Here is a 288358-nt window from a genome sequence, read left to right on the forward strand (position 1 = left end):
TCTACTATGTCCTGATGTAACTGGTACGTTGCTCAGGTTTTCTCGCAGTCTATAATATATCCCATTCTCGCCTCACTTCTTATTGTTATATGTAAAGAAGGGAGATCCAGTAGTACCTCCATAGCTGCCGTAGGTGTGCCACTCATAGACCCCGTGATCCTGAGACAAGCAAGTCTTTGCACCTTGCTTAATTTGATGATGGCACTTTTTTGCTGCGCTTTTGTCTCAAATCCCACATTTGTCCATTAATACGTCTGGCTACCATTAACGTAGTCACCGCTCTCTTCGTTATTCTTTCTATCTGCTGATTCCAAGAAAGTCTTGAGTCTAGTATTATACCGAGATACTTTACTTCACTCACCAGACTTAAATATATACGATTTAGAATTCCTCTAAATTCCTCTTTTAAGTAAATTTCATGGTTTTTTACCTAAAGAGGACTGATGTTAAGCCCTTCATTTGAAGTCCTTTCTGCAGTGGCGTAACAAACTCCGTCGGGGCCCGCCCCGCAGAATTGGAAATGGGGTCCCCTTTAAAAAATTACTAAATGCGACATGTGTAACAAACAGCTATATTTGTTACAGCCCAGTAAATCAACGTAAAACATGGCGATACCGTGTAATTTTTAGTGTCACCACCGAAGTGGTCAACTCAAGACTTTTCGAGTTATTTATGAGTAAAAATGTTTATTGCTCAACAAAAAAAAACACGCTTTTAGGCGATTTTTCGCAAATAGTTCAAAGAGTAAGTATTCGATCGAAAAGAATATTCTTAGCAAAAATGTATCTAGCTTATAAAAAATTAAAAAAAATGAAACAAAAATGAAGTCTATCGACTCAGTAAAAGAAAACTTGTAGCTTATGAAAAGTTTTTCTTATTCGTCAAATTTCAAATCGAATATTTCAACATAAAATAACCAAAAAATAAAATACTGTTCGGGGAAACTCATTAGAACTTTTTTAAAGTGTTTAAAAGAAGCTTTATTTTTTACAAAAGTTTCTAGCATCAAAACTAAGCCAGTTACGCTCAAAATACAGTTAATCCCATTTTTTGGTAAAAAATTGTGAAAATCTCCCCCTATTTAGCACCCCAAATAAAACTAATCATTATGGCCTTACAAATTACCTAACTTTTTTGTACGACTTGTACGTTTCACCGGTTCAAAGTGCTTATTTTTAAATGGGTTTTAGTTGAAGGTCTTGACGAGTCACTAATCACGAGTATATGCAAATTTTAAACAGCCATGTCTTAACTAATTTTTGTCTTACAGAAAACAAAATAAAGCCAAAATATTTATAAAAGCAAGACCTACTTGCATTTCTTTACTCTTTGAGATTTTTCGTATCACTATTAGAGAGATATCGCAAATGCAAACGATAATATCGTGTCAAGACGTAAATAACGTATAACGTTCTATTTCAGCACAGGCAACAAGAGAGTTATCGCAAATGTTCTGGGGCGGGGCTTAACGTTATTATGACAACCGACGTTTGGTATTACAATGTAACCTAGAAATTAATTTTGAGGAATACTGTAATTGTTTTTTATTGAAAAATTAATTTGGATATTGAGCTGGTTGACATGCATTTTAATTTTAATGGTTTAACCAACAATAAATATAAATAGTTAGTATAAAAATAATATAAAATATCTGAATAAATAATATCCTAACCACAAAAAGTAGTCTATTGTAGACAAAATAAAAATGCACGTGTTTCTCAACATAAGATGATTCACAGTATTTAGTTTATAAAATTTGTATTCTATACATTATTTTTATGTTTCATCCCAAATGTCAAATTAGCGTTAACGTTATTACCGTCCCTTATTTCAACCTAAATAGCGGGACACGCTATCCGGTATTAGCGTAACATTCATTCTGCGCTTGCGTACATGTCAAAATAGCGTATTCCGCTATTAGCGTGCGATAAAAATGCATTTGCGATATCTCTCTATTGTTTGTTTTTTAACCAAGAGGAGTGATTCAAATTTACCGCGCTGTAATGCTTGTTTCTAATTGGTCCAACCGTAGGCAAGTTTACTCCACTGTTATTAAATTTTGACACTAATGGCATTTATCAAATTTTGACACTTCTGTCATTTTATAGGTTAATTAAGTATATCTGCGATTTTTGTGTTTTCTGCATTATTCCTTTAATTTTTAGATTTTTAGTCTACTTTTATATAAAAGCAATTGTTTTTAAAACTCTTTAGCGATGTGTTAGTATAATATAATATGTATGGATTATCATCGAAAGCTGATATGATCAACGAAAAAAGAAGATGAATTTGGTGACATTTCGAGTAAGTAACTTTCTTGGGTGTGAATCTGTCTTTTTAGTTTACTCCTCGTGGTAAAAAAATCAACATAATACTTTTTAAGTTATTTTGAAAAAATTAAGTTATACAAAATTCAAAATCATTTTTAAGGTGGAAAGGTTATTTTTCGAAAATAAAAAACCTTAAATCTTTTTCAAAAATAAGAACTTTGAACCGGTCAAACTTAAAGATCATATAAACAATAAATATTTAAAGTAAATGGTAAAGCGCTAATGATAAATTTTATTTGGGGTACAAAATAGGGGCAGATTTTCACGATTTTTTTACCAAAAAAGGGGCCAACTTTATTTTGAGCTTAACTCGTATAGTTTTGGTGCTAGAAACTTTTATAAAAAATAAAAATAAAGCTTTTTTTTAACATCTAAAAAAGTTTTAAGAGTTTTTCCCGAAAATGGATTCATTTTTTGGTTATTTTAGGTTGAAATATTCGATTTGAAATTGGACAAATAAGAATAATTTTTCATGAGCTTCAACTGTGATTTTACTGTGTCAATAGGCTTCATGTATAAGTACACCATTTTCTGTATCTTATAGTCTTATATTTCTGTATCTTCTGTATCTACTAAATGAATACATTAGTATTATTCTACGAGATGAACAACTTTCTTCGTGCACTATCTACTATCAGCGAATTTATCTACAATTTTATTAATTCGGATGGACAACTTCATTTTCAATACTGCACTGCTTAAAAAACGTATGTATGCAAATAATATAACAACACATTTATATATATATATATATATATATATATATATATATATATATATATATATATATATATATATATATATATATATATATATATATATATATATATATATGTATTAGACAACAAGATGGGGTCCTTGACATATTGGGCCCCCCGTAAGATTCATGCTGCAAGGCCTCTGTTACGCCTCTGGATAATTGTATCGAAATACTAAACGTAGGTAAAGATTAAAGAGAAAACCCATTTCTAGATTTAGAAATATTGTTGTAAAATTCGGCAAATTGCAATTCTCAAATCATTCAATAGTCACGTACAAAGCATTATAGTTTATTGTCGTTGCCATAAAATTTCGGTAGGCCGGAAGGAATTAAGTTTCTAGATATTATGAGGTAATTCACTTGGCAAATATGTCTATTAAGAAATTTACGTATTTAATTTTAAACACAAAACGTAAAATAATATAACAACAGATTTTTACATAATATCAGATGACAATATGGGGCCCCTAAGCGATTGGGGCCCCCCGCAAGCTTCACGCTGCGGGGGCCTCTGTTACGCCCCTGCCTTTCTGTAACTACGGTCAGACTGTTGTTGCATTCGATCTCTGACTGTACCATTAAATTTTCCGTGGGCTAAGATGAGTAGGTCATCCGCATATCCCAGGATTTACCAAATTGGCAAAATTACGTACTAAAATCACTAGCCAGTTGTGTCTGAGTTTAGCGAAACGACTTTATCAGCGGTTTTTATAATTTTTTAAAACAAATTTTATTCCAGAAGTGAGTTCCACCTGTTCCACCCTGTATATAACCGAACAGCGCACCATCTATGCTAAAATTTAGATAGCTCTGCCTGTCGTGCGCAAAAATTTTCTAGAAATCTCTACACGGTTTGGTTAGAAATAATGACTGACAGTTTGATGAAAAGGTTTCCTAAATATGGCACATAACTGTAGCAGACCATCTAAATAAAGCATATAAATCTAGTACAAATATCTCCAGACATTGTTATGAACTATCGATTCGAATGAAATAGAATTTTTAGCTTGGGGTTAGGTGCAGAACAGGTTAAAAATTTCAGTTAAAGAATAATAATTTGGTTTGTAATGTGCTAGACTTACAACTTTAATCTATTTTTTGGTTTAAATAAGTATTATACTGAAAAGTGAATTTTAACTATTTAGAATGGGAAATAAGCCACAATATTATTAAAAAATGATTTTTATTAACGTTTCGACGCCCAATAGTATTTTGTATTTTGACAACGGCACCCGATTTGGGCGTCGAAACGTTAATAAAAATCATTTTTTAATAATATTGTGGCTTATTTCCCATTCTAAATAGTTAAAATTGTAAAAATGCCACAAGAAAATAGCTTCAGAACAACATGAAAAGTGAATGATTCAGATAAAATTATAAAAGCACTCTTGTTGGTTTTTAGCCCAAGCCAAACAATGGCAGGTAAGTAAATGTTCAATTTTTACTTATTTTAATGAACTTTTTTAACCACTTTGAAATTTGAAATAATAATATCAACAAGTCTTTGGGATATTATTTACCAAATTTGGTAAATAGGGTAGCAGGAAGCAATAAGTTACGTTCGGCTTGAAAAAATTCTATTTTTTTTTAAATATGTTTCTAATTTTTTGTCCTTTTAAATAAATTCAAATACTTATGACTTAATTTTTTAAAAGTTGATGTACCTAGTTTAAAAAAATAAATAAATAAAATATAAACACTATAATATACAAAATTTAGTATAATTTCTACATGCCAAAATTATACAGATTAACATGGGGTAGTTCAGGCCCCACAAGGACCCATATCAAAATTTGTCGCTGAGCCCTTTTCTATTCAACACAAGAAGCAAAAACGCTTGTATTGAACAAAATATTTAAGTATCTAATAATTACCTAGTATACTTTCATATTAATACTTGTGAAAGAAAGATAAAGGAGGATACTGGGACCCATTTGCGACAATGGTATATGGAGAATAAGGTTCAACCACGAGTTATACCAATATTACAGAGAGCCCTCTACAGTCTACAGCAAATTATGCAAAAATACAAAAATTGCGCTGGACAGGTCACCTTATAAGGATGGATAATGACAGAACACTTAGCAGAACTATGGTGAGATGTCAGCCAGTAGGAAGTGGATATTGACGGTGGACAACTGGAGGAGAGCAGCCAGAGACAGAGATACTTGGAGGCAGATGCTGGGGAGGAGAGAGAATAATTAGTATAAAGTATACTAATACAATCCTTATTCAAATATACAGTGATGAGCATACTAATATCCGGCCAAATAACACAAAAGATGGAAAACATTAAGTTGTGAGGTAAAAAGGAATGAAACTAGTAAAGTAGGGAAATTTAGCGATAAAAACCTATAAATTTACATTATATACATTATTACATTATAAACAGTAAATCACTGTTATTCTAACATTTTTCCTGTGGCTTCAAGTGTTCCTCAATGTTCACACCTGGGACCGCTACTATTTAATCTATTCATTAATGATATTATCACTTCTTTTTCCCATACAAAAGCTCTCCTTTTCGCTGATGACATTAAGTGCTTTACAATAATAAGATCTCATGATGATATTCTTTTACTACAATCAGATATTAATAAATTATCCCAGTGGTGCTTTCTTAATGGCATGGAATTAAATGTTGGTAAGTGTTATATTATGCGTTTCTGTAGGAATCACCATTTAGTAACACATGACTATACTATTAACGATCAGGCGTTGCAATCATGCACACAAATCAGAGATCTAGGCATAATATTAGACTCTTCACTCAGCTTTAAACACCACATTAGTACCGTTGCCCAAAAGTCTATGAAAATGCTTGGTTTCATTAAAAGAACATCTCATGATTTCACAGATATAAATTCAATGAAAATTTTATATTGCTCACTTGTTAGATCTCATCTTGATTTTTGTTCTTCTATGTGGTCTCCATATTATCTAGTTCATAAAAATAAACTTGATAGAGTTCAGCATACATTTCTCAGATACATAGCTTTTAAACAACATATATATCGTAGCTACACAGATATTGAATTATTATTAGTAATAGTTAATAGTAATTATAAGTAATATTACTTCATTAGAAACCCATAGAAAAAGAAAAGATCTGACAATCTTATTCAACATTATTAATGGTAATAGTAGCTGTCCCGATCTTCTGTCAAAAATTGGTCTTTTTGTACCTACTCGGTCAACAAGACAAACTCAATCTTTTCACATAAGCTTTCATAGATATAACTACAACAATTTTTTACCACGAACACTTAGACTTGTGAATTCTCTAAATGACTTAAATATATTCTGCAATTCCTTGGATAGATTTTAAAAACCATTTGTTGAACATACAGTGTTAGTGATATAATTTCTATCAGCAATTTTTTAAACTTAAACTTTGTTTGTTTTTTATATCGTAATGTTCTTTTTTTCCTTTAACTTATTAGCTTTGTTATCCAATACATATTATAATGTTTGTTCTTTGTGTTGACACTGTTTATGGTTTTGCTTTTGTCTTTGTAATATTTTTTTTTGTAATAATATTTTCTGAATTGGGCTTGCCCGTAAATAAATAAATAAAAAATAAATAAATAAATATATTTATTGTTTTCCACCTTTAGACGTATTGGACTAACTGCCAATGTGACAGTGACAGTTTTAGTTGACATAGTCACAGAATAACTAACCATACAGAAGCGAAACTCAGGCCGAAAATGGTAACATAAATTTCATGCTGATGCGTCACGTAACTGGTGCAACCTCACTTTTGCGACTGACAGTGACAGTTGTTTATAGTTAAATTTTATATTTATATATGTTTTATTTTATATTTTATTTATGTTTCTAGTTAAATTTTATATTTCATATTTAATTATAACTATTTGTCAAAAATATTACATCATTTGGAATGGTCTATTCCTTAGAATTTAGAACATCAAGTTCTATTCTGTAACTGGTGCAGCAGGTCAAATATTTCGGTCCCAACAAAATCAATGGAAACGAGAGTCAGATTCGCTTCTGTGTGGTTAGTTATTCTGTGACATAGTCCTCTGATCCGGCTAAAGATGGGAAACAATAAATATAATGTAAATTTATAGGTTTTTATCGCTAAATTTCCCACCTCCACTAGCTTCATTCCTTTTTATCTCATAACTTAATATGTTTTCCATCTTTTGTGTTATTTGGCCGGTTATTAGCGTGCTCATAACTGTGTTTGTTTTCGTTTGACACAACTAAACGTCAACATAAAATTAAAACATCAAATAAACAAATTTTATTATTAATATTTATGTAATGTTAAATGACAGCTAAAGATTTTTTTATTTAAGCTGTACCCAATGATACTATAATATTATGTATTGGTACACTTCGCATCATATAAAACTGGTACACTTTTTTCCCAATGTAAACTGTCACCTGTGGTCTGTCACACAGCCCTGTTTTTAACTGGTTTGATATACTTAATGTTTTTGTTGAATTGGCAACGTTGCCCTAGAAATTAGAATGACACATTTGACAAGATCAACTTACACAACTTGAAAAACACGATTTTCGATTATAAGAGTTGTACCAGTTTTTTATGATGCGAAGTGTACATTATATTTATGTATACAGTGCTTTTCAGATAAAACTATCCACCTTAAATAACTTTTGAACCACTGTTTTTTTTTTAGAAAAAACGCATATTTAAGTTTGCCGGGAAAGAGACCCTCTCATCCTCCATAACATCCCTTATTTTTTTTTAAATTACTTCTACCTTTTTTTAGTTGATATTTGGATTCTTCTCTTTGTACTGATTTCAAAAATGTATAACAATTGATGCTTAAAGTGATTAGTTTATGAGAAAAATAAATACAAAAGCAAAAAAACTGGATCGAATAAAAATTATTTTTTAACATTTAAAATGAACATTTCACTACCAAAAATTTTAACAGTAATTATTCAAAATTTTTACAATAATTATTGAAAATTTCAAAAGTCATTTTGAATAATTATTGTTAAAATTTTTGGTAGTGAAATGTTCATCCTAAATGTTTGTATGTAATATAATTGTTAAAAAATAATATTTTTCAATCCAGTTTTCTTGCTTTTGTATATAATTTTCTCATAAACTAATCACTTTAAGCCTCATGTGTTATAGGGGAGAGTTGGATAAAACGGGATAGTCGGATAAAACGGGATACCTAGCCTAGAGACCCAACTAGTAGTGTTATCAATCGGACAACGACGGAAACTTGTTATCAGTCGTCATTTTAACATTCTCAGTTCGTTTTACCTCGATGCCAGTATTTGATGAAACGTTGTTGTGTTTAGAATTGTTTGACTCTATTTTTTTGATACTTTGAACTTTTAAGTGCGTTGTTTTCTACATTATACTGCCTACATACTTATATAAAAATATAGTTCCGGTGACTATTACATTTAATTAAGCAGTCATTAACGAATATTCTCATGTGTAGTCTACCTAATTTTACTTTCACATTTAGGCAGCAGCCATTTTTGTTTTGAAAAATGTTTGAGTTTGACAAAACGGGACACTTATAAGTTGGATAAAATGGGATACAGTTTTTTATGTCCCGTTCTATCTACCTATTTATTTGTTGGCCTATTAATTTTTTAAATAGAGATATGAAGCGTTTTCTCATACCGCAGAGAAGAACAACATATATTTATGTTACTTTAGTTCTGATATACGTACCTAGATCTGAATAAAAGGAAATATTTCCCATTTTGCCATAAAACGTAACGAACGCCAATTTTTAAGTTTCTGACTACTGAAGATATTATTCTTTCAAGAGTAAATTTTACTATACAGTTTAATGTCTACTTAATTTAGACATAAATTAAGTTTTAGAATATTTTTAGAAAATCGAGTTACGCCACTGGTGATAGTAAACACGTGATAAATCCGCTCTGTAAGAAAACTTCGAAATAACGGAAACTTACAAGTAGAAAATTGCGAAATTGTGACCATTGGAAAATTGGAACACTTAGCAGTGAATGTGAGTGAAATACGAAGCCAAAAACAAGATTTAGTAAGTCAAAATCGTTTATAATAAAAATAGAAATAACCTTGAAACTTGCACATGGAATAGATATTTTGACATCCGCACTTTTGAGGTGTGTCAAATGTCTTACGCCTGATGTGCATAGAGCAAACAAACTGTACGGTAACCACAGAACACATTATTACATAGTTACATATATTACGCCGACAGAGTAGGCAACACATAATACTTACAAAACAAGAGTGAAGTACGCCGATAGCGTATGCAACACAAACTCAGCAATAGTAAATTATCGAATAAAACATTATCAATTAAATATGAGTTTTCAAAAAGAACAAATAATAGAAATTAAAGAATTCATAAAGGAACTGATCGCCGAAAATGAAGAGGAAATGATGAAAGAAACAAGAGATCTAATCAGAGAAGTGAAAGAAATGAATCAGATGTATAAGGATGAAATAAAAAGACTAATAGAAGAAAATGTGCAGATGAAAAAAGAGATAAAGGAAATACGAGCTAAAGTGAACTACATAGAGGAAGTAGAAAATAGAATAGAAACGAATGATAGGGAAAACAGGAAAAACAATATAATCATAAACGGATTGGATATACCAAATATTAACGAAAAAGAAATAGAAGACCATGTCAAAAACTTCGTCGATAAGGAATTAAAAGTTGCAATAAATAATGCAAAAGTAAGAAAAATCAAGAACAAAACATACTTGGTCAAAGTAGATAACTTCCCAAAAAAATTGGAAATAATGAAAAATAAAACACTACTAATGAGAGGAGAACACAAACAGGTTTATATAAATAATGATCTGACTGTAAAAGAAAGAGTAATCCAAAATAAACTCAAAATAATTGCAGAAAAAAAGAGAGAAGAAAACAAGAAAGTAAAAATAGGATATCAAAAATTAATAATCAATGGAGAAAAATGGATATGGAGTACAAAAAATAATGAATTGATACAAGAACAAAGAAGCAATAACACGCAAACAAAAAACTGGCTACAATAACCACATGGAAAAGAGATGGCAAGACATCAACGGAAACGACGAGGCAAAGAACAGGAAATGAAAATGGTAAGAGTAATAAACAAACAATTTGGAGACTAGCAACGTGGAATGTGAGAGGACTAAATGGAAAAGAGGCAGAATTAAGCTATGAGTTTGATAGAAACAGAATAGAAATACTAGGAATAACAGAAACCAAAAAGAAAGGCAATGGAGAAATGTATTTGGAAGGTGGACATATTCTCATATACAGCGGTGTGCCAAACGAAAAAAAAGCAGCAGCGGGAGTGGGATGTGTAATACATAAAGACAGAATAAAGCACATACAAACATGGGAAAGTTGGACAGAAAGAATACTTACAGTAGAGATGAAGGATGAAGGGGAAGAAAACCTAACCATAATCACGGTGTATGGCCCAGATGAAAATGAGAAAAAGGAAATAAAGGACAAATTCTGGGAAGACCTCAACATAGCCGTAGAAAACAGTAAAGGAAATATATTTATTATTGGAGATTTTAATGGTAGAGTAGGAACCAAGGATATGTCGACATCTGATGTAATTGGAAAATATGGTGAGGAGGTGAGAAATAACAATGGAAGAAGATTAATAGAATTTTGTGAATTAAATAGCCTAATAGTAACAAACACACATTATGAGCATAAAAATATTCATAAATTTACAAGACAAGGACCAAGAGAAACGGAAAAATCAATAATCGACTACATACTGATAGAACGCAATAATAGAAGGGCACTCCAAGATATAAGAGTTAGAAGAGGACCGGAAATAAGCAGTGACCACTACTTATTAGAAGCTAAAATAAAACATAGGATAGAACCCCAAACTAGAGCAGCAGAAAATAGAAAAAAGATTGAGTCCGAAACAATTAAAAACTATAAGCTTAGAGACAAACAAATAGCTCAAAAATACGAAGAACTGACAAACTTAAAAATAACAAACTTGATGAGACCAATACAGGTAAGCAATTTGGAACAAAAATGGCAACTACTCAAAGGTATATTAATTGAAACGGCAAGAGAAGCGTGTGAGGTGTACAGGAAAAACAACAAAACTAAACAAACGAGCTGGTGGAATGATGAAATCAAAAACCATGTAAAAATGAAGAAGAAAATGTGGGAAAAGTATTTAGGGAACAAAACCGAGGAAAATTACGATAGATACAAAGAAGAAAGAAAGAAAGTAAGAGACATGATAAAAATAGAAAAAGAAAAGACCTGGATACAATTCGGACAACAGATGGAATACAATAGTAAAGAAAATCAGAAAGTTTTCTATCGAACAATGAAAAATATAAGAATAGACAAACCAACAAGAGATACAAGAATAAAAAACACAGATGGAACAATAATAAGAGACGATCAAGAAATAATGGAACGATGGAAGCAACACTTTCAAGAACTACTAACTAGTAATGAAGTAAACAGAGAAGAAAACAACGAAGAAAATGAAGAAAGAACAGAACAGGAAGAAAACACAGATGAAATAACAAACGAAGAAATAGAAACAGCAATAAAGAAACTTAAAAATGGGAAATCTCCTGGACATGATAGAATAACACCAGAAATGCTGAAGTATATGGGACTGGAAGGTAGGAAATTGCTCAGAGAAATATGCAATGAGGCATGGAAGAAAGAAGAAATACCGTCGGACCGGGAGATGGGAGTAATACTGCCCATACATAAGAAAGGAGATATCAAAGAATATAACAATTATAGAGGAATTACACTACTATGTACGGCACTGAAAGTATATGAAACAGTATTAGAACAAAAGCTGAAGAATATAATAGAAACGACACTAGAAGAAGCCCAGAGTGGTTTCCGGAAAGGACGAGGGGTGCAAGATCACATACAGTCGGAAAAATGAAAGAATACCCATGAACGAACATATAAAACACGCTGTATTTTCCTTTCACCGTATCACAAAGGAAATTGTCCAGTGCAAGTAGATGTAACAATAATTATTACATGTACTTTTGCTGGCCAATTTTTTGTGTGACACAGTGACCGGAAAATACAGCGTGTTTTATATGTTCGTTCATGGGTATTCTCTTATTTTTCCGACTGTATTCACAGTGAAGCAAATAACAGAAAAAACACTACTGACTAAAACCAAAGCGTACATGGCCTTCATCGACCTAGAAAAAGCATTCGACAGAGCGAAAAGAGAAACAATATGGAACAGTCTAATTAGAAGAGGAGTTGATAGAAAACTAATAGAAGTCATCAAAAGTCTATATATATATATATATATATATATATATATATATATATATATATAATTGTTAATGTGTAATGACTGTTGGAATGTAATAAAAATTTTTTTGGGGAATGCAGTCTGTATAATAAATATATAAATATATAATAAATAAAAATAATAATAGCCCAAAAAATTTATTGACTGCATTCCCCAAAAAAATTTTTAATATATATATATATATATTAAGTTTTAGATAATTTTATACAAAAAATTAAATATTATAAACCTATCCCGTTTTATCCAACCGTGGTTGGATAAAACGGAATGTGTAGGACTTTAATAAATATTTTTTTTACTATTTTCTAGTTATTAAAAATAGCTAAAAATATGTGTTTTGTGTGCTGCAATAAATGTTATACCTATAAAAAATAATATTATGATAATTTCTTTAACATATTTTCCGTAGTAAAAGTAAACAAGAATGGTCTCCCGTTTTGTCCAACTCTCCCCTACATTTTTGAAATCAGTACAAAGAGGAGAATCCAAATATAAAATAAAAAAGGTGGACTATGTAATTAAAAAAAGGGATGGTATGGGGGTGGGAGGGTGACTTTCCCGGCAAGTTTAAATATGGCATAATGTCTCCCCCTTCAAGTATTATTTGAAGTGTTTTTGCGTTTTTTCTAAAAATCAGTGGTTCAAAAGTTATTTAAGGTGGATAGTTTTATCTGAACAGCACTGTATAATTCCAAATACAAATGCTTCTGCTTGCGAGCCAATAATATGTTACCCAAACAATTTAAAAATGAACGTTTCTCACATTTTGTTCGGCAAACTTATTTATTAAAGCATCCATAGCTGAAGATTTGGATTTCCAAAGATTTTCGGTTTTTTTAGATATTTAAGACAACTCTGATAGTAGTTCCTATTATATAGACGTCTTTCTTAGGTTGTAATAGAAGTCTTTCTTACATTGTTGTCAGATCTTCCGTTTTTCTGGAAATCTAATGAACTTCCTTATTTCAAATAGAATACCCTGTAAATTTTTTACGTTTTGAAGTCTTTAAGAAATTCTGATTATTTTTCATGTTATGTTCCCTATACCTAAATGCCATAATTTCGGAGTTATTGTTACATTGTATGTAAAAAATTTGTGTCAAATACAACATACGACATATGATTCAGTCAATTTGTACTCTACGAGCTCCCTAGTGGGAAAGTTTTGGGGTAGTTCTGATTTCTTTCATTATATATGAATTTTGGGCTGCTGAATCCGAATATGAGGTTTTCGGATAAAATTTCTTGCCGGAACATTGAAAAAATCGCTAGAAAATCGAAAAAATTCAGTTTTTCCGCATTTTTGCTCAAATCTCGAAAACTATTAACTTTTAGTAAATAGTCTGTTAACAGAAATTAAAGTACTTAAAATTATCTACAAATATCACTATTTACTTTTTTTCAGACGAACCGTTCGGTCTAAAGTGCAAGTTGAAAATTGCCAATTTTTAACGGTCTCGGCAAAACCCACCTTTAACATTCCAAAACTTTAGTTTTTATTAGAATGCTGTCATTTGATAAATTTCTCCTAGTTTTCTGTACAAATAATAAATGTTAGTTCATAATATGAATATGGTATGTCCATTCTCACAGCTTCCATGAATCCATTCCATCCTAAAATACCGAGAATGTCTCTGCTTTTCCTTTAGAGCCACAGAAGATCAGGCACAGATGGAGTCACAGTTTCAGTTGGTGTGACCATTCCCTTCGGATCTTGATTTCTGATAAACCTTGAGGTTTTGACCTTTCAAAATGTATTAGTTGAACAGCTCTCTGACTTCCATAAACCTCAGGTGCGGGTTTAGTTTTTAGCTGAGGAATGGATTGGTTAGGAGCTATTGCATGTTTTGGTGCAATACAAGAAATGATACCCATGTTGTAAAAAGTGTGGTATCCGTCGATTGTATGTACGTTAACCCTTTCTGTCCCAACGCTGCATATACAGGGTGTTTCATTAATAATTGTCCATATAGTAACTGGAGAAACCTTAGCACAAAATACGAAGATTTAACCCAAAACACTTAGATAAAATGTGGTTCCTTACTGAGTTACAGAGTGTTTTATCTACAAATTTAAAAACTATTTTTGCTCAGCATTTTAAAATTATTCGACGTGTCCTTTTCATACTTGGCAGAAAGTGCGACTACTATACACCCTACTAAATTATGATAAACAAACGTTTATAGCTACTACCAGAGGCGTACGACAGGGGATATTGAATGGTTGACCCTTCTCAAATTCTACGTCACTGGAGGAATTACTATTTTAGTGCCATTTTTAGATTCTCCAATACTTTCTACGTAAATAATATACTCTTCATTGGTAACGATAAAGTCATTAGTTTTCGAGATATTTGAAGTTAAATATGAAACGGCACAGTTATTTTTATTAATTTTTGATATGATTTATATGATTAAAATTTAAAAATTATTTGTACCCACTAATTTAAAATTATTTGGCGTATCCTTATCATTCTCGGCAGAAAGTGTAGGTACTGTACACTCTACTAAATTAAGATAAATAAACGTTTCTACCTACTACCAGAGGCGTACGACAGGGGATAGTGGCTGGTTGACCCTTCCCAAATTCTACGCCACTGACGAAATTGCTATTTTATTGTAATTTTTTGAGTGTTCAATACTTTTTATGTAAATAATATACTCTTCATTCGTAACGATCAAATGATTAGTTTTCGAGATATTTAAAATTAAAAATGAAGCGACACAATACATTAATCAAAATAACCGTGTCGTTTCATTTTTAACTTCAAAGATCTCGAAAACTAATGACTATCGTTACGAATGAAGAGGATATTATTTTCATAGAAAGTATTGGAGAATCCAAAAATTAAACTAAAATAGCAATGTTAAATATTTAAAGGCAAATGCAGAATTAAATACATTTATTTTAATATCTAGGTACACATGTCTTTCTATCACAAAATACTATAATCGACTGACTCATTAAATACTTCATTATCCATATTCGGGCATCTATGCTGTTTGTCAGAACATCCATTTCTTTTAGTCATCCGTCAGGGCCGGCGTAGAAAATATTCTTTACAGTCGGCCACGCTTCCCTTATCCACGTCCTCGTGGATCCGATGCCACTGATTTACCTAGATCATAAAAAACATGTTAACTTTAAAAGACAAGACTATGAAATAAATAAGACATATGCCATATTAATAATGGGACTACTATCTAATAATTTTACATTAAATCTAACAGGAGTCATCCATCCAGTTCATCTTAAGTTGGACCTGAAATATTAGCTTAAGATCTACAGCTAGTAAATTTCTTTAAAAAAAACATGCTACACCCATAGTAAGAAAACAACTCTTATAAGTTCGCTTCTAAATTATGGAATAAGAAAGCAACTCTCATAAGTTCGATTCTTTAGTAAATTACATTAAAAACAACATGCAATAGGTAAAAATGCTATACTAATAGCAAGACAACAACTCTAAGAGTTGTAAGATAAGAGTATAAGTCCATAAGAGTACAAGACTTATAAGTTCGCCTCTAAAATATGCAATACCTGCAATAAGAAAACAACACTTATAAGTTCGCCTCATTAGTAAATTCCATTAAGCAAAACATGCAATAGGTACCTATAGTAAGAAAAGAGCTCCAAGAGAACTTGCCCTCTCCAAACCCCTTACCATGGGTTGGAAGAGCCGTGGTCTAAGAGCTAGTTTCTTATACTTTTGTGGTCAACCATCTTAAGAGATCCGTTTCGTTAGGACCCTTATAAGTTCGTTTCTTTAGAACTCGCCTAGGACTCTTTAAGAACTCGTTTCGTAAGAGTTCTGTTGCTAGCTATCTTCGAGATCCGTTTCGTTATGACTCTTATAAGTTCGTTCCGTTAGAACTCTTGTAGCTAGCTAACGTGTGATCCAAAATTATTGCCATCACAGGTGGCTCTAAATTACAGAGATAGCTATACAGTGCATGTCTATTCTTAATTCAGATATATTTTCCAGTTTACGTCAACTTTGCAGTGTACGTCAACTTAACAAGAAAAGTTAGGTTATGTAGATGTTGGCGATGGACATACAGAATAAGCCAAATAAAAACGGAACATACGCAGTTAATACAGTGTATCGGAACTACATTTGAAATAGTCGACCAATATAAAAATTCGACATACATAAGTGTGTAGTGGGTGGCCAGACTGAGCTGTAAAATATCGCGCAGCAACATCGAACGGGCTCATCTTCGGCGTCATGTCGCAAACGAATGGACCTGGATCCAAATTTGTAGCTCAATTAACCACAACAACGACCGAAACACTGTATTTACATCTAGCGACACGCCGTAATTTACATCCCCATCTGATCATTCTTTTTACTGCCGCTTCATTTTACTGCTCTTACGGCGCTGTAACAGCAGTAAAATGAAGCGGCAGTAGCTGCAGTAAAAAGCATCACCAGACGAGGATGTAAATTACGGCGTGTCGCGAGATGTAAATACAGCGTTTTGGTCGTGGTTGTGGCTAGATGAGCTACAAATTTAGACCCAGATCCATTCGTTTGCGACACGACGAGGAAGATGGACCCGTTCGATATTGCTTCGCGATATTTTACAGCTCAGTCTGGCCATCCACTACACTCACCGCGGGACCCATTTTTGCGCTTCATTTTACGGCTCTTATGGCGCCGTAAATTGTCGCTTGTCTGGCCGTACCCTTAGCCTAAAAGGAGACAGGTAGTTGAGTTGCTATGATTTATGTGTGTCAAACTTTTATATTGGTCGACTATTTCAAATGTAGTTCCGATACACTGTATTAACTGCATATGTTCCGTTTTTATTTGGCTTATTCTGTATACAGCATCTTGTTTGATTGTATTTATTATTGTTACTTATAATTTCATTAATTCTTTTTATTTTTGACTTAAGTTCTGTGTTAAAGGTTTTGACTAATTTTTTTATGTTTTATAATATTAATCAAAATTAATTGATAAACCAATGATATAAATTCAGATTAAAACAAGACATACGTAATTTTTTTGTACAGCTAGCTTTGATCACAATAATTGTGAATCGCTTGTTATCTTGGAGATCCGTTTCGTTAGGATCCAAATCCCCTTTGGATTCAGAACTGACGTCAGTATTGAAAGGTTTCATCTTATCGTTAGATGACACACCTTCATTTTTCTTTTGAGATCTCACGGAACCTTGAGGATCCTCGATTACGTAACGATCATGATCTAAAACCCTTTTTAATGATATAAGGATTAGGTAATTAGGGAGTCATTCGTTTGACGTCCTCTTGAATTCTTCGTTGAATTCAATCACTTTGTCAAATGTTTGCTTTTATTTGACCAGGTTTGCATCAGTCATTCGTTTGACGTCCGCACATATTTTCGATAGATCGCCCCGGTCTGCCTCCTGTAATGACACTTTGTTGGCCAGAACAGCATCGGCTATACCTCTTGGTTGGTAACCCAACATTACTTCGTAGGGCGTTTTTTTTTGTTGTTGAATTCTTCGTTGAATTCAATCCCCAATTTGGAACGAATTCATCTCAAGTAATCTCGTCTTCACTGCAGGATGATAAAGAAGCTACTATTGTACAATTATACCTTTCCACTTGTCCGTTTACTTTAGGAGCAGAAGTGGAATTCAGAACATGTTTTATATTAAGTGATGTACAATAATCCTTGAATCGTTGGGAAGTATAGCAAAAACCTCCATCGCTAATTATTCTTCTTGCTACACCAAAGTTTTCAATTTCACTTTTCAAAAAAGTAATCACCGGGGTAACTTTGGTGGACTGCACAGCCTTCATAAAAAAAGAACTTAGTGAAAGCATCGACGATGACAATGAGATAAGAGTTCCTTCGTTTTGACTTTACAAATGGACCTAGATGATCTATATGCAGTGTATCAAAAGGTACTGCAACCTTCTCAATAGAATGCACAAGTCCAGGTTTTTGCTTTTCACCAGGTTCCTTATTATATAAGCCTTCTAGACAACCTTTAATGTATTTCTTAACATATTTTATCATACCTGAGAACCAGTATAATTGAGATATTGCCGAAATAGTTTTTTCTACTGACATGTGACCAGTTCCATCATGATAATGCAAAACAACCTGCCTGCGGGCTTGCCTTAGAGCAACCCACCTTTTGCCTTCTGAAGTTTTTCGATATAGTCGATTGTTTACAATGCAGTAGTTTTGTTGGATATCTTTTTCTTCCTTATCTGATGGAGATTTCAACAGCAGATCTATGATAGTGTTGCATCTTTCATCTTTTAATTGGGCATGTAAGATCCAATCTTCTTGATCGATGTTCACAAGGTTTATCTTAACCGTGAGTGCCTCCTCTGGAATTTTTGCGACAGTATCTCTGCTTAGAGCATGTGGCATTTTCGTACCTGGACGGTATTCAATGTCCAAAGTAAATTCTTGAATGGTTAACCACCATCTTTCAATTCTGGGAATTATATCTCTTTTGGTCAATGTGATCCGCACTGCATTACAATCTGTAACCACCTTAAAATGGATTTCGATGAGATGAATTCGAAAATGTAATGAATTTACTACTACCATGGTTTCTAACTCCAGATTGTAAACAGCAAGGACAGGCCTCGAAGTCAATTTATTCTTGAGGGTTTCGAAAGCACACGTTGTTCGTCATCCCATACAAATTTGACATCTTTTTTCGTGAGAAGTGTTAAAAGTCTTGCAATCGTGGCAAAGTCCTTTACATATTTTCTGAAGTAACTTGACAAACCCAAAAATTGGCGTGTAGTGTCGACATCAACAGGTTCTGGAAATCGTTCAATTGCTTCTGTTTTCAGCTGTAAAGTCGTGAAATACATACAATCTTTTAATTTTTCTAAGAACTCGTCTGCACGTGGAAGTGGAAATCGATTCTTAACAGTCTTCGAATTCAATGCACGATAATCTACACACATTCGATTTTCTCCATTTTTCTTTTGGACTAATAGAATCGGACTTGAATAAGGTGAACTAAATTCTTGAATTACTCCATTAGCCTGTAAATCATTTATGATAGTCTGTACAACTTTTCGTTCATTGTAAGATAAACCATAAGGACGATACACGACAGGACGATCATCAGTAAGATGGATTTGCATTTTAAGAATAGCTGTTTTACCCAATTCACTAATGTTTTGTGAAAAACAGCACCTAAATTGATTCAGTAAGTCAAGGAGCTTTACTGCTTACTCCTCAGATAAATTTGAATTACATAACACATAATTTTTGGAAAACAAACAAGAATTGTGTAAAGAACGGGTCATTATACTAACATCAGAAGAAACACTTTTATCTTCAACACAATCAATACCTCTAGCTACAATTTGAGTTTCACTTACGTCAACTAAGGTGACATATATTCAAATTATTGTACCCTGTTCTAGCCAATCCTCTCAACCTGATTTACATGTGGAATATCATAGCCGTTCGTTCCAGTCACTAATAGATCCCAACATCCCAAAAAAAAATTCAGGAATGCACTCCGACTCCACAAATGTTCCATTAACCGCATCGTTTGGTTGTGCTTGGTGTTGGATGAGCCTTTTTTTGACTAGTAACTCTAATCTATCGAGTCTATCACTAACATACATTTCGAGTAGTGGAGGAGTGTTGAGACTCTTTTACTTGCTGAAGCTACCCGAACGATGTTCGTTTCTCTAGATTTGGGAATCTTGGAACTTGTCTGATGATTTAAATGATATTGTCGGTTTTATCTTGTAATCATAGTCGTTACTACTACTGCTAGATTCGGATGTTGAACTTGAACTTAGTCTGGATCCTTTCCTTCAACCCATTGCTTTTGTTTCCTTTTTATATACTATACTCATATAATAATATATACCTACTTATATTCATGCTTTTCAAATAAAATTGCGAAGTTAAATTGAGAGAAGGTTGTTGCTACACGTTAAACAATGAACAACCTCTCGAACTTAAATAATGCAATATAAGCTCAATACTACACGTTGAATAGCTTATACAGAGCGTTCACCAATCAACCAGACATACCACTTCGACGGAAGCGCCAAAATGGGCAACACTGTCTATTATTCCACTATAGTATCGATGCGTAATCGTCCATCGACGGATTTAAACAAATAATACTTTAGGTTCTGAAATTACTAATCTACAATGAGTAGGTGACGTAATATGGTTGTTAAATTACCGGCAAGTGGGTAAATAAACCGGCTGCTCAAATTCCTCAAACATTTATTACCAAACATTTAAAATTAATTTTTAACTGTTAAAGATGTTCAAAACTCATCTACTCGATAGTAACAGTATGTTATTAAAATCGCTTTATCAATTTTTCTCTTTTCTCGATTATTAGTTTTTATTGCATAGTATATAAATTATTGTAATGACTGAATAAATAATTAATTTAAAATAATGCTATTAATGTAAATTAATAAATAATTCACGCAATTAACAAGTAACGATTTAAAAGAATATTCAAAAACTAAAGCCATAGTCAGCGCTATTTTAAAAATGACATTGACACTCTACGACTATACCGTCTGCACTCTAAATATTTATAAATGCATGTGTATAAATTATAACAATAACGCATACCTTATTAAATGTGGAAAAACCGGCAGTGCTCACACCTTAAGCGCGCATATCTAATTGAAACCCAAACGCAGTGTATATTCTTATAAATATTTTAATCTATTTTAAATTTAAATCGCGAAATATAAATATTACTAAACGTTGAATAGTTTATATCTCCCTATAGATATTTTAATCTATTTCAAATTCAAATACCAAAATATAAGTCTATTATCTACACTTTGAATAGCTTATAAAAATATAATACATTATTAATATAATAAAATTGTGAAGTTAATAAAAGAGAAGTCTGTTGCTACACGTTGAACAGTTTCTCAAACTTAAATAAGGTAATATAAGCTTAATACTATACGTTGATTAGCTTATATACTATCCTTATAAATATTTTAACTTATTTTGAAATCAAATCGCGAAATATAAGTCTATTATCTACACTTTGAATAGCTTATAAATATATTCCGATAAATATTTTAACCTTTTTCAAAATCAAATCGCGAAATATAAGTCTATTAGCTACACTTTGAATAGCTTATACATCACGATAAATATTTTAATATCTATTAAATAAACTATCTAATAAATACATACAGTTCAATCCTCTTAACCCCATCAGACACAAGTTCGAAGTTCCAACAGACATCCTGTCATAAAAAATATGTGGTACAATGTACATCATTGGCAAAGAAACATCACAAATTGATCCAAAAACAACTCATAAAAACACCCAGGTGATTCACCGTACTTTAAATATTATTTACACGTCGCATTTAGTGCAAATTCCGGATAAAATTCCACGTAAAACATTTTAACGTAACAACACTTCACAAGTTCACTTCTTGCAGGAAAATTCCATTGCTATTTTTGTCACTTTCGAAACATTCACATACGATATACTATTATTGTGTTTTTAAACAAATATCACTATTAAATAAGTATAAATATAACTTAACACTTGTTATAGCACATGGATAATATCCCACCGCTGCTTTGTTAAATATTTAAAGGCAAATGCAGAATTAAATACATTTATTTTAATATCTAGGTACACATGTCTTTCTATCACAAAATACTATAATCGACTGACTCATTAAATACTTCATTATCCATATTCGGGCATCTATGCTGTTTTGTCAGAACATCCATTTCTTTTAGTCATCCGTCAGGGCCGGCGTAGAAAATATTCTTTACAGCAATTCCGCCAGTGGCGTAGAATTTGGAAAGGGTCAACCATTTACTTTCCCCCGTCGTACGCCTCTGGTAATAGCTAGAAACGTTTGTTAAACATAATTTAGTAGTTTGTACAGTAACTATACTTCCTGCCAAGTACGAAAAGCATACGTAAAATAGTTTTAAAATGCTGAGCAAAAATAGTTTTTAAATTTTTAGATAAAACACCCTGTAACTCAGTAAGGAACCACATTTTATTTAAGTGTTTTAGGTTATATCTTCGTATTTTGTGCTAAGGTTTCTCCAGTTACTATATGGATAATTATTTATGAAACACCCTGTATATGTTTTTGAAAAAGTGGGTCTGTATTCCCAGCCGCCGTATATATATATATATATATATGCGTTCAAAGTGTTATGGTCTCAATTTACCAAAGCTGAAAATATGCGTTGCTTATAAAATTTTAGACTCATTGGTGTCCCAATGCCTTAGAAATATGTCCGAAAATGCTAGATTATTGTTCCCAAAGCCTCAAAGTGTTGGCACCTAAGATAGGTCATGCGGACCCATTGCCGTATAAATTTGTTCACATATTTTAGATATATGCTTTATTGTAGCACTGGTGGCAACGCTTATAGGTAGCTGCTAGAAGGTGAAGCGTTTGTAGCCAAAGAAAAGACCAGAAAAAAAGAAGCGAATCGAGATACATGTGTGCAAGATGCGGAGTCGGCTTTTGCGTAGTATCTTGTTTTGAGGAGTACCACACAAAAGAAAACTTTTAATGTTAATTTACATTACATTATGTTTTTTTAAGTTAGTTACATTTTTTCAATTTGGTTTTGCTCTCTGATGAGTACTTTTAAAAAGAAAACGTTTAAGTTTGTTAAAAAAACTCATTAAAAAACCTGTTTTGTTCATTTATTTGTTTATTTATATGCGACGTATATACAGCGTGTCTACTTAAGTTGGAAACATATGGGAAACTTTTTTGTTATTCATTTTACGAAAAAAAGTTATTCTTTATAAAAAGTTCTGCATGCTCTAAAACCTAAGATTCAATCATCAGATATTAAATTTTGTCAATATTATACGAGGTATGTCAAAAAATATGAACTTCGTTCAAGAGTAAAGTACCTTTATTTCTCTCAATATCGAAAATTATTATTATGAAAAGTTGTTTGGAAATAAAAACTAAGATCAAATATGCAATTACATGCTTCTAATTGAAAAAAAATATTTTCCAAATTTTTCTCAAATTTATTGATACTAACTTCGTTTTTAATTATTATACATACGATAACTCTTTTATTATTACTTTTACGAAAAAAAGGTATTCCTTATAAAAAGCTCTGTATGTCCTAAGACCGAAGATGCAACCATCAGATATCACATTTTATTAATTTTATACGAGGTATGTCAAAAAATATGAATTTCACCCAAGAGTAAAGTACCTTTATTTTTCACAATATTGAAAACGGTTATTAAAAAAGTTGTTTAGAATTAAAAACTATGTTTTAATATGCAATTACATCCTTCTAATTGAAATATTGTGAAATATAAAGGTACTATAATCTTGAGCGAATTTCATATTTTTTGACACACCTCGTATAAAATTAATAAAAGTTGATATATCATGGTTGTGTCTTAGGTTTTAGACCATGCAAAGCTTTTTATGAAGAATAACTTTTTTTCGTAAAATGAATAATAAACGAGTTATCATATATTTGTAATAATTATAAACGATGTTGGGTATCCATAAATTTGAGAAAATTTTTGTTTTCAATTAGAAGCATGTAATTGCATATTTGATCTTAGTTTTTAATTCCAAACAACTTTTTATCATAAGAATTTTCGATATTGAGAGCAATAAAGGTACTTTACCTTTGACCGAAATTCATATTTTTTGACATACCTCGTATAATATTGAGAAAATTTGATATCTGATAATTGAATCTTAGGTTTTGAGGCATGCAGAACTTTTTATAAAGAATAACTTTTTTTCGTAAAATTAATAATACAAAAGTTTCCCATATGTTTCCAACTTAAGTAGACACGCTGTATAAGGCAATGGGACGTATATATAAGCATGAAAAAACCTTTGGGATTGAGGGACCAACATGCAAATTAAGACCTGGCATAGAAAGGGTTAACATCAACGTTTTCGTACACCTGTTGTGTAAAGCACGGCTGGTCAATTTTCTGCGGATCGCCTGCGATTGCTGACACTTCCAGATAAGCAACGCGCTTGCTCAAAGTCTTGTAGCGGCAGTAAGGCCCAGATAGTTGGTTTCACCATCTATCTATGGTTTCCTCTTTGGGGTTTTGTTCATCCTATACAGAAGTTGTTCGTCTGGAAGTGACAGCATTCGCCGGCGATCCGCATAAAATTGACCTGCCGTGCTTTACACAGCAGGTGTACGATAACGCTGATTTTAACGTACATACAATCGACTAATACCACACTTTTCACGTCATATGTGGCATTGCTTGTATTGCACCAAAACATGCAGTAGCTCCTAAGCAATCCATTCCTCGGATAAAAAAGAAACCCGCGCCTGAGGTTTATGGAAGTCAGGGAACTGTTCAACTAATTCATTTTAAAAGGACAAAACCTCAAGGTTTATCAGAAATAAAGATAACAGATCCGAAGGAAATGTTCACACCGACTGAAACTGTGACTCCATCTGTGCCTGATCTTCTGTGTGACTCTAAGGGAAACATTTCCGGCCTCTTAGGACGGAATGGACTCATGGAAGCTGTCACAAGAGACATACCATACCTAAGAAATAACATTGTTTATCTGTACAGAAAACTAGGAGAAATTTATCAAATGACAGCATTCTAATAAAAAATAAAATTTTGGAATGTAAAAAGTGGGTTTTGCCGGGACCATTAAAAATTGTCAATTTTTAACTTGCACTTTAGACCGAATGGTTCGTCTGAAAAAAAAAGTAAATAGTGATATTTGTAGATAATTTTAAGTACTTTAATTTCTGTTAACAGACCATTAACTAAAAGTTAATAGTTTTCGAGATTTGAGCAAAAAAGCTGAAATTTTTCGCTTTTTTCGCGATTTTTTCAATGTTCCGGCAAGAAATTTTGTCCGCAAACCTCATACTCGGATTCAGCAGCCCAAAATCCATATATAATGAAAGAAATCAGAACTACCCCAAAACTTTCCTAGTCAAAACACAATTTTATTGAATCAATAAATTTTTATTTATGTGGATGTGGCTTAACATTTCTGCTATACGGCGTCTAGAGTAACCTTCTTGAATTAAAGTTATTGCCCTAGCAATTTGAATATCTGTGAGATACACTCTGCGCCTTCGGGGCCTCCAAGCACATCAAAATCAATCATTAATTCTTAATAGATAACATTAACGTAAATATCGATAGAAACTCAGTAACGGAATAAATGTGATTCCAAAATTTTATCAAGTTCTGCTTTTTTACTGAATACAAGAAAAACGAATAAAAGACACTTTTTTTCTTTCATTTACAAAAACTTTATGTGTCTACTGGGTGAACGTAAAGTTTTAAGTTCCTACCTAATGAAATAAATTATGTTTACTACAACTACAACTACATTGAATTAAGTTAGTGGCCCCTTTTTCGTTTTGATCAGTGTATATTGGCTCCGAAGTACTATTCTGTATCTGAAATCCTTTCAACTTCTGATAACTTATCAGAAAACTCGTTTTTTTTTTACTTTTACGCTCGGTTTCATAATCAGTTAGCGCCGGACTCCACTTGCGATTTGTAGTCGCGCGATAGGGCTTTTCATTCACAGTCATTTGTTTCGAGCTTCTGTCATGTGTCGTATAATATTAAGATATCTACGTCATACGTCTTTGGTTTTTATCATTGGTATATAAGAATAACGTATGACGTAGATATTAATGTTTGACGACACTTGACAGAAGCTCGAAACAAATGACAATCGATGACCCTATTATTGTTTTGTCGCGAATATTGAACACATTGTTTCAAATACGAGTCATCCATTTGCGACTAAATCATCTTGGATTGACTTGTATTATTGTTTATGAAACCGGGTGTTAGTCTTTTATTTAACATAGTTGTTAACCCTTCCCCTCGCCCCCCACTTGTGTTCAAATCTTGAAGTGAATTTTGATTTCTTCTATTTTTCAGTGTACATATTTGATTATTTCAAACAATGCTAAAAAAGATGAAGTAATGTTTGCTCCAGCATAACCCTGCCTTCTACATTTAGATAAATCAATTCCATATTCTATCACAGTATTTAAAATAGGAGTTTTAAGCCCTTTTGCGGTGCTTCATTTAAGTAGGAATAGTAATTGACTGAAAAAGCTTGATTTGTTTCTGGATCCATTGGAAACAGCCCTTGTGGTTTAAATGGACAATGGAACCAATTTAAAAATATTTTTTTGTTCGTATTCGGTAATACTGATACCAAAATTTACTCAATCAGATGAAAAGATATTAAAAAATTCTACACTCTTATTTGGGTTTTCTATGTGATCTTTAAATTTTTTGAACCTCTGACAGACTATGCGGTACAGAAGAATCTAAGAATAAAATAAAATTTAAGTTATAATAAAATAGTCTTCTTTTTTTAAATCATAGCGGCCCTTTTACTTTACTGTAAATATTTTACATCTTCAAAACTCTCTTCTTTTTTGGTTAATTTTTCTTTTCATAGTTCCACTGAGGTAGTCTCTTTTCTTTCACTTTTACTGGTTTTTATACCGTTTTACAGTTTTTCTGACATACTGTGCATGGGCAACAATTCAATCAGGAAAATCAATAAAAGCTTTTCCTTAAGAGCATAGGCGCAAATTTTTTACGGCTATCCCTACTTTTTCTTTCTCTATACGGCAAATTACGTGTAGTAAAATTCTCAGTGGTATGGAAGCTGCAGGAGATGTAAATATTAGTTGACAATGACATTGTCATCAGCAACATAGGGATGGCTGTTTGGTTCAGTTTTTGAATGTTCTTTGATTACCGTTACTTGTATAATCGCTTAAATTATTAATAAATTTAATTATTATGATAATGTTTTCACTAACTATGTGTTCAGTGATTACAATAATTTATATACTAATAATGTATATACTAATAATATGCAATAAAAACTAATAATCGAGAAAAGAAAAAAAGTGATGAAGTGATTTTAATAATATACTGTTACTATGGAAAGCTTAGATAAATTTTGAACATCCTTAACTACAAAATACTTGGATCACAGAATATACCCTGGTGTATTTTGTGCTTGGATCTTCCATAAATAATAAACAAAAAATAACTTTTTATTAATTTCACGTTTTAACTCAATTAATTATCATATACAATATCAATATTACAATATTATTTAATAAACAACTCAAAATATTCCAGAAGCCGTGTCAAATATTTAATAGCCTTGTCAATGTGAACATATTCTGTTTATAGTCTATTGATTATATTCAAAATAAGATAGCTAAAAGGAAGTACAACGTTAACGGGGTTTTATTATTTTATATGGTCAATGGACATCTATATATGAAAAAAACCGCGGAGTGCTATCATTTAAAGGGGTGCGTTTTTAAGAAATGGGTGAATTAGTCCCTGGGCACAGGTTACATTAGGGTTAGTTCTATGCACTTGTGGTACAAACACGTCTACATAAAATTTATTCCTGGTTAAATTTCCTATCTAAATATAACTTTTTAAAGTCAAAGATACTTTTTTTTACAAAAATATATTCAAAAGAAACACACAAAGAACCCCAAAAGAAAGAAATTTTGTTTTTTGTCCCGTAACTTTTGTCCACGAGGATATAGGTTTAGACATTGCTTGACAGAAAAAAAACTTACATATTTACTCTTTAAAATTATGTTTGGTAGAGGTTATTAGGATTTACAGTTTTCGAAATGATTTTTCAAAGTTCGCTACTCACAGCAATTTTGGGCAATTTTCCTTGTTATTCCGCAAATATTATTCTGTAACTTTTTTCTACGTAACTTTAGGTATACGCAATGGTACACGTAATAGGAATAGAAATCAATTACCTTTAAAATGGTCTAGTGTATAACGTTGTACGACTTTTTTTTAAAGAGATTATGGTTTTTCAAGGTTTTATACTTTTAACGATTTTTTTATAATATAATATAAAAATAAAATAAAATTATTATATAATATATTCATCATCATTCAACCCGGATCTATCCACTGCATGTCCATGTCCACTGTCTTCTCCATGCATTTCTGTCCTGTGCTGTCTGCATCCAGTTTCTGTCGATCCGTTTGATGTCATCAGACCATCTGGTTGGCGGACGACCTCTACTTCGATATGCCTCTTGTCTTGGTATCCAGTGTATGACATTCTAGCTATGTGTCCAGCCCAGTTCCACTTTAGGGTCATAATTCTTTCTATGGCATACATCTATAATATATTATATATTATATAATACCTAATATAAAAAAAATATTATTTTTTACATTTTTTACGATTATTTTTGAAATTTCTCATTATAACTTTTTTTTTCTTGTACATGAATGTACAATATACTATCTATATATTGCGCAACAAAGAGGGCTTACTTTCTGTTCTTTAAAATGGTGTATCATCTATATTTAAATACATAATGGAAACCGAGTGATTCTTTGATATATTTTTACCCGTATTATTTAAAATTATTTCTTTTACAAAAATTACATAAACATTAGTCTTGAAAGACATCACTTTAGTTAAAATTATTTAAACGTTGACATTTAAAAAAATTTCAAAATCAAAGTCCATCTCTTCGTTAGCATTAGCTTCAATATCTTCCTCTAACACCTCAGTTATCTTAGAGTTCCCACAATTAGTACCCATGCACATGCACCCTTTGCAGAATATTGAACAACTAATTCCTATCTTCCTACAACCACATTTTTTTGTACATTCTTTGGTACATTTACATGCTGTTTTTTCAAGCAAAGCTTGTGGTGCAGGAGCTTTGACAGTAAATATTGGAATTAATCCATATTTTGAAGTTTGCTCTGCCGAGTCAAGTGGATCCAAAGTATTACCTATAAAAAATAAGATTCAATCATAACACACAATCACATAAAAAAAGTTATAATGAGGAATTTAAAAATAATCCTAAAACCAAAAATCGTTGCAAGTACTTATTACAATTTTAAAAAGCATGTTATTTATGGGCAAGACCGTCGGTCTTGACGGTCCAGTTAGCTGGGGCTCAGTCGATCGACAAGTTTAGTGGATTTGCGATTTCGGTCGCTGGTTCGAGCCTCAGCTAGGTCATGAAATTTATAAAAGGCCAACGCCGTAGTATAAAACTCAATAGAGTCTACGGCTTGGTCTGGAATAAACTGGCGTCTGATCGGCCTATGGAGGAGCGGTACGGGAAGGGATAAGGGCTTCCGGCTTGGTGATACTCCTCCATAGATCCCTACCGAAGGGCGTTGACGCCTAAGAACGGTGTATACATGTTATTCAAAAATAACCCTAGACTTTTTTATAATACACCATTTTAAAGTAAACAGAATAGGCTTTCTTTTTTATTATACAGGGTGTCCCAAAAGTAGTGGAACGGTCGAATATTTCGCGAACTAAACATCGGATCGAAAAACTGAAAAATAAGTGTTCAATCATTTTCAAAAATCTATCCAATGACACCAAACACCAACCCCCACTACACCCCCTGGAGGTGGAGTTGGAGTGGGGGGTAACTTTAAAATCTCAAATGGAAACTCCCAGTTTTTCTTGCAGATTTTAATTTGTTACATAAAAGTAAGCAACTTTTATTCAAGACATTTTTTCGAACTGTGGATAGATGGCGCTATAATTGGGAAAAACGATTTATCCTGATACCATAGGTAAATTATAGAAACGGTCTAATATCTCACGAAATACACTTCCAAATGAGAAACTAAAACACAGATTTTCAATATTTTTCGAAAACCTATCGAATAACACCAAACATGACCCTCCAACCCACCCCCTGAATGTGGGGTGGGGGGTAACTTTAAAATCTTAAATAGCAACCCCCACTTTTTATTACAGATTCGGATCCGTCATGAAAAATTAAGTAACATTTATTCGAAACATTTTTTAGAATTGTTAATAGATGGCGCCTTAATTGGAAAAATTCGATTTAATAGCGCCATCTATCAGAAATTTTAAAAAATGTTTCGAATAAATGTTGCTTAATTTTTTATGACGAATACGAATCTGCAATAAAAAGTGGGGGTTGCTATTTAAGATTTTAAAGTTACCCCCACCCCACATCCAGGGGGTGGGTTGGAGGGTCATGTTTGGTGTTATTCGATAGGTTTTCAAAAAAGATTAAAAATCTGATTTTTGGTTTCTCATTTGGAAGTGTATTTCGTGAGATATTAGACCGTTTCTATAATTTACCTATGGTATCAGGATAAATCGTTTTTCTCAATTATAGCGTCATCTATCCACAGTTCGAAAAAACGTCTTGAATAAAAGTTGCCTACTTTTACGTAACGAATCCAAATTTGCAAGAAAAACTGGGGGTTTCCATTTAATATTTTAAAGTTACCCCCCACCCCACCTCCAGGGGGTGTAGTGGGGATTGGTGTTTGGTGTCATTGGATATATTTTTGAAAATGATTGAACACGTATTTTTCAGTTTTTCGATCCGATGTTTAGTTCGCGAAATATTCGACCGTTCCACTACTTTTGGGACACTATATAATATATATACCATATAGAAAAAAAGGTATAATGGGAAATTTAAAAAATAATCGTAAAAAATATAAAAACTCATTAAAAGTATAAAGTCCTGAAAAAGATAACCTCTTTAAAAGAAGTCGTACAACATTATACAGTAGACCATTTTAAAGGTAATTGATTTCTATTCCTCCTACATGTACCATTGAATATATATACCTAAAGTTACGTAGAAAAAAGTTACAGAACAATATTTTCGAAATAACAAGGAAAATTGCCCAAAATTGCTGTGAGTGGCGAACTTTGAAAAATCATATTTCGAAAACTGTAAATCCTAATGACTTCTACTGAACATCATTTTAAAGAGCAAATATGTAAGTTTTTTTTCTGTGAAGCAATGTCTATACCTATATCCTCGTGGACAAAAGTTATGGGACAAAAAACAAAATTTCTTTCTTTTGGGTTTCTTTGTGCTTTTTCTTTTGAATATATTTTTGTAAAAAAAAAGCTTTGACTTTAAAAAGTTATATTTAGATAGTAAATTTAACCAGGAACAATTTTTATGTAGACGTGTTTGTACCAAAAGTGCATAGAACTCACCCTAATGTAACCTGTGCCCAGGGACTAATTCACCCATTTCTCAAAAACGCACCCCTTTAAATGGTAGCACTCCGCGGTTTTTTCATATATAGAGATTCATTGACCATATGAAATAATAAAACCCCGTTAACGTTGTAGTTCCTTTCTATAGTACATAATCAATAGCCTATTATCTGAGTGCGTTGTATGACAAAGATAACGAATGTTCGATTTGGAAAATATCCCCACGGACATGGTGTTAATTCTTTTCGAGTCCTGAAAAAACGAATAAATATTTTTGAAAAATTTAAACGCAGAATGAAAGTTTGCATTATTACCCTTAAAATAAACAAAAAGTTACTTTTGAACGAGATATTTGAAATTAAAAATCACACTCAATTTTCCCTTCTTTTTCACCCCTGTAACTTTTAAAATAGTAAAAAAAATTCAGGGACTTTCGGCCCTCGGTAATAATGTAATCTTTTATTTTGCGTTTAAATTTTTAAACTAAATACTCATTAGTTTTCCCAAGACTCGAAGAAATTAAGGCATTTAAAAAGCATTGGCTCGAAATTTTGCACTCACGCTCTTAATTTTACTCAGATTGTAGTCATATTTATTTTTATTTAGCGTATGGCTTAAGTATATCACAGAATATATTTAGATTTATGCATTATACAATGCATCACAAACAGATGTCCAATTTTTTTATATATTCGATTGACCCTTCGGTTGCCATTACAAAGTCTATAGGGTCGCCTGTGTATGCTCTGCGTGGGCAGTCCTGAACAATGTGACTGATCGTCTGTCTTGCAGCGCCGCAGTCACAAGAAGGCGAGGGGAGTTTACCCCATCTGTGGAGGGAGTCGGCGCATCTTCCACAGTTTGTTCGAATTCGATTAAGGGCTGCCCAAATCTTACGGGGACGTTCAAATTCGCCAGGTTTCCCTATGATGTCCGGTAGACTATGGTAATGCGGATCTGTCCTACTTTCCCAATCTTCTCTCCATTGGGTATTTAAGTCAAAGTTGGATTGCTGCAGCGCTTGAGCAGATTGTAGAGGGGGTAACCTGGATCGGAGACGGTTTCCAAGAATATCGGGGATGTCGTTGTGGACTAGAAGCTGGCGACTGTCCATTATTTTGTTATATTCTTTAACCAATGCATGTTCGCGGCGTAGGTTGGGTGGTGCTATATTACTAAGGGTAGGTAGCCACATTGTAGGGGTGGGCTTAATTGTGCCTGTTATCATACGCATAGTACGGTTTAGTTGGGTGTCGACCAGGTGGGTATGCCTGCTATTTAGCCACACTGGAGCACAGTATTCTGCCACCGGATATATCAGGCCAAGAGCAGAGGATCTTAATGTTGATGCTGTGGACCCCCATGTAGTGCCGCAGAGTTTCTGTATTATACTGTTGCGTGTTTTCAATTTTGCTGCTGTTTTCGTCAGGTGTTCTCTGAATGTGAGCGTTCTGTCTAGAGTAACCCTGTCTAGTATTTATTGTGTTTTAACAGCTTGTTATTAAAATACACTCGCAATTCTCTGTTTGCCAACTTGTTGTTTAGATGAAAAGCTGATACTTCAGTTTTTGTAGTACTTGGCTGTAGTCTCCATTTCTTAAGGTATTCGCTGAGGATGGATAAGTCATTCGTGAGAGTGATTTCTGTAGTTTCTAAAGATTGGTGGCTTGTTGCAAGGGTCCAGTCGTCAGCATATCCAAACTTCCGAGATTCGGTTTCAGGCATGTCAGCAATATAGAGGCTGAAAAGTAAAGGGGCAAGGACAGAACCCTGTGGAAGACCATTGTTAAGTTTTTCATCTGTCTACTCGTCTCCTTTCCCATTATAACCTGGAAGGCTCTGTTGGTCAGCATGTTGTCAATGAGGTTAATTATCTTTCTGCAGGGGATAATGCGGGCCAGTTTATATATTAATCCCTGTCTCCAAACAGTATCATATGCTGCTGTTAGATCTATAAATACTGTTGCTGTCTTTTGTTTCTTTTGAAAACTAGCTTGTATAAAAGTTGTTAATGACAGCACTTGGTCCGTACAGCTTCGATGAGGGCGGAAGCCAGCTTGTTCAATGGGAACATTTTCTAGTATCCTGTGACTAATTCTGTTGAGGAGAAGCTTTTCTAATAGTTTATATACCATGCTGAGTAGAGCTATGGGGCGGTAGTTTTCTGGCTTATCGTTTGATTTGCCCGGTTTCGGAATTGCAATTATCTTTGTTCGCTTAAGTGAGAAAGGAATGTTACCTGACTGAAGTATATCATTAAAGAACATTGCAAGCCACTGTTTCGTGTATGCACCACTGTGTATCAAGAACTCTGGATGGATACCATCAAAGCCAGGTGCTTTACCTGATTTCATTTCTTTCAGCGCATGTGTGATTTCAGAAATAAGTATTCTTGCTGAATATTCGGAGTTCGTTCTGTTCATTTGTTTTAATGCCCTTAAGTCTCTTTTCACGTTGGTAGTATGTGTTCGATCTCGTGGAGCTCTGGGTAGAGATACTATATGGGAGGCAACCTTGTTAGGAGACATTTTAGACTCTCTGGATTCCAGCTGGTTAGCTCCTCCAATTTTCCGCAACAAGGACCATGCCTGCCGGCTTGATTTTTTGAAGTCAAGGTTTTCGACAGTCTTTATCCATTTTTGGCGTCTAGCTGTATCGATGTTGTGTAAAAGCTCATCGGCTATTTCTCGGTCACCACTTTCGAGAAACTTCGTGTATAAGTCTTCACATGTTTCAGTCCATCCAGGCACATATTCTTTGCGATACCCCCTAGGGATGGTTTTCTTGGCAGTGCTTATTACTGCGCCCACAAACCTCTCATAATGTTTGCTGGTTGGAGGGACCCAGCTCACGGTCCGGTCTAGTTGTTCAGAGAACTTCTTCCAGTTTGCTTTTCTAAGATTCCACCTGGGTCGAGGAGATGATCTAATTATTGGAATTGATATTCCGATGGTGATAAGCACCGGACGATGTTGAGTATGTGGGAAGTCTGCAAGGACACTTCTCGCAATTGTTAGTGGTCTGTCATTGGTATCTTTTGAGACAAAACATAGGTCATATTCTTTTCTCCATGCAGCTGATTTAAATGTTCCTCTGTCTTTGGCATCAAAAACTAGGTATGTGTTTTGCTCTTCGGACCATTCTACTAGTGCCTCCCCATTTTCATCATTCGTGGTGTACTTCCACATTTCGTGGTGGCTGTTGAAGTCGCCGATGTATATAGTAGGATGTGGATGAGTCTTTAGCACTTCTGGGTTCCATGTAGTGGCTGGAGGTTTGTATATGTTAACTACGGTAATATCTCCAATCTTGGTGACTACTTCATGTATATTATTTTCATTGGAAGCAGAAAGTAGGAAACTATTTTCTATATTGCAGCGAATGTAGGTTGCGACGCCGTAATGTTTATCATAGGTGGCTCCCAGTAAATCGTAGCCAGGTATCTTTCCCCTTAAATCAAGCTGGACTTTGTCTTCAGTATGGGTCTCTTGTATGGCAACCAGGTCAATGTCGTTATCGTGTAGGATTTTTTGCAACACTTGGCATTTTGCCTGGCTTATGCCCTCGATGTTAAGGTGACAGACTCGGATACACGATCCGAGATCTCTAGTCAGTTGGTTCTGAGAAGAACCTTTATTTGTTCCCATCGTATGTTTACGTATAGATAAGATTTCTGTTTGTGATCTGTGATGTTGGCAGGATATTGTTTTTGTTTTTCGTTCGTCTGCCGCCAAATTTTTGCTAGTTCATTTAGCGTTACCCAGGGTGCACCACATGGAGGCGAACTAGCATTACACCCCAGTCATAATTACACCCCAATTGTAGTCATAATTGCCTGTTTACTAACTTCGTCTTTCGTATTGGACTAATTGGACAAAAGGATCATTATGATTTATACTCAATGCATAATGCAATAACACTTTAAGCCTAAGTTTTCATCCTCTTTTGGCCTTTTAATCAGTTTTTTTTGCTAAGAGACCATCAATTTGACATTTTAACTGAGAGATATACCATTAGCTCCTTGTATGTAGGTACCTACTGTACGTGCTGTTATAAGAATTTTGAACGTGCGAGGAATTTCTCGTGCGGTAGTTTTGTCGCACTTGTCCTTTTCACATAATAAGAATTGAGTTGCACGAAGATTTTTGCTGTTGTTTGGTATATTATTTTTATTTACACTTTGTGGCTCAGGTAGGTACATGATACGATGTCTGATATGTATCATTACGATGTATCATTATAAATGGGTATTTTTGTCCATACTTTTGTCCTAACGCACTGTAATGCGTATTTAATTCATTTGCAATTTCTATTTTGTCAGTTATTATTTCTTATATTTTTAATTAAAAGTCTTAGCTTGTTTTAATAATCGTTGTTGTACTAAGATATTTGTAATAGAGGAATAAACTATTCTAAATGGGAAATAAGCCACAATTTAGCTAAAAAATGATTTTATTAACGTTTCGACATTCGATTTGGGCGTCAAAACGTTAATAAAATCATTTTTTAGTTAAATTGTGGCTTATATCCCATTTAGAATAGTTTATTACAAAAATGCTACAAGGAAATAGCTTCAGAACAACATTACAATCTATGTTTTTCATGTACATAATTTAAAAGACCCTCTGTCATCCACTCATTTTTAAATGTTTTTTTTTATTAAAGAAAATTACCGCATCCACCAACAGGTTATTAGCGGCATTACTTGATAAACAAAGGTTAACAATTATTTTAACAAGTAAAAAAAATAACTAGATTTGATACAAAATATTGATAGATATTAGATAGTTGAGTAAGTCTTTTACTGGACAGTTTTCTCCTAATAAAGCTAGTAGAGTGTTTGGTAGATTGTTCATTGAACGTTCACGTTGATATTTTGGACACTCGATTAACAGATGGGTGACGGTAAGAGGCGTAGCACATAGGTCACACATGGGACGTTCACTGGCCGAGAGTAAATATGAGTGTGTAATCTTGGTGTGCCCTATACGTAGGCGCGTTAGAACCGTTTGAATAAACCTCGAACTAATACTTGTTTTCCACTGTCGTGTATCTGGTTTTATCGATTTTAGTTTAGATTGCGATAGAAACCATTCGCGTTGCCACTGACCGATCACTTTTTGTTTAAAAAACGTTTTGAGATCTTTAGATACACACTCGCGCACTAATTCGGACATCGCACTTGTTGCTGCATTACGAGAACTTCTGTCATTTTTAAATGTTGTTCCACTCGTTTTAAACGTTGTTTTTAGATAATTTCACACGAGACGTGACGGCTCCAGTCTTCACCGAGTCGTTTACTCTATAAAACTAAATATAATTTCGTAGAATAAAAGGTATAGTTATATGTTATATTATATGGGGCGAAATCAATTATAGCGTTGTGGTTACTTTATCGTCGAAGAAAGAGAAATAAGAGGAACCGGATTCATTGGGTCCATACTATGAACGCAAAAAGATGCGATTTATATATTTTTATATTCACACATTCCAATGGCATTCCAACCAATATCAGATAGATTATGCACAATAAGATTAAAAGGGGACAAACGAAACATAAGTATAATAAATGTACACGCACCGATTGAAGATGCCACAGAAGAAGAAAAAGATGAATTCTACGAGCAATTGGAAAGAGAATATGATAAATTACCAGGGTTTGACATCAAAATAATCATGGGAGACTGCAACGCCAAAGTCGGAAGAGAGAATATATACGAGCACATAATAGGGAAATATAGTAAGCATGAGGTGTCGAACGATAATGGCCAAAGAATAATAGGCTTTGCAACAGAAAGGCAAATGGTGATAAGAAGCACACAATTAAGCCGAAAAGATATATATAAAGGAACGTGGATTTCCCCCGATAAAAAGACAGTAAATCAGATAGACCATATTTTAATAGAAAAGAAACATGCAAACAATGTAATAATTGTAAAGAGCATGAGAGGAGCGGACTGTAACTCGGACCACTTAAAAAAAAAACAAAATAAAAAAAAAGCTACACAATGTACCAATGTATCTATAAAAATAATATTGTAGAATGTACTTATGTTTATAAGAAATTTATGACTATGAATCTGCAATCAATCACAAACAAGTCTGGCTAATTGGCTCTGCCAAAGCCATTTTTCAAAAAAAAAAAATACTTGGTGAGAGCAGAATACAAAATCGAGCATAACATAAAGAAAAACAATAAAACAATGGAAAACAATTCAACATAGGACTACTAAAAGATAACAACACACAGAAGAAGTATGAACAGGGAATAACCAACAGACTAATCAGGGAACAAGAAACGTCAAACCCCGACAAACAATGGGAAAATATAAAAGAAGCAATCTTGAACACAAGTAAAGCAATCCTAGCGAAAACCGAAAGAAATCACAAAACAAAAGATTGGTATGATGAAGAATGTCAAGAAGTAGCAGAAGCAATAAGAAAGGTAAGACTCAAAAATCTCACAAATGACGAAGAAAGCACTAGAGAAGAATACAGAGAACTGAGAAAAATCATGAAAAGAAAATGTAGAAGCAAAAAGAGAAAATACAACGAGAACAAACTGAAAGAAATAGAAGAAAAATTTCAAAAAAAAAGAAATAAGATTATTTTACCAGGAAGCAAAAAAAATGTAAAGAGGATATCAAAAAAACAACCCATATATGAGAGATGATAAAGGGATGCTGCTAAATGAGCCGGAAAAAATAATGGGAAACTGGCAAAACTATTTCACAGAACTGCTAAGTAAGAGCGAAGTACAAAATGAAACAAACCATGAAATTGAAGATGATCAAATAGCAATAGAAATACCCACAGAGCAAGAAATAAAGAACGAAATAAGGAGCTTGAAAAATAACAAAAGCCCAGGAATAACAGAAATATCGGCCGAAATAATAAAATCAGGAGGGAAAAGACTCCAGAAAGAGATATATGACCTGATAAAAAGAATATGGGAAGTAGAAAAAATGCCAGAAGAGTGGACCATAGCAAGGATATGCCCTATACATAAAAAAGGTGATAGAATGCTATGCGAAAACTACAGAGGCATCGCACTATTAGAAATAGTTTACAAAATCTTGGCACAAAGTATAAGAAAAAGGCTAAGTCAATATTCGGAAAAAATACTGGGACAATACCAGGCAGGTTTTAGAAACAACAGATCAACGACTGACCAAATATTTGCCTTAAAAGAAATACAGACTACCTGTTACGAACATAAAACTGTACTATATGCTTTGTTCATAGACTTTAAGCAGGCTTACGACACAGTAAACAGACAGCAGATGTACGAACTGATGAAAGAATTGGGGATACCAAGTAAAATTGTCAGGATGGTAAAGATGACGATGGAAAACACAACAAACGAAATAGCTTGGAAAGGGTATACATCCAAAAAGTTTGAAACCAAGGAAGGATTACGACAAGGAGAACCACTATCAACAACAGCATTCAATCTAACATTGGAAGGAATAATCAGGAAAAGCAGAATAAACATGCAAGAAACGATATTTAAAAACGGCCACCAATGCATAGCATTTGCGGATGATCTGACGCTATTATTAAGTTAACGCAAAAGTTAATGAGTAATAAGTAACAGAAGTCAAAAAATTCGGACTTAAAATAAATGAAGAGAAGACAAAGTATATGATAATGGGAGAGATCCAAAAAGAAAAAGAGAATAACATCATAGTACAAATAGATGGAGAAAAAACATACTCGTTCAAAAGAGCCAAAGAAATTATTTACCTCGGAGCCAAAATAGATGAAAATGGTCATGAAGAAGAGGAGATAAAGGCAAGAATAGCCAAAGGAAATAAAAAATATGGAGCATTACGCACATTACTGAAATCCAAATACGTATCAAGAAAAACAAAAATAAGAATTTATAAGACTGTTATCAGACCTACAGTAACATACGGATGCGAAACATGGGTGCTCAAAAAGTCAGAAACAGACCTTTTAGAAAGATGGGAGAGAAAAATGCAAAGAGCAATATATGGAGGTGTGAAAATAGAAGGTCAGTGGAGAAGAAGAACCAATAAAGAATTGGAAGAACTATATCAAGAGCCAACGATCACGACGACGATCAAAGCACAGAGAATACGATACTTGGGGCACATCGAGAGAATGGGAAGTAAACGAATGCCAAAAATGGTACTTTCACGAAGACCTATACAAAAGAGGAGGAAAGGCAGGCCAAGGAAAATATGGAAGGACAGTGTGTATGAAGACTTGAAGAAAAGTAACATTGACAGATGGAAAGAACTAGCATTGGACAGAAGGAGATGGAGAGAGGTGGTGAAGGAGTGTATAAAAAGACTGAAGTGTAAGTAAATAAAATTTTTAAGTTTTATAAGTTATGTAAGTTATATTAAGTTATTTATTATATTATTTATGTAATCAGAAATGTAAACATTTTAGGCCTAGGCCTACAAGGCCTGTTGCGCTTAATAAATAAAATATAAAATATTCACACATATTGATGGAACACCCTCTATACTCAACGTTAATTGCAACTATGTAAAATATTTTATTAAGGTACCAAGGGTATTATAAGGATAATAACGCTTGAGGTCAATGGTGTATAGACCGAGGGCCTTCGGCCCGAGGTATATACGTTGACCGAAAGCGTTATTATTATAATACCCGTGGTGCCTTTAACGTTTAATGTCTGACTAAATTATTCTTTATATGTCCATTTTACATTTACCAGAAATAGTCGTAACGTAATTGTGGTAACCATAGTTTTACTTAGAGTTTTATTTGTCAACTTGACAGTATTTAACTCGTTATTTAAATTTAATAGGCCCTAGGGCGTTAATTTTCAATAACACGCCCTTGGGCGTTATATCGTACTTAATAGACTTCGAAATAATGTCATTATTTGTCAAATAATAGACCAGTCGGACATTATAAACTTTAATGTATTTAAGGGCCTATTAAATTTAAATAACGAGTTAAATACTGTCAAGTTGACAGATAAAACTGTAAGTAAAACTATGGTTATCACAATTACGTTACGACTATTTCTGGTAAATGTACTCATTTGAAAACTAATTAATTCAAAATTCATTCAAATTTTTTGCATATAAAGAATAATTTAGTCGGACATTAAACGTTGAAGGCACCACGGGTATTATGATAATAACGCTTTCTGTCAACGTATATACCTCGGGCCAAAGGCCCTCGGTCTATACACCATTGACCTCAAGCGTTATTATCCTTATAATACCCTTGGTACCTTAATAACTATTATAATATACTTATGCTTCTTTTCATGAGCATTTTTCAGTGCGTCACAAATGATAGAAAAAAAGGTAAGTCCGTGATAATATACATTTTAGTGACATGACATTTTAGTTAAATCTGACAGTTGTCACATTTTATTAGCAATTTGGCATAAAATCAAATCAATTGTGTTTATTGCATTTATAAAATAGTATTTTTTGAAGTTATACTTCTTTAGGCGCGATTGGGATTGAGGGTGAATTTATATTGATCTGCGCGCATGCGCACACCGACAGTTTGGTATTAGTCTTTATACGGGCTCTGATTGGGTGTTGAAATGATCTGTCAATAATTGTTCAATATGGAGGTTATCGATAAACAAAAATGTTGTATAATATATTAGTTTTTATTGTTGTGAGGACAGAAATAAAATCAAATTTATAATTATAGTGACTTTTTAAATAGTTTTGAAAAGCCACAGGTACGTAATTCTAAATGTTTCAGTTGTATTCCAATAAAAAATTATCTTCATACCTATTTGGAAAATGTAAAAAAATAATGTACTTACCTAGTACTTGCTATGCTATACCCCTAGTAGGCAATGCTTTAATTTACATAATCTGATTACGAACAAACTTTCTACAAATTTTCATCTAATGTATTGTTTTCTTACTCTATATATTGCTGTATTTTAATTCGACAAAAATCAAACTAATAAAAATTCATATAAACAAAATGTCAAAAAGTTGTTCAGTTTGTATATATTCCCACATGAAGTATACGCGAAGGTGGTGCAGTTTGAAATGGCTTCGACTCTCGTACGGCGGGATACACGGGAAGTAGGTTCAAGCCCAATGCAAGTTATATCATTTTTTTTATAGATTTTATGATTGTAAGTATATTATTATATAATTTTTTTCAGAAAATACGTATTTAATTAAAATTTTTGGCAACAATTATTGTTCAGAAATCATTTGTGGCATTTTTCAATGTGTTTGTGTGTGTTTTATTCTTTTATTTTTTTAATTTTTGGTATTGTTTTAATAAAATTTTTTGGAAAGTAGTAGAGAAACTGTTTAAAGTATATCGATTTCGTTGAAATCATATAATAGAAGTATAGCTTCTTACGTGCGTACAAAGTACACACATTCTTTTTTTTATTTGTATAGTCTTATAAATTGTTCAGATTATATTCGTGGATATATGATATAATTCGCAAATTATTTTATTTTTGATTATGGCGCCATCTATTGACAACTAGAATAAATGTTAAAATGTCACCGACGAAATGTAATCACCGACGTGCGTTTTTTTCTGTCACATACAATTTAATCCGCTAGAAAGAAATCGAAAAACTGTGACGCACTGACAAATCCTCATGAGAAAAAGCATAGCAGTTTTAATTACTGTTGTTATCAGTAACATATAATTAATTTTGCTGTACTTACCAAATGTGTTTTTTCTTTATCACCTAATTCGTCAAATTCACTGTTAAGTGCACGGCATACACCATTCCAAGCATTTCTCGTCAAGTTTCTATATTTATATATTTCTATTGTTTTGTCCCAAAGAACAGGTCTCGCTTCAATTAATGTTATTAATATTTCACTATCAATCTGAGACATCGTAATATAAAATATATGCACCTACTTCAAACAGCCACAACATGTAAATGAAAATAATGTACCAAACAACAAAATAAACTACCTTCGTGCGACTGAACGACAGTATCGTATGAAAGGATGCATTAAGTGTCCTTTGCTACTGGGTGCGTAAAGACGGCACGGCTGCCGTCTGTTGTTGTAAGCGAAGGACGGCATAAACACGGCGACTTCACCGAACGTTCCAACCACCGTCTAGTGAGAAAGGCTCCATATGATTACATAGCCACCACTGGAATGTCGTCGTGCGTTCTAACCCTCGCACGTTTAAATTCTTATAATGTGAAACAGCACTACCCCTTTCCATATCAGTTGGCCCAATGTAGATTGAAAAGAAAATGCAAGAAAAGTCCAGCATACCTAAACTTTGAAGGTTTTAATTCATGGATAATAATTTTTGGATTTCCAGAAGTATACAAAATATGTTTTAATCTAATATAAACGATTAATTAAACAGAATACAACAAATTAAAAAAAGGCGCAAAAAATATCTAATAGACCTGGATGATGTATGGGAACACTGGAACAGGGGAAGTTTTAATTGTGGAACAGGTTAAAAATTTAGAACATCAGACTACGAAAACGTTCCATGTATTTTGTCGGACAGAACTTCCAATTGATTTGTTACCATTTCATTAAACTCTCATGTAAAAATCAGACTGGTGTTTATCACCAACTGGGCATTTTAATTAGTGGAGCAGGAAGAACATGTCAAATGACAGGAATCATGTTTGTTAGTAATAGCAGTCTGATTTTTGCATGAGAGTTTAATGAAAGGGTAACAAATCAATTGGATGTTCTGTCATACAAAATACATGGGACGTTTTCGTAATCTGACGTTCCAAATTTTTAAACTGTTCCACAATTCAAACTTCCCGTATTCCAGTGTTCCCGTACATCAAAGTTTGTCCGACTAGACACCGTTAAGCTATTAACAAATTTTCAGCTTGCTATTAATTAACTTTTTTTGGTACGCGGGATCCAGGCTTATAATTTTAACAAAACAAATGTGGAAGTTTACAACTGAGTGACATCGCTTTTATTTTTAATTAGATTCAACATTCTTCGAGGCATAGTTTTTATAAAGTTCATGCAACACTCTGGTGTAAATGAATCTCATATTTCTTGCAAGTTTCACTTCAATTTTTTGACGAACCTAGCAGGACGTTTCCTAAATGTTTTTTTATTTCGCGCTACAAAAGAGTGCAAAATGCAAAAGTTTCTCTCGGGAACAAGTCGGGACTGTTAAAAACTTATTCCAGAAGTAGTATACCGTGGTCTCCAATCCAGTTTAAACTCTTTTTTGAGGTATGGCAACCTACGCCATCCCGTTGATGGGAGACAAAATCTTTCACTGATTTTTATTTGTTGAAATGACTTTGTTCCACAATCGGTAAGAGATTATTTATAACCTTCAAGTATTATTGGTCCGTATTTAGAATTCCATAGATAAAATGCAACTTTTCCACACCTTTCGACGACATGCTGCCCCAGACCGTGGTCAACGTAGGAAATTTGACGTTTCTTTAATGATAGTTAAGGCTTTATATTTCCTGCGAATAACTAGACTTCTACTGTCTCCAACTCGACTCCAACACACAATTCAAATCTGGATTCATCATTCCATTGTACTGCATCCCATAGTGAATTTGTCCAACCTCAATGCTCTTTTGACCATGTTAGCCTATTATTCTTGTGTTGTAATATTAAGACTGGATTTTAATTAGTCTGAGATAAAATGAAAATTTTCAAAAACAATTAGTATTAATTTTTTCAACTTTATCAACTTCTTTGTAGGTAGCAAATCTTAATTTGTGGGCCTCTCGGTGACATGTTGATCTAGAAACGTATCTTCCAACCAGATTATTCCACAAAATACTTAAATCTAGATAAGTTGCACGTCGTTTTTTCACTATAATGTGTCTTAAGTCCCTTCGATCTGCTTCTTTATTTTACTTTTTCCTATATGTATAGGTTTTGTGATGATAAAACCTGAGCTTCTGTATCGCCTAACTATATTTCTTACACTATTTCGCTGACAATTGAAACATATTCGTGTTTTCCGAATTGGATTTTCCAGAATTAAAAAATCTATTGATGATCGAACAAATGTTCTCATCCATAACTTTACCTCCACTCATTCCTAGTCCAGGGCCCAGGGTAATAAGGTTTTTTCCATGACACTTTAACAGCTAGGGTACTGAAGCGTTTTTTCGATAGGTAATACCTATAAGAAAAAGAGAAAAGGAAGACTTGGAAAGTTTACATACCTGGGAGTAGAACTATATGCCGACGGATCAGAAGATGGAGAAATACGAAAGCGAATAACGCAGGCAAACACAGCTTATTTTGTCCTCTCCCATATATTTCGGTCTAAAAATGTCCACCGAAATACAAAGATGAGAATCTATAAAACCTTAATTCGACCAATAGCATGCTATGGCAGTGAAGCATGGGTCCTGAAAGAAACATCCAAAAACAAACTCAACATATTCGAAAGGAAAGTACTGAGGAGAATACTAGGACCTGTGAGAGAAAAAGGAATCTTCAGAAGTCGATACAACAACGAGCTTTGTCAACTTTATATATAAGGAAACCTGGAAACCCCCCTGTCAGACTTCATTAGAATACAGAGATTGCAATGGGCCGGACATGTGATAAGAATGGGAGAGGATAGGCTACCAAAATGAGCACTGAATGCTAGAATGCTAGGAAAGAGACCGGTTGGAAAGCCAAGAAAGCGCTGGAAAGACACAGTAAACAGCGACGCACAAGCCTTTTAGAAGTCCGTGTATGGAGAAGAGCAGCCACAGACAAGCAAGGGTGGAGGCAAAAAATAAAAGAGGCCAAAGCTCAATTTGGGCTGTAGTGCCGTAGAAGAAGTTTAATTTTTTGTTTTAAGTGTAAAAATAGGTAAGTTCTACGGCGTATTTTCAATATTTAAACGATATTCAGTAAAAAAATAATACTGAAAAAAGTTACCAAAAAATCTAAAATTTTAGCCACTAATGTCTGATTTTTTGAATAAGCATTATGAATTACAATATTGCAGTTACATATTTTATTTACTGCTATGTGCCATGTGTTATTAGAGAGTTACCGAAAACCCTAGGTATTTAATCTAAATCTATTCCTAAATGGTTGTCTAATCGTGTCATGTGAATAAAATTTTAATTATTGTTTGTATTAAAATTTTATCACCTCTATTATGAATGTTTTGTTTTCAATACTTTGACGTGATTCATACAGTGAATGCGACAGAGAGTCAGAGAGGTTTTTGTGACGCATAGAGTTATAGTCCAAGAGCTAGTGAACCCTCCGACTAACGGTCTTCCTGTAAGGCTAGAAATTTGCATAGTGATAATTCATAGCACACTAAGGCTAAAAATCATGACCTGGCAGCGAATTTACAAAACCTATACCATTTCAGTCATGGCAGCGACTGAATTCGAATAGGGTTTGTATGCAGAATATTAGTTACATATCCTATACCATTTCAGTCATGGCAGCGACTGAATTCGAATAGGGTTTGTATGCAGAATATTAGCTACATATCGTATACTATTTCAGTCACGGCAGCTACTGAACTCGAGTAGATTTTGTATGCAGAATATTAGTTACATATCCTATGCCATTTCGGTCCAGAAATTAACTGTAATGGTGTAGGATTTGAAACCGAAATTTTTTATTATTATTGAGCAAATGTCTATACTGTTTCAGTCATGCAAGTAAAACTAATCAAATATTTACTTAGTGCATTTATTATTATATCATAAAATTTAGATATGTTTTGAAAATTAAAATTAATAATTATATATTTTGATATAATATTAAAAATTAAAAACAAATGAGTATACAAGTGTAAAAAACAAATAATGTACGAATATATGTATACAGTATGTCCCTGTAAGTTGGAACCATATGGAAAACTTTTTTGTTATTGATTTACAAAAAAAAAAGATAGTCTTTATAAAAAGTTCGGCATGGACTAAAACCGAAGCTGAAATCATCTGATATTAAGTTTTATTAATAGTACAGTCGAAGCAAAAGTATTCCTATAACCGAGATATTCTAATAACCGGTATTATAATAAGCGGGTTCGACTGTACTATTAATAAAACTTAATATCAGATGATTGCATCTTCGGTTTTAGTCCATGCCGAACTTTTTATAAAGACTATCTTTTTTTCGTAAAATCAATAACAAAAAAGTTTTCCATATGGTCCCAACTTACAGGGACATACTGTATACATATATTCGTACATTATTTGTTTATTACACTTGTACACTCATTTGTTTTTAATTTTTAATATTATCAAAATATATAATTATTAATTTTAATTTTCAAAACATATCTAAATTTTATGATATAATAATAAATGCACTAAGTAAATATTTGATTAGTTTTACTTGCATGACTGAAACAGTATAGACATTTGCTCAATAATAATAAAAAATTTCGGTTTCAAATCCTACACCATTACAGTTAATTTCTGGACCGAAATGGCATAGGATATGTAACTAATATTCTGCACACAAAATCTACTCGAGTTCAGTAGCTGCCGTGACTGAAATAGTATAGGATATGTAACTAATATTCTGCATACAAACCCTATTCGAATTCAGTCGCTGCCATGACTGAAATGGTATAGGATATGTAACTAATATTCTGCATACAAACCCTATTCGAATTCAGTCGCTGCCATGACTGGAATGGTATAGGTTTTGTAAATTCGCGACCTGGCAGGCATCAGCCCTGCACGTGTATCTACCAGGTGAATCGAAAAGTGCATAGTTTAGGGGAAAATAAACTTTCTCCTGTAAAGTTTAAATTTAAGTATGTGTTTGAGTAAGTCATTTAGAAGAAATTTGTACAATGACAGGCGATTCTGAAGAGCATAAGATCTTGCCAGGCGAGGGGAAAGAATAGGGGTTTTTCCTAAAATTATTTTTTTTGCATTGAACTTTTCTTAGGTTTTTTGAATCATTTCAAACAGAAAAGGTCTTTAGTGATTTTTCTCTTAGGTTAATAGTTTTTGTTATATAAGCGATTAAAAATTTTGAAAATTGCGAAATCGACCATTTTTAACCCCAAATCGGACGTTTAATTAAAAATTTCCATGTTGCCAAGGTAGGTAGATATTCTTTAAACATTAATTGATGAAATCACGAAGAGTTTTTTGCAATACAATATCGAAAACCCCTTTGCTTTTTAATTGCTAATCAAGCGGGCGCGACACTGCAGTATAAGTGAGGACCTTTGAGTTTGCATAAATTCATTATCTCGAGAATGGGGAAATTTAAAGAGAAATCCTCAGAGAGGTGGATTTTTATTCTTAAATTAGGACTTTTTGGCATATATATATATATATATATATATATATATATATATATATATATATATATATATATATATATATATATATATATATATATAATACTAGTGACGTCATCCATCTGGGCGTGATGACGTAATCAATGATTTTTTTAAATAAGAGTAGGTGTTGTGTTATAGCTCATTTGAAAGGTTATTTAATTTTCTATTCAGTAATATAAACATTAACAATTATTTATACAGGGTACAACAAAATAATTTTTTTAATAAATTAATTTAGACAAAAAGAAGAAAAAAATTTTTTGTACACCCTGTATAAATAATTATGTTAATGTTTATATTACTGAATAGATAATTAAATAACCTTTCAAATGGGCTATCACACAACCCGTACTCTTATTTAAAAAAATCATCGATTACGTCATCACGCCCAGATAGATGACGTCACTAGTATTTTTACTGACGATTTTGTCAGTAACACCTTTGATATAGGGAAGAAAAGCTTTCGTATGATCAGGATCTGACTCTTTGGGTTGTGATTGAGCGGGAGATTGAAGTTTATGGATGCTCCTATCGATGTGATTTTCGCGGTAACCAGTGGCGGCTCGTGATTTTTACAATAGGGGAGGCTATACCTAACTAAAATATCTAGACAAATTTGCACTAGCAAAAAAATGCGCCAAAAAATGTAATTTAAGGCCCCGTCTTTTGACCATTTTTTATTTACATTTCATAATATCATCCTAATTCATAATTTCATGATATCATATAATTTTAAAAATAGTTAGTCTAATAGTAAAAGTTTAATACCAAAGTTTGTGTAGTTTATTTGTTAACAATTCCATCTATTTGTAAATAGATACCTATACATATCAAAATAAATACAGATTAATACTCATTATTAATTAATGAGAATTAATTTTCGTGTAATTAATAATTAATAATGTGATTTTATTGTGTAATTAATAATGTGATTTTCGCGGTAACCAGTGGCGGCTCGTGATTTTTACAATAGGGGAGGCTATACCTAACTAAAATATCTAGACAAATTTGCACTAGCAAAAAAATGCGCCAAAAAATGTAATTTAAGGCCCCGTCTTTTGACCATTTTTTATTTACATTTCATAATATCATCCTAATTCATAATTTCATGATATCATATAATTTTAAAAATAGTTAGTCTAATAGTAAAAGTTTAATACCAAAGTTTGTGTAGTTTATTTGTTAACAATTCCATCTATTTGTAAATAGATACCTATACATATCAAAATAAATACAGATTAATACTCATTATTAATTAATGAGAATTAATTTGAGAAGGTGGGTGATGAGAGTTGCCATGCAAGTAGCGGTTGGTATGGGTGGGTTTTCGATAAACAGAGTGATGAAAACCTTGTGATTGGTTCTTCTTAATAAGAACGTCGAGAAACGGTAAGGATGAGTTAGTCTCCATATCCATCGTGAACTGGATACTGGGATGTATACCATTCAGATGGGTCTCAAAAGACGCTAAAGCATCCCTTCCGTGGGGCCAAATGACGAATGTATCGTCAACATATCGTAGCCAACATGTGGGTTTGAGCGTAGATGTGGATAGTGTGGTGTGCTCGGGTCTCAAATATATATATATAATATATATATATATATATATATATATATATATATATATATATATATATATATATATATATATATATATATATATATATATATATATATATATAGATTATAGTTTTGTTTTGGGGTTGCAGTCATTTATTTTTTAGGGGCAGGATAAGTAAAACTCTGTGTTATTACCTAGCTTTCGCAAAATATATTTGCTTCTTCAGGGTAAGCTGAAATGAGTATATTATAAATACAATGAAATTAAGTTAAAATACATTGTATAAAAAATAACAAAAAAGACTTACAACTTGAGGTTATTCCTAAACATTTTCACAAAACATAGTATATATATAATTCTTATTCTAATGTTATCCAAATAGCAATGTTTTAATTTTCAAAAATTCGATTTAATAATTTAGTTTTTAATTTTGATTAATGCCAGAAAGACACTCGAATAATGTCAAAAAGACACAAAAATCTGTTTATTTTATTTTAATAATAACTTTTCAACTTAAAAAAAAAAAAAAAAAAAAAAAAAACAGATTTTTGTGTCTTTTTGACATTATTCGAGTGTCTTTCTGGCATTAATCAAAATTAAAAACTAAATTATTAAATCGAATTTTTGAAAATTAAAACATTGCTATTTGGATAACATTAGACTAAGAATTATATATATATACTATGTTTTGTGAAAATGTTTAGGAATAACCTCAAGTTGTAAGTCTTTTTTGTTATTTTTTATACAATGTATTTTAACTTAATTTCATTGTATTTATAATATACTCATTTCAGCTTACCCTGAAGAAGCAAATATATTTTGCGAAAGCTAGGTAATAACACAGAGTTTTAACAGAGTTAACCAAAACAAAACTATAATCTACATAGTGTCAGTCAATATTACCTAATTACTTATATATATATATATATATATATATATATATATATATATATATATATATATAAGATTATGGTATTCTTGACTGTATATTCAAATATCAAGCAGTGATTCTTGAGGATGCAGTCTATTTTATTATATATATATATATATATATATATATATATATATATATATATATATAAAACAAGGTTGAAATATTGGGGTAGCAGCAATCTCAAAGAAAACTCTTTATATGAGATTTTTATTTGAGATTGCTGCTACCCCAATATTTCAACCTTGTTTCCTAACTGTTCAGCAAAGATTATATACCTGTTATATATATATACCTGTTATATATATATATATACAAGAAATACTGGATATTAGTGACTGTCGATATAAACAAACAACTAGTTTATTAGGGTTGCAGTCAGAAGGTTGGCCAGGATGTTAAAGAAACACTCTTTTGACTTTTTGTCTAGCTTTCGGAATGGTTTTATTCCTTTTTCAAGACTCTGTAATATAGTTAAAAAGAAATATGTAAATTTTTTATAAAATATCACAATTCGTCAGTTCAACTTACTAGTCGTTGAGATTATTTAAAAGCTTTATGACCCTCAACAATACTAACACAAACATAGAATACAGAAAATAATGGACAAAATACATTCTAAAATTTGGTAAGGATGATAAATTTTTATATTTATTCTATGACATCTTTTGATGGTGTGTTTTAACTCTGATACATAGAGAACAGAAAGAAAAAACAGTCAGATTAAAATGTAATTAGGTGTTTTTAATATTGTATTTATTTTCAAAAAACCAATAGGCCCATACTGGGTAATTTTTATTTTTAAATCTGTCTTAATGGTATGCAACCTGTTATGCACACAGATGTATTGTGTAGTGCATATGTATAAGAAATATTTATTTTATTTTTGATGTTTTTCTAGTAAGTAACAATAAATATTGCTCAGTTTATCTATGTCAGACTTTTTATTTATGCAAGGCGTACTGGATTTTATCAAACACATTTCCAAGAAAACACGTTTTGAATGGTTTGTTTCTTTGGCCAAAATACATGAATCTTCGAAATTAAACTCATGTTTCAAAGTTAATGCATGTTCTGTAAGTGCACATGCATTTATTTTATTGGTTTTTATTGTTACTTACTAGAAAAACATCAAAAATAAAATAAATATTTCTTATACATATGCACTACACAATACATCTGTGTGCATAACAGGTTGCATACCATTAAGACAGATTTAAAAATAAAAATTACCCAGTATGGGCCTATTGGTTTTTTGAAAATAAATACAATATTAAAAACACCTAATTACATTTTAATCTGACTGTTTTTTCTTTCTGTTCTCTATGTATCAGAGTTAAAACACACCATCAAAAGATGTCATAGAATAAATATAAAAATTTACCATCCTTACCAAATTTTAGAATGTATTTTGTCCATTATTTTCTGTATTCTATGTTTGTGTTAGTATTGTTGAGGGTCATAAAGCTTTTAAATAATCTCAACGACTAGTAAGTTGAACTGACGAATTGTGATATTTTATAAAAAATTTACATATTTCTTTTTATCTATATTACAGAGTCTTGAAAAAGGAATAAAACCATTCCGAAAGCTAGACAAAAAGTCAAAAGAGTGTTTCTTTAACATCCTGGCCAACCTTCTGACTGCAACCCTAATAAACTAGTTGTTTGTATATATATATATATATATATATATATATATATATATATATATATATATATATATATATATATATATATGCCAAAAAGTCCTAACTTAAAAATAAAAATCGACCGGTCTTGAGGATTTTTCTTCAAATTTGCCCATTCTCGAGATAATGAATTTATGCAAACCCAAACGTCCTCACTTTACTACAGTGTCGCGCCCGCTTGATTAGCAATTAAAAAACAAAGGGGTTTTCGATATTGTATTGGAAAAAACTCTTCAGGATTTCATCAATCAATGTTTAAAGAATATCTACCTACTTTGACAACATTGAAATTTTTAGTTAAATGACCGATTTAGGGTTAAAAATGGCCGATTTCGCAATTTTCAAAATGTTTAATCGCTTATATAACAAAAACTATTAACCTAAGAGAAAAGTTACTAAAGACCTTTTCTGTTTAGAATGATTAAGTATTTTTGATGGGAAATAAGCCACAATTTTACTAAAAAATGAATTTATTAACGTTTCGACGCCCAAGTCGGGTGTCGTTGTCAAAATACAAAATAATCCTAAATAAACAAAAATGTTGTTGCGTAGTAAAAAAAATTCTTCTAATAATTTATTTAATCTGACTCATTTATATAGGCAATTCAGGCATGTAATATATATACATTTTAAAGTAGAAGACTTTTGCCCGATTTCACCAACGATACCTAAATATTTAAGAATTACCTAAGTAGGTTTAGGTACTTCCTAACTCTAATGATTTCACGCATTTCACCACGCCTAAACGCATTTCACCACGCTTAAACGCATTTCACCATACGATAAGAATTGCCTAAACCGCTTAAACATTACCTTACGCTAGGATACGGATTTCGATCTCCCTAAACTTTAGGTATTACTTATCGTTGACAGTCAGGTTATATTTTTACAATTTTGACTAATGTACTTGTGACGTTTGTCAATAATTTGCTTCTTACCTTAATTTTTCTGTTATTCTGTAATATTAGGTATATTAGTTGTAATTTTGTATTTTCTTTTATATTATTAATATAATATGTGTTGGAAAATATAGAACATCCTTTGGAGTTTTTTATAGGTCTGTTGACAAAATTATGTAGTCTACCTACTACCAATTTTTCGTCATATGTGAAATTTGCAACTCTTTTCTTTTCCTCCATTTCACTGTATGTACATATACAAATGGGATCCGGTTCTGGCAGCAGATTGAAAGCCACGCTTAGGTTGTGCTCCAAATTAAATCTTCAAAATCAGACGAAAACAGAACAATTAAATTATTTTAGTGATTTGATAGTGAAAATAAGGGTGATAAAGTGATATCTGAAACTATTTTAAGCAGCATTAAAGTAAGATTGAACCAATATTTAATTATTTTATATACAACATCATTATAAATGTAAGCCATCAGTATATCCGATAAAAAACCTAGGTCCGCTGAATTGAACAGCCGAAGTTTTTTTTACGCGGTAATACTGATAATAAAACCAGTAACCTACTAATTACTTGGTCAATTACAATAGATATATTTTATTATTTTTCAAATAGACAGAGAAATATATTACAGGATTGGATTTAAATATTTAAGAATAACTATAGGTGATATCGATTTATTGTTATTGTTGTTATATACTGTTATACTAATAAAATATTATAGCTACAAACAATATTAAGGCTAGTAGAAGTTAACAAATAAAAAATAATGGACTCAGATACATCGGATGAAATCAAAAAAAGAGGCAGAGAAGGAGACGATGGAACATTCAACGAAAGTAAAAAAACGGCTAGAACTGCAATTGATAGCCATAACCAAGAAAAGAAGCTAGATCAAATAATTAGAATGATGCAAGATCTAACTGAAGAAACAAAAAATCTAGCAGCAGAAGTCAAAGATATAAAAGAAGACCAAAGGGAGTACTGGAAAGAATTAAGAGAACTCAGAGACGAAATAGAAAAGGTCAAACAGGCAAATCAAAAGTCGCAAATCGAGAAGGATGAAATGAAGAAAGAACTGAATGACACGAAGCTACGACTAGAAAAATTAGAAAAAGAAAGGAAAGCCAACAACGTCGTAATACAAGGTTTGCAAATTGATACAAACGACAGGGACATACTCAGGCAGACCATAGGTAATTTCATGGAAGCAGAAATGAATATTAAGGTTAAAATTGATGAAGTAATAAAATTAGGAGAAAAAACATGTTAAGTTAAGCTACCAAACCATCATGAGAAAGAAACGGTTATGAAAAACAAAGCGAAACTACAACATGCAAAAGACAGGAGAGTGTTCATCAACAACGATATGACCAAAGAAGATTTGCAAGTACAGAAAAAAATAAGACAAGTTGGCCATGAAGAAGTAAATAAGGGTAAAAATGTAAAAGTAAAATTTAATAAGCTAATAATAAATGGGAAAACAATGAAATGGAATAAAAACAGTAACCAGCTAGAGGAAAGTCCAGAAGTGAATCCAAAAAACTATGACCTGAAAAAAACCCACAAAACACTTCACAAACGATGACGAATATGGCAAAGAAAAAGGCAGTGAATAAAAATACAAGAAATAGACCGAACACAACTGACAAAACCGAAATTGACACAAGAGAAACCATAGCCATTGGAGCATGGAACTTAAGAACCTTATATGAAAACGGCAGATTAGAGCAAGTAGGCCAAGAAATGGATAATTACAAGTTGAAATTTATTGGTTTAAGTGAAACACACTGGAAAGGCAGCGGATCAACTCGAGTAGGAGACCAAAAATTAATGATTTATTCTGGGAATACATCTGAAAATGCGAAACACGAAAAGGGTGTAGCAATACTTTTATCTCAAGAAGGAAAAAATGCTTTAATAGAATGGGAACCATCATCTGAGAGAATTATTTGGGCTAGACTCAAAGCAAAGTACTATAACCTAATAGTGATCAACGTTTACGCTCCTACAAATGAAAATAATGATGCAGAAAAGGAAGAGTTTTATGAAAAATTGCAAGCAACGTACAATAATATAAACAAAAAGTATAAAAGAGATATAAAAATGATAATTGGAGATTTCAATGCCAAGATTGGCAATGATAATATAGGATATGAACATGTGATGGGAAAAGAAGGTTTAGGAAGGAAAAATAACAACGGAAATCGATTAATTGAATTCTGTGAACAGAATGAGCTCATTATAGGTGGCAGTATTTTTAAACATAAGCAGATCCACAAAGAAACTTGGAAATCACCGGGTGGTAGATATAAGAACCAAATCGACCATATACTAATTGAATCAAAATGGAGAAGCTGGCTACAAGATGTCAGGGCCTTAAGGGGTGCAGATGTGGATTCGGACCACATGCTTATCAGGGCCCAATTAAAGATGAAACTAGCCAGAGAAAATAATCGCAAGACTACCAGAAGAAAAAGATTCAATGTAGAAACCCTAAAGCAAGAAGAAACAAGGAAAATATTCACCGACAGACTTGAAGTAAACCGAAATATACACCACTGTAATGGAGACTCTGTGGAAGAAATATGGAAAAACTTCAAAGAGGTCATGATGAAGACAGCAGACGAAACAATCGGGTTGAAAAAAAGTGAAAATAAAAAATGGATAACTAAAGACACGTTACAGCTTATAGAAGAAAGAAAGAAAATCAAGAAAGACATATTGCAAAAAGAAGGAACAAGGGAAGAAGAGATCCTTGAAAGAAAATACAAAGCAAAAAACATAGAAGTGAAAAAGGCATGCAGAAACGATAGAACGAATTACATAAACGAAATGCTAAAATCAGCAGAAAAAGCAGCACAAGATAATGATCTACGAACACAATACACGATTATACGAAACCTAACAGGCAATCGAGCAAGAAGTGTAAGAGAAATAAAAGATAAAAAAGGAAAATTAATTAAATCTGAGAAAGAAATAACTCAAAGATGGAGAGAATACTTTGAAGAAATATACGCCAAACATGACCGAACCCAAGAATTGGATGAGCAAATTGAAATACAAGAATTAGAGGTTAACACTGGGGTAATTACAAGAGAGGAAATTGCCAACGCACTTAAATTATTAAAGAATGGCAAATCCGCAGGAACAGATAATTTACCTATCGACCTGATAAAAGTAGACACCGAACAAGCCATAGATATGCTACATAAACTTTTAAATAAAATATGGGCCAACGAAGAACTGCCACAAGAATGGAAAGAGGGACTGATAATAAAAATACCAAAGAAGGGAGATCTGAGTAACTGTAAAAATTGGCGTGCAATAACTCTATTAAGCGCCTCATCCAAGGTGCTAACAAAAATTCTGCTCGAAAGAATGAAAGAAGAATTGGACAAGAAACTGAGAAGTAACCAAGCAGGCTTTCGTGCTAAACGCTCTACTATATATCACATATGCACCTTAAGAATCATCCTAGAACAAGCTAATGAATGGCAGAAAGACATAAATTTAAGTTTTATCGACTTTGAAAAGGCTTTCGACCGAGTCAATAGGGAACAAATGTGGAAAATTTTAAGACAGTATGGTCTACCAACAAAAATTATTAACCTGATCAAACTGTTTTATGATGGGTATAAAGCTAGACTAGAACACGAGGGAGCAATCACAGAAGAAATAGCTATTGAAAGCGGTGTTAAACAAGGTTGTATCTTATCTCCTACTTTGTTCCTTATCTTGGTAGACTGGATTATGAGGAAAGTAACGGATGATCGGACAGGCATTAGATGGAACCTCTTTAATCAGCTTGAAGATTTTGAATTTGCTGACGACGTCTGCCTGTTAACAGAACACAGAACTCACATGCAAACAAAAGTCGATAAGCTAACACAGTACTCTGATATGATTGGTCTCCGGATAAATACAGAGAAGACAAAAATCTTAAAAAATGATAACCCGCAAATTAACAAAATAAAAATAAAAGACAAAGAAATTGAAGAAGTAGAGAAAGTTACGTATTTGGGATCAATCATGGAAAGAAAAGGAGGATGCATGAAAGACATACAAGCAAGAATAACGAAGGCACAATTCGCCTTCAATGCGTTAAATAAAATCTGGCAAACAAGTGAAATAACAGAGTCAACAAAAATCAATATATTCAATACATGTGTAAAAAGCATATTACTCTACGGAGCAGAAACTTGGAAGCACGACGAAAGCACAACAAAGAGGCTACAGACTTTTGTAAATAGGTCCTTAAGAAAGATCTTAAAAATTTACTGGCCTAATATAATAACAAATGAAGAACTATGGAAACGAACGAAACAAACCAGTATAATAGCAACAATCAGACAGAAGAAATGGAAATGGATCGGCCATACGTTAAGAAAAGATCCTAGTAACATCACAAGACAAGCACTCGAATATCAACCTGAGGGTACAAGGAAGAGGGGACGACCAGATAATACTTGGAAGAAAACAGTAACCAGAGAACACAACAGAATCGGCTTAAGTTGGGGGGAAGTGAAAAACAAAGCAAGAAACAGAGGAGAATGGAAGGAACTGGTACGCAGATTAACCAGAGAATAAACACAAGAAGACGCGCTGAGTTGGCCACCAGCCGTCTTACACTATCGGCCAAGAAACGCAGATGCGCCCAATACTCCACTAGGAGTGATGGTCCAAGAGAGAGAGAGACATATACAAATAACATACAAGACTATATTTACAAACTTAATGCATAAATAACTAACTACTAAATAAAATAACTGTAACAGTACAAAGCTGAATAAAACTAAATTGGCAAACAAACAATAATGACAAATAATCGAAAAAGTAAGGAAATGGCATCTTATTCTTCTTTTTATTTATCAAAAGTAGTTCAAACGTACCCTAGGTAATACCACCGAACGTAACACCTAGGAAAGCATTTCCTAGATAAGCAGTTCTTTTAGTTGTGAAATGCGATTGTTCCTAAGTATTGAACTAAGAAGTTCCTATCGATAAGAATTACTTAATAAGGCAACTGTTTAGGTATCTTTGGTGAAATCGAGCATTTAAAATGATATTGCCAATATTGATGATTTGCGTTAAAAATAGTTGATTTAAAATAGCTTCAGAACAACATTAAAAAAATATTTTTAGGAAAGACCCCTAATCTTTCCCCTCGCCTGGCAAGGTCTTATGCTGTTCAGAATCGCCTGTCATTTTACAAATTTCTTCTAAATGACTTACTCAAACACATACTTAAATTTAAACTTTACAGGAGAAAGTTCATTTTTCTCCTAAACTATGCACTTTTCGATTCACCTGGTAGATACACGTGCAGCGCTGATGCCTGCCAGGTCATGGTTTTTAGCATTGGTGTGCTATGAATTATCACTACAAATTTCTAGCCTTACAGGAAGACCGTTAGTCGGAGGGTTCACTAGCTCTTAGACTATTTGTTTATACAGGGTGGTTCATCTTATTCGCCTCGGTCTCTGTACGGAAAACCACTTGATATTTTAAAAAAATTTCTTCACAGAAATATACAGGGCCTTTAATACTACAACCTAAAAATAATGTGAATTATACAGGGTGTTCCAAAAAAGAGTGGTATATCAAAGTTATATTTTTTCTTATGGAATGCCCTATATCTGATGACATTATTGAATTGACCTTAAAAAATAAGCTATACTTTCATAAGGGTTCCCTATACCTAAATACAGGGTGTTTTGATTTATTTCGATTTTTATAAAAATGTAAGGTTTTAGAAAAAAATAAATATCTACGAATCTAAGAAGCAGTAACAAATTCTTTCTTGGATCTTAATAATAGACTATTTAGCATACTTCAACAGATGCTTATTGCAACAAAATTTCTTACATGGTGGTCAAAATATGAGATTGTTCTATTAATAAATTCAAGCTGTAATAACTTACGTATTTTAAATGGAACACCCTGTATCTTACTAGTCTATCGCGTAGAAAATTTACTTAGCTTTCAATTTGTACTAGGGTTTCCTATACCTATCTTTTTACAGGGTGGTCAAAATATTAGATTGTTCTATTAACAAATTCAAGCTGTAATAACTTACTTATTTTAAATAGAACACCCTGTATCTTACTAGTCTATCGAGTAGAAAATTTACTTAGCTTTCAATTCTTATTAGGGTTTCCTATACCTATCTCCTTTCATTTTTGAATTATTTAAAGATTTCCTAATTTGTAAGCTTTAAAAATTAGAATTAAGTACCTATGTCGTGGTTATGTACAACACATCACCAACACCGGCAATATACTTAGACAAGATACTGTCATTAATAAAATTTTCATTGTTATCATGTAATCACACAGAGTGTTGTATTATATTAGTTGATTTTGGCCTACATGTGAAATTGAATAATATGTTTATTTTAAACTGCATACCCTATATTATATGCCGTATTCTGGAAGATATTTAAATTATATTTCATTCCGTATAAGTATTTTCCATATCTTAACCCAACGGTTATTAGGTAAATTTAAGAACGCCACTTTTTGTTTGAATCTTTAAATCGTAATTACAAACAATTAAATGCAATGGCTACTTTGACGAAAACGAGCCTATTGTACAAAAATATGTAAAAATGGGTATTTACAGAATAACATGTGTATTGAGAATGTTAACATGGAATTGAAGAGATTTTAAATATCTTCCATTATAAAGAATAGAATATCGAGTATTTCATTTAAAATAAGAACACTCTGTGTGATTAAATGATAAAAATGTGAATTTTATTAATGAAACTATCTCGACTAAGATATTTAAGTATATTGCCGGTGTTGGTGATGTGTTGTACATAACCACGACATAGGTACTTAATTCTATTTTTTAAAGTTTACAAATTAGGAAATCTTTAAATATTTGAAAAATGAAGGGAGATAGGTATAGCCCTAATAAGAATTGAAAGCTAAGTAAATTTTCTACGCGATAGACTAGTAAGATACAGGGTGTTCCATTTAAAATAAGTAAGTTATTACAGCTTGAATTTGTTAATAGAACAATCTAATATTTTGACCACCCTCTAAAAAGATAGGTATAGGAAACCCTAGTACAAATTGAAAGCTAAGTAAATTTTCTACGCGATAGACTAGTAAGATACAGGGTGTTCCATTTAAAATAAGTAAGTTATTACAGCTTGAATTTGTTAATAGAACAATCTCATATTTTGACCACCCTGTAAGAAATTTTGTTGCTATAAGCATCTGTTTAAGTATGCTAAATAGTCTATTATTAAGATCCAAGAAAGAATTTGTTACTGCTTCTTAGATTCGTAGATATTTATTTTTTTCTAAAACCTTACATTTTTATAAAAATCGAAATAAATCAAAACACCCTGTATTTAGGTATAGGGAACCCTTATGAAAGTATAGCTTATTTTGTAAGGTCAATTCAATAATGTCATCAGATATAGGGCATTCCATAAGAAAAAATATAACTTTGATATACCATTCTTTTTTGGAACACCCTGTATAATTCACATTATTTTTAGGTTGTAGTATTAAAGGCCCTGTATATTTCTGTGAAGAAATTTTTTTAAAATATCAAGTAGTTTTCCGTACAAAGACCGAGGCGAATAAGATGAACCACCCTGTATTATCGTAACAAAAAAAGCAATTTAAATATCGGTCGGAGCTTTTATTCAGGAAGTTTTTTTGTGTTCTGAATAAAAATGTCTAAAATCCAATATATCACCAAGTACAGGGTAACCTATCTAAAACTCATCAAATCAGCTAAAAAAGCCTACTACCAAAATCGTATGGAAAGCTCTAAAAGTGTTGCAAAAGAAACTTGGTCCATAATAAACGATCTTCGAAATAGAACTCACGCAGTTCAAACATTTGCCCTTCCAGACCCGGAAAATCTAAACGAATATTTCGTTAATGTGAGTAAAAATATAACTTCTACTATTTTGCCACAAAAAGATCCCATTTCCTATCTCCCCAATTCAGGAGTGTTCTCGAATTCATTCTTTTTAAGACCAATCGATATATATATGAACTGATCCAAACTATCAATAGTATCAAAAGCAAATCATCCTGTAGTACTGATGGACTATCCATAAACATCTTCTCAAATCTCACAGAAAATGTGTTGGAAAACCTCGTCTCACTAATTAATGATTCCTTTGAAAGAGGCAAATTTCCAGAGTGCCTAAAGATAGCCATTATTATTCCCCTTCATAAGGGTGGTGAAAAATCTAATGCTTGCAACTATAGACCTATTGCCTTACTACCGGTACTTTCAAAAATTATTGAGAGACTCATAAAAACCCGTCTTATGTCCTTTCTCATTGATAACAACATCTTATCCCAAAATCAGTTCGGCTTTTTAACTAATAAATGTACCACTGATGCCTTGTTTTCTGTGTTTCATGAGGTTTACCAAGCACTAAACAATAATCTTTATACTGCCACTGTTTTCTGTGACTATGCCAAAGCTTTTGATTGTGTAAATCACGACATTTTGATTAAAAAACTAAATTTCTATGGGATTCGAGGTATTTCTTTGAATTGGTTCCAATCTTACTTGAATAATAGGAAACAACTAGTTAGAGCAAATGATACTGACTCTAGTCTCAAAAACATTGTATGTGGAGTACCACAAGGTTCAGTATTGGGTCCTCTACTGTTCCTTATCTTTATAAATGACATCACTAACTTAAAAATCGATGGAAAAATTTTTCTTTTTGCTGATGATACCAGTATCACTTGGAGCAACTCAACTATTGCATCTCTTCATGCAACTATAACTTCTGATTTGCTTACGATAAAAACCTGGTCTGACTCTAATTTACTCTCTTTTAACGTGGATAAGACAGTAGCATTATCCTATAAAAGTGCTCTTCAACCCCTGCTTGTTAATAACAGCCAGATCTCTACCGTTGATTCTGTAAAATTTCTTGGTATTTTTTTAGACAGCAACCTCAAATGGTCCCTTCATATCGATGTGTTAAGTAAGAAACTCGCCTCAGCCTGCTATGCTATAAGATCTGTTTCGAAAGAACTCAATTTAGCATCTTCTAAACTAACATATTTTTCTTTGTTCGAGTCTCATCTTCGATATGGTCTTCCTTTTTGGGGTTCTAGTACAGCTGCCCAATTAGATGTTATTTTTAAATTACAAAAAAGAGCAATAAGGTATCTGTTTGGCCTCAGAAGAACAACACATTGCAGAAGTTACTTCAAAGATCACGGCATTTTAACCCTTACATCTTTATATATTTTAGAAACTGTTTGCTTAATTCGTAAACACATGCATGTCTTTCCAGCAAGGCCTCGTCATGACTACTCCACCAGAAATTCAAATTTTGATGTCTATTTACCGATCCCGTCCTCTGAGTTAGTAAAGAAATCTATATTATATTCCGCAAAAAAACTATACAACCATCTTCCTTTACAACTCAAATCTGCAACATCTTTCCCCAAGTTCCGTAAAATGACAAAAGCTCATCTATCTAAAAGACCATATTATTCAGTAGAAGAGTTTCTTAATGACTAACTAAGAAATTACAGGGTAATGTACAAGTAACCAAACTTATCTATATTTGGGTGTCACATGCAGCAGCTTAAACTTATTAGTTCCTATGTCTATAAATATTTTACTTTGTTGTATATTCACTTTGCAATTTCTATAAATTGTTGCAATATATCGATTTTGTTTTTTTTTTCTTTACTTTATTAACTTATATTTTGTATTTATGTATATTTTTTTTATTGACGATTTATCAAATTTCAGAAAATTGTATTTGTTATTGTTATTGTTAGATATTATTTATTTCTTTTTTCTGACTTTAATTAAGCTTTGTCCATAAAATTTGTATTTTCAGTGACAATAAAGCATATTTCTATTCTATTCTATTCTAAAAGGAAAAGATAATGTTTTATTACACAAATACGGAGTATATACAGGGTGGGCCAAAGAAAAGAATCCACGTCGATATTTGGGAGTAGTTATTAGATTTTAGGAAAATACCGAAACAGGTCGATTTTTATTTTAATATTGAAATTTTTTGGCATATATCTCATACTCATACTAGTCTGGGCGTGATGATGTAATCGATTATTTTTTTAAATGGAAATAGGGATCGTGTGGTAGCTCATTTGAAAGGCTGTTTAATTGTCTATTCAGTAATATAAACATAAACCTCATTATTTATACCGGGTGACCAAAACAAAAATATTTGACTTAAATTAATTGGCGAAAAAAGAAGAATGTATGTAATTTGTCTAACTCATAATACATTGTACTGCTGTCAGAAAATAGAAAAAAAAATATTTATTTCACAAATAAATATTTCTTTTTGCTTAAATTAAATCACAAACTGCCCCCCACCTACCTCTTGGCAGTTTGAACATTTAATTTAAGCGAAAAGCAATGTGTATTTGCCAAATAAATATATTTTTCTATTTTCTTACAGCAATAGAATGTATTTTGAGTTAAATAAATTACGTACATTCTTCTTTTTGCGTCAATTAAATTAATTCAAAAATTATTGTTTTAGCCACCCTGTATAAATAATGATATAAATGTTTATATTACTGAATAGAGATTTTAACACGCTTTCAAATGTGCTACAACTCGACCCCAAATCCCATTTTAAAAAAATCATCGATTACGTCACCACGCCCAGGTGGATGACGTCACTATTATGAAATATATATCAAAAAAGTGTATACTGTTTAATGTATACTGTATAATGTTTTTTTTTTCAAAAAATTGTAATTTAAAAATAAAAATCGACCTGTTTCGACTTTTCTTTAAAATCTACTAACTACTACCAAATATCGAGGTGGACTGTTTTCTTTGGCCTACCCTGTATTTCTATTTCAGCTTTTCTGAATATGATATGAAAAAGTCACTTTCTGTTCAACAACTTCAAGCAATATTAGAAGAGGATTCTGATTTAGAAGAAGCAGATAAAATAGACCTCCTCCTCTTAGATGTACCTTCTCCAGTTGATACGCTAAAACTGGTTAAGAACATCTGGACGATAATCTTATGCATGATGAAGGAACTGCGACTGATATTACCTGAAAATTTAAGATTCACACAAAGTCCGGAGATCAAACTGAAAGCTCAACGGAAGTAGTCGTCGAATCATCTACTAGTGGCGGTAAAAGAAGAAAAGTATCATCTCAAAAAGTACGCCAATCATCAAAATATAACCCTTCCTGGTCAAAAGTGTCACTTAAGTATTCTTCTTCGCCAACAGAAAATACATTTTCCAAAAATGATCAAATTCAACTATGTACCGGGTGTCCCAATAAGAACGGCTCTCGGCCATATCTCAGGAACCGTTTATAGTACAGCTTTGGGAAAAAAAAATTTATAACAAAAGTTGCCTCGATAAAAGCCTGGAAATTATTTTCATATTTGTAAGTCCACCGCTAGAGGGCGTAATTGAATATCAAAAATTTAAAAATCAAAATTTACATAATGAAAGGACACTGAAAATCCGATCATCGTATTTTTCGCAAAATTATGCGAATATTTGATTTCACAAGTGTAACTCTACCTTTGCAAATAAGAGGTGGGGGTGAGTGGGAACCTTGTTATGAAAAATGGCTGTAAGTACGGTTCTGCTTAATCGATTTTTGCAAACTTGGGCTCGTTGAAAACAGATCTTTTTCGTTAATGTAAAAGTTATAATTACGAAACAGCCTCGTAAGTAATATGCCAGCTAGGGGGCGCTATTTTATGTTTTTCAGAAATCTAGTTTTAACTATTTATAATGGGAAATAAGCCACAATATTATTAAAAAATGATTTTTATTAACGTTTCGACGCCCAAATCGGGTGCCGTTGTCAAAATACAAAATACTATTAAAATAAACAAAAATGTTGTTGCTTAGTAAAAAATTCTTCTAATAATTTATTTAATTTGAATCATTTATATCGGCAATTCAGATACATATGATACATTTTAAAGTAGAAGACTTTAAAATGATATTGCCAATATTTATGAGTTGCGTTCCTGGGACGACTTAATTGAAAGATAGTTCATTCGATTACATGAAATCAACCCCAACTCAAGAATATCCGTCACAAAAAAATCATAGCATGTGATCTGTCTTTAAAAAGACAACCACATGCAACGGTGACATTAAAATTCTCGCGTTAGAGATCTCATAGTAAATCACGAGGGAAAACCAAGAAAAACCTCGTGATACTATCCCGACATCGTAAGTATTTGGTCTTACATTTATGTACTCTCAAAATTAATACCAAATTCTGACTTTACTATAATTTTGTTTAAATTATAAATAATATCAATAATACATGGATATATAAGTAATACTAAAATATAAAATATGTACTAACTCGACTATTATAACTAAATCTAGTTTCTTTGGAAAATATTAAATATAAGTATGCACTTTTAACCCTGTATTACAAAATTAGACCAAATTATCAACAGAATATCGAAAACCGCATGTCGATACCTTTTTTTTATCTCGAGATATCTTAAGAAACGTATAAATTGTAAACAAACTGATAATGTCACCGGTAAACGAAGTTAAGGAAATCAAAGTGATTATTTCATTCATAGGAGATTCTGACCAATAGAAAGCTACAGAAATCGGAATTAAATCGATAATTTTTGATAATCTCCCGTCGTTACGTATATTACGTCAGATGCCCTTCGTTGCTACGAAAAAATACATTCAGCGACATTAATGACAATTAATGTTTTAAAAATTATAAAAGTGATGACTTTCAATCGTCAAATATTTATAAAAACTGTGTGTTTAATGGTACTTACATAAATAAATTACAATAAAATTTTGGTTTTGAACAGTTTTATTCATGAAATAATCGCAACAAATTGCACTCGACCTCTGAAATTAATATAGAATTTTTGCTCTCGTGACACTTTGACATAATTTCACTCGCCTTTGGCTCGTGAAATTAAAACTGTCAAAGTGTCACTCGGGAAAAATTCAATAATTTCAGAGCTCTTGTGCAATTACTACTGAAAATAGGTAGTGTGCCATGGAAACAAATTAGAGCGGGACACTTGCGGAGTGCCGACAGAAGTGAATATTTCTCATAGATTCAATTATATTCGGTTCCATTTAATTGGATTTAATTTTATTTATTATAATTATGCTTATAATTTAATATATTTAAAATATACCCAATTTAATACATAATATATATGGTTTGTCAAACGTAGGAAAGAGTTTGAAAATCTTACAATCGCCGAAATTTTTAAACTTTTTGCTACGTTTGACAAACTGTACTAGTGATTTTACCCATTAATTTTAGAATTAACAAACTTTCAAAAGAAGTTTTACTTCCAATTTGATAGTGAATTTAATTATTATTATATAAAATGAATAGGATGTTTAAAAATACAATTTGAGGATAAGTAGGTTGAAAGGAATAATGTAATCAACAAATTTAAAAAAGTCACTTTTGTATAACGGCCTCCCCTTTAATGAGAGTATCTAAAAATAAATGAACTCTTCCATGCATTACTTACGATTAAAATTTACAAGAAGTATTTACAATACTTCATCAGTAATTAAATTTTTAAATTAAAAAATATCGTTTACATTATTAAGAAAAATAATAATTTAAAGCTTTATGTATCTTTATATCTTATTAATCCTAATTTTAACGGGTAAAATCACTAGTATATAATGTTATGTATTAAATTAGGTATATATTATATATTTATATTAAATTATAGATATAATATATATTAAATAAAATTAAATCTAATCGAATGGAATCTAATTGAATCAAACGAATATAGTCGAATCTATAATAAGTATTCACTTCTGTCGGCATTCCGCAAGTGTCACGCTTTAATTTTTTCCACAGCACACTACTTGCTTCCACTTTGATTTCCGTAACTTCGTTTACAGGAGACATCATCAGTTATGTTTAAAAATTAACACGTTTCTTAAGATATCTCGAGATAGAAAAAAGGTATCGACATGCGGTTTTCGATATTCTGTTGATAATTTGGTCTAATTTTGTAATACAGGGTTAAAAGTGCATACTTGTATTTAATATTTTCCAAAGAAAACTAGATTTCTGAAAAACATAAAATAGCGCCCCCTAGCTGGCATATTACTTATTACGCTGTTTCGTAATTATAACTCCTACATTAACGAAAAAATCTGTTTTCAACGAGACCAAGTTTTCAAAAATCGATTAAGCAGAACCGGACTTACAGCCATTTTTCATAACAAGGTTCCCACTCACCCCCACCTCTTATTTGCAAAGGTAGAGTTACACTTGTGAAATCAAATATTCGCAGAATTTTGCGAAGAATACGATGATTGGATTTTCAGTGCCCTTTCATTAGGTAAATTTTGTAAAATTTTTATTTTTAAATTCTTGACATTCAATTACGCCCTCTAGCGGTGGACTTACAAACATGAAAATAATTTCCAGGCTTTTCTCGAGGTAACTTTTGTTATAAATTTTTTTCCCAAAGCTGTATTATAAACGGTTCCTGAGATATGGCCGAGAGCCATTCTTATTGGGACACCCGGTACATGTTAGTGGGAAAACGCCTTTCGAAGTGTTTTCTTTATTTTTTGGTAACACTATAATGCATCAAATAGTAAATTATAGCCTAAAATATGCCCAAGATAAGAATCGACAAGATTTCAAATTTTCTGTTTCCCAACTGCAAACGTGTATAGGAATTTTAATTCTTAGTGGGTATCATACACTTCCAGCTTGCAATATATTGGTCTAAGGACTTAGATAAAGGTGTGGAACTGGTGAGAAATGCTATGTCGCAATACATTCCGGAATTTTTCCTCACAATTTATCAGTAGACGATCAAATGGTTCCTTATTTGGGGCGACACCCCTGGATAATTACACCCCTGGATAAAACAAGGTTATTGATAAATTTGGTCAAGATCGAAGAAGATTACAGTTTTTATTTACCGATTAATCTTTTCTTGTTCTTACATTCATTTCTAGAATAGAAGAGCGACTTAGAGATTTTGACCCTCCCTAAATTTTTTTCTGGCTGCGGCCCTGGGCGACACTTACATTAATTTTTTGAATTAATGCCATATTATATGGTGGCGCCATACGAGACATACCGAAAAATGAATTTACCGTACGTACACAAGTAATAATTGCAGACCTACCCTCTGTAGTGCTTAGACTTTCAGAACATCGGGTGTTTTTTGATGATATCTTCTCCACTTAAGCTCTTTTTCACATTCTTAAATAAAGCGCAGTTTTATTACGATTGAACAGCTTCAAAAACTTCTCAGATCATCAATTCGTTGTTGTTTTTGATCGATTGTGAACTCTCTCGGCACCCACTTCCCACTTCGTCCATATATTTCATGCACAATATATCCAACAAGTTTCTTAGATAGCTCTAGAGTCTAGAGTTTCAGCTATGTCGAACAACTTCACTTTATTTTTTCACTTTTTTCACCAAAATTATTGTGTGGACTTTTTTAATGTTTTCGTCGGTAACAGCCTCTTTGGGGCATCTACTGCGTGCATTGTTTTGAAGGTTAGGGCTGACTAAAAGCATATGGATTTAATACCAATAGTGCCATCTATGTGTCAGCCTACGAACTTTTCATTCTATCTGATACTGTATTAATGGTATTACTTTTGAATAAGATAATGTTTATATTGTTCTGAAGGTATTTCTTTGTGGCATTTTTGTGATTAACTATTCTAATTGGGAAATAAGCCACAATTTAATATCGAGGATAGTACATATTTTACACTGGGGTGCAAAATTAACCAGACATCTTAAAAATGGGTCATTCTTCCATTCTTGATGTCTCAAATTTCCTAAACCTGTTGTCCGATTTAAGTGATTTTTAATATGTTATAGCCTTATTCACTAACAATATCGCTGCGATAATATTGTTGCTAAACAGGCAAATTTTCATTGTATACCGGGTGTACCAATGAAACTCTGTCTTTTTCATCACCCACTTATTTCGCATCACCCTGTGGAATATTCTAGCATTTATAAAATACTCAATTAAAACCAATGTTGGATTTATAACATATGGACTATATAAAATATGGACTATGTTGGACCATAAAAAAGTTATGTACTTTAACAATCAGCCATGTTTTCCATCAATACAGGGTGTTTTTAAATAAGTATGGCAAATTTCAAGGGATAATTCTACATGAAAAAATAATAACAGTTTGCTTTATAAACGTCCGCAAATGCTTCGTTTCTGAGGTAGAGGGTGTTGAAATTTTTCTTACAAACTGACGATTTATTTATTGCTTTAGCATTAATACCGGTTGAGATATGCAAATGAAATTTGGTGGGTTTTAAGACGTAGTTATTGTACATTTTTTGACATACAAGTAAGAATCTAATATTCACCATTGGCGTACATACTGGTAATATGATCCGTATAAATAGGGCTAGTTACTAAAGTACCTAACTTATTTATGGTCTAATGTAAGCGAATGAATAAAAAACAAAATGTTGAGAAAACATGACGCTATAGTTGGATTTTAATTTCAGTATTTTGTAAATGCTAGAATATTCTACAGGGTGATGCGAACTTTGAGCAAAAAATACAGTTTGATTGGTACACCCGGTATATAGTGAAAATTTAACTGTTTAGCAACAATACTATTACAGCGATATTGGTAAAGTACAAGGCTATAATATATTAAAAAATCACTTAAATCGGAAACAGGTTTACGAAACTCGAGACATCAAAATTGACCCATTTTTAAGGTGTCCAGTTAATTTTGCACCCAGTGTATATTTTAGTATTATGTATTTATATATCTATGTATTATGAATATTATTTATGATTTAAAATAACATAGATAAAAGTCAGAATTTGGTGTTAGTTTTAAGATTAAACTAAAGGTTAAAGACCAAATACTTAGAATGTCGGGATAGTATCACGAGGTTTTTTCCTGGTTTTTTCTCGTGATTTACTATGGAATCACTAACACGAGAATTTTACTGTCACCGTTGCATGTGGTTGTCTTTTGAGTGGTGAAACAAATCACATGCTCTGATTTTTTGTGACTGATATTCTTGGGTTACAGTTGATTTCATGTAATCGAATGAACTATCTTTCAATAAAGTCGTCCCAGGAACGCAACTCATAAATATTGTCAATATCATTTTAAAGTCTTCTACTTTAAGATAAGTATAAGTAATATCTGTATACAGGGTGTCCCAGACTAACTTAGCCAATCTCTTAAACTAGCTATATCTCTTAAACGAATAGAGATTTTCAAATGGGACAAAAACCGATATATTCCATTTGTAATATACTTTAATATGGCGTAGAAAAAATCATGCCCTAAATATTTATCTCTTAGTTACAACCCTTAAATTTATTTTTTTAATAGCACCCTGTATATTTTTTATAGTTTTGGATGTGGTCCTCTATGGTCTATTCAACAGATTTTTTAAAAATAAAATCGGTTGGTAAATAATCAAGAAAATATCAGTTTATTTTTTATTTTTTTATGTGTCCCAGACTAATTTAGCCAGGCTATATCTCTTAAACGAATAGAGAGTTTCGAATGGGACAAAAACCGATATATTCCATTTGTAATATACTTTAATATGGCGTAGAAAAAATCATCCCCTAAATATTCATCCATTAGTTACAACCCCTAACTTTAATTTTTAATAACTATATCATAATTAACAAAAATAAAAAATAAACTGATATTTTCTTGATTATTTACAAACCGATTTTATTTTTAAAAAATCTGTTGAATAGACCACAGAAGACCACATCCAAAACTATAAAAAAATATACAGGGTGCTATTAAAAAAATAAAGTTAAGGGTTCTAACTAAGGGATGAATATTTAGGGGATGATTTTTTCTACGCCATATTAAAGTATGTTACAAATGGAATAGATCGGCTTTTGTCCCATTCGAAAATCTCTATTCGTTTAAGAGATATAGCCTGGCTAAATTAGTCTGGGACACATAAAAAAAATAAAAAATAAACTGATATTTTCGTGATTATTTACCAACCGATTTTATTTTTAAAGTCTGATGAATAGACCATAGAAGACCACATCCAAAACTATAAAAAAATATACAGGGTGCTATTAAAAAAATTAAAGTTAAGGGTTGTAACTAAGGGATGAATATTTAGGGGATGATTTTTTCTACGCCATATTAAAGTATATTACATATGGAATAGATCAGTTTTTGTCCCATTCAAAAATCTCTATTCGTTTAAGAGATATAGCCTGGCTAAATTAGTCTGGGACACCCTGTATACCTGTATCATCATCATAATCATACATCTCCAAGTGGAGCAAAGGGCACCTTGCGGTGTTTCAAGTAGCATGAGGAATGATGGTGAGGTTGCTAGTCCCATGCATCATCTGTTGAGTTCCGTCCAATTTTGTTTACTAGTTTTCTCCATTCTTTTCTGTTTTTTGCTATCTTTTTTGCATCTTTCCATGTTAAATTATTTTCTTTGAGTTCTTTCTCTATTGTTCTTTTCCACGTATAAGATGATCTACCCATTCTTCTTTTGCCTTGAGCATTGTAATGTAGAGCTTGTCTAGCAATATTTGTTGCTGGTTTTCGTAAGGTGTGTCCTATCCACTTCCATTTCCGTTTTTTTATTGTATGTTCTATCCTTTCTTCATTTGTTATTCTCCACAATTCGTCATTAGTAATTTTGTTTGGCCAAAATATTCTCAGTATAATACGTAGGCACCTGTTAATGAAGGATTGTATTTTCTGAAAGAATTGTTTATGGTGTTTCCATGTTTCTGCTCCATATAACAGGACAGACTTTACATTAGTTTCAAATAATCGTAGCTTTGTTCTTCTGCTGATGTTTGTCGAGGCCCATATCTTGCGCAAAGAGTTGAAAGCGTTTTGTGCGAAGCTTATTCTTTGTGTTATGTCCTTTTCTGTGCCTCCTGTTGTGTTTAGCAGACTGCCCAAATAACAGAAATCTTTTACTTCTTCTATTTGTTTCCCTTCCAAATATATATTGTTTCCGTTCGTTTCCCCATTTGATAGTATTTTCGTTTTTTTGGGATTTATTTTTAAGCCGGTTGTTTTTGCTATGTTGATCAATCTGGTGATTTTGCTTTGCATGTGTTGTCTGTTTGATGTTATGAGGCATATGTCGTCAGCGAACTCTAGATCCTCTAGTTTTTTAAATGATGACCATTGTATACCTGTTTTTTTATCTTCAGTTTGTTTCATTATCCAATCTATGACTATTATAAACAATATCGGTGACAAGACACACCCCTGTCTTACTCCTTTTTTTGATGCTTATTTGTTGGGATAGTTCCACTTCATGTTCAACTCTGGCAAAACATTCGTCGTAGAAAAGCCTTATTACTCTTATATATTTGTCTGGTATTCCATAGAGTTTTAATATCCTCCACATCATATTACGATTTATTGAATCAAACGCTTTTTCGAAGTCTACAAAGTTGATATATACTTCCTGATTCATTTCCGCTGATTGTTCCAGGATGATTCTTAGGGTATTTGTATGGTCAATACAGGAACTGTTCGGTCTGAATCCTATTTGGTTAATTCTTAATTTTTCATTTATGGGATCTTTGATTCTCTCCAATATTATTCTGGCCATTATTTTGGTAGCTACAGTGAGAAGAGTGATTGGTCTCCAGTTTTCGCATAGTGTGAGATTTCCTTTCTTTGGTAGCTTTATTATAACTCCTTCACCCCAATCTTTTGGTATCTTTTCCTCGATCCAAATTTTTTTAAATACAGTGGAACCCCGTTAACTCGGATTAATCGGGACCGCGGCCGATCCGGGTTATCGAAAATCCGGGTTAGCCGGAGATAATGGTAAAAATTAATAAAATATGGTATGCTTACAGATAAACTCCGTTATAATTGTCACACAGACACTGGTAAACCACGTTCGCATTCCACACAAAACCACACATACAAAGCGTCGTCAAGAGTCTCATTCTTAGCTTTATTAGCTTTGCACCGATTGTCCAAACTGTCTTTTGTTATCATTTTGAAAAAAAAATTCTTCGATTTTAGTTCTATTTTTCATCCAATCCGATACTGTAGATGTACCGACACCATATAATGCTGCAAGATTCACCTTTATCAATTCTACTTAATGCTTCTAGTTTCTTTTCCATTGTCACTACAACATTTTTACGTTTTGTTGCCCTTATAGACAAACGACACGCACACAAAATCTGAATAGATTTACGAACGATTTAGAACGGAAGCGAACACTACGGCTTTACTACACACAATACCGTCTCTGATGTTATGTTATTTAATAACAGTGATGACTAAGACCATTGTTAAAAAAAGAATTTTAATAGTCTTTTCTAAACAATGCTAAGAAAGTTTCAAATAAATAAAGGATAATACAAGTGCCTGTTGTTTTCGATAACACGACAATGAATGTGGTGTGCCATTAGTCATTTTTACTATGGTATATGTAGTTCAAATGACACAAATACCCATTATCTCTCAAATATTATATTACATAGAGTTGGTACAAAACCTCGTGAACCTTGAAAATGCGTATGTATGTATAACCGAAATAAAATGAAGCCAAAAACATACGACTATTTTATTTGCTGCGAATTGCGCGACAGGGTCCCATCTGCACCCTGATATTTTCAGTAATGTCGGATTCAATCGTTTCGTTCGTATATTGACGTCACCAAATGAATGAATTAGGTTCACGAGATTTTGTAACAGCAATACATTTTTATTGTTGAAATGTTTGTCTGATAAAAATCGGTCCGGGTTAGCCGGAGTTCCGGGTTATCGGGGGCCGACTTATCGGGGTTCCACTGTAGTAAGTAGTACATATCCACTGGGAAGTTTAAGTGTGATTTTATCAGTTCTGCGGGAATTCCATCAACACCAGCCGCTTTGTCGTTTTTTAAAAGGTTTATAGCATACCTTATTTCATCCTTAGTAAATTCGTCGTTTCTTATGATTAATGTTTCGTTTCTCCCTGTTTCTTCCATCTCTATTTGTGATTCAATTCCTTCTTCATAGAGTTCTGCGAAGAATTGTGTCCATCTTTGGGCAATTTCTTTTTGAGTTATGAGTGTTTCTCCTTCATTCCCCATTAGTTTCGTTCTTTGCTGGCTCTTGCCCCCTTTAATTTCTTTGGTTATTGATTAAAGTGTCCTTGTGTCATGTATTTGTTCCATATACAGCCTTTTATCTGTTCTGGCTTGTTTTTTAACTTCTTTATTTTTTTCTGTGTATTTTTGCTGCATTTCTTTTCGTTTTATCGGGTTTGTTGTTTTGATCAATTCAGTTTTGATTGCTCTTCTTTCCTTGATTTTTGTTTTAGTGTCCAGCGTTATCCATGGTTGATCAGCTTTCTCCTTGCACCCTAATATCTCTTTCTCTGCTTCCATGTACGCGTTTTTATATATTTCCCATATACCTTCAATCCTAGATTTTCCTACTTGTTCCAAGTTCCCAACATGCCTCTCCAACGTTTGTTGGTATTTGTTTGTTATGCTAGATACTCTTAACCTGTCTGTATACCTGTATAATAAGTAAAAATTAAATTAAATTAAATTATTAGGAGATTTTTTTTACTAAGCAACAACATTTTTGTTTAATATATTAATATTATGTATTTTGACAATGACGTCCGAAGTGAAAGTCGAAACGTTAATAAAATTATTTTTTCAAGTTAAATTATGGCTTATTTCCCAATTAGAATAGTTAATTAAGATTAAGATATGTTTATAAAACATTAAAACAATAAAACATTGTTTATTTTTAGATGATATGCAATTCTACACTGAGCCAACAAAACCTGAAGGAGCTTCCAATCCTGGAATAAATTCTCCAGACACTTACTTCGATCGTGAGAAAACGTTGCTTTTAATAGATCTGTTTAAGAAGTACAAACCAGTGATGACCAAAGGTGATATAAAAACAATGAAAGAAATGTGGGATGTAATTGCCAATGATTTGTCCAATCAATTTGAAAAACCAATCACAGGCTCTAAATGTAAAAATAAGTTTAAAGTTTTGGAAAGGGGTTACAAAAAGATGTTAAATGATGATGAAATCGGAAAACGTCGAAAGAAAAATTTCCCTTACGCAAAAGAGTTTAAAGATATTCAACCAAGAAAATATGAATTCGTACCCGGACTTGTTCACCCGTACACAAATATTCCAAATACTATTACAACTACTGAAAGGAATGATACATCGTCAACAGAAAGTGCGACAGAAGTTGGGGCAGAAGTTACCTACACAGAATCTTTGTACATCAGTGAAGAGAATTATGTGAATGAGAACCATATTGAAGTTTGTCAAACTGATTATGTTAACGGCACTACGCAGGAAGTTGAACCGGCTGAAATTACTATACAAACAACAACTCAATCAGAAATGCATTGGCCAGAAGACAATTACTTCAACAAAGATCGAACTTTGTACTTAATTAGTTTATATAAGATATTTTCTCCTAAAGTAACTATGGGTGAAATGAAAACCAAACGGGAAATGTGGGATGCAATAGCTAAACAAATGTCAGAACACTATACTATAACAATTACAAGCGCTAAATGCGAAAATCGTTTTAAAGTTCTAGAAAGAAATTTCAGACAGTTAGAAATACATAACAAACAACCTGATAATCTTCCTAAAACATACGAATATGAGGCAGAACTTAGAGAAATTTTCGGGGACAGATTTAAAAACCAAGTGAAAGAAAAGATTGTTGAAAAACCGGAGCCAACTACATCTGCTGAGACAATAGACATAAATCAACAACCGTATACTATACGATTACTTGAAACACAATCAATACCCATAGAGTTACAGACACCAGACAAACTTGAGCGAATTTTATTAGGTATAAGAAGTGACCTTCAGTACTATCAGAATGAAAGGTTGAAAGTGGAGTGGAGGAAATTAGCAGTTGAAGAAGAGAAATTAAAACTTGACAAAAGAAAGTTAAAATTACTCGAAGATCAAAGAAGAGAAAACTCTTAATATTAATAGAGTAAAGTGGTTTTTGGTTTCTATTTTAATATATACGCAATTACTACCACAAATATAAATACATATAATCTTTTGCGCGTACTATAAATTATTATTTTCCAGTATTTATTGAGGGTAGCTAAAATTGTAGTAAATCCTCACCCTAATACCTTCCACATATCTGAATTAATAGTTACAGATTATTTTATATCCACAAACTTCAGGAAAATAAACAAAATTTAACTGTGTTGAGAACTTCACAATAATAGTACATTCTTTCACAGTTTTTGCTCTAAATTTTAAAGAACCGCTTGGATTGACATGAAATTTGGCATACGCGTAGCTTACATGTCAAAGAAAAAAAGTGATATTGTGCCCATGTGTGCTTTTGCCCTGGGGGTGACTTTCACCCCCTCTTGGAGGTGAAAAAATATATGTCCAAAATAAGACCGGAAATGGTAAACTGACTAATTTTAAGTAACTTTTGTTCTATAGAGCTTTTTCGCATAGTCTTTTGACTGGCTTAGAATGATTAGTTTTTAAAAAAGTGGAGTGTAAAGCGAGTAACAAATTTTTGTAATGTGGTAAAAAATTCTATTCTCTTCAGAATAGAAAGATTAGCATCAGAGATACGAAAAAATGTAAATATGAAATTGTAGATTATTTAATTCCCAAGAACTTGGTGTGAAAAATTTTTTTCCACCTACCTCTACCGAAAGTATACTTTTCCGGACCTGATTGTAGGGAGCAAAGTTGTACTTTTCCTCCCTTGGGAGGAAAATATTTTTCCTCCCTAGGGAGGAAAAGTAAAAGTGACGTCATGGTATTTCTTTCATGAAATATAACTTATTGACGCCCTGTACAATATTTATTTTCTATTACGAAGTATCTATACATTTTAACGTTTATTTATAAAACACCCTGTATTTTGCAGAATGGTAAAAAACAGTAAATTGTTATTTTGATTTAACAATGTTTACATTAATAATTTGACTTATTATTGACAGTTGAGTTATATTGTACCTACTAGTGATGTAACGAATGTCATTTTTTGAACATTCGCGAATACGAATGCGAATATCTGCTACCGACATTCGCGAATGCGGATGCGAATGCGAATATTCTGTTTTTTTTTAATTTGTGTCTATTTTTGACATGTTTTATAAATTTATAATGAAAAGTTAATTGATATTTAGTGTAAATCAATTTGAATCTTAAGTTTTACTACATAATACCAAATAATAAAATAAAGTGAAGCCTGATAATGTGATTATACAAGCTAAAGTTACCATTTCTTAATATAAAGAAGAAAAGAAATTAACAGATTTTGATTTTGTCAACGTAATATTATCTTCAAATTTTTTTTTTCTGATATTTATATTCGCACAACATTCGCACAAATTTCTCGAATGCGAATACGAATGCGAATATTCGCGAATGCGAATACGAATATTCGTTACATCACTAGACCTACCTACTTGTTAGTTTTAGTTCTAATAAATTTTGTTGGTTAGTTACATAAATAAATTAAGTAAAAATGAAAAAATGACTTGTTATTTGAGGAAGGTGGAAAAATCATATGTATAACATGGGAGTAAAGTGCCTTTTCCTCCCTTGAATGATTACTGCCCTCCGCTATGCGTCGGGCAGTAAACTTCATTCTCGGGAGGAAAAGTAACACTTTCCTCCCTTGTTATACAAATAGCTATTTCTACGGCAAAAATTGTGTGAATCGTAAATGAGTATTACCATCGAAAAACATTGATTTTTTAGATATAAAACTAACACTTTCGATAGCGAATAAACTATTCTCAAATTTTCAAGCAACCGATCCATTCTGTAAAAATTGCGAGGTGAAAAGCTTCGGTTCCTGGACTACTAGACATGCCATTTTTTCGAATTTACAGTTGCAATTAAAAAGGCAACACAATAAGGCAAACTAATTAATTGTTTATAACTTTTGTAAAAATTAACTTACAGTTGTGTGATTACTCTTAAGATAATTCTTTGCGACTTTACTTTAATGAAAGGGGTCCAAAATTTCAGACCGATCCATTAGTTAATTGAAAAGTTATTCAAATTGTTTATTCCAGAAGTAATTTTTTTATAATAACACAAGACATAAAAAAGTAAAGACGATAAATCTACGGATACCGTACGAAAGGTGAAGACTTTTACTTTTAATTATTAATAATCTTACGAACACATTAGGGGCCGTCCATTAATCACGTGAGGCTCGAAAGGGAGCGGAGGGGTCTAAGAAAAAGCACGAAATGTCACAATACACATGACGTAGAATGTAGAGGGTCTTAAACCTCAGATGTATCACCAAGGTGGAGCAGATGGGGTTAAAAAATGCCAAAAAACATCACGTGATTAATGGGCGGCCCCTTACATATTCGTGATGTACGCAAAAAGTACGTCGGTACAATTAAAAAAAATCAAAATCCTTCAACTATACCGGACATACAGAAACTTACAGTATTTTTAGTTTTTTTATTTTTTGAACTGTTGAATTTTAGTTCTCCCTCCGCAACGTTCGACATCTTTATTTCATCCTAATTTTTAGGATGAAATACAGACAATACAGTTTACTCTTTTTTTTAATTTACAATATTTTTTAAGTCTAAAATGAGACAATTACGTTTCTTAATTTTTACGAAAAAAATAAAAATTGGCTGCGTATGTAAAAATAAAATCACTACTTTTTATAATACTGATACCGGATATACTGATACTTGCGCCTTGTATCGATAGCGACCTCAACGTGAATGGGGACTTTTAGGCAACTTTTTATTGTTGACTTCGATTTGACATTTTAAACTGTAACAGTAGTAAGAACGTCATGGTAGTCTTGCTTTACTCAACACAGTCAGCAAATAAAATATTTTCATTTCATTAAAGTTAATTCCATCTTAAATTTGCCGGTGTGTATATTTTAAGATAAAAAAAACTATTAAAATTAGAATGATTCAATATCTGGGTCATATAATGAGGGGCGAGAAGTACGTATTGCCTAGATTAATTATGCAAGGGAAGAGAAACCCAGGACGACGCAAAATATCCTGGCTAAGAAATTTGAGAGAGTGGTTCGGTTGCAGCTCATTAGAATTGTTCAGAAGTGCGGCTAATAAAGTTAAAATAGCGATGATGATTTCCAACCTCCGATAGGAGAAGGAACCTGAAGAAGCAGATATTTTAAGAATACTGCAACGATCTTTAAAGTGAAGAAGACACAATGTAGAGTGTGTCAACTTGTAAGAATACTTTAACTTGCACTGAAGTCTGTTATGAAACCATTTTAAGAACTGTCAAAGAAATAAGTCGATATCCAATTGTTTTTGAAACTCTGGGATCATTTTACGCAGGGCAAAACAAGTTTCTTGCCATATCGGGAAATGGTACCTCCCTTTTATCCAAGGTAAGTTAGATAAAGTTATTTAATTTTAGATTAGTTTGTAATTTTAATAATTTTGGTAAATGTTTAGTAATTTCCAACTAACTAGCTATAGCTTTATCGTTATTGTTCTTCTCATTAAAACGTATTAGTGTAATAGGTCTTCGCCTAGTTTCAGTAGGTTTACCACAGGGTTCAGTTATTTCACCTCTTCTTTTTAATATATATACCAGGGAAGTTCACGAAAAAAATAGCATATTTAGTATCATACAATAGGCTGACGATTTTGTCATATACAACACTGACAAAACGTTTGAGAGCTGTATAAGAAATCTAAAATCAAATATAAATTCTCTTATTTCTAAATTTGATTCAATTGGTTTTTCATTATCTCCAGTAAAATCAAATATGTATAGTGTTTTTTACAAGGCATAATACACCACCATTAGGTAATATTGTGATCAATGAAATCCAATTTCCTATAACAAATATAGTAACTTATCTTAGTAATAGGATTTATTTAGCTTTTTAGCTATTACATTACAAATAAACATTTACATATATTTAAATAAATATAACTTAAAAACGAAAAATCAACTAATTCTTAAATACAATTTTTTTAACCTACTTTTGAAGACATTTGGTGAATCTTTTATGCTAGATGGTAGACTGTTATATATTCTTAGTCCTTCAACAAAAAGAGTTTTTTCCATGGCACTTGTATTGAACCTTTCAATATGATAATTATCAAATCTTAAATTATACTGACCTAACAAAAGTGATCTTTTAATGACATAATTATTGAAGTATTGAGGAGCTTGCTTGTTAATAATTTTAAATATTAACACCAAACGTGACTCAGTAATAAGCTGATTAACATCTAAAAAATTTAATGTTTCCAGCATAAAATTTATAGAGGTATACTTGCTACATCCAAGGACAATTCTCATAGCTTTATTTTGAAGCAACTGCAAACGATATACCTGTTCATTTGAACATGAAATAAACAGTGACATACAATAATTAAAATACGGAAATATTATTGTATTATACACAACCTTCCTAGACCATCGGGAAAGCCCTTTAGATATTCTAGAGAAGTAACCGATTTTTTTACACAGAAAATTTATATGTTTGGTAAAATTTAATTGTGGATCAAATAAAATTCCAAGATATTTAATTTCATCTACATAACTTATTATATCTTCACCTATTTTAATAAAAATTTCCTTGATTAAATTTAGAACAATTTATCTTAGTACCCAAAATCATACACTTAGTTTTTTGAGCATTTAGTTTCAATTTATTTGCCATCAACCAATTATTAAGAATATCTAATTCATCATTTATTGTTTGAACTAAATTATTAAAATCTTGTCCAGAGACAGAAATTAATGTATCATCTGCAAACAGATTTACAAATTTAAGATAGAGATGTAGATCATTTATATACAAAATAAATAATAATGGTCCAAGAACGCTTCCTTCTTCTTCTTTGAGTGCCTCTCCTATCGGAGATTGGATATCATTAGGGCGATTCTAATTTTATTTACTGCTGTTTTGAACAATTCGTTAGTGGTACAGCCAAACCACTCTCTCAAATTTCTCATCCAGGACATTCTTCTACGGCCTGGATTTCTTCGTCCTTGGATTTTTCCTTGCATTATGTTTTGTAGGAATGTGTACTTTTGTCCCCTCATCAGGTGGCCTAAGTATTCAAGTTTTCTCTTTTTTATATTCAGTAGAACTTCTGGCTTGTTATTTATTCTGCGTATTACTTCTTCATTTGTAATTTTATCCACCCAACTTATTCTTAGTATACGGCGGTAGCACCACATCTCAAAGCTTTCAAGATTTTTAATATTCCTCTGTTTAAGAGTCCATGACTCAACACCGTAGAGCAAAGTACTGAATACATAGCATTTTAACATTCTAGTTCGTAGATGAATACTAATATCACGATTACAAAATAATTTTTTCATTTTTATAAAAGTAGACCTGGCAATTTCAATACGTCTTTTTATCTCGTGATTTTGGTCACCTGTTTCATTGATAAGGGTTCCCAAGTATTTGTATTCGTTTACTTTTTCAAGTTGGGTACCGTTTATTGTGATACTAGTGTCATTTATTGGATTCTTACTGAAGGTCATATATTTGGTTTTTTTTGACGTTCATCCTTATGCCGTAGTTATTACATATCTCATTCATACTTTCAACTAGATGTTGTAGATCTTCCGCTGTTCTTGCCATTATCACAGTATCGTCAGCATATCGAATGTTCCCACATAACAATGATGTTCGTATCATGTTCTAAGCATATACTACCAACATTCGTCAGAGTATATTCTTTTTAGTATATGCGTAGTACAAGCATAGCATGTACCTTAAAAAACATTCTAAATTTCATGTTCTTTGCACATACTTTAAAGTATATTCTCGTACCGAATATACTGAGTACATTCGTGTACGTAGTAACTCGGAATATTCGTAAAAGTTTATTCTTAGAATGTACCTTTACCGAATATTCTTAGCACATACTTATAAGTACATTCTTAACACATACTTATAAGTAGATACTATTCTCAGAATATACTTTTACCGAATATTCTTAGCACATACTTATAAGTACATACTTAACACATACTTATAAGTAGATACTTTTAAAATATCTTAAAAATAATATATATGTATGTATAGGAAGAATAATGTTAGCCTATAGATTATCAACTTCGTTAAGAATAATTAATGAAATTTAAAAATTTATGTATGTAGGTACTATTAATTAAACTACCGAATTCATTATTTAAAATTGTTTTAATTGTATGGTAAAAATGTTTAAGAATTAATTGTATTAACGAAAAAGGAGAAATTGTCGTTTCGCTTTCATAACTGAAATGCATTTACTATTTTGATTAAGTTTATTGAGTATTCTTATGAAGAATTTTATTTTTACATGGAATTGACATTCAGGTAAGCTGTGTGGCTGAGCCAAAACCCACAACCGGCACAAACAAAGCGGAAACGACCGCTGCATACCTGCATAGGGGTTAGCGGGTAGGGGGTTGGGAACAAAGGAAAAATACAAAATATGAAAATAGTTACTGAATAGGCATTTGGCATTTGTGTCTACACTTAACACTAACAATGTCTATGCTGTGTTGTGAGGAAGACCAAGTATTTCAACCAGGAATAGGAACATGCATAATTAAACGTTTTATTTTGTTTGCGGTCAACTTACAAATAAAAAATTCATTTTGGTACTTCAATATTACTTAAATAGTAAGTATGTATATAGGTACATATAAGCAACATATAAATTTTAGTTATTTACATACATATGTTACATAATATTTATTTGGGTACGATAGGTATATGAATATGAATATATAAATTTATATATTCAGCATTTTTATTTTTATATGCACATAATAACTAAATATATATACCTACTTACCTATATAATATTGATATAACTAACTAAAATTTATATAATATTTTATATTTACTTTTTAAGTAATATTGTAGAATGTACTAACTACATTCTCATATGTAATATGTAAATTTAGTAGAAAGTAGAACCTAGGATGAGATTCGGTGATGCTGAAAACATGCTTCTGAGCAATATAGCACTTCCTTGTAATATTCTTCCCATATACTAAAAAGTACATTCTTCCTATATACTAAAAGATGTGAGGTAGTACATTCTAAGTATATAAATAGAAGGTTTATAGCACCTTCTTAGAATATCCTAAAAAGTATATTCTTGGTATATACTGAGAAGAAGTGCGGTAGTACATTCTAAGTATATACATAGAACGTTTAAGTACTGTAATGTAGTATATACTCAGTATGTGCTCTGCACATTCGCAATGGTAATTACGCATATTCTTAGTATATACTTTTTCTGAAAAGTATGTTCTATGAATCTACTAAGAACATGAAATTGTTATGTGGGTTATTGATAACTTCTCCATTGACTATTATCCCTTCGTTTGCATATGAGAGAGCTTCTTGGCATATTTGTTCGCTGTAGATATTAAACAAGAGCGGTGACAATATACAACCCTGTCGTACCCCTCTACTTATTTCTATTTCGTCCGATGTTTGGTCTTCTATTTTTATATTAGCTCGCTGATTCCAGTACAGATTTAATATTATTTGTATGTCTCTGGTGTCAATGTTCTTACTCTCCAGGATTTCTTTGAGTTTACTGTGGCGTACTTTGTCAAAGGCCTTTTCAAAGTCTATAAAGCAGGCGTGTACCTCTTAGTTAACATCTAGGCATATCTGTGTTAGAACGTTCAGGGCAAAGAGAGCATCCCTTGTACCTAATCCTTTTCTGAATCCCATCTGTGTATCGTTAATATCGATGTCTAGTTTTTGATAGATTCGGTTGTGGATGACTCTAAGAAATATTTTAAGCAGGTGACTCATCAAGGAGATTGTACCTATTTCGTCTGAAATATTATTATTTACTTTAGTTTTTTGACATCTACCGTTTAGATAATTTTCTAGCCATTTGAACACAACTCCAGTTATTCCATAATTTTTGCATTTCGTTAATAACGTCTGCCTGTCTATTGTTTCAAAAGCCCTTTTTAAATCTACAAAGACACTAATTACTATTTTACCGTCATCTATATCTTTCTTCCATGTGTTACATACTAACTGGCATGCAGTTTCAGTAGAGTGCCTACATCTAAAACCAGATTGATTTACAAACAGCAAATTATATTCATTTAAATTGTTAAATAAGTGATCATAAACTAATAATTCAATGATTTTTTCGATTATCGGAAGTAAATTAATCGGCCTAAAATCTTCAAACGCCTGTGGTTTACTTATTTTTGGTACAGGTATTATGGTGCTACATTTTAATACTGACGGCAGAACTCCTGCTTGCAGGCAGGTATTAACTATGTTTAACAATGGGTAACCAACCACTGAAATATCCCTTTCAACAGTGACACTGTCAGAATATCGTCACCAGCTGCTTTATTTTTTAAACTACTTACCACTTTATGCAATTTACCAAGTGAAATGATGGGAAAAGGATCAATCTTAGAAACAATATCAAGCTGTATTTCAGAAAAATTTGAGGATCTAGGAATATTTTGAGCAATCCCCTCAATACTATCAAAGTAAAACTTATTTAAGTCTTTAGTAACATTTAACCTACTATCTAATATGCTAAAATTCGATGTATTATTACTACTATTTACAATTTCTTTTAAAGTACTCCACATTCTTTTACTGTCATAGCGACATTGATCAATTTTTTGCTCGAAAAATATTTTTTCCTTCTAATTAAAGTAACAACTTCATTTCTCTTCCGTTTGTACCGTTGAAAATCTAATGGATTATTCGTATACCGAAATGTTGAAAAACAGATGTCTCTTTCTCTTTGCAAATTTCGTACTTCTTCATCAATCCAATAACTACTATCAGAACGGAATTTATGTTGGGTAGGTGCTATCTTATCCAAACTGCTTCTGATATTATTTAAAAAGTATTCATACAAAACGTCAACATTGGTAGACGAATAATTCCAATCTTTTCCAATTAAATCAATGTTAATTGCTTCAATTTTCTCAGGCGTAATATATCTTGAAGATACCGCATTTTTAAATTCTTTTTTGCACAAATATTAATGGACGTACCAATAATGTCGTGATCAGTAAATTTCGGAAAAGTTCGGTCATTCAGTTTCTTGAAGTTTGCAATTTGTGATAATTAGATCTATTAGAGTTCTGGAGTTTGCAGTAATTCGTGTTGGTATTTTAACGATTTGTTTACATCCAGCTGCTTGAATAATATTTAAGAGTTTAGTCCCAACTACAGAAACATTTAACACATTTACATTAAAATCTCCCAACATTACAATGTCATTTGTACACATTTCTTCTAACTCAAATAATTCTTGAAGAAAATAAAAAAATACAGCACTAGATCCATTTGGTGATCTATATACACCACCAATAATTAAATGCTTTTGACCAATTGTTACTTTAAGAAGTGTGCACCAATACTCCATTTTAATTGAAAATTGTTTTAATTCTCGGTAAATAATATGACTACGTACATAACAGATTACCCAGTGTGTCTGCTAGTGGAATAATTTACAGAACAATTGTAACCTTTAATCTGGTATTCAGCTTCAACAATATCATTAGTTATGTGAGTTTCCGTTACAAGTACAGTTTCCGATCTTGGCAGAACACTGGACAAAAAACTTACTTGGAGACCATTCATCCAAAAAATAGAGACAACATGTTATAAAGGATTAAATTTTCTTAAACTTATTCGGAAAACTTGGTGGAGATGTGACACACAAACCTGTTTAATGTTCTATAAAGTTTTTTAAAATGTATTTTTTATGGTTCGGCCAGTAAATACATTTTAAAACGGTTAGAAGCAATACAAAATACTGCTTTAAGACTTATTTTTGGGAGCAATGTGCTCTACTCCCTGTGAACCTTTGCGTGTGGAAGCACTAGAACCTCCCTTAGAACTCAAAAGACAATTTTTATCTGAAAAGTTTATTCTAAAATCCTATATAAAAGATCCAATATTAAGTAAGAAAATTTCTGCACTAAACTACCTCGATTTAACAATAAAATATTGGTCTAAAAAACCTCTCCCTCCTTATATTCAGCATTTCGTAATGTTGTACTTGCAATATCATTAAAAAGCCACCTCAATCGGATTTCTTTCAGGCTTTAGAAACATCAATAATTCTAATTCCCTCATATTCTGAACTTCACACACTTAGCAAAACTACCCTTAATCATCATACTGCAAAATACCCTAATCACCTACAAATATATACTGATTCTTCAAAACAAAGTGATGGTGTGGGCTGTGCTTTTTATGTACCTACCATCACTAAATGTCAAAGAAAAATTTAAACTGAATTCCAATACATCAATATTTTCAACAGAAACCATAGCTATCATAAAAGCATGCCAATACGCCGAAAATAAAAATCTAAAAAAAACAAACATATCCGACTCATTATTATCAGTTTTAAAAAGTTTCTCTAGTGAACTAGACGAAAATTCTGTTAACGTAAATCCCTACATCAAAGAATACTTATTATCTAATCTAACAACTATCCAGTGTAATATAGTATTCACGTGGATTAAAGCTCATATTGGACTCGAAAATAATGAAAAAGTAGATCAGTTGGCAAAAGACAGCATTTACAGTGGCGAGGAAACATTGAATGATATTGGACTTCAAGAATGTATAACCATAAGTAAAACCAGATTACTGGAAACTTCAATGGAATCAATACTGTGTAAATTGTCCGACAAGGTAGGTATACTCTTTTACACCCGAAAATCCCGACAGATTATTGGCATAAAAATTTAGATTTTTCAAGACACGATATTGTTACTATCTCTCGACTAAAATTTGGCCACGCCTGTTATCCCGCACGTCTATATAAAATCAATATAGTACAGTCGGATTTGTGCGAAAATTGCAATACAATAAGTGAGTTGGATCATATATTTTTTGCATGTGACAAAAAGAAATTTGTTGAATATGCAGCTACTTATTGCAAGAAAACATTTATCCCCCATACCCCAGGCTGTGGGTGAAAAAACGTGATATAATTCAGGAATTTTTGAAACCTATCAGGTGTTGTAAAGGACGATGCCAGGAATAACTTCTATTAAAATGTAACTAAAAATATTGTGCGCTTTTTTTATTGCGATTTTCATTTGTTAAATTTGCAAATTTAAAGATTTTTAATTTTGCAGCTTAGGATGTTGATTTTAGAGAAAAACTTTTTAATAGAAAGTTGTAGTAAATTAAAAAACCTACAATTTGAGCTATGGTAAGTTTAATTTCGTTTATTGTTTATTGCAAAACAGCCTGCGAAAGGTCCAAAATGGCCGTTTTTTACAATTGCATTATTTATTGTACAAATAATTTTTTTTTATTTTTTAAAGCTTTAAAATGAAGATCTTTCAATTCCAAACATAAAAAATTGCAAAGCCAGATTAACGAATTTGCTTAGATATTATAAATTGTTTATCCCAAGAGGTCAAATGTCGAAGGCTATAACTTTCTGAAAAAAAATCATAGAGAGTTGGTGAAACATCCAATCTCCTTCTAAAGAGTTATATTTTCATATTCTGAGGTAAATAAATGCGTAAAACATTTTTAAACCTCTAATTTTTGGGTTTGAAAATAAGAGGGCAAATTTCGTTATAAACATTTAGAGCTGAACCGGCCCTGTACATCCTATGAGTTTTTAACTTACAGATTATTGTTGCTGAAGACGAAACGAAGATTTATAAAAAAATAAAAAATTTCTACGACCAACTGAAGCCGAGATAGTTTTTGGGTTTGAAAATAAGGGGGCAAATTTCGTTATAAACATTTAGAGCTGAAGCGGCCCTGTACATCCTATGCGTTTCTAACTTACAGATTATTGTTGCTGAAGACGAAACGAAGATTTATAAAAAATAAAAATTTTCTACAACCAACTGAAAGATAATTGTTTTTTTTTTTCTTAAATCGTAGTGAGTTAATAAGTTTCTTATTTATAACAATTAAGAAATTAGTTTACAGTCATTGACTAAAGAAAGACTTATATTATCTTAAAATAAAAATTATTATAAAATATAATTACATTTAATTATTAAAAATTATTTTTAAAATCGGTGCTTTTGCGAGCGGCCGAATTTTGCAAATCACCCTGGCTCGCTTCAAATCCGCGCGCTCGGAAAATTTTTACGTAACTTGTATTAAATTTTGACAGAAAACAATTTATTAATTACCATTATAATATACAGTCTATTTACTAGCTACTGTATTTGTTTTCCTTGATAAACTTTTATATGTGAAATCTCATTTCTGAAGAAATAATATTACAAAAATGATACATACCTATATGAAATATAGAACTATATTTTTAATTTTTTCATTGTTATATAAATATAATAATAATGTTACTTCTTATTATACAATATAAAACTTTTTCTTGTAGTGACTATCCGTTTTGGATGTTGGCGACCATCATGGAAATCTGTACTTGCACACTAAATCGGTACTGCTGCTCTAAGAAGATTTGTAGTTGTTGTGTTGAACGACGACGTAAATTTTCTAGCAAGGCAATCCTTCGCCTTCCTGGTTCTCGGTTTCCTTCTACTTTTCCCTGCAAGATTAGTTGCAGCAGTTCATATATTTCGCTGTTCCTCATGATGTGACCGAGGTATTCGATTCTGGCTGTTTTTATTAGGGTTAACAGCTCTTATTCTTTTTAAATTCTCAACAAAACACCCTCATTAGTAACGTGGTCGCTATAAGAGATCTTCAGGATTCGACGATAAAGTCACATTTCAAAAGCCTCAATTTTCTTGTAGGAGGCGTCTGTGAGAGTCCACAACTCAACTCCATACAACAGTATATGAAATATATTATAACATCGTAATAACCTGATTTTTGTGGGTATTGATAAATCATAACATAATGAATAACTTAGCCATTTTTTTAAATGCAGATGTTGCTTTCTCTATCCTACCTTTCATTTTTCTATGGAATAGTCCCAATTTTCATTGACGTTAGTGCCAAGGTGGTGTAGGTATGTTTTTGTTCTTTCTATTTATTGACCGTTCACACTGGTTCGTCCAAATTGCTGTTTTTTCTTAGAGATCATCATACATTTTGTTTTCTTAGTGTTTAGTGAAAGTCCGTATCTCTGACTGACTTTTGTGATTCTGTTCATTTACTCCTAGAGGGTTTCAGAACAGTCAGCGAATACCACCGTGTCGTCTGCGTATTTTATATGTTCTTGATACATTCTCCGCGTTAATTCGAATTCCGCCGGCTTCAACGTCATACGTTTAACGTCATCTTCGACGGACCCCTGTATTTTAAGAATTATCAGTAATCAGTATTGCAATCAAACAGCGTATATCCAAGCAGAGGTAGGAGAATCCGACGTCATCAAAATCAAACCTGGGGTTTGAAAATTGCAATGATGGTCGCCAACATCCAAAACGGATATAGGCACTACAAGAAGAAAAAGTTTTATATTGTATAATAAGAAGTAACATTATTATTATTATATTTATATAACAATGAAAAAATTAAAAATATAGTTATATATTTCATATATATGTATGGTTCATTTTTGTATACTTATATTATTTTTCTATTCTTATTATTTCTTCAGAAATGAGATTTCACATAAAAAAGTTTATCAAGAAAAACAAATACAGTGGTAAATAGACTGTGTATTATAATGGTAATATTATTAAATTGTTTTCTGTCAAAATTTAATACAAGTTACGTAAAAATTTTCCGAGCGCGCGGATTTGAAGCGAGCTGGGCGATTTGCAAAATTCGGCCGCTCGCAAAAGCTCCGATTTTAAAAATAATTTTTAATAATTAAATGTAATTATATTTTATAATAATTTTTATTTTAAGATAATATAAGTCTTTTTTTAGTCAATGACTGTAAAATAATTCCTTAATTGTTATAAATAAAGGCACTACGATTTAAGAAAAAAAAAACAATTATCTCGGCTTCAGTTGGTTGTAGAAAATTTTTATTTTTTTTTTATAAATCTTCGTTTCGTCTTCAGCAACAATAATTAATCTGTAAGTTAGAAACTCATAGGATGTACAGGGCCGCTTCAGCTCTAAACGTTTATAAAGAAATTTGACCCCTTATTTCCAAACCCAACAATTATCTCGGCTTCAGTTGGTCGTAGAAATTTTTTATTTTTTTTTATAAATCTTCGTTTCGTCTTCAGAAACAATAATCTGTAAGTTAAAAACTCATAGGATGTACAGGGCCGCTTCAGCTCTAAATGTTTATAACGAAATTTGCCCCCTTATTTTCAAACCCAAAAATTAGAGTTTTACGCATTTATTTACACCAGAATATGAAAATATAACTCTTTAGAAGGAGATTGGATGTTTCATCAACTCTCTACGATTTTTTTTAAGTTATAGCCTTCGACATTTGACCTCTTGGGATGAACAATTTATAATATCTAAGCAACAAATTCGTTAATCTGGCTATACATTTTTTTATGTTTGGAATTGAAAGATCTTCATTTTAAAGCTTTAAAAAATAAAAAAAAATATTTGTACAATAAATAATGCAATTGTAAAAAACGGCCATTTTGGACCTTTTGCAGGCTGTTTTGCAATAACCAATAAACGAAATTAAACTTAACATGGCTCAAATTGTAGGTTTTTTAATTTACTACAACTTTCTATTAAAAAGTTTTTCTCTAAAATCAATATCCTAAGCTGCAAAATTAAAAATCTTTAAAAATTGCAAATTTAACAAATGAAAATTGCAATAAAAAAAAGCGCACAATATTTTTGGTTACATTTTAGTAGAAGTTATTCCTGGCATTGTCCTTTACAACACCTGATAAGTTTCAAAAATTTCTGAAATTGACCTATTTTTCACCCACAGCCTGGGGTACCATATAATCTGATGAACTTACTAGCTTTGAACAAACCGTCAATCTTTAGGATTCTGCTAAACTATGTTAAGTCGTGTAAATTGAAACTTTAAATTATAAAATTAGTCGTGTAAATTAATATGTGGTTAGTTTTAACATTCTGTGAACGTTTTAAATTTTCTCCATCTATGAGCATAAGCATCAGTAAAGCACTTTTAGATGCAATAAGGTTATTTATACAATTAAGGATTGAACCCCATCTAGATTTTACAGGAAGTTTTAATGATATAACTTGATTGTAGTTTTGAATTTTTTGTTTTTATTTATTTAAAATAGAAAATATACAGTTTCATTTTGATTTAAATCTGTCTCCTGCCATCCCCCGATACTAACGCTATTTCTAGGTATACCTGTTGTCAATGAGGCTATGCAAGAAGACAAATTTAAACCAAAACTTCCGTAGTTCTCGGTACAAAATAAAACTTTTTATACCGTAGTATGGTTAGAACACCCTCTAATGGGGAATAAGTGAAATGAACGTCGACTCGAATCGAGTCGACATTCATTTTTTTATTTACTATTTCACTTTTGAAATATTCCCATGCATTATACCTATACTACAATCACAATAAAGATGTAAATCAGGATTTACAATGTATGTTATAATTGTAAATCACAAATCATGATTTGCAAAGTTTATATGTTGTAAATCATGATTCGAGAGTACTCCTCGTAACATTCAAAGTGTCTTAGTTTGTTTATTTCTAGTGCATCTTTATTTTAATTTTAGTACATATAGCTTTAGGCATTTTTAGTATAAAAATAATGAATGTAATGTTCAAAACAATGTTCCTTTTGTACTTGCTTATGGTATAGGTTCACCGGCCGTGTGAATTAAATAGCGCTACTTCCATGTAAATTCAAATTACGTCACTGACTATGTCCAAAAGACCCTTCGAAATATTCTCAAAAGTTCTCTGAAATATTCTCGAGAATTTTCCATTGAAAGTTTCCAGGAATATTCACAGTAAGGAGACAATTTCCATTTTTTTATAGGCGGATTATCTCGGAAACTTTCCAATGTTCGTGAATATTCGCTTGGGCTCGCATCTCGCCTCACATCACTAGGCATAACAACGAACAAAAATTGCATCTTGATACTTATCTTTAACCATTGTGTTGCCCACCCATTACAGCTGCACCATTAGCTGCACAATTAGTTGCACGTAAGTTGAGTGTGGATGTAATGAGTTAAGACTTATACTCTGAACTGAAATTAATTTTCATCTTAGAAATTCATATATCCAATTGCATACATGCGAGCCATCACATGTATGCCGTCCGTACAAAAAGTGTAAAATATAATCCTTTACAAAAACCGATTTTGTACAAAACGTTGCTTGGAACCCTATGGTTCTCAACCCTCAATTCATCAAAGGAAAAGTCATATATAGGTACATATCTAGTAAATAAATATAATATATTATTTCAGTAGAAGCATAAATATTTAATAATTGTTTAAGTTAATAAAATAAATATTACATCTATATTTACATAATGTGACTACATTCATTGTTTCATAAAAAGGCAAGTTCAGTTACAGTGCAAATAAATGTTGAGTTTCAGGTAATTTTCCTCCAAAATTTAACCTTCCTACTTGTGGAGTACAAACTCTTCTCATTACTTCTTTAATTTCATTAACACTAATAGCCTGCTGGCTCATATAAACTTTGCTGTAATCTGGATTTCTTTCTTCAAACCTATGTTTTCCAGTAAACATGGTGGCTGTATAATACGAACCTGTTAAATGATTCAATGGGTCAGTTCCACATTTTGCATCCATTCTAACTAAAAGTGCATAATCAGTTATTTCAGCTACAGTTTGGTATGCATAGTAAGCTAAAACATCCAGGGCATCATCTTTAAACGTAATTTCCTTTCTTGGATCAACCCACTGTCTTAATTTATCCAAACTCCTATGAGATGTACCTTTGCTGTAAAAGGATGAGCATCGTGCCTTACAAAACTCGAGATATTTTTTCTCATCTAAAGCTTGTGATATTCTATCAGCTCTTAATTGTCTCTCATGTTTGATTTCATCTAATTCTGTTAAATTTGTAAATTCTTCAGTTTCATCAATTCTTTCAATGAACTCCAGTAATACATTTTTGGATGATTCTTCCAGATTTGAGTCGATTTCACTTTTGAACAGTTGTTTTTGATTTTGTTTGTTAATTAAATATTTTACGAATCTTCTCATTTTGTGTTTATTATGTCTCATTAAAAAGACTAATTCATGTCCCTTTAAGGTTTCTCCCTCTGAGTATTTCAGAGCTGCTTGAATAATTGTTCTCAATTGTTTTAGTACTATGCTTTCCACAAGCCTCACAGTTTCTGGGTTTGGTTTATGACTGTCACCAAATCCAAACATCATCATAGATATTTCATTGCAAAAGGTTACATCCGAGCCAACTTCCATTTTTGCACAAACCATAAACAATCTGGACTGGAATTTCCAGTGTATAGTGTCTGGAAACAAGAATCTAATTTATAATTTTCAATATTTCAATTTTCAATCAACTTTAACCTCTAATTTATTTGTTTTTGTTTATCGGTTGACATCTGTCACTGTTTAACTGTCATTTAAAGACCGTCGCTGCATGCAGGGTTGCCAGGTCAGTTTTTACTTTTTCAGTAGTTTTGCTTTCAAAAATCAGTAGAATTCAGTATTCTTTTTAGGCCATGTAAATACAGTAAAACCTGTGTTATCGGTCACCTGTCAAAATCGGCCACCTGTACTAACGGCCAGTTTAAAAAATCTTCATATTATGAAGATTTCCTTATTTAAATAATACCCCCGGCTGTGGGTGAAAAATAGGTCGATTTCAGGATATAATTCAGGAATTTTTGAAACCTATCAGGTGTTGTAAAGGACGATGCCAGGAATAACTTATACTAAAATGTAACCAAAAATATTGTGCGCTTTTTTTTATTGCGATTTTCATTTGTTAAATTTGCAATTTTTAATGATTTTTAATTTTGCAGCTTAGGATATTGATTTTAGAGAAAAACTTTTTAATAGAAAGTTGTAGTAAATTAAAAAACCTACAATTTGAGGTACGGTAAGTTTAATTTGGTTAATTGGTTATTGCAAAACAGTCTGCGAAAGGTCCAAAATGGCCGTTTTTTACAATTGCATTATTTATTGTACAAATAATTTTATTTGATTTTTTAAAGCTTTAAAATGAAGATCTTTCAATTCCAAACATAAAAAAATTGTAAAGCCAGATTAACAAATTTGTTGCTTAGATATTATAATTGTTTATCCCAAGAGGTCAAATGTCGAAGGTTATAACTTTAAAAAAATCGTAGAGAGTTGGTGAAACATCCAATCTCCTAAAGAGTTATATTTTTATATTCTGATGTAAATAAATGCATAAAACATTTTTAAACCTCTAATTTTTGGGTTTGAAAATAAGAAGGCAAATTTCGTTATAAACATTTAGAGCTGAAGCGGTCCTGTACATCCTATATGAGTTTCTAACTTACAGATTATTGTTGCTGAAGGCAAAAACGAAGATTTAAAAAAAATTTTCCACAACCAACTGAAGACGAGATAATTGTATTTTTTTTTTCTTAAGTATTTATAACAATTAACAGGTATCGAAAACGCGTTCCAAGATTGCGGCTGTAATTTTGAATATTTTTTCGAGATATTTGGCACACGTATTCGTAATATAATAAAGAATGGCGGTACAGAGCCCAATTTGAAAAATATATTAATATGTGGAAATTACTCTGTAATTAAATACAATATTAAAAAAACGAGCCTGTACCGCCATTAAGAAGAACAAAAAAATACACTTTCTTTAAATAAATTTTTTATCCTATGCCTAGATTTTGTGTCATTTTGGAACTACTAAAATTTTTTATTTCATTAGTAGTTCCAAAATGACACAAAATCTAGGCATCGGATAAAAAAGTTTATTTAAAGAAAGTGTATTTTTTTGTTCTTCTTAATGGCGGTACAGGCTCGTTTTTTTAATATTGTATTTAATTACAGAGTAATTTCCACATATTAATATATTTTCCAAATTGGGCTCTGTACCGCGATTCTTTATTATATTACGAATACGTGTGCCAAATATCTCGAAAAAATATTCAAAATTACAGCCGCAATCTTGGAACGCGTTTTGGCTACCTGTTGATCGCTATACTGTATCACCTTAAGAAATTATTTTACAGTCATTGACTAAACTAAAGAAAGACTAAAATTATCTTAAAATAAAAATTATTATAAAATATAATTACATTTAATTATTAAAAATTATTTTTAAAATCGGTGCTTTTGCTAGCGGCCGAATTTTGCAAATCGCCCGGCTCGCTTCAAATCCGCGCAGTCGGAAAATTTTTTACGTAACTTATTAAATTTTGCCAGAAAACAATTTAATAATATTACCATTATAATATACAGTCTGTAAAGTTAATGATACTCCATTGTTAGGTTATAAACTGTGTTCTTATGCTTCTACCAACTATATAAATAGCAGGCAATACTACTTTCCAACATATGGTGAATGTATTGCCTACTCTTCCTAAGTCTAAGTCTAACAAACAAAATAAAAGTTCACATGAACAGAAAACACAACCCAGATTAAACATATTACAACTACATCATATATTCTTTCAAGTACGAAGGTATACGAGAAGGTCTACCACTACGAGTATATTTTGTATTTCCTTCCTCTCCCCCAACATCACTACTTAATAAACACTTTCAGTCTCTGAGTAATCAGTAGTAGCTGTCGAGGTTGAGGGAAGTTCCAGATTTGAGTTACCGAATCTGGGATTTGGATTTACAGAATTTTTAGCAATTGGTATATAACTGTAACTCTGGGTTTTATTCCTATCTATAAACAAATCGTTTTTAGGATACTCTGCCGACTTCTCTTGACTAGTATTAAGAATTCTAATGAATTTTCTGTTTCTTACTATTTGTGTACCATTAGATAGCTTTATTCTATATGATCTAATATTAACTTTTTGTAAAATTTTTCCCGAATGCCAGAAATTGTCACCCGGTTTGATTTGTACTTTAACCCTGGAATTGATTTGCAAATCAGGAAGTTCTTTAACACCTTTTTTATCAAAATTAATTTTTTGTTTGTATTTATTATCTTCTAAAAATTTATCATATTTGGATGTGTTGAATTGTTTAGTTTTATCATTTGGCATTCGGTCCCTAAGGTCCCTATTCATTAGAATTCTTGCAGGAGTGTCACTATTATTTAAGGGAGTATTTCTTAAATCTAATAACGCTAAATATATGTCCTTGTTTTCGGCAGCGCATTTCTGTAAAGTTTTTTTAATTGTTTGAATTTGCCTTTCCGCGAATCCATTGGATTGTGGATATCTCGGTGATCTAGTTATATGAGTAAAATTCCAGTTTTTCGTGAATTCTTTAAATATATTACTTGAAAATTCTGGACTATTATCTGTCATTAGTTCTACAGGAATGCCTTGCCTGGAAAATATTGTTTTAAGTGCTAGTATTACATTTTCACTTGTTAAGTTTTTATTTAAATCAACAATCTCAAAAAATTTTGAATAATAATCACAAGCTATTAAAAATACACTGTTTTCAAAATGAAATAAATCACAACCTACTTTATACCATGGTTTTTTTTTCGTATGAATGAGGAATCATGGGTTCAGGCTTTTGTGAATTTTGAAAAGTTTGACATATATGTTACAGTTTAAAATCATGTCCTTTATTTGGTTGTTCATGTGAGGCCAAAAAAAGGATAGGTTCGCTTTATCGATACTTCTTCTCACACCAATGTGACTATAGTGCAGTTTTTCCAAAATTTCCTTTCTAATTGTTTTTTGGTACTACTAAAGTTTGGCCTTTAAATATTAAATCTTCTACTAAAGTTAGTTCATCTCTGTATTTGAAATAGGGTTTAATTTCTTCTTGTACTTGTTTAATACGATTAGGCCAAGGGGCCGTCCATTAATCACGTGATGTTTTTTTTGGCATTTTTTAACCCCCCCTCCCCATTGGTGATACATGGTGAGGTTTAAGACTTACCCCCCCCCCGCCCCTATATCACGTGTATTTTTTAGGATCTACAAAAAATCTATTTTTTTAATAGCTATTTATAAAATACACGTATAAGTAGGTAGATATTGTCCTTTTCATGAGCATTTTTCAGTGCGTAACAAATGATAGAAAAAAGGGTAAGTCCGTGATGATACACATTTATGACATTTATTCTAACATGACATTTTAGTTAAATCTGACAGTTGTCACATTTTATTTTCAATTTGGAATAAAAACAAATCAAATATGTTTCTTGCATTTATAAAATGGTATTTTCTTTGATTTGTATAGTCTTATAAATTATACAGATTATATTTGTAATATTATTATCTAATTAAAAAAAAATATTTTTTTATTATGGCGCCATCTATCGACAACTAGAATAGAATAATCACCGAACTAGAATAATTACCAAAGTAATCACCGACGTGCCTTTTTTTCTGTCATATACAATTTAATGCGTTAGAAAGAAATCGAAAAACTGTGACGCACTGAAAGATGATCATGAGAAAAGGAATAACTATCATCTAATTTTTTTATAAAAAAATTATAGAACGTTTGAGGTAGACAGAAAGGTTGCAGGTTGTTTTTTATTATTCTTCTTCTTAAGGTGCCGAGACCGCTTGTCGATCGTTGGCTCTCATGTTGTGCAGCATATTAACAATCATTGTCTTATTTACAGCCGCACGAAATAGTTCAGTGCTAGTTTTCCCAAACCATTGGCGTAGGTTTTTAAGCCAAGAAGTTGTACGGCGGCCCACACTTCTTTTTCCCATTATTTTACCTTGCATGACAAGGTGAAGTATGTCATATTTTTCTGGGTGACGCATTATATGACCAAAGTATTCCAATTTGCGCCTTTTAACCGTGTTCACTACTTCGCAACTTTTATTCAAACGTTGCAAAACCCTTTCGTTTGTGACTCTTTCTACCCAACTGATCTTCAGAATACGGCGGTAGACCCACATTTCAAATGCTTCTAGGTTTTTTAAAAGCGATTCTGTCAGTGTCCATGCTTCAACCCCGTAAAGTAGTACTGGGAATATATAACATCGGACCATTCTTATGCGAAGTTCCAAATTTAGATCATGACTGCACAGGATTTTCTTAAATTTCATAAAACTTGTTCTTGCTTTGGCAATTCTACTTTTTATTTCTGTACTAGGGTTCCAGCTTTCATTAATATGAGTACCCAGATATACAAGATTACTTACTCGTTCAATTGAGTCATTACCGATTGTTACGTTATAGTTATTATTATTTACGGGTGCCTGTTTACTAATAACCATAAACTTTGTTTTTCTTGCGTTGAGTTTGAGTCCATATATCGCGCAGAATGCCACCATTCGATTCAATAACGCTTGAAGATGTTCAATTGATCCAGTCAGCAACAAGGTGTCATCTGCGTATCTGATATTGTTCATAAGCATACCATTAATGAGTATTCCCTCTTTTGCGTTTTCCAAGACTTCATTTAAGATTGTTTCAGCGTAAAGATTAAACAACATTGGTGACAATATACAGCCTTGTCGAACTCCGCGCTTGATTTTTACTTCTTCAGAGCACTGATTCGCAACCCTAATACATGCAGCCTGGCCCCAATACAAATTTGCGATTATTCTAATGTCCCTACCGTCCAGACCGGTAGTTTTGAGAATATGTAGCATTTTTTCATGGCGAACTTTATCAAAGGCCTTTTCAAAATCAATCGCGCCGGTCAATATTATACATAAACATTATTTAATGTACGGTACCCTGGGATCACTAACGAGCAAGACTTTCTTCAACACCAATAACTGGATAAGCATCTAGCAAGTCAGTTGTTGGCACAGTGCGTTGTACTCGAGTCTAGATACCGAGCCGAGGATTAGCGGCGTGTAATTTGTGTTGCCTATATAAACTTCTTTCTTCTTCTTTTTTTTGTTTTTGGTTTCGCTGCAAGGCGATTACCAGCACGATTTATAAGCGATCTTGACGTAGTCTGGCTCTAAGCCATACCAAAATCGCTGACTATGTTCTTGTAAGGAAGCTTTTGATGAGGTGTGATGATTATAATTAAATGAGATTAATTGGGTCAGGTTCAGTATGATTAAAAATTAAAACATAAATTAAATGACAAATAGCAACATAATATAACACGGATACATATAAACAGTTGAGCCTTGCAATTTGTAAGCTTATTTTGTTAATTGCTAGAAAACGCATTGCAGTTTATAAGCTTATTTGGTTAATTGCAAGAAAACGCATAATTACATTGACTGATTCTTCCGTTAAAGAACTTAGAATATTGTATATAGAGAGCGGTGCGTGTTTTGAAGTTCATGGAAATAAATTTTGTGTATATATCAAAATTAGGAATCACATTAATCGGGCATTCAAAAAAGATGTGGTTTAGATCCTCGAGACGACCACATTCACAAAAAGGATTATCTTTTATATTCATTTTATACAGATGTTGTTTTGTTAAACAATGGCCTGTGCGCATTCTAATGATGGTGGTAGTGTGTCTTCTATTTCTATATGGAAAATTTGAATACCAAGGTTTTGTAGGAAAGAAGTCTTGAATTGTTTTGTATTGCGAAGTCTTCTTCTGGACTAAAGATTTCCATTTTTCTTGGTACTCTTTTGTAATTTTTCCTCTGATGATTGATAGGGCATCCTGGGAATTCAGTTGTACTTCCATGGGTACATTCAGGTCTCTTCCTATTTTTGCCAGTATGTCAGCCTGGGTGTTACCAAATATATTGGAGTGTCCAGGTATCCAGGAAAGGAGAATTTTGGTACCATTCTCATTGGCTGAAGATATAAGTTTCTTTGTTTTTAGGGCCCTTATATCTGCTGAAGCAGATATGTTACATGTTTTAATATTGGTTATTGCATTGAGCGAATCAGAAAATATTATAGCTTTCTTTAGATGTTTTGTAGTTGCGACTTCCACCGCTTGATGTATTGCTATACTCTCTGCTTTGCTTATGCTTAGAGCTCCAGAAAGTCTTGAGGAGAAATTATAATCAATACTCGGGATGCATATCCCAAAACCTACCCTTTCTTTGTTTTTTGAGGCATCAGTATATATAAAGGTATGGTCTTTCCCATATTGTTCAGTAGTCATAAGGAATTTTTCTTTAATCATCGGGTCATATTTTTTGATATTACAATTTAGAATTGGAAGTGGATTCATTAGTGTATCATAGTCTAATTCATAGCATGAAAAATTTGGGCTTTTGTATATTTTTTTAAAATATGGAAAAAAAAATTCTAATGCCGAAACCAAGTATGGTACATTATGCCTTGTATAAAAATTAGGATTGTTTATAAGTCTTTTACGTATTTCAATTAGGAGTAATATTATGGGATGATTCTCAATAATGATGATTTTACTTAAAAATTTAGAGGCTAACAATAATCTTCTATGTTCTAGGTCCATTTGGGCAGACTCTGCCAAGATTGCCAAATTTGGTGTAGACTTCATGCACCCCAAACATATCTTAAGTCCCTCAAAAAATACTGCATTGAGTTTGTTGTTGCATTTTTGTGATATTGGGTTGAATAGGAAGGAACCATAATCGAGGTGAGATCTGATCAAGGCATTAAAAACCATTAGGAGTGTTCGTGGGTCAGCTCCCCACCAGACTCTACATATTGCACGTAGGATGTTAATATTTTTCTTTGCCTTGAGTATAATATTGTCAACATGTAAGTCCCATGATAGATGCTTATGAAAAATTATGCCTAGAAATTTCACTTCATTTTTTAGAGGAATGGTTGTGTTGTTGATTTTGATTTCTGTTAGATTATCTCTTCGCCTACCCTTTGTGAACCATACAGCTTCACATTTGTCTTTGGATAAGGACAAGTCATGTTCTGCAAGCCAGTGTAATGTGTTTTCCAATTCTTTGTTTATTTTACTTACCATGCTTTGGATATCATATCCCTTAATATACAAAACCAAGTCGTCTGCATATCCACATATTTTAACTTCATTATTGCTAATACAAAACAATTCTGCTATATAAATATTAAACAAAATGGTACTTAAGGGAGAACCTTGAGGTAGCCCCTTAGTTGCCATGAAAGGTCCCAAAAAGTCACCATCATTAGATCTTGAATATAAAAGTCTGTTCTGTAAAATTTTGAACACAATATTATTTATTGCAGATGGAATATTTCGAAGTTTTAGTTTGCTATAAAGTTTGTATATATTGACATTATCATATGCTGCTTTGATATCAAGAAAGATGGCCAAAACCGATTGGGAGGATTCAAAGGCTTCCACAATTGTGGAATGAAGGAGGGTCAAGTTGTCAGCAGTGCCTCTTCCTTTTCTAAAACCTGTCTGATGGTTGGTGAATGAACAGTTATGTTCTAAGGACCAATCTAGGCGATTCTTGATTAATATTTCTAATGTTTTAAGCACACATGAGGATAAAACTATTGGTCTGAAACTACTGGCCAAGAGTGGATTTTTGTGTGGCTTTAAGATATTTATAACATTATGGTTTTTCCAATCTTCAGGCAGGTTGTCACCATTTAGACAATTATTGTAGATATTCAACAGAAAATGTTTAGCTTGTAGTGGTAGATGTTTTATCATAAGGTAAGGAATGTCGTCCATACCTGGTGCCGAATTTTTTTTATTATTTACAGCATTGTTAAGTTCCCAGATTGTGAAAGGGGAAACTTGCTCGTTTATATCGTCAAGCTCAAAATTTGGATCAATAAAAACTGCAGACATGTTCTGTAGAATTTCTGTTTTAATGTTATCTGCGGGGTTATGAAATGTCTGGCCGTAATTTTTGTTATTTGAGAATTTTTTAACTTTGTTCCAGACATAAGTAGTGTTAGATTCCTTATTTAATGATTCACAAAAGTTTATGAATTTATTTCTTTTTTTAATTCTGAGGTTTTGTTTAGTTTGGGCGATTATACGTTTAGCGTTTATATAGTTCTCTAAGGAAACAGATTGTTTAAAGTTTTGAATTGCCTGTTTGCGGCTTTTAATCCAAAGTGAACATTCTTCATCCCACCACGGATTTGAAGGTTTACCCTGTGTTCTACAGTTTTTATAGGGAATTGAGTTATCTGCTACTTGATTAACTACCTCCAAAAACTCATTGTAATTAGAGTTTACCGGTAAATCAAGCATTCCTGTTATCATCCCAGTGTGGAATGTATACCAGTCTGCTCTTTTAATATTTCTCATTTTGTATGTTTGTGTATAGATGCTATCATTTTTGTTAAACTCACAGTTGTTTATTATGACAAAGGTGGGGAAATGGTTGCTATTTCCACAATCTTGTATGACACCCCAAGTAGAACATAGAGCCATATTATTACTTGCTATGGCTAGATCTACAGCGCTAAGATTATTATTAGGAGGTTGAAACAATGTTGCTGACCCATCATTTAGGATAATTAATTCTTTATCAAAAATAAAATCATAAATATTTTTTCCTCCCTTATTGGTAGGACATTTATCCCATAGGGGATGGTGAGAGTTCAGATCACCTAGTATAATTAAGTTTTCTGTAGGTATGTTTTCTATTGTTGAGCTCAAGAAAGGAAGAGTTATGGCATTATTTGTATTGGAGTAAATGTTTATTATGTATAAGTTACCAATTTTTGTTGTTATGTATTGGATTTGGTCTGAGTTGTACTTCTGAATTGTAGAAAAAATAATAGATTTCTTGATACAAGTAGCTACTCCACCATATCCGTCATCTCTGTCCTGTCTGACAACATTATAATACTTCAAAGAAAAATTAAAATCTTGTTTAAGCCAAGTTTCATTAATAGCAATTATGTCAGGGTCTTCTTTGAAAATTAAGTTCGTTATGTTTTCCCTGTTTGATTTAATACTTCTAATATTCCACTGAATAATTTTTAATTTCTTTTTTGAATTCATGATTATGTGATTTGATATGTTTAATTAATTAAAATCAGAATCAGATTTATCCTCTTGGTCCATATAGGACTCTACGTTTAATCGGGAAAATAAATGGTTTTTAAGTAAATTTAAGTTTTCTGATGATGTATTACTAATAAAATTTAGGCATGAGTTTAAAAAGTCATTTGAAGAAAAGGTATCAATATTTTGAAAGTTTTGCGATGCACTGGATTGCCAGGCTTGATTGGAGTTTTGTGATGAATTAGCCGAGGTTCTTGATTTGAAAGGTTCTGAACGAGAAAATGAGCTAGTGGGGGAAGAGGTTGGCTTTTCTGGTCTTAATTGCTGTGTATATGTACTCTTTTCATTTGGTTGCTTATCTTGACGTTTTTGCACGACTCTCCGTTTGTTGTCGGAGTTCAGAACCACCTGTTGAAAGGAACGTTTTACTGTAGATGATCTAAAATTGTTTGTTCTTCGTTGCGATGGTTCTATGGTGTTAGAATTATTTGTACTGGTACTTGGAGTATTTTCTAATGGCCTGCTGTTATTTTTAAAATTTGGAAAATCTCTCGGGTTATAAATAAATTTATTATTTGAGATGTAGGATTTTGGAATGGCTTCACTTGCCTCAAAAAATGTCAAATTTTCATACGCCATCAGTTCTTTAATATTCTTTTGCCTTGTATATTCTGGGCAGCTCTTGTCAATAGATTTGTGAGAGTCCTTGCAGTAAAAACATTTTGTCATGCATACGTCTTCATGTTTGTTTTCCCCGCAATTAAAACATCTTTCTTTCCCTTTACAGTTTGTTTTTGTGTGTCCAAATCTTAGACAGTTATAGCACTGTGTCACTGGGGCAATATATGTGTCCACTAGTCTTGGTATGCCATAAAAAAACACAGTTTTGGGCATAAGAACGCCTCGAAATGTAAATAGTGTCGTACCTGTGGGTTCATAAGAAGTTACTCCATCTTTAATTACTCTTCTATTTAATCTTTTTATATGTAAAATTTCAATGTCATTTCCTGTATCGCAACACCGAAGAAGTTCTTTTTCATCAATATCTGTATCAATTTGTCTGACGATACCTTTGCAGGTTACGAAGTTAAAAGGTATATATATCTTGTATCCCTGATTTAGAAGTTGAGTGTTCTTAAGTAGCATGTTAGCCGAGTGAAAATTGGCAAATTCAACTGAAACTCTATTGAGTCCTTTACTATCTATTTTTTTAACGTCATTAAGTTTGAGGTTGAATATATCTCGAGCTATTTTAATTGTATTGAATGTGCCAATTTTTATATTCGGTATATTTGTAGATTCAAGATATACTACAAAAGGTCCATGATCTTTTTCGGACTATGTATTAACCTTTTTTTCTTCCTGAGAATTATTGTCGGAAGTCTGATTTTGATTTTTTTCGGAATTATTAGTCATTGCAATTTTAGCCGGAGAAGTATCAGGATAAGGGGGGACTGAGCCCCCCTTTTCCTCACTCATTGTAAGAAAAAACCAGTCAATGAAGTATTAATAACTAGAAAGCAAAAAGAAATAAAAAGAGCAAGCAAAATAGCATAAAAGAAAGCCGCTTAAAAAAAATATAAGCAAAAATGCTCAACTTACCTATATGCAAACACTTATAAGCAACAACACCGGCGGTTGTTAGCTAGGTTAAGACCCTAAACTAGTGGCAAACTTTAACTGCTGCAAAACAGAAACTGTTCACACCTCGAAAGCGTAATGTCTAGTTTAGAAATATTAAATTTTTGGAAAATATTTCTTAAATTTAAAATACGCGGTCTGACGTTTGGTATTTTATTTGACGGATGATTGTAAATGCTATATAAACTTGAATCGCGAATGTTTATTATTCAAAAAATTACAACTGTACAAATCAATGACATTTGTGTGCATTTTTTTGGCATGAAAGTTTAAACTTGGCTTATGTCTAAATTTATAGACGTTGCCTTTAAGCACTTTTAAAGGGGCAATTGCATCCAATTTGTCGGGATGCGAACTTTTTACATGTCTTTTTAAATCATGTTTACGTTTATACACGTTTCCGCATTCCAAGCACTTATTAATTATTTCCACACCGAACATTTTCGTTGTCAAGAAAATGAAATACCTACTCAAAAGCAAACACAAACACAGAACTGTGAACAGTAGAAATGATTGAATCGGAAAATTGATCTAACAGCTTCACTGTTCAATTGATAATTATACAAAGAGTCTACATTCTACCACATCCAATACTATTTTAATATTAAATATCATGCAACCGCAGTAAATATCGGTTTTTGCCTGAAAGGAGGAAGACCTAACCCTTCGGTCCAAACCTAACTTACGGGTATTAGAGTGAGAGAACCGCAGGGCGAGGTATTTGACCGCTGCGCGCAATCACAACCCACCCTTTTTATTATCACTAAACGGTCTTTTCAGCGTTTTAAATAACACTCAAGGCCCATTTCGTTGATTCAAGGTTATATAGGCAACCCAAATTACACGCCGCTAATCCTCGGCTCGGGATTTAGACAGAATATGCGTTGTTGAAGATCAACATCAGTTTCATCAAGCCACTCGGAGTCATTATTTTCGCGCACTACGCAGAGAATCTCTCGATCTACCATTCAATCGACGCGTGAGGATGCAGGAAGGACGAACATTGTTCATGTGCTAGAGTGTTATTGCTCAAATTCAGTTGCTTGTGACAAGTATTCACATGCGCTTTAGCTATTTTCTTTCTACAGAAGTCCAGTGCACACAGCTGACATGTCCTTTCAAAAGTATCTGATGGTCCTTCTGCAGGCTAGGGCACTACAGGTCATATAAATCAATTTGCCGAAGCCTTGATACGTTGGAGTAATTTCGAGAGACCGTCGCAGAAGTTGTCATGATGCTCTTGAGGCTCTGGAATATATAGGCCACCGGACGACTGCAAAATCTGGTAAGGAGGTATAACGAAGCGTTCCGAAAGATTGAATCGTATAGAACTCCGCATATTATATATCTAAAGCAAATATTGACTTTGTCACACATGCTTGCTATACCACTGCTGGGAAGACAGATCTGGAATAAAACTTTCAACAATGTTATCTGGCTTGACATACTCAGCTACGACGCCATGTCCGTCAATAACCATATTACTCCATACTTCTGAGAGAACTTCACCAGCCTTCTGAAAGTTCTTTTCAAGGTAATGATCTTTTGTTCTCCCTTGTTCATCCAAATGGGTTCCATAAGAATCATGCGGAATTGTAAGTCCAGATAATTCCCGGCTGAAAGCCGCCATTCTTCTCTCAACGCGATTGAACGCGCTATACCAGGTGCATTTGTAAAGATAAATATTGCTCTTGATCATGCTTGAAAAGTTTTGTAAGGCATGTTGAATACTTTTGAAGTATTGATACATGAGCTAAAATATTGAGTTTGTTAATAGAATAGTATAATATTTTGATCACCCTGTACAACATTTTGTAACAATAAACATATATGTTTGAATATGTCAAATACTCTATTGCTAAGATCCAAGAAGAAATGTGCCTCCGATTCTTACATAGATTCGTAGATATTCAGTGCCAAAACAACAGAATAACTCCCACCACTTTATCAATTCATTAGATAGTAGGTATAATACATAAAGCCCATATCGAAGACGGCAGACTGACCAGTATTTCTAAGTGGAAACATCTGGTGGTGCATTCAAAACAAAAGATCTGAGAGTCCTTTCTTATCTTAGGCACTTAAAATAATTTACCATGTAAAGTGTAAAGTATCCCGTGTCACTACAGAAATTTGGGTGGGTTTATTAGAATGAGAAATGATTTTTTTTATCAGTCACACCAATGCCACTTTCGATTTTTGTGTGCATTTACCGAAAAAATAAATACATGTAAAGCCACTTTTCAGTTGAGTTTCGGGCATTTTATTTAAAAAATAAATACACGTGATATTATTACTAGACCCCCCTCCCCCTTTTGTGATGTTTCGTGATTTTTTATGGAACCCTCCCCCCCCCCCTTTCGAGCCTCACGTGATTAATGGACAGCCCCTGTACAATAAATAACGCAATTGTAAAATACGGCCATTTTGGACCTTTCGCAGGCTGTTTTGCAATAACCAATTAACGAAATTAAACTTACCATAGCTCAAATTGCAGGTTTTTTAATTTACTACAACTTTCTATTAAAAAGTTTTTCTCTAAAATCAATATCCTAAGCTACAAAATTAAAAATCGTTAAAAATTGCAAATTTAACAAATAAAAATCGCAATAAAAAAAGCGCACAATATTTTTGGTTACATTTTAGTAGAAGTTATTCCTGGCATAGTCCTTTACAACACCTGATAGGTTTCAAAAATTCCTGAATTATATCACGTTTTTTCACCCACAGCCTGGGGTATAATCCAATAATACCAGGTCATATTATATACGGACTAAATTTACCTGTTAATAACGGCCAATATGTGTTGATAGATTTCAGTAGGTCAGTAATTGGAGTTAAAATCAGTAGGTCTACTGAAAAATCGGTAGACCTGGTAACCCTGCATGCGAGATGTCAGTTTCTTGTGTTATGGGAAATTTTGGACCAATCACGAGTCACAGATTTTCGATTTGACAGGTGGTATTCAGCAGTATTCAGTGCCGTCAGTGGTATTGAAGATTCAAGATTCAAGTAGAATTTTAAATAAAAATTAATAAAAATAAATTATAATAAGTAAATACTGTGGGTGCAGGGTGTGGAAGGGAAATGGAAATGTTAGTTTAGAAACTAGAAACATTCACAGTTCGCATCACAGTACATTTGGGTACATACACTCAATATTGCAATAACAGTTAAAATAATAATTATTGTTTATGAGATTTAAAACATTCTGTAGAGTATTGAGTTCGCAATTTTAGTTTTCTAAACACGCTGAAAACCTACAAAATCGGTGAGTTTTGAACCCCTTTAAAACATTCGCCTTGAAACATGCCCCTTTATTTAGAAACATTAAATAATACATCATTGTAGGATCACCATCTTGGATTGCATATAAACAATGAACATTGTTTGCTGCTGGACTGGTACCTGGGAACCTGGGACCACTAGGTACCACGTACCACATGGATATAGAATTATTACCATTGAATCAATGCAGTAAATAACTTTGTATATTTTCAATATATTTATTCAGTTTCTATGTCAAGCTATGGAATTCAAAGTTGAAATTAAAGAAGAGTATGTTGAAAACAACCAGAGAGATATAAAAAGCCAGCTGTCCACATCCATAGATCTGCAAAACTTCAAAAATGAACTAGAAGATAATTCAGGTAAGGTTCTCTAAACTATCTAAATCTAAGAGAGTTATTATTCATATTTCAATGGGCCAAATAATGATAAGAATGGGAGAGAATAGGCTACCAAAAAGAGCACTGAATGCTAGAATGCAGGGAAAGAGACTGGTTGGAAAGCCAAGAGAGCGCTGGGAAGACACAGTAAACAGCTATGCACAAGCCCTTTTAGGAGTCCGTGTATGGAGAAGAGCAGCCATAGACAAACAAGGGTAGAGGCAAAAAATAAAGGAGGCCAAGGCTCAATTTGGGCTGTAGTGCCGTAGAAGAAGAAGTATTAAATTTATTATGAACCACACTGTCTGCACTGGTCTTCGTGTTATGGCTACCGCTTCCTTTAGTACATTAAATTTGGAAAATCCTCATTTGAGAAGAGTAGTATAAATGTCAAAAATCCTTTTTTATTGTGTCAACTAAAAACTATCAATAATTAATAAAAAATGATAAGAAAAACCCTTGGATGAGAAAAGTGTGACCCTTGTTCTTATCCCAAAATGTTTATTATGATTAATTTAACAAAAATTCAATTTAAAAAAAAATGTTTAATAATAATATATCTATTCTTAACAAAAAGGTCGGCCAGACTTAGATAACCTTAACTTAGATTACTATTTAGATAATTTAGATAAGATATATTATGTTTATTTATGTTTTGTTTATATCATTTATATGTGCTTTGTTTGTATTATGTTTATATTATGTACTACTTACTTTGTTTCTGGCCGCATGGTCTTATCCTAAAGCCAATAAAAAAAAACTAAAAACTAAACTAAACTAACATAAGTGCTAATAACTCATAATGAGTTATTTGCATTACTTATACTCTTCAAGTTTAATCTTTTAATTTGGACTTGCAGGTTTTCCTGTAAAGTTTATATTTTTATTTATTTATTTATCATAAATATGGCATTTGACACATTTACATATATTTTGTATAAACCATAGTAGAAGGCGGTCATTTGCTTATATATAGTGGGGTTCCACCGGAAAAGAGAGCAGCTTCAGGAGTAGGTACTATAATTAAAAAAGAAAAAGTAATAAATATACAGGACTGGAAAGGCTGGTCAGAAAGAATAGTCGCTCTTGAGATGAAAGATGAACAGGGAGAGCCACAGACAATAATTACGGCATATGGACCCGATGAAAATGAGAAAAAAGAAGTCAAAGAAAAATTCTGGACAGACCTAAATATAGCAATAGAAAACAGTAAAGGGCGGATTTACGTCATTGGAGACTTCAACGGAAGAGTAGGAATCAAAGATGAGACAGTAACAGATGTAATTGGAAGGTACAGTGAAGAAGTGAGAAATGACAATGGAAAACGGTTAATAGAATTCTGCGTACTAAATAATTTAATAGCAACAAACACACACTACCAACACAAAGACATACATAAATTTACTAGGCAAGGACCAAGAGAATCAGAAAAGTCAATAATCGATTACATACTAGTAGAACGCGACAATCGAAAGGTAATTCAAGACGTTAGAGTCCGAAGAGGACCAGACATAAGTAGTGACCATTATTTGTTGGAAGCTAGAATAAAGAATAAAAACAAGAAACCCCAGGAACATACAAAAGAAAACAAAAGAAAAATTGAATACGAATCAATCAGAACTTACAAGCTCAGAAACAAAGAGATTGCCCTAAGATACAAAGAAATGGTTGATTTAGAAATAGCAGCTCTGGAAAATGCAAATGATAGTAACAACCTAGAACAAAAATGGCAATCATTTAAAAATATATTACTGGAAGCGGCGAAAAAAGTATGTGGCATTAGTAAAAGGAATGACAAGGTGAAACAAACAAACTGGTGGAATGCCGAAATAAAACAACAAGTGAAAACTAAGAAAAAACTTTGGAATAATTATTTAGGAAACAGAGAGAGAGAGAGAGAATATATGTTTATTGTCTAAGAAAAAATCTTGTTGACAAACACTGTTTAAGAGTTTTAAATAAATAAATAAAATTAAAATATGACTAAATATAAAATATAACACATAACACATTTACATTATATAACAACTACAAAATATGTAGTATTGTCAAAAATAAAAATATGTAGTATTGTCAAAAATAAAAAACAAACAAACTACAAGCTGTAAAACTAAATCACAAACAATAATGACAAACAAATTGACAAAAAAAAAAAAAAAAAAGAAAACAGTAAACAATTACAACAAATACAACGAGGCAAGAACTGCAGTAAGAGATATGATAAAAAGAGAAAAGGAAAAGAGTTGGCATCAATTTGGACAACAGCTGGAACACAATAGCAAAGAAAATCAAAAACTTTTTTATAGAACATTAAAATCTCTGAGAACAGACAAACCTAGTAAGGATATGAGAATTAAAAACAAAGAAGGAAAAATAATCACAGAAGAAAAAGAAATTATTGAAATATGGCGACAACACTTCCAAGAATTATTAACTACCACAAAAGAGGATAGGAATAAAGAAAACAGTAACGCGACAGGTAGTGAAGAACAGAGAACAAGCATCGAGATAACAATCGAAGATACAATAGAAGCAATAGGCAAACTTAAAAACGGAAAGGCACCTGGACACGACCATATACCACCGGAAATGCTGAAGTACATGGGAATGAAAGGCGTAAAACAATTAGCTGAAATATTCAAAGAAGCAAGCAAAAAAGAAACAATACCGAAGGACTGGGAGATAGGAGTAATAGTGCCGATATATAAGAAAGGAGACCACAAAGATTGTAACAACTATCGAGGAATTACACTGTTATGTTCTTCTCTCAAAGTCTATGAAACAGTACTAGAAAAAAAGCTGAGAAACTTTACAGAAACTACTTTAAATGAAGCACAGAGTGGCTTTAGAAAGGGACGAGGAGTGCAAGACCATATTTTCACTGTAAAACAAATAATTGAAAAAACGTTACTGTCTAAAAAGAAAGCATATATGGCCTTCATAGACCTGGAAAAGGCATTCGACAGGGTGAAACGACAAACTGTGTGGGACAGCTTGATAAGAAGAGGGGTTGATGATAAACTAGTTAAAAATCATCAAAAGTCTTTATAAGAGAAATAGGAACTACATAATACATAAAAACATGAAATCAACAGAATTCGAAACAACTGAAGGACTAAGGCAAGGAGGTGTCATGAGCCCAACCCTCTTCAACATCTTTATGGACGAAATCATGATAGAGTGCATACCACAACTAAAGAAATTGCATGTAGGGTACAGGAATCTCCATAGCGTAACCATTTCGGAATGTGCATTCGCAGATGATGTAGTAGTTATCTCAGAAAAAGAAGAAGACCTGCAAAATAACCTGCAAGCATGGAATCACGCATTATGTAAACAGGGTATGAAGATAAATACACATAAGACGAAGACCATGGTAATATCGCAAGAACCAGTCGTAATAAATATGCAAATTAATAAGGAGGCAATAGAACAAGTAAACCATTTCCAATACATGGGCGTTACAATCGAAAATAATGGAAGGCAGGACAAAGATGTTGAAGAGAGGATAAGTAAAACATCAAAACTATTTCATGCAATAAAAAATAGCTTCTTAAACAAAAAGGAAATCACAAGAAAAACCAAACTAACTGTATTCAACACCATATATAGACCAGTGCTCACATACGGCTGTGAATCATGGATACTAACTAGAAAACTAAAAAGCAAGATACAAGCCCTAGAAATGAAGTATTTACGAAGAGTTAGAGGAGTGACAATGAGAGACAGAATAAGAAGCACAGATATATGCACAGATCTTAAGACGAAATCTGTACTTGAGTATATTGAAGAAAAACAACTAAGTTGGTGGGGACACATGAAAAGAATGAAAGACAACATACCGGTGAAGAAAATATGGGAAGCCAGGATACAAAATAAAAGAAGTAGAGGAAGACCTAGAGAAGATTGGGATACAGTAGTCGCTAAAATCATCCAAAGGAAGGGGAAAACAATAGCAGAAGCAAGCCGATTAGCATACAATAAGAAACAATGGTCAACTAAACAATGAAAGACTAAATTATTACCGAGGGCCGAAAGTCCCTTAGAATAAATAAAAAGTTTATTTTGAATGATATATTTGAAATTAAAAATCACACTAAATTTTCTCTTAGTTTTTCACCCCTGTAACTTATTAAAATAAACATTATAGAAGTTCTCAGGGACTTTCGGCCCTCGCTAATAACGTGATCTTTCATTCTGCGTTTAAATTTTTAAAAAATACTTATTAGTTTTCTCAGGATTCGAAAAAAAATAAATCCCCATTTGAATAGCATTGCAGCCGAAAATACGTACCGATCCTCTTAATTGGTATAAAGGCACTACGATTTAAGAAAAAAAAACAATTATCTCGGCTTCTGTTGGTTATAAATCTTCGTTTCGTCTTCAGCAACAATAATCTGTAAGTTAGAAACTCATAGGATATACAGGGCCGCTTCATCTCTAAATGTTTATAACGAAATTTGCCCCCTTATTTTCAAACCCAAAAATTAGAGGTTTAAAAATGTTTTACGCATTTATTTACATCAGAATATGAAAATATAACTCTTTAGAAGGAGATTGGATGTTTCACCAACTCTCTACGATTTTTTTTTTCAAAAAGTTATAGCCTTCGACATTTGACCTCTTGGGATAAACAATTTATAATATCTAAGCAACAAATTCGTTAATCTGGCTTTACAATTTTTTTTTAGTTTTGGAATTGAAAGATCTTCATTTTAAAGTTTTAAAAAATAAAAAAAATATTTGTACAATAAATAACGCAATTGTAAAATACGGCCATTTTGGACCTTTCGCAGGCTGTTTTGCAATATCCAATTAACGAAATTAAACTTACCATAGCTCAAATTGCAGGTTTTTTAATTTACTACAACTTTCTATTAAAAAGTTTTTCTCTAAAATCAATATCCTAAGCTACAAAATTAAAAATCGTTAAAAATTGCAAATTTAACAAATAAAAATCGCAATAAAAAAGCGCACAATATTTTTGGTTACATTTTAGTAGAAGTTATTCCTGGCATAGTCCTTTACAACACCTGATAGGTTTCAAAAATTCCTGAATTATATCACGTTTTTTCACCCACAGCCTAGGGTATAATCCAATAATACCAGGTCATATTATATACGGACTAAATTTACCTGTTAATAACGGCTAATATGTGTTGATAGATTTCAGTAGGTCAGTAATTGGAGTTAAAATCAGTAGGTCTACTGAAAAATCAGTAGACCTGGTAACCCTGCATGCGAGATGTCAGTTTCTTGTGTTATGGGAAATTTTGGACCACTCACGAGTCACAGATTTTCGATTTGACAGGTGGTATTCAGTATTCAGTGCCGTCAGTGGTATTAAAGATTCAAGTAGAATTTTAAATAAAAATTAATAAAAATAAATTATAATAAGTAAATACTGTGGGTGCTGGGTGTGGAAGGGAAATTGAAATGTTAGCTTAGAAACTAGAAACATTCACAGTTCGCATCACAGTACATTTGGGTACATACACTCAATATTGCAATTGCAGTTAAAATAATTAGTGTTTATGAGATTTAAAACATTCTGTAGAGTATTGAGTTCGCAATTTTAGTTTTCTAAACACGCTAAAAACCTACAAAATCGGTGAGTTTTGAACCCCTTTAAAACATTCGCCTTGAAACATGCCCCTTTATTTAGAAACATTAAATAATACATCATTGTAGGATCACCATCTTGGATTGCATATAAACAATGAACATTGTTTGCTGCTGGACTGGTACCTGGGAACCTGGGACCACTAGGTACCACGTACCACATGGATATAGAATTATTACCATTGAATCAATGCAGTAAATAACTTTGTATATTTTCAATATATTTATTCAGTTTCTATGTCAAGCTATGGAATTCAAAGTTGAAATTAAAGAAGAGTATGTTGAAAACAACCAGAGAGATATAAAAAGCCAGCTGTCCACATCCATAGATCTGCAAAACTTCAAAAATGAACTAGAAGATAATTCAGGTAAGGTTCTCTAAACTATCTAAATCTAAGAGAGTTATTATTCATATTCCAATGGGCCAAATAATGATAAGAATGGGAGAGAATAGGCTACCAAAAAGAGCACTGAATGCTAGAATGCAGGGAAAGAGACTGGTTGGAAAGCCAAGAGAGCGCTGGGAAGACACAGTAAACAGCTATGCACAAGCCCTTTTAGGAGTCCGTGTATGGAGAAGAGCAGCCATAGACAAACAAGGGTAGAGGCAAAAAATAAAGGAGGCCAAGGCTCAATTTGGGCTGTAGTGCCGTAGAAGAAGAAGTATTAAATTTATTATGAACCACACTGTCTGCACTGGTCTTCGTGTTATGGCTACCGCTTCCTTTAGTACATTAAATTTGGAAAATCCTCATTTGAGAAGAGTAGTATAAATGTCAAAAATCCTTTTTTATTGTGTCAACTAAAAACTATCAATAATTAATAAAAAATGATAAGAAAAACCCTTGGATGAGAAAAGTGTGACCCTTGTTCTTATCCCAAAATGTTTATTATGATTAATTTAACAAAAATTCAATTTGAAAAAAAAAGTTTAGTAATAATATATCTATTCTTAACAAAAAGGTCGGCCAGACTTAGATAACCTTAACTTAGATTACTATTTAGATAATTTAGATAAGATATATTATGTTTAATATGTTTTGTTTATATCATTTATATGTGTTTTGTTTGCATTATGTTTATATTATGTACTACTTACTTTGTTTCTGGCCGCATGGTCTTATCCTAAAGCCAATAAAAAAAAACTAAAAACTAAATTAAACTAACATAAGTGCTAATAACTCATAATGAGTTATTTGCATTACTTATACTCTTCAAGTTTAATCTTTTAATTTGGACTTGCAGGTTTTCCTGTAAAGTTTATATTTTTATTTATTTATTTATCATAAACATGGCATTTGACACATTTACATATATTTTGTATAAACCATAGTACATAGGTTCACAAACCCACATCTAGCTTATTTATATAGTCTACTGAATCTGGAGTCACCATTAGGAAATCCTCTGGCATGATATGATCTTGTGGGACACTGTTATGTGATGTGACAGATGGTTTGTGATTGTCCACAGTCACAGAGTGGGGACGTTGTTTACACCATTTGTACATTATGTAACCACATCTGCTGTGTAGGGTTCTGATTTGGTTTAGCAAAGTCCATGTGTTGCGTGGTAAATCAAATCCTGGTGGAGTTTGTGTGAAGCAGGGTAAGCTGCTATTTTGTTGTTCCATCCATTCTCAAGTCAATGTGGTAGTTAAGTTGAACTCATTTTCTACAGCAATATTTGGTAGCATCTATATCTTGATTGATTGGCAGGATCTCGTTATGAATTATCTTTCTGTATTCACTAGTGAGGGAGTGTCTCGGGCATCTACTTTGTGTATAATATGTGAGGCTGAAGAGCAGTATTCCGGAGTTGAGAAGACAAGGCCCAGGCAGATAATCGCAAGGTGAAAGCCAATGCTCCTCATGTTGTACCAGACAGCCTCTGGATTAGTGATGTAAAATTCCTGGGAATTTATTCTCGAGGGAATATTATATTTTGGGAATATTCCCAAAATCCATATCCTCCCGGGAATTTTTGGGAATTTATAATTTACACCGAAACTGATTTAAAAATAGTTATTTATTATATTAAAATTGTTGGATTCATATTTTAATATGATAAAAATTATGCAGAGAATCAAATAATAGGTGGCAGATAATAGAATGTACTTGGCCAAGATTTTGGTGGTCTGATATTGGAATCTGTTTATGCTGAATTTGCACCAGATTTGGTCAGGGTCAGATCAATTTCTTCATCTACCTCAATAGAGAGAGGTTTACTGGCATTCCTTGATGTCAGTTTAGAAGCAGTTCTAGTACTTGTAGTAACACTAAGAAGGCTTTTTAGGTCTGCAGGGCATTTCAAAGACTTCTTAATATTAGTCAAAGTTTTTAAAAATATTTTTAAAAGATATTTAATTAAAAACTTATTGGACCATTTTCCTGGTAACACCTACATGGCTTCTAAAAATTGCAAGCCAGATGGATGCTGAAACGAAGAAGACAAGAGGGAATTCTAAAACTTGCAATTCACGACCCCATCTGTTCAGAGTGGTAAATTCCAACAGAAAATAGACCTATGTTACTCAAAGGAGTAATACTAATATAAAATAAAAAAATAAATAAAAATGTATACCATTTTTATTCAGTTAAAATGTGAAGCCAAAACTGTCTTAATTTTTACTTAGTTCAGAGAGTGCAACCAGCACTATTATCAACGATTTCACCACTTTTAGTGGTTCTTCAGAGAATGCATAGGTTGCTATCTCTGTCCCAAATAGAAATTTTCGACTCTATTAGTCCACTCATTGCAACTGACAAGATGGTAGTAGGTGCGTAGCGGCATCTGCTAAATAAAAGACAAAGTTTTCATCCTAATAAAAATATTTAAAAATATTTTCAAAAAATATTTAATTGAAAACTTATTGAGCCATTTTCTTGGTAACACCTCCATGGCTTCTAAAAATTGCAAGCCAGATGGATGCTGAAGCGAAGAAGACAAGAGCACCTGAATAAAAATGGTATACATTTTTATTTTATAATAGTATTACTCCTTTGAGTAACATAGGTCAATTTTCCGTTAGAATTTACCACGCTGAACAGATGGGGTAGTGAATTGCAAGTTTTAGAATTCCCTCTTGTCTTCTTCGCTTCAGTATCCATCTAGCTTGCAATTTTTAGAAGCCATGAGGGTGTTACCAGGAAAATGGTCCAATAAGTTATCAATTAAATATCTTTTAAAAATATTTTTATTAGGATGAAAACTTTGACTTTTATTTAGCAGATGCCGCTACGCACCTACTACTATCTCGTCAGTTGCAATGCGTGGACTAATAGAGTCGAAAATTTCTACTTGGGACAGAGATAGCAACCTATGCATTCTCTGAAGAACCACTAAAAAGTGGTGAAATCGTCGATAAGAATGCTGGTTGCGCTCTCTGACCTAAGTAAAAATTAAGACAGTTTTGGCTTCGCATTGCAACTGAATAAAAATGGTATACATTTTTACTTCTTAACATGCTTTTCCATCTTATGCAGAACTTTTTATTAAGAATTTTTTTTTTCGTAAAATTAATAATAAAGGAGTTATCAGAATTAAAATAACTGAAAATAATTTTATTATATTTATTAAGCTCAACAGGCCGTGAAGGCCTAGGGCTGAAAGATTTAATTTTTCCTTACAATTACTATTACATATTTATATATAATGCTATATCCTATACTACTATAATATATACAATATTACATTTGTTTGTATAAAACACTTAATACTACACTTAACATTATAGTCTTTCCATACATTTCTTCACCACTTCCTTCCATTGTTTTCTGTCCAAAGCTTTTTCTTTCCAGTTTACAATATTACTTTGTTTTAAGTCTTCATATACGCTGTCCTTCCATCTCCTTCTTGGTCTTCCTATTCTTCTTTTTTGTATTGGCTTACGTAATAGAACCATTTTTGGCATTCTCGCCTTTCCCATTCTTTCTATGTGTCCTAAGTATCGGATTCTCTGTGCTTTGATTGCCGTCGTTATTTTTGGTTCATTATATAGTTCTTCAAGTTCCTTATTATTTCTTCTTCTCCATTGACCGTCTATTTTCACGCCTCCATATATTGCTCGTTGTATTTTCCTCTCCCATCTTTCTAAAAGGTCTATTTCTGATTTTTTAAGCACCCATGTTTCACATGCATATGTAGCTGTAGGTCTGATAACTGTTTTGTAGATTCTTATTTTTGTTTTTCTTGACACATCTTTGGATTTCATTAATGGACGCAATGCTCCATACTTTTTGTTTGCTTTTGCTATTCTTGCTTTTATTTCCCCTTCCCCATGTCCCTTTTCATCTACTTTTACACCCAGGTATGTAAATTCTGAAACTCTTTTAAATGCGCATACATTTTCTCCTTCTATCTCCAATGTGAAATTGTCTTCATTTTCTTTATCTGTTTCTCCCATTATCATGTATTTTGTCTTTTCCTTATTTATGAGAAGACCAAAAGGTTTGGCTTGTTTTATTATATTGCTCATTAATTTTGTTAGCTCTTTCTTACTTGTCGATAATAATGTTAGATCATCTGCGAATGCAATACATTGGTGGCCATTTTTAAAAATCGTTTCCTGTGTGCTTATTTTACTTTTCCTGATTATTCCTTCCAGTATTACATTAAAAAGAGTCGTTGATAGTGGGTCTCCTTGTCTTAATCCTTCCTTTGTTTCAAAATTATTTGATTTATGTCCCTTCCATGCTATTTCGTTTGTGGAGTTATCCATAGTCATCTTTACCATCCTGACGATTTTACTTGGTATGCCCATTTCTTTCATTAGTGCGTACATCTGTTGCCGCTTTACCGTATCATAGGCCTGTTTAAAGTCGACGAACAGGACGTATACTGCTATTTTATGTTCGTAGCACGTAGTTTGGATTTCTTTTAACGCAAATATTTGGTCTGTCGTCGACCTATTACTTCTGAATCCTGCCTGATATTCGCCCAATATCTTTTCCGTGTATTGATTCAGCTTTTTTCTTAAGATGTTTGTCAATATTTTGTACACGACTTCTAGCAACGCGATACCTCTATAATTTTCACATCTCATTTTATCACCTTTTTTATGTATGGGGCATATCCTTGCCCTGGTCCATTCTCCTGGCATTCTTTCTGTTTCCCATATACTTTTTATCAGGCTATGTATCTCCTTGTGTAGTCTTTTTCCTCCTGCCTTTATCATTTCCGCCGATATTTCCGTTATTCCTGGGCTTTTATTGTTTTTTAGCCCTCTTATTTCATTTTCTATTTCTTCCCTCGTAGGTGTTTCTATTACTATATGGTCATCTTCAATTTCCTGGATTGTTCCCCTTTCTTCTTCGTTTTTGTTTAAAAGTTGTGTAAAATAAGTTTGCCAATTTCTCATTATTTCCCCGGGTTCATTTATTAATATTCCTTCCTCATTTTTCATATATGGGTTATGTTTCTGATATCCCCTTTCCATTTTTCTTGTTTCCTGGTAAAAGGATCTTATTTCCTTTTTTTGGAATTTTTCCTCTATCACTTTGAGTTTTTCTTCGTTGTATTTTCTTTTTTTATTTCTGCATGTTCTCTTCATAATTCTCTTCAATTCTCTATATTCTTGTGTGCTAATGTCACTATTATTTCTTAAGTTTTTTATTCTTATTTTTCTAATTTCTTCTGCTATTTTTTGACATTCCTCATCATACCATTCTTTTGCTTTTTGTTTTCTATTACCTTTAATTAATATTTCTTTACTGGTGTTTAAAACTGCTTCTTTTATGCTTTCCCACTTTTCTTCCGGGTCTAGTGTTTCTGGTTCTTCGTTTAGTCTGCTGGTTATTTGTTGTTCGTACTTCTTCTGTGTCATATTATCTTTTAGTATTGCTGTGTTGAATTGTTTTTTGATTTCTTTGTCCCTTTGATTGTCTTTCTTTATATTAGCATTTATTCTATAGGCTGCTCTTACCAAAAAGTGATCTGAGTCACATTCCGCTCCTCTCATACTTTTTATATTTATTATATTATGGGCGTGCTTCTTCTCTATTAATATGTGGTCTATTTGATTTATTGTCCTTTTGTCAGGGGAAATCCACGTTCCTTTATGTATATCTTTTCTGCGTTGGTATGTGCTTTTTATTACCATTTGTCTTTCTGTGGCAAAACCTATAATTCGTTGACCATTATCATTTGATACATCGTGTTTACTGTATTTTCCTGTTATATTTTCATATATATCCTCTTTTCCCACTTTAGCATTGCAGTCTCCCATTACTATTTTGATATCAAATGCTGGTAATCTGTCATATTCTCTCTCTAGTTGCTCATAGTATGCATCTTTGTCTTCTTCGGTGGCGTCTTCTATTGGTGCATGTACATTTATTATGCTTATGTTTCGTTGATTCCCTTTTAACCTGATTGTGCACATTCTATCTGATATCGGCTTGAAATTCATCACTCTGGTTTTCCATCTTTTCTGTATGATAAAGCCTGTTCCTAGCAATCTGTTTTTCCCCCCACTTTTAAAAAATACTATATCATCTATTTCTACTATTTCTGTGTCTAATTGTTTTGTTTCTTGTAAAGCTAATATATCTATTTCATATCTTTTTGTTTCTCTAATTAATTCTTTAAGTTTTCCCGTTTCATAAGTGCCTCTTACGTTCCATGTTCCCAAATTAGTTTTCATTTTCTTGTTTTTAATCCCAATCGTCTCCTTGTCCATTGCCGTTGTTGCTACCGTTTCATTTACGTCGTTTAGTTTTTTTGGTTTCTGTTTTGGTTTTCTATTTTTAAGAGTTGTTGCTGATGTTTATTCCATGTCCATACCTCCTCATTTATTTTTATTTTTTGAAATCCTACCTTGACGTTTTTTCCTTCCAATTTAGCCTCTTTTGCCTTCGTTCTGATTTTACCCTGTATCATCCGTTCATTTTTGTCCATGTCGTCATTAATATATATTTCTTTTCCCTTTATGTCTCTCAATTTGCCTTTATTTTTCATAATTTCTTCTTTGTCCGTTGCATTTTCGAGCTCAATCAAGCAGGATTTACTTCCAATTTTTCTTGCGCTTTTTATTTTTGTCTCAACTTTTAGTGCATTGCATAAAAAATCTTGGACGTTATCTTTTGTTATGTTTTGATCGTAGGTATCCATATCTACTCCCTGCAGTATTATATTATTTCGTCTTTTGTCCTTTTCCATTCTGTCTATTTTATTTTCCAATTCTTCCACTTTTTGTTGGGTTTCTCTGTTTTCCTGTTTCAGCTTTTCATTTTCTTGTCTGAGTTCCTTCATTTCCGCTCTGTACTCTTTTTGTTCTTCTCTTAGTTCCCTTATTTCCATTGTGATAATATTTAGGCTCTCCAATATTTTTTCTAGTTGCCTATCATTCCCAGGCGACCGATGTACTTTTTTACTTCTGCTATCGTCTGCCTCATCTTCCGATTCATCTCCTCTTTTTCTTGTCTTTTCGTCCACACTATACTCGTTCTCAGCCATTTTGTACGTAGCGTTAACTGGGCACACCCGTTTCAACCACGCGGAGGTATGCCCAATTATCCACGCACCAAAATTGCTTTTGTTTTTCGGCAGGTGTTTCTATTTTTTTTAAATCCGGCAACACCGCTTGAAATTTGACCAGCGTTCGCCAGTGTTTATAAGCTTATCTGTTAGCTGTTAACCTCACTTTTATTTGTCCGTTTAGTATTTTATACTATTTTTTACCGTTTTTACTTATATTATTCTTGCATTAGGTAGGGCACAGTTTATACCTTTCCTTTTTCACTCACTCAGCATTCAATGTTCGCTGCACCACGCGAAAATAATTTTAGTTATCCATAATTTTTCAAAATAATTTTTTTTTTCAATTAGTAGGATATAATTGCATATAGTTTTTAATTCCAAACAACTTTTCATAATAGCAATTTTCAATATTGTGAAAAATAAAGCTACTTTACTCTTGAGTGAAAATCAAACTTTTTGAGATACCTCGTATAATATTCATAAAACTTGATAATTGATGGTTGAATCTTAGGTTTTGGACCATGCAGAGCTTTTATGAAGAATAACTTTTTTTCGTAAAATTAATAATAAAAAAGTTTTCCATATGGATACAACTTACAGGGACATACTGTATATATATATGTATATATATATATATATATATATATATATATATATATATATATAATTGTTAATATGTAATGACTGTTGGAATTGTAATAAAAATTTTTTTGGGGAATGCAGTCAATAAATTTTTGGGCTATTCAGTGAAACACTTTGAACTTATTAGTCGAGCTTTCGAAAATTTTATTTTCTTTATCAAGACTATCTACAAATAAAAATGTTTAAATTTAGATAAAACTCAAAAATAAAACTTAACTTACTGCTCGTGGTTACAAATTAATAATTATACAACTTATATAAAAACATGAAAATTTCTTAAAAGTAATATGTAAACGTAAAAGTTTTGATAGTATGTCAATTCGACATCACTCAAAAAAATGTCGTTGGACTACTATAATAATTCGATGGGTTGGGAAAGAAATTAATGACATAATTTGTTGTAATTTATGATAGAAGAAATAAAAAAAATATATTTTAGGTAGAATTATTAGTAATATTTCAAAAAATTTTAATAAGACAAAATGTTATTATAAATGATACTTAATTTATCAATGTCAGATCTCTTATTAATGCAATTTGATTTTTTTATCCAAACCATTTCTTTAAATTCTCTTTTGCGTAAATTAATTTCCCTTTCTAAAATTGTGGTTTCTTGAAACATGAAAACATGATCATCATTAATCACACGTTCTGCCAAGGCACAAGATGGGACATTTCTCTTAATATCACTTTTGTGTGAAGTTAATCTAAGGGATAAATTCCGTGAGGTTTGACCAACGTAACATTTAGTTTTATCTAAATTTAAACATATATATATATATATATATATATATATATATATATATATATATATATATATATATATATATATTAATTTTTGGTAAATTTATTATCTATTTGTTCAGATGCCAACACTATAAACATCATGTACATTTAACCCATTAGTTCCCAACGTTGCGAATACGTAACATTTTTACTTGAATTTTTTTTTAATGTATCACTACTTGGAATAACATTTATTGCTATATTTTATTAAGAATAAAACATAAAGTACAAATCTAATAAAATATTTTGAAATATTTAAAACAGTATATACAGGGTGCGCCAAACCTCTGGTTTTCTTTGATTACAGCTAAATTGTGGGATATACAAAAAAATGTTTTTAACAAAATTAATGTATATCAAAGCCGTCTATAATATAAAATTATTTTCGATTATACAGGGTGAGTCAGAACGACGCACAGTGGTCCAAAAACCTGAAAAGATGGCCAAAATATGAAAGCGTTTTTTGATTTGTATGAAATTAGGCATCCAGGAGTTTTTGAGGTCGCTAATTACGAGTCCGAACTCTGATTTGCAAAAAACAAAATGGCGGATGTAATATGGCGGGTTTATGTATTTTAAATGTATGTAATACCGTCGAAATTTGATATCCGGGGTTTTTGTGGTTGCTGATTACGAATCCGAAATCGAAATTTCAAAGAACAAAATGGCGAATGCAATCCGCTAATTTTTTATTCCAACGTTAAATTCGATTATTAATTATATGAAAGTCAAAACTAATTTTTACTTTATTTTTCAACAATACTGTACCTGACCCTTTTATCTACGATTTTACGATACCATACTGAAATAACTAAAGATCTACAGTCATAACAACTACTTGAATGTTGCGGCATGATCTGTTTAACCTGCGTTGTTAACAATTCATATTGAAACACAGCACAGAACGCTTGTACAAAAAATTCTAGCAGAACCAAAGGGGCAGATAGTGGTAGCTAATTTTTTTGAATCTTAAAGAGAGAAATATAAGCTAAAAGATGATTGTAGTAACGTCTTGGAATTCGATGGAATACATAACTATTTGCCTATCTGAAAATTTAATTTTTTCAAAATATATACTTTCTTATTACTTAACTTCAACTTAAAATCTACTAAATATAACACATATACAAATATTTTGATATTATCGGCTTTTATTAAACATGGCTCCACGAATATCCTCCATTTTGCAGAATTGAATTTGCACACTTCGTTTTCGAGATACACGCACAAGACTGCGTATAAAATATTCTTTATTCTTAACTGCGCTTTTGTTCTGTACGAATGTCAACTTTGAACTGAACTGGAAATTCAGATATAGGAGATATAGATCTAGGGTTGCCAACACTGAATGGGGAATTTAATTCTCTTTTAGAAAATGTAATAATATTGTCGAAACGTTAATTTTTTTTTGACTTTTGGCCAGCTTTTCGGGTTTTTGGACCACTGTGCGACGGTACGAACCAAAGTTGTATTTTTTTAAACGGAACATATTATATTAAATCATTTTTGAATATATTTTTTTAAAATATTAATAATTTATATAAGGTATTATAGGCCTAAAGTTAATAATTATTTTCGAAATATTTACACTTTTATTGAGAAAAATGGTAATATTCAAAGGGCTGTGAACTAGGCTTTCAAGATAATAAAAATTTAAATGACATGTCAAAGCTTTTTTAGTATACTGTTATTTTTAAATAAATTAACATATTTGACATATAACCATAAAATATACACTGTGATCACTATTTGCAAATACAAAATTTTCTCATTTTTTTTTAAATAGGACACCCTGTATATTATTAATGCCTTTTGTAGTAAATATTACAGCCTTTCTTTTGGCATAAGGTTGTATGTACCTAGCATGTTTCTTTTTGTAGATATTTTAAAAAAACTATAGATTTTACGTTTTTGCGGATTTTTTATTAAAAAATTTTTTTTCAAAAAAAATAATTATAATCTGGTTTTAGAAATATACATTAAAATATCAAATATTAAAATAAAAACGTAATTAAAGATTAAAATTAATCGTATACTAGTACAATTCAATTGAATTTAATAACTTAAAATTATTTTACAAAAAATATTTTACCATACTAATGAATGCATAAATTAGTTACTAAATTAAATAAACAACCAAATTTGATATCTACCCAAATATAAGTGGGTGAAAAATAGGTCGATTTCAGGATATAATTCAGGAATTTTTGAAACCTATCAGGTGTTGTAAAGGACGATGCCAGGAATAACTTATACTAAAATGTAACCAAAAATTTTGTGCGGTTTTTTATTTATGACGATTTTCATTTGTTAAATTTGCAATTTTTAAAGATTTTTAATTTTGCAGCTTAGGATATTCATTTTAGAGAAAAACTTTTAAATAGAAAATTGTAGTAAATTAAAAAACCTACAATTTAAGCCATGGCAAGTTTACTTTCGTTAATACGTTATTGCAAAAGAGCCTGCGAAAGGTCCAAAATGGCCGTTTTTGCAATTGCCTTATTTATTGTAAAAATAACTTTTATGTATTTTTTAACGCTTTAAAATGAAGATCTTTCAATACTAAACATAAAAAAATTTGTAGTGCCCGATTGGTGAACTTGTTGCTTAGATATTATAATTTGTTTATCCCAAGAGGTCAAATGTCCAAGGCTTTTTGAAAAAAAATCGTACAGAGTTAATCCAAGATTCACTCTCCTTCTAAAGACTTATATTTTTATATTCTGATGTAAATAAATGCGTATAACATTTTTCAACCTCTAATTTGGGGTTTGAAAATAAGGGGGCAAATTTCGTTATAAACATTTACAACTGAAGCAGCCCCTGAGTCATCCTATGAGTTTCTAACTTGCACGTTATTGTTGCTGAAGACAAAATAAAGATTAAAAACCAAATAAAAATTTTCTACGACCAACTGAAGTCGAGATAATTGTTTTTGTTTTCTTAAATCGTAGTGACTTTATTTATAACAATTAAGAAATTATTTCACCGTCATTGACTAAAGAAAGACTTATATTATCTTAAAATAAAAATTATTTTAATTGAAAATTAGATTTAATTATTATAAATGATTTTTAAAGCGTAGTGGAGATTTATTTTTCGTTACGACTGTGATTTATTGTTTCGGTTGCCCTTAGCAACGGCTAGCAACTTATAATACATACATTGAATCACGGTTTTTGCTTTAAATTTTAAAGCACCGCCTGGATTGACATGAAATTTGGCACACACATAGATAACATGTTACAGAATAAAAATGATATTGGGCGTATGTGTGCTTTTGTCCTGGAGGTGAGTTTCACCCCTTGTAAGGGGTGAAAAAATATATGTTCAAAATAAGTTTGGAAGTGAATAAAACGTCTAATTCTAAGCACCTTTTGTTCTATAGCATTTTTTCATCAACTTAATACCTTTCGAGTTATTTTCGAGTAAATACCTTCATTTTTCAACAACAAAAAGACACGGTTTTAGACGGTTTTTGACAAATAACTCAAAAATTAAGTATTTTATTGAAAAAAGAGTTTTAACAAAAATATAGCAAATTGAAAATTGAAAAATATGATGTATGCATCATTTGCATATGCAAATCTCTAGACCCAGTAGAAACAAAGTTCTAGCTAATGAAAAATAGGTTCATATCCGTCAAATTTCAAAGTGAATTATTTCAACGTGAAATAACGAAAAAATCATGCACTTTTTGGAGAGAAATCATTACAACTTTTTTAAAGTGTTAAAAAAATATGTATATCTGTTTTTTTAAAAAGTTTATAGCATCAAAAGTAAGCAAGTTACGCTGAAAATAAAGTTGATCTCTTTTTTTTGGCCAAAAAACTCGGGAAAGTCGCCACCTAATTAGCATCAAAAATGAAATTAATCCATTTTACTTCAATGTTGTTTTACTCGTGTATGTGTCGTTTATGTCTGTAAGTTTCATCGGTTCTAAGTGCTTATTTTTGAAGGGGCTGTAGTTAAGAGGACTTGAACTAGTCAATAATCACGAGTGTATGCAAATTTAGAACAGCCATATCTTAACAAATTTTTGCCTTCCAAAAAAAGCAAAAAATACAAAATATTCATAACAGCAAAAACTACATTTTTTTACTCTTTGTGATTTTTGGTTACAGTAATAAATTTTAAGTTATTTAAAAAAAACATTTTTTTCAAAATTAAAAATTAAAACAGATTTACTTTAAAACCAATTTTTTTTAATAAGCCCTTTGAACCGATGATACTTACAGATCATATAAATAATACATGAGCAAAGTAACTTGTGAAGCGGTAATGATTAATTTGATTTAAGATGGTAATTAGGGGGTGACTTTCCCGAGTTTTTTTACCAAAAAAATCAGAGATCAACTTTATTTTTAGCGTAACTTATTTTCGATGCTATAAACTTTTTTTAAAAACAGATATACATATTTTTTAAACACTTTAAAAAAGTTGTAATGATTTTTCTCCAAAAAGTGCATGATTTTTGGTTATGTCACGTTGAAATAATTCACTTTGAAATTTGACGGATATAAACCTATTTTTCATTAGCTAAAACTTCGTTTCTACTGGGTCTAGAGATTTCATGCATACATCATTTTTTTCAATTTTTAATTTGCTATATTTTTGTTATAACTCTTTTTTTCAATAAAATACTTACTTTTTGAGTTATTTCTCAAAAACCGTCTAAAAACGTGTCTTTTTGTTGTTGAAAAATGAAGGTATTTACTCGAAAATAACTCGAAAGGTATTAACTTGATAAAAAAATGCTGTAGAACAAAAGGTGCTTAGAATTAGACGTTTTATCCACTTCCAAACTTATTTTGAACATATATGTTTTCACCCCTTACAAGGGGTGAAACTCACCCCCAGGACAAAAGCACACAGAGGCCCAATATCATTTTTATTCTTTAACATGTTATCTGTGTTTGCCAAATTTCATGTCAATCCAAACGGTGCTTTAAAATTTAAAGCAAAAATCGTGATTCAATGTATTATAAGTTGCTAGCCGTTGCTAAGGTCAACCGACACAATAAATCACAGTCGCAACGAAAAATAAATCTCCACTACACTTTAAAAATCATTTTTAATAATTAAATCTAATTTTCGGTTAAAATAATTTTTATTTTAAGATAATATAAGTCTTTCTTTAGTCAATGACTGTGAAATAATTTCGTAATTGTTATAAATAAAGTCAATACGATTTAAGAAAACAAAAACAATTATCTCGGCTTCAGTTGGTCGTAGAAAATTTTGATTTGGTTTTGAATCTTTATTTTGTCTTCAGCAACAATAACCTGCAAGTTAGAAACTCATAGGATGTACAGGGGCGGCTTCAGTTCTAAATGTTTATAACGAAATTTGCCCCCTTATTTTCAAACCCGAAATAAGAGGTTAAAAAATGTTATACGCATTTATTTACATCAGAATATAAAAATATAAGTCTTTAGAAGGAGAGTGGATCTTGGATTAACTCTACGATTTTTTTTCAAAAAGTTATAGCCTTGGACATTTGACCTCTTGGGATAAACAAATTATAATATCTAATATCACTACAATTTTTTTATGTTTAGTATTGAAAGATCTTCATTTTAAAGCGTTAAAAAATACATAAAAGTTATTTTTACAATAAATAAGGCAATTGCAAAAAACGGCCATTTTGGACCTTTTGCAGGCTCTTTTGCAATAACGTATTAACGAAATTAAACTTGCCATGGCTCAAATTGTAGGTTTTTTAATATACTACAATTTTCTATTTAAAAGTTTTTCTCTAAAATGAATATACTAAGCTGCAAAATTAAAAATCTTTAAAATTGCAAATTTAACAAATGAAAATCGTCATAAATAAAAACCGCACAAAATTTTTGGTTACATTTTAGTATAAGTTATTCCTGGAATCGTCCTTTACAACACATGATAGGTTTCAAAAATTCCTGAATTATATCACGTTTTTTCACCCACAGCCTGGGGCAATAGTAATTTTTCTACCACAGCAACTTTCCTGTACCAAATTAATTGATAGTTATATTGTATTTACGAGTAAGATCAGTTAAACTTTTAATTTACCTTTTAAATTTACTTACATCTTGAAAACATAATTATTATAAAGTATGCTTTGAAATAAATGAATGTTAAATGTATCTGGTGTCACAAAAGCTGGTAATACTTTTGTAGTTGAAATTTTTGTAACAATTTTTTATATTTTACATTTTAATTTTTCAACCGAACAATTGGTGGATATGACATTTGTTTTGGGCGAAACCATTAGAAATTATTACCAGCTTTTGTGATACGACTATACTTCGTCTAATTTACTTACCGTTGCACGTCATCCGCGTCATAGCCTGTGATGTCACATGATACTATAACACGAAAAATTTGGCGGTAGGTGTGTTCTTTTTAGAATCATTTTGCCTAGTATACTGGAATTACAGCCACTAGACATATTTTATTATATACGCGTAGAAATAATATTTGAAGATTTCTATTAATGTTAACCTAAAGAAATACACAATGTTCCATTTAATTTGTATAAATGGATTATAAAGCGTTTTTATGAAACACTTTTGCTTGGAACACACTGTAACTGTAATCGAACGCAGGTGACATTTTAGAATAAATTGGTTAATTTGGCAGTTGCGGTGATGACACTTCATATTTGTTTATATTCTTTACTACAAGTATTTGTTTTAATATATTTACTGTTTTTATTACTTACTTTAACGTAAGATTATAACTTAATTATTGTTCTCTATTTCTAAAGTTTTTATTTATTTACATTGAATATTAATTTGTTTTGTTGTATAATCCACGTTTACAATAATTATGTGAGCTATTTAATTTAAAATGGATTCAGAATTTTTTTATACTTTGGCAACTTAGATCTCTGGCGTAGATAATGACGTGCAATGGTAAGTAAATTAGACGGACTGTACATAGATACTATTTACTTCATAATATACTTTTATAACGTTCATTTGTTTCAAAGCATACTTTATACGTTCTCAAGATGTAAGTAAATTAAAAAGTTATTAACTGATCTTACTCGTAAATACAATTTAACTAACAAAATTGGGTACAATAAAGTTACTAGGGTAGAAAAATTTCTAGGATAGATTTTAAAATTGGTTGTTTAATTTAATAATTAATTTATCAATACTAATTATTTATTAGTATGGTAAAATATTGTTTGTAACATAATTTTAAAGTTATCAAATTCAATTAAGTTGCACTTGCATACGTTTTATTTTAATCTTTAATTACGTTTTTATTTTCATCTTTGATATTTTAGTGTATGTTTCTAAAATCAGAATATGTTTTTTTTTCTGCAAAAAAAATTTAATTAAAATTATCAGTAGAAATTGCACAAGAGCTCTGAAATTATTGAATTTTTCCCGAGTGACACTTTGACAGTTTTAATTTCACGAGCCGAAGGCGAGTGAAATTATGTCAAAGTGTCACGAGACCAAAAATTCTATATTAATTTCAGAGGTCGAATGCAATTTGTTGCGATTATTTCACGAATAAAACTGTTCAAAACCAAAATTTTATTGTAATTTATTTATGTAAGTACCATTAAACACACAGTTTTTATAAATATTTGACGATTGAAAGTCATCACTTTTATAATTTTTAAAACATTAATTGTCATTAATGTCACTGAATGTATTTTTTCGTAGCAACGAAGGGCATCTGACGTAATATACATAACGACGGGAGATTATCAAAAATTATCGATTTAATTAAGATGTCTGTAGCTTTCTATTGGTCAGAATCTCCTATGAATGAAATAATCGCGGATATAAAATATCCGCGAAACGTAAAATCTATAGTTCTTTTTAAATATTTACAAAACCAAACATGCTATTCTTTTTCTCATGATCATCTTTCAGTGCGTCACAGTTTTTCGATTTCTTTCTAACACATTAAATTGTATGTGACAGAAAAAAGGCACGTCCGTAATTACAGACATTTACAATATTTATTCTAGTTATTCTAGTTGTCGATAGATGGCGCCATAATAAAAAAAATATTTTTTTTAATTAGATAATAATATTACAAATATAATCTGTATAATTTATAAGACTATACAAATCAAAGAAAATACCATTTTATAAATGCAAGAAACACATTTGATTTGTTTGTATTCCAAATTGAAAATAAAATGTGACAACTGTCAGATTTAACTAAAATGTCATGTTAGAATAAATGTCATAAATGTGTATTATCACGGACTTACCCTTTTTCCTATCATTTGTTACGCACTGAAAAATGCTCATGAAAAGGACAATATGTACATACAACCTTATACCAAAAGAAAGGTTGTAATAAATGCAATAAATAAAAATAAATTAATAAAAAAAATGAGAAAATTTTGTATTTGCAAATAGTGATCACACTGTATATTTTATGGCTATAAGTAAAAGATATTAAATTATTTAAAAATGACACTATATTATAAAAACTTTGTCCTACCACTTAAATTTTTATTAACTTTAGGCCTATAAGACCTTAAAAAAATTTTTCATATGTTTAAAAACTATACTCAAAAATGATTTAATATATAGGGTGTTCCATTTAAAAAATACAACTTGGGTCGTACCGTCGTTCTGACTCACCCTGTATAATAGAAAATAATTTTAAATTATAGACGGTTTTGATATACATTAGTTTTGTTAAAAACGTTTTTTGTATATCCCATAGTTTAGCCGTAACCAAAGAAAACCAGAGGTTTGGCGCACCCTGTATATTTTAATTTAATGAATATTGAAAAAATCGAAAACTCTTTTTTCATATTTGTCGATGTAATTTGTATACTAAACGTAAAATTATATTTCTAAAATTATCAATTTATATTGATGCATCTATCAGTAGAGAAAATCATGTATCAAATTTCAAAAATCTTTTTTGATTTTTGCATACCTAATCGATTTCAATAATGTTGCGTTTACGGGACGTTGGGATTTCCCGTAAGGAGCCGGATTTCCCGTAAGAAGGAGCCGCTGAGTCGACTGCGTAACTAAGCGCCGGCGCCGACGGATTTTGATAATAATTTACATTTCGCATTTTTGTCAGTTTGGTATAATAATTCAAGTGAAAAAAATAAAATATTTCTCTGATGCCCGATTTCACTAGTGATGCCTAAACAGTTGCCTTATTAAGTAATTCTTATCGATAGGAACTTCCTAAGTCAATACTTAACAATAGCGTTTCATAACTAAAAGAACTACTTATCTAGGAAATTCTTTCCTAGTTGTTAATTCGGGTACGTTTGAACTATTTTTGATAAATAAAAAGAAGAATAAGATTACGTTTTCTTACTTTTTCGATTATTTGTCATTATGTATTGTTTGTTTGCCAATTTGGTTTTATGTTCAGTTTTGTACTGTTATAGTTATTTTATTTAGTAGTTAGTTATTTGTGAATTAAGTTTGTATATAATAAATATAGTATTGTATGTTATTTGTATATGTACAGTGAAATGGAGGAAAAGAAAAGAGTTGTAAATTTCACATATGACGAAACATTAAAGTTAGTTGAATTGTCATTAATGAAATAATTTTACCCCCTCCGTGGCTCAATGGTAAGAGCGCCTGCCTTTGGATCGAAAAAATCCGAAAGGTTGTGGGTTCGAATCTCACCAGGGTCAGGGATTTTTCATTTATTATAAATTAATAAATGAATATAGTTTCTGTCCTTGTGGGATCGGTACTCACCGGAGAGACCGCAGACGTTCGGATACAATTAGCGTCTCTTTGCAAAGACAATGACGTCGACTTTGCAAAGTAACAAGACACTTACTCAACACACACACTACACATGACACTAGGTACCTAACTGTTCAAAATTACCGTGCCTACCATGCCAATGGCCATTAGTTGTCGAGGCATTAGCTAAATAAAAAAAAAATGAAATAATTTTAAAATAAATAATATGTTGAAAATTGCTTTTTATTATTAATTTTTAATGACACACTTTTAGTGATATCATGAATGGGTTTTTGAAACACAACACTAGTTTGTTAGGTAGTAGGTAGACTACATAATTTTGTCAATAGACCTGTAAAAAACTCCAAATTATTTTCTATATTTTCCAACACATATTATATTATTAATATAAAAGATGATACAAAAATTACAACTAATATACCTAATATTACAGAATAACAGAAAAATTAAGGTAAGAGGCAAATTATTGACAAACGTCACAAGTACATTAGTCAAAATTGTAAAAATATAACCTGACTGTCAACGATAAGTAATACCTAAAGTTTAGAGAGATCGAAAACCGTATCCTAACGTAAGGTAATGCTTAAGCGTCTTAGGCAATTCTTATCATATGGTGAAATCCGTTTTAGAGTTAGAAAGTACCTAAACCCACTTAGGTAATTCTTAAATATTTAGGTGTCGTTGGTGAAATCGGGCAATAATCTATCAATAGATGAGGAAATGGTGCCATATTTTGGGTGATATAGATGTAATAAAAGGAAAACCAATTAGGTTTGGGTTCAAACTATGGTCTCTATCTAGTTCAAATGGTTATTTATTCAAACGTTTACCTTATGGTGGAAACACAAGTTCTTATGAAAACGAATTGGAGAAATGAATGGAGAATTGGCCAAGAAGAAATCGTTGTGCTAGATTTGTTGTCAGTTATTTAGTGAAAATCTAACCATCGCATATCTTTTGATAAGTTTTTCTCATCTTACAAGGTATTCGGTTTGCTAACAGAAAAAGGATATTACGCTGATGGAAAAATTGGAGGAAACCGTTCTTGTAGTAGTACAATGAAAAGTGTAAAAAATATAAAGAAAAGATCGTGGGACCTATGGTTTTTCTTACGATACTGAACAAAGTGTATTGTTAGATGGAGTGACAATTCTGTAGGGACAGTTGCATTGAATCCCTTGCAGGCGCAAAAAGACATAACAGAATAGAAAAGAAAATCCAACTAACCTCAGCCAAAATTTATAGCTGCGTATAATCAACATATGAGTGGATGGGTGATGTTGATTTGCATGATAACGGCATATCTACTTACAAAATAAAGGTAAAAGGAAAGGAATAGTGGTGGCCCTTTTTATAAATGTGATTGATAGTGTTATTGTCAATGCATGGAAGATATTTAACGTGATAAATAAAACAAAAATGTCATAATTAGATTTTAAGTCTTACATAGCAGTTACCCTGATGAAAATGGAAGTACCGCTGATCGAAGATAACGTCCAAGGAGAGGGTATATTGGCTTCAAAGATCTAATCAAGAATCCTACAAGACCCAATTGTGAACGACTATCCAGAAACAGTTTGTTCTCACGTTCTCAGAAATTATACTTGATAATGTAGGTCATTTCATGGCAGAGGACGAAAATAAAATAAGAAGAAGTAAGTAAGTAAGTAAGTAAGGTATGCTTTATTGTCAAAAAATTTTACCAATTTGTGGACAAAGCTTATACAAAATAAAAAAATACAATAAAAAGCAAAAAATAATAAAAAACTACAAACAAAACAAAAACAGAAACAGACACCAAGTAAATGGCGTGAATTATACTACTTAATATAATTTTATAGTTATTAAGTACACATTAAAAAATTAAAAATTTTGCAAACAATATGTATACAACGTCAGAGCAAAAAGAAGGCGAACAAGGAAAAGGGAAAGTAAATCAAAAGTTCTATGCCGCTGCAAATATGTACAAAAGTACTCGAAAGTAATAATCCTGCAAGTCAAACTAGAAGATGCAGACAAGCAAAAGTACAACTGTATATATGTGTGTGAAGTGTAAAATCCATCTACATAGGTACATCCAAACTACCTTCAACAACTTCACAGTAATTAAAAATTTAAAAAAAAATTGTTCTGAGAAATCGCACAGTTGTGTATACGCAACATTTTGTTATGAAAAAACTATGGACTTTTATTTTTTAAACTTGATAGATGAGTATTAAATTTATATTCTTAACAAAATAATGCAATAAAAAAACACAATTTATTTTTTTCTAACCTCGGGAACTAATGGGTTAAGGTAAATGTATAAAGACTCCAGACTTGCTTTAAAAAAAGACCTAATAACCATTGACAATGCTGTAGTACCTCCCCATGTGATTATTTTCAAATAAAAAAGTACAATTTTGTTGAAACATCACACAGAGACACATGCATCTTAAAAAACAGCTAAAATGTTAAAAAGAAGCAGGATTTTTAATAAACTCCCACTTTTTGGGAAGATATAATGACGGAGGGAATATTTCCGGGAATATTCCCATTTTTGTAATTTCTTCTCACTGGGAATATTCCCAGTCAACATCACTACTCTGGATGATGTTGTTTCTGGATTTAAGTTTTTCCTCTGGTTTTGTCAGATGTCCGTTGAAGGATAGGGTTCTGTCAAGAGTCACCCCAAGGTACCTTGGTGTTTTATTGTAGGTGAGTCTGGTGTTTTCGAATTGGATATTGGTATTCTTTCTGCAAGCTTGTTATTTAGGTGGAAACCGGAAATCTGTTTTTGTTGCGTTTAGTTGGAGCCTCCATTTACGAAAATACTTTCCCACTCTGTGTAAGTCCGCCATGACGATTTCTTCTGTTTCTTCAAATGACTTACACCAAGCAATGACCAAGTCATCAGCATAGCCAAACTTCCTCAATCTAGTTTCTGGTATATCAGCAATGTACAGGCTAAAGAGAAGAGGAGCCAGGACAGATCTCTGAGGCAGTCCATTATTCAGTTTTTTTGAGGTGCGGATGTCGATTCCCATGTCCACTTGAATTTTTATATAATATTGAATAAAATTTGTAAATTTTATTGAACAATGAGATAAAAATCATTCAGAAAAAATATCAATTCAGTTATATTTTTTCAACGCAAAAATGAAGCATGTCCGAACCAGAACAATACTAAAAATGCTACTGTAATAAACCACCATTTAAACAAATTATTTGTTTTAACCATCACAAGCAAATCATATCATCTCATTATATAAAATCAGTGTTATCTGAAAAAATATATTTTAAATAGCTGACACGACAAGCAATTAAAGTAGCTACTTTAAATCCATACCTGGACTCTTCAGGGCCCTGATTCTAATTCAAATTTCGACTTAAAACAAGTCGCACTCAATATGGCGACGTTAAACTGCGACTGTGCGAGCCTTGTGGATTTTAGTTGAACTAACGAAATAATGTCATTAAATAGTGACTTATCGAAATTAATTGCGCCTCCAAAAAAGTTGTTGATATTATAATTTCGAGTCGAAGTAATTGTGACACGGACATGAATGAATGGCCGAAAGCGAGGTTAGGTTTAGTTTAGGAGATGAGTTTTGTTTGTTTCTTGCAAGGAAAACTAAAGCAAAAGGTATTAATATGGCTGGGTTTTATGGAAATTGCGACCATCATGGCGGAGTCGAAATTAAATTGCAACCTCGAAATGAATTAGAATCAGGCCCCAGGGCTTATGTAAACCTCTTATTGATGGAATTTCACACTTGGGTACAATAGCACCCCACTGAACTGAATATTCATGACTCTCTTATATACACTGTGAGAGAGAAAACGGGCCACCCACAAATATAGCGCATTGCTTGAAATTAATTTTCATCTTAGAAGTTATCTTATATCCAATGGCATACATGCGAGCCGTCCACACGTCGGTTGAGGCACTATGTGGCTCACAAGTATGTCGTCCGCACATTTGTGCGGTGCACATTTATGCACAGTTTGTGATTTGTGATTTTTTATTTTTTTCTTATTTAAATCAAATTAAATATATTGGGCATTCAATGAGAGTCATTTGAAGCTCTTCACTTGTTGTTACAACGTCTTACATGCCTATTGAGAAGGCTCCATATTTACTCAATAGGATTAAGGTCTGGACTTTAAGCAGGCCAGTTAATTTTTGAAATACCAACATCTTCAAGATGCTGTTTTACAATCCTTGCCGTGTGTGACCTCGTATTATGTTGCATTAGCAGAAAACCATTACCAATAAATCCAGCATATGGCATCACATAATTTTGTAGGATCTCCGGTTTGTATAGGTGTGCTGTTAATGTGCCCGTCAATCAAGACGAGATCCACGTCGTGTGCCTCATTACTGAGCCACCATCAAAATCAACCTGGTGTGATGAAGTGAAGGTAGCATAACGTTCTTAAGCCCTTCTGTGGGCCTTATTTCGACCATCTTTACCATAAACTGATATTCTACACTCATCCATAGCCAATACTTTTTCCCAATCATCTGTTGTCCAATTGACATGTTCACGGGCAAATGCAAGTCTGCAACTCTTGTGAGCAATAGTATGTAATGGCCCCATTGCTGTATTGCAAGTTATCAAACCCTGTTCTGTTACAATAGAAACGCTGATTACTGGTCCTTGTACTTGCTGAGTATAGCTTTGGAGCATTTTAGCAGTTTGGATCCAGTTTCGCAATGCAGTAGTAATGAGACCATAATCATTTCTTGACTTTTATCTTCCCTTTTGCACCCGTGCCAGGTCACTGTTATAAGACTCGTCTCAAAAGATCATTGGTACCTAAGTTGTCTACACACAATTGGATGACATTGACTTATTCCATTTTCCAGCAATGTAATAATCTGAACAGACTTTCGATATTTTTTCATCATTATTAAGCAATACAATTTACTGTAAGGAGACCAGTGCTACAGTAAGATATCTCAGAAACTCTTTAGAACCCTACAATAGTTCACACAGTTCTCAAATTAATCAATTTCGCCAAGCTTTGTGGATTCATAAATAATGAGTCCTGAGAATTTTATCATTTAATAGGTTTTGCGAATTTACTTCTTCTGTTTGAAGGCTCGGTCTAGATTTTCAGTACACAATAATTCATTTAATTTAATTGACATAAAACAAATTACAGAAATATTCAGAAATATATAAAAAAATATAAAATTTCCTAAATTTTGTGAGTAGCCCTTTTTCTCTGGCCCGTAGTGTAGTTTTTTAGACTATAAGATAAGTAGTAAAAATTAGTGTTAAATAATGATGATGTATTTGTATTTATTAGAGATTGGACTAAAAGCTGAAATTAAGGAAGAAGTTGCAGGCAGTTGTCAAGGGTATACGGAGAGTCAGCTAGTTATATCCCCAGATCTCAAAAACTTCATTAATAAAGAAGATGAAGATAATTCAGGTGAGAAAAGGAATAAAAATATGTAGGAAGAACTTATTTTTATAGGTTTCATTTTAATCTACAATAGATAATTGTTTCTATATGAGATAAATAACCTACAACTTAGTTTGTGATAAAATCTCAAAAAAATATATTTCTCAGAAATTTTAATATTTACTCCATGGTAGCAACAAATATAGACAATATAGTCCCGAGAAATAAGATTTTTCTCGTGGCACATCCCCCTCCAGGCCGAAACCAAATTTTTTGAGTAGTATGGACATCTATATTAATAACCTTTATGTTTCCTGCAGCCGATTTTGATGATATACATAGTTATAAACAAATGAAGATCAAAAAACGGTAAATTTTCACTTTTTTCGCCTTTAACCAAATAGTTAAGCATTTTAAACAAATTGAGAGTAAGAAGCTCATAAATCGTCTAAAATATTTCAATATGGCGTTCGCTGAATAAGTCTATCCTTATACTCTGGGCTAATTAGCAAAATGCATGGAAAACTTATTTACCAGCAATTTTATTGCTGGAATCGAATTATAAGATCCTATATATTAATAATATAGGTATGCAAAGTTCGCAGATAGTGTGCTACTTTTTTTATAAACAAAATGGCGCCGACAAATCGTATTTTTTTCAATTATTGCTCTATAACTCCGAAGATTTTAACTTAACAACAAAAACACCCAAATAAAAATTCACCATAATTAAATTCTGCATAGAGATAGGTTTTTCCCGATTTGCTCCGACGAAAATTTTCCTCGGAAAATGCGGGTTTTCCCAACAAAAACTCTAATTTTCAAATAAAGTTTTAGGTAGGTAAGTAATTATTAATCAATAATTAAATAACTTAGTGACATCAAAGCTTTCTTGGTATAGATTGTAATTCCAGAAGTCGGTGAAAATTAAACGAATATTTTAGCAAAAATTCAAGTGTTAATTAACAATTTATTTTGTTTTTGTATTTTATTAACAATTAATGTATTTTGACAACGAAACCCGATTTGGGCTTCGAAACGTTAATAAATTCATTTTTTAGTAAAATTGTGGCTTATTTCCCATAAAAAAATACGTAATTATAAAAATGCCACAAGGAAATAGCTTCAGAACAATGTTAATTAACAATTTACTATCGCAATAATAACCAAAATAATCATGATACATTGATCAAACTTATAAAGATTATAAAGATGAGATGCTTATTTAATATTTTATCGACAAAACATAAATTTTTCGTTTTTTTGCACAATCTTTAAATTTTGAAAAAAAAATAGTTATAATACGCTGGTCTAATCAGTAAAGTACAAAGAAAGGTTATTTACCAGCAATTTTAATGCTGGAATCGAATATTATGATCCTGTATATTAATAATATAGGTATGCAAAGTCCGCAGATAGTGTGCTACTTTTTCTATTAACAAAATGGCGCCCCCAAATCGTGTTTTTTTCAATTATTGGTCTATAACTCCGAAGATTTTAACTTTACACCAAAAACACTCAAATAAAAATTCACTCCAATTTAATTCTACATAAAGGCCTGTTTTTCCCGATTTGCTCCGACGAAAATTTTCCTCGGAAAATGTGGGGTTTCCTTACAAAATCTCGAGTTTTCAAATAAATTTTTTGGGCAAGTAATTTATTTATCAATAATTAAATAAATTGGTGGAATAAAAGCTTTCTTGGTATACATTATAACTGCAGAAGCCGGTGAAAATTAAACGAATATTTTAGCAACAATTCAATTGTTAGTTAACAATTTACAGTCGCAATAACAACCAAAATAATCATGAGACATTGATCAAACTTAGAAAGATTATAAAGATGTGATGCCTATTTAATATTTTGTTGACAAAATATAATTTTTTCATTTTTTTGCATAATCTTTAAATGTTTAAAAAAATAGTTATAAACAAATTAACATTTCTCATAAATTGTTTATTATATTCGAATTTTAAAAAATACTTAAAATGCGTATTTCAATGGTCTTGAAAATGAATGCTTTAAAAAAATTTCCAACCATTTGCAAAAAAGTTATGAAACAGCAAAGTAAATATACGATTGTTGCGTTGTTTATAATTTGTTTTAATTGTTTCAAAGCTTAAAAGTGAGTCTGTGGTACAATCTAACTACTCACAAAGAATATCAAATATTAGTTCAATGGTTATATTTTAATCAAAGATTAAAAATGTTTTTTTTTTGTAATTTTTAGCGCGAAAGTAGGCTTGATACAGAGCCGGAGCTAAAATGTTCACTCGAAGCGACTGACACGCAGCATACATAAAACAATAATTTTATTTATTAAGTGTAGGTCGCGCGGCGGTCGTCGCTTCGAGTGAAAATTTTAGCTACAGTACTGTATTAGTCTACTTTCGCGCGAGTAAATTACAAAAAAATATATTTATATTCTTTAATTAAAATATAACCATTAAACTAATAATCGATATTTTTTGTAAATAATTAGCTTATACTTTAAACTCACTTTTACACTTTGAAAGAATTAAAAAAATATATAAACAACGTAGTAATCGTATGTTTACTTTGCTGTTTCATAACTTTTTTGCAAATGGTTGCAAAAAAGTTTTAAAGCATTCATTTTCAAGATATTTGAAATACGCATTTTAACTATTTTTTTAAATTAGAATATAACAAAAACTTTCTGAAAAAACGTTAATTTGTTTATAACTATTTTTTTAAACATTTAAAGATTATGCAAAAAAATAAATAATTTATATTTTGTCGACAAAATGTTCAATAGGCATCTTATCTTTATAAGATTTCAAAGTTTGATCAGTGTATCATAATTATTTTGGTTATTATTGCGACCGTAAACTATTAATTAACAATTGAATTGTTGCTAAAATATTCGTTCAATTTTAACCAGCTTCTGGAACTATAATCTAAACCAATAAGGCTTTTAAGTCACCAAAGTATTTAATTATTGGTAGATAATTACTTATCTAAAACTTTATTTGAAAATTAAAGATTTTGTTTCGAAAACCCGCATTTTCCGAGGAAAATTTTCGTCGGAGCAGATCGGGAAAAACATATCTCTATGCAGAATTTAATTTCGGTGAATTTTGGTTGTTATTGCGACTGTAAATTGTTAATTAACAATTGAATTGTTGCTAAAATATTCGTTTAATTTTCACCGGCTTCTGCAGTTATAATCTATACCAAGAAAGCTTTTATTTCACCAATTTATTTAATTATTGATAAATAATTACTTGCCCAAAAAATTTATTTGAAAATTCGAGATTTTGTAAGGAAACCCCACATTTTCCGAGGAAAATTTTCGTCGGAGCAAATCGGGAAAAACAGGCCTTTATGTAGAATTAAATTGGGGTGAATTTTTATTTGAGTGTTTTTGTTGTAAAGTTAAAATCTTCGGAGTTATAGAGCAATAATTGAAAAAAACACGATTTTCGGGCGCCATTTTGTTTATAAAAAAAGTAGCACACTATCTGCGGACTTTGCATACCTATATTATTAATGTATATAATCATAAGCTTCGATTCCAGCAATAAAATTGCTGGTAAATAACTTTTCCCATAAATGGCCTATTCTCCGATAATCAGCCCAGACTATTATTGGTTGCTTGGAAAATTGCAAAATAAATCATAAATTTTGAGTTTTTATAAATATTCATAACTTATGTAAAAATTAACTTAGAACCTTCTTATTACACGAATTGCTGAGACTTCTGGTGCTTAAATTATAATTTAAATTTCAAAGCAATTGGTCAAATAGTTTAAAAGTTATTTAATTTGTTTATCCCAAATTCATTTTTTTTTGCAACACTATAAGTCAGAAAATTATGAGTTAAAGTAAGACTTCTGACAGTTTATGGAAGAACATTTATACTATTGACTTAATTAACAAAAAATGACAAAAAGTAATTTTAAACAGTGTAAAATTATTTTGCAAAAACACGTGGATTTTTTGCGTACTTATAAACAATTAGAGTAACTTTTTAACCGTTACCCGTAGAAAAATTATTTTTTCATATTTGGAAAGACTGAATTTTTATACACATTTAGAAAAAAAAATAATTGTCCTAGGACAATTAGGGACAAAGTTAGCCCCCCTTTTTTTAATTGACATGTTTTTGCAAAATAATTTTGCAGTATTTAGAATTATTTTTGTGTCATTTTTTGTTAATTAAGTCAATAGTGTAAATATTCTTCTTCCGTAAACTGTCAGAAGTGTTACTTTAACCTCATAATTTTCTGACTTATAGCGTTGCAAAAAAATAATTTGGGATAAACAAATTAAATAACTTTTAGGGCCGGTTGTTTGAACGCTAATCAACATTGATCACTATCAAATATTTAATTACTGTCACAACTGTCAATGTCAACTTTGGTTGGGTTGCTGAAAACATAGTTAATTATAATTATGAGATTAGTTAGTCAATTAACATAACAATTATTAACATAATTGATTAACTAATTTCATAATTGTCATCAATAATTATGTGTTCGGCAACCCAACCAAAGTTGACATTGACAGTTGTGACAGTAATTAAGTATTTGATAGTGATCAATGTTGATTAGCGTTCGAACAACCGGCCCCTAAACTATTTGACCAATTGCTTTGAAATTTAGGGTATGATTTAAGCACCAGAAGTCTCAGCATTCCGTGTAATAAGAACGTTCTAAGTTAATTTTTACATAAGTTATGAATATTTATAAAAACTCAAAATTTATGATTTATTTTGCATTTTTCCAAGCAACCAATAAGGATAGACATATTCAGCGAACGCCATATTGAAATTTTTTAGTCGATTTATAAGTTTCTTACTCTCAAATTTGTTTAAAATGCTTAACTTTTTAGTTAGAGACGAAAAAAGTGAAAATTTACCGTTTTTTGGTCTTCATTTGTTTATAACTATGTATATCATCAAAATCGGCTGCAGGAAACATATAGATTGGTTATTAATATAGATGTCCATACTACTCAAAAAATTTGGTTTCGGCCTGGAGGGGGTTGTGTCACCAACAGGATATTTTTTTCCTTATTTCTCTGAACTAATATACAGGCATATACAGGGTGAGTGGGGAGGAATGTGCCAAACTTCAAGACTGTATAAGTGTATAATATACGTAAAAATAATTAAAAATAACTCACATGTTGTTATTTGATTTTCATTTGTTTCCGAGATATGGGGTGTTAAAATGTTTCTTGCAAACTGACCATTTATTTATTGCTCTAAAACCGGTTGAGGTGTGCAAATGAAATTTGGTGGTTTTTAAGACATAGTTGTTGCGCATGTTTTGACACACAATTAAGAATTTTATTTTCACCATTGGCGTGCGTACGAGTAATAGTCTGACATTTTTAAAGAAAAAAAAAATAGTACACCACTGAGATATTTCAAATTAAAAATTATTTTTGAATTCCCTGTTCAATTTCTGACAAACAATCTATCTTCATGTTTGTTCATACGATGCTTCGTTTTCATGCAAAAAATAAAATATATTAACGCTTACAACGTATTCGCAATAAGTTTCTACACAGTCATACAGAAACTTCGTCGAAAACTTTGTAAGCGTTAAGATGTTTTATTTTTTGCATGAAAAAAGGGAAGATAGATTTTTGGTCAAAAATTGAACGAGGAATTCAAGAAAGATTTTTAAATTGAAATATTTCAGTGGCGTACCATTTTTATATTTAAAAATTACAGACTATTATCCGTATGCGCGCCAATGGTAAATATAAAATTCCTAATTATATGTCAAAACATGCGCAACAACTATGTCTTAAAACCCACACAATTTAATTTGCACACCTCAACCGGTTTTAAAACAATAAATAAATCGTTAGTTTGTAAGAAAAAGTTTAACACCCCATATCTCGGAAACAAATGAAAATCGAATAACAACATACGAGTTATTTTTGATTATTTTTACGTATTGTAACAAAAGAGAAATCTTGGACGACCGCCGTATAACAGTAAACACCTCGAGAATGACGTCATCGAATGATCTAGGCCTCGGCGGAAAGGAGGAGGGACTTCTCGAACGTACGATCCGTAGGCGGAACACGCTGATAGCTAGAGATGGGCGTCGATTGTTCCAGAATAACAACTGGGTATAAATACGAGCATATTTGTAAATACAGTTTAGTCTTAAGCTAAAGTTTGTAAAGTAAACTTGTATAAATAAATAATAAAGTCGTATATAAATACACGAACCGCTAGTTTTATTGTAATTATAAGTAATTACAGTAGTCACGTTATATTGGTGTCGGTGTTCGGTGAAAAATACAGTAAACTTAGTGCGATATAAATAAGTGAATTCGGAAAGACTTTAAAAGACTTTTGGACTTTATTCGTCGGGAATAGTTAAAGTCCGTTGATTGTTCGGTATTCGGAAAGACTTAAGACATTTTGAAAAGTACGTGTGTGCCGACCAAAGATGTTGCTACAAGAACTGACCATAAAACAGCTCCGTGAACAATTAGAAGAGTACGAATTAGACAGCAGTGGGTGCAAGATAGTCCTACAAGCACGACTCAAGGAAGTCCTCACGAAGAACAAAGATGACCCAGAGACGTTCCACTTCCAGTCAGCAGAACAAGTAATCCTATCGAAATTAAAAACTGTTTCTGAAACGATCGATGAAACTTCTAGAAAAAGCGACGAGAAATTTGAAAGTGTTTCTCAAAAGATCGATGAAACTTCTAGAAAAAGCGACGAGAAATTTGAAAGTGTTTCTCAAGTAATTAAAGACGTTTGTAGACAGAATGACGAGAAATTTGAAGAAGTTTCTAGAACATTCGATAAGATACAGAAAAGTGTAGAGACCGTAGAAGAAAAGATCAAACAACTAGAGAGTATGATAACTGATACAAAAGTACAACCATCAGTTAATGCAGCAGCGTTAGATCCTTTAGTGAAAGATGAACTACCGAGAGACGAAACGTCGCATAATATGAGATTCAAATTACCACCATTTGATGGAAAGTCCTCTTGGTCCATATATCTTAGACAGTTTGAAGCTATTGCGACCGCCAATCATTGGACCGAACAAGAAAAGGCTGTTTCCTTGACTGCTGCTTTACGAGGTGATGCTGCAGATATATTAAGGTCAATTCCCAAGGGTCAAGAAAATTGTTACCAGACCTTGTTCACTCGTCTAGAAAAACGCTATGGAGATGCCCATCTACAACAAGTATACAAAGCACAACTGCGAAGTAGAAGTCAACGAGCAAGTGAGAATCTGCAAGAATTTGAAGCAGATGTGGCTCGTGTGGTGCGGTTGGCTTATCCAGAGGTGCCAGACAGCGTTTTAGAAGAAATTGCAGTAGATACCTTCGTCAATGGGCTGAAAGATAGTGAACTACAGAAAGCTTTACGACTAGCAAGACCGAAAGTTTTAGATGAAGCACTTGCTATTGCCTTGGAACACGAAGCAGCTAGCCAAGCTTCACGAAACAATCGAGTAATAACCGTGGAAAAAGGCGATAAGAGAAAAGATGAACGTTTGGTGGAAATGGTACGGAGGGTGATTCGTGACACGATGCCGATGAGACGCATGAAGAGGGCTGGAAGAGTTAGTTCAAATACAGATGCTTCCTCGATACGGCCATGCAGTGAAAGTTGTAATCACCGGCTTAAAGTAGATGAACAGCTTTGCCCTGTGAGACGAACTACCGTCGTTAATGAGCAATGGCAGCCACAACAGTTACAAGAAGCCCAAGAAGACGATCCATGTATAAAAAGAGTATTGGATTGGATGCGTCGAGGTGAGAGACCTAGTTGGCAAAACATTAGTGCATGTAGTCCGGAAGTCAAGGCCTACTGGAGCCAATGGAATTGCCTGATACTAAAAGATGATCTTCTGTACAGAACCTTTGAGAACGATGATGGTACAGAATCTAAGTTTCAGTTGATTGTACCTAAAAGTAAAGTGTCAGAAGTATTGCGTCAGTTGCATGACGGTACATCAGGTGGACACTTTGGTATTACGAAGACTCTGCAAAAGGTTCGAGAACGGTTCTATTGGGTGAACTGTAAAGATGATGTAAGAAGATGGTGCCAGAAATGTGAACTGTGTGCATCCGGTAATGGTCCAGTTGGTAAAAAGAGAGCACCCATGAGACAGTACAATGTTGGCAGTCCTATGGAAAGAGTAGCAATCGACATTGCAGGTCCATTTCCAGAAACTGATGCTGGAAATAAATACATCCTGGTAGCCATGGATTATTTTACGAAATGGACCGAGGCCTATGCATTACCAAATCAAGAAGCTGCTACCGTTGCAGAGGTACTTGTTAAAGAATTCTTCAGCCGATTTGGTGTTCCCTTGGAGATCCACTCCGACCAAGGGCGAAACTTTGAGTCAGCTCTTTTCCAAAACGTTTGTAAATTGATTGGTGCCAATAAGACCAGAACAACACCCCTGCATCCTCAATCAGATGGAATGGTCGAGAGGATGAACCGAACGATGGGTAAACACTTGTCCAAAGTTGTATCTGAACATCAGCGAGATTGGGACCAACACATTCATTTATTCCTGATGGCCTACCGCTCGGCCGTGAATGAAACTACAGGTCAAACACCAACCTGCCTGATGTTGGGTCGTGAAGTTCGGTTGCCCTGCGACCTAGAGTTTGGCTGCAGACCTTCCGAGGAATATGTTGCAGGCGAAAATACGTAGACCGCCTGAAGTTACGAATGAACAACATTCATGAACGTGCCCGACAACACATCCAGATAGCCAGTGACAGAATGAAAGATCAATATGATTCTCGCTGCAAGAATGGAAGCTTCGAAGTAGGTGATCTTGTCTGGCTTTATAATCCACAACGTCGTCGAGGCCTGTGTCCTAAACTGCAAAGACAATGGGAAGGTCCGTATGAAGTTAAGAAGAAAATAAATGACGTAATATACAGAATTAAGAAGTTACCAAACGGTAAACCAAAAGTTATTCACATAAATCGTCTTGCACCATATGCTGGCTCAAATGAAACAGAGGAAGCCCGAGTCCTCCAACAGGAGATGAAAGATGCACCACAGCCAAGTTTTAAGGAATTTATGTCAAATTACGCAGAAAGAAAGAGTGCTAGATTCGGCGTGACCACAGAAGTTCAGCAAGATCTGTTTGGTGTTCCAGAAAACGTCTCTCTAGCCCACTGTGTTGCCCAAGACCTCGAGATGACTAAAGGAATCTCGTCCGTATTCAATAGAAAGTTCGGCCGCCTGGACGAGTTAAGGAATCAACAACCTAAAATTGGAAGAGTATTGCGATTGGAAGATGGTCCTCGATCTTTGCTGTATATAGTGACCAGGAAGTCTTATACGGACACGCCAAGCTACGAGAACATATGGCGTGCTCTAACTAATTTGAAGAAAATCGTGTGTAATTATGACATCAAAGATTTGGCTATACCAAAAATAGGCCATGCAGTAGAAAGTCTGGATTGGAAGATTGTGAGAAGCATGCTTGAAGTGATCTTCAGAGAAACTGGCGTACGAATTACTGTGTGTTGCATGAACCCGAAGATGTCATACCCTTCAAAGACAGTAGACTGCTATTTCTTCTTGAAGGGTGTATGCAGAGCTGGAGAGTCGTGTAGATTCCGCCATCCTGGGCCTTCATCTAGAGTTGCTGATCGGGACGCTCAGATCTTAAGAGGGGAGCAGTGTAACAAAAGAGAAATCTTGGACGACCGCCGTATAACAGTAAACACCTCGAGAATGACGTCATCGAATGATCTAGGCCTCGGCGGAAAGGAGGAGGGACTTCTCGAACGTACGATCCGTAGGCGGAACACGCTGATAGCTAGAGATGGGCGTCGATTGTTCCAGAATAACAACTGGGTATAAATACGAGCATATTTGTAAATACAGTTTAGTCTTAAGCTAAAGTTTGTAAAGTAAACTTGTATAAATAAATAATAAAGTCGTATATAAATACACGAACCGCTAGTTTTATTGTAATTATAAGTAATTACAATAGTCACGTTATAGTATATTATACAATCTTGAAGTTTGGCACATTCCTCCCCACTCACCCTGTAGAATCACACTTCACTGTCCTGTTTTATTAGTTGCTGTTCAGGAACTAGTTCAGAAACTTTTACTTCCGTTCCTCTACCACTAGGAAGGACTCATGTGGTCTGCATTTTATAAAATTAGGAATAAAAGCCTCATGCATCATATTTTTTTGTAGAAGATAAGATATTACTTTAACTTTTTAACAACTCAATCTTTTTAGAACTATAAACAATATTGTGATTCAAGTTTTTAATTTAGAGGGAATGAGGGGATTTTAGTGAGTAGGCAGTTGTGTTCTACGACTATACCCGTCGACTTGACGGATATCGTCGAATGAGGATGAGCGAGCAGACTGCATCTCACACTTAAGGAGAGAGGGCAACCCCTAGTTTCGTAAGTTGCTGTGGTCTAGTCTCTGACGGTCTTGTGAAGATTCCCTCCTCAAAAAAATATCAGAATTGTGTGGCGGCTAGTTTTTTCTGGTAATTAAATATATAATTAGAAATATTCATTTTTACTTGTCAGCGTATCAGGGATTTTGTTTCCAGTGAGATTAAGGTTCATTCAGTATGATGAGGATGAGGATGAGTGAGCACACGGTACACAGAGAACCGGTATGTTCGCACGCATGGAAGGCGAACGCGTGACGTCATATGGGAACCTTAATTTTCATCCGGCAATGCTAAATGAAGCGGTAATTTTGTTCGAATTTTAAAATTATGTACCTATCATCGCTTTTTAAATTAAAAATTCTATTTTATATTTTTTTTCTGTCATTTTCCAATATGCATTTAATTTAAACATGAATTTCCATTGAAAAATAAAGATTTTAGGTATCTGTTGTCCAATATACATTTACCATAGTATATATTAAAAAAAATAAAACAGAAATAATATAAACATTCACTTTACTTCTGGGTCTGTAACAACGTTTCACATAAAATTGTGTCTACTTACTGTTATTCTAAATTGTTGAAAAATATTTGACTAAAAATAAAAACTTAACTACAAATCAATTAAGAAATTTTAAGTTTTAGATGAAGTTTTAGAACCAATTACTTGATGACTTTTAAATTTTATTTACAAAATAGAAAAAGGTTGATTTTAAGTTAAACCAGGCTAGGAATCTAAAAAATTTCAAGTGCAAACATTTTATTAGACACATATACATATTATACAGAGTGGGTCACATTTGGCAATATTTATTAGATTTTAAGGAAATGACGAAACAGATTGATTTTTGATCTTAGTGGGACACATTTTTACGGTACATACATTTGTCATTTGTCAACCCCCTCCCTTACACTTCCACCACCCCTTATTCTTAAATAGGGAATAGGGGTCGTGTGCTAGCTCATTTAAAAGGTTACTCTCTATTCAGTACCTAATATAAAAAATTTTATAATAATTTTTATACAGGGTGTTCAAGAAAAATATTTAAATTAAATTAATTGACACACAAAGAAGAATGTATGTAATTTATTTAACTCAAAATACATTCTACTGCTGTCACAAAACAAAAAAAAAATATTTTTTGATAAATAAACATTGCTCTTCGCTTAATTTCAATATCCAAGCTGCCACCCATCTGCCTCTTGGTAGGTTGAATATTGAATTTAAGCGAAAAACAATATTTATCTGTCAAATAAACATTTTTCTCTGTTTTCTGTCAGTATTAGAATGTATTTTGATTTAAATAAATTGCATACATTATTCTTTTTGTGTCAATTAATTTAATTCAAAATAATTTTTCTTGGACACCCTGTAGAAATAATTAGGTCAATGTTAATATTACTGAATAGTAACCTTTCAAATGAGGTAGCACACCACCCGTATTCCCTATTTAAAAATAAGGGGTGGGGGAAATGGGAGGGAGGGGGTTGACAAATGACAGATGTATGTACCGTAAAAATATGTGCCCCTTAGATCAAAAATCGACCTGTTTCTTCATTTCCTTAAAATCTAATAAGTACTGCCAAATATCGAGGTAGACTGTTTTCTTTGGCCCACTCTGTATATGTATTTATAAAATGTTCGCACTTAAAATTTTTAGATTCATAACTTGGTTTAACTTTAAATCAATTATGTATGTTAATACATATTTTGTATAATATTATGTATAAGACATATTATATGTATATTAATAAAAAAACAAATTTGCGGGAAAAGTTTTATTAATAATATTAGAATTAGTAGGTATCTATAATTAAAATCATTTTTTAAAATTAGAAAATTTAGATATCTTTTTGTCAAGTGCTCTCTGGCAGTTTTTAAAACTTATTTTTCTGTTAATATCCCTCATTCTATGATAATATACTTATATGTTCGTGTTCTGCACATGCATAATATCACCTCAAATGACATTATAGTCTCGGTTTTAATAAATTACTATAAAACTAATAGTTATATGTATTATAATAGTTTTAAAAATACACAGTTATGGTAATAAACAACAACTTGTAACTAAAATAATATAGAATTACTTCAATCGTTAACAGCTTAATATTTCAAAACCGCCTCAATCTATTCATTTCAACGCCACCACATACGAAATAATGCATCCAAACAATAAGCAAATATCTCTTAGGTTCCCACGTGACGTGCTGCGCGGCCGAAACAAATTTAGCGACGAAAATCGGCATACCGGTTCTCTGTGTACCGTGAGTGAGCAGACTTTTAATCTGATACTTCAGGAGAGAGGGCAACAACCTAGTTTCTTAAGTTGCTGTGGTCTACTCTGACGGTCTTATGAAGATCTTCGGATGACGGTCTTCTCAAAAAAATATAAGTATAGTGTGGCGGCTGGTTTTTTCTGGTAATTAAATATGTAATTAGAAATATTTATTTTTTCTTATCAGCGTATCAGGTATTTAATTAAGAGAAATAAGGATTTTCTCAGAACACTCAAATAATCAGATAGCTGACAACTTTTTTAGTTATTGTAGACCTATAGGAAGAAAACCTACCTGTTTCCTGTCTAGAGTTCGTGTTCGTTTTTTAACTATTAACAATTGAATGCAAAAAACGTGATTTTTTCGATTTTTTGCACCCCATTAAAAAGCTAAATAGTTGACATAAAATTAAAAAGAACATTGAAAAAGCTTCAAAATAGTGATTTTTTTTAATGTTAAAAATCAACTTGTTGCTTCGCAAATTGCAAAATAAATGAAAATCGATATTTTTTACTACATTTAACTTAAGAATTTTAGGGTTTCACCCATAGTTGGATATTTTGGTACTTAACAAATTCTCAAAATTGGAGACCGATCCATTAGTTAGTTTAAAAGTTATTCTATTTGTTTATCCCAGAGACCTTTATTTTGCAATAACATAAGACAGAAAATAATGAATATAGGAAAATTCTGCGTATGCCAAATGAAAGTAGAAAACTGATAGTATCTAAATGTATTAAAAAAAATAGTATCTAATATAGTTAAAACTCCTAATGCCAAATTTTTTAAATTTTGTAATTTATTTTTTTTAAAACATCCTTTATTTATTGCAATCTATTTCTGCAATTAAAAAAACAATAATCAATAGGTTTATCACAATAACATAGTGGAAATCCATCCAGTGATGAAAATCCTTTGCGATACATTTCTGATAAAAATATCTGAGATATAAATAACAATTTACAAAGACATATTTTACGAACATATAAAAAGAACATCAATAGTTAAAATACACACACATTAAATTATATAATCTACGTTTCAGTAACTACAGGTACAGAAAGGTCTAATGGGTCACGGCGTTTTAGTCTTCCTCTCCTCGGTCGCTTAAGTAGGTCTTGCGCAAGCGTATTTGGATGCTTCATTAGTCTATTTTTGTAGGTTCCACTGAGTGAGACAACGGTGTCTTTAATGTTTTGGATCTGGAGATCTCGATGTATAACATAATTAGGCACATACCACGGTGCATTGGTAATATGTCTCAAGACTTTTGATTGGAAACGCTGAAGTTTCAGTAAATAGGAATTAGATGCTGTACCCCATATCTAAATACCGAAGTCCAAACTGGCTTTAGGATAGATTTATATAATAATAATTTATTGTATAGACTTAATTTGGATTTTTTGTCCATGGGCCAATACATTTTGCTGTATATTAATCCGAGTTGTAGTCGTTTTTTCGAGATATGCTTTCCCCAATTTAGTCGGCTATCAAAATGTATTCCTAAGTATTTAACATCATTTCTTGTGGGTGTGATGGTATTGTTTATATGCACAGATGGTACACTTTTCCTGCATAAAGTGAATGTTATATGTGCAGATTTACTGCACTTACTTTAACTCGCCACAGTTTTAACCATTAGCTAAACCATTTAAATGATGTAAATTTTGGCACGCTGTAACTGGAACCGAAGCAGAGTGTGGGTCGGTTGGGCATGGGAAAATTTTGACAGCGTGGGAAAAATTTTATCTGCCACGCCCCACGCCACGCCCACCACAAAGCCACGCCCACCACAAAGCCACGCCCACCGCAAGCCTCGCCCACCCACAGCATCGCCCATAGACCAATGAGATCAAAGTCCAGCGACCAATGAGCAATTAGCCCCAATCACCGACCAATGATCAGGCACCGACCAATGGGAACACAGCCAGCCCCACCTACGTCACAAACCCTCGCCTTCCAAGATGGCCTCCTCTTTATTTCGTTTATCGCAAAATATACAGGGTGTAGTCAGAAAGCCAAATAAGACACTTATCCATGAAGCACCTATCTGCCATCTGCGCTGTTATTGGTTCGTTTATTACATGTAAGACATTAGCAAAAGAGCAGCAATCACAAAGACATTAGCAAAAGAGCATTGTAGCATGTCTCCGACCTGACTGATTATATATTGTTGGAAAGAGGAAGGCATGTTACCATATAAACAAAGATGTCAGCAATGACAAAACGGCACTATATCATATCTTCGTGTCTATTGGTCCAATTCGTGTGAATATGGTCTCGTTGGGAAAAAGAGGGGATATTGAATATGTTAACATAAAAACAAAGATGTCAGCAATGCCAAAACGACACTATATCTTCGTTGCTATTAATTTTAGCGCAACAGACATCGAAGGGAAGGAGAAACATGGCAACACTGCCAAAACGGTGATATATTAGTCCTATCACAGTTCTTCATCTTATCATGCCACCTGTCGGCTGCAACATGTAACTATGCTCAAACCATCTAGAAGAACGTATACCAGTCTTACAGTATGACCAAACCATCAAACATCCTATCACAGTTCTTCATCTTATCCTGCCACCTGTCGGCTGCAACATGTAACTATGTCCAAACCCTCTATAAGAACATATACCATTCTTACGCTGTGGTCAATTCTTCATCTTATCATGCCACCTGTCGGCTGCAACATGTAACTATGCCCAAGCCCTCTAGAAGAACGTATACCATTCTTACAGTACGACCATCAAACATCCTATCACAGTTCTTCATCTTATCATGCCACCTGTCGGCTGCAACACGTAACTAATTGACATTGCCAAAACGGCATTACAACATATCTTCTTGGCTAATGATCCGATTTTGACGTATGGGATATCAAATGAAAGCGGTGGCGACACAGATGGCAACTGTCAATTCTTCTTCTGTCAACGTTCAATATTAATTGCCAATTCTTCTTCTTCTTTTCCGTATAGTGCCTAACAGAACGTGACAGTGCCTAACAGAACGTGACGTGCATAACGTCACGTGAATCACGCGACGTAAATAACGTGACCTGATGGTTTCTAATGGCCTCTAATGGTCTCTGCTACACTCTATTCCCTAATGGTATAGACTATTTATCTTTAAACCATCCTAACAGTGTACCTCGTTAACGTGATATTTTACCGTGAATGACGTAACGTGAATGACGTGACGTGAATAAGACATTGCCAAAACGGCACTATATCGTATCTTCGTTTCAATCATACATTCCTACAATGAACATATACCATTCTTACAGTATGACCAACAAACATCCTCGATCTCCCTCCAATCATACATTCCTACAATGAACATATACCATTCTTACAGTATGACCAGCAAACATCCTAGATCTCTCTCCAATCATACATTCCTACAATGAACATATACCATTCTTACGCTGTGGCCAAACCAGCAAACATCTCATGTACAAGTCTTTTCAGAAAAAAATGCGTATTATTTTTATGTAAATTACTGATGTATTGTGAGTTGCATACAACATTTTATCTACGGCAAGCCGGGTAATATGAATTTTACAGTTTGATATTAAAGATCTGTGATAAGAATATATGAGGGCCATAGACGGTTCTTTAATAGCCATCAGGCAACAATTTCCCCTGATCATGTTTATAAAACATACGGAATGCACTGTATATACTAACCCAAGCTGACAACATACTTTGCAGATATGGATTACGATCAGCTTATAGGTTTATGTACAATTCCCTTCGTAAAGGTACATAGGCGTGCATCCGTGCGGGTTAAAAGTCGACCGTCCTTTTTATACTCCAAAAGGAGGACCATATTTAAAGGTATTATGTATCAGATATATTGAGAAAAAAATTATATACACTTAGAGTATACCTAGGTAGAAAAAAACTTTTGTTAATGTATAAAGACATATCTAACAGTATTGTCGTAAAGAAAAAGCATATCGTAAAGGTCTTCAAGTTAAAGCTAACATAGCTCGTGCTGATTTTTTTTTTTCAAGGATAATCTGAAACAAAGGTTACTCGTGTTGATTTCCAAGGCACCCATGAGGTACAACACATACCTCGTTGGTGTTTTATCGTGGACACCATCCCCTAGAGGCCTACAACCACCAAATTTCCTCAGAGAAATCAAATGTGATGTTGATGCAATATATATATTTGTGATAGCATAGAACAAGCGATTGTTGCCCCACCTTCTAGTAAGTAACGAGCAAAGATGTAATGATGTTACAAAATCACAAATTTGTCCATAGCCGAAAACTGTTTATTGTATTTTAAAAATACCGGAAATGGTTCAGCAGGCATCTTTTTATTAACATTATTTATAGTACATTTTTATAACGAATATCTTTTAGTGACCTTAACTGAACATCTTTTTTAAACATACAGGAAATGGTTCAGCAGACATCTTTTTATGATCTGATTGCCATCTTTTATAATGAGTGGCTACACGAGCAACGGACGTAACCAGAACGGCTCATTAATTTGCCAGTGGGCTATATATCAGATATCTTTTAATGGTCTTAACTGAACATCTTTTAACGATTTTTAATCATGTAGGACAAACGACAACTCACTACAACTTTTTAGTAACCCACTTTTCAGTGTGACAGACGATCGGATGTATCGCAGAGGAAAAAGCATCCACTGTTGACAAAACAAAAAGTAATCTATTAATATATAACTTACTAATTAAAAATGTTGATTGTGAGTGTTAAACAGGTATAGTGTTAAAAAATAAAAAAGCTGAGTCTGGGCTATAGTTTAAATTTTAAGTTTTTTATAACCATAAGGTACGGATGTAAAATCTTCAAAAAATTTTCTTTTTGCTGAGTTTGGTCTATATTTTTTTTCAAGGGTTTTTGTGATAACACAATGATCCTGTGTCCTTTGTATTTGTTTAGTCACCACAGAAACAGGGTCAGACTTCATAAGTACCATCTTCTTAATGGTATCGAAATTAACTAATTTAGATGCCTCATAATTTAGACAAATACCTTTAACCTTACAACAAATTTTTTCTTCACCGTTAGGCAAAGTGTATTTATATGCGTAATTTTTAGGCCCTCCAGAAACGAACTCTGAAATATACCCCCCACCCAACTCATCAGTTAAGTCACCTATACACTCACCTATTGGGAGATCAGGTAAGCCAGCCTTGGAAAGGTAAATAGACGAATCTGTGTCGTAATATTTTGCCCGAGACCCAATAATCTCCAGATAAGAGTACAATTTGAGACGAGCCAGAGCCGTAACGTATGATGCCAGAACAACATTAACTGTTGACGACATTGAGTACGCCTCCTCCACATACTCCCACGTAACAACCAGTGTGTCCTCATTTACAGGGATCACCGTATTAACCTGAATGGATGGATTAATCAACATAGCAAAAAATTCTCCAGGCTTGTTTATTATGGATGTTTTAGGGAGGTTCTCTCGCTGAGCGAACTTACCCCAGAAAGAATTGAGCATAAGCTTAGCCAACGACCTCAGACCAGGGTTCTCCGTTATGTCGGAAAACTCCAGCCTGACATCCTCCCTCTGAAGAAACTCCTCGATGTACCGGCTCTTTTCCTCATCCGATACACATCCTCGCGGCCACCCTGAAGCTTGTTGTTTCACTTTGATAAATTTGTTCATCATATCGGAAAAAAGACCTTTCTGAGATTTCGATAACTGTAAAGTATCATAGGACCATATCTCATAGGTCTCAATTATTTTATAACCCTTTGATAAAGCTTTCACTACCTCCTCAATCACCCAAGTACCTGTTAGAGCCCGTTCATCATTCGAATGCTCACACTCTTCTTCCTCAAAGTCCTCTCCACACTTTCGGCATAAAACGAACATACATTTACTGTTCATCTTGGTAGGAAGAACAGGATGATAGAGGTTTGTAGGAGGAAGCACTTTACACTTTATTAATCCAGATAACTCAGTAATGTCTACAGCATTGCATTCCTGTCCAATATATATTTTCTTTGGATGGCCGATTGGGAACTTTCCGTACTTGCATACCCACGGATAAAGCGAACAAACATCAACGTATTTAATTTTTTCACCATCTTTACACTTGTAATACTCTACAGTATTGCCTGTACGACCACCATATAAAGCATCTCTAGGATTCAAAGGTAAACTAGCCATAAGAGGATGCCCCTCGGTATACGACTTTATCTCGGCCGTCAGCATTTTACGGAATTGACATTCCCACATTTCAACCACCTCATATCCTATTGATCTGAGATGCTTAACTTTAGCAATTGTTTTATCATGACGATTCTCCATACAATCTGAAGGATCGTCATGAAGGGGTGCAGTTCTATCTGTAGGGTAACAAGTAGGACAACCGTGATAATAACAACCTTGGAATTCAAAGATGGTGTTTTCGTAAAGACCGTCCACCCTACAATTTCCAATAAGAGCTTCAAGTCCCCTGGCGGCATGCTGAATTTTAATACAGCGTTGCTTCTCTTCCCACAATAACCACTGCAAAGCTATTTTCGACTGATTATCTTTGAATCGATAGCCCCCTTTTGGAATAAGGGCTATTGTGTTTGGTTGTAAGAAATTACGCCTGAATACCTTGTTACACGTCGATGCAACAGTTGTTGCCTCGAAAAACGGACAGACATTTGACGTATCTAGCAATTGTTTTCGGAATATTAGACAAGATTGTGTCAAAATCTCAACATCGCTAATACAATATTCAACAATTTCCTTTTGAAAATCAAAAACGTATCCCTCATCTACTCTTTCAGCGTGCCACGCGATCAGCTTGTCACGTGCATCATCTTTTAAATTATCGGGATCGTAAAATTTTAGATCAGGCATAGGTCCAACATAAGATTGATTTTCCTCTCTGTTAAACAGATGTGGAAAATATCCCTTTTTCAACTCTGTCAACCCAAAAGCTTTAGGTAGAGCAGACAACGCCATTGGAAAGTAATTAAGACTATCGAGAAAACGAGCGTTACCAACAGCCATTGACACCAACTTTGTACCACGCATAATGAGATCAGGGGTTAAATCAGTCTTTGTTAAAATATAATTTAAAATAAATTGATGGTCGAAGCCTCCTCCATTGTGAGCTAACACGACAACATTCTTGAATTTTTTTCTAATTTGCAAAATATGATTCATAAAAAGACTTATTACGTCAAGACCCCTCAAAATCTTTTGGCGAAATCCACAAGATTGACAGAAAACTAATTTCATCTCAGGGAGACATTTGTAACAACGTTGATTAAATACACAGAGATTTGGTTCTTGAAGAAGCGAACCATCAGCCAATATCTTTTCCTGACTAGTTTCCAAATCATAAAATATAAATAGAAAATCGCTTGATGGAGGAAGACCAGAATCGGGCTGTATGTAACAAAGATGATCTGACGGACAATTTTTCTTACAAGTTTTACAGAAGACCTCACCACAGACATGACTTTTGGTGTAGATCTTGTAACAGGTCTTACACCTTTTGATTTTATCGCATACCGATCCTAGGTGAGCATTGAAACATGCCTTACCGTAGAAGTTTCGACCACATTGATCGCAGGGTATTTTCACGCAATCTTTGGAACAAGCTGGTGAACGACGACAAGCAAAACATGTACCACCACATCTGTGGTCGTTTTTGTTGTTAAACGGCTGGTGGCACTCCTCACAATAATAAATACAACAAAAAGCAGCTGTCAAAGAAGTGATCACGTTAAAGTGTCCTTCATGATACAAAAGATTTAACGCTGGACCATTAGTGTTACCACAGAACATAACGTCACGACCCTTGCTACCATAACTATACACCACAATTTTGTAATCTGTGAGGTGTCCCTGAAACTGTTGTAGTTCGGGTATTCCTGCCCCTCCGACAGGAATTGTTACATTAGCGGCTTCAATCAGTTGATGGGCTCTTTGTCCTTGTATTTTTCCAATATCTTGACGTACCTTCTTCCATTCTTGGTCCTTATCTACGTGAGCTTTTGCAACCACAAGAGCACGAGGTAAACAAAGATTATCCTTGTTTTTAATAACAACAGTTCCTCGCCTTTTCAAACACTCCTCGTTAAAGGAGTTATAAGCTCTTCCTCTCGGACCACCTTTTCCCGCGGGCAGTTTTACCGTCGTAATACCCAAACAAAATGTTTCGGTATTGAGGCCGGTGCTATTACTCTGATATATGGAACTAATCTTATTCCATATATCATCAACGGTCACTTCACAGGCAGGCTTGAACCTCATCCAACCCTGACCTCTGGCAAAGTCTTTCGAGCAAAAAGTGAAACCGACCTGATCGGTTGGTTCCAAACCTTCTGTTCCCTTAAGTACAATCCCCTCGATGGCCTTTTTTACCCATCCCACAGGTTCCTCACTCTGCGGCACATCCCTGATTTTAAATTCCAGAGTTCGTCCCTGGAGGCCAAATTTACGAATTTTCTTAAATGTATCTTTAGTGACTAAGAATTTGTTCATGTTTTCGTTATTAAAGGATGAGAAATACGAATTTTCTTAAATGTATCTTTAGTGACTAAGAATGTGTTCATGTTTTCGTTATTAAAAAAAACTGACCAAATCAAACAACACTAAGTAATAACATAATAATAAATATTCAAAACTTAGAATTCAAAAAAATTAGAACCCAAACACTAAATATGTTTTAAAAATTTCAAAAAAAAATTGTTTTCGACAAAATCAAAAAATATTCAAAGTTTGCCACTCAACAGAGCACACTTCTGAACGATATAAAACTCACCAGAGCACACGTCTGAACGCTAGGAATATCTGAAACAGAATGAAGAAAATGCCGTAATGTAAGGTATTAAATATACTTCTAGTCGGACGGAAAACTAAATGTTATTATGTTATGCTCAAAAGGCCCCTGCAAAGTGTAGATTTGTGCTTGTTCTTCCATAAGAATCAATGTAAAAGTGCTGCATTTAAGACATTTATTAAACTTGGATACATTTTTCAAGGAAGTATCAGTACTACCAACATAAAAAGAAGCAGTACGGCCAACTTAGAACAAATATTACCAGAAAGTAAAAGATACTTTGTGATGATTAGATTGGAGCAGGCACATAAAATTATAAGTCGACTCATTCATAGTTAATTCTTCATTATTCTATCACAAGAAGGATTCATGGTTAGGAATTGAAAGTGGGTTTCATATAATTCTTCTTCCTGGTCTAGTTACGAAAATATTTGAAAAATGGGCAACATAATTATGATAGATGTCAGCTACTTAGCGAAAGATGTGGAAAATGTATGAAGAGAACCGATATACATATATCGAGATATGATGAATAAACACGACATTGAAAACTGTTCAGTTAGATTTGCATAACATTTCGGCGAGAAAACTCCCGCCACTTTCATCACTAACACACTCGATAACACAATAAGTTTTCATTCTTCGAATAACCGTCAAAGCAGGCACAGCAGTTGCTCCAGTATGAAACAGTACATTCAGTTAAACTTGATTAAGACATGTATCGAGCAAGAATTTATCCGAACCAGCTACGCAGGCGCGTGTTTACCGGCTAGTTTAATATTTCATGAAGTTGCCAGCCAGTATGGGATAAAGACAGAGGTGGTAGTAGGTGCAAAGTTCTACTCAAATGGAATTGTAATTACGCCCCATTTCTGGAATGAACATACGAACTAGTATACGGCCCAACAGATGCAATTACAAAACATCATCTACCTCATCAAATAGAATTTACGATGAAAAAAGGAATGTTATGTGTAAAAGCGGCGAAGACATAAAAATGTAGAATATTTATTATGATTTTCAGAAAAGCAAATCGACGACTGCCTATTTTAAAGAGGCTCCTGCAGGTCTGCTGGAAATACGAAAAAATATTTTTATTACTGTAGCAAAGATACTTAGGAAAAAATAAATAAATTTTTGAAGTAATTGTTTTTTATATACAACTCAGTTATTGACAATGACCTACTTAGCTATAAAACAAATAATTAAAGAATTAGGTTATATTGTTACAAACAATATATCACTTGTTAATAGGAAGTACGGCATTGATGCTTGTAGCAAAAAGGTTGTTGAGCGCAAAGAAAGTGTGATAGCAGAGAAAGAGAGAGAGAGATAGAGAGAGTTAGGTGCTGACACGTTCTGTCACGTTCTGTTAGGTGCTGACACGTTCTGTCACGTTATTTTACGTCACGTTCTGTCACGTTCTGTCACGTTCTGTTGAGTACTGTCACGTGATTTACGTCATTCACGTAACGCTCTGTTAGTTACTGTCACGTTCTGTTAGTTACTGTGACGTTCTGTGTCACGTGATTACTGCATGAAGTAAACTATGATTCAGCGTTATGTCTGAGGTTATACAGCGATAATTTAACGGTTAGCGCCAAGTCAGATGCAAGTCAGATGCTAGTCAGATGTATGCCAGATGTATGCCAGATGCATGTTAGCTATATGTCAGATGCGAGTTAGCGGATATAGATAAAGGTGTTAACTAGAGAAACGGCATTCAGATACAAGAAAATTAACGGTGAACATCGTGTCAAGCAGCTTGCTAAGTTATTAAAAAAAGTATAATTCACTCAAAATAATAATGCAACGTGAACAACAACTCAAAACAGTTTTAACACCTAGTACTGAACCTCTTGGAGAACTAAACAATTATCTGAAAACTTCACATCAGACAGAGAAGCATGAAGAGACCAGCGGACACCAAAACAATCGTTTGAGAAATATGCGCCAGAAGGATGAAGAAAGCACAGATGAAGAAGAAGATGAACACCTTCAAAAATATTGGCATCATTCACCAGACCTTGATAGAGCTTATGGTCCACACTATGTTTGGAAAACTGATAAATGGCTAATGGGTGATATGGAAATCAAATTTGCTCCTAAGAATATACTGATTAACGATAGCAAGTACAAGGCTACTTGTGGGCTATATACTGTTATAATTTTATATGTATCCTCAAGACTTTACACCAAATGATAGCCTAAACTATAAAAAAAATATTAGAAGTCACAGGTGTTCATAGAGATTCCCTAGGATATTTGAGGCATCAAGCATTCCCGGATAAATTTAATAAGATCATAAAACCTTTGTTTAAAAATAACTCAAACATGCGTCGAAGCCCCTGTGAAAATGTTCGGAAAACTGAGAAAAAACATCGTAAGAGTGTTGAACGCTCTGACCGACAATTTAAACAGCGCACAAGCATAGATTACGAGACATCATCGTTTAACCATTATGTCGTTGGACCTCTGGATAAAAATGTTAAAATAAATCGACTAGGGCATTTAGTTTTTAATTAAAAACTGTAATAATGTACTAGCATAAAAAATTTAAATGAAATAATAAAATGACTCATATTGTCTCTTATTTCCTAACCCAATGCATTACAAAGAGTGTCAATATATTTTTAAAAATAAAAATAAGTTGGGTCGTACATAAAATAGAAAATGCAACACGATTATTATCACACTGTTAAAAATAAATACCAGCTACGCTTGGTCGTATATAAAATATAAATGACAGCTACGCTTCATTGTATATTCTTGAAAAACAAAAGTACGGTAGAATGCGGCATAAAAAGATACTGAAATAAATCATAAAATTGTTCAGAAATATACGGACGGGTGTTGCATCATACATGCCTGAAAAAACATGAAATAACACATATTTATAATTCAAATTAGAAAATAAGAACTAAACGGTAAAATACTATTATCCTGATGCAGATAACAAGAAAAATGTGCTAAAAGAAGACGGAGTACCGCGCTAAATGTATCATAAAAAGTTACTATTCTTGAGTGCCCGGGAGTCGGCATACCACCGATTCGGGACCACATGGCTATTTTGGTGGCCCCCGTATCGGCATACCGATTCTGGCTCATGATGAGCTGGAATCCGCCTACCGCTTCTGGCTCATGATGAGCTGGAATCTGGTGCATGAAAGTGACCACTTAGAACTAAATAGTAAAATATGATTATCTTAATGTAAAAACCTACCTCATTTATTTATGTAACAAGGAAATATTAAAAGATGAAAAAGTACAGTAGAAATGAGTCATAAACAGCTATTATTATTTTAGGGATAAAACGTAAAATCAGTTAAAAATATTAGCGACAGATACATCCTACGATATGATAAAAACAAGTAATAAAATTACTATAATAAATCACATTGAATATAAGAATAAAATCACCTATAGTACACACATTTTATTGTAAGAGAAGTATATATAGATACAAGAATCATAAATACTTAGAAGACCTGCAAACAAGTTGGGAAGAGAGAATTAAAACCAGTATTACCCATAGATGAAAGGAAACACATGTACATCCAAATTATTTAACAAAAATAGCAAACCAATAAATTCATAAAAACCATATGTAAAATAAACAGCAAAATCTCTTACCTTAATTGAATATTTTCCACTGAACACTGCAACTATACTGTAGAAACTGTCAGATGTCGACTGTGGTATATGCTCGTCTGTTTCAGTATTTATAGGCGAAATTCACACAGCATGAACGTGATCAAATGTTTGAATGTGTTTTGCAAAAACAAGACCTTATAGTTTTAAAAATATGTGATAACATTTACACAAATAACAACTGCGGTTACATGTTCTCATCCGACTACATCCGGACTTTTAGCATTGTGGCTTGTCATATCTTTGGAGGTTAATATTAACAAAAATAACGTCTGCACTCTTTTCTTATCAACCATACACACCCGGCATGTTAACAAACAACTTAAAATATTTTTGTAAATATTTCAAATTATTCGATTTTTCATAATTTTGTACAAATATTTGTATCTTTGGAACGGATAATCAGAAATCAATGTATGACCCATCAAATTAAAGGATTTTGAATGACGAATTACGTTGTGATGTCTGTTTTAACACAATGTTCTGTATAAGGCCTTTTTTTGTACCATATAAGTACATTTTGTGTCAATATAGTACATTGAGAATTTGTAGTTTTTTTGTCGTTTTCAGCCATAAATAATGACCGTAACACACTTGGTCAGTGATTTTCTTAATATGTATGAAAAGACCTTTCTAATGATATATTGCACGGAGCACTTGGTGCAAAATTGAGCGAATTAGGATTTGCTAGAGATCAAACTGCGATACGAGATTTTTCTATGCTAATGGCTTTGTTTTAACGTCAATAACAATAAATAAGCATTTACAGCTCAACCAAGTTATCCCTTAGGCCGTTATGGCAATGTACCATGTATCTTCGGAACGGATAATCAGAAATCAATGTGTGACCCATCAAATTAAAGGATTTTGAATGACGAATTACGTTGCGGTGTCTGTTTTAACGCCATGTCATGTATAACGCCCTTTTGACATATTATCGTTTATTATTTGCCTGATATGTCGAATCTTATCATGTAGCACCTCAAATTACAGGGTTTTGAATGACAAATTACGTTGTGATGTCGGTTTTAACAACATGTCATGTATAACGCCTTTTTGACACATTATCGTTTATTATTTGCCTGATATGTCGAATCTTATCATGTAGCACCTCAAATTACAGGGTTTTGAATGACAAATTACGTTGTGATGTCGGTTTTAACAACATGTCACATATAACGCCTTTTTGACCCTCTATCTTATATTATTTGCCTGATATGTCGAATCTTATCATGTAGCACCTCAAATTACAGGGTTTTGAATGACAAATTACGTTGTGATGTCGGTTTTAACAACATGTCATGTATAACGCCTTTTTGACACATTATCGTTTATTATTTGCCTGATATGTCGAATCTTATCATGTAGCACCTCAAATTACAGGATTTTGAATGACAAATTACGTTAAGATGTTTGTTTTAACAACCTGTTATGTATAAGGCCTCTTTGGCACTCTATCATATGCTTTATGTGATTATTTATAAATTGATTCTTATATTATGGATCAGTGTATTGTTGTATGCAAACAAGGATGGATGTGTTTTTTAATGTGTGTGCTACTGCTGCGTTGCATGGCAACAGCAGATACCTTTTCCTTTTTAAGGTTTTTTTAACCGCATAAGTGAGTGGATAAATGAAAAAAGTTTTATTTTTATCATTTCTTTATCTCTTCATTCATTTTATTATACCCCATATTTCTATTGGGCGATATCAAATAGGATTAATAACCATGGCAGTTTCATGCATCTTTATGTATTGTCATTGTAAGCTACACCATCTATTATTTACAAGTATATTAAACGTGTAAGAAATAAGACAAGATATATTTTATATAAATTTATTATGGATATCTAAACATTACATTATAATTCATTAAGCCGTGATTAATACATTTGCTTTTTAAAAAAAGCCGTTCAGATTCTTCGTTGGAGCAGAACGCAGTGAATTCATTATTTTTCTTTATGTGATGTATAAGTTTGCATGCATATCCTCTTCTCCGATGATTAGGTAAAGTGTATACGTATTCTAATACTCTTGGTACATCATGTTGTCCAAGTGGATCAAAGTCACGTTTCGATAAGAGTACAAATGATGCTGGTACTCCGCTGACATAAAGGATGTAGCAGGTAACTTTTGTGTTTGTCATCCATTGATCAATAAGTATATCATCTACATTTAACTGCTTAATTTTTCTGACTGCGTTCGGACCTCTGAACAACTCAATTTTTTCCATCTTGCTTCATCGAATGATTGAATGATACTGATTTTTGCTTTATTCATTCTATCATGTATCTGTGAATTTTGAAGGAGTGGGGGGAACGTCATAGTATTCTATCGTGTATCTGTGAATTTTCCATGAGTGGGGGAACGTCATAGTATTCTACACCGAAGGTTTATATATCATAAACGTTGTATACATTATTATGTTCCGTTTACGGAAGGATTAGAGCTAATAATAAACATAAAAACTAGATGGCAAATGTAGTCTCCTATATATTGAATAGACGATTATTTAACTATAAAAGTAAAATACCAACTTACATAATATTACCCTCCTTGCAGTAGATAAAATACAGTATGCGAATCGCAATACCATTTTTTTTTGTTTGGTGATTTTCATGATACTACCCAACTTTCCGTAGAAAAGACTTGTACGTGAGATGTTTGCTGGTTTGGCCACAGCGTAAGAATGGTATATGTTCATTGTAGGAATGTATGCTTGGAGGGAGATCGAGGATGTTTGTTGGTCATACTGTAAGAATGGTATATGTTCATTGTAGGAATGTATGATTGAAACGAAGATACGATATAGTGCCGTTTTGGCAATGTCTTATTCACGTCACGTCATTCACGTTACGTCATTCACGGTAAAATATCACGTTAAAGAGGTACACTGTTAGGATGGTTTAAAGATAAATAGTCTATACCATTAGGGAATAGAGTGTAGCAGAGACCATTAGAGGCCATTAGAAACCATCAGGTCACGTTATTTACGTCGCGTGATTCACGTGACGTTATGCACGTCACGTTCTGTTAGGCACTGTCACGTTCTGTTAGGCACTATACGGAAAAGAAGAAGAAGAATTGGCAATTAATATTGAACGTTGACAGAAGAAGAATTGACAGTTGCCATCTGTGTCGCCACCGCTTTCATTTGATATCCCATACGTCAAAATCGGATCATTAGCCAAGAAGATATGTTGTAATGCCGTTTTGGCAATGTCAATTAGTTACGTGTTGCAGCCGACAGGTGGCATGATAAGATGAAGAACTGTGATAGGATGTTTGATGGTCGTACTGTAAGAATGGTATACGTTCTTCTAGAGGGCTTGGGCATAGTTACATGTTGCAGCCGACAGGTGGCATGATAAGATGAAGAACTGTGATAGGATGTTTGATGGTCGTACTGTAAGAATGGTATACGTTCTTCTAGAGGGCTTGGGCATAGTTACATGTTGCAGCCGACAGGTGGCATGATAAGATGAAGAATTGACCACAGCGTAAGAATGGTATATGTTCTTATAGAGGGTTTGGACATAGTTACATGTTGCAGCCGACAGGTGGCAGGATAAGATGAAGAACTGTGATAGGATGTTTGATGGTTTGGTCATACTGTAAGACTGGTATACGTTCTTCTAGATGGTTTGGGCATAGTTACATGTTGCAGCCGACAGGTGGCATGATAAGATGAAGAACTGTGATAGGACTAATATATCACCGTTTTGGCAGTGTTGCCATGTTTCTCCTTCCCTTCGATGTCTGTTGCGCTAAAATTAATAGCAACGAAGATATAGTGTCGTTTTGGCATTGCTGACATCTTTGTTTTTATGTTAACATATTCAATATCCCCTCTTTTTCCCAACGAGACCATATTCACACGAATTGGACCAATAGACACGAAGATATGATATAGTGCCGTTTTGTCATTGCTGACATCTTTGTTTATATGGTAACATGCCTTCCTCTTTCCAACAATATATGATCAGTCAGGTCGGAGACATGCTCTAATGCTCTTTTGCTAATGTCTTTGTGATTGCTCCTCTTTCGTTTAATGTCTTACATGTAATAAACGAACCAATAACAACGCAGATGGCAGATAGGTGCTTCATGGATAAGTGTCTTATTTGGCTTTCTGACTACACCCTGTATATTTTGCGATAAACGAAATAAAGAGGAGGCCATCTTGGAAGGCGAGGGTTTGTGACGTAGGTGGGCCTGGCTGTGTTCCCATTGGTCGTTGGGCGGGGCTTCGTTCTCATTGGTCGGTGATTGGGGCTAAGTTCTCATTGGTCGCTGGACTTTGATCTCATTGGTCCATGGGCGATGCTGTGGGTGGGCGAGGCTTCCTTCTCATTGGTCGGTGGGCAATCATTGGCCGGTGGGCAACCATTGGTCTGTGGGCGTGGCTTTGTGGTGGGCGTGGTCGGTGGGCGTGGCTTTGTGGTGGGCGTGGCTTGCGGTGGGCGTGGCTTTGTGGTGGGCGTGGCTTTGTGGTGGGCGTGGCGTGGGGCGTGGCAGATAAAATTTTTCCCACGCTGTCAAAATTTTCCCATGCCCAACCGACCCACACTCTGCTAACCGAGCTAGATGCCATTAACAGTATCGTCTGCGTAGGTAGCAATTGTGCTGTTTGCTGTTGTGGGAATATCTGCTGTGTAGAATAAATATAAAGTTGGTCCCAATATACTGCCCTATGGTACTCCTGATAGAATTGGAGTTATGTTTGATACTGCTTCATTATGTCTAACCTGGAAGTATCGATTGGTAAGATAGGATCTTAGAAGTGTATAGAGAGGATGGGGAAAATGAGTTTTTATTTTAGATTGCAGCCCATCATACCATGCCTTATCAAATGGTTGTGAGACATCGAAAAAGGCTGCAGTGCAGTATTCTTTCTTTTCGATTGCATCTCTTGCTACTTTGGCAACACTATGTACCTGCTCAATTGTTCCATGTTGTTGCCTGAATCCAAACTGGTACTGCGGTATCAACTTTTGTCTCTCGATTATAGGATTCATTCTTTGAAGGAGTAACCTTTCAAATATCATAGAGATAATGGGAAGCAAACTGATTGGATGATAAACTGACAGTTCGTTAGACGTAATTTATAAACATTTAGAATAACTTTAAAAATATTGTGTGTAGAAACAATCTTATACATTCGAAAAGAAAGTATTTTAACACGAATTTTCAAATAAAAAAATTTAGCCTAGGTTCATTTGGGACGGTTAGCCATGTGTTTTTTTTAATTCACAGCGAATTTGTTTATAATAATTAAGAAATCTCATTGATGCCATTTTAAAGAATGGGATTTATATTTTTTGTTAAAAAAAATTGTACAAAATGTACCTTTACAGGATCCTCTACGAATTTTCAAAAATGTAGTTCAAACGGTTACTAGGGGAAACCTAAAAATCCACTGAGTTAAAATGCCGAAAAAGCAATTTCAAACTAATACAATTTTTTGTATCTCCGGATCAACTCAATGGATTTTGATCATTCTTTTTTTAATTTGTATGTAATTTGTAAATACATTACAAATATGCAATGTGTTTATAAATTTATTAATTAATAAACAGTCTAATTTGTTTAAACAATTCTTGGAAAAATATTTTTTACCAAAAATTTGTTTTTTATCATAGTATCATTAATGATCATAGAAAACGTTAAAGTACACTTTAATAAATAAATTATTCTTCTTAGATAATTATTTATTGGAGGTAATTTATTTATTAGATCCAGTGGCGGTTTCTCCATAAGTGCACATGTGCACGTGAACCCCCAAAATTATTTTCACAAACATTCATATATGTAAAATTTATCATTCTATAAATAACATTTTAATATAACTATACAGTAATTGAAATTCGAAATAACAGATCCAAGGAGTTTATAAGTATCTAATAGGTAACATTTAATTATTTTTATTCTATTCCAAAGGAGAAACTTCACGGATGCGAGGCCTTAGACAGAACCCATCGTTCACCGCTCTTGCGGTGGTTCCTATTCCAATGAATTTTCATACGGCAAAATACAACTTACCACCCGCCCCGCTACCCGCTATAGCCCACAAGTTTAGATGGCCACAAGATCACAAGTTGGATGTGATCTTATGGTGTATTTAACGTGCACGGCACACGAATATACATTTAAATTTTGCTTTCGTGAAGTTCGAATTTCGGAACAATATTAAGAATGGAAGGATTTGTGGATGTAAATGTTAGCGTGGAATATTTAAAATCAATTAAATTTTCTTCATTATATTTAGAATAAAAATTAAAAATGCCGAAACCAAATTTATTTATTAAGAATGTACCAAAGTGCAAAGGTCGGGATTATAAATTATTATTTAAAATGGAGATTTGTGTAAAAACTTACAAATTGTGTAGGTGTGAAGCACATATTTGGAGAAGAGGAAGCATAATCAATAAAATAGAAGATACGATTTTAACTATCCGGCGCAGTCCACTTAACTAAATTTTTGATTAAAAATAATTTACAAGACGATTTTTCTGAAATTATTTGAATTCTTTAATTACTTGTTACGATGCCAGTGACAACTACAGAAACAGAACTATGTCTCTCTGCATTGAAACGTATCAAAACTTTCCTTAGAATAGCTATTGGCCAGGATCAATTAAAACAAATGATTGAAGAAATTCCAAATTTTACTGAATTTGTTTGTGAATAATGTATCTAAAAAAAAGGCGACTGACTTTCGTTACAAAACTTGCTTGTAACATTTAAACACTAAATTATAATTTTAAGTCAATAAACTACATTATTTATTATAATTTTTAATAAGGTCCTTTGATTTTTACAATTTGACGACACTCAAAAAATTTTACCTACGGAAATAGGGTCTAAATAGGGTCTCAAGGTCTTTTTATATTTTAATATTATGTGTGCACCCCCAATATTTTACACCAGGCGCCGCCACTGATTAGATCTATGATTTAACTTAAGTTTTTCTATGATTAATAATGATAATATGATTCAAAACATGGCTTTTTGGGAAAAAATTATTTTTTCAAAAATTGTTTAAACAAATTATACTACTTATTAATTATACTACTTCTGCTATGAAAACGAAAGCCTCTTTGGCTTTCTTGAAAGTTTGGGCCTCTGGTCCAAAACGAAAAAATAATTAGAATTAAATAAAAACTGTAAATCATATTTAGTTTCTTAGAAAACTAGTAAGAGCAAGATGAACAAATGAGTCAGGGCCTTCTCTCTACCCTTTTCTTCATTATCCTTGCCGTTCGCTCTAATGGCCATTCTTCTGCTATTTTAACCTTTTTAAACGACTGTGGCGTTTATGTAAACGACATGAGGGGCGAATCAAATGACAATGCAGCAAACATGTCAGGCAAATACAATGGTATCCAGGCTCATTTCGGTGTCGGAAAGTTGATCGAGAACATTTCGTCGACGGAAAATTAGTCGACAACATTTGGTCGGCAAATAGTTGGTCGAATGCACAATTCATCGAATGTACAATTTGTCGACGAACATTTGATCGAATGGATTTTTTGTCGACAATGACCCAAAGAGAATAATACATGGCGGAAACACGCCAATATATAAAGTTAATTTCTTTGTCCATATCAAAAAAATTATTTTATAGATTGCCAGTCCTAAGCCTCGAATAAAGTGTGAAGGGAAGTTTATTCTCACGATTTCTTTACTTTTTTATTGATATTGACTGATTATTACAGTCGAAAACATTGTAAGGAAATGCCTCGATTCCCTAACAATTTATTTACCTCAGTATCTCGCATATTTCGTCCTGTCCGCAAGTGCCCCCAAATTTGACTTGTCCGGAAATGCTCCGTTCACAAGTGCGCCGACACCAGAAAGAAGAACGGTACATCACTAATTAAAATATCGGTTTATATTGCAGTCTACTCTCCCACCGAAGCCATTTTTTTCAATAAATTTAAAAATAATTAAGATTTAGAAAAAAAAATAACAAAACCCCAACAAAAAATTAATTCAGATATGTATATTACAATATTCCAGTTAATAAAATAAAAACCAATAATCCGTCGTTTGTCACCATTAATCCCTTTTCCTAAAGATAAATAACAGTTTGTCGACGAAAAATCCATTGGAACAAATGTTCGTCGACGAATTGTACATTCGATGAATTGTGCATTCGACCAACTGTTTGTCGACCAAATGTTGTCGACTAATTTTCCGTCGACGAAGTGTTCTCGACCAACTTTCCTAGACCCGGCTCATTTATCTACGATTAACAAACTTGCAATTTACATTCCTTGTACCGAATACTCACTTAATTTAGTTGGAGTAAGTGCTTAAAGTTGAGTTGGAACAATATCGTATTTTGGATTTTTTCAGTCCGTGTACAAATTTTTTCAGCCACTACCCACCATTGGGAAGTTATTATCAAATGCTTAAATGAAACTCCACTAAGCGATCCCATTCACCACGATCTAGTACTTAAAGGAACAAGCAGCTCTAGGGGAAGTGCAAGGAATGATGTAACTAGAGCTTTGTATAAATTCAGCGTCTTTAAATCTGCTCTTCATACTTTTGCTTAAGACGCTAATCAGAAAGCTGAAACAGTTCATGAGGCTACGTGTTTATTGAAAGAAATATGTATCAAAAAAAGATACATTCATATGAATAACTTTTGGGCTACAATTTTAGAATGCATCAACATTGTCAGTAAATCATTACAGAGAGAAGAGATTGAACTAACTAAGAAGAGATAATAATCCATATATGTATAACATATTTTTTGGATGGAGCTCCTTTGAAATCGGTACAGGAAGTTAATGATTTGGGCGTTACGGTCAACCAAAGATTAAGTTGATCTATTCAAACACCAAAAGTAGTCGGTAAAGCTAGTTATTTAGCTTGTTCTGCTTGTTAGTTATTTATGAGAACAAACTCGAATCGACGTTTGCAAATGTGTCAGTAGCTTTTAAGATTTATCTGCATTTTATGGTTACAAATGCAACAGGCAAATGGTCATTTTTAAAAATTAAAATTATTAAAAACTTTAACCGTTCGACATTGGCACAAAATAGACTAGCACCTCTTTAAATTATGGCTATTAAGAATGATTCCCTCGAAAATTTGGAATTAGAAGATATTTTAAGGAGACGGAGTGGTTATCCGGGGTTTTGCAGGTACAAGGAGGTTTCTTTAGGGGCCTCATAGCTTGGGTTGCCTAGGGGCCTCAAGATTCTTAATCCGGGACTGTTCTATTATATTTCTAATTTATACTGTACCTGACGTTTCAGTTTTATTTATTGTTGTATTGATTCATAATAAAACTTGTTACTCTTTGTTTTACCCTGTAGTTTCTACACAAAAGAAATTGTATAGCTTTTATTTTTATTTTAGGTTTTTCTCATAACGAAATGGAAATCATGAAAACTGAACTTGCATGCACTACAGAGCAACAACAAAGTATAAACACCGATGAAACATCAAACAATTCTATTTGTAAATGTAAAATTTGTTTTAAGCAATTTAAGCACGCAGGTTCTTTGCAACGACATTTAACTACGCACACTGCAGAAAAGCATTACAATTGTCAAGTTTGTTTTAAACAGTTTACTAGAGCACATGGTTTGAAAATACACTTGAGATTGCACACTGAGGAAATGCCTTATAAGTGTGAAATTTGTTTTATGCAGTTTACTACATCAACTGATTTGGAAATACATTTGAGAGCGCACACTGGAAAAAATCTTTACAAATGTGAAATTTGTTTTAAGGAGTTTAAACATAAAAGTACTTTAGAGGAACATACAAAATTTCACACTGGAGAAAGGCCTTATAACTGTGAAATTTGTTTTAAGCGGTTTACTAGAGCACACGATTTGAAAATACATTTAAGATTGCACACTGGCGAAAGGCCTTATAAATGTGAAATTTGTTTTAAACAGTTTATTCATAGAAGTAATTTGAAAACACATATGATAGTTCACACTGGCGAAAAGCCCTATAAGTGCGAAATTTGTTTTAAGCTGTTTACTCGGGCACTTGGTTTGAAAAGTCATTTGAGAATGCACACTGGAGAAAAGCCTCACAAGTGTGAAATTTGTTTTAAGCAATTTACTCATAAATGTAATTTCGATCAACATACGAAAATTCACACTGGAGACAAGTCTTACAAGTGTGAAATTTGTTTTAACCGGTTCACTCAAGCACAAGCTTTGAAACGCCATTTGAGAATTCACACTGGAGAAAAGCCTCATCACTGTGAAATTTGTTTAAAGCAGTTTTCTGACAAAAGTCATTTGACTACACATTTGAGATTGCACACCGGTGAAACCCCTTACAAGTGTGAAATTTGTTTTAAACAGTTTAGTCAAAGAAGTCATTTGAATACACATACAAAAGTTCACACTGGAGAAAAGTCTCACAAGTGTGATGTTTGTTTAAAACAGTTTACTCGGTCATGTTATTTGAAAAGTCATTTGAGAGTGCATACTGGGGAAACTGCCTTATAAGTGTGAAATTTGTTTAAGTAAAGCTGTTTTCTCACAAAAGTCATTTGTCTACACATTGAAGCGATAAACTACCCCAGATAATCGAAATATCATTGGGAAATAATATTTCAATCAGCCATGATAGTTATCGCTTACCCTAGACTACCTCAATCTCCCAAGCTGTGAGTCCACCTTGTCTTAATCAAAAATATGAACACTGAAAAATTCGATTGGAAGCAAACAAAATAATATTTTAACTAATCATGTTTATTGTTCAATAAAGATATAATGAAATTATTCTTGGATTATACTTCAATTCTTATATACTTGGATTATACAAAAACTAACAATTCTTGGATTATACTTATGGCTTTTGGTATTGGTTCGATGGTAACTCCTTGATGTCGAATGGTACTGCTGTTGACTTGTTGTAGACCAGGGCAAGCCTGGACCTGCCTCAGGTCCCTGCAGCTGAAGATATTGGTCGTTGCAGCCTAGGTGAAACGCATCATGTTCTTGTTAGCCTTGTAGTTGCATCGCCGGCGATGGTGGCTTTATGCTCCCGAAAGGAGAAAGATAGATTTTTATTCCAAAAACTAGAAAACAAGTCATATATTAGTTTGACATCGGGAAGTAAACCAAAATGTGTCCTTTGCCAAATAATCGTAAAAAGTGGCAAATGGCAAAGGAATATGATAAAATTAATAGTGATGATGGTTAGTTAAATTATTTGATTACCGTGTGCATATATGTAAGTTAAAAAGAAATATTTAAAATTAAAATACCAGAACACATGCCTTTAGAAGATGGAGGTTAGGTATAGAAAAAATCATTAAAAAACTGTGAATGTAACGGACAATAATGAATAGAAGAAAATACAATATTTAATTTTATACCCCAAGAGATCGTCTGTTTGGAATTAAAATACCTATTATCAGCCTGAATCGACTTTTAAATAAATTAATTTTTCCCTCCATTATTGTCACTCTCATTGACATGACAGCGTAAAGTATATGGAGATGGACAAGCATGTTTCGTGCTCCGTATTAAAAGACAGATATCTAGAAAGTAAGTATATGAAGTATGTTCAATATGACTTACACGTTAGACGAAAAGAGAGATAGGAAATAAAGAATAACAAAAGAGGGCGCCAAACAAGTTTTTAACGGGGAAAACAAGTTAAAACATACAGAAAATTATTATTTAAAAATAAAATAGCAAAAATGTGACGTTAGTAACGTTACAACATTTGAGAGTCCACACTAGTGAAACCCCTTACAAGTGTGAAATTTGTTTTAAGCAGTTTAGTCAAAGAAGTCATTTGAAAACACATACGAAATTTCAAACTGGAGAAAAGCCTCACAAGTGTGATGTTTGTTTAAGTTTACTCGGCCATGTTATTTGAGAAGTCATTTGAGAGTGCATACTGGGGAAACTGCCTTAACATAATGAGCATAAAAAATTGCATTTTGCATGAATTCTTGATTTCATGACTAACGAGTAGTTTTTCTTTTATAATGCCACATGTTGTAGTTAACTAAAAGCAAACCGGAGGGACCGCAGACGTTCGGATACAATTAGCGTCTCTTTGCAAAGACAATTACGTCGACTTTGCAAAGTAACAAGACACTTACTCAACACACACACACACACTACACATGACACTAAGTACCTCATGTTATGACTGGCTGAATGATAAAGTCCATGCCATTAAAAAAACTAAAAGCAAAAAAACCACCGTATATACTGGAAGTAATAACAGTCTGATAAAATCAGGTACCCGGTTTTATCGATTTTCGGACTACGCGGTTTTGTCAAATTCGTAAACATTAAATATTTAAATTTTTATGTTATGAAATAATATTCAAAATTCTTAGCCAAATTAAAGGTAATATACTAGGTTACATGTATTAAATTTTGAAATGGCCATTACTTAGGAAGAAGGTTATTCAGAAGAGGAGAAAACAACTCTAAACTTACCTTAAAAATCGAGTTTGCTGCATCAAAAAACAGGTGAAGTCTTACTGCTCCGGTACAGATTACTCAAATGAAGTAGAAATGAATACATGTGACTGTTGGCGGTTTAGGGACACTAATTTTAACATTGCCTGATAGATAGCAGCAGAAAGCTAGAAGAATTAAGGGGTACCCGGTTTTGTCCAACTCTCCCCTACTTTGAATGAACATACGAGAGTTCACACTGGAGAACAGCCTTGCGAGTGCGATATTTGTTTTAAGCCGTTTACTAGAGCACACGAGTTGAAATTACATTTGAGATTGCACGCTGGGGAAAGACCTTATAAATGTGAAATTTGTTTTAAACAGTATAGCCAAACAAGTAATTTTAAAATACATATGAAAGTTCACACTGGCGAAAAGCTTTAGAAGTGCGAAATTTGTTTAAAACAGTTCACTCAAGCACAAACTTTGGAACGTAATTTGAGAATGCACACTGGAGAAAAGCCGCACAAGTGTGAAATTTGTTTTAAAGCAATTTACTCATAAATGTAATTTCGATCAATATACAAAAAATCACACTGGAGAAAAGCCTTACAAGTGTGAAATTTGTTTAAAGCAGTTTTCTCACAACAAAAGTCATTTTACTACACATTTGAGATTGCACACTGGTGAAACCCCTTACAAGTGTGAAATTTGGTTTAAACAGTTTAATCAAAGAAGTCATTTGGAAAACACATACAAAAAAAAGTTCACACTGGAGAAAAGTCTCACACGTCTGATGTTTGTTTAAAACAGTTTACTCGGCCATGTTATTTGAAAAGTCATTTGAGAGTGCACACTGGGGAAACTTCCTTACAAGTGTGAAATTTGTTATAAGCGGTTTATACAAACAGGTCATTTGGGAACTCATTTGAGAATACACACTGCAGAGAATGTTAATTTCGTCTAATACTATGGAATTACGTAGTTTGAAAAGTTATCTAATAGTGCATACTGGAGATCAACCTTAAAGTGGGCGCCGGACATACAAACTTTAAGTACGCGAGTGTAAAGATCGCAGACTTACTCGGCTCGAGGTCGGTGGCACAATATAACGATCGAATAGACAAGTAGTCATGAAAGCTGAACAAGAAGCATCAGGACAATATTATCCTTAGATGGAATAACGATTGACCGAATATGGAAAGGTTCAATCGCTCAGATTGGCGATACGAGGGCCACGTTGCTCATGGTCGGAAGAGATGTGGGCGTGGTTCTTTGGGTTTGGTTGATGTTGCAATAAAAGATGGAAAATGAATAAATAATGATACGCAAATAAAGCTAATGAAACGATAATAGCCAAAAGATAGATAGATACTAATAAACTGATAGTTTGACATTTGGACTCAAAAGAAACGAGACTACTGAATACATAACATAACAAAAGGATCACCATCATCATCAATGGTGCTACAGCCCTATGAAAGAACCTCGACCTTCCAAGTCTATTACGCCAGTCAGTCCTATTCATTGCCAACCGTTGCCATTTTGCTGCCCCTATTTTTCTCCCATTCTCATGTATACCTCATCGTTGCATAAGTCATCGTCGAGATTGTCGACAACAAAAAAAAATGGGCGCCATTAAATTTTGACCAATTAAATTTACAAAGGAACGAAACAGACATAATAATAATAAAACAACAGAAAAATTAGCAACACTGCTACAACAGACACAAATAGTCCAGTCTTGAGCTGTAAATAGATAATTAAATAAAATACGACATCGTACACTTTAATAAAACATTTATTTTGTTAAAAAAACTTAACAAAATCTTGATATTTACATAATATGTACAAATGAAGTGTAGGACCGCCAGCAACAAAAATAAAAATTAAAAACAATCAATCAATATGAAAAGTAAATGTTGATGAAACAAACAATAATTATTGAATATAAATTATTACTGCATATAAATATATTCACCGACATAGTCACTTAAACGTTATGTAAGTGAACGACGGTGATTCTTAATAACTGAAAAAAATTAACTGAACAGTTAAGCCAAAATCAAAAAGTTGATACTTTGAAATCTTGACGTTCACTTACAAATAATAAAAAAGAAAGAGCTCTTTGTTTAAATATAAATTAAATAATATAGTACTCCTAATATAAATTTATATAGAAAATCTGAAAAGGTTACGCATATTAAACTCAAAATGTCTTTTATTTAAATGTTTATCTACTTTGAAATAAAAAGATAGTCAATATTCACGTAATTAAACTGAATGTTTCGATACAAGTATTAACCCTTGTCACAAAATATTTACTAACCTCCCTCACTTTCAGAAACATCTAATGTTCGACCATTTGGCAAGTTCGCTAGCCTCTCAGAAAAATTAGACCATGTCCACACATGGCATACAGCAAGGTTTGAGTTGAAAGTGATTGCAAAACATAAATCGGCATAAGCATAGCCGGTACATGGAACCAAAGGTAGCGTGACAATAGGATCACACCGAAGCAAAACGGGGTGTAGATCAGCGTAATAGAGTAAGAGGAGGAAGTGGTAGATCGACCCTTTAAATAAGAAATGAAATTGTACGGGATGCATTATTAGAAGATTATTTTAAAACTTACGCACGGGAGTCGGATCTACCAAACACTATCGCAACTCGATTTCACATACTGACTGCACTCTATTAAAACTCAACTTACAAGTGACCAGAATATTTGGGATTTGTCCTTTTATAGACGGAGTGGCATCGGTTGGTGGTTTGGGTACGCTAACCAATTAAAAATCATGGGAATGTGAGAAATATTCAAAAAGAGGTTCGTTAACATTTCGACACGCTCCTTAAAATCGCTTACCAACCCTAAATTCTTAAATGAATTATGAGAGGATTAAGAACGACTTCTTCACTAAAAACTCTTAAATTCCCACACTTTGCGTGAGAAAACGTACCTAGTGGATGACTTTTATTATTAAGCTGGATATTCATGACTTTTCGTTTCTAGATGCCCAAGTTTCCACATTCTGTGTGGGAAAATAAGGTTTTTTATGGGGAATATGGCACTCGAACGCAGATGTCGAACAGCACTTGCATTAACAAACCATGTTTAGACGAAATCGAATTAGGATCTAGACGCAGAAAAATAAAAACGCTACAACACGGCAAGCTTACTCATACTGCATTGCAATGTCGTCAAGAGAAGACATGCACAAAAATAACAATTCTTCAAAAAAAAAAGAAAAAATGACCTTGTTTTACTCTAGTGTAACTATTTATCAATATTTAGTTAGGTTTAGATCCTTTTTTAAAAGGGATCTAAAGAATTACAGACCCATAACTTTACTAAATGTGATGTACAAACTATTAACCAAGATATTAACAAACAGATTAACAACTAAATTAAATGGATACTAGGCAAGAGAACAAGCCGGATTTAGAAAGAGCTTCAATACAAGTAATGTAACTATTTATTAATATTTAATTAGGTTTAGATCCTTTTTTAAAAAGAATCTAAAGAATTGCAGACCCATAACTTTACTAAATGTGATGTACAAACTATTAACCAATATATAAACAAACAGTTTAACAACTAAATTAGATGGATACCAGGCATAAGAGAACAAGCCGGATTTAGAAAGAGTTTCAGTAGAAGTGACCACCTTTTAACGATGAAGATACAGGGTGAGTCATGAGGAACTGTACATATTCCTACCTCGTATAGAGGATCCTATGGGGAATAACAAATGACCATTAAAAAGTGTCTGCTCCCATTGTTTAATAATATACAGGGCGAGTTTCGCATTTTGACAGAAAATTTTATTAGTCATAATTTTTGAACGGTCAGATCGATGTGTCTCTTATTTTGGTCAATCGTTACACTATTACCACCTAATCAACTGATTTATTCAAACTAGAAAAAAATCAGGTCAGGCTTCAAAAAAATTAGTTCGTTGGGTCTTAGAAAAAATTTTACCCTGTATACGCTTTTTGAAAACTATAATATGAATTTTACAAATTAGACAAATAGGCAATTAAAGTGACATATTTATTTTTTTCCCCACACGATTACTTAATTTTTTATAAAAAAATCAAATTTGACTATGAATTAAAAGTTTGGTAAAGTGAACCATAGATTAAAAAAAAATAACTTTTATTACAAAAATTAATTTTTTTGAACAAATATTTAATTTATGTTACCACCCAATTAACTGATTTATACAAACCAGAAAAAAATCAGGCCCGGATTTAAAAAATTAGTTCGTTTTGTTCTCAGAAAAAATTTCACCCTGTATACGCTTTTTGAAAACTCTAATATGAATCTTACAAATTAGACAAATAGGCAATTAAAATGGCATATTTATTTTTTTCCCCACACGATTACTTAATTTTTTATAAAAAAATCAAATTTGACTCTAAATAATCAAAAGTTTGATAAAGTGAACCATAGATTTAAAAAATTAACTTTTATTACAAAAATTAATTTTTTTTGAACAAATATTTAATTTATGTTAGCACCAATCAACTGATTTATTCAAACTAGAAAAAAATCAGGCCCGGATTTAAAAAATTAGTTCGTTTTGGTCTTAGAAAAAAATTTACCCTGTATACGCTTTCTGAAAACTCTAATATGAATTTTACAAATTAGACAAATAGGCAGTTAAAATGGCATATTTATTTTTTTCCCACACGATTACTTAATTTTTTATTAAAAAATCAAATTTGTCAAAATCGGAATTTTAACCTAAAAATGAAAAAAAAAATGAAATCACGGTTTAACTCGCTACAACTCTGTTCCATTTTAATATTTTTTTTTCTGAAATTTTTACAGCATATATTTCTTACCATTGTGAAGACTATGAAAATTTTTGTAGACTTTCAGTCTTCTTCTCATAAAAGTTATGAATTTTTAAACATAAAAGGTGCAGATTCGTGAATTGCAAAGTTAAATCGCAAAAATTAAGTGAACAAATTTAAAATGTATCTATTTGATCACGTCTATGTTAAACTATAGAGTCCAAAGAGAAGTGTTATGGGTTTTAGATCTAGACGTGGTATAGAAAAAAAAAATGGTGAAGCTTTTAATTTTAAGAAAAACGTTGTTTAATTTTTTTATTTTTATGTAAATTTCTGATTTTGACAAATTTGATTTTTTAATAAGAAATTAAGTAATCGTGTGGGGAAAAAATAAATACGTCATTTTAATTGCCTATGTGTCTAATTTGTAAAATTCATACTAGAGTTTTCAAAAAGAGTATACAGGGTGAAATTTTTTTTTAAGACCAAAACGAACTATTTTTTTAAATCCGTTCCTGATTTTTTTAGTTTGAATAAATCAGTTGATTGGGTGGTAACATAAATTAAATATTTGTTCAAAAAATTTAATTTTTGTAATAAAAATTAATTTTTTTAAATATGGTTTCTAGTAAATATGGTTTACTTTACCAAACTTTTAATTATTCATATTGAAATTTGATTTTTTTTATAAAAAATTAAGTAATCGTGTGGTAAAAAAATAAATATGCCATTTTAATTGCCTATTTGTCTAATTTGTAAAATTCATATTAGAGTTTTCAAAAAGCGTATACAGGGTGAAATTTTTTCTAAGACCAAAACGAACTAATTTTTTAAATCCGGGCCTGATTTTTTTCTGGTTTGTATAAATCAGTTAATTGGGTGGTAACATAAATTAAATATTTGTTCAAAAAAAATTAATTTTTGTAATAAAAGTTATTTTTTTTTAAATCTATGGTTCACTTTACCAAACTTTTAATTCATAGTCAAATTTGATTTTTTTATAAAAAATTAAGTAATCGTGTGGGGAAAAAAATAAATATGCCATTTTAATTGCCTATTTGTCTAATTTGTAAAATTGTTATTAGAGTTTTCAAAAAGCGTATAGAGGGTGAAATTTTTTCTAAGGCCCAAACGAACTAATTTTTTAAAGCCGGACCTGATTTTTTTTTAGTTTGAATAAATCAGTTGATTAGGTGGTAATAGTGTAACGATTGACCAAAATAAGAGACATATCGATCTGATCGTTCAAAAATTATGACGAATACAAATTTCTGTCAAAATGCGAAACTCGCCCTATATATTATTAAACAATGGGAGCAGACACTTTTTAATGGTCATTTGTTATTTCCCATAGGGGCCTCTATACGAGGTAGGAGTATGTACAGTTCCTCATGACTCACCCTGTATTAATCGAAAAAGCTAATGAATATCATATCCCGCTATACATGGCATTTATTGACTTGAAAATGCATTTGATAGTGTGGAACACTGGGCATTATATAATTCCCTACAAAACAGTAGAATAGACTACAGATATACCGACATAATTACAAATATATATAATAAGGCAACAACAACTATTAAGCTAATGAAACAAACGGAGCCTATTAAAATAAACCCAAGAGTAAGACAAGGAGATACCATCTCGCCCAAGCTATTCAACCAAGCGCTAGAAGATGTGTTCAAACAACTACACTGGGATGGCTTGGGCATAAACATAAACGGGCAATATCTGAATCATTTACGATATGCTGATGATATTGTATTAATAACAGAAAGAAGTGAAGAATTACAAAGAATGATGGAAGAACTAGATAGAGAATCGACAAAGATAGGACTGAAGATGAATTACAGTAAAACAAAAACCATGACTGAACTCTCAGTTTACTTCAAGCAGCAGCGAGAAGCGGAACCACCTGACTTGACAATGGCAAGTGAGATCTTGCCGAAACGTCGTCAAAATAATGGTTTTTCTCAAAACCAAAATTATTCAACGCGGAGTCAAACCCGGAAAACAACAGAAAGCACATATAGCTCCCGCGGAAACTTCAAGTGTAACATATATATATATATATATATATATATATATATATATATATATATATATATATATATATATATATATATATCTAGGACAAATCACTAGATTAAATAAAGAAAATCAGACCGAAGAAATAAAGAGAAGAATAAGATTGGCCTGGGCATCATTCGGAAAACTGTCTTATATTCTAAAGAACAGAAAATACCCGCAATACCTAAAAACAAGAGTCTTCAATCAATGTATACTCCCTGTTCTAATATATGGCTCTCAGACATAGACGTTTACAAAAGAAAATATGGAAAAAATAGCTAAGACAGAAAGGTCCATGGAAAGACAAATGCTGAACATTAAACTATCAGACAGGAAAAGTAACAAAACAAAAGTGAAAGATGTCTCTACCCAAGTAGCAAAGCTTAAATGGAAGTTCGCCGGACACACCCTACGGCAGAAGGATAAAAGATGGACTAAGATGATTATACATTGGAGACTGTGGAACCACAAACGAAAAAGGGGAAGGCCACAGATGCGATGGTCAGATGACCTGAAGAAACACACTGGGTCAAAATGGATGCAAACTGGCCAAGATAGAGAGGCATGGAAGAAGGAAGAGGAGGCCTATACCCAAGGATGTATGTTTAGGGCTGATTAGATAGATAGAATTAGGTTTACACAAAATCAAATGAGGCGCTCCGTGGACAAACGGCGAATACGCCAAATGGGCATTTTGAGAAAAACGCGATTAAAGTTGAAAAAGTGTTTTTAATTCAATAAGGGCGAATATACACGTCATCAAAATTTTGTAATGCGGTTAGGTAAAAACTATTTTTTTTATAAAAAGTTTTGCTTGTTAAGCAAATAAGATCACCCCATCTAAACCAAAATTATAATTCAGGATATTGAAAAAAGTTTTATTCAAAGGATATGATATGAAAAACATTTTTTAATTAAAAATTGTTCTGTTTAAGATAAATCAAAAACTAAAAAAACACCAAACAATAAATTATTAATTCAAGCAAAAATCCATAACATCATCCTGACTTTCTCCAGTTAGCGTTGCCAAATTGGTTTGTGATTCTTGGAGAGAGATCAGCTCATCAAAGAAACTCCTATGATGAAGTGGTATGTATGGAAGAAGTGACTTGATGTCTTTTATTTTTTCCTCTGAAAGTTTTATAGGCTGTTGGTATTTAGGAGACAAAACTGCGGCAGATAAATCAAACAAATGGCGTTGATATTCTCCTACTTTTCCTTTCTGCAAAACAACTTGTTCGGACAAAACATTTTGGTACGTTGGTTGTATGGAAAACCCTTGTTTGAACAACTTGGAGTAAAGAAATACTTTACCATCTTTAAAACTAGCAGTTGATTTTCTTTTTGTAATTAACTTCTGAAGAGCAGTGAAATCAAAAAACATTGATGATGTCATTTTTACTACTTTGAATGGTCTGACCTTCCTTGATGAACGAATTAAGTCAATATAGTGGCCTTCAGAATAAACATCAATATTTCGAAGCCTTAACTCAATGTGACCAAAATCCCTGCCACAAGGTAAATATGAATGTCCAGGAATCATAAAGTAATGTTCTATGAAATCAAATTTTAATTCATGAATTTTTTTCAAACAAGCTAAAACAATGTTCATATTTTTGTTCTGGCCCCCACAATTGTCACTAAATAGCACAACTTTTTTGACTTGATGATCCATAGAATCAAAGTAATGGGACAAGCAGCTTGCTATTTCACATGAACCACGACCTCCAGTACTTTCATTCCACATGTACATAACACATTTTCCAGATTTAACATCATAGACTGCAAAATTGTAGGTCCAAAGCTTCCTTTTGTAATACTGTACAGATGTCGTCAGTTTAGGGGTAGGGAGAGTTTGCTGCAGATCTATACAAATTGCTGAAACTGAGTCTTCATTATTACTTTTATAACTTTTAAGTATTTTTTGAACTGCTTTGGCTCGTCTTAAATGAAGTTCCTTGGCAACTTGCAATTGGTTACGTTGTAAATCATCACAATTTGAAAGTTCCATATCTGTTTTGTCACAAAAATTACAAGTATCCGACTTAGGAGGGTTGAAACCAATATTGAATTTTTTATTAAATGTGTCACGATAGAACCGTGAGCTGACAGGGTCAATTAAAGGGTGATTTTCTGTCATGCACTCACAGTACAGGTCATACAACTTGTTTATGTTTAAGTCTGTGGAAAGGTACTTTCGGTAAGAGCTTTTTGCTCTGCTGTAATGGCTTGAACATTTGGGTAAACTATTTACATGTAACATTACAGTTTCTTTCATTTCTACACTTACTTTGTTAACTGGATTTTTATTTCCTCTTCTGTCCAATTCTACAGTGCCACTTGTGGATACTTTATTCAAAACAGTTCGAACCCTCTTTTCAGTGACACCATGAATCGCATAGAATGCTTTTCTGCAGACTTTAAATTCATTGCTTTCAAAAAGTACATTGTACTCAATACTACGTAACTTTCGACTAGGTCGATTTTTAATGCGACAACGGTTGACAGAAACAGATTTCACTCTTTTAGATAAGTAAGCGTTTTGTAGGTTATACTCAGATAATTCCCAAAAGTTTTTAAAAATTATACTAATTTTCTCCAAACCTACTTTCTCAAAACATCCACAGGAACAGGGACTTCCCACAGTCCGCTTAGGCACAAGTTTTCTGTTTTTAATGGTGCTGTATTCTCCACCTGAGTTTCTTTTAACTTTATTCACATTCTTTTGCCACGTGTCTTCAGTTTTCGACCTTTTTCTAGTGTAGCCTTTGTTTTGGTCTTCTGTAAACTCGCTTTCTGACATTGTAGCAGTAAAATTTTAACTTTATTAGTAAAGTAACTCAAACTATTCAAACTAATCAAAATAAAAACTACTTGTTTTGACAAGCAAAACGACACTGTAGCTTAAAACGGTAAAAATAAGACGGAAATCACGGAAATTTTATTCAGAAATTTGGCAAGACAGAAGTGGGAGGGCTAGCTGTGTACCGACGTAGCGGTGGCGTATTCGCCGTTGTTCCACGGAACATTTACCATACTTTTTAAGATTCATACAGTTTGCTTCCGTTAAGTCAACCTATTATAGTTCTGAATAGAAAGGACGAATAAACCATGTTATGGTGGTACATTGTTCGAATAATGATCAGGCTATCCATTGCATTAAAAAAAAAAAACTGTAACTGGCGTATTCGCCCTTTTTCCTCGGAGCGCCTCAAACAATCAAAAATAATTTAGTATAGCTTAGAATAGTTTTTTACGTTTTTCTCAAAACTTATAAAGTGTAACTTATCTCCTTTCAACAATAAACGATTCAATTATTTATAGGAAATTTGCGTAATAAGTGAAAATATAGGCGTATATGGCTCGAAGCTCGAAGCAGTGATACACGTATGAGCTACGAGCAAGATCTTAAACCGGTTGAATCGACCACGAACTTAACTTCGGCAAACTTAAAGTACGCGTACTTACGGTGGCAAACGTCCGAAAAAGGTCGTCGAGCCATAAGTGCGCGTACTTACTCGCGTGTCTGTCACCCCTTTTTAACCCTTTCGCGTCGGACCATCATACGGCAAGTCGCACGATATACGAATTGGCGCGCTTACCATGTGAATTCGTGCGCTTACCGTTATCGGTTCAAATACAGTTATCACACTTCAAAAATTAATGTAATAATAACAATAATTTTAGAACTAAAACTATATTTATTACTTAATATTATACTACATAATATGTGATCTAAATTAAATTCCATCTATAAAATTACATTTTAAATGAAAATTATTAAAAATTATGCGAATTTGGGAACAATAAAATAATAGAAAAATTGGTCCACATTAAAAGAAAAAATTGTTGAAACAAATAGTTATTTATGAAACAGTTTGTGAAGTATGGTTTTTGCGCACGCACGCGATTCGTAGAGCACGAGCGCGGCGAGTGCTATATTTCGCGTAAGTGCGCAAGAAGTACTTCACGCACAGTTTCATACAATATTTTATCTACGATAAACAAATAAAAAAACTGCAACTCTTCGTCACTGGAATACATTTCTATTAAGTATACAATTTTTAGAACTTTGACATTTAAAAATTTAAACTTCTTTCAAACCATAAAACTGTCAAAACTTGTGTTGTAATTGACAATGCGAAATTTAAGGATATTTGATTATATAAAAGTGTGCCAAAAAACAGTGCGAAAAAGTAAATCCAATTTAACCTTCGGATGACCAAGCGGGGGAAATTGTGACCCCAGCGTATGTTTTTCTTTAATAAATTCAAAAGTATTTTCAATTTTTAACTCATTATTTTTTTATTTGACTTTAACATCATTCTATATATCCTCATATTTTGAAATAAAAAAAATTCCCTATATTTTACGAATAAAAAAGATATTCTGAAGTTGATGTTTAGTAAAATAGCGTCTATTATGTGTAATTCCAAGTAGTTTTACGCTAATGACGTCGACTTTGTAAAGTAACAAGATACTTACTCAACATACACACTACACATGACACTAATACTCATGTTGTGACTGGCTGAATGACATAAAGTCCATGTCATAAAAAAATTAAAAAATAAAAAAAAAACTTCATTTTTTGACATTTTTGACCTGAGGTCATTTCCCCCCCCCCCCTTGGTCATCCGTGTAACAAAAAAAGGTTGGTCATCGGAAGGTTAAAATACATTGTTACTTCACGCACACTTTAAACCCTTCACGCACTGCTATCTATAATGACATTTTTCACAAATTAAAAACTTATACATAATATGAGATACAGTAGATAAAATATATTAGGTGACATGAAATTTACACCACAGAGACTAGAGAGACAAATTCAACCCAATAAACACGCTAGTTAGGAAAATTAAGGGAACTTAATGCATATAAGTTATTATTAATGTCTTTTATCTGCTGTATGTCTTTTGGTTGGTTTCATTGGAACTTACCCCACTAAGGCAAATTTCCCCTCCCAAGGTAAATGTCCAGATCCGCCACTGGCTGCATCGCCGTATATGGCTAAACCAAACCCATTATGCACACGGATGCATCACCGTATGGAAGGGGTTAAAAAACTTTAAAGCAACAAGAATCATTTTTTTGTTATCCATAATGGATATTTTTACGATCTAGATGAGCTTTTTTTACATTGTAGAAAAATTTGATCAAATGTAAGTCAGAAAGTAAACACTTAAAAATAATTTATTCTCAAAAATGTAGCAAAAATGATCATTGTCTACCCTTGTCTACTTGCTCATTGTAACAAAAAAAAATTAAATTTTTGTTAAAGATCTCTTTTAAAAGATCTGAAAGTAGATCTACCTAATTGTAATTAGCTAGAACATATGTCAGAGACTGTTTCTGTATATTAGCAATATTAGTATTATGACAATACCCTTTTCTCCTTTTAATTAGCATAAATTCATGATATCACTATATTGTTGATGCTTGTCATTAAATAAAAGAATATAGTTTCGTTAATAGCGTTTTAGTATGTTTTAGTTTTATTTATTATTATATTCATTCTTACTCAATTTTATTACTCTTTGAATGACCCTTCAGTTTCGACGTAAAAAAATTTTCTAGTTTTATTTTTATTTTAGGCGTTTCTCAGAACGGAACGGAAATTATGAAAACTGAACTTGCATGCACTACAGAACAACAAATAAGTGTAAACACTGAAGAAAAAACATCAAACAATTCTATTTGTAAATGTAAAATTCGTTTTAAGCAAATTAAGCAGGCATGTAATATGAAACGACATTTAGAAACGCTCAGTGGAGAAACACCTTACAAGTGCGAAATTTGTTTTAAACAGTATACTCGAGCACATGGTTTGAAAATACATTTGAGGCTGCATACTGGGGAAAGGCCTTATAAATATTAAAAGGAATAAATCCCTCTCATTGGCTGTATACCATAATAAAAATTACTAAAGAAGTAAAAATCTTGCTTTGTAGATGGTATATAATTTATTAAAATTTATAAAAAAATTTTAAATAAATTATTTACCATCTATAAAGGAAGATTTTTACTTCTTTAGTAAGCCTTATAAATGTGATATTTGCTTTAAGCAATTTAAACATAAAAGTACTTTGGATGAACATACGAGAGCTCACACTGGAGAAAAGCCTTACAAGTGTGAAATTTGTTTCAAGCCGTTTAAGAGAGCATACGATTTGAAAATACATTCGAGATTGCACACTGGGGAAAGGCCTTATAAATGTGAAATTTGTTTTAAGCGGTTTAGTCAAAAAATTAATTTGAAAATACATATGAAAGGTCACACGGCGAAAAGCCTTATAAGTGTGAAATTTGTTTTTAGCAGTTTACTCAAGCACCTAATTTGAAACGTCATTTGGGAATGCACACAGGAGAAAACCCTCATCAGTGTGAAATTTGTTTAAAGCAGTTTTCGGACAAAAATCATTTGAAGACACATTTGAGATTGCACACTGGTGAAACCCCTTACAAGTGTGAAATTTGATATAAGCAGTTTACACAAACAGGTCATTTGAAAACTCATTTGAGAATACACGCTGCAGAGAATGTTAATTTTGTCTAATAATATGGAATTACTAAGTTTGAAAAGGTATCCAACACTGCATACTGGAGATTGCACATTTAACCTCTTCGCGTCGGACCGTCATACGGCAAGTCGCACGATACACGAATTCGCGCGCTTAGCGTTATCGGTTAAAATACAGTATCACACTTCAACCAATTAAAATTAATGTAAAAGTAATATTAATTTTAGAAATAAAACAATATTTATTATTTAAATATATTATTCCACATAATATGTGAGTTAAATTAAATTGTATCTATAAAATACCATTTCAAAAGGAAATTATTAAAAATTATACGAATTTGGAAACAATAAAATAAACGAAAAATTATATGGTTTCCCTACCTCCAGATTTGAATAAAAACATTTGGATCGAACAAATACACCTTAAATATGATGCATATTATAGCATGATGCACCCGTGTGCACCACCGTACGTAGCCAACAGTAGGCTAGGCAAGGGCGGATCCCGAGCCCCGGAGAATTTAAAAAAATTACTGTAATTGTTATATCCCACAGACCACTCGGTACCTCACCGTCAAAAAAGTTCATGTCCCTTTCCGAAAATCGGTCCTGGATCTACCTTTGCCACATTGAAGGGGTTAATAAACTTAAATGCAACAGAAATCATTTTTTGTTATCCATAATGGATATTTTATGATATAGATGAGCTTTTTTACATGTTAGAAACATTTGGTCAAATGTGTCCCGAATAAAGTACGTGCCTCCTAGCGGCGGGATACGGGCAACAATACATTAGCTTATAGGGCAGTCCTTACAGTAGGGATCCTGGCATATACAGAAAAATGCAGGCGGGTGTGGGGTAATACTGCACTTTGGTTGCATTGGTGGTGTATTGGCTAAACGTGCAAGGCAGGGTATGGTGCTGATAGAAAAGGCATTCAGGCATCAAATATCCAAACAATATCTTTTCAGGCCATAATAATGAAAAGACCTTCTCCAATGATATAAAAAACTTGTACTGAAATGATGGCATCTCCTGAGGTAAAATGTGCCGGAAGTAAAATGAGCCTCCGTTCGGATTTCCGGGTGATGACTATCTCAGGGGGAACACCATTTTAGGTTAGAAAAATCAGGATAGGGTCGTGGAATCTTGGTAGTCTTACAGATAAGAGTCTGGAGTTAGTGGATGCGCTCAAACGAAGGAGAGTTCAAATTGCTTGCATCCAAGAAACTAGGTGGAAAGGACAAAGAGCAAAAGAACTAGGTGAAGGATACAAATTGTGGTATGCAGGGAGTAGTAACACTAGAAATGGAGTTGGTATAATTGCTGATAGTGAAATGAAAGATAAAACGTTGTGGAAGTTGTAAGAACGAGTGATAGAATGATGTCAGTGAAATTTGTAATTGATAAAGAGGTATTGAATGTTGTGTGTATATGCTCCTCAAACAGGTCTGGGTGAGAATGAAAGAAGAGGTTTCTATGACCAATTAGGAGACATCCTAAGTGATATTCCGTCAGAAGAGGAAGTTATAATAGAAGGTGATTTCAATACACATGTGGGCCAAGCCAAGGCAGGATACGAAGCAATACATGGGGGATTAGGCTTTGGAACTACAAATGAAGCTGGAGATGATATGCTTGAATTAGCAACAGCACTAGATATGGCGATTGTTAACACATTCTTTAAAAAGAGAGAAACTCAACTTATTACGTACAAAAGTGGACAACATCAATCCCAAATAGACTATTTCAGGATAAGGAAAGAAGACATACGTTAATGCAAGGACTGCAAGGTAATAGTAAGCCCGCGCAGACTGCAGACTTTTTAGTCGGCCGATAGTTTAGTCGGCTTTTTAATCACTACAGAGAGGTATGCAGATGCGCACATTACACCGATGCATACCTCTCTGTACTGATAAGAAGCCGACTAAAAAGTCTGCAGTTTGCGCGGGCTCTTAGTGAGACAGTAAGCCAACAACAACTGCTTGTTCTGAACATCGAAGTAAAAAAGTGAAACTAAACCAAAATATCGGAGAGGACCACAAAAAATCAAGTGGTGGATACTAAAAGATGAGAAAGAACAAAGAATTCAGGGAAAGAATAGTAGAGAAAATATGTTGGAACATGAAAGGAAGCCCTACTATAATTTGGAGAAAAATGGCCAGTAGTATTAGAGAGACTGCAATTGAAGTACTGGGGAAAACGTCAGGAAAAAAGTTTGAGGATAAAGAGACTTGGTGGTCGTCAAACGAAGTTAGAGGAAAAATAAAAGAGAAGGGAAAATTATATAAAAAGTGGCAAGAAACCAGATCCAACACAAATCTTTACAACTATATGGTCGCGAAAAAGGAAGTGAAAGTAACAGTAGCAAAAGCTAAAGCAGAAGCGTATTCAAACCTATACGATCAACTTGATACCAGGGAAGGCGAAACGAAGATATATAAAATAGCCAAACAGAGAGCAAAGAAAGCAAAAGATTTTAATCAGATTAGATGTATCCGAGATGAAAATAATAAAATACTAGTTCACGAAAAGGATGTCAAAAAGAGATGGAGAAAGTACTTTGACAGCTTATTAAATGAAGAATTTGACAGACAGCCTGTGGAGTCAACGGAGACAGTAGCAGCAATGGTCACCAAAATAACAAACGAGGAAGTGGCTTAAGCGCTTCAAAAAATAAAGAAAGGAAAAGCGGTAGGACCAGATGATATTCCTGGGGAAGTATGGAAAGCATTGGAAGAGACAGGAACAAGGTGGCTAGCAGGTTTATTTAATAGAATTATGGAAGTTGGACCAATGCCAGACGAATGGAGAAGCAGTATATTAGTACCTGTCTACAAAAACAAGGGAGATATACAGCAGTGTACAAACTATAGGGCTATAAAACTGCTTAGCCACACCATGAAAATATGGGAGAGAGTAATTGATAGACGGATACGTGAAGAGACCGACATATCCGAGAATCAATTTGGCTTTATGCAGGGCAGATCAACAACAGACGCAATTTTCATTATAAGGAAGTTGATGGAAAAATACAGGAGTAAAGAAACAAACGCTCATATGGTATTCATTGATCTTGAGAAAGCATATGATACAGTTCCTCGAGAGATTCTGTGGTGGGCACTCAATAAGAAAGGAGTCTCTGGTGCATATGTAAAGATTGTGAGGGATATGTATGAGGGAGTAACGACTAGTGTTAGGACAGGTGTGGGAGAGACTGATAAATTTCATGTGAAAGTAGGATTGCACCAAGGCTCGGTGCTTAGTCCGTATTTATTCTCATTAGTTTTGGACAAGATAACAGCGAAACTACAGGGTAACATTCCATGGTGCTTAATGTATGCTGATGATATCGTGTTAGTAGGAAATAGTGAAAGAGACTTAGAACAAAAACTGGAACAGTGGAGACGAGCTCTGGAGGAAAAAGGTTTAAAACTTAGTAGGACAAAGACACAGTATTTAGAATATCCATTTAAAGATGGAGTTAATACAAATAAAATGGTATCTTTGGATGGTGAACTGATTGTAAAAAGCAATAGTTTTAAGTACCTGGGATCGGTATTACAGAGTAATGGAGAAATATATGGAGATGCATGCAGTAGAATTAGGGCTGGATGGATGAAGTGGAAGGAAGCGAGTGGTGTGTTGTGCGACAGAAAAGTTCCAATGAAGCTGAAAGGAAAATTCTATAAAACAGCCATAAGGCCGGCTATGATGTACGGAACTGAATGTTGGGCAGTGAAAAAGAAAGCGGAACAACGAATGCATGTGGCGGAGATGAGAATGCTTAGATGGATGAGTGGAGTGACAAGAAAGGATAAAATTAGAAATGAGTATATTAGGAAAGTCTAGGTGTGGCACCAATTGATGCCAAAATGAGAGAGCATAGGTTGAGATGGTTTGGTCATGTTCAACGTCGAGACGTTAATCATCCAATACGAAGAGTAGCTGAAGTGCAGATTCCTGGAAGGAGTAGGAGAGGAAGACCAAAGAAGACGTGGGGGGAGACGATTAGGCAGGACATGTTGGTAAAGGGGATTAATATTGATATGAACCGGGATAGAGTTGTGTGGAGAAATGCAATTAGGGAAGCCGACCCCGCATAGGTATAAGGCAAAGGGAATGATGAATGATGAGAAACATTTGGTCAAATCGCACTCCGACTTCGTTCCCATAACCCTAAATAAATGGAAAATCGTTTTTGTGCAAAACTGGTTCCTTTACGCGTTGTATTCATTGTGGAATAATGTCACATATATTTGTTATCTTAAAATCTAGATATTTCGCCTGTGTCGTTATTACCTTTTCCGGTTTTGGCGATTCCAGCATTAGCAAGCCTGCCACAAACAATCTTGCGTCACGCTGTGGTCGAGAGTGGATGTGTGTTAAGTACCGTGCATTTTTGAATATTGCTCTAACATGTGATAATTCATTTGTTTCTCAAGAAAAAGGACTCAAGTAAAACTTGTGTTAGTACCATGATCTGAGATAAGCCTGCTTGATACGCCCCAATCCTCGAATTTTGAATATGGTGCCTTAGCAATACCGCCTTATCATATTTTAAGGGTGAATTATAGGGTAAAGCAATGTCAATAACTAAAAATAAATACTAGCATTACATAGCTACACACATAATCAACATGAATGCAGAATTTGGTTAACTTAGATAGTGAAGTTGCAGAGAAAAAAAAATGAAGAGTTCACATAAAATCTTGCTTTTGCTCTCCTGAAAAGTTTACGATTTCGGGGTTATGGCACTAATGAAGTCGGGGTGCGAAATATAAGTCAGAAAGTAAACAGTTAAAAATTATATATTTTTAAAAATGTAGTAAACATGATAATTGTCTACCCTTAACTTGCTTATTGTAACAAAAAAATTAAATTTCTGTTAAAAGATCTAAAAGAAGCACATAATTGTAATTAGCTATAACCTATACCAGATACTGTTTTTTATAACATCTGTGCCATACCTAAACCATCATTTCTCTATATTAACAATATTAGTACTATGACAATATCCTGTCGATCGGATAGCTCAGTGCGACTAGAGGCTGACCCACGCTTCACTCCGCCGTGAGGTACGTGAGTTCAAGCCCAGCCCAGGCCATCGGAAAACAAAAAGGCTAACGAGTCAGTATAAAATTCTAAATATGAATCTGGCGCTTAGACTGGAATATGCGGGCATCTGATCGACCTATGAGGGAGCAGTACGGCAAGGGATAAGGGCTTGCGGCTCGGTGATACTCCCCCATAGATCCCTACCGAAGGGCGTTGACGCCTAAGAACGGTGTATACATACATACAATATCCTTTTCTCCTTTTAATTGGCATAAATTCATGATATCACTATTCGCGGTGTGCAAGTACTTGGAAGGGATACGAGAAACGATCGTGCGCGAATAGTGGAGAAATCTTGCAACTTTCTTAAATAATTCATATTGTCAATTGAAATTGTCAAATTGACGTATATTTCATACCTACTGTCATTGAAGAAGAAAAATTATATGTTGCTCCACAATATTGATATGATATGCAATTATTATATACAAGTAAATTTAATTAATTGTATTTTGCTTGTATACTGCGTTCCACGGTCACCGTTCAGTACAGACTCTTATGAAGAACAGTGTTGCCAAGAGATATTAATATTTATATTAAATAAATTTTAAAGCATTTTAAAAAATTGACACTGGCCCTTTTAGCATTAAGCCACATCAGGTGACTGGGTGTTAAAATGGCCAATTTCAATTTTTTGCATTTTGTTTGGTCAATATTAAATTCAAAAGAAAGCTGTACAAAAAAACAAAAATTTGACATTGGCCCTTTTAGAACCAAGCCACAGAATTATAATTAATATTCAAATGATATGTCTTTAATATCGTATAAATATCTTTCATAGTACCTATCTATGAATTATTTAAAAATAATAAAACCCACAGATTTTCAAATCAAGATGTTTTGGACTTCTGGAATATTCCATTTAGACGGACTTTAAGTTCGTCTGCTTAAAACCGGCAACACTGAGCTGCAAGGTTCCATAAGTTTTATATTGGGATATGCTGCCCACACTGAAAAGTGACTGCGGAACGCAGCATAGTACTGCATTCTAATAATTAATTTTATTTACTATACAGTGATGAGCGTACTAATAACCGGCAAAATAACGCAAAAGATGGAAAACATATTAAGTTGTGAGATAAAAAGGGATGAACCTAGTAGAGGTATTAAATTTAGCGATAGTAACTTAAAAATTGACATTATATTGATTGTTTCCCACCTTTAGATGTATCGGACGAGTTTGAGAAATGCCACTGTCACAGTGGCAGTTTTAGTTGACATACTCATCTGATACGTCTAAAGGTGGGAAACAATCAATATAATGTCAATGAATATGTTACTATCGGTAATTTTAACACCTCTACTAATTTTATTTCTTTTTATCTCACAGTTTAATATGTTTTCCATCTTTTGCGCTATTTTGCCGGTTATTAACGCGCTCATCACTGTATACAATTGTTTACCTTTAAATAACATAACCTCGATCTTACTTTTTCTTCTTATAGTTTTTTTGGGCTATGGCCTTGACAATTATCCAGCAACCAGGACTAATATAATTGGCCAATATAATTAAAAGTGCGAAAAATGTTGCCGAGCTATGAAACCAGGTATCGCTTTTCCGAACTTGCACGGTCCCAATCCAATATTGTTGATGCGAGTCAATAAAAGAATATAGTTTCGTTAATAGCGTTTTAGTATGTTTTACTTTTATTTATTATTATATCGATACATTTTTGGCAAAGTAACGTAAGTGACATTTTTGGCGAAAATCATGTTTTTCCATTAAACTAACGCTATTAGTGTTTAGAAGGTACTGCCAAAGTGTAGTAAGCCTAGAATTACTTTAAACCATTTTTTTAACTATTTTAAAAACGTATGTCTAGAATTGTTTTAATCATACCGTCAAAAGAAACGCAACTTTAGCACCATTTCCATAATAATAACGTAAGCAAACGTCGTTTACCGCCATAATAACGTAAGTACCGATCGGTTTCTGTTACTTACGTCAGATTTTCGCAGTCAGTGTTTGGCTTACGATAGTGACAGATTCGTGCTACAATCGACTAAATTATTGATTTTAGGTAAGTGTTATAACGAAAAACATGTTTTTCTAGTTATATTTCAAAAAACTCTAAAACCTTAACTAACATTGTGAACCTGTAAAACTCCTTTTCATATTTAATTTCGTTTATTTATTACAATTTATTTTGACATAACCTAAGAAAAAATTCGGTTGAATTGTTTGTTAAAAAATCTTTGTTAATTTTGATATAAAATGTAAAATGTTTCTCAAAAAATAAGTTAAAAATTGTAAAATTAGCAATTTGAACTCTTATCTCTAGAAAACGGTTAGAAATAAAGAAATATTGCTTGCATGTTTCTATTCTGATTTGCATAGAATAGTGCAGTCACTGAAGCTTTTCACCTTCGATTTCGTTGAACCTTCATCGTTTTTCATGAAAATTGGTGAGTAGTTAGAGAATACCTCAAGGAATAAAGGTGACATTATGCAAACTTGCGCCCCTGGGGGTGGATGATCCCCCTTCTCGGGGGTGAAAATTATTTTATTAAAAATAATACCATAAGTCGATAGAGGGACAAATTCTAAGACAAATTTGTTATATAACGTTATTAAAATAAATTAATGCTTTTTGAGTTATTAAATATTAAAGATTTTATTTTTTCGTAATAAAAAGCCTGCTTTAAAGCTGTTTTTCACGTATAACTCAAAAACTATAAGCTTTTACAAAAAAGTTATTATTGGCGAAATTGAGGATAATAAAAAACTAAATACACCCCTTATTTAAAGAACTAAACTAATGTTAATTCAAAGTGAGTTATGGGTAAATGAGTGTATATTATTTTCGACGAGTACTCAAATCTGAGTATTCAAGCTTAAATAACGGGAAAACGATGCACTTTATAAAATATACCTGCTAAGCACTTGTCAAAGTACTTCGCTGCAGAAGAAGTTAATAGCTTCAAAATTAAGCAAGTTATGATGAAAATAAGAGAACCCTTTCAATTTTTTTAGGAAAAAGTGAAAAATAAAACATATCTCATTTCCACAAAAATTAAAAATGTATAGTAATCCTTACAAGAATTTCTTTATGATAGTATAAATAATTATTTCAACAAGTTTGACTGGTTGAGAATGTATATTTTTGAAACAAAAGGGTAATTTAAAAAAATAAGAATTTTTAAAATGATCCAAGTTTCATTTTCTTTTGATAATAACTCTAAAAATTTTAGTTTTTTCCGTGTCAAATAGTTTACCTTTTTTACTTAATTTATTGTTGTAACGTTATTTTGTGTTTCTTATAATAAATGATTGTTTGTAATTCTTTCCAAATTATTTTAAGTGCTACAATTTCCGGCCAAAGTGACGTATATGTGTGCTTACGTTACATTTTTTATCAAGGCTCAAGATTTTAAAACCCGTAAAATAACTTAAGTATCAATTAACCGCTAAAACTATACAAAAACTTTAAAAAATATTGTTCTTTATTAAACTGTAGACCTCAAAAAACACCCTAGTAAATTTTGTATAATTTAAATAAGCTTAACGAGGTTAAATTAAAAACATGGTTTTTCTACAAAAACGTTGTTGGTGACTTACGTTACTATGCCAAAAATATATCGATATTCATTCTTACTCAATTTTATTACTCTTCGTTTTACCCTGCAGTTCCAGCATAAAAAAAAACATTTTCTAGTTTTTATTTTTATTTTAGGTATGTCTCATAGAGGAATGGAAATTACGAAAACTGAACTTGCATGCACTACAGAACAACAAATAAGTGTAAACACTGAAGAAAAAACATCAAACAATTCTATTTGTAAATGTAAAATTTGTTTTAAGCAATTTAAGCAGGCAGGTTCTTTGCAACGACATTTGAAAACACACATTGCAGAAAAGCGTTACAATTGCAAAGTTTGTTTTAAACAGTTTACTCGAGCACATGGTTTGAAAGTACATGTGAGATTACACACTGGAGAAAGGCCTTATAAATGTGAAATTTGTTTTAAACAGTTCAGTCAAAGAAGTCATTTGGAATCACATATGAAAGTTCACACTGGAGAAAAGCCTTACAGGTGTGAAATTTGTTTTAACCAGTTCACTCAAGCACATGGTTTAAAACGTCATTTGAGAATGCACACTGGAGAAAAGCCTCATAAGTGTGAAATTTGTTTAAAGCACTTTTCTCACAAATGTCATTTGAATACACATTTGAGATTGCACACTGGTGACTGGTGAAACTGCCTTGAAAGTGAAATTTGTTGTAACCAGTTTACACAAACAGGTCATTTGAAAACTCATTTGAGAATACACACTGCAGAGAATGCCAACTTTGTCTAATACTATGGAATTAAGTAGTTTGAAAAAGTGTCTAATAGTGCACACTGGAAAGTGGAAATCAACATTTACCTTTTCGTTCACGAATTAAATTTCTTTTAGCTAAAAACTTGAAAGTTACAACATAGCGAGGATGCTTTTTTGCGAATTTTTTATAGTAGTTTTATAGTTTCAAAATGCATATCGCACTATGAGTAGTGCGAAAAGTAAATGTGAAGATAATGAACGTTTTAGTTTGGCTCAAATTTTTATCTTTTTTTACATCAACCCTATTAATGGTATTGTGAATTAAAACAACACATTTAGATTGACTCATTTTAGTTAGTGTTTTTAAAATAATAACATAATACCCTGATATTGATATATTTGAAGTTAAGATAGTCTTGCACCGTAGTAATAATACACATTTTGACATATAAGATAATAATTTAATGATGATAAAAGTCAGAATCATTATTTTCCGAACAAAACGTAATTTATTAAATAAAACCATTAACATAAGATTAAGAATATACAAATACAAATTGTGTTTCACTTATAACCTAAGCCTTTGCTTCATGAGTTATTCAACATCTGAGTCATTACTTGCACTGGTGGAAACTGGGAGTGATTCGTATTTTTTATTAAATTTTTCTTACACACAGATAGTAACCCATCTTTTTTTTTGCTTACTTATACCCAGGAGTTCCTTGTAGGCATTGTCAAGAACTATATCTTTTATGATGCATTCAGATATTCCTCTGCACAAATACAAATTGTGTTTCACTTATAACCTAAGCCTTTGCTTCATGAGTTATTCAACATCTGAGTCATTACTTGCACTGGTGGAAGCTGGGAGTGATTCGTATTTTTTATTAAATTTTTCTTACACACAGATGGTGACCCATCTTTTTTTTGCTTACTTATACCCAGGAGTTCCTTGTAGGCATTGTCAAGAACTATATCTTTTATGATGCATTCAGATATTCCTCTGTTGCCGTGTTGGATCGGTTTTTTTTATGGCTTTGATGAGGACCAATTAGCCAGACTATGTTAGATTGTATAAATAGTTTGTGTAAATTGTTTCATAGTATCAAACTTGAGCATAATGTATTCATTTGTTTTGTTAGTAATATGTAGCATTAGTAAAGTGTAAGGTGTTTAATTTTTTTTTCCTTCCGCGCTAGATAGAGCATCAACCCGGTTCAACGCCGCGGAGGTTTTAGCCCTCTTTGTGTGTGTTTTTATTTTTTTTTTTCTTTTTTTTGTTTTCTTTTTTTTTTGTTTTTTTTTGTTTTTTTTTTGTTTTTTTTGTTTTTTTTTTGTTTTTTTTGTTTTTTTTTTTGTTTTTTTATTTTGTTTTTTTTTTGGTTTTTTTTTAATTGGTTCATTTTTTTTTAAGTTAATTAAGTTGGATCGGTTAATTAAGATTTATTTAAATGTGTCCTGATTCAAAGCTTGTTTTATAAAATATAGAATGTGGGGAATCTTTTCTACACTGCAGCACTTTAATATTACTCCAAATTACCTTCTCATTATTAATATTGGTTGTAAATTGTTTCCCTCATGGACGTATAAATAAGATCTTTATTTATACGTCCATGGTTTCCCTATTTTAGTTGTTAACGCTTTAATGTCATATATATCATTTCGCAGACACAAACTGATCTTAGTCACTGCTAATATGAAACTAAACACTAAACTCTTGCATTTTTATCGTTATTCGTAAATATTGTGGGTGTACTGCTATCACATCACCTATCACATTTTAATACAAAATACCCAAATTTATTGCCGCTTACGGAAATTAGATGTAAGACTATCATATTTTTTTAAATGTGATAGTCTTGTACAAAAACGATAAGCCTTATACGCGAATATTATAGTATCTTGACTTGGGAATTATACCATGATAATTAAATTTTTAGTTTTAATAGTTTTGCACGCGTATAAAGTGCTATAAATGAAACATTTTTCCCGATTATCTCAAAAAAAAATTTTTTTGGCTTACGATAGTATTGCACTCATAGTGCGATATGTAGTTTGGTCACTACAAGATGTCCTCATTTGACGACATCGTGAGCCAATGGAGTAAAAATACAGTAGAACCCCGCTAATCCGAACGTTCGGCAAATCCGAACCAACGGAAAGTGAATAAAATTAAAAAATTCAAGGCAGAAACTTAAAAACATGTTTATTATAGAGAGTAAAACCAGAAAATTTAACAATGTAGGATTAATAGGATTTTGACATTTTATAAAATTTTTTGAAAATGAATACGTACTTTATACGTACCTAGTGCTTATAATAATATAGTATATAGGTTAAACATAAACTTACTTCGATTCTATTGTAGTCAACTTGAGTCCAAAAATATTGTCCACACTCTTGTGAGAACGTTTTGTGACTCAAAATCAACGACAATGAATTATTAGTTAGGCTAATTTTCGAATAATCCGAACTTTTCGGAATCCGAACAGGCTGTCTCCCCAATTAGTTCGGATTTGCGGGGTTCTGCTGTATTAGATATTTTTTAAACGCTTGTATTTAGTTCAATAGTTTGCGTCAAATCTTTAAACGTTAATTTGGCTGCCTTTTCTCCAATGCAAATGAATGAAAATTTGCAGACATATGCATTTGCTGGAACAATACACGAATAGTCAATAAAATTTTTTTTATGTTTATTAATTGTTTAAATAAAAAACTATTTTAATGGAAAATGCTTAAATTCTCTTGTTTTTTACGATGTAAAAACTTGAAACTTTTACGGATTGTAGCTAATGATATGAACCATACATAATTTCACTTTTTGCGTTAATTGTTTACGTTATGCTTCATAAATAAACAATAAAGTTTCAAATTTTTTGCCCATTCCAACTACTTTTCATGTTAGTACATCGTATGTTTTATACATATTTTAATAAACATGACGATATATTTTAATGTTTGAAAAGTGTAAGACTAAAAAGTAAAAAATAAAAAAATATGAAAAAATTTTTTTTTAAGAAACGCTTTTCTTTATTTACGAGTGACTAAAATTAAAAATATTATAAAAAAATCAACTAAAAAGCAAAAAATAAAAAAAATGAAAAATCTAACACATTCTTAAAGAAAAGCGTGGGGCGAAAACCGTTTATTCGATGAAGACGCGCCACGCGTTTCTTTGACGAATGTGTTAGATTTTTTCATTTTTTTTTATTTATTAAAATACTGACAAAAAACAAAAACTAAAGTATTTTATTCAATATATAATGTATGGTACCTTAAAAAACAATTTTTTTTACTTATACAGAGATGAACAACTCGGAAGAATTGGCGCTGTATACACCAGTCATAAGCAACTATACAGGGTATCACATAATTAATTGGACATTAGCCAATGGGTGCTGGAAGACATCAAAATATTAAGATTTAACCAAAGTCGATTAAATAAAATATGGCTCCTTACCGAGTTACAGGGTGTTTTATTTAAAAATTTAAAAACTATTTTTGCTCAGTATTTTAAAACTATTCGACCTATCCTCTTCATACTTGACAAAAAGTATAGGTATTATACATCCTATGAAATTATGATAAATAAACGTTTCTGGCTACTACCAGTGGCGTACGACAGGGGACAGCGAATGGTTGATCCTTCCCAAATTCTACGCCACTAGCGGAATTGCCATTTTAGCGCAATTTTTCGATTCTCCAATACTCTTTATGTAAATAACCTACTCTACTCGTAACGATAAAGTCATTAGTTTTCGAGATATTTGAAGTTAAACATGTAACGGCACAGATATTTTGATTAATGTATTGTGCCGCTTAATTTTAAACGTCATATATCTCGAAAACTAATGATTTTATCATTAATACTGAAGAGTATTATTATTCATTCTTAACGATAAATTCATTAGTTTTCGAAATATTTGAAATTAAAAATTAAGGAATTAACTATTTTTAATGGGAAATAAGCCACAATTTTACTAAAAAGCTGAATTTATTAACGTTTCGACGCCCAAATCGGGTGTCGTTGTCAAAATACAAAATATCATATTTAAGCGACGCCCAAATACCCGATTTGGGCGTCGAAACGTTAATAAATTCAGTTTTTTAGTAAAATTGTGGCTTATTTCCCATTAAAAATAGTTAATTGCTTAATTTTTAATTTCAAATATTTCGAAAACTAATGAATTTATCGTTAAGAATGAATAATAATACTCTTCATCCTTAATGATAAAATCATTAATTTTCGAGATATTTGAAGTTTAAAATTAAACGGCACAATACATTAATCAAAATATCTGGGCCGTTACATGTTTAACTTTAAATATCTCGAAATAAGCCACAATTTTACTAAAAACCTGAATTTATTAACGTTTCGACCGACGCCGAAATCGGGTGTCGTTGTCAAAATACAAAATATGATATTTTATCTCGTATCTCAAACAGGTCGATTTTTATTTTTAAATTGTAATTTTTTGGCATATGTATCATACTGGTGACGTCATCCATCTGGGCGTGATGACGTAATCGATTATTTTTTAAAATGTTATCCAATTTTCTATTCAGTAATATAAACAATGATATAATTATTTATACAGGGTGGCAACATTTTTTTTAATTAAATTAATTCACACAAAAAAAGAAGAATGTGTGTAATTTATTTAATTTAAAATATATTTTACTGTTTCCAGAAACAGATAAATTATGTACATACATTCTTCTTTTTTGTCAATTAATTTAATTAAAAAAAAACTTTTGTATTAAACTTTCTGTATAAATAATTATGTTATTGTGTATATTACTGAGCAGAGAATTAAATAACCTTTCAAATGAGCTAACACACGACCTATAGTCTCATTTAAAAAATCATCGATTACGTCATCACGCCCAGATGGATGACGTCACTAGTATGATACATATGCCAAAAATATACAATTTAAAAATAAAAATCGAGCTATTTCGGAATTTTTCCTTAAAGTTGCCAACTTGCGACATTACGAATTTATTCCTTTCATTTCACAGTCGGTCGTTAGTCGTCATGGCGAATACATGTACTCATTGTAATGACAATTTTATCGTTAATACAAAACGAATTAAATGTAAACTCTGCGAAAATTTGTATCATTATCATTGTGTTACAGTTAAGGACGCAGTAATTAAACCCGTTAATGACTCTCCTAATGTTTTCTGGTTTTGTGATGTTTGTGTCATTAGGTTGGAAGAAAGAATTAAAATAATAAGTTATATAAAAAGTGTAGATACAAAAACTGAATAATTAATAGAAGATACCAAAAGAGTGATGGAAGCTGTAAAAGTTGATAGTGACCAGAAGAAAAAAGCATCCTATTCAGCTGTAGTATCAAGAGGGCAGTCGTCGTTGATAATAAAACCTAAAATTAATCAAACCAGTAAAGAAACTAAAAATGAAGTGGCACAAAAAATTAAACCGGCAGATATTTCTGTAGCAGTCTCTAAAATTAAACCAGTCAGCCAAGGTAGATTACTAATTGAATGTGAAGATAAAGAATCATTGTAAAAACTTCAACATGCCGCCGTTAATGAATTATCGGAGAAATATGATATTGAAACGCCACAAATGGTAAACCCAAAAATTCTAATTACGGGGGTTAAACAAAATGAACTGGTTGATGAAACTGTGTTTTTAAATAATATTAAAAACAAAATTTCTTAGAAACGATGTCGACCAACGAGATAAAAATTATTAAAAAATACGTCCCTAAAAATAAAAATTATTATAGTGTTATTGTTGAAACCTCTGCAGATGTGTTTAAGCACTTAATTAATAAACAGAAGATGTTCATTGGTTGGGAAAGTTGTCGTGTGTACGAACATATTAACGTGTTACGGTGTTTTAAGTGTTGGCGCTTTAACCATAAATTGTGTGTGCAGAATGTGCTGGTCCACACAAGAGCAGTGAGTGTAAGGAAGATGAAAAAAGTGTACAAACTGTAAGTATGCGCACGAAGTTTTAAAAATCCCTGGAATAAAATTTAATCATTCGGTCTTCGATAAGACATGCGTGTCTTACAAGCGAGCATGTGACCAAGCAAAAGCCAGAACGAAATACACCTAGCAACTACCGGTAAGTCATCAGAACAATTCAAATCCAAATGGTTTAATCTTATGTGTTAATATAGAAGGTCTAACAACCCATTTTTGTGAGTTAAAACAGTTATTAGGGAGTTTTTGTTGCTACGTAACGTACGCATCTCCGTATACGTAAAGCAACTAACGTGTCGTAGAGGATGAATGTTAAAATAGGTAGTTTTTGTAACTGCCTTAACGTAACGTAAAGCAAATCGTAAAGTCACTTTTAAATTCCGTTGACATTCAAAAAAATAAAACAATGTTCACACAATATACAATTAATATACAAATGTAAAAAAAGATAAATGAATAATGAAATTGTATGGTTTTAATTGCTTCTATTTAAATATAAAAATATTATTTTTCCTCAGGTTAAAATTTTTTTATTTTTGTTTATATCTACTTTTTAGTTGTAAATTATTGTATACCTACATCAGAATTCCAGTAGGTATAATGTAAATAGCGTGGTAATATTTATTTGAAAATTTTACTGAAACTAGGTCATTTGTTTATCTAGTTATTAATTGTGGTGATCACTGTATTTCTTAAATTAATACAAGATTTGTTTGTTTTGCTTTATTAATAGACAACTTAAAAACAATAAAATTTTAAATCTATTATGAAGTTCCAATTTCCAATTACAAACAGAATAATTTTACTCAAATAGACTAAACCAATAACCAATATAACTATAACCTTAAAATGTTTATAAACGGATAGTACGCTGATGAAATGTTCATTTGGTAGGTAATCGGGCAAGATCCTCGTGTGCATTCGGTGACTTTCGGCTCGATAGGGATGCGTATGAACCTAACGTACCAGCCCGTAACCTTAGGTAATACGTATCGCGATACGGGAGTTCAACCATTAATGCGCAAGCGTATATGTCAAAAAGATGCGTTACGTTTACGTATTTGTGTGCACAAAAACTCCCTATTAACAGATTTTCAACCGGTTCTTGTAGTTGTAACGGAAACTCACATAACTAATGATATTGTTGAAGCTGAATACCAGATAAAAGGTTACAATTGTTCTGTAAATTATTCCACTAGCAGACACACTGGAGGGGTAATCTGTTATGTACGTAGTCATATTATTTACCGAGAATTGAAACAATTTTCAATTCAAATGAAGTATTGGTGCACACTTCTTAAAGTAACGATTGGTCAAAAGCATTTAATTATTGGTGGTGTATATAGATCACCAAATGGATCTAGTGCTGTATTTTTTGATTTTCTTCAAGAATTATTTGAGTTAGAAGAAATGTGTACAAATGACATTGTAATGTTGGGAGATTTTAATGTAAATGTGTTAAATGTTTCTGTAGTCGGGACTAAACTCTTAAATATTATTCAAGCAGCTGGATGTAAACAAATCGTTAAAATACCAACACGAATTACTGCAAACTCCAGAACTCTAATAGATCTAATTATCGCAAATTGCAAAATTCAGGAAACTGACCGAACTTTTCCGAAATTTACTGATCACGACATTATTGGTACGTCCATTAATATTTGTGCAAAAAAGAATTTAAAAATGGTATCTTCAAGATATATTACGCCTGAGAAAATTGAAGCAATTAACATTGATTTAATTGGAAAAGATTGGAATTATTCGTCTACCAATGTTGACGTTTTGTATGAATACTTTTTAAATAATATCAGAAGCAGTTTGGATAAGATAGCACTAACCCAACATAAATTCCGTTCTGATAGTAGTTATTGGATTGATGAAGAAGTACGAAATTTACAAAGAGAAAGACATGTGCTTTTCAACATTTCGGTATACGAATAATCCATTAGATTTTCAACGGTACAAACGGAAGAGGAATGAAGTTATTACTTTAATTAGAAGAAAAAAAAAATATTTTACGAGCAAAAAATTAATCAATGTCGCTATGACAGTAAAAGAATGTGGAGTACTTTAAAAGAAATTGTAAACAGTAGTAATAATACATCGAATTTTAGCATATTAGATAGTAGGTTAAATGTTACTAAAGACTTAAATAAGTTTTACTTTGATAGTATTGAGGGGATTGCTCAAAATATTCCTAGATCCTCAAATTTTTCTGAAATACAGCTTGATATTGTTTCTAAGATTGATCCTTTTCCCATCATTTCACTTGGTAAATTGCATAAAGTGGTAAGTAGTTTAAAAAATAAAGCAACTGGTGACGATATTCTGACAGTGTCACTGTTGAAAGGGATATTTTCAGTGGTTGGTTACCCATTGTTAAACATAGTTAATACCTGCCTGCGAGCAGGAGTTCTGCCGTCAGTATTAAAATGTAGTACCATAATACCTGTACCAAAAATAAGTAAACCACAGGCGTTTGAAGATTTTAGGCCGATTAATTTACTTCCGATAATCGAAAAAATCATTGAATTATTAGTTTATGATCACTTATTTAACTATTTAAATGAATATAATTTGCTGTTTGTAAATCAATCTGGTTTTAGATGTAGGCACTCTACTGAAAATGCATGCCAGTTAGTATGTAACACATGGAAGAAAGATATAGATGACGGTAAAATAGTAATTAGTGTCTTTGTAGATTTAAAAAGGACTTTTGAAACAATAGACAGGCAGATGTTATTAACGAAATGCAAAAATTATGGAATAACTGGAGTTGTGTTCAAATGGCTAGAAAATGATCTAAACGGTAAATGTCAAAAAACTAAAGTAAATAATAATATTTCAGACGAAATAGGTACTATATATGGAGTTCCCCAAGGAAGCGTTCTTGGACCATTATTATTTATTTCATATATAAATGATCTACATCTCTATCTTAAGAATTCATTTGTAAATCTGTTTGCAGATGATACATTAATTTCTGTCTCTGGACAAGATTTTAATAATTTAGTTCAAACAATAAATGATGAATTAGATATTCTTAATAATTGGTTGATGGCAAATAAATTGAAACTAAATGCTAAAAAAACTAAGTGTATGATTTTGGGTACAAAGATAAATTGTTCTAAATTTAATCAAGGAAATTTTAGTATTAAAATAGGTGAAGATATAATAAGTTATGTAGATGAAATTAAATATCTTGGAATTTTATTTGATCCACAGTTAAATTTTACCAAACATATAAATTTTCTGTGTAAAAAAATTGGTAAAAAATCGGTTACTTCAATAATTATGTCATTAAAAGATCACTTTTGTTAGGTCAGTATAATTTAAGATTTGATAATTATCATATTGAAAGGTTCAATACAAGTGCCATGGAAAAAACTCTTTTTGTTGAAGGACTAAGAATATAACAGTCTACCATCTAGCATAAAAGATTCACCAAATGTTAAAGTCTTCAAAAGTAGGTTAAAAAAATTGTATTTTAAGAATTAGTTGATTTTTCGTTTTTAAGTTATAGTTATTTAAATATATGTAAATGTTTATTTGTAATGTAATAGCTAAAAAGCTAAATAAATCCTATTATTATTATTATTATTTGCACCATGCTGTATGTGTGAAATTTATTTTTTTATGTTGAACCCATCACCATCCCATGATAAAATTTTTATATGTTATTAACAACAGTACTATGTATTTTCAGGAATATTATGAAAATTTTAAATTATGTACTTTTTGGAAAAAACTTAATCAAAATATATTTTTTTCTAAGTGAGCGTGCAAAAATGTCTACTTTCGCGCACGTGTTTTAGTTTAGAAAGTTTTACTTTTTCGCACGCGTGTTACTTTTCCGCACGCGTTTTACTTTTTGCACGCGTTTTACTTTTTCGCACGCGTTTTACTTTTCTGCACGCGTGTTAATTTAGATATGTTAATGTGGCCTTAAAGTAATTATAATACACGCAATAAACTAATATTTAGATATTATTTACTAATTTATTTCAAATATATCTTATTGTGTTAATGTTTAATGAAATTAACGCGAGAATTCGATGAAATAAAATAATTTTGACATAATATTCGAAAGTCAAATCAGTAGACAATAACAGTGGTTTTGAATCGTCGTTATGGAAACCAAGATCGTCGTCATGCTAACCAATTATGCTGAAAGTTTGATTTTGACAACCTTGTCAAAGAATTAATTTGTGTATGTATTTTCATATTAAGTAAATTAATTGATTAAGATTTGGTCATTTTTTAAAGACTCGTAGAAAAAATATTGTTCCTAACGCTTGCAGAAAGTCTCTTTTCCGCACTCGACTGCTTGCCGAACTTGTATGACTTTCTGCATTTGTTAGGAAAATAACTATTTTGTTTGAGAAAAACTTGTTTATCGTAGCATCATGCTGTATATATCACTGTAAAGAGCTTTAAAAATGATGCAAAATGACACCTCTCCCAGCATTCTAGCTCAATCAGGTCAGCTTCTACATCTACAACTATTCCAATAAAGTATGATCGGGGTGTTTTCGACCTTTTTGGAAAACTTTACATATACTTAGCCCGATCAAAGAACAATCTGACCCCAAAAAAAATAAAGGAAGGATGAAAATTTGGGAATAGGTAGTCAAAATTGTCTATTATTATATAAGAAAAAGTTTACAATTCTACATCCCCTCCATTTTACAAAAATTGAGAAATACGGGGTGAAAAAATATACGTTCAAAATAGGCCCGGAATTGGATAAAATGACTAATTCTAAGCAACTTTTGTTCTATAGAGTTTTCCCCTAAGTCAATACTTTTCGAGTTATTTGCAAGTAAATATATTCATTTTTAACAGAGAAAAACATGTTTTTGGACGGTTTTTCGGAGATAACTCAAAAACAAGTATTTCAGCGAAAAAAATATTCTTAGCAAAAATATAGCTTAAAAAACCGAAAAAAATGTTGTATGCTTGAGGTCTGTAGACCCAGTAGAAGCAGAATTGTAGCTAATGAAAAGTAGGTTCTTCTTCATCAAATTCCAAATCAAATATTTCAATGTAAAATAACCCAAAAACGGAGCACTTTTCGGGGAAAATTCATTTCAACTGTTTTATAAAGTGTTTAAAAAAAGGTTTATTTTTGTTAAAAAAAAAACTTGTAACATTAAAAGTAAGTGAGTTACGCTCAAAATATTGTTGGTCCCTTTTATTTTTTGGTAAAAAAATCGCGAAAATCACCCCCTAATTATAGTTCAGAGAAATTGGATTTTTGTCGTGACACATCCCCCTACAGGCCGAAACTAAATTTTTTGAGTAGTATGGACATCTATATTAACAACCTATATGTTTTCTGCAGCCGATTTTGATGATATACTTAGTTATAAACAAATGAAGATCAAAAAACGGTAAATTTTCGCTTTTTTAGTCGTATTACTAAAAAGTGAAGCATTCTAAACAAATTTGAGAATAAGAAACTCATAAATCATATAAAAAACGTCTAAGAATATGTCTATCCTTATTTGTTGCTTAGAAAATTGCAAAATAAGTCATAAATTTTGAGATTTTTTAAATGTTCGTAACTTATGTAAAAATTAAGTTAGAACCTTCCTATTACATGGAATGCTGAGACTTCTTGTGCTTAAATTATATTTTGAATTTCAAAGCAATTGGTCAAATAGTTTAAAAATTATTTAATTTATTTATCCCAAATGCATATTTTTTGCAACGCTATACGCTCCCGTGGAAGCTGAAGCCGTTTTCACTTGAAGATCCTTTTATGGGGGGATCATCCCATTCTGAGTTTTTACAGTTGCTGGTGTGACTTCGCTGTTTCCACTACCTTTCTCCATTCTTCTCTCTCTCTCTGATTTTCCTTCCAATATTTCTAATTTCCATATTTCTTAAGTCTTCTTCCACTTGTTGTCTCCATCTGAGTTTAGGCCTGCCTCTGGTTCTTGTACCTGGTGGTATCCATTCGGTTATAACTCTTAACGGATTGTTCTTCTCTCTTCTCATTATGTGTAAATACCATCTAATTCTATGTGCTTTTATTGCTCTAACTATGTTCTCTTGACCCATCCATTCTTGTATTTCGTGGTTCATCCATTGCCTTGCATCCTCTTCGTTTTCCCTCTTTGGTCCCAGAATTTTTCTCATATTTTTTCTCTCAAAAACTTTCAGCTGCTCTTCTTCTCTTGCTGTTAATGTTAATGTCTCCAAAGCATATAGCACTATTGGTCTTATGGTCGTTTTGTAGATTTTCATTTTTGTATTTCGGCTTATCTTCTTATCTTTGAAAATTTTCTTATTTCTGTAGAATGCTTTGTTTCCTGCTTGAATTCTTCTTTTCATATCTACACTTTCATTTCTTCTGTTGACTAATACTCCCAAATATTTGAATGTTTCAAGCTCTTCGAAGCTGTGTTCGTCTATTGTCATTTCTGTCAGTTGCGTCTTCTTTTTTTACTTACATTCATGTATTTTGTTTTATTTTCATTTATTTCCAGTTCTCTTAGTTTGGATTCGTTTTCTATTTCTTGGAAGGTTTTCTTTAATGCCCTTTTATCTGTTAATTGTTACTATGGTTATATCGTCCGCATATCCAATTATTTGTACTGTATTTTTATTTATAGTACCGTTGAGAGCGCATCTCCTTGTCTTACTCCATTTTTTATTTTTATTATTTCTGTTCTCTCTCTTCCGGTGTCTATTGTTGCTTGGGAATCTCGCATTGTCATTTCTATCATTCTTATAATTTTATTTGGTATTTTGCTCTCTTGTAAGTCTTGGATCATTTTTCGTCTACTTAGTTTGTCAAAAGTCTGTTTAAGTCTAGGAAAAGTATATGTGCTTCTCCGTCGTACTCGTATGTTTTCTCTATCGCTTGTTTTAGTGTATGGATAGCATCTATCGTTGATCTTCCTTTTCTGAAACCGTACTGGTAGTCTCCTATGCATTTAGTCCTGTCGCCAGGGTGGGTACAACGGCCTTCTTAATTCAGATGGACTTACCCAAGTTTTTTTTATGTATTTTGACCCGTAGAACACAAATTTTTTGGGTAACAGTTGATCCGGATGTCGATAAGATTGTTATAAACAAAGAAGTTGAGGAATTACATAACAGCGATTTCTCGCAAAACAAAACATTTTTTTGTATTTTTTGGGTCATTCTAACCAAAAAATGTTCCTACAAGTTTTTTCGTAGGATGCATAGTTTTCGAGATAAACGCGGTTGAACTTTCAAAAAATGGAAAAATTGCAATTTTTGAACCCGAATAACGTTTGAATAAAAAATAAAATAGCAATTCTGCTTACCGCCTTTAAAAGTTTAAGTCAAATTATATCTGTTTTGAGTATTTGTATTGCTACAAATTTATTTTTTGATTATTAAAAAAAGCTATAAACACATACTGTTTCCCGTGCCTAATACATGCGTTTTATTGCATGCTACTTAGAAATAGCCCCGCTTGCAATTTTACCTCCTCTACGTACTCGTTCGATTTTAAATGAGAAATCATTGAAACATCACTCAAGCACTAGGTGTTTATAGCTTTGTTTTAACAATAAAATAATACATTTTTGGCAATACAAATAATTAAAACCGATATAATTTGACTTGAACTTTCAAATGCGGTAAGCAGAATTGCTATTTTATTTTTTAATCAAAAGTTTTTCGGGTTCAAAAATTCCAATTTTTCGATTTTTTGAAAGTTCAACCTCGTTTATCTCGAAAACTATGCATCCTACGAAAAAAATTGTAGGAACATTTTTTGGTTAAAATGGCCCAAAAAATACAAAAAAATGTTTTGTTTTGCGAGAAATCGCTGTTATGTGATTCCTCAACTTCTTGGTTTATAACAATCTTATCGACATCCGGATCAACTGTTACCCAAAAAATTCGTGTTCTACAGGTCAAAATACATAAAAAAATCTTGGGTAAGTCCATCTGAATACAGGAGGCCGTTGTACCCCCCCTGGCGACAGGACGTGTATATTGTTAGTCTGTCTCTAATTATACCAGTCATTACTTTATATGTTACATTCAGTAAATTAATTGCTCGGTAGTTTTTACATATCCTGTGATCACCTTGTTTTGGGATTGTCACAATAATTCCTTTCTTTCATTCTTCGGGCATTGTTTCCTTATTCCATATATTCTGTATTAGTTCATAAATCTTTCTGTATAGTGCCTCACCCCCGTATTTTATAAGTTCTGCACATATTCCGTCGTCTCCCGCTGTTTTCCCCTTTTTTCAATTTGCATATTTTATCTTTTACTTCTGTATAGGTCAATTCTTCTTCTTCGCCTTGTTCCGGGTTCATTATTGTTTCTCTTTCTTCTTCTATATCCGTTTCTTGATACATTTCTTCGAAATACTTCTGCCATGTTTCTGCTTCTATGGCTACATTAGCTGTCCGTTTTCTACTACCTAGCTTTAAGTATTGGTACAGTGGTTTTGAATTGTGTCTCTTATTTTCTGTTTCGATCTCGTTCATAATTTCGTCTACTTTTTTATTTTTCTTTAAACATTCTTTAAACAGTCTATTTAAACAATTTCTTTGTCTTTTTCCTTTGATCTTGGTATTTTTCTCGTTCCTCTTCTTTGCCTGTGCTTAGCCATTTCAATCTTGTTTTATTCTTTTCGTCCACTGCTAATTTGCACTCTTCGTCAAACCAATTGTTTCTTCTTTCTTTTTGCATTTTTCCAACCACTTTCTCTGCTGCTTTGTTTATTCCTAGTTTGATTTTTTTCCACTGCTCCTCCGTTTCTTGTTCCTCCTTGAACTGCATCTCTGCATTTACATCTTTTACAAATTTTCTTTTTACTCCTTTATCTTTCAATGTATCTACGTCCCATCTTCCCTGTGCTTTTCGTCTTTTATTCTTTGTTGTTTTTATTTTACATTTTGCAATCACTAGCATATGGTCCGAATCGATGTTGGCCCCTCTGTGAGATCTCACGTCATTTATCGACTGTTTGTGTGACTTTTTAATAAGTACATGGTCTATTTGATTCCCCTCCAGACTGCCTAGTCTCATCCAAGTTATCTTGTGTATGTTTTTGTGTTTATATCTCGTGCTACCTATGTCCATGTTTAATGCCGCTGCTAAATTACATAATCTTTCTCCATTATTGTTTGTTGCGCTACGTAATGAGTTTTCCCCTGCAACCTCTCTAAAGCAATTTTCTTTACCTATTTGCAGCACTTAAGTTTGCAACACTATAAGTCAGAAAATTATGAGGTAACATTAATACTTCGGACAGTTTATGAAAGAAGAACATTTATACTATTAACTTAATTAAAAAAAAAAATGACAAAAACTAATTTTAAACAGTGTAAAATTATTTTGCACAAATATGTCGATTTTTTGCTTACTTATAAACAATTAGAATAACTTTTTAACCTTCAAGCGCTTCAAAAATTAAGAAAGGAAAAGCGGTAGGACCAGATGATATTCCTGGGGAAGTATGGAAAGCATTGGGAGAGACTGGAACAAGGTGGCTAGCAGGTTTATTTAATAGAATTATGGAAGTTGGACAAATGTCAGACGAATGGAGAAGCAGTATACTAGTACCTGTCTACAAAAACAAGGGAGATATACAGCAGTGCACAAACTACAGGGCTATAAAACTGCTTAGCCACACCATGAAAATATGGGAGAGAGTAATTGATAGACGGATACGTGAAGAGACCGACATATCCGAGAATCAATTTGGCTTTATGCAGGGCAGATCAACAACAGACGCAATTTTCATTATAAGGCAGTTGATAGAAAAATACAGGAGTAAAGAAACAAACGCTCATATGGTATTCATTGATCTTGAGAAAGCATATGATACAGTTCCTCGAGAGATTCTGTGGTGGGCACTCAATAAGAAAGGAGTCCCTGGTGCATATGTAAAGATTGTGAGGGATATGTATGAGGGAGTAACGACTAGTGTTAGGACAGGTGTGGGAGAGACTGATAAATTTCATGTGAAAGTAGGATTGCATCAAGGCTCCGTGCTTAGTCCGTATTTATTCTCATTAGTGTTGGACCAGATAACAGCGAAACTACAGGGTAACATTCCATGGTGTTTAATAGGAAATAGTGAAAGAGACTTAGAACAAAAACTGGAACAGTGGGCACGAGCTCTGGAGGAAAAAGGTTTAAAACTTAGTAGGACAAAGACAGAGTATTTGGAATGATCATTTAAAGATGGAGTTACTACAAATAAAAGGGTATCTTTGGATGGTGAACTGATTGTAAAAAGCAATAGTTTTAAGTACCTGGGATCGGTATTACAGAGTAATGGAGATGCATGCAGTAGAATTAGGACTGGATGGATGAAGTGGAAGGAAGTGTTGTGTGACAGAAAAGATCCAATGAAGCTGAAAGGAAAATTCTATAAAACAGCCATAAGACCGGCTATGTTGTACGGAACTGAATGTTGGGCAGTGAAAAAGAAAGAGGAACAACGAATGCATGTGGCGGAGATGAGAATGCTTAGATGGATGAGTGGAGTGACAAGAAAGGATAAAATTAAAAATGGGTATATTAGGGGAAGTCTAGGCGTGGCACCAATTGATGCCAAAATGAGAGAGCATAGGTTGAGATGGTTTGGTCATGTTCAACGTCGAGACGTTAATCATCCAATATGAAGAGTAGCTGAAGTGCAGATTCCTGGAAGGAGTAAGAGAAGAAGACCAAAGAAGACGTGGGGGGAGACGATTAGGCAGGACATGTTGGTAAAGGGGATTAATATTGATATGACCCAGGATAGAATTGTGTGGAGAAATGCAATTAGGGAAGCCGACCCCGCATAGGGATAAGGCAAAGAGAATGATGAGAATAACTTTTTAACCCTCACCTGTAGAAAAAATATTTTTTCATATTTAGAAAGACTGAATTTTATACACATTTAGAAAGAAAAACAATTGTCCTAAGACAATTAGGGACGAAGTTAGCCCCCCTTTTTTAATTCACTTGTTCATGCAAAATAGTTTTGCAATATTTAAAATTATTTTTTGTCATTTTTTTTTTAATTAATTTCATAGTGTAAATCTTCTTTCATAAACTGTCCAAAGTATTACTGTAACTTCATCATTTTCTGACTTATAGTGTTGCAAAAAAATTAATTTGGGATAAACAAATTAAATAACTTTTAAACTATTTGACCGATTTCTTTGAAATTTAGGGTATGATTTAAGCACCAGAAGTCTCAGCATTCCGTGTAATAAGAAGGTTCTAAGTTAATTTTTACATAAGTTATGAATACTTATAAAAACTCAAAATTTATGATTTATTTTGCAATTTTCTAAGCAACCAATAAGGATAGACATATTCAGCGAACGCCATATTGAAGTTTTTTTATATGATTTATGAGTTTCTTACTCTCAAATTTGTTTAAAATGCTTAACTTATTGGAAGTAGACGAAAAAAGCGAAAATTTACCGTTTTTTGATCTTCATTTGTTTATAAATAGGTTTGTATATCATCAAAATCGGCTGCAGGAAACATATAGGTAGGTGATTATTATAGATGTCCATACTACTCAAAAAATTTGGTTTCAGCCTGGAGGGGGTCGTGTCACCAACAGGATATTTTTTTCCTTATTTCTCTGAACTATTAGCATCACAAATAAATTTTATCATTACCACTTCACAAGTTACTTTGCTTATGTATTATTTATATGATCTGTAAGTTCCATCGGTTCAAAGAGCTTATTTTTGATAAAGCTGTAGTTAAAATGGCTTGAACGAGTAACTAATCACGAGTTTAGGCAAATTTTGAACAGCCATAGCATAAAGAATTTTTGCCTAACAATAAAACAAAATAGCAAAAATATTCAGAAAAGCAAAACGTAATAAATATTACTAATACATTTTAAGTTAATTCCATGAACAATTCCATTTTTTTTTTCAAAATAAAAAAAATATTTTGTTTTAAACCCAATTTTTTTCAAAAATGAGCACTTTGAACCAATCAAAAGTAGGGGGTGATTTTCGCGATTTTTGTACCAAAAAATAAAAGGGACCAACAATGTTTTGAGCGTAACTCATTTATTTTTAATGTTACAAGTTTTTTAAAAAACAAAAATAAACCTTTTTTAAACACTTTAAAAAAAATTGTGATGAATTTTCCCCGAAAAGTGCTCTGTTTTTTTGGTTATTTCACATTGAAATATTCGATTTGGAATTTGACGAAGAAGAACCTACTTTAATTAGCTACAACTCTGCTTCTACTGGGTCTGCAGACCTCCGCGTACACCATTTTTTTCAATTTTTGTAAGCTATCGTTTTACTAAGAATATTTTTTTCGCTAGAATACTTACTTTTTGAGTTATCTGGGAAAAACCGTCCAAAACATTTTTTTTTTGTTAAAAATGAATATACTCGCAAATAACTCAAAAAGTATTGACTTAATGAAAACACTGTATAGAACAAAAGTTGCTTAATATTAGTCATTTTATCCAATTCCGGGCCTATTTTAAACGTATATTTTTTCACCCCGTATTTCTCAATTTTTGTAAAATGGAGGGGATGTAGAGTTGTAAACTTTTTCTTATATAATAATAGACAATTTCAACTACCTATTCCCAAATTTTCATCCTTCCTTTATTTTTTTGGAGGTTTTCGTAAATTTTTGTGTTCCTCGATCGGGCTAATAAAAATTTAAAATTTTGTATTTTTGTTTCTTTTATTAGCCACTGTGAGTATTCCAAATTATAGCCAAATCTGAAGAAGGGGCGGAAATTAGGTGTGTTGAGTTGATATGGAATGACCCTGTAATTCTCTTTTAGCAATGCGGCCTTGTTCGTTTTTCCTTTCGTCATTATACTAGTTATCCCCTCCCCTCTCGGTTGTAGAGGTGTCGGTCACAAAAATCTCATTCGTCACGATCGTAGTGGTGTCGGCCACAAAAATCTGACTCGAAATCAAAGCTTTTTCCCCATCTAAAAAGTGCACAGCGTCGATAAAGTTCGGGTCCAACAATTATATCTATATCTCTATTCCTTGTCCAACAATTATAAATTCGTTCGAACTTATAAGCAATTCAACCTATAGTACTTATATAAATTACTAATATCTCGCTGTAGCGATGACGGTCGCGAATTAAATGCCTTTTCCCCATCCAAAGAGAAGTGCTATACCTTTAATAAGTGTTACCCGCCCCCCCTTATTAACTTATTTATTTTTCGCACATAAGCAAAACGCTCGGACAGGTCGATTTTTAAAATAATCATAGCATATTATAGCATAAATGTTTCGAACTTTACGCGATCCCTCTTCAGGCACAACTTTGATTTTTTTAATGGGAAAGTACATCATGTGACACCTCATTTAAAAGCTTTTGAAATACTGATTACATAAATGTATAATACTTTAATCCTTTTTGAGAGCGTAGGCGCAAAATTTTGGTCGAATTATTTTTCAATCTATAAAAACTACTATAATGATTATTTTAATAAGTCACAGGGGTGAAAAAAAGAGAAAATTTAGTCTGATTTTTAATTTCAAATAAATTATCCAAAAGAAACTTTTTGTTTATTCTAAGGGACTTTCAGCCCTCGGTAGTAATGCAGTCTTTCATTCTGCGTTTAAATTTTTCAAAAATACTTATTAGTTTTCTCAGTAAATACTTATTCGAAAAAAGTAAATGCGTTTAAAAATAATTCGAACGAAAATTTGCGCCTACGCCCTTAAAGAGGATTAAAGTGTTATACATTTTTGTAATCATTATTTAAAAAGCTTGTAAATGAGATGTCACATGATGTACTTTCCCATTTAAAAAAATCAAAGTTGTGCCTGTTACTTGAAGATGGATCACGTCAAGTTCGAAACATTGATGCTATAATATATACTTTAAAAATCGACCTGTCCGAGCGTTTTGCTTATGTGCTAAAAATAAATAAATTAATAAGGGGGTAACACTTATTCCAGCGCACTGTATATACTATATACATATTCATACACGTAATATACAGTGATGAGGGCGCTAATAACCAACAAAATAGCGCAAAAGATGGAAATACATGAAGCTGTGAGATAAAAAGAAATGAAACTAGCGGAGGTGGGAGATTTAGCGATAAAAACCTATAAACTTACATTCTATTTATTGTTTCCCACCTTTAGACGTATCAGAGGAGTATGTCAACTAAAACTGTCACTGTCACAGTGGCCGTTTCCAAACTCATCGGATACGTTAAAGGTGGGAAACAATAAGTAGAATGTAAATTTATAGGATTTTATCGTTAAATCTCTCACCTCCACTAGTTTCAATTCTTCTTATCTCACAACCTAATGTGTTTCCCATCTTTTGCGCTATTTTGCCGGTTATTAGCGCGTTCATCACTGTATATACGTACAGAATTTATTTCACTGGATATGATGGAGGAAAAAGCGAGAACAAAATTTGCTGAGCTAGAAGACCACCCAAACCGGATTCTGCAAGAAATATTAAGGTATGGTGTGTACCATAGATGGAAACACAGAAGATTCAAACAACGTGCTCACCTTTGGCATCGCATTATATTTAATAATGTTGATTTTTATACGTTTCAGACATACCTCAAAAAAAATCTACAAAAAACTTAAAAAAACTGCTTCAGCCACTAAAAAAATTAATAAAACATTAACAATAGGTGCAAGCCACAAAAAATATTAACAAAATCCAAAAAAGCGGGCATGAGGGGCCCTCATCCTGGAGCGCCGAGTCACCGAACTGGACGTAGCCCAGAGCGAGGACTCAGCGCCTGAGCAAGCAATACAGATCGAAGATAAGTCACTAGAGATAGCGGGAATAGAGCGCCTCACCCTCGTCTGCATTGATCGGGGTAGGATTTCATTTCGTCCGTGTACCCAGGACTCCCATATGATAAGCACTTTGCTGATTGAGAGCCCCTATAGGGGGGGGGAGTGGATGATCTGGAGAATTGGAACGGGGTGGAGTGATTCGTGCTTACATAGGTTAATCCTCCTCGCCCCAATGAATTGTATCACCCGAATGTCATTCTCAAGCATTGAGCAAGTCTCTCAGGCTGGGTTATATCACTATTGCTGGCTTGCTTGCAGAATTTATTTCGGCGAAGCGATGACGGTCGCGAATTCAATTCTTTTTCCCCTTCCAAAAAGTGCACAACGTCGCTAAAGAAGAAGTTTTCACTTCAAAGATTTTAAAATTACAGTATTCTTAATAGCGTGTTAGGATATTTAGTTTTATTTATTATTATATTCATTCTTACTCAATTTTATTACTCTTTGTTTTACTCTGTAGTTTCAGCATAAAAAATTTTCTAGTTTATATTTTTATTTTAGGCATTTCTCATAACGGAATGGAAATCATGAAAACTGAACTTGCATGCACTACAGAACAACAAATAAGTGTAAACACTGAAGAAACAACATCAAAAAATTCAATTTGTAAATGTAAAATTTGTTTGAAGAAATTTAAGCAGGCAGTTTCTTTAAAACGACATTTAAAAATACACACTGCAGAAAAATGTTACAATTGCCAAGTTTGTTTTAAACAGTTTACTCGAGCACATAATTTGAAAATACATTTGAGATTGCACACTGGGGAAACCCCTTATAAATGTGAAATTTGTTTTAAGCGGTTTGCTCAAAAAGGTTACTTAACTGATCACATGAAATTTCACACTGGAAGAAAGCCTTACAAGTGTGAAATTTGTTTTAAGCGGTTTACTAGAGCACAAGATTTGAAAATACATTTGAGATTGCACACCGGAGAAAGACCATATCAATGTGAAATTTGTTTTAAGCGGTTTGCTCAAAAAGGTTACTTAACTGATCACATGAAAGTTCACACTGGAAAAAAGCCTTACAAGTGTGAAATTTGTTTTAAGCGGTTTACTAGAGCACAAGATTTGAAAATACATTTGAGATTGCACACCGGAGAAAAGCCTCACAAGTGTGAAATTTGTTTTAAGCAATTTACTCATAAATGTAATTTCGATCAACATACGAAAATTCACACTGGAGACAAGCCTTACAAGTGTGAAATTTGTTTTAACCAGTTCACTCAAGCACAAGCTTTGAAACGCCATTTGAGAATTCACACTGGAGAAAAGCCTCATCAGTGTGAAATTTGTTTAAAGCAGTTTTCTGACAAAAGTCATTTGAATACACATTTGAGATTGCACACCGGAGAAAGACCATATCAATGTGAAATTTGTTTTAAACAGTTTATTAATAGATCTAATTTGAAATCACATATGAAAGTTCACACTGGCGAAAAGCCTTACAAGTGCGAAATTTGCTTTAAGCGGTTTACTCATACAAGTCCTTTGAAATCACATATTATGAAAGTTCACAATGGAGAAAAGCCTCACAAGTGTGAAATTTGTTTTAACCAGTTCACTCAAGCACAAGCTTTAAAACTTCATTTGAGAATGCACACTGGAGAAAAGCCTCACAAGTGTGAAATTTGTTTAAAGCAGTTTTCTCACAAAAGATATTTGAATACACATTCGAGATTGCACACTAAGAAAACGTCTTATAAGTGTGAAATCTGTTTTATGCAGTTTACACTTAAAAGTTCGTTGAATAGTCATACCAAACTTCACACTGGAGGAAAGCCTTACAAGTGTGAAATCTGTTTTAAGCTGTTTGCTAAAGCACACGATTTGAAAGTACATATGAGGTTGCACACTGGGGAGAGGCCTTATAAATGTGAAATTTGTCTTAAACAGTTCAATCAAATAAACCATTTGAAAAGACATACGAAAGTTCACACTGAAGAAAAGCCTCATCAGTGCGAAATTTGTTTTAAACGGTTTAGTCAAACAAGTAATTTGAAAATACATATGCAGGTTCACACTGGAGAAAAGCCCTATAAGTGTGAAATTTGTTGTAAGCAGTTTACACAAAAAAGTCATTTGAAATCTCATTTGAGAATACACACTGCAGATAATGTTAATTTCGTCTAATAGTATGTACTTAACTTCCAACAGGCCTTCGACAGCATATACAGACAACAATTATTAAAGGAAATGAAAAAAATGGAGATACCGGCAAAATTAATAAGACTAACTAGAATGACAATGAAAGACTCAACAGCAAAAGTTAAAACAAATGAGGGAAATACAAACGACATCAAAATAGAACTTGTGGTAAGACAAGGAGACAGTCTGTCAACGACACTATTTAATATTGCTCTAGAAGGAGTAATTAGGGACACAGGCCTGAAAAAGACAATTATTCAAAGCTCAACACAGATCATAGGATATGCGGATGACCTAGGACTGGTAGCACGAGATAAAAAAGACTAGAAGAGGCACTTTTAACCCTTGTAAGAGAAGCAAAGAGGTGAGAGGGTTAATAATCAATCAGAATAAAACAAAATACCTTATCAGCACAAGAGACAATGTAAACAGAATAACAGAAATAAAGATAGGTGAAAATATATTCCAGAGAGTAGATTGCTTCAAATATCTGTGGGTGACGGTGGACGGCAAAAACGGAAGGAGTATAGAGATAAACGAAAGAATAAAAGCAGGTCATAGAGTATATTGGAAATATCACCGACTACTCAAGGACAAGAACCTGAGCAAAAAGACAATCCAAAATATATATAGCAGCAATTAGACCAGTGATAGCCTATGGAGCAGAAGTAATGTGCCTTACGAAAAAAGACGAAGAAAAGTTAAGAATAATTGAGAGAAAAATTTTGAGAAGAATACATGGCCCAGTGAAGACAGAAACAGGGGAATATAGAAAGCTGATGAACCATGAAATAATAAATATAACTGAAGGAGAAGATATAGTAAAATTCATTAAAGCACAAAGACTCAGATGGTTTGGGCACACACAAAGAGAGGGGTAGAAGAACTGATCAGGAAGATAATGAATTGGAGACCAGTAACAAATAGACCAAGAGGAAGACCAAAAATAAGATGGGAAGATCAACTACTAGACCATATATCAAAGATGGAAATTGCAAACTGGAGAGAAAAGATTCAGGTCCGGAGTGAGTGGAAGAAGATAGTAGAGAAGGCAAAAAAACATCACAACCTATGAACGATGACCTAAAGGAAACTGCGGACTAATCCACCGCGTGTAATGGATTAAAAGAGCTCATAGTATTTGAGCGACCTATACTCTAGCAAGAGTGAACGGTCCATATACAAGGTGTCCCAAAAGTAGTGGAACGGTCGAATATTTCGCGAATTAAACATCGGATCGAAAAATTGAAAAATACGTGTTCAATCATTTTCAAAAATCTATCCAATGACACCAAACACCAACCCCCACTACACCCCCTGGAGGTGGGGTGGGGGGTAACTTTAAAATCTTAAATGGAAACCCCCAGTTTTTCTTGCAGATTTTAATTCGTTACGTAAAACTAAGCAACTTTTATTCAAGACATTTTTTCGAACTGTGGATAGATGACGCTATAATTGGGAAAAGCGATTTTTCCTGATACCATAGGTAAATTATAGAAACGGTCTAATATCTCACGAAATACACTTCCAAATGAGAAACTAAAAAACAGATTTTTAATCTTTTTCTAAAACCTTTCTAATAACACCAAACGTGACCTTCCAACCCACCCCTGGGTGTGGGGTGGGGGGTAACTTTAAAATCTTAAATAGCAACCTCCACTTTTTATTACAGATTCGGATCCGTCACGAAAAATTAAGCAACATTTATTCAAAACATTTTTTAGAATTGTTAATAGATGGCGCTTTAATTGGAAAAATACGATTTATTAGCGCCATCTATCAGAAATTTTAAAAAATGTTTCGAATAAATGTTGCTTAATTTCTATGGCGAATCCGAATCTGCAATAAAAAGTGGGCTATTTAAGATTTTAAAGTTACCCCCCACCCCACCTCCAGGGGGTGGGTTGGAGAGTCATGTTTGGTGTTATTCGATAGGTTTTCGAAAAAGATTAAAAATCTGTTTTTTGGTTTCTTATTTGGAAGTGTATTTCGTGAGATATTAGACCGTTTCTATAATTTACCTATGGTATCAGGATAAATCGTTTTTCCCAATTATAGCGCCTACTATCCACAGTTCAAAAAAATGTCTTGAATAAAAGTTACCTACTTTTACGTAAAGAATCCAAATTTGCAAGAAAAACTTGGGTTTTCCATTTGAGATTTTAAAGTTACCCCCCACCTCTCCTCCAGGGGGTGTAGTGGGGATTGGTGTTTGGTGTCATTGGATAGATTTTTGAAAATGATTGAACAAGTATTTTTCAGTTTTTTGATCTGATGTTTATTTCGCGAAATATTCGACCGTTCCGCTACTTTTGGGACACCCTATATATAGTATGTAATTAACCCGTTCACTGCCGGTGTAAAATTTGAATACAGTCCGTACAATATAGATACCGTTGCACGTCATCCGCTTCATAACACGTGAAGTCACATGATACCTACACGAAATATTTAAGTCGTAGGTGGGTTCCTTTTTCGAATCGTTTAGCTGAGTAGGTACACTGGAATTACAGCCACTAGACATATTTCATTACATTATATGTATACTTATAGAAATAATATTGAAAGATTTCTACATATTAAGGTAAATTTAAAGAAACATATCCTAAATTGTTTCATTTAATTTGTGTAAGTGGAATATAAAGCGTTTTTATAAAGCGCTTCTTTTTGCCCTTTAATTCGTCCAATTTTGAACATGGACTTCCCCCAGTTTCTTCCATTCGCTTCTGTTTAGTGCTTTCTGTTTCCAGTGCGTTCCTCCTATCTTTTTAATATCATCTCCCCGTCTCATCTGGGGTCGTCCTCTTGCTCTCTTTCCTGTCCATGGTCTCCATTATTGTATCATGGTATTCCACCTATTGTCAGTTTGTCTGGCGTAATGACCTGCGAAGCTCCGTTTTAGCCTGGCTATATGTTGTCCTGTGTCTTTGACTTTTGTTTTATTTCTTACCCAGTTGTTTTGCTTTTTGTCTGTTAAAACACTGTTTGCTGTTATAAAGCACACTTGTTCGAATTACGCTCTAACTGCGATCGAACAAAGATGACATTTTGGCTTAAATTGGTAACATTTATTTGACAGTTGTGATATTGACACTTTAGATTTGTTATAAGTATTTGGTTTATTATATTTATTGTTTTTATAATTTACTTTAACGTAAGATTATAACTTAATTCTTGTCTTCTATTTCTAATGATTTTATTTATTTACATTGAATATTAATTTGTTTTATTGTATAATCCAATTCACAATAATTATATGATATATTTGATTTAAAATGAATTCAAGAATTTTTTCTAATTGGGCAACAGTGTCAACTTAGATCTCTGACGTGCAACCACAGAATAACTAACCATACAGAAGCGAAACTCAGGCCGAAAACGGTAACATAAATTTCATGTTCATGCGTCATGTAACTGGTGCAACCTCACTTTTGCGACTGACAGTGACAGTTGTTTATAGTTAAATTTTATATTTATACAGTATGTCCCCGTAAGTTGTATCCATATGGAAAACTTTTTTATTATTAATTTTACGAAAAAAAGTTATTCTTCATAAAAAGCTCTGCATGATCCAAAACCTAAGATTTAACCATCAAATATCAAATTTTTTGAATATTATACGAGGTATGTCAAAAAGTTTGAATTTCACTTAAGAGTAAAGTAGCTTTATTTTTCACAATATTGAAATTTGCTATTATGAAAATTTGTTTTGAATTAAAAACTATATTCTAATATGCAATTACATCGTTCTAATTGAAAAAAATTTTTTTTTGGAAAATTATGGATAACATTATTTTCAGTTATTTCAATTCTGACAACTCTTTTATTATTAATTTTACGAAAAAAAGTGATTCTTAATAAAAAGTTCTGGATGGTCTAAAACCTAAATTACAACCATCTTATATCAAATTTTATCAATTTTGTACGAGGTATGTCAAAAAAGATAAATTTAGATCAAAAGTAAAGTACATTTATAGTTCAGAATATTTCAATTAGAAGGATGTAATTACATACTGAAACATAGTTTTTTATTCTAAATAACTTTGCATAATAACAATTTTCGATATTGTGAAAAATAAACGTATTTTACTCTTGAACGAAATTCATATTTTTTGACATACCTCGTATAAAATTGATAAAATTTGACATAAGATGGTTGTATTTTAAGTTTTAGACCATGCAGAACTTTTTACTAAGAATCACTTTTTTTCGTAAAATTAATAATAAAAGCGTTATCTGAATTGAAATACATAACTGAAAATAATGTTAGTACTCCATAATTTTTCAAAAAAAAAATTTCAATTAGAAGGATGTAATTGCATACTGGAATATAGTTTTTAATTCCAAACAACTTTTCATAATATCAATTTTCAATATTGTGAAAAATAAAGCTATGTACTTTACTCCTGAGTGAAAAATTCAAACTTTTTGACATAGGTACCTCGTATAATATTCAAAAAATTTGATGGTTAAATCTTAGGTTTTCGACCATGTAGAGCTTTTTATGAAGAATAACTTTTTTTCGTAAATTTAATAATAAAAAAGTTTTCCATATGGATACAACCAGGGACATACTGTATATGTTTTATTTTATATTTTATTTATTTTTCTATTTAAATTTTATATTTCATATTTAATTAATAACTATTTGTCAAAAATATTACATCATTTGGAATGGTCTATTCCTTAGAACATCAAGTTCTATTCTGTAACTGGTGCACAAGGTAAAATATTTCGAAAATATTTCGGTCCCAACAAAATCAATGGAAACGACAGTCAGATGCGCTTCTGTATGGTTAGTTATTCTGTGGTGCAATTATATGTATTTTGTACGGACTGTAGAACCTCGGGTGCCGACTACTTAAAAACATCGTTGTCCGCAAACCTGTACACCACGCTACTATGGCGTGGTCTGCACAGTGTTTACAGAGCCGAGCACGCCACAGTGGTGTTGTCGGCAGTGAATGCGTTAAGTAGATTTTAAAGGTATCTTAAGGTATGTACGTATAGATGTATGCGCTGTGTTAGTACGTGTTTTCAAGCGGCGGCGCACAAACGGTGCGCAGTGCGCACCACGATCCAACTTATGTCGGCATATCTATACCTACCTTTATAGTGCACACTGGAGACCAGCCAAAAATGTAAAATTTGTTTTGAAAAATTTTACAACCATGAACTTGAAAGAATCAATTTTTTGTTATCCATAATGGATATTTTTACAATCTAGATGAGCTTACTTACAATTTAGATAAATTTAATCAAATATAAGTCAAAAAGTAAACACTTCAAAATGATTTATTTTCAAAGATGTAGCAAACATTTGAATTGTCTACCCTTAAATTGCTCTGAGTGTAACACAAAAATTAAATTTCTCTAAAAGATCTAAAAGAAGCACATAATTGTAACTATACTCCATCTAATTTACTTACCGTTGCACGTCATCCGCGTCATAGCCCGTGACGTCACATGATACCAACACGAAATATTTAGGCGGTAGGTGTGTTGTTTTTTAGAATCACTTTGCCGAGTACACTGGCATTACAGCCACTAGACATATTTTATTATTATTTCTATTAATGTTAACTTAAAGAAATACACAATATGTTTCATTTAATTTGTATAAATGGATTATAATGCGTTTTTATGAAGCACATTTGTTCGGAATACACTGTAAATATAATCGATCGAAGGTGATATTTTGGCATAAATTGGTAACATTTATTTGACAGTTGCGGTGATGACACTTCGTATTTGTTTATATTCTTTACTAAGTATTTGTTTCATTATATTTACTGTTTTTATTATGTACTTTAACGTAAGATTATAACTTAATTCTTGTTTTCTATTTTTATTTATTTACATTGAATAATATTAATTTGTTTTGCTGTATAATCCACTTCCGCAATTGTGTGATGTATTTTATTTAAAATGAATTCAAGAATTTTTTGTAATTGGGCACAACTTGCTCTCTAACGTAGATAATGACGTGCAACGGTAAGTAAATTAGATGGATTGTACCTAATTGTAATTAGCTATGCCAGAAACTGTCATTTTCTAACACACCTGTTATATCTATGACAACCACAATTCGCGATGTTAAGTCACAACGACGACCTCTCGTGAATGTCGTCTGACCTAGCTTTGAGGGTGTTTTCAATGTCAAACGCGTAGCGCACATATAGTCCGTCCGCTATAACTTTTCCCATGCGGTACGATTTATTTTCAATGAAATTAAGTCAAAACAGAAAGTGAAACGTACGCCGATGTGTGTAGTATATAGTATACAGTATACAAAATGTATATACACATCGATGTTCGTTTAAATTTATGTTTTGACTTAATTTGATTGAAAATGAATCGTACCGCATGGGAAAAGTTATAGCGGACGGACTATACATTTGAAAGAAGTAGGTAATATTCATTATTTATTTTTACGTGTTTTAAATTAATTATTGGGTAATATAAAATGATTAACATGGAATCTTCACTTTTCAATAAAAGTTGGTGTCGATGTTGTATATAAAATTTGTAAAAAAAGGACATGTAAAAATAAATAATGAATATTACCTACTTGTTTCTGTGCACTCAGCGTTTGACATTAAAAACACCCTCAAACCTAGTTCAGCCCAAATCCACGAGATGTCGTCATTGTGACTTAACATCGCGAATCATGTTTCTATGTATTCGCTCCGAGCGTTAACAAAGTGTTAAAGCAAAATCGACCGACCTGCTCATGGTGGCGGTTGCTTGAATCTTTGTAAGGATGCTTTATTGTATGTTTAAATGGGACATAAAGACACATCATGTTATTTGTTGTGTTGTCCACTGTAAAAATACATGGAAAACTAAAAACTAGTAATGTGAAATACTTTTATTTTCCTCGTTCCAAAAAAATTAGATCAAAGAATAAAATTAATTAACGCTGTTATAAGGATGAAGTGAGGTTAACTTTTTCTATATATACAAAGGATGTGGCAATATACACATGATATAATGTTGTTCTGAAGCTATTTTCGTGTGGCATTTTTATAATCAAGTATATTCAAATGGGAAATAAGCCACAATTTTACCTAAAAATGATTTTATTAACGTTTCGACGCCCAAGTCGGGTGTCGTTGTCAAAATACAAAATAATGTTTATTTGTATTTTGACAACGACACCCGACTTGGGCGTCGAAACGTTAATAAAATCATTTTTAGGTAAAATTGTGGCTTATTTCCCATTTGAATATACATGATATAATAATATTATTTACGTTTTTATACGTTTTGTACATATTACATACACTTTTTAGCTCTGATAAATCCGAATTGACTCCAAAAAGTACGTATTCGGTATGTCCTATATAACCTCACTATCGCAAATTATGTCAATAAATCTTTATTAACGACAAAAAATCTTTCTGTTGAACTATAAATGACATTATAAAAGAGTAACTAATGAATTCTAACAATTTGTATTCGTTTATTATCACTAGAAAATAAAATATTCAAGTTTAACAAAATAATCCCATAAGAGTCAATACTAAAACGTCCTTACAAAACTGACAGCGTGTCACGTGACTGTAAATAGAGGGGAGACGCACGGAGCCAATTAGCAATATTAGTATGGTACATTCCATGTCAAATCACCCAGACAAAAACTTTTGGATCTCCGATTTGCCTGAAACTTGGTGTATAAAATAAAATAAGACATTAATTAAGCTCAAAACGTCTTTTTTTCTCTCTCAAAATATCATTTTAAGCGATTTTACGGTGATATGGTATTTATAAACAAATTATAAAGCATAATAATGTTAGGTTCTTCAAATAATGTTTGGAAATGTGTTAAAAATATTCTTTTTCTACGACCGTTTAATAATATACTCATTATTCGCTATTTTTGAATAGATAATAACACCCATTACTTTACCCGTGAGTAATAATTCATTACTCACGGGCTGAAGTTAGTCGCGAGTCATTACTCACGGGTTGAAGTTAGATTCAAGTGGTGCATGGCACTTTTAATATACCTATTAGCAAATAAAATTACTTAAACTTGTTTATTTAATAAAATAATCATTGTAATTTATATGAACAATTAAATTTGAAAAATGTTTAAAGAATTTTTAACTTTAACAATGGGTTAGTATATTTTTTACGTTTAAATTTCAACATTTGACATTTTAAGATTGACGTTATTAAAAGGTAAACAATAAACAATCGGTATTCATTTCGTAAAAGGACTTACGGATATGAAATTCATATCAATGAATTCTGTTTTACTTACTGTTCATTGTACAATTTAATTTAGAGCACACGTTCTTTTTCATGTAATTGCCTTAAAATATGTCTTATTTTTAAAAGCCATCGCCATTCCATGACATGATAAGTTTGTTCCAACACGACCGAGAACCGTCACGAAACGGTAACGCTTCTGCGCAGTAAACAAAATCCGTTCCAACAGAAATATGATCGTCATCGGATCGTCCTTCCCACTGTTCCAACAAGAATTGTGATCTTTCGGTGACGGTTTCGTGATGATCATTTCAGTAATCGGGCAAATGCATAATGTGCTGGTTGGACTGACTTGCGCACTAGGATTTAATTCTTTAAAGTTTTTGAGCCTTTGATCGACTAAAAGCACACAAGCTGTCACCAACAAAAATGACAAATATATGATTACCGTCATGGGACGATAACTGGGCGATACAATTACGAACATGCGCACAACAAACGGTACAAGTAGTTTCGTGACGATTTCTGGACCGTCCAAAAGTTCATGTTGGAACAAACCTAATGACAACTGTTTGATTGTTTCATAAGGTCAACGAGTGTAATTCTAACGGTGTTGCCATAGTTATATAAAATATATTTTCTTATGAAAAATAAAATATTTCGTTTTAAATAATGTTAGTAGTTGATAATTATATTTTTCTGTTAATCCAAATAAAAAAGGTCGTAGAAAAAATATAGTATTATACTTGCATGTAATGGCTATTACTCACTCTGATGAATTACGACACTCGCCAACGGCTCGTGTCGCAAACTTCATCATGGTGAGTAATAGCCATCATTACATGCTCGTTGAATAATATACTATTATTTTATATTAGGTGTGTTACATATTACTATTAATATAAAAAGGGCGCGGTGCATTTTCTTGACATAATTATATATGACATGACAGTTCTTACAAAGAACAGGAACTTGTCATTCTGCATAGATTACCCTTCGGCCTCCTGCAGTTCGGAAGTAATTGTTGCAGGTTTTGGTTCCCCAATGTTCCCTGCCTGTCTTGCTTTACCCTCTTCCAACGGTATAATACTTGCTCGCTGGAGAAGGTAATAAGGCTGCCATTGAAGCCTTTCGAGCTGTGCCTCTGACTCCTTATCAATTCGGTGACTCACATGCAGTCCTCCGTCAGCTGCTGGTTTGGAACTCAGAATTGCCCAACGACTGGTCATTAGTTCAGGATTTTGTTTTCCAATTAATGCCAGTGGCACTTTCAGATCCTCATTTTTAGTCTCTGGAAGGTACATCAATACACCCATCGATTTTGGGAGTTCCTCAGCCTTAATTACCGTCCACTCCGTCTTTTCTTCCAAGAAATCCTTTGTAATCTTAAAGGACTCCTCGTCAGCACACATCAACCCATAGTATCCATCCATGAGCTGATTACCTTCGTAACGAGGTGCGCAAGGAACCTCATCGATAAGTTTAATTAGGGCTTCTTTTATTGCCCCAATGTCTTTTTCCGTTACAGATATGTCTGGGTATTCTTTGGGAATTATTGCCGTCTTTATTCCCGTAAGAGCAGCTTTGTAGTTGCTGCTGAGCTCTTTGAAAGAGGCAACAGCAGTCTGCTCTTTTTTGTTAATTTCTCCTCAGGAGTGCTTCTCTCTCAGGCACAGTCCGCTTGACAGCTTGTGTGATTTAGGCATTCTCAGGAGCTTTATTTTGAGGTCTAAGAGGTAATTTGACCTTAGAAGTGTCAATTCCCTGTTCTCTCATTTTCCGAAGCTTCCTTCTCTGTGCCCCAGATATTTTTGGCCGAGAAACCTCATCCAGCATCTTTTAAAAGAGTCCGCATTGCGTCCTTTGTATTTTGATTACCCGATGTGGTGGGTTTATTTTCTTCCAGATTCTGCCGAACAGTCTCAGTGGAAGTTTCATTGTTTGTTGGGTCCTCCTGCGAGACCCTTAGGGTTAAATCTTTTAAATTTTTGCATGGTTCCATAATATTGATGCCACGAGTATGGGAGAAATAAACTGTCCAGACCAGCAGAGCTCTCTGGTTCCCCCAGTCTGGGGGTGTGGCCTGGTTCCCCCAGTCGACCGTTTGAGACAGTTCAATTTAGACACATAACTGCCATGCAGGCCTGGGCACGGTACAATTACACCTTTACCTTATGTATTGGGGATGTAGGTTTAGTGGAAAAAAGGATGAAGGAGGGATAGCATTTTCTGGTTGTACTCGGAGTGTAGGATAGGGAGCGTTCAAGTATTACGTAACGCGATTTTTGAAGATTTTTGACCCCCCTCCCCCTACGTAACGCACTCTAATGGGTATTTAACTATTGCGTAACGCAATTTTTGAAGATTTTTGACCCCCCCCCCAACCTGCGTTACGTAATACTCGAACGGTCCCATAGATACAACTGGTATCGGGTCGGTTGACTATATATTGGCGATGTGAGCAGTGCCGTAGTCTGGAGATGTGGCAGTGAAGGCCAGAGGGTCTTCTACTTAAATTTACGCCAGGGTAGTGGTACAACCAGACATGGGTGGGTTACCCCCCACAAAGTACCCCGCACGAACCTTATGGAAATTAGGTCCCAGTGGATTTAGTTCATACTTCGAGAAAATACTCTTTGAAGCATCCTGATGAAAAGTGCTCATGGGCAGATCTCGATCTGATGGAGGGTTTTTAAGATATATAGGGACCAACCCGGAAAATTATAAGATTTTCTAGACAAAAACTACTAGTAGCTGAGGACTTTTTCCTGGCTATCCAATGGCGACCTTTACTTTGACCTTGACCTTCAAGGTTACGCGTTCTAAGTCGAGCGGGAACCTATGTTTCTATCTGAAACAATGAATAGAATGGATATATCTACGTTTGAATATGACCTTGAAAATCATGGTCAAGGTTGTTGGGTTATAGATTCCAAAGTTATGTAATAGAAGTTTTAGATTTTTCCACAGCTTAAAGATACCGCCCTTGAATTTGACCTTGATCAGGACATTCTTGATCGTATTAAGGTCATGTGAATTTTTATTTAAAAAGGGCAATATTTTTGACTCTGATAAAGATGATATAAATATTCTTCGTTCGAATAGGACCTTAAAAATAAAGCTGAATATTCCTTCAAATGTAGAGATTATAATTATTTCCTTTTCTTAAATCAACGTTGACTTCTCCTTCTTCAGCCTGTTTGCATTCACTCCTGGACAAAGGCCTCCCCATGAGTTCTCCATTCTTCTCTGTTTTGGGCTATTTGGTGCCAGTTTCTCCCCACTTTGGCTTTTATGTCGTGCAGCCATGGTTTTTGTGGTCTTCCTCTACTACGACTGTGTTCGCGTGATCTCCAATGTACAATGTTTCTCGTCCACTTGTCGTTGTTTTGCCGTACCACGTTTTTTACCCATTTCCATTTCATTTGCGCAATTCTTCCAATTACATCTTCCACCTTTGTCCTGCTTCGCACGTCCTCGTCTCGTACCTATATGTTCTCTCAGAAATACTCCCAACATAGCTCGTTCGATGGCGATCGAACGTTGGTGTACCCAATATCAAACTTTAATGTTATTTTTAATTATGATTTAAATATTTATTAAGCTTATGTTCCTACCAAAATTATTTCGCCGCGGGAGGCGTTGATACGATCAAAAATGTCATGATCAAGGTCTAATTTAAGGTCGATATCGTAAAGCCGTGGAAAAATCTCAAACTTCTATTACATTACTTTGGACTCTATAACCCAATAACCTTGACCATGATTTTCAAGGTCATATTCAAACGTAGATATATCCATTCTATTCATTGTTGCAGTTAGAAACATATGTTCCCGCTCGAAAAAGAACGCGTTACGAAGGTCAAGGTCAAAGTAAAGGTCGTAATTGGATAGCCAGGAAAAAGTCCTAGACTACTAGTACTTTTCTTTGATCCTAACCTCTACATGTTGCCAGATAACTAGTAACTCCGGGAATTTAAGTAGGTACCCGGTAAATCTTATAATTTTCCGTGTTTGTGCCTCTATAACTTAAAATCCCTCCATCAGATCGAGATCTGCCCATGAGAACTTTTCATCGGCATGCTTCAAAGAGTATTTTCCCAAAGTATATGAACCAAATCCACTGGGACCTATCTTCCATAACGTTTGTGCGGGGTACTTTGTTTAAATAAATACCAAATCACTGTAAAACCGCTTAAAATGATTTTTTGAGAAACAAAGAAGAAGAAGAATGTCTTATTTTTACGTTCCGCAAAAGCTATAAACCAATTTTCAGACAAATCAAAGATCCAAAATTGAGTAGTTTAAAATGGAATCACCCATACATTCTTAATATATCACCACCTACAGTAGGAGAAATGAAAGAATACCCATGAACGAACATATAAAATACGCTGTATTTTCCTTTCACCGTGTCACACAAAAAATTGGCCAGCGCAAGTACATGTAATAGCTATTTGTATAACAAGGGAGGAAAGTGCTACTTTTCCTCCCGAGAATGAAGTTTACTGCCCGACGCGTAGCGGAGGGTAGTAATCATTCAAGGGAGGAAAAGGCACTTTACTACCATGTTATACATATGGTTTTTCCACCTTCCTCAAATAACAAGTCATTTTTTCATTTTTATTTAACTTATTTATGTAACTAACCAACAAAATTTATTAGAACTAAAACTAACAAGTACGTACAATATAACTGTCAACTGTCAAATATAAGTCAAATTAATAATGTAAACATTGTTAAATCAAAATAACAATTTACTGTTTTTTACCATTCTGCAAAATACTGAGTGTTTTATAAATAAACGTTAAAATGTATAGAAACTTACGTAATAGAAAATAGATATTGTACAGGGCGTCAATAAGTTACATTTCATGAATGAAATACCATGACGTCACTTTTACTTTTCCTCTCCAGGGAGGAAAAATATTTTCCTCCCTAGGGAGGAAAAGTACAACTTTGCTCCCTACAATCAGGTCCGGAAAAGTATACTTTCGGTAGAGGTAGGTGGAAATAATTATTATTACATGCACTTGCGCTGGGCAATTTTCTTTGTGACACGTTGACAGGAAAATGCAGCGTGTTTTATATGTTCGTTCATGGGTATTCTTTCATTTTTCCGACTGTATGTATTTTATATTGTTGATGCTACTCACTGGAAAATAAAATAAAAAAATTATAGTATCGTTAACAGCGTTTTAGTTTTATTTATTTAAAAGACTAAAGACTAAGTTTTCAATCTAATAGCACATAAAACATTAAAAATGTTATTCTACATCCTACCAGATTGAAAACAATGGGAGCCTCCTCTGGTTACACCTCCGAGGCTTCTAAAATTTGCAAGCCATAACGGATGCTGGGACTTAAGAAGATGAGGGAATTTTACAATTTATAATTCATGTCCCATCCGCTCAGCGCGGTAAAGTTCCAACAAGAATGGTTCCCTTCGTACTCCAATCAGAGTAAACATGTAAATCAAAAATGAATAACAATTTTCAATTTCGTTGCAACACGAAACTACAGCTGCATCATATTCTAGTTCAATCAGAGAGTGCTGCAAGCACCTCTATCGGTTTCGAAACTTATTAGTCTCTAATCAGGAGGCACATATGCTACTCTCTCTGACCCAACCAGGACAAACCCCGGCGTGCAGTCACGAATTGCAACGAACGAAATGGCAGGGATGCCCTAGCGGCAACTGCTAGGAAAAGACTGAGTTTTCAATCTAATAGCACATAAAACAACATTAAAAATATAAAAAAGGGTTCAAGGCAGGTTTTGTTTATATTCGATTCAGAGTTGGACTACCATCTCCATATAGTAACTATTTCAGCATCCTTATGCATCATCAGTGAAGATTATGCAGTCACAACTCTGAAGGGAATACAAACAGTCTGCCTCTTTTAAAGCAAACCATCGCGATGCGATGAACCCGCCTTTTGAGACGCAATACAGCGACATCTCTCGTATTACGAGGAAAACGAAAAGCCCTAGATATAAAGTTTACTACTTTTTAAACAATTAGAATAATTGAAATAAAAATATAATAAACAATATTTTAAATCCAAGACTTTTCGTTAATAAACTGCTTTCTGGCTGCATCCCGTATCTCCGGATTTTACAATATATAATCACATAGAGACGACGAAATAGGAGAAAGCAAATAGAGGACACTTAGGCCACGCATTTACCTTCTCTTCGTCTAGGAAAAGGACCGAAAGACAGTTTCTAAATACTCACAAATTGAGTAAAAATGAAAAAGATAAAAAAGGGTTCAAGGCAGGTTTTGTTTATATTCGATTCAGAGTTGGACTACCATCTCCATATAGTAACTATTTCAGCATCCTTATGCATCATCAGTGAAGATTACGCAGTCACAACTCAAAAGGCGGGTTCATCGCATCGCGATGGTTTGCTTTAAAAGAGGCAGAATGTTTGTATTCCCTTCAGAGTTGTGACTGCATAATCTTCACTGATGATGCATAAGGATGCTGAAATAGTTACTATATGGAGATGGTAGTCCAACTCTGAATCGAATATAAACAAAACCTGCCTTGAACCCTTTTTTATCTTTTTCATTTTTACTCAATTTGTGAGTATTTAGAAACTGTCTTTCGGTCCTTTTCCTAGACGAAGAGAAGGTAAATGCGTGGCCTAAGTGTCCTCTATTTGCTTTCTCCTATTTCGTCGTCTCTATGTGATTATATATTGTAAAATCCGGAGATATGGGATGCAGCCAGAAAGCAGTTTATTAACGAAAAGTCTTGGATTTAAAATATTGTTTATTATATTTTTATTTCAATTATTCTAATTGTTTAAAAAGTAGTAAACTTTGTATCTAGGGCTTTTCGTTTTCCTCGTAATACGAGAGATGTCGCTGTATTGCGTCTCAAAAGGCGGGTTCATCGCATCGCGATGGTTTGCTTTAAAAGAGGCAGAATGTTTGTATTCCCTTCAGAGTTGTGACTGCATAATCTTCACTGATGATGCATAAGGATGCTGAAATAGTTACTATATGGAGATGGTAGTCCAACTCTGAATCGAATATAAACAAAACCTGCCTTGAACCCTTTTTTATCTTTTTCATTTTTACTCAATTTGTGAGTATTTAGAAACTGTCTTTCGGTCCTTTTCCTAGACGAATAGAAGGTAAATGCGTGGCCTAAGTGTCCTCTATTTGCTTTCTCCTATTTCGTCGTCTCTATGTGATTATATATTGTAAAATCCGGAGATATGGGATGCAGCCAGAAAGCAGTTTATTAACGAAAAGTCTTGGATTTAAAATATTGTTTATTATATTTTTATTTCAATTATTCTAATTGTTTAAAAAGTAGTAAACTTTGTATCTAGGGCTTTTCGTTTTCCTCGTAAAACATTAAAAATGTTATTCTACATCCTACCAGATTGAAAACAATGGGAACCTTCTCTGGTAACACCTCCGAGGCTTCTACAATTTGCAAGCCATAACGGATGCTGAGACTAAGGAAGATGGGGGAATTTTACAATTTATAATTCACGTCCCATCTGCTCAGCGCGGTAAAGTTCCAACGAGAATGGTTCCCTTCGTACTCCAATTGGAGTAAACATGTAAATCAAAAATGAATAACCATTTTCAATTTCGTTGCAACACGAAACTACAGCCGCATCATAATAAAAAAAATTAGTGGAATCCGTTAATCTATTCAGGAAAAAATCATATATAGGTATGAAAATGAGCATAATTTGCTATATCCCTAGAGGATGATGTGAGAACATTTATCTAATTGCTTGTATTGATAATAGCGAGTCTGTGCAAATCGCTGTTGCGATCAGTTGGTTCCAACATAGGAAAGCCTCGACGATACCATATAGTTCTCCAGTATATACACTACAAATTGTAGCAAGTGTGATTAGTTTTGTAGTGCTAAAAGAGGTAACAACAGCACTATTCACCCCTACATCATTTTTAGAAGCATCTGTATAAAGAATTTTATGGAACTGACTTCGATTAAGTATGTCTAGGATAAGGACTGTTTAATTATAGCTTTAGAAGTATCATGTTTATTTAAAGAGCAAAGGATGTGTAGAGATATGAAAGGATGAAGTTGTAGAAAGATCGAAACCATCGAGGAGAGAATTTAGTACACCAGAGAGAGGTTGAGGAGCTTTAGTGGTCTGAGAATGATGGACGAGGTTATGTGGTTCAATGAGTAATTGCTAAACTGGGTTTTGTTGATTAGCTGATAAACTAGCTGCATATGACAAAAGAAGATGTTCTCTCCTTAACCAGAGTGGCAGTTCGTTAGCATTTTTAGAAGCATCTGTATAAAGAATTTTATGGAACTGATTTCGATTAACTATGTCTAGGATAAGGACTGTTTAATTATAGCTTTAGGAGTATCATGTTTATTTAAAGAGCAAAGGACGTGTAGAGATATGAAAGGATGAAGTTGTAGAAAGATCGAAACCATCGAGGAGAGAATTTAATACACCAGAGAGAGGTTGAGGAGCTTTAGTGGTCTGATAATGATGGACGAGGTTATGTGGTTCAATGAGTAATTGCTAAACTGGGTTTTGTTGATTAGCTGATAAACTAGCTGCATACGACAAAAGAAGATGTTCTCTCCTTAGCCAGAGTGGCGGTTCGTTAGCTTCACAGCACATGCTTTGAGCTGGGCTAGACCTGAAAGCACCTAAGCAGATCCTAAGGCCCGTATTGTGGATGGAGTCAAGAGCTTTCAGATGTGACTTGGAGGCAGACATATACACAAAACTACCATAGTCTATTTTGGGGCGAATAATCGATCTGTAAACTGTTTACATAGTCCAGGAACCGAAGCTTTTCACCTCGCAATTTTTACAGAATTGATCGATTTGCTTGAAAATTTGAGAATAAGTAGTGGAAAGTCCAAGTATGATGCTGAAAGGCGCTTTAACCAGGAGCGTGGTTCCACCCCATCTCGGGGGTGGAAATTTTTTATTATATTTTGACTGCAAAAGTTAATAAAAACATTCATTTTAAGCAAACAATTTTCTATATATTTTTTTGATAAAGTTAATAATTTTCGATTTATTCGCTATCGAAGGTGTTAGTTTTATATCGAAAAAATCAATGTTTTTCGATATTACTCATTTACGATTCACTCAATTTTAGACGTAGAAAAATTTTTTTCAAACCAAGTTCTTGAGAATTAAATAACCTACAATTTCATATTTAAACATTTTTTCGTATCTCTGATGCTAATCTTTCTATTCTGAAGAAAATGGCATTTTTTACCAAACTACAAAAATTCGTTATTCGCTTTTATAGCCCAATAAATGACCGTTTTGGAGTGTAATTTCCAGGGGCAACTCCGAATTGCATGAAAATTTGGATTTAGGTTCTACTTACCCTCCACCTCAAAGTTGAATTTGTGCCGTTGGTTGCTTTTACTTGAGGGGTGACATTTACCCCTTCTCGGGGGGTGAAAAACGCGTGTTTAAAATAAGGCCGGGAATGGATAAATTGACTTATTTTAAGCACCTTTTGTTCTATAAAGTTTTTTAAGTAAGTCAATACTTTTCGAGTTATTCGCGATTTAAAATGTTGATTTTTCGACAAAAAAAAAACTACGTTTTCAGACAGTTCTTCCCAATTAACTAAAAAAGTAAATATTTTATCGAAAAAAATATTTTTAGAAAAAGTATAGCCTATAAAAAACGAAAAAAATGGTGTACCAGTAAAGTCTACAAATTGAGTAGAAGCCAAATTGTAGCTCATGAAAAATACGTTCTTATTCGTCTAATTCCAAATCGAATAATTCAACGCGAAATCACCGAAGAAAGAAGCGATTTTCGGGAAAACCTTATTAACATTTTTAAAGTATTGAAAAAAAGCTTATTATTTGTTTTTTACAAAAGTTTACAGCATCAAAAATAAACGAGTTACAATGAAAAAAAAGTTGGCCCCTTTTTTTGGTAAAAAAAAATCATGAAATCCTCCCTCTATTTAGCACCCTAAATGAAATTAATCGTTTGGCTTTACCATCTATTTTAACTGTATTTGTATTGTTTATATGATCTGTAAGTTTGATTGGTTCGAAGTGCTTATTTTTGAAAACATTTGGTTTTAAAATAAAAAAAAATTTCTAAAAATTTTTGAAAAATTTTATTTTTTCAAAATAACTTAAAAAGTATTAGTGTTAAGAAAAATCTTAAAGAGTAAAAAAATGTAGGTTCTTCTATTATAAATATGATAGTTTCATTTTGTTTCTCCGTAAGACAAAAATAGGTTAAGATATGGCTGTTCAAAATTTGGATACACTTGTGATTAGTGACCCATTCAAGCTTTCTCAATTATAACCCTTTCAAAAATAAACACTTTAAACCGGTGAGACTGACAGATCATATAAAAAATAGATAGGTAAGTAAATTGTTTGTAAAGCGGTAGCGATTAATTTCATTTGGGGAGCTAAATACGGCGAGATTTTCATGATTTTTTACAAAAAAAAAGAGGACCAACTTTATTTTGAGCGTAACTCGCTTATTTTTAATGCTAAAACTTTTGTTAACAATTAAAACAAAGCTTTTTATAAACACTTTAAAAAAGTTTAAATGGGTTTTTCCCGAAAAGTGCTTAATTTTTCGGTGATTTCACCTTGAAATATTCGATTTGGAATTAGACCAATAAGAACGTATTTTTCATGAGCTACAACTTTGTTTTTATTTGATTGATAGACTACTGATACACCATTTTTTTGGGTCTTTTATAAGCTACACTTTTGATAGGGACATTTTTTTCGATAAAATATTGACTTTTTGAGTTATTTGCGAAAAACCGTCTGAAAACGTAGTTTTTTTGTAGAAAAACCAACATTTTCAATGGCAAATAACTCGAAAAGTATTGACTTACGTAAGAATCTCTATAGAACAAAAGCTGCTTAAAATCAGTCAATTTATTCATTTCCGGTCTTATCTTAAACGTATGTTTTTTCACCCCCGAGAAGGGGTGACTGTCACCCCCCAAGTAAAAGCAACCAACGGCACAATTTCAACTTTAAAGTGGAGGGTAAGTAGAACCTAAATCCAAAATTTCATGCAATTCGGAGTTGCCCCTGAAAATTACACGGTATCGTCGAATTTCCCGTTCATTTACTGGGCTATTAACTGCAGTTTTTTAAAAACTAATCATTCTAAGGCAGTCAAACTTCTAAAATATATTAATAATACATAAATAAAGAAGAATAAATAATGCCAATGACTAAAAACACCGCTAACTTACATTATTATGCTTCCAATTGGATTTCCCTTTTTTTTTTCAAAAAAAAATATATTGATTTTTTATACGTTATTTTTTATCTTAGAAAGTTTGTTAAAAATAATTTTGTAGGTTTTTACAAGGTCTATCAGACTATTAATATTAAATCTTTTTAAATCTTCAGTCGCAAAAAGAGGTGACTTTGAAAGGGTTGGTAAAGGTGGTTTTTGCATGTTATTACAAGATTTAATTGTCAATAGCTCACTCAATTTTTGTCGTAGAAAAAATTTTTGCAAACCAGGTTCTTGGAATTAAATTAGCTACAATTTCGTATTTAAACATTTTTTCGTATCTCTGATGCTAATCTTTCTATTCTGAAGAAAATGCCATTTTTTCCACACCACAAAAATTCGTTATTTGCTTTTAACTCATTTTTTTTAAACTAACAAGTTTAAGCCGGTCAAACTTCTAGAACCTATTAATAATACATAAATAAAGAAGACCAAATAAAGTCAATGACTAATTTTAATTAGGATTGTGATTAGAGGGTTGCTTCTGATCACTTTTTTGCTGAAAAAAATAGGGACTGACATTCTTTTCATTATAAGTCACTTAATTTTTGAGCTAGAAACTTTTTATATTTCAGGAGTTAGATATTTTTAAATACTTTAAATTAGTTTGAACAAGTTATCCTTGAAAAATGCATAGTTTTCCCGTCTTTTGACTTTAAAACTACAATATTTAGCATTTGACGAAGAAGAGCTAACATATAAGAAAGTACCTATAGCTAAATTACTGTTGGTCTTAAAAAAACGGTTTTGTTTATTTTTTCAAAAGGTACGTAAAGTTGTTTTGATTAAAAGAAAACTTTTGGAGTTATTAGCAGAAAACTTATTAAAAACATTGATTTTTTCGATATAAAACTAACAGTTTCTATAGCGAATAAATCGAAAACTATTAATTTTATTTAAAAAAAGGTATAGAACATTTTTTACTTAGAATTAATGTTTTTACCAACTTTTGCGGTCAAAATAAAATACAAAATTTCCACCCGCGAGATGGGGTGGCAACCACCCCAACCATACAAGAAAAAGGTATATAATTTATTTAATTCGAAATACATTTTACTGCTGTGAGAAAACAAAAAACATGTTAATATGAAAAGTAAACATTGCTTTTCGCTTAAATTAAATGTTCAAACTGCTAAGAGACAGGTGGGTGGCAGCTTTAATATTGAATTTAAGCGAAAAACAATATTTATTTATCAAATAAACATTTTTTCCTGTTTCGGACAACATTAAAATGTATTTCGAATTAAAATAAATTATATGCATTCTTCTTTTTGTCTCAATTAATTTAATTTAAAAATTTTTTGGGGCACACTCTATAAATAACTATGTTGATGTTTATATTATTGAATAGAGAATTGAACCTTTCAAATTAGCTATCACATGACCCCTATTCTTATTTATTAAAATCATCGTTTGCGCTATCACGCCCAGATGGATGACGCCACTAGTGTGATATACAGGGTGTCCCAGACTAATTTACCCAGGCTATATCTCTTAAACGAATACAGATTTTCGAATGGGACAAAAACTTTTATCTATTCCATTTGTAATACACTGTAATATGGCGTAGAAAAAATCATCCCATAAATATTCATCCCTTAGTTACAACCCCTAACTTTAATTTTTTCATAGCACCCTGTACATTTTTTTATAGTTTTGGATGTGGTCTTCGATCGTCTATTCAACACATTTTTTAAAAATAAAATCGGTTCGTAAATAATCAAGAAAATATCAGTTTATTTTTGTTAATTATGTGTCCCAGACTAATTTATCCAGGCTATAATTCGAATAAAGATTTTCGAATGGGACCAAAGCTGATCTATTTCATTTGTAATACACCTTAATATGGTGTAGAAAAAAATCATCCCCTGTATATCCATCCCTTAGTTACAGGGTGCTATTAAAAAAATTTAAGTTAGGGGTTGTAACTAGGGGATGATTTTACGCCATATTAAAGTGTATTACAAATGGAATAGGTTAGTTTTTGTCCGATTCGAAAATATTATTATTCTTTTAAGAAATATAGCCTGGATAAATTAGTCTGGGACACATAATTATCAACAATAAATTGATATTTTTCTTGATTACTTACTAACCGATTTTATTTTTAAAAAATGTGTTGAATAGACGATCGAAGACCACATTAAAAATTATAAAAAATGTACAGGGTGCTATTAAAAAAATTAAAGTTAGGGGTTGTAACTAAGGGATGAATATTTAGGGGATGGTTTTTTCTACGCCATATTACAGTGTATTAAAAATGGAATAGATCAGTTTTTGTCTCATTCGAAAATCTCTATTCGTTTAAGAGATATAGAGTGGGTAAATTAGTCTGGGACACCCTGTATATGTCAAAAAATTATAATTTAAAAATAAAAATTGACCTGATTTGTAATTTATCTCAAAAGTCGCCCATTCTCGAGAAAATGAATTTATTCCAACTCAAACGTCCTCACTGTACCTATAACTTTAGAGGCTTATATCTTAAAACTTAAAACCATGATTTTTGGAGCTATGCGCCCATTGAGTCTTTTGTTCTACACATCAAGCACTACCAGAACCCAAAGTTTCAGATCATTTGACAGAGAGCCATTTCTCATAAGGTTTTTAAGTCTGCAATGAATTCTTGGTAGTGATGAAAACAAAACTTGTAGAAACATCTGACGCTGTAAATTCTTTACTTAAAAGCTAGGGATCCATCAAACACATTTTTTCCAGTTAAGCAATAAAAGAGACTAAAAGTCAGCAGTTAAAAATGAAGCCAAGACACTGCAGAATACAATGGACACCTTTGAGACAGTTCTATTCACTCTGTATTGGACAAAAACATTGGAACTAGTTAATGCAACAAGCAAAACGTGAACGTGAAGAAACTGTGAACGTGGCAATTGAAGTAGAATTAATATTTATATATTTTGAGATTTGTTGGAGACGTAAGAAATATGTTACGCGAAATTGAACTAGAAACCAAAAATATTTTTTGCGAAGATGGGGATATCTCAAACATATTTTATTAAACACGATTCAACTGATCTTCAAAGAACAAAGAAGAGAAAAACATTTTTCGATGAAGCAGGTGAAAGTGAAACAATTTTAAAGGGACAAGAAAGATTCAGAATTGAAGTATTTAATGTCATATACGATGCTATTACTAAAGATCTTTTAAAGAGAATTAAATGCTAAAAGATGTTACATCAGCTGTTAGATGTTTTTCTACGCTAAATAAAGAAGCAATCAAGAGGTCAATTAAAACTTTATGCGTGAAATATGAAAAAGATGTTGATGAAACCAAAGAGAACTTGCATAATAAAATTACTCATTCTATAAAGTTATGCCAAAAGTTAAATAAACATTTGAAAAATTTGGTAGCATCCAGGATGTACAGACAACGTTTCCCAATATTTTTCCCATTTTACTCCCAAGTTTATTTGACGATACCAACTTCTAATGAGTCAGGCGAGCGGTCTTTTTCGGCTTTAAAAGAATAAAAATATATTTACCGCCAAATTTGGGTCAAAAAAATCTAGAGGCATATCACTATTGTATTATAGAAAATGAAGACCTGGAGCAACTGAAATTGTGATAGTATTATATGACAGTATTTGCCTTTTTGCCAAGTCAAGAAAAAAAGTGATCTAATTTTTGTCTTATGTATTTTTTAGAATATATTTTTTGTTTGTCATGTGTTGTTTTGTGGAACTTTGCGCGGTCCCAATTAGCTTGGATAAACGCGAGTCCACTGTATATTCATTCTTACTAAATATTATTATACTTTGTTTTATTCTGTAGTTTCAGCATAACAATTTTTTTATAGGTTTTATTTTTATTTTAGGTATTTCTCAGAATGGAATGGAAATCATGAGAACTGAACTTGCATACACAACAAAACAACAAATAAGTGTAAACACTGAAGAAACAACATCAAAAAATTCTATTTGGAAATGTAAAATTTGTTTTAAACAATTTATCAAGGCAGGTTCTTTGAAACGACATATAAAAACGCACACTGAAGAAAAGCACAAGTGTCAAGTTTGTTTTAAGCAGTTTACTAGAGCCTACGATTTGAAAATCCATTCGAGATTGCACACTGGGGAAAGACCATATAAATGTGAAATTTGTTTTAAACAGTTTATTCATTCAAGTCCTTTGAACGCACATATGATTACGCACACTGGATTAAAGCCTTACCAGTGCGAAATTTGTTTTAAGCAGTTTGCTCGACCACTTGATTTAAAACGTCATTTGAGAATGCACACAGGAGAAAAACCTCACAAGTGTGAAATTTGTTTAAAGCAGTTTTCTCACAAATGCCATTTGAATACGCATTTGAGATTGCACAGTGGTGAAATGCCTTATAAGTGTGAAGTTTGTTTTAAACAGTTTAGTCAAACAGGTAATTTAAAAGTACATATGAAAGTTCATACTGGCGAAAGGCCTTATAAGTGCGAAATATGTTTTAAACAGTTTAGTCAAACAATTAGTTTGAAAATACATATGAAGATTCACACTGGAGAAAAGGCTTACAAGTGTGAAATTTGTTTAAAGCAGTTTATACAAAAAAGTCATTTGAAAACTCATTTGAGTACACACACTACAGAAAGTGTTAATATTAATTTCGTCTAATACAGTGGTTGGCAAAGTGCGGCTCCAGAGCTGCATGTGGCTCTTTGGCTTCTTAAGTGCGGCTCTGGCACAAATATCCACGGAAAGCACATTAATATTAAAAAAAACTTAGGAAAGAAATTACAGTCAACTTTCGTTTATCCGCTAGCGGATTATCTGCGAGTCCGTAGAAGTTTTTTTTTAATATTGTTTTCACCCACGGTTCTTAGACATATTACGGTTGCCCAGATCGACGGTGGTGGGGAGACTTCAATTTTTGACTTTACGTCACAAGAATACAGAATCCCATATTTTAAATGATTTTCGATCATTGAATGCGTGTTATTGTGTATATATGTGTAGTATTTGTGTTATTATTAAATAATAAGACAAATAATACACATTTTATTATAGAATCGTAAAACGGGCCATAAGAAACTCAATGTAAAATTCTAAACTGTTGAATTCCTGCTTCCCTAATTATTTTACATCAAAAGTCATGAGAGAATATTTGTAGAGAATTGAAAGCTGTATTAAAATCAAAAGTTAAAATTGTTCTACGATTTAAACGCATTTCAAAATTTTGAAAAATATACATTTGCCACAGTAGGTATGTGTGTAAAAGTTAGGCCACACGTTACTATTTAACTGACAGTGCTCACACCATAAACTGAATAATAGTAGATTATACCACGAGTCAATAATGATGGCTATTATTCCCGAGGAATATTTACGAACCGAGCCGCGTTAGCGGCGAGGGAGTAACATTCCGAGGGAATCAGAGCCATTATTGCGAGTAGTATACTCTACTTTATCTACGACAAATTAATTAATTTAAGATTTTTAATGAACAACTTTATTTGTTAAAAACATTAAAATTAGTAATAGTACAATTAATATGTATATTTACCTTATGTAAAAGATAAATTTCATCAGGAGCTTTGTCAATAAATTTCCTAATTTGCTCTGGGGTTAGAGTGGAAGACTTTTTTGCTTGAAATCCTTCCGATTTTCTATTTAGAAACGCTCTTAGTTTGCCGTATTTTTCCAGATCAACGTCATGGTTTATTCTCAACATAGATTTAATCATTGAATAGAATGACCATAATGAAGACGGTTTATATTTTGCACTTAATTAAGCGAAATAGGCCAGCAGAACATTTTCGGAAAATGATTTCGCGTTGTTTCGAACACGCCATTCGTTGAAGGTTGCGTACGTTTTATTATAAATGGATTTCGATGTTTCAGGTATTAAGGTAGATGCTGTTTCTGTAGCTAGTTCTACAATTTCTGGTGGTGTACAATTAAAATATTCTTCATTTTCGTCCATCTCAACACAAACTGTCAAATATACTATTCGTTTGACAGTGACACTTTTTGAGGTTGATTATTTTGTTTCCGTGGTGAATTTTGTGATTGTTGTGCCAGAGGGATTAATAGCTATTAATCCCGCATTATTAATCCCTAAGGGATTATTATATGGCATTATATTGCAAACACCACAAGTATAATACATATATTATGTATCAGTCGTAGATAAAAAATCTTTATTATTAATAATACTATTATTAATAAATTTTGGAATATGTTTAATACGTAGCACAATTTTAACAGTTGTTTTCAATACAGATTTCAATCCTCTACAAATAGTTTCTAACGTCTTTTGATGTAAAATAATTAGGGAAGCAGGAATTCAACAGATGAGAATTTTACATTGAGTTGCCCATGGCCCGTTTTCCAATTCACCACCCGGTATATCCTAGTTTACTTTATATTTTTGTATTTGTAATTTTGGTGTTGTTTCCCGTAAAAACTTATTTTGAATTATTCATGAAAGTTGTACATCGTACCTATTGTAGGAGTTTAAATAAGAATATATTTATAAGGTAGAAAACGTTAAAATTCTATTATGTATTAACGTAATAATAATGTTGATGATATTTTAGAATGCCGGGTACAGGCTGTAGTGTGGCCAAATTTATTAGGTAGCTATTATTTAAATTCTTACAATAAAATATACAAGTAATTCTAATTCACATAATCCTAGCTGACCTCTAAGGATAGTATGTATTCAATAGTTAATCCAGTATTAATGGAAATTCATTGACAAATTTTCAGTGTAGAATGGAGATTGAAGTCCTAGATTTCCGTAAATATTGCATGGATAAATATCAACAGTTTTCCATAATTAGGTATTATAATCCACTAAAAATCTTTATTTATTAACTATCTTGACTATTTTCCATACATCAAAGACATATAAATACCGAATAAAGGGAAGGAGCAAAATGCAAATTTTGACGCACGTCTAAATTCTCAATGTGTTATAATGTATTTATTTTTGAATCCTGAGAAAACTAATAAATATTTTTGAAAAATTTAAACGCAGAATGAAAGACTACATTATTACTGAGGGCCGAAAGTCCCTGAAAACTTCTATAATGTTTATTTTAATAAGTTACAGTTATAGGACTGAAAATAAAAGAGAATGTGTGATTTTTAATTGCAAATATTTCATTCAAAATAAACTTTTTATTTACTCTAAGGAACTTTTGGCCCTCGGTAATAACGTAATCTTTCATTTTGAGTTTAAATTTTTCTAAAATCTTATTAGTTTTCTCAGGATTCGAAAAAAATCATATTACGATTCAAATAACAGTATACTCGTGACGTACTCGCACCCTTAATGTTCATTGGTTAGTCGATCTGGGCAACCGTAGTAATGTCTAAGAACCGTGGTTTTCACCCATTTTTAAAAAATGTGAAACCCTTGAATTACCGTGTATCTCTATTCCAGAGACTTTGTAAACACAACTCATCCGTCATTAGACCAGGTAAATGACAAATGAGGTCTCGAATGAAAGCTTATAATCCAAGATTAAAGTTAAGAGGATCGGTACGTATTTTCGGCTGCAATGCTATTCAAATGGGGATTCATTTTTTTCGAATCCTGAGAAAACTAATAAGTATTTTTGAAAAATTTAAACGCAGAATGAAAGATCACGTTATTAGCGAGGGCCGAAAGTCCCTGAGAACTTCTATAATGTTTATTTTAATAAGTTACAGGGGTGAAAAACTAAGAGAAAATTTAGTGTTATTTTTAATTTCAAATATATCATTCAAAATAAACTTTTTATTTATTCTAAGGGACTTTCGGCCCTCGGTAATAATTTAGTCTTTCATTCTGCGTTTAAATTTTTCAAAAATATTTATTGGTTTTTTCAGGATTCGAAAAAAATAAACACAATACCGTGGTAATATTTTCCAAATCTATCTTTGTCTTACAACGCATTCAGCCGAATATAATATTGTCAGAATATATTGTCAGTCAGACACTGACAATCAGTGACAATTTTAAATATTTGACATTGCATAGGGAATATGTTGAGTTATTGATTAAATATTATTGAAATATAGTGTATTTGATAAATAATTGATTTAAGACGTGAATTTAATAAAAAGTTATTTATTGTGTATTATTTGTGGAAGATCCAAGCAAAGAATACATCAGGATAATATATTCTGTGATCCAAGTATTTTGTTGTTAAAGATGTTCAAAATTGTAAGCGTTCCATAACAATATATTATTAAAAAATCACTTTAACACTTTTCCTTTCTCGATTGAGTATTAGTCTTTGTTGTACAAATAAATTATTACAATCACTGAATACATAGTTAGTGAAAAAATTATCACATTTATTAACTGAATTAATAATTTCCAATTATAAAAATAACAGCTATCCAAGAACATTCAAAACCCATCTCTTTAAATTAATGATGACATTTTCAAGTAGAATGACATTCTAGTAATGTTTACATATCCATACCAGTGTGAATATTTGCCAAATTTAGCGTTTAGTTTTTAGTTCAGCCTATGGACCAAGGCGTCATTGCATCTATGAAGAGAAACTACAAAACAAAGTTACTTTGCAAAATTAATGGGAAAATTCAAGTAGCTGGCTGTATACCATAATTAAAAGACTAATACAGAAGTAAAAACTTGAATTTGTATATTAATATAAAATTTGTTTATTAAAACTTTTTAAAAAGTGTCGTCCAAATGGATTAAAGCATACGTTGTCGATCTGACTTAGATCATCCTCAGTGCATTCCGTTACAGTGGGAGGTGTTCTTAGTCCTCGGTACTCTGATGGTAGAGAAAAGCCTATATATTTTGTATCTGCAACTCTTAGTAAGGCTGAGCAGAATTATTCCCAAATTGAACGTGAGGCTCTAGCCATTATATTTTGTATTAAAAAGTTTTATAAATATTTATATGGTAGACAGTTTATTTTAGTGTCAGATCATAAACCACTTAAAGTGATCTTTAATCCAGATCGTAATATTTCAGTTATGTCGGCATCTAGAATAATACGCTGGAATGTTATATTATCAGCCTATGATTATAAGGTAGAGTATCGAAAGGGGTCACAAATGTATGAAGCAGATATGTTATCAAGGTTACCACTAAGTGCTCCCACGGAGGTTGATGTTTACATAAATTCGTTTAATTTAACAGAGGAACTACCCCTCACCTTTGAGGATGTGGCTAAAGTAACAGAGACAGATACGGTATTAGTTAAGGTATTAGATTTTGTAAAGACAGGATGGCCTAGTAAAATTACTGATCATTTATGAAGCCATATTTTTTAAAACGACACGAGATGTCTGTGGAAGAAAACTGTCTACTTATGGGGGCAAAAGTAATAGTCCCTACTGTTTTGAGAAACAAAATTCTAGAATTAATTCATGAGAACCACACTGGTGTGGTAAGATCCAAAATGCTTGCTAGGTCAATAGTTTGGTGGCCAGGTCTGCAACAGGATATTGAGCAACAAATATGTCAATTATCACAAAACAATAGTGAAAAATGACCTGGCCTAGAACAGATAATGTTTTTGAACGTGTTCATATTGATTTCTTTTTTTTTAATAATGTCTCTTATCTGTTATTAGTGGACAGTAAATAAGTGGATTGATGTACATGTCATGATTAGAAGTACTAATGTAACAAATACTATAGAAAAATTGAAACTAACATTTTCTATAATGGGCCTACCAGACATCATTGTTAGTGACAATGGCCCACCATTTAATTCTAACTGTTTTTTTTTAATTTTGTGAAATAAATGGTATCAAGGTAGTAAAGTCTCCTCCATATCACCCCCAGTCCAATGGTACTGCTGAGAGACACGTACAAACAGTAAAGGTTGCTTTCAAGAATTTTTTTAGAAAAGTCAACATTAACAGTAGAACAAAGGAGTCAACTTTCTTTTTACCTATAGAAATACTCCCTGTTCAAGTACAGGTGTGAGTCCTAATGAGTATATTTTTAAAGTTAAACCAAAAGCAGTCATTGATTTGATCAAACCTAAAAAGGGTAATTATTGCAGTTACAATAAATCATCAGATTTCAAACAAATTGAATGCTTTTTAGTAGGGGAGAAAATATTAGTAGGAAGACTAGGTCCTTATATAACAGATAAGTGGCAGGAGGGTAGTATAATAAAACGTGTAAGTCCAGTGACATATTTGGTTTAAGTAAATGATAGAGTTTTGTACAAACATGTAAACAGTATTAGGAAATTTTCAACTACTACAAACATAGAACAATCAAATACTTCACTGACTACAAACCATGAGTTAAGACCTGCAGTAGTTCAGGAAAATTGTAATTCCGAAATTGTCGACCCTCCAAGTCACCAAATGACTTCTGTCAAAATTAAGGAAACTAGTCCTGATTCAGAAGGGGGTCTACAGTTTGGAAGTCCTGTTAAAACAACAGATCATTCAATACCTTTAGAAACTATTAATCCAACAGGTATTGGATTGAGACGTAGTAATCGTGTACGTCATCAACCACAGAGGTTGGACTTGTAAACTTTTAATTATAGGTATAGGTAAGGAGGGAAATGATGTGTATTTAATTGTTTCTGAGTTGCTTGGCAACGTTGCGTTGGGCTGTCAACGGCGACAGATGACAGGCATAGATAAATAATATATAGTATTACCAGATAGATAGGCAACTCACTGTAAAAATTTGGTTCCTTACGCCATTTGCGAGCGATGTGTTAACTAATCACCATTTGGCGGGAAATTCAAATGGACAAGCATTAATTTTATCCGTTTAGCGCCTCTTGCGGGCAATTTCGTTACTAATTAAAATATCTTGTTATTTTACAAGAAATAATCTCACCTATATTATTAAAATAAAATACCAAAACTTACTAAGCTTGTTAAAGTATTTTATTTAAATAATATCTAAGTAATACTCATACATTATTCGGAATTCTCAAGTTGCAAAATATGTTATTTTTGCTGTCAAATTTAGTAAGGAAAAGGGATATAAAAAAGTTAGACAATTTTTTTCTAAATATAGGTACGTGTATTTATTCGTTGTTTCAGATAAAACAGTTATAAACTAATTACTATTTACCTATGCATTTTCTAACTTTTTTATGATTTGTACACAACAATAATAAACCATGTTTATTTTTTTTATTAACACAACACCAAAGTTCTTTCGCAACTAAAACAAAACTACACACTACACTTTATAAACGAAGGATAAGGAACCAACTGAAATTGAAATTACTAAGAATAAATCGTTACAGATAATACAATAAAAACTGTAAACTAATAGAAAATTATTTGTATTTGCACTAACTCTAAACTAAACTGTCAGTACTTTTGACAATAATTGACATCGTCGAGTTAAGCCTCGTTTGATTATTTTATTTGTGACATTCAGGTATGGTGTTTTAACATAAATGATTGGTTAAAGTGTTAAAGTCTTCGTGAGCGAGAAAGGCTGTCGTTTCTCTTTATTTAGCTAAGCGGTGTGGAAGTGGTGGGGGAAATTCCCCAATTTTTCCATATGAGATTCCGGGGCATGGATGACCATAGAGGTATATATTAACATAGAGGGAGCTTGCCTTCCGCGCTTCCTGACGACAAGATCTCACGGACTGGTTTGCTGCATCTCTTTCTAACACATTGTATCGAAAATCTATGATGACATTCAGTGTGAATATAGGCACGGAAGAGGAGGACAACTGTAGCAGCTGTACTATGCGTAAGAGTGAAACAGCACTAATCCAAATAAAAAAGATGGTGTCGTCACTTCGCTCTGAATGACACTCTCTCTATGCTAATATATAACTCTATGTGGATGACAGGTAACCAGAAAATGGAGGCAAGCTCTTTTCTAATCTCTGTATTAGATAATTCATAATAAAGTAATCAAAGTACAATTTAGTATTTGTATCACGGGCTTAAACTTAACACGGGCACACATAGTTATTAAAGTTTTAAATAAAAAATAATTTATTAAAAAAAGAATACTTTAAAATAATGTGACTTATCCATGTCATACTTGGCAGAAAGTGTAGGCACTGTACACCCTAATATATTATGTTGAATAATAATTCCCACAACAGAATATGCAGAAGAAGAAGAAGAACCGAATGAAAATATTGATCAAGAAAAAATACAGCAAAGACCGCCTAATGAAAAAGAAATAATAGAGAAACTAAAGAAAAACAAGAGCCCAGGTATGAAGTAACAGCTGAAATGTTTAAATATGGAGGACCAGTACTAATTAAGCATTTGGAAAAGCTGATAAAAGAAATTTGGGAACAAAAACACATACCAAAAGAATGGACTGAAGCCACACTGTGTCCAATTCACAAAAAAGGCGACACAAGTTTATGCCGTAATTACAGGGGAATAGCCCTACTAAACGTTGCATATAAAATACTTGCAGTACATATAAAAGACAACATAACACAAAAGATAGATAATGACATAGGAGAATATCAATGTGGATTCGGAAGAGGACGCAGCACGATGGATCAAATTTTCCTGCTTCGTGAGATACAAGCGGAAAGCTACGAATACGGGAAATCTACAATGGCCCTAGTCATCGACTTTAAACAAGCTTTTGACAGAGTTAAACGAAAAGAAATATACAATAAGCACTATGTGAAATTGGAATTAGTGAAAAATGAATAAAGATGGTAAAAGTTACACTCAGAGAAACAGAACAGGGTTAAAATATATGGAAAAGAAAGAGATAAGTGTAAGGTCGGTGAAGGGGTACGACAAGGAGACCCACTGTCATCATTGTTGTTCAGTATCCTTCTTGAAATGGTCATCAGAGAAGCCGAAATTAACAGGACAGGACTTGTATACCAACGAAAATAACAATACTTGGTATTCGCTGATGACATAGTACTGATAGCCAGAAATAAATAAGAATTAAAAGAAAGACTAAAAAGACTAGAGGCGATAGGAAGAAAGAAAGGGATATACATAAACGAAGAAAAGACTAAATATATGGAATGGAGAGAACAATCCACACAAGGACACTATCTGATAATAAACACAAAGGCAAAAATATATACATTCGAAGAAGTAGAGAGATTCCAATATCTAGGAGCGACATTCACTAGAAGACCAAATATAAAAGAAATCCAAGCGAGAATTATGGCTGGTAATCGTTGTATCTTTGCTCTAAACAACTTATTAAGAAATCAGAACATATCTAGAGGGGCTAAGATAAGAATATACAAGACAGTGATAAGACCTATAGTATTGTATGCCAGTGAAACATGGACGATGAACAAATCCAAGCAAGTCATGCTTAAAGTGTGGGAAAGAAAAGTCCTAAGAAAAATATTTAACGGAAAGATATGGAATGGAATGTGGATAAGAAGACCAAATGTAGAACTGGAGAGGATGTATGGTGAACCAAACATAGTAGGGATCATAAAATCACAAAGTCTGAGATGGTTGGGACATATCCAAAGGATGCCAAACACGGGAGGAATAGGAGGAAAGAAGAAGAAAGGTAGACCGAAAACCAGATGGAAGAAAGATGTCGAAAGAGACATAGAAGAACTGAAAATCACAAATTGCAAAAATAAAGCAGCAAATAGGAGAGATTGGAAAGGAATAGTAAACCAAGCCATGGGCCTTCTAGGTCTGGAGAACTAAACTATATATACACACATATATATATATATATATATATATATATATATATATATATATATATATATATATATATATATATATATATATATATATATATATATATATATATATATATAAAAACATGAGATGTAGATCCTTGAAACACACTCAGTGATCAAAAGATCCAAGGTTAATGGTTTGACGACCACTCGTACGAAATCAAACAGATGAAATAGAGAATGTGGAAAAATCCCCTTACGAACAATTCACACATCCACCATTTCGGGTTGGGAAAAATTTTTTGAATAGAATCAAAGATCCAAACACCAGTTCTTAGAAATGTGTTTCGCCCTCTTCAAAAATGGTGGATGTGTGAATTGTTCGTAAGGGGATTTTTCCACATTCTCTATTTCATCTGTTTGATATATATATATATATATATATATATATATATATATATATATATATATATATATATATATATATATATATATATATACAAACAACTAGTTTATTAGGGTTGCAGTCAGAAGGTTGGCCAGGATGTTAAAGAAACACTCTTTTGACTTTTTGTCTAGCTTTCGGAATGGTTTTATTCCTTTTTCAAGACTCTGTAATATAGATAAAAAGAAATATGTAAATTTTTATAAAATATCACAATTCGTCAGTTCAACTTACTAGTCGTTGAGATTATTTAAAAGCTTTATGACCCTCAACAATACTAACACAAACATAGAATACAGAAAATAATGGACAAAATACATTCTAAAATTTGGTAAGGATGGTAAATTTTTATATTTATTCTATGACATCTTTTGATGGTGTGTTTTAACTCTGATACATAGAGAACAGAAAGAAAAAACAGTCAGATTAAAATGTAATTAGGTGTTTTTAATATTGTATTTATTTTCAAAAAACCAATCCCTTCACAAGACAAGAGTCTTCGAATGTTGTTTATTCCATACCGTGTTCCAATTGTAACAACGTATACATCGGGGAAACATCTCGCAATTTCCACAGTAGGGTGATCTCACATCGTAGTGATATAAAAACCAATAAAATAAATGCATGTGCACTTACAGAACATGCATTAACTTTGAAACATGAGTTTAATTTCGAAGATTCATGTATTTTGGCCAAAGAAACAAACCATTCAAAACGTGTTTTCTTGGAAATGTGTTTGATAAAATCCAGTAAGTCTTGCATAAATAAAAAGTCTGACATAGATAAACTGAGCAATATTTATTGTTACTTACTGGAAAAACATCAAAAATAAAATAAATATTTCTTATACATATGCACTACACAATACATCTGTGTGCATAACAGGTTGCATACCATTAAGACAGATTTAAAAATAAAAATTACCCAGTATGGGCCCATTGGTTTTTTGAAAATAAATACAATATTAAAAACACCTAATTACATTTTAATCTGACTGTTTTTTCTTTCTGTTCTCTATGTATCAGAGTTAAAACACACCATCAAAAGATGTCATAGAATAAATATAAAAATTTACCATCCTTACCAAATTTTAGAATGTATTTTGTCCATTATTTTCTGTATTCTATGTTTGTGTTAGTATTGTTGAGGGTCATAAAGCTTTTAAATAATCTCAACGACTAGTAAGTTGAACTGACGAATTGTGATATTTTATAAAAATTTACATATTTCTTTTTATCTATATTACAGAGTCTTGAAAAAGGAATAAAACCATTCCGAAAGCTAGACAAAAAGTCAAAAGAGTGTTTCTTTAACATCCTGGCCAACCTTCTGACTGCAACCCTAATAAACTAGTTGTTTGTTTATATCGACAGTCACTAATATCCAGTATTTCTTATATATATATATATATATATATATATATATATATATATATATATATATATATATATATATATATATAGGGTGATTGATTAGTGTGAGGAAGCTCAGTAGATCTGTTATAGTAAAAATTACAAAAAAAAGTTATTAACAAAAATTGTAGGCCGCTTTAAACTCCACATTTTAAAATTAGTTACAATCTTACAGGGTGTTCCATAAGATGGTGGCAGACCAAACTTATGTTTTTTTAAATGGAACACCCTGTATTTTATTTTAAATTTGAAATCTGCTTCACTTCCACATCACAAAAATGTAAAGTTTTATTATGTTATACCGGGTATTTAAAAAGTTATAACCAATATTACCTGAAAATTGTATCAAGTTTAACTCCCTGTATGATTAAAAAGGAGTATAGGAGCATTGATCTATTGCAACCATAGTTTTTTAATAATTGTTAAAAATTATAAAACATATTCGTTTTCATAATATTCGTTAAATCAAATACAGGGTAAGTCAAAATGCAAGTACATTATTTTCTTGGTAATTTTAAATAGAACACCCTGTATTTTATATTCCTATCGAAAAGTACTACTATCGAACTTCAAATTTTATGAAGTACTCCCTATACCTAAAGTTATCAGTTTTTAGATATTTTTATTTTTTCATCAAAGTATTAATTTGGTAGATATTTTAACGTTTACCAATAATTATTGTGAGTTGGCCATTATTGACTTGTCAGAAACTGACAGTTTGACATTATTATTTATTAATTCAGGAACGAAATAACGACACAGAAAAGAAAACAATTTATTTCAAATAAAATTTATAAAAAATAACCGACGGAAAAACAATAACACATAGAAAAATAAAAAACAACAGTAATTTTAACTTATCTTACTTAAGTAAGGTGTTCAAAATGACCTCCCCAAACCTCTATGCATACTTGAAAGCGGTCATTGAAAGAGTTGCTTACATTATTAAGCATTTGTAAAGAAATATTTTGAAAGGCAATTCGGATTCTATTTTTCATATCATCCCTTGTTGTTGGAGGTATTTTGTATACTTCGTTCTTAACGTAACCCCAAAAAAATGACTCCATTTTATTGAAATCCGGTGACAATGAAGGCCACCTTACCGGTCCATCCCTTCCGATCCACCTTTCACCAAACTGATCATTAAGTTCACCATGTACTAATTCATTGTGGTGCGCAGGAGCACCGTCATGTGGAAACCACATTTGTTCACGTATATTAAGTGGAACCTCTTCTAGTAATATCGGTAACTGATTTACGATAAAATCTAAGTAAATCTCACCATTTAAGTTATCAAAAAAAAATATGGTCCTACTGCATGGTTACCGACAATACCTCCCCGCACATTTAGAGACCATCTTGTTTGACTATGTGTTACTATGTGGTATGGATTACTTGTTGAATCTTAGTGAAAGTTATGTCTATTAACAGAACCGTTTCGATGGAATGTAGCTTCATCACCAAATAGGACATAATCAAAAAAATCTCTGCTCATTAATTTTTTCTAAGTCCCATTCACAAAATACTATTCATTTGTGCTATTCTTGGTGCTTTTGAATATGATAAGGGTGCATCTTGTTTTTAGATAGAACGTTTTGAACAGAGTAGTAACTAAGTTCTTGTTCATTGGAAATACTCCTTATACTTGTGTGTGGGTTTTCTGTATCTGCCATCAACACACTCATTTCGTTTTCCTCTGTCACACTAGTTTTTGTTCGTTCATGTTTTTCATAATTCACTGAACCAGTGCGGTTAAATCGATCTTTCAATTTTTCAAATGTATTTGTCTAAGTTGTCGCCTATCTGGAAACCGTTCTTGATCAATTCTAGCTGATAGTAATGAATTTTTATTGCATTCCCCCAAAATCCAGATCATATCTACCATTTTTTCATCAGTAGTAAAATTCATTATTGCTAATTTAAATTAAATTAATTACTTGCTAATTTACGGTGTACCCCAATACTGAATTAATAAACAATAATGTCAAACTGTCAGTTTCTGACAAATCAATCATGGCCAACTTACAATAATTATTGGTAAACGTTAAAATATCTACCAAATTAATACTTTGATGGAAAAATAAAAATATCTAGAAAACTGATAACTTTAGGTATAGGGAATACTTCATAAAATTTGAAGTATGATATTAGTACTTTTCGATAGAGATATAAAATATAGGGTGTTCTATTTAAAATTACCAAGAAAATAATGTACTTGCATTTTGACTTACCCTGTATTTGATTTAACGAATATTATGAAAACGAATATGATTTATAATTTTTAATAATTATTAAAAAACTATGGTTGCAATATATTGTAGCGTGATTATTGTAATTACTTCTAATTACAATAAAACTAGCGGTTCGTAATTTATATACGACTTTATTATTTATTTATACAAGTTTACTTTACAAACTTTAGCTTAAGACTAAACTCTATTCACAAAAATTATGCCTTATATATCCTAGTCGTTATTCTCGATTATTCCGGGCTAAGCCAGCTCTCCGACTATCGTGTGACCTTCCAACAACCGCGCATCGGTTCCACGTATAGCGTGCTTCGATCTAGACTTTTCTCGGCTTACGCCTTGCGGCTGGTGACTCATTGTTTTGCTACATTGCTCCCCTCTTAAGATCTGAGCGTCCCGATCAGCAACTCTAGATGAAGGCCCAGGATGGCGGAATCTACACGACTCTCCAGCTTTGCATACACCCTTCAAGAAGAAATAGCAGTCTACTGTCTTTGAAGGGTATGACATCTTCGGGTTCATGCAACACACAGTAATTCGTACGCCAGTTTCTCTGAAGATCACTTCAAGCATGCTTCTCACAATCTTCCAATCCAGATTTTCTACTGCATGGCCTATTTTTGGTATAGCCAAATCTTTGATGTCATAATTACACACGATTTTCTTCAAATTAGTTAGAGCACGCCATATGTTCTCGTAGCTTGGCGTGTCCGTATAAGACTTCCTGGTCACTATATACAGCAAAGATCGAGGACCATCTTCCAATCGCAATACTCTTCCAATTTTAGGTTGTTGAATCCTTAACTCGTCCAGGCGGCCGAACTTTCTATTGAATACGGACGAGATTCCTTTAGTCATCTCGAGGTCTTGGGCAACACAGTGGGCTAGAGAGACGTTTTCTGGAACACCAAACAGATCTTGCTGAACTTCTGTGGTCACGCCGAATCTAGCACTCTTTCTTTCTGCGTAATTTGACATAAATTCCTTAAAACTTGGCTGTGGTGCATCTTTCATCTCCTGTTGGAGGACTCGGGCTTCCTCTGTTTCATTTGAGCCAGCATATGGTGCAAGACGATTTATGTGAATAACTTTTGGTTTACCGTTTGGTAACTTCTTAATTCTGTATATTACGTCATTTATTTTCTTCTTAACTTCATACGGACCTTCCCATTGTCTTTGCAGTTTAGGACACAGGCCTCGACGACGTTGTGGATTATAAAGCCAGACAAGATCACCTACTTCGAAGCTTTCATTCTTGCAGCGAGAATCATATCATATTGATCTTTCATTCTGTCACTGGCTATCTGGATGTGTTGTCGGGCAAGTTCATGAATGTTGTTCATTCGTAACTTCAGGCGGTCTACGTATTCTTCGCCTGCAACATATTCCTCGGAAGGTCTGCAGCCAAACTCTAGGTCGCAGGGCAAACGAACTTCACGACCCAACATCAGGCAGGTTGGTGTTTGACCTGTAGTTTCATTCACGGCCGAGCGGTAGGCCATCAGGAATAAATGAATGTGTTGGTCCCAATCTCGCTGATGTTCAGATACAACTTTGGACAAGTGTTTACCCATCGTTCGGTTCATCCTCTCGACCATTCCATCTGATTGAGGATGCAGGGGTGTTGTTCTGGTCTTATTGGCACCAATCAATTTACAAACGTTTTGGAAAAGAGCTGACTCAAAGTTTCGCCCTTGGTCGGAGTGGATCTCCAAGGAAACACCAAATCGGCTGAAGAATTCTTTAACAAGTACCTCTGCAACGGTAGCAGCTTCTTGATTCGGTAATGCATAGGCCTCGGTCCATTTCGTAAAATAGTCCATGGCTACCAGAATGTATTTATTTCCAGCATCGGTTTCTGGAAATGGACCTGCAATGTCGATTGCTACTCTTTCCATAGGACTTCCAACATTGTACTGTCTCATGGGTGCTCTCTTTTTACCAACTGGACCATTACCGGATGCACACAGTTCACATTTCTGGCACCATCTTCTTACATCATCTTTACAGTTCACCCAATAGAACCGTTCTCGAACCTTTTGCAGAGTCTTCGTAATACCAAAGTGTCCACCTGATGTACCGTCATGCAACTGACGCAATACTTCTGACACTTTACTTTTAGGTACAATCAACTGAAGCTTAGATTCTGTACCATCATCGTTCTCAAAGGTTCTGTACAGAAGATCATCTTTTAGTATCAGGCAATTCCATTGGCTCCAGTAGGCCTTGACTTCCGGACTACATGCACTAATGTTTTGCCAACTAGGTCTCTCACCTCGACACATCCAATCCAATACTCTTTTTATACATGGATCGTCTTCTTGGGCTTCTTGTAACTGTTGTGGCTGCCATTGCTCATTAACGACGGTAGTTCGTCTCACAGGGCAAAGCTGTTCATCTACTTTAAGCCGGTGATTACAACTTTCACTGCATGGCCGTATCGAGGAAGCATCTGTATTTGAACCAACTCTTCCAGCCCCCTTCATGCGTCTCTTCGGCATCGTGTCACGAATCACCCTCCGTACCATTTCCACCAAACGTTCATCTTTTCTCTTATCGCCTTTTTCCACGGTTATTACTCGATTGTTTCGTGAAGCTTGGCTAGCTGCTTCGTGTTCCAAGGCAATAGCAAGTGCTTCATCTAAAACTTTCGGTCTTGCTAGTCGTAAAGCTTTCTGTAGTTCACTATCTTTCAGCCCATTGACAAAGGTATCTACCGCAATTTCTTCTAAAACGCTGTCTGGCACCTCCGGATAAGCCAACCGCACCACACGAGCCACATCTGCTTCAAATTCTTGCAGATTCTCACTTGCTCGTTGACTTCTACTTCGCAGTTGTGCTTTGTATACTTGTTGTAGATGGGCATCTCCATAGCGTTTTTCTAGACGAGTGAACAAGGTCTGGTAACAATTTTCTTGACCCTTGGGAATTGACCTTAATATATCTGCAGCATCACCTCGTAAAGCAGCAGTCAAGGAAACAGCCTTTTCTTGTTCGGTCCAATGATTGGCGGTCGCAATTGCTTCAAACTGTCTAAGATATATGGACCAAGAGGACTTTCCATCAAATGGTGGTAATTTGAATCTCATATTATGCGACGTTTCGTCTCTCGGTAGTTCATCTTTCACTAAAGGATCTAACGTTGCTGCATTAACTGATGGTTGTACTTTTGTATCGGTTATCCTGCTCTCTAGCTGTTTGATCTTTTCTTCTACGGTCTCTACACTTTTCTGCATCTTATCGAATGTTCTAGAAACTTCTTCAAATTTCTCATTGTTCTGTTTACAAACTTCTTCTAGTTTTTCGTTGTTTTGCCTACAGACCTCTTTAATTATTTGAGAAGTCTCATCGAATCTTTTAGCAACATTTTCGAATTTCTCGTCGCTTTTTCTACTAACTTCTTCAAGTTTCTCGTCGCTTCTTCTACTAACTTCTTCAAGTTTCTCGTCGCTTTTTCTACTAACTTCTTCAAGTTTCTCGTCGCTTCTTCTACTAACTTCTTCAAGTTTCTCGTCGCTTCTTCTAGAAGTTTCATCGATCGTTTCAGAAACAGTTTTTAATTTCGATAAGATTACTTGTTCTGCTGACTGGAAGTGGAACGTCTTTGGGTCTTCTCCGTTCTTCGTGAGGACATCCTCGAGTCGTGCTTGTAGGACTATCTTGAGCCCACTGCTGTTCAGATCCCGTTCCTCGAGCTGTTCACGGAGCTGTTTTACTGTAAGTTCTTGTAGCAACATCTTTGGTCGGCACACACGTACTTTCCAAAATGTCTTTTAACAGTCTTTCCGAATACCGAACAATCAACGCACTTTAACTATTCCCGACGAATAAAGTCCAAAAGTATTTTAAAGTCTCTCTGTAATTCACTTATTTATATCGCACTAAGTTAACCGAACACCGACACCAACTGTAGCGTGATTATTGTAATTACTTCTAATTACAATAAAACTAGCGGTTCGTAATTTATATACGACTTTATTATTTATTTATACAAGTTTACTTTACAAACTTTAGCTTAAGACTAAACTCTATTCACAAAAATTATGCCTTATATATCCTAGTCGTTATTCTCGATTATTCCGGGCTAAGCCAGCTCTCCGACTATCGTGTGACCTTCCAACAACCGCGCATCGGTTCCACGTATAGCGTGCTTCGATCTAGACTTTTCTCGGCTTACGCCTTGCGGCTGGTGACTCATTGTTTTGCTACAATATCAATGTTCCTATACTCCTTTTTAATTATACAGGGAGTTAAACTTGATACGATTTTCAGGTAATATTGGTTATAACTTTTTAAATACCCGGTATAACATAATAAAACTTTATATTGTTGTGATGTGGAAGTAAATCAGATTTCAAATTTAAAATAAAATACAGGGTGTTCCATTTAAAAAAACATAAGTTTGGTCTGCCACCATCTTATGGAACACCCTGTAAGATTGTAACTAATTTTAAAATGTGGAGTTTAAAGCTGCCTACAATTTTCGTTAATAACTTTTTTTTGTAATTTTTACTATAACAGATCTACTGAGCTTCCTCACACTAATCAATCACCCTGTATATATATATATATATATATATATATATATATATATATATATATATATATATATATGAAAGGACACGGCGATTGCATTTTATTTCACTTCGACCACCACCGATATTCTACACGACGTGTTTCGAGCTCATGTCAAGCTCTCGTCAGGAACATCTAGGTGGATGGTCGAGGTGTAACAAAATGCTTTTGGCCTTTCTGGTAATAATAAAATAACCAGACTTCAGTACACTTGGTACGACATCCATATGAATTAAACGAAAAGATTTCTCTGGTATACAGAAGAAATCCTTTCCGTAGCGGACGCGAAAATGTAAATTTCAAAGTCTTCATAAAAGACGATGAACGACAAAAGACACCTCTTTGCGTCACAGATTTGCCTACAAAGCCACGTTATTCGCTACACATTCGTCAATAACGGAGAAACCGTGATATGAAAGGAAACGGCGATTGCATTTTATTTCACCTCGACCACCACCGATATTCTACACGACGTGTTTCGAGCCCTTTGGGGTTGTGCTATAGCTCATTTGAAAGGTTATTGAATTTTCTATTCACTAATATAAACATTAACATAATTATTTATACAGGGTGTACAAAAAATTTTTTTTATTAAATTAACTTTGATTAAATTTGACAAATAGAAGAAAAATTTTTTTGTACACCCTGTATAAATAATTATGTTAATGTTTATATTACTGAATAGAGAATTCAATAACCTTTCAAATGAGCTATCACACAACCCCTACTCTTATTTAAAGAATCATCGATTACGTCATCACGCCCAGATGGATGACGTCACTAGTATTATATATATGCCAAAAAGTCCTATTTCAAAAATAAAAATCGACCTGACTGAGTATTTCTCTTGAAATTTGCCCATTCTCGAGATAATGAATTTATGCAAACTCAAACGTCCTCACTTATACTACAGTGTCGCACACGCTTGATTAGCAATTAAAAAAACAAAGGGGTTTTCGATATTTTATTGCAAAAAACTCTTCGGGATTTCATCAATCAATGTTTAAAGAATATCTACGTACCTTGGCAACATTGAAATTTTTAGATAAATGTCCGATTTAGGGTTAAAAATGGCAGATTTTGCAATTTTCAAAATTTTCAATCGCTTATATAACAAAAACTATTAACTTAAGAGAAAAATCACTAAAGACGTTTTCTGTTTGAAATGATTCAAAAAACCTAAAAAAAATTTGTTCGATGCAAAAAGAATAATTTTAGGAAAAACCCCTAATCTTTTCCCTCGCCTGGCAAGGTCATATGCTCTTCAGAATCGCCTGTCATTGTACACATTTCTTCTTAATGACTTACTCAAACACATACTTAAATTTAAACCTTACAGGAGAAAGTTTATTTTACCCCCTAAATTTGCACTTTTCGATTCACCTGGTAGATACACGTGCACCGCTGAGGCATGCCAGGTCATGGTTTTTAGCCTTGGTGTACTATGAATTATCACTAGAAAAATTTTTAGCCTTACAGGACGACCGTTAGTCGGAGGGTTCACTAGCTCTTAGACTATTACTAAGGTTTTGTTTTTTGAATTATCCAAATATCTATTTTCTTGTAAGAGCTGTAATAAAAACATTGATTTGAAGGTTTATTTAATTAAAAATATCAAACGCACTAAAATTAACAAAACAAAACAAAATTAACAACAAAACAATTCAATAGCGTTCAAATGTTTAGCATCGAACAAAGATGTGTTATCCTTGCCTGGGGAATAGCCCGATATTCCTCTACCAGGGCCATAACGGTACCAAATTTTCTGGAGGCGTAGGATGACGGCAAATAGCTTTTTTAATTCATCCCATAAATGCTCAATAGGATTGAGATCTGGGCTGCATGCGGGCCATTCTTATCTTATCAATCCAACCTCTATTTTATGAGTCAATTAGTGTTTTTATTTACAAAAAATGGTACAGCTCTTACAACAAAAGAGATATTCGGATAATTCAAAAAACAAAATTTTAGTGATGCCTCCGGGATAATATGACAGGACTATGAAACTAAATCAGCTATTCCATTTTTCCACAGAATTTTTTAAAGTTAGGAGAAAATACAACGCTCTCATTCACCCCTATATAATGCCATGCAACCAAAATTTTTTTGTTACCGGAATAATACCAAACAATATCAGTACATGTACCTACAAACTGGTGCAAAAATCTTGAAAATCAGAGCACAAATGATAAAGTTATAAATTGTCAAACTTAATCATATGAAAAATTTTAAGGGCTAATTCTACATGAAAAATTAATGCCGGTTTGTTCCATAAACATATGTCCGCAAATGCCTAGTTTCCGAGATACGGGGTGTTGAAATGTTTATTTCAAACTGCCAATTTATTTATTGCTCTAAGACCAGTTGAGCTATGAAAATAAAATTTGGTGAGTTTTAGGAGGTAGTTATTGCGCATTTTTTGACATAAAATTAAGAATTTTGTATTCATCATTAGCGCTCATACGGGTAATAGTCGGAATTTTTTAAAGAAAAAACATAGTACGCCACTGAGATATTTCAAATTAAAAATTATTTTTAAATTCCACGTTTAATTTTTGATAAAAAACCTTTCTTGCCTTTTTTTCATATGATGCACCGTTTTTATGCAGAAAAATAAAACATCTTGGCTCGTACTTTTCATTTCTTAATACATCATCAAGAACTATCCAATATAATAATACTAAACTAGAAGAATAACAGAAAATATTACTAATAAGATTTCAATTAGGTGCAAAGCTGCAAAAAATGTTTAAAATGATCTCCTTTACAGGTAACAGAAGAATTTTATATTCATCATAGGCGCGCGTACGGGTAATGGTCTGAATTTTTTGAAGAAAAACAATAGTACGCCACTGAGATATGTCAAACTGAAAATCATTTTTAAATTACTCGTTCAATTTACGACAAAAAATCTTTCTTAACTTTTTTTCATACGAGGCGCCGTTTTTATACAAAAAAATAAAACATCTTAACACTTACAAAGTATTTGAGGTAGATAGTTTCCATATGCATAGAAACTTAGTTCAAATACTTTGTAAACGTTAAGATGTTTTTATTTTTTTACATAAAAACGGCGCCGCATATGAAAAAAGGCAAAAAAGATTTTTTATCGTAAATTGAACCAGGAATTTAAAAATGATTTTTAATTTGACATATCTCAGTGGCGTACTATTTTTCTCTTAAAAAATTCAGACCATTACCCGTACGCGCGCCTGTGATGAATATAAAATTCTTCTATAACCTCTAAAGGAGGTCATTTTTAACATTTGTTGTAGTTCTGCACCTAGTTAAAATCTTATTAGTAATATTTTCTGTTATTGTTCCAGTTTAGTATTATTATATTGGATATTTCTTGATAATGTATTAAAAAAATGAAAAATACGCGTCAAGATGTTTTATTTTTCTGCATAAAAACGGTGCACCATATGAAAAAAAGTCAGGAAAGGTTTTTTATCATAAATTAGACGTGGAATTTAAAAATAATTTTTAATTCGAAATATCTCAGTGGCGTGCTATTTTTTTCTTTAAAAAAATCAGACCATTACCCGTAGGCGCGCCAATGATGAATACAAAATTCTTAATTGTATGTCTAAAAATGCGAAATAACTACCTCCTAAAACTCACCAAATTTCATTTTCATAGCTCAACTGGTCTTAGAGCAATAAATAAATTGGCAGTTTGAAATAAAAATTTCAACACCCCGTATCTAGGAAACTAAGCATTAGCGGACATATGTTTATAGAGCAAACCGGCATTAATTTTTCATGTAGAATTAGCCCTTAAAATTTTTCATACTTATTTACTAATACCCTGTATACATTTGAAGATATTTCCTTTTAAAAGCTTTATTTCTTTCTTTCGTTCTCTCATTCCTTTTACCCTATTAGAGTGCCGGATATCTTCTATTCTTTTCGATTTCCCACCTTGTGGCACTAAGTATGCCCCAAACACGATGGGCGACATTTTAATGTAGCACGCCTATGGATAACAAAGGCAAAAAAATATGTAACATGACAAATCTAACAAAATATAAAAATATACTTGGTGCTACTTAACTTTTTGATATACCTCGGTAGCTCTTAAGTCTTCAGAGACCTAGGGGTGTGGATTCTTAATATATGTTAAAATTGAAACTCAATTGCTCGGGGGGCGCCATAATTAAAAAAAGAAAAATCATACGTTTACTTATAAAAAAATATTAAACTAAGAATGCCGTTTATTTGAAATATCTGTACTTACTGTAGGCTACTTTCATGTGTGATTACTTTATAAGGATAATAGAGATTGGTAAAGAAAATCTAGTAATTAAACATAATTCTTATTTTATTGAAACACATAAAAATTCAGCAAAGTTGTTATCAAAAAAAAAAAAAAAAAATAAAGTTTGATCAATTCGCGAGAAAACGTAATAGTTCAACAATTAAAAATAGCGCAATTACCTTGATGTGTCCTTTATCCGTGGTTGATACATAGTCCATCCATCATGCGGCAGTTACGGTGTTAAACATTGTCCTGATGTCACGGCACATAACGACACTCACTTTTTACAGACAAAGTACAGTTATTAATTATATTAGAGATGAAATTCCATTGTTCGTTTATTGTATGCAACAATGGTATACTATATTATTATTATTAACTAAACGTAATTGAAAGAAACGAAGAACTTTTCGACAAAAGAAAACTAATGGATGTATTTAATCCATTACTAAAAACACAAAATACGGTCGAGAATTTACATTCTCTACGACCACAGCGGCCACTTGAGCCTACTTCGGCTCTGGAACAAAAACTCAAAGAAACTGTACTAAATACAAGCAACTCATTTTCTCCATCGAACTATTTTCCACAATTTTCTCCGTCAGCAAGCAAGGCAAAGAGCCTGCTGATGGAAAGGCACAAACTTCTTATTCTAGACTTATTAGAACTGATCTCTGTTCTCGACTACTTAGAACTGATCTTTCATAACTGATCTCGATTATATTTCGAACTCCCTGTACAACCCAAAACTCATTCCATTTCCCCATGTCCGGTTTTACCAATCAAAAAATTAGCCAATTTCCACTCTTATTTCAAAACGAATAGAAGAGGTTTAAGCAAACTTTAACCACGCCTTATAGGGCAATAACGTATTCTCCTGCAAATAGGATTCAATCAACGAAATTCTGATATTTATGTCTCAGCTCAAAATTCTCCCAGGCTTTTTTGCAACGTTCGCAATATTAGACGTGTAAACTTGTTATATTATACAAACACACTCAGAGCCTCTTACCCGCAACGGTATGCACTATGTGTCGAGTCATTATAAAATATGGCAGTGTCCGTGTTTAAAAGATATTTCTGCTTTATACATACGGCGAGCCATATGGTTTGTTTTTCGTTGTTTTAAGGTGAAGGGATGATGGGCTTACTAGCCAGCCCACTTGAGATTGGAACTTATGATAAGAATGTATTGCAGTTTTAAGGAATGTGTAGATTTGTAGATATTGGATATTATGTTTTTAAGTCAGTCGAGTTTGTAACATTCTTCGGATAACATCCAAATAAAAACTTTATTTTAAGCTACACTTGCGTATTTTTAATAGGGGTAATTTTCTGTAATCGAAAGTTATTTTCTATAATTTAATTTCGGACCAGGGATCTTTGCGTGAAGTAACTCGTGGACATCCCAACGTAACATTTTGGCGACCGCGATAAGGACTTGAATATATACGGGTGTGCTTAAAAGTTAGTTGTTTCCGCTTATTTTAGTGTAAACTTTTTTCCGGCGAATAAATTCGTTTGTCGTGAGGCTCGGCCTAAGTTGTTACCCTTGTAAGCGAGAAATATGGCATTAGAATTAGAAACAAAACGCCAAACAGTGCTTCGTACTGCTTTTACGACAGCTGCCAATGTTTTGGACAATTTGTTATCTGAAACGGTGGACACTCGACCCTGGCAACAAATTAGTGTACAGTGGGAACTTTTACAAGTTAAGTACAATGAGCTTTGTGTCGTGGAAAGTGCGGTATTTGCAGCTATGGTCGAAAAGGCTTCCGAAGCAGAATTAATCAGTGAGATGGAGGCAAAGGATAGATACAGCACACGCTACTATGAACTGAAGTACAAATGTGAAGACAGACCCAGTTTAGTAAGTTCAGAGTCATCACTAAAAGGTAAGCGCAGTTTTAAATTACCTCCAGTCGAATTCAAGAAATATTCTGGGGACTTGATAGATTGGCTTCCATTTTGGTCGCAGTTCAAAGTAGTGCATGATGATCCATCGATTGATTTAAACGACAAAATAGCTTATTTGAGACAAGCCACTGTAGACGGTAGTAAGGCCAGATGTTTAGTGGAGAGTTTTCCTGCAGTAGCCGATAATTACTCAAAAATTATAAAGAGTTTGAAGTCTAGGTTTGGCAGAGAGGATCTCCAGATTGAAGTATATATTAGGGAGCTCTTAAAGTTAATTTTGAGTCGAGTTTCTAGTAGTTCTTGTAATGTTTCTGCACTATATGATATGATAGAGAGTCAACTTCGTTCACTTGAGACCTTAGGCATAACTGCTGACAAATATGCGGCAATATTGTATCCCCTTATTGAGTCATGTTTACCGGAGGATATGATCAGACTATGGCATAGATCTTCACAGTTTTTAAGGCCTTCTGGTTCCGTATCCATGCACAATGTCGAAAAATCTGCAGAAGTTTCAACTTTTGGAGACAAGATTAAGTGGGCTAATGAGTTTTCTACAAAATGAAGTTCAAAATGAACAAAAAATTAATTTAGCAACGGAAGGTTTTGGTTTATCGACTGAAAATAAATATAAATCCAATAACCTGGTTAAAAAGAAGAATATAAAATTACCAAAGCAAGGAACTGATCAGCCATCAGCGACCGCTGCTGGGTTGATGAATTATGAGGTTGACAGGTGTATTTTTTGCGAAGGACAGCATGACAGTATCAATTATTTTAAAGCACAAAAATTGTCTATGGAACAGAAACGACGAACATTGTCAGAAAAGAAAGCCTGTTTTCGATGTTTGAAGGTGCTACATTCGTCGAAGAAATGTAGAGCACGTTTGAATTGTATTTTGTGTTGTAAATCCCATGTTGTTTTGATGTGTCCTGATTTACCTGTTAACAAAATTGATACATCGACCTCAAGTATTAGCCGCTCGGAAGAAAATAGGTTTGAGGATCAGACGCTTGCGAATTTGAATAATACACAGGTTTTTTTACAAACTCTGCGAGTAAACATAAGAAGTGCACATGGTACTAAACAAGTAAGGGCACTTATTGACACTGGATCGCAGAGAACATATATTTTACAGCGTACCGCACAAGAAATGGGTTTTTCTGCTAAAGGAACGGAAAATATCGTACATACGTTATTTGGCGGTAAAAGTACTTCTGAACAACGACATAAATTATACAAGGTAACTGCAAGTGAAGGAGCTTACTCTTGTTCATTTGATGCCTTAGATCAACCAAAAATTTGTGCAGATGTCTCTCCTGTTTATCACGGCCCTTGGGTTGAGGAACTTAGTGACATGAATATTTCGCTCAGCGATGTCGGACATATAGCACCAATTGAGATTTTGTTAGGAGCTGATGTTGTAGGCAAATTGTATACAGGGAGGAAATATCAGTTACAGTGTGGTCTTGTAGCAGTTGAAACTTTGTTAGGTTGGACTCTTATGGGCAAGGTGCCGGCGGTTGCTTCTAACTTCAGCACATCTATGATGTCGGTTGCGTTGTTTGTTGATAGTTCTTCTGTGGCGAAACTCTGGGAGCTTGATATTATTGGGATAACCGATCCTGTAGAAAAATTGACACGAGAGCTGGCGGCCAAGGAGGCTAAGAATTTTTTCTATGAGACTATCCGATGTGACAACGAAGGTAGGTATGAGGTTATGTTACCTTGGTTGAACAAGCATCCTTTAATTTCAGATAATTTAGTTGTCGCTAGAAGAAGGTTAGATACTACTTTAAATAAGTTGAAAAAGTCCAGTTTGTTTGAATCGTATAATTTAATATTCAATGAGTGGTTGAACGAGAGTGTGATCGAAATAGTAAATAATCCGGAAGAGAATAATTGTGTGCACTATTCGTGTTTGAATTTACTCAACCATTTTATCTGGCAACAACGCTCATACCCCTGTCCCCCCGTAACGCCAACACTTGACTTGTTTTGGCCAACCTTTGAACTTACGATAGGCCTGCACGCTAAAAATTCGACCTCTTATATCTTCAGTCGTCAACCGAGGCGGTCGGCCTTTCAGAGCACACACGACGTGAAACTGTAAGTTGTACGTTTTTCATCACCACGGAGCAAATAAATGGTTCAAACATTGTTTAACATTGACATGTACCATTCGAATAATGTTTTGATAATAATAATACATTCATATTAAAATACTAGAAGTGTCTGACTCATCAAACAATAAATTTTAACCAGTACCCATAGAAATATAGCCACTTTCGAAGGAATCACACATCATCTGAGAAAACATACAGTGGTTTTCTGTACCCTGGCGCAAGAAATCGCCACACTTGGACGACTAGAAGCCCTATCGTTAAATTCGCCTCACAGGCCCGTTATTAAAAATACTAGCGAAACCACGAAAATTAGGCCAGTCTTTGATGCATCATCTCATGAACAGGGTCGTCCTTCTTTGAACCAGTGTTTAGAGGTAGGGCCTAATCTTATTAACTTATTCCTTCTGTGTTATTACGGTTCAGACAACAAAAAATAGGTGTTGTGTCGGATATTCGAAAGGCTTTTCTTCAAATGTCTGTACATTCGAAGGACAGAAATTTTTTGAGGTTCCTATGGGTAAACAATGAAGGAAAGGAATTTGTATTTCGACATAGGAGAGTTGTTTTTGGAGTCAACTGTAGTCCATTTCTTCTGGGTGCTACTATAGAATTTCATTTGATAAAGGCGCTGGAGAAGTGTTGTAATGATATGCCGTACTCTAAAAATACAATTGAAAGGCTTATGATTGGGTTCTATGTAGATAATTGTGTGACTAGTGTTACTGATGAGAATGAGTTGAGAAAGTTCGTATCAGAAGCAACTGCCATCATGGAGGAAGCTAAGATGGATTTGAGAGGGTGGGAGTCTTCTGGTAGTACAAAAACAGTTGTCCCTGTTCTTGGTCTTCTCTGGGACTCCTCAAGAGACACACTAAAAATCAATGGTGAAATTTTTCAGGGAGTGGTCGGAAAAGAACCCATAACTAAGAGACTGATGCTTTCTGTAGCTCAGAGTATATTTGACCCTATTGGTTTTACCTGTCCAGTATCTCTGTTCCCTAAACTGTTGCTGCAGAAACTTTGGGAAAAGCGCCTGGGATGGGATGCACCAGTCGAGAATGACATGGCTGAGGAGTTTTGTCAATGGGTTACTCATCTTCCTGAACTGTCGAGTATTGAGATTCCACGTTGGATCCAGGCTGGGCCCATTGAAGCTGACCATTGGAGTTTGCACACCTTTTCAGATGCAAGTAAGAAAGCTTATGCAGCCGTAGTGTTTTTGAGAGTTCTTCGAAATGATGGTGTTTCGATTTTTCTTATAGCAGCTAAGAGTCGTGTGGCTCCTTTGAAGAAGATTTCTATACCTAGATTGGAACTGTTGGCAGCCACTATTGGTGCTAGACTTTATCAGTCAGTCAAAAGACAATTTTCTCAGCATGTTGAGTCTTATTTTTGGAGCGATTCCACTACGGTTCTTTCTTGGATTCAACGTAAGGATTACTGGTCTGTTTTTGTTTTTAATAGAGTTCAGGAGATTAGAAATTTAGCCAATGCTGAGTGTTGGAAATATGTGCCTGGTTCTCTCAACCCTGCCGATCTTCCATCAAGAGGCTGTGGTGTTCGGCAATTGTTCGAATCTCGATGGTGGGAGGGCCCGGAATGGTTGTACAGAAACGAAAATTATTGGCCCCAACAAAAAGTAGAGGTTGATGAAGAAGAAGTCGGCACTGAGAAAAAGAAAAAAGCCATTTCGTCACTATTGAATATGACGTCCGACGATTGGCACCTGCGTTACTTTTCTCAGTACACAAAACTGTTAAGAATGATGGCTTGGACGCTACGATTTTGTTACAATACGAGAAATTCAAATGGAAAACTTACAGGCGAATTGGTCGCGGAGGAAATCGACAAAGCCGAAATGTTTGTGTTGAAGTTAGTGCAGAACGAAGCGTTCGGTTCAGATACGAAACGAATTTCCTCGCTGAACACGTTTGTCGATGAATTTGGACTTATACGTTTAAAAACTCGCGTTACCGAGAGAATTGACACGGAAGATTTTCGTCTGCCTATCTTACTTCCGGGTGAACATTTTATAGTGCGCAAGTTGATTTTGAGCTTACACAAAAACTCTTGTCACGTTGGTACACAGGGACTGCTTAGTTTGCTCCGCGAAAAATATTGGACTTTAGGGGGTAGACGGATTGTGCGGTCCATTTTAAAAGAATGTGGTGTGTGCAAGAGACAAGATGGGAAATCGTTCGAAGTACAAACGCCTTCATTGCCGGCCGATAGAGTTCGAGATGCTGCAGTGTTTGAGATTTCCGGGGTGGACTTAGCTGGGCCTCTTTACTTGAAATCGGGCGAGAAGGCATGGATTTGTTTGTTCACTTGTGCCGTCTATCGCGCAGTTCATCTGGAACTCGTTACCTCCTTGTCAACAAATGCATTTATTCAAGCTTTCCGTCGCTTTGTTGCCAGGCATATCATTACAACACTTCTCCAGCGCCTTTATCAAATGAAATTCTATAGTAGCACCCAGAAGAAATGGACTACAGTTGACTCCAAAAACAACTCTCCTATGTCGAAATACAAATTCCTTTCCTTCATTGTTTACCCATAGGAACCTCAAAAAATCTCTGTCCTTCGAATGTACAGAAATTTTAAGAAAAGCCTTTCGAATATCCGACACAACACCTATTTTTTGTTGTCTGAACCTTAATAACACAGAAGGAATAAGTTCAATAAGATTAGGCCCTACCTCTAAACACTGGTTCAAAGAAGGACGACCTTGTTCATGAGATGATGCATCAAAGACGCCTAATTTTCGTGGTTTCGCTAGTATTTTTAATAACGGACCTGTGAGGCAAATAGTGGACACAATTATTCTCTTCCGGATTATTTACTATTTCGATCACACACCCTCGTTCAACCACTCATTGAATATTAAATTATACGATTCAAACAAATTTGACTTTTTCAACTTATTTAAAGAAGTATCTAACCTTCTTCTAGCGACAACTAAATTATCTGAAATTAAAGGATGCTTGTTCAACCATACCTACCTTCGTTGTCACATCGGATAGTCTCATAGAAAAAATTCTTAGTCTCCTTGGCCGCCACCTCTCGTGTCAATTTTTCTACAGGATTGGTTATCCCAATAATATCAAGCTCCCAGAGTTTCGTCACAGAAGAACTATCAACAAACAACGCAATCGACATCATAGATGTGCTGAAATTAGAAGCAACTGCCGGCACCTTGCCCATAAGAGTCCAACCTAACAAAGTTTCAACTGCTACAAGACCACACTGTAACTGATATTTCCTCCCTGTATACAATTTGCCTACAACATCAGCTCCTAACAAAATCTCAATTGGTGCTATATGTCCGACATCGCTGAGCGAAATATTCATGTCACTAAGTTCCTCAACCCAAGGGCCGTGATAAACAGGAGAGACATCTGCACAAATTTTTGGTTGATCTAAGGCATCAAATGAACAAGAGTAAGCTCCTTCACTCGCAGTTACCTTGTATAATTTATTTCGTTGTTCAGAAGTACTTTTACCTCCAAATAACGTATGTACGATATTTTCCGTTCCTTTAGCAGAAAAACCCATTTCTTGTGCGGTACGCTGTAAAATATATGTTCTCTGCGATCCAGTGTCAATAAGTGCCCTTACTTGTTTAGTACCATGTGCACTTCTTATGTTTACTCGCAGAGTTTGTAAAAAAACCTGTGTATTATTCAAATTCGCAAGCGTCTGATCCTCAGTCATATTTTCTTCCGAGCGGCTGATACTTGAGGTCGATGTATCAATTTTGTTAACAGGTAAATCAGGACACATCAAAACAACATGGGATTTACAACACAAAATACAATTCAAACGTGCTCTACAGTTCTTCGAAGAATGTCGCACCTTCAAACATCGAAAACAGGCTTTCTTTTCTGACAATGTTCGTCGTTTCTGTTCCATAGACAATTTTTGTGCTTTAAAACAATTGATACTGTCATGCTGTCCTTCGCAAAAAATACACCTGTCAACCTCATAATTTACCAACCCAGCAGCGGTCGCTGATGGCTGATCAGTTCCTTGCTTTGGTAATTTTATATTCTTCTTTTCAACCAGGTTATTGGATTTACATTTATTTTCAGTCGATAAACCAAAACCTTCCGTTGCTAAATTAATTTTTTGTTCATTTTGAACTTCATTTTGTAGAAAACTCATTAGCCCACTTAATCTTGTCTCCAAAGTTGAAACTTCTGCATATTCTTCGACACTGTGCATGGATACGGAACCAGAAGGCCTTAAAAACTGTGAAGATCTATGCCATAGTCTGATCATATCCTCCGGTAAACATGACTCAATAAGGGGATACAATATTGCCGCATATTTGTCAGCAGTTATGCCTAAGGTCTCAAGTGAACGAAGTTGACTCTCTATCATATCATATAGTGCAGAAACATTACAAGAACTACTAGAAACTCGACTCAAAATTAACTTTAAGAGCTCCCTAATATATACTTCAATCTGGAGATCCTCTCTGCCAAACCTAGACTTCAAACTCTTTATAATTTTTGAGTAATTATCGGCTACGGCAGGAAAACTCTCCACTAAACGTCTGGCCTTACTACCGTCTACAGTGGCTTGTCTCAAATAAGCTATTTTGTCGTTTAAATCAATCGATGGATCATCATGCACTACTTTGAACTGCGACCAAAATGGAAGCCAATCTATCAAGTCCCCAGAATATTTCTTGAATTCGATTGGAGGTAATTTAAAACTGCGCTTACCTTTTATTGATGACTCTGAACTTACTAAACTGGGTCTGTCTTCGCATTTGTACTTCAGTTCATAGTAGCGTGTGCTGTATCTATCCTTTGCCTCCATCTCACTGATTAATTCTGCCTCGGAAGCCTTTTCGACCATAGCTTCAAACACCGCACTTTCCACGACACAAAGCTCATTGTACTTAACTTGTAACAGTTCCCACTGTACACTAATTTGTTGCCAGGGGTGAGAGCACGCCACATAGAATTCTAACTATTTAGAATGGGAAATAAGCCACAATATTATTAAAAAATGATTTTTATTAACGTTTCGACGCCCAAATCGGGTGCCGTTGTCAAAATACAAAATACTATTAATCAGTGGTGTCATGGCAAAATTAGCAGTGCGGGAACGCAGTGCCGGAACGCATTGCTAATTTTTGTTTACAAAACCTAAATTCTCTATTAATTTTGTTTCTTTTCTTAACCAGTGTGGGAACGGCGTTCCCACGCGTTCCCACACCATGACACCACTGCTATTAATATAAACAAAAATGTTGTTGCTTAGTAAAAAAAATTCTTCTAATAATTTATTTAATTTGACTCATTTATATCGGCAATTCAGATACATATGATACATTTTAAAGTAGAAGACTTTAAAATGATATTGCCAATATTTATGAGTTGCGTTCCTGGGACGACTTTACTGAAAGATAGTTCATTCGATTACATGAAATCAACCCCAACTCAAGAATATCCGTCACAAAAAAAAATCATAGCATGTGATCTGTCTTTAAAAAGACAACCACATGCAACGGTGACATTAAAATTCTCGCGTTAGAGATCTCATAGTAAATCACGAGGGAAAACCAGGAAAAACCTCGTGATACTATCCCGACATCGTAAGTATTTGGTCTTACATTTAATTTACTCTCAAAATTAATACCAAATTCTGACTTTACTATAATTTTGTTTAAATTATAAATAATATCAATAATACATGGGTATATAAGTAATACTAAAATATAAAATATGTACTAACTCGACTATTGACTTACTAATTGTGGTATTTTCTTTCTATTGACTTCCTCTTTCAGTATGGGTATCCACATCCTACTGCATTCCACCGAGGAATTTGCGACACAATTGGTTTCGTTTAGCATAATTAGAGCCGCTTCTTTGATTTTTCTCTTTTTACTATCTGTTTCTTTCAGGACTATACTTGAATCTCTCCACTGAACTCTATGTTCATTATCCCATGCGTGTTGACATATTTGAGATCTATCAAATTCTCTATTTTTAATATAAGATTGATGTTCACTTATTCTAACGTTTAATGGTCTTGATGTTTCACCTATATAAAATTGTTCGCATTCACAAGGTATTTTATAAATACAATTCTTTGTCCTTTCTTGTTCATTGTTAGGTTTAGTTTTAGATAGAATAGATCTCAATGTGTTGGTTGTTTTGAATGTTGTTGAAATGTTGAATTTATTTCCTATTGCTTTAAGTTTCTCGGATAGTCCTTTTATGTATGGTATTGATATTTTCCTCGTATTATTTCTTGTGAATGTTGTAGGATCCCGTTCTATGTTGTTCTGTTCCATTCGATCCAATCTTGACAATTCCTTATTTATAAACGATAAAGGATAATCATTTTTTAATAAAACAGATGTTAAGAATTGTTTTTTTTTTCTTCTAAAAAGGAATTTTCGTTAGAACAAGTAATTTTGGCTCTATCATATATAAGGATTTTATGATTCCCTTTTTAAAGTTGATGTGATTTGATTTGTAATTGAGATATCTGTTGGTATGTGTTGGTTTTCTATACACTTGAGTCTCATATCCAGTATCCTTCTTTAAGACTAAAACATCGAGGAAAGGCAGGGTGTTATTATATTCCTTTTCCATTGTAAATTTTATTGTCTCTTCTTGATCGTTTATAATATTCAGGAATGTATCCAACAATTCTGATCTATGAGGCCATATTGAAAACACATCATCTACATATCTCCACCATACAGTGGGTTTTAAATTTTGTTTAGAAATGATATTAGTTTCGAAATCCTCCATAAATATATTAGCCAATAATGGAGATAAAGAGGAGCCCATTGCTAGACCAAAATTTTGTTTATAAAATTCATTATTTAGTTGAAAATAGGTATTATTAGTACATAATGTCAATAACTCCATTATAGCTGATACATTTAGTTTTGTCCTAGTTGTCAATGTATCATCATTCTCTAATTTCGTTTTGATTATGTTTAAAGTTTTATCTAATGGCACATTTGTAAATAAACTGTTTATGTCAAAACTTACTAAAATATTATTTGCATTAAACTCAATAGTTGATAATTTGTTTACAAAATGTTTTGTATTTTTTATAAATGTGTCATCATTATTAGCAAATGGTTTTATAATGTTTAATAAAAATTTTGATAGTTCACTACAAGGAGAACTGATGGTACTACAAATGGGTCTAAGTGGTATGTTCGCTTTATGAATTTTCGGTACTCCATAAAAATGTGGTGACTTACTGTAATGAGGTGTAATTAATTTTCTTTGATAGTATGTTAGATGATTTTTAAATTTGAATAAAGTTCTATAGATTTTGTTTTCCAGTGTTTTCGTTGGATCCTTAGTTAATTTGGTATAAGGTCCATTTGTAATTAGATCTGTAATTTTGTCCTCGTATTGTATTTTATCCATTATTACAGTTGCATTTCCTTTATCCGCTGGTAGGATCGTTATGGAGTCATCATTTTTTAAAGTTTTTAAAGCTTTAATTTCCTCTTTACTGATGTTCTGTTCAATTTGATTTGTCTTTTCCAATTCAAGTTTACATAGTACCCTATACTGTTCTTTTTCATGAGTTGGTAAACACTGTGATATTTTTTCCACTGAACTAATTATGTCTAATTTTGGAATAGATGGATGAGTAACAGCATAGTTTAAACCCTTTGACAATACCAAATTCTCCGTTGCATTTAACTGTCTATTTGATAGATTGACAACTGTCGCTAATATGTCATTATTTCTATTTAGGTTATCAAAAGTATGTATAGGCCGTTCCAAGATGCTGTCAAAATTAAATCAATATGGCTACTGGAAGGCAAACATTGAATATTATTCTATCAGGTTCTTATGGTTTTAGATCATTTTAGTTGTTGTACAAAGATTAATTTAACATTTTCTCTGGAAGTATTAATTTAGAAAGATAATATGCCTCATTGGTGTTGTGTTTTGAAGTGTGAAATGCAAAGTAATCGTGATAAAGTTAGCTTTTACCACTTACCATCAGTGCTACATTCTAAGCACAAAACTGAACCAATTTAACTAAATAAGTTATAGTTATCATCTGAGAGACAACAACAATGGTAAAATGCAATAAAATATAAAGATTTTACTAGCAAAATGGAAATTCCCCTGTAATCATCTTATATCTGGTAAGTTACAACATTTGAACATTAACGATTTTTGAAGATGTTAACAGTCTAATCTTGTAGGAAAACCAGCCGACTTAACTGATAGTAACAATCCAGATTGGGTTCCTTCAATAAATATGGGGTATATAAACACAATGAAATGAGTTCCCCAAAATCTAAAATGGGAATTAAGGTACCAAAGGAGAATTAAAAGAAAAGGGTACCTACAAGAAAAAATTGCTTTTTTATTCCTCTTGAAATGATTTATAAGACACTGGACTGTCTTATATTCTACAAATACTAGGTAGGTCTATGATTTTACACATTTTTCATTAATGATACATTACTGTTACTTTAGTAGATTTAGAAACAGTGGATAGTTAGTGGTAGATAGTAGTTATTTGGTATAAAAGCTAGTTTAGTAGAAGACAAGATTTTGCCAAATAGTCAAACATATATTACAATGGAAAAATTAACAAATACATTTTATGTCATTAACATTAACACAGGATTTTAAATATCAGCTTAAGAAATTAGCTTTATCTTGTGAAAGTATAGAAAATGATGATGCCAAAACTAAAAATTATACTGGTTTAGCAAATTACAATGTTTTTAAAATAGCTTTAAAGTATATTACACCATTTATCAAATACCATCAAAATACTGTTTTGTCACCAAGTGATCAAGTATTGCTTACTTTAGCTAAACTAAGCTTAAACTTAGATTATAAAGATTTGGGATATAGGTTTAGTATTTCACCCTACCCGGTATCAACTTATTTCAAAAATACTTTGTATATAATGTGTCTTAGGTTAAAAAAATTTGTGTTCTGGCCTGATAGAGATATTTTAAAGAAAACTATGCAAAATTCACTTAAAGAATCTTTTCATGGAAATACTACAGGTATAATTGACTTTGGACGAATGTTTGTATGAAACGAATTATTTATTGTTCTGAAGCTAGTTATTTCAGGCATTTTTGTAATTAACTATTCTAATTGGGAAATAAGCCACAATTTAACTTAAAAAATAATTTTATTAATCTTTCGACTTCCAAATCAGACGTCATTGTCAAAATACAAAATATTATTATTTATGCATATTATTACCTGTAAATATTTCTTCTGATTGTTAATTGTAAAGGATTGAAAAATTACCATTTATTTTATTTTTTTTTAGAATCAGCTGAGAGAAGTGGTCTACAAAAACCCAGGAAGGAAACGGAATATGTGGCTACGAAAGGCAAAAGAAAGGTTTACAAAGCAAATGTGACACATTTTTTTGAAATATTTAGGAATATCAGTAAATTGCATTAAAAAAATGTATGAAAAGATTTTGTTCAATAAAAATGTTTATATTTATCAAGGATGTATTAATTGGTATGGCCACATATCGTCAGTGATGTAATAATACATCCTATCTGTTTTTTCATGAGTTTCGTAAGAGAGACTAAAAACTTGTCTTAGGGTCACCTCCTGTTTTCATATGATATTTTTTGACTTGTTTTGTAGTAAATTAAACTATCTATGAACTACAAAACAAGTCAAAACTTACATATGAACACAGGAGGTGACCTTAAAACATGTTTTTCCATCTCTCCTACAAAACTCATGAAAAAACAGATAGGAGGTATTGTCACATCAGCAAGGATGTACAGTGATGAGTGCCCTAATAACCGGCAAAATAGCACAAAAGACGGGCAACATATTTAGTTGTGAGATAAAAAGAAATGAAACTAGTCAAGCTGGGAAATTTAGCGAAATTAACCTTTAAATTTTATTTTATATTGATTGTTTCCCACCTTTACACATATCAGAGGAGTATGTCAACTAAAACTGTCACTGTGACAGTGGTAGTTTCCAAACTCGTCTGATACGTCTGAAGGTGGTACACAATCAATACAATCTAAATGTATAAGTTAATATCGCTAAATTTCCCAGCTCGACTAGTTTCATTTCTTTTTATCTCACTACTTAATACGTTTTCCATCTTTTGTGCTATTTTGCAGGTTATTAGAGCGCTCATCACTGTATTTCTGGTATATCCAGGGAATGTCTACAAAATATATTTTGAATGTCCAAAGAACATTCGTGGACATTCATGGAATGTTCCAATAAGACATTCAAGTAATGTTTAAAATGCTGACACAGGATTTTCCTGGGATGTTCAGGAAACGTGTTTTCGGGGATATTCCAGGAATTTTTCAATGTCTGTGTACCTTCATATGGAATATTTTGGTGTTATTAGCACCGCACTCCACTTGCGATTTGTAATCAGGAAGATTGAACACATTGTTTCAAATACAAGTCAATCCATTTGTAACTAAATAATCATGGATTGACTTCTATTTGAAAGAATGTGTTCAATCTTCACGACTACAAATCGCAAGTGGAGTCCGGCGCTTAGAGCTACTTCCTCTTCGGTATTATGTATTATACTACAGAAATTAGGAACTTTCCTTCTAAATATATGTATGCATCTTGGCCATCAAACATTTTTTTAAGGGGTTACATAGGTCTTAGGGGTAAAAAAAGTGACTTTTTAAAAAAATTATATCTCGAAAACTAAAATTTATTTTTATTTATAATTGGAACATGTAAAAGTATAGTACTTAAGGTAGTCTCAAAAAAAGTTTCAGCCAAAAATATTCATTTTTGTAGAGTTTAAGTTTTTTTGCGGTGGACAGCAAAACTAAGTCCAGTCTCATTTGAAATCAAAAAGTTTCTTGTAGTTTATACCTCTGGCTAGTAAATGAACGAAGGAATTAAAAAAAATGAAATTTGAAGATTTTACATAAGTTTAAACACATTTTTGACCCCAATTTTTCTCATTTTTAAAGTAGTTTTTTTTTGATAAAACAAAAATGACCTCATCTAATAAAAAAATCTTTGTTCATTCACTAACCAGAGGTATAAACTACAAGAAATTTCAGATGAGACTGGACTTGTTATGCTGCTCACCACAAAAAAGGGCTGTTGTCGAAAAATTGCAGTCAACTCTACAAAAATGAATATATTTGGCTGAAATTTTTTTGAGTGTACTATACTTTTACATGTTCCAATTAAAAATAAAAATAATTTTTAGTTTCCAAGATATAATTTTTTTAAAAAGTCACTTTTTTTACCCGCAAGACCTATGTAACCCCTTAATAACTGCCTTTCCATGCTGTAGCAAACTTAACAAATTGTTGATTTCAAATTGTAACAGTTAAGTTTTGCAAAGTATGCTGCCATCTTGTATCTTCTGTGTTATCTTCATCATACAATTACTTCATCTAAAAACTTTCTGCTATATATTCATTTTGTTGCTAAAATTATTTCCTGATCCATGGGTTGAATAAGCGATGTATTTTTTGGCAAAAACATACAACTAAAGTTGCCATGTTTTGATCATAGAATATTTTCAGAGGGATGAGCAGGAGCGTTGTCTAAAATCAAAAAACATTTCACCTCTTCCGGCAGATTCTCAGTTTCTTCTCTTGAAATTTTTTCACTGCAGGTACAGTCGGAGAAATGAAAGAGTACCCATGAACGATCACATATTATTAACATAATTAATCTATCTCTATCGTTTGTTATTTATAGAAAAAGAACAGCAAATACAAAATATGTGATTGTACCTGTTTGACGTGACCGTTCATGGGTATTCTTTCATTTTTCCGACTGTACAAATTCTTTAAAAGGTCAATTTTTTAAGATATCTGGGGTGAACCACTATGATGAAATTATTTATTTTTATAGCTCCACAATTATATACAAATCCTACCTCAAAATATTTGTAAGAATTTAAACTCTTGAATGCCTTCATTTGTTGACCTGTGTAAAAACTATTACTAAGCTCCAAATACAAAAAAAACTATGTCCATGTAAGTAACTATATTTGTCCATGTTGTCACCCTTGAAAAACTTTTTCTACTGTAGGTTAACTCATACCCCTTGAGGGAAAATGGATCTATATACCAAAAGCTTTTGAAAATATTTACTTATGTTTATTTATTCACTGCTTACAACTAAATACAGTCGTTAAAGTACTTCTACAGCTAGAAGCTACAGAAGTCAACAGCAAAATGTTCGGAAAATACAACTATAAAAAACTATTATACAACGATTAAACTATTATATAAAAACAATTATATAAACCACTATTTTATAACAACAATAACTATTTTATAAAAAAACTATTAAACGTAAAAAACTTAAGAAACTCAATGCGGTACAAATATAAATAATTTCAATGTTTGCCTTCCAGCTTTCAATTAGTGTCATAAACGTCAAAGTCTTGAAATGGCCTATACTATTTTGTTCTAAAAGAATATTAAATTTATTTAAATGTATATTTCTTTGTTTCTGATATGAATTTTGATAAATTATGTGTAAACTAAAAATAATTCGATCAAAATCAGAATTTGATATCATTCCGAAAAGCAAATCTTTAATACTTATTTCCCATTCTAAATAGTTAAAATTGTAAAAATGCCACAAGAAAATAGCTTCAGAACAACATAGAATTCTATTTTGCTGACGTCACAAAATCGAATTTCACATTAAGAGAATCGACGGTTACTAGGCAACGTGACGTCACTAAAATAGAATTCTATTTGGCGTGCTCCCGCACCTGGGTCGAGTGTCCACCGTTTCAGATAACAAATTGTCCAAAACATTAGCAGCTGTCGTAAAAGCAGTACGAAGCACTGTTCGGCGTTTTGTTTCTAATTCCAATGCCATATTTCTCGCTTACAAGGGTAACAACTTCGGCCGAGCCTCACGACAAACGAATTTATTCGCCGGAAAAAAGTTTACACTCAAATAAGCGGAAACAACTAACTTTTAAACACACCCGTATATATCTAAGTCCTTATCGCGGTCGCCAAAATGTTACGTAGGGATGTCCACGAGTTACTTCACGCAAAGATCCCTGGTTCGAAATTAAATTATAGAAAATAACTTTCGTTTACAGAAAATTACCCCTATTAAAAATACGCAAGTGTAGCTTAAAACAAAAGTTTTTATTTGGATGTTATCCGAAGAATGTTACAAACTCGACTGACTTAAAAACATAATATCCAATATCTACACATTCCTTAAAACTGCAATACATTCTTATCATAGGTTTCAATCTCAAGTGGGCTGGCTAGTACGCCCATCATCCCTTCACCATAAAACAACGAAAAACAAACCATATGGCTCGCCGTATGTATAAAGCAGAAATATCTTTTAAACACGGACACTGCCATATTTTATAATGACTCGACATGCATGTTGTGTTGTTGATTTTCTTCCTCACCAGTGCGCTTTGTATAGACTCGATTGAGGTATTATCAAATGCACCTTCTATATCTAAAAATGCAGCAAGGGCGACTTCTTTCTGATGCAGACTCCTTTCGAGTTCCGACACTAGATTGTGCAGGGCGGCTTCACCTGATTTCCCTGCCTGATACGCCCATTGCGGTTGGTGCAGTGGATTTTCATTTAAATTGTTTTTCTTGATGTGTTCGTTCAAGATTTTTTCCATGGTTTTTAACATGAATGAGGTCAGACTTATAGGCCTGTAGGATTTTGCTAAGGTGTAATCTGTTTTTCCTGGTTTGGGAATAAACGCCACCCTTGCCCTTCTCCAAGCTTTGGGAATGTATCCCAGAGCATGGCTAGCTCTAAATATTGTGATCAGGGGACCCATGATTATTTCCAGACCCTCCTGGAGAAGCTTAGGAAATATACCATCCGGTCCCGCAGTTTTATAAGGTTCAAAAGTTTCAATAGCCCATCTGACCTTGTGAGAACCAAAGATCTCGTCAGAGGTCAGCCAGTCCCTTTTGGTTGGGCTATTGTTTGCTTGATGATTGTTATTAGCAGTCAATTGCGTCGACCCTGGAAAGTGAACACTTAAAAGATGCTCTACAGCCTCCTTCTCTGTGTCCGTATACTTCCCATTGGGCAATTTCATTGACTTGGGTTTGTTAGTGTTATCTCTTTTGAGGATTCTGTTAACCCTGGCGCTTTCAGGTACACTTTCAATGTTTTCACAGAATTCTCTCCAGGATCTTTCCTTAGCGGATTGGATTTTCTTATTATAGGTTTTCAGTTTAGCCTTATATGCTTCCCAATCACCTGATTTCTTCGCCCTATTGAAGAGCCGTCTTGTTTCTCTTTTGAGATCAGACAGCTCCTTATTCCACCAAGTTACTTGCCTGGGAGGGTGACTTTCTTTTAACGGGCAGTTTTCCTCATATGAGACGACTATTGCATGCTGCAACCAGTCTACTGCCATCTCAACCTCAACATTGTTTTTTGGCCTTTTAGGATAATTCCGTACCCTTGTTCCAAGATCCCTCTTAAAGGATTCCCAATCGGTCACCTTAGGGTCTCTATAGAACCTTGGTTCCGGTTTGACTGAGTTTATCTCAAAGCATATGTATGCATGATCCGATAAGGATAACGCATCCGACACATGCCAGTCAGATATTATGTTCCCAATCCCCATAGAGCATAGGCTTAGGTCGATTAGTGATTCTGCTCTTGATGTCCTGAAGGTGGGCTTATTACCCCTGTTCAGAAGATCAAGTTCAGTAGTGCAAAGGTACTCAAAAAGTAACTTACCTCTATTGTTTGTATCTCTGCTTCCCCAAATGATGTGGTGGGCGTTGGAGTCGACTCCAATGATAAGTTCTGTATGCTTATCATTAGTGTATTCTAGAAGGTTCTCTAGGTTAGTCCCTGGAAGTTGTTCTTTACTGTCAATAGGAAGGTAAAGAGACGCAACAATCAACTCTGTAACCAACCCATTGCAATTCAGTTTAATTCTGGCAGCTGTCATGTCTCCCGTACAGAGCTCCATAACTGGTACCAGGTTAAGGTCAGATCTACAAAATATACAAGTTCTGATTTTATTGTCAGGTACTCCCAAAATTAGCCGTTGACGTATATTTCGGATGATCCTACTGAGTTAGTCGCGTTGACGCCAGGTATGTTTTTACGTGAGCAAGTCAGTTACGAATTGCCGGATTGTGATTTGCTAGAGCAGAATTCTCTCACATGCAAAATACGCCGTTTGCAAGAGTTGAGAAATCATTTGCGAAAAAGATTTCGTGCTGAATATCTGGCTCAACTCAAAGCGGGAACGAGGAAGACGAAAGTGTCTATTGGGGATGTCGTTTTAGTAGGCAACGACAACATCAAGCGTCTTCAGTGGCCTTTAGGAAAAGTTATTGAACTTTTACCCGGTAGAGATAATCAGGTGCGGTTAGTTCGTCTTGCGACGGCACAAGGGCAACTTCCGATACCGTTGCAAAGGCTTTACCCAGTGGAGGCAGTTACTGCTGGCGAGAATATCCAGGGCATTACCCTACGGGATGAGGAAGAATCAAGTGAAATAAGTGCGGGAGTGACAAAAAGCAGAGCACCCGATCTAAATGAAAGATGTACGCGAAGTGGCCGGGTAGTTAAAACTCCTGTAAGATTCAAGTGACATTTTCTTGACTTGATTTTTTCATGACTCTGTTTGTTTTTGATATATTTTACTTTTTACTTTATTTGATATTTTATTGTAATTTTTCGTGACTCTCTGTATTTTTTGAGAAATTTTGTCAAATTCCCCAAGGTGGGAGAATGTCGAGTCATTATAAAATATGGCAGTGTCCGTGTTTAAAAGATATTTCTGCTTTATACATACGGCGAGCCATATGGTTTGTTTTTCGTTGTTTTAAGGTGAAGGGATGATGGGCTTACTAGCCAGCCCACTTGAGATTGGAACTTATGATAAGAATGTATTGCAGTTTTAAAGAATGTGTAGATTTGTAGATATTGTATATTATGTTTTTAAGTCAGTCGAGTTTGTAACATTCTTCGGATAACATCCAAATAAAAACTTTATTTTAAGCTACACTTGCGTATTTTTAATAGGGGTAATTTTCTGTAATCGAAAGTTATTTTCTATAATTTAATTTCGAACCAGGGATCTTTGCGTGAAGTAACTCGTGGACATCCCAACGTAACACTATGTAAACAAACCACTCCAAAGCATCAGATTTTCGTCGCCAAAACTACATTAGCAAAAAGATTTGCAAGTCTCATTTCTTTGACGGCAAAAATTCAACTTCAGATAAAAACAGAGATACGAATACGCATGAGAATCAAGAATTAATTACGTAATACTACAGATTCATGAGAAATGAAAAAGAATCACACATTTCCACGCAACAAACAAACACAATTTCTGAAACGGATTTACCATATAGGATAGGGTGAAGCAACAGTATCAGGAATTCGAAAACGTTAATGCCCTTTAACCATACTTCAAGGTAAAGTGCATGGGAAAAGAGGTCCAGGACGAAGAAGAATATCCTGGCTGCATAACCTGCGAAAATGGTTTAACTTAACCACTACCGGACTTTTCAGGGCAGCAGTCAACAAAGTCAGAATAGCCATGTTAGTGTCCAACATCCGTAACGGATAGGCACCATAAGAAGAAGAATGCCCTTTGCACCCCTTACAACCTCTACTACTTGTTGTATCCATTTTTTCTTAGTATGTCTCTTTTTCTTTTTACGATGTTCTTTACTTCGTGGACTTTTCTTATAATTATGTTGGGTTGCTTCAACTTTATTTGTCTCTTCGCAAATCTATGTCTGTTTTTGGAATTTTATGTAATTTATTATTGTGTTTGGGATACAGTCACAATTTTAATTTGAAATTCAATTTATTAATAAAAAATGTAAAATTGTGGCTTTCTTCTCAAACAAAATAGTAAATAAGAATCAGAAATAGGAAGGGAATAAAATACATAAAAAGTTTTAATAAGTTTTTTTTAATTTTATTTTTTTTCAACTAATGCAAGTATAAACAAAATTCGTGACTTTATTAATGGATATTAGGGCAGTCAATGAGGGTATGTGGCTCCGAATTCTATCCTACTACAGTGGAACCTCGATTATCCGTCTCTCCATTAACCGTCACCTCTGTTAACCGTCAGGGTACATACAGAAGTTGTATTGAATAAGCAAAAATTTTAATGTAAAAAATAAAAAAAGTTAATTTAATTTGTGATGAGGACACAAACGGCTATCCATTGCTGACAGATAAACAAATCATTGAAATGGCAACAAAGGCGGACCAGACAGATTCAGAAGCTGACACAGACTTGGAATTTGACTGTAACTGTGTTGATGGACCTATTTTAACTGACAAAGATTTGCGTAAATAATCTAGAGAAGCAATAATTCATCGAGTGGTATTCTCAACAAGAAAAAGCCAATAAAGGAGATTGCATGATCTTATGCCGATTAAGAAATTCAGCCGTCGTAAAATGTGAAGCAACAGTAAAACAAAATAAAATTTCAGAATATTTTAAATTGATTCGATTGTACGAACACAAATCCCTCTTATATTGTCAAACAAACC

General features: G+C 32.9%; 5 protein-coding genes and 1 pseudogene across 9 annotated transcripts; 3 read left to right on the top strand and 3 right to left on the bottom strand.

The window, feature by feature from the left end:
• The first annotated feature begins 4216 nt into the window (after positions 1-4216).
• On the top strand, positions 4217-75854 carry LOC126890015 (uncharacterized). 2 transcript variants are annotated; one of them, XM_050658816.1, is made up of 2 exons: positions 4217-4512; positions 8953-12382. In XM_050658816.1, the coding sequence occupies exon 2, from the start codon at positions 10330-10332 to the stop codon at positions 11998-12000; it is 1671 nt and encodes a 556-aa protein (XP_050514773.1). In that variant the 5' UTR covers positions 4217-4512; positions 8953-10329; the 3' UTR covers positions 12001-12382. The 2 variants fall into 2 exon arrangements, with proteins under 2 accessions (XP_050514773.1, XP_050514774.1); XM_050658817.1 differs by lacking the exon at positions 8953-12382 and adding an exon at positions 74544-75854 and having other exon boundaries at positions 4237-4512.
• Positions 75855-92050: 16196 nt separating this feature from the next.
• On the bottom strand, positions 92051-93209 carry LOC126889361 (transcription initiation protein SPT3 homolog). The gene has a single exon (XM_050657606.1). It carries the CDS (start codon positions 93081-93083, stop codon positions 92187-92189), a length of 897 nt encoding a protein of 298 aa, XP_050513563.1. The 5' UTR covers positions 93084-93209; the 3' UTR covers positions 92051-92186.
• Positions 93210-107221: 14012 nt separating this feature from the next.
• Positions 107222-222027, top strand: LOC126890486 (zinc finger protein 271-like). Of its 4 annotated transcripts, none has more exons than XM_050659468.1 (4): positions 107222-107512; positions 107593-107891; positions 137453-137578; positions 219125-222027. In XM_050659468.1, the coding sequence occupies exons 2-4, from the start codon at positions 107771-107773 to the stop codon at positions 220753-220755; spliced, it is 1878 nt and encodes a 625-aa protein (XP_050515425.1). In that variant the 5' UTR covers positions 107222-107512; positions 107593-107770; the 3' UTR covers positions 220756-222027. The 4 variants fall into 4 exon arrangements, with proteins under 4 accessions (XP_050515425.1, XP_050515424.1, XP_050515427.1 ...); XM_050659467.1 differs by lacking the exon at positions 107593-107891 and adding an exon at positions 113601-113899 and having other exon boundaries at positions 107235-107512; XM_050659470.1 differs by lacking the exon at positions 107222-107512 and adding an exon at positions 113601-113899 and having other exon boundaries at positions 107794-107891.
• On the bottom strand, positions 154937-163124 carry LOC126890485 (uncharacterized). The gene is made up of 2 exons (XM_050659466.1): positions 162666-163124; positions 154937-159043 (listed from the first exon to the last, which is right to left on the bottom strand). Exon 2 carries the CDS (start codon positions 158732-158734, stop codon positions 155027-155029), a length of 3708 nt encoding a protein of 1235 aa, XP_050515423.1. The 5' UTR covers positions 158735-159043; positions 162666-163124; the 3' UTR covers positions 154937-155026.
• Positions 191721-193020, top strand: LOC126890487 (uncharacterized; annotated as a pseudogene).
• Positions 222028-273821: 51794 nt separating the features above from the next.
• On the bottom strand, positions 273822-275699 carry LOC126890263 (uncharacterized). The gene has a single exon (XM_050659121.1). It carries the CDS (start codon positions 275697-275699, stop codon positions 273822-273824), a length of 1878 nt encoding a protein of 625 aa, XP_050515078.1.
• Positions 275700-288358: the final 12659 nt, after the last annotated feature.

The sequence above is a fragment of the Diabrotica virgifera genome, chromosome 8 (genome assembly GCF_917563875.1).
Source record: "Diabrotica virgifera virgifera chromosome 8, PGI_DIABVI_V3a".
NCBI lineage: Eukaryota > Metazoa > Arthropoda > Insecta > Coleoptera > Chrysomelidae > Diabrotica > Diabrotica virgifera.

Coding starts and splice junctions, on each gene's coding strand:
- LOC126889361 (XM_050657606.1), bottom strand. CDS start 93,083: ATGGTTTGTGCAAAAATGGAAGTTGGCTCGGATGTAACCTTTTGCAAT.
- LOC126890486 (XM_050659468.1), top strand. CDS start 107,771: ATGGAATTCAAAGTTGAAATTAAAGAAGAGTATGTTGAAAACAACCAG. Junction 107,892..137,452: donor TGAACTAGAAGATAATTCAG/GTAAGGTTCTCT, acceptor TGTATTTATTAG/AGATTGGACTAAAAGCTGAA. Junction 137,579..219,124: donor AGAAGATGAAGATAATTCAG/GTGAGAAAAGGA, acceptor TTTTTATTTTAG/GCATTTCTCATAACGGAATG.
- LOC126890485 (XM_050659466.1), bottom strand. CDS start 158,734: ATGAACAAATTCTTAGTCACTAAAGATACATTTAAGAAAATTCGTAAA.
- LOC126890015 (XM_050658816.1), top strand. CDS start 10,330: ATGTATTTGGAAGGTGGACATATTCTCATATACAGCGGTGTGCCAAAC.
- LOC126890263 (XM_050659121.1), bottom strand. CDS start 275,699: ATGGTCGAAAAGGCTTCCGAGGCAGAATTAATCAGTGAGATGGAGGCA.